Raw genomic sequence first — 286,679 nt, forward strand, 5'->3', positions numbered from 1 at the left:
CTCCGTACACACGCGATCCTGTTCTACCTCCGCAATGGAAAGGAACACAAAGGAACGCCTTGTGGTCAGGCGCCGGCGGGGGGCGGAGAGGGAGGAGACTGATGGGTGGGCTTCGAGAGTGTCTGAAGTGGGCAACCCCTTCGGAAGAAAAAAAAAATAGCAGCCCCGCCGAGGAAGCAAAGGGAGGAGGTCAAGATTCTCCCTCCCCCAAACACCTGAAGGGTGCAATGCAGGAGAGGGTTCCTGGAACCAAACCCAGAAATGCGTGGGTCTGAATCTCTGTTGATTTCAATACAGAAGACGTGTGGATATCTGTAAAATGGGCAGAACGGGGACCCATCTGACTGGCAGATTAGGATACAGCTCTTCTCTGCAGCTCAGGTTCCTGGCACTCCTAAAACAACAAACTGTGAACCTATTTGAGGGGTTTTCCTGGTAGCCATTCCTGCCTCTCAGGATGATAAGCTTGTATCTTTTCCTTTCTAAGCTGGAGATCCAAATGTTCTCCTTGCAAAATAGTTTTTAATATAGGAATATAATATAAACACATCCCCCCCCACACACACACACCCTACTCTCAAACAATATAACTTTACATCACTAAGAAAATAACCTTCTGACCCTGTTGTGGTGGGCAATCCCACAAACACATAAAAATGCTATAGGAAAAGGCAGTGGGAAAGTCTTGGGTGGAACCTCTGGGACGGCTTGTAACATCCCTGGGGAGAAAGACAACTCCTTTCCCACAGGGCTGTTCCATACGTGCTTTTGCTTTTCATTGTGGATTTCCTTTCAGAAGCTTCTCTGCTCTACCTTCAACCATCCTTTGAGAGGGAGAGAGGGAGGGAGAACCTGAACTACAGGTGGACTACAGATGCCTAGACTACAGATGATCCCTCCTGAGAGGCTACTTCCTCCCATTCCTAGGAGTCAGGAAATGTCAGTGTTCAGTCAACATAAGTTAAGATGTACAAATAACAGGCTGACTCCAGATGATGTTTGTTTGTCACCCTTTAGTTCTCTTAAAATCAATGACAATGACAAATGAGCTGCATCCTCAACTACTGCTGCAAGTGAGTGGCAGTGCTGGCAATAAATCCAGTTTGATCCTCATGGTTGGCAGCACCCAGAAGTAGGCCATAGACAGCCAGAATGCAATAAGCAAGATGCTCTCCCACCCACTGCCACATAATAAAAACAGTGACAACTACAGCCACATAAAACCACTTGCCAGCAAAAGCAATGGAAAACTTTTAATGTGCACAACAGTGACAGTACCAACAACACACAGCTGGCAGAACACAGTTCTCTTTCCAAGTTTAAATCAACTATCTGTGAAGCACAGACTTGTTTTTTAAACACAAGTCTAGTGGTCTTCCAAAAGAGTGTCAAGCCTCAGAGATATGGTGCTCTTTCAAATGATGGCTAAACCTCTGTTGATAAGGAACCTGCATAAGACCTGACAAGTGTTTTGGTAAGCATGTGCCAGGCATTATACAGATAGGTGCCTCTACGGAATCCAAGTGCCCAGGGTTTCTGCAGCCTGCACCAAAATGGTCCTAGAGGGCAAATCCTAGCAAAGAGAAGGAGAGGGTGTGCCCACGATTGCCTGAAGTGGCCAATAGGAGCTGACCAGATCCTATCCCCAGCCATGTCAAACAATTAGGCCATCTATGAAGGAGTCTAGCTTGTGTCCATGGCAAAAAAAAAATGTGTCTTATAGTTGCCGAGGTTAAGAAACACTGTGCTAGTGGTACTTGCTGCAAGAAAGGACAGGTGTCAAGGGCAGAGAGTTCTGTTAAGACTGCTGAATGTCACCAATGTAAAGAAATGGCTCAATCTGCAGCTTTCTTTTGTACTCAGAAAGTGTGAAAAGTTGCAAAACATACCAATATAAATGTGAAGGGGGGGGGGAATCAACTCTGTGTTCTGATAAGTCTGCCAAAATATATAAAACATTATACAAATGGATACAGAAGCTGATAAAATCATGATTTCAAACTCTGTCTACAGATTCTGCTTCCTCTCCAATGCATTCCTTGCAGTAAACTTTTACACTGCTTAGGGCATTTTATAACTCGGAACCAATAAAAAGGCCAAGTATATATACCATTTGGTCAGATACATGAACTCCTGGGCTAAGTGTCTGCTACAATGCACCTAGGTCTCACAAAGAAACAGGAACCTTAAAGAAAAATTCTTCCTCAAAAGATAAGGTTTAAAGGAGGAACCATTCCATGTTCAGTGCCTCTATTTCACAAGTAAATGCAGAATTAAAGGAGATGATCCAATGGCTCCCAGTTCACCAGTAAAATATTTGTAATGTTTATAAAGAAGTCTAACTTTACCTTTGTTAAAAACAACCCCACAATCCACAAGCTGATGGGGAAGAGGAATATCCATGCTTAGCTCTACTATGTTACAGAGCAATTTCTATCCTTGCCAGTAAGTAAGTTTATTGGCAGCTGTGAATTCAATTTTAGCCTTGGAAACTTGTACTCTCACTGGCATGATTTCATGGAAATTTGCATAGATTGCAAAAGCAGCCTATAAATCCTACCTCAATAACTATCATGGAATGCTTGTCTTTCTAAAATGGCATTGTTCTGTATTATTTAAATTAGGTGATCAAAAATGATAGTCAGGACCAAGAACTGTGCAGAAGAAGTGTTAAATATCCTGATTTTAAATTGTCAAGACCACAATGGCTCAAGCAAGGAGAACATAACATGCTTGTGGTGAGTTCCAGGGAAACCACAGTGTTCACATTCACAGGAACTTCTAGAAACAGGGCCAAGTGAGATAAGCTTGCCAGTAAACCAAAATTATGGGACTGAGAGGTACAACCAAAGGATAGCAGCATCTAGCCATTACTGTTGGACTTGACGTTCAAAAAGCAGAACGATCTGAAAGCCCCCACCTTATAGTTTGTGTAAGTAGGAAAGGCAATGATTTATTGAAGCAAAATAATCCCCAGGTCACAAAGAATGACTGAACAACACCTCCCCACCCCGCAAGATGCTCTTAGGGGTGGTTAATGGTGTATTCAATACCTCAGAGCTAGGAAATTGACAATTCAATGCTGTTTACTATGTATTGGAGGATTACCTATAGTTTATGACTCAAAGGAAGAGAAAAGCAGTGATATGTAATCCTAAACAATGAAGAAGGGAAGGTGGCACCATGTCTTTTATAGCAAAGAGAAAGAAAACAGGAAGAATAGAAGCAGGTGGTAGCTGAGGAATAAAGCCTTCTACTAGGGAAAGCACAAGGAGACAATATGTAGTTTATATACTTATCATTCTAAATAAATCAATTTTGTGTTGTTTAACTGAAAGGCTGCTTTATAAAAATCTGAGGACTGCACCCAGGATTCCCAGCAGCTACACATAGCCCTGAGGCTTGAAGTTGTGATCAGTTCAACCCTTTGTTCAATGCACAATCTGCCACACCAGATGGAATATACAACCCCTCAACTCTCAGACAAGAAATGGTATTAACTTCTACTTTAATATTTTTACTGTAAGGAAAGAGAGCTAACTGTTTTCCACAGCATTCTGTTCTACAGCACTCAATAGTTTGCCAAAATCTTTTCCCCTAACATTTCCTCCCAATGTTTCTAACAACAATGATTTGAATGCATAAAATTTTGTTTTGGTTGGGGGGGGGGGGGTTGGTTCTTTTGGTTAACATTTTGTAACATTTTTCATATGAACGCAATCTTGTTTGTTTCCTGATGGTGTTACAGCTTTGCTTGTTGCTGAATTAAAGTTGCCCTAGTTATCATGTACTGAAACTGAGCCTAAAGACAGCTCATCCCTACATACTTTCATAACGATATTAAAAGAATTTTGTTTACTTAGTTATCTATATATTACTGTTACCTTCTTGCTTCTTATCTCGAATATCGCTTCCTGATTGTGATTTAGACTTTGTTTCCTTGTACCAAGTTCTAATAATGCTGTTACTAATTGCCAGATTTCAATTACCCTAACAATTCTAGCCTTGGACTTCACCCATAATGGCCTACTGACAGAGAAGTGTGCATACATGCATGAATCTACAAAAAAAATACAGTGCTCTTTTTATTATCATTTGTGCTCTAACATTTCACATATGGCAAGAGTGACATTTTTGAAATAGGATTGTTCATAATAAGGATCTTTTCATAAGCGCTCCCTTTTTTGCTTTTACTGACAGCACCACTTCACCAGCAGTATCAGTCTACTGTGCTAAATAGCCTTGGAAGTAGAAGTCAAGAAGATTCTTTAATCGAAGTTTGATACATGTATGCTAGTGGAGTATACAGTGTCCTACCAGAGCTGATCTACCCTTCAAATATTCGTCAGCAGCAACAGTTGGTGAAATAGCAAACTCTTCTAGGATTTGTAGGGTTGTTATCAGAATGACATGTCTATTACCTCGATTACATTAGAGAAAAGGTAGAATAAAACCAAGAAATCTTTATATTGTTAGTGTTCAGAAGATATGCCACCAAACTGGCAGCTCCTCTGCAGAAAAATAGAGTTACCAAAAAACTAGAGACAGAGCACATTTTACAGAACTACAAAAACCCACTGCCAAAAATCTTAAATGAAAAGACATCCCAAGTGCCATTCAATAAAGGTTAGTCATCTTAGTAGCTGCAAAATGCTGACAAAGTATTGGGAAAACAAGGTGGAATGGAGTTTCCTAGAAAAGGAAATGATTGAGTGGTTGGAATATACACCTGGAATTCTCAGTACTGCCATTTTGGCTGTAGATCTCCTTGGTTAATTTCCAAAAGAGAAAAGAGTATGATTAACCAGGTATGGGTAACTGGATGGAAATACAACCTGCATAGTTCAGCTGGATAAAGACACAGAGAGAGAGATAAAACAGGACCAGAAACCAAGGCCAGGGAGCCCAATACAATTCATGAAGCCCTAGATTAACACTGAAGATAAATTCCTGCAAAATGAGATGTTACAACTATTCACAATGGAATAGCCACAGAACCTGAACTAAAAAGTATAGATCTACCTAGAAGAAACATATGGGATACAAAATATAAATACTTCTTTGTTTTAAAAAATGACAATTCCTTTTCTTTAGAGAGAGAGACACTCTCCTTGGCAGAGAAAGAGAAACTGCTTTTATTTTTGAAATTATACTTCTTTTTGTTCCTGCCCTGCTAATAGGTTTTCAGAGTCCAGTGTTCAATTAATAACACATGTAGGCTGAGAGGGCATGTCATAACTATCATGCCCTTCCGGAGATACGCCTTTCTCAAAAATAAATGGAGGAAGCACTTCATCAGATCCGTTTGCCTTTTTGCTCATGGGCTCTAAGCTTGAGCTTTTAAAAATATATTCAAAGCTTTGTGCTGTTTTCCTTCATGTTGTGTTGTTCCTTCCTCTTTTACCTTTTCTGAGCACCAAATAAATATTTCCTACCCATATTCTTCCGTAGTTCCATAGGAGTTGTAGCAATTGCCTCCATGTCAGTTGTACAAAGAAAAGGAAACGACAAAATATAAATGTTTCACCACAGAGTCCTCCTACTTCTAGAGGACGTGTACTCCCATTAAACACTCAAAAGCTTTGGAGTGGGGGGGGGGCGTTGTCAAAAGCTTTTTGAAAGTCCAAACATACCATGTCAAACTGGATTACCTCTTTATACACCTGCTCCACCCTTCAAAAAACACACCTTTTCCCTGCCTCTCTCCCCCTCTTCAGGCGTGTCAGGCAGTAAATGGGATGGGAGGAGCAGAATGTCTCACCTGCTCCTGCTGGGCTCACTAGCAGCATCGTTCCCCAGCCCCAAGCAACAGCAAGGGGCTGGGGGGGGGGTGCGAGCAGCAGGCCTCTCAATCCATCCTTCCAGTTCCCCCTCAATCCTGACAGGTTGGAAGGGGTGCCTGGCCTGGGCAGTGGGATGGTGGTCACAGGGTGGGCAAGACTAGACTGTGGACACCTAGTCCATCCGTCAAGAAGACAGCATGCCTCCTCCTTGTGCTTTGGCAATGGTTGCCAGAGCAAACTGCTTCTCTTTTGCTGTTTTCAGTCTGCAGCGACCATCACTGCAGCTCACAACATCCTGCCTGGCTCCTCTTCTGGTGCCTCCCTGGCCTCAGGCATTCAGACTGTGTAGGAAAGGAGGTAAAAGCCTGCACAATTGCTGACTTGAGCTTGGAATCAAGCAAGGACAAGAGATCAACAACAGCAGCAGGCAGAGGGAGGGACTAGTTCCTGGAGGTTCAATGCAGCTGGGAATGCTGTGAGCCCCTTAAACTGGCCCTGCCACAAACTCCCACTTTGGTTCAGTGGGGATAACCTATGAGGAAGCAAAGAAGTTCAGTCCTCCTGTTTAATCCTTGACTGCTCTTCTGAAACTGCTAGTTAAGTGGGACCAATTTAGGCATAATTGTCTTAGTAGTTTCTATTATGCAAACACGAATCCCATTAGGCAATCAGCAAAGTCCACTCATTCATTTCACACAGGCCAGTGAACAGCTATTGGATGGCAGGCTCCATGTCACTCACAAGTAGTTCTGCCCTATTATTATTAATAGAGATCCTAAGTCTTTAAGAAGTGTAAAATGTGCACAACAAATCCACAATTTAGATTCTCCTAGCATGGAGATGCAGAAAGGAGTAAAAAATCTGAGTTTTGTTACGTTTATGCATATTATGGATGTATTACAGCCATGGGCCACTCTTCAAAAAGACAACCAGCTGCTTTGTGGGAATATGAGGATTTCTTCACATTATTTAAATAAAGCAGTCCATAGCTGACACAAATGCTGGAACAACACAATCATAAGCTATAGTGGTTGTGTTTGCACCTGGGTAGGATGTGTTCTCTGAGTTGTTTGCACAGAATAGTTGTCAGTACTAGACCTGAGTTGGCCAACTGCAAGAGCTTTCAAGCACTGCTACAGTGGATGTCTATTAAAGAAAAAGGACCAGTGTGCCAATTCATTCATCATCCTTTGGCTTTAGAATTACAACTGAAAAAGACAACAGTGGAGAGAAAGATCTGGAAGAGACATTGATATGTTACTTAGTTCATGCCCAGGACTGGCCTTACCATTATGTACATTGAAAAGATGTCTCCCCTGCCAGCAAAGGATTGAGGTGTCACAAAAATTCAGAAAATGGCCCACTATGCCATTTTTATTGTATTTTTTGTTCTGGGGGAGAAGAAAAGTACTTGTGCAATATTCTGATTCAAGTAGCTGGGTTATTATGCACTCTGACCTGGGCAGGACAGTGGATGGTGTACGATCACTTACAAGATAGATTAAGCTGCCCCATTCATCTATCCATAAAACTCCCCAAGAGCTTTGTCTCCCAAAGGTTGAGACCCTGGGTCTACCTTGGCTCTACTTCCAACCTGCCCAATCTGTTGTGCAAAAGATGCGTAACTCTTTCAAGTTTAATTTGAAAGAGACCTGCACCATCCTTTGAACTTCAGGTCAGAGAACCCACTATAAAAGGGGGCAGAGCTATAGAAGAGGATTTTAAGAATAGATGTGGATTTTTTAAAAAAAGAATTTCTTAGCTACTAATATTATTATTTTAAATTAACCGTATTGCTTATCTGTTATGTTTTAACAGTCTTACAATGTTCCTGATCCCCTCACATCCCAAGTAATTCCCAGGTTTAAAATAAGAATTATCTGAGCTGAAAAAGAAAAACAAAATCTCTCATGTATGTATATGTTTTGCCACATATATACCACTAACAACAGCAGCAATAATAATAACCCCCAATGAGGCACTACCTTGATGTGGTTGTGGGGCTTGTGTATTCTGAGGCTATGCCAGAGGTTCAACCATACTGGACAGGTCTCATCAGAGGAGCCAGACAAAGAGTGTCTCTCCCATAATCAATATGGTGAGATGTAATTTACAAAAACCTATACTGGATCGGTCATTGCCTGGGTCAACAAGGACTGCGCTAGGTGTTCTAATTCCTGGACATCTAGTGACAAGTGGGCTACAGGACTCAGGACTGTTGGCTGAGCAACCAGGGCCAGCAGCTGCAGGAGTACTGGAAGAAAAGTTTACCCATCGCAAATATACAAAGACTGAAAACAAAGAAATACTGATCTGCTATTACAAAACAAGTCCAACAGCAAGAGAATATCTGAAAAGAATGTACCAGTCCTGGAAAGAACAACATCCAGAATCAGAAATAACAGAACAGAGGCTAGCAGATCAACATTGATTTATAATACAAAATAAAGTATTCACAGAAGTAGAATTGGAAGAACTGCAAAAGTCTATCCAGGGCAAAAAAGCTGAAGCCTTGCCAGAAGTAGCTCAGACAGTAGAGACAATCCAGGGAGAGTTGGTAGTAGAGGAAGCCAGCATTGCTATTGAATCATTCTCATTCCCAAACCAGGTACCCTCTCCTCTGCCTTCTCCTCAGAAAGAACTAACAAAAAAAAACAAAAGGAACTGAAACAAAGAATAACTGAGCATCTAGAACAGCACAAAAACAACAGAATAAGCTTGTCTGCATTGAAGCTTGCTACAAAGAAACAGCTAGCACTAGTATTAACAGATGCCAATACTGTAATATCAAATATAAGCATCAACTCACTGCAAGAAACAAACCAACTGATGTACAGCAGGGCTGCAGTTATAACTGCAGTGCAAAATCAACAAACAAGAAAAAAAGCCAAACAGTGCACCACCAAAATGGAAGATCAGGTTGGAAAATAAGATCAGCATGCTAAGATCAGATGCAAGCAAGCTAGAACAGATAAAAGAAAAGAAGCTGAAGAACACGAAGACCAAAGAATACCAGATCAAGAAATATCACCTAGAAACAAGGAAGATCAAAGAAGCACTGGAAATAATATAGCTGCAAATAACAGCCATAGCCAAAAAGATCAGCAGATACAAAGCTCAAATTGTACATTATGGGCAGAATCTCCAATTTCAGTCAAATCAGAAACTTTTCTACCAATCCATCAGTGAAGAGACAGCAATGAACCAGTCAACACCACCACCAGCAGCATTGCAATACCTGGAGACAGCAGAAGAGAAGAGAAAGAACTGGAGAAAATCACAAAATACAAAGACCTGCAAATAGAAACAGAATGACTGTGGCAAAAGAAAGCAAAGATAGTACCAATAGTAATAGGCACCTTGGGTGCAATCCCAAAACATCTGAAGCACCATCAGCATTGACAAAATCACCATCAGTCAATTGCAAAAGGCAGCTTTACTCGGAACAGCTTACATCCTCTGACGATACCTTTAACACCATCAAAACAACAACATCTGCCTATCCCAGGTCCTTCGGAAGGATTCGATAGGCGGATAAAAATGCCAAATCTAAATCTAAACAACTGGCTGACTGTGTGACCAACAATAATAATAATATATTGTTGTTATGATCCACACAACTCTCATATTCAGAGGAGATGCCAGGAGAAGGGACTTCTGAAGGACTTAGCAGCAACGTGGAGGTTTGTTGCTGGCCACACTTGACCACTTCACCCCACCTCTTGGGCTGCAGGTGGTGCATCAGTCCTCTAGTCTAAGGGACTCTAGGACAACTCCTAACTTCAGCTATTCCACTGTTCAAGAGCCCCCAAAGAAAAAGCAACATTGGTAAGAACAACAGGAAACTTCAAATCAATATTTCTGAGTCCATACTGTGTTCACAAATGCTAAATGGCTTACAAAATGTCCATTACCAGCAGCGTAAGCCTCTTTTAGGCCATTTTTAAAAGATTTTTTTACCCCACCTTTATTATTTTTATAAATAACTCAAAGTGGCGACCATACCTAATGCTCATTCCTTCTCCTATTTTTCCCACAACAACAGCCCTGTGAGGTGAGTTGGTCTGAGAGTGAGTGACTGGCCCAAAATCATCCAGCTGGCTTTCATGCCTAAGGTAGGACTAGAATTCACAGTCTCCTGGTTTCTAGCTTGATGCCTTAACCACCAGACCAAATATTCTACTAGTACTGCATAAGTGAGCATAATTGTAAATAAGAGATTATCAGCAAATGCAAATGACTTTCAGCTGCTATGCTTGAAATGGAGTTCCTTTTGATTCTGCACAATGTACTGGCTGCAAAACCTGAATGTCTGCATGTCATTTTAGATACCAGCATTTGTGGTATTCATCAAATGTGATCATTCAGAAAGTTTCAATCTCTAGCTATGGCCCAAGATATTTTGCAGCCTGAACCAGCAAAGGATAGGACTCAGCCACCCAACCTGTTCTCCACTCAGAAGTTAGAAAAACCAAATGTTGGATCTTACTTCAATGGCAGCAATGGGATAGCGTTCACTGTGCCTGAGAGCAGAAGGTTCCTTAGAGGACACAAAGCATCGTACATGGAGCTTTGGCCTCCAGTCCCTCACTATTGTTCCTAACTACACCTAACAGGAGGCCTAGCCCTATCTCCAACTATTTTGACCAGCTGTGCAAACAGCCAAGGAACTAGCCAAAATTAATCTCTCAGTAATCTTTCCATTTCATGCAGGAGTAATCAGTTGGAAACTGTATTGCATGCCTGTTAAGGGCAGAGCCAAAGCCAAAAATGGTAGAGCCACCCATTCTTTTTTTCTCCTTCTGATACCCTTTCTCCTACCCATTTCTCCAACAAACTGCTGGGGAAGGAACTTAGTGATTTTTCCAAGTATCTGGATTAATTTATGAATAGTTTTTGAAATCAGACTGAGGGCTGTGTGATGTCTGCAAAGTCCCAGGTTGCCAACCGCTGGTGTAAACAGATATTGAATGATTGAACAGATTGCTGGATGTGTGTTTTTGTTGTTCTGATATCCAAACAGTCACAGAAGAGAAGGTAAAATCCATTTCTGCTTGGAAATAGAACTTCTCTAAAGACAGTGGTGGAAGCCCATCTCTGACATTAGTCCAAAGTTATGCCACTAAGAGATGCTTTATTTAGCTACTGGATAATGATGGTTTTCTCATCTTGGGGAGGTAGGGAGGCAAGGAATTCCATGACATGGATTAAGGATTAGAGGGAGATATCTGGGTTCACACATCACATTTAACTCAAGCTCTGGATTTACAAAACACAATACCTATATTTATACAATACAGTGAACTCGAGAAAGCCATATTGTTTCTTAGAACATGTTATGATTCACGTAATATCTGACATTGCCTGGACTGAGGCTCCTCTTGTCTCTCAAGGACGTTCTCACAGACCATTACACCCAGTCAGCCCCCAGGCACTTAAATTTAACCCCAAACAGATATATTTTTGTGCAGGATTAAATTAATTCTACCCATGCGTTAATTACAACTGCCATGCAAGGGTTACAAAAATCAAGAGGATCACTAGCTAGCAGTAAATGGTACAGAAACTGGGAGCTGTTTGCTGCCATCTAATGATTGTCCACATTTTTGCAACCCAGATCCATTTTATTATCTATCCTCCAAAAAAAAAAAAAAAGCTAGAGAGAAAGAACATCTGAAAAAGCAAGCCTATCCATTACAAAACGTATTGCCTGGAGTAACAGATGCCTTAGTTATTTCACAGTAGGATTACTGTATTGATAGCCTCTATATGGAACTGTCCTTGAAGAGTATTCAGAGGTTGAAACTTCTCCAGAAGCCAAGGGTATATAGAGTTTGGGGTGCTCCATGATATTCCCATGTGACATTCCAGTGGGCTTCTGGGTGCAGTTCAAGGTATTGGTTATCACCTATAAAGTCTTTCATGGCATAGGGACAGGATACTTACAGAACCTCCTCACTCTCATTGTTTCTGCTTGCTCTGTCAAAAGCAGTAGGGTTGGCATCCTCCAGGTCTCTGATTAGGAAATGTCTTCTTGTGAGACCTGGGAGTCATGCCTTTTTGGTCACAATGCCTGCCCTATGGAATAATATCCCCCTGGAGTTTCAGATGGCCCCAGCCCTCTCGGCCTTTTGTAGGACATTAATGAAGTTCCTTTAAGCATTTGGGCTGGGAGGTTAAGCCAGTCCTGTTGGTGGATTTGTCAGTTCTGTTCTTATCAGTTGAAATGGAATGATTTTTGGACCCCACATGTGTGTCATATAATCATTACTATTTTGGATTAGAGGCTTGGATGCTTACATTGTTTCTTTTTTATTTTACTCCTCTGTGTGCCACCAGAGTCACTGCTATGAGACGGGCATGTATGTCCCCAGAGAAAGATGGCAAACCTATTTATTTGATACAGCACAATTAGACTTGCAAGACTGATGTAAGCCCCGCTAGGTAGACCAGACCAAAAAATCAACTCTGCAGGAAGGCTAAAACTACTTTTATTAAGATTGGCTATAATGACAGAATCTTGCAAGTCTGATTGTGCTGTACTTCCTCCTCCTCCTTAGTTTAGTGAATTAGGCAGATGTCTGTCTGGGCTACTTCTGAATATTATCTGTCAGTTGTAGACTCAAAATATGTTTTTCACCCCCCTGTCGTCCTGGTGATGGATCTTGCATAGCTCCATCAGGGTCCTCTTCTCTACATAAATAGAATGTGATTATTGCCTGTGTTACTGCACGTGTGCATGCATGTTATTTTTGCCAACTTCTTTAAACTGATCTTTGCTGGGCTATGTGAAAATTGGTTAAAACAAAGAGGGGCAATCTAGCAATTTGTATGTCCCCAGAGAAAGATGGCAAACTTATTTATTTGATAAGGCTTGTATCAAAACATAATTCTGATCTGCTCAAGCAATGTTTATAGAAGAGAAAAGTCCCAGTTCCAGTAAGACCTTTAATATTTATGCAGTCATATCAATGAACAGATTTTAAGAGCGTTTTTATTTGGATTTCAATATGTTAAGGCTATGCAGGTTACTCTGATGATAAAACAACAGTGGCCTCGCAGCCATTTATAGAAATGCAATTACTGCAGTTCTGTTTATATATATAAGATTTTATTGTGCCTTTTAGCTACATGGTTTTGGTAAGAAAATTGGAATGAGCAACTGCATGGCTAAGATGTCAGTCAGAATATTTTTATTTAATCATAATTATTAGGCTGCACTCTTGGAAGGAATATGTATTAATATGGTTAATTTCTGTAGTACTCCAATGTGTAACATGCCTTGAGGTAACGAAGAGTTAGTGATAAAGCAGATTAAATTGTAGAAATTAAATATAATTCACAAGTCTCTGATTTCTATTTAGCCTTCTGTACTAAGAAAGAAAATATTTTTGGCATTTGTCACTTTGATCATAACAACACTGATATTCTAAACTAGATGATACCATTGCACCAATTTCATAGGTGTTAACTAAGTATGCACAACACCAAGACATGTGTTGAATAACTTCAGCTGATGGCAGATAGCTGGGCTCTTTGATGAACATACTGCATCTTCTGCCAGGAGAATAGGGTACATTTTTCACTCAACTGTTGCCTTTATTATCCATTCATTGGTGCCCCCGACATTGTGCTCAACCTTAATAAGACACATTCATGGGGGACATGTCCATAGTAGCCACAGTTGCCAAATAGCATTCATCTGTTCAGAAATAGTACACTTCTGTTTGGAGACAAAAGGAAGAGAAAGGGTATTGTTTCAGATTGTGCAGATGGAAAAGCTCTCCGAGATTTACTGTTGCAACCTGCAACAATTGGTCTGATCCCATGGGGGTGAATATAGGCAGAAAACAGAACAAAGACAAGAATTATCCTGTGCAGAACAAATGTGCTTCCATTATTGAGACTGTGCAATACATTGTTTTTAAAAAATACTGAAGAAAGATGCTCATATAAGAATCCTGGGAATCAGGCAATTCTGTCAAATTGAACTTTTATGGAATGTGGTTCCTTTTATGCAATTCACAGTAGAATTTGTTGAACAGATTCCTATAGCAAACGTCAAGCATCATTGAATGGTTTCTCCTTTCACCCCCTGAAATACAGATTTTACTAGCATATATTTGTCCTGCAGTATTTCTCTGCTCCTGTGCTTTTTTCTGCCAAGGTGATCAATATATTACAGCAATGATCAGTTGATTTCTGGGTTTCCCACTGTAAAATCTGAAATGCAGAATTTAAAAAAAAATTGTAAGCTGAGTTTTATTTTTTATAAACAAGAAATCCTAGGCACACTTCCCATCTTGCTTTCCATCACACTCCAGCTTGATAGCGTTCAACATTCCATCACATCTTAGCTTGATCAAGCCTTGTTTAATTGACCCCTTTTTGGTGTACCCATAATATTGTAATCTCCTCATCAATCCTATTAACCATGTTTTAGAAATGGGCCAGAATGTTGTATGAACCCAGCCAGTGTGATGAATCTATGGTTAGCCTGTTGTGTGAAGCCAGGTAATTGGATTAATTCAGTAAACCATGATTCAGAAAGATCAATATGCTGTGCAATCTCCACTTTTATCCCTCTTCAGAGTGCAGGTAATAAATAAATAATAACCTGAAGAAATAAATATTATTAGAAGATTTGGGCAAATAGACAGGATTACAGTATGCCCTAAGAGTAATAAGCACAGAAAGTTTTCAGACTGATGTTTGCATAAATGTGAAATTTTGTCTCTTCCAGATTAACTCTGGAAGAATAACTCTGGTTCAGGGCCAAACATTCTCTTGTTGTGAATAGAAAATTCACATTCAGTGGGCTCAAAACCAATCCTGAAAGGTACACATATTTTCATTCAGGTTTTAATAGCAGAGTTTCTTTTCAGTGGCTGTAATACATACAAGAGCCAGTTTGGTGTAGTGGTTAAGACGTCGTGCTAGAAACCGGGGGACTGTGAGTTCTAGTCCCACCACAGGCATGAAGCCAGCTGGGTGACCTTGGGCCAGTCACTCTCTCTCAGCATTAGGAAGGAGGCAGTGGTAAACCACTTCTGAAATCTCGGCAAGAAAACTGCAGGGACTAGTCCAGGCAGTCACCAGGAGTCAAAAACTGGCTGGAATGTGTGCAAACACAATACACATAGATCTTATTTCAGATTCTTAATATTCTCCTGCTATGAACCTGCTACTTATGTGGATCAGCAGGAAAAGCCTTTTAAAGAGGTCCCCAATGCCAGGAGCCCAGCTTCTTGTATGTGAGAGTGGGCCTTTTCTATGGGGAGCTTTCCCCATGCTAGTGGTTTGAGTTCCACTCTCCCAGTGTTTAGGGAAATAGCAAAAACACATATCTTTCCACAAGTTTTGAAATGTTTATTAATTTTAATTTTCTTGATTTTAATTTTGATTTTGATTTAATTGTATTAAATGTATTGTAATGTTTTATACTTTTTTTATTTTGTTTTGTTTTAAACTGCCTTGCGTGCTTATATAAGCAGAAAGAATGGTGGATTTGAACTATATAGCAACTTTCTAAATGCATATGTTACTTTCTGCTCATAGTGGTGCTCCATCTGACCTGCTTATTCTTTTTCTCTTTCCCTTGGCCCCACTTCCTCTTACTACACCTTGAAGAAACACTTTCTTTCTAATAACTTCAGCTTCTTACCCCTGATATTAGAGATCAGCTGATCAGAGAGGACGCTCCATACTCAGAAATGCTCTGTTTCTGAGTCCTGAGAGGTATTTTCTTCTCCTTGCAGATTAAGGATTGCTTATCTCAGTGCAGTGGAGAGCAGAGATAATCATTCCCCGTCTCCCTCTGCAGGAAGAAAACTCCCCCAATGAGAGGAAAGCAGTCAGAAACATCTGGTTTTGGACTGCAAAATATATTTTCTCTGTTCAACTTACTGGAAATAATGGAAAGGCTCCGAAATGGATCTAGCAGCAGAGACCTCAACTTCTGCTTCTGGAGAATTCACTATAGCATTGTAAGCATTGCATTTGTCCAGCACACCACATGAGATGTCTGGAGGCTGTAGACACAAACCTGCCTGATTCTAGTCTGGAAACTAAGAGCTCATCTCCATCGGAAGGATTTAGTCAGGATTGCTCTGGCCTGAGAAAGAAAAACCCCAACAAGTTTTTTCTCAATTAAAAAATGAAAAGTACAGAACAGGTATCCCATATGGCTTCAGACTTGTAGCAAAAGAAGATTGCAAGCTACATATTAATCTCTACCAACCTGCTGCCCACCAGATCAGCTGGGTCATAATTCTCATCATTTTCAGCCAGCGCCGGCATCTTGGTTAGCAATGATGGCAGTAGTGATTTAAAAAGTTTTCACTTCTTGGGTGAAAGAGAAGCATATTTGAATAATTTAGCCATATGTCCATCAGTCAGTCTGAAAAGAAGTCACTTGCTCTTTTAATTTGTTATAATTTTACATTATCAAGAAGCTTAGGAAGGAAGAAGCAACTTCCTAGAGTCCCAACATTTCCTCTCTTGTAGTCCTGAACATTGAATTGCCTTATTTATTTTAAAATTTATTTTATAAGCATATGTCAGTGTGTGCAAACATGAACATCCAGAGACTGAGAATATTCCTTGCATAGAAACGGGTCTGTGTGGTGATACTTTGTGGATGTATGTGATTCTATTCCCACAGAGTAGCTATTCAGTGCCTCTCCCCATTCTGGGATATCACCATGATAATGTACACTCAAAATTCCCAAAGTATCCACTAGCCGCCGCCCCCCAATATATTTTAGGGTTCTATGATTTCCATGATGTTACAGCAAACATGGTGGTTGACAATTTAGCTGTGCTGACATTTCTTTTTACTTGGTCTTGATCCTACCTCTTTATGTACTTACATTAACATGGCACTACCAGTATTCAAGAAGCTTTGGGCAAGATACCATTTTGGAGTCCCTCATATACCCTCTTGGCATTCTACCTGTTTGTTTGTTTGTTTTCTCCCTCACAAATTCCCTCTTCCTGGCTCTTTCTTTCTGTCCTTTTCTCCATTCAGTGCATTTACTTTTTCCATTTTTTGCTCCCCATGCCAACCCCTTAATGGGCAGCAGTACTGTATCTTTCCTTTTGTACTTTCTCTTTAATTTTTAAAAGACTTGGTATACTACAAAGCAAAGTTACAGTTCCACTCAGCTCCTTTGTTTCTCTGAAGAACATCTAAAAGGAAAGGGAATGAGAAGGGCATAGAATAGGATTTCTGTCGCTGTTGTTTTAAAAAGTGTGCTTCTGAATTTGGTGACAGCCCAGGTGTGCTGTCCTAGATATTTGCTCACGGACTAGCTGTATTGGAACATCACTGTATACTAACCTTAGTATTAGGAGTTTCCCAACTTTGACCTCCACCTCCATGGTCCCAACCTCAAGCTTCAAGAGAGAGAAAGATAGCCAGCTGAGTCTGAAGTTACTCTTCCATACATAATTGAAATAAATGCTCTTCTGCAGACCAAGGAATTGGCTTTTTATATTCAGACTCTTCAGGAAAGGGTGAGCTGGAGAAGGATGGATGGAGGAAGATCATTATAGAGTCTCTGATCATCTCCAGCTCTAGACAGAGCAAGTTGTTCATTTGGAGTTGTCCATGGTGCTGTCTGTTAGGGATGGATCAGAACACTTAGTTCCATTTTAATGTAACTATGAATGGGTTTCTTGTTTGATGTAGAACTGGAGAGGCGGGGGGCAGAAAGAGAGAATGAGAGAGAAAGAAATACTTTCCAGTGCTACATCTGAAAAAAGAATTTGGCTATTTCAGCTTGGCAGAACAAAACAAGCTCCTTGGAAATTGGGACTGCCCACAGCGACTCTTAAATAGTGGCTCTACTGGCATGCTTGGAATTACTGCCCAAACTTCACTGAAAAAGTATGAATGTTATGCTAATAAAACTGTGCATTTAAAGGTTATGTATTTGACATTATAGAAGAAGACATTCATATGATAGAACAATATTGCTGGAAGTCCAAACCTCAACACTTATTCAAACTTATTAACATTTCCTAAAAGCACTTCCATGCTCTTATAGTAGAGATATGGGATGATTCCATGAGTATAAATATTAAAATCAACCTATCTTCTTGTTTTGTCGGTTGTTTTATCCAGCAGAATGACTATTTGCTGAGAATGTATAGTTGTTGTACATCCTCTGGTTGATTATAGTTTTCATAAGTTCCTCTGGGTGCATATGACATTTGACTTTCCAGTACAAAGAATCCAGTAGAATCTTGGGAGAGCTAAGCATTCATATTTTCCAGCACCTCTTTAAAGAATCAAACCAAATAATTTCTCTCTTCTCAGAATGCATTCATTTTGTCCTGATGTACTAGAAAGAATATTTACATAGCTTCAAAGGGACTTTTTTCAATGGAACCATACTGGCTGCAGTGAAGTATTGATTTGCTTGTACACAAATATTTTGTGATTTCTTAAGAATATTGTGTTGGATATTTCATAGCATTGCTGCCTTTGTAATAACATGAATCCCCTTACCTGATTTGTCATTAAAAGATTCTCCCAGATTCTATAAATGATTTCCTTCAATAGTGAAAGTTTGTGAACATTCTATAAAGTTTGCATATTGTAAAATTGTGACATATTCTTCCTGTTTACCTGTCTTGTGTATCACCAACTTGTTCTAAATTTTAATGAGGGATGGCTTTTGACTAGATAAGGCCTCTTTCTTCAGCCTGTTTCCCATGATGAGGGCCAGTGGAACAAAAAGGAATGTCACCTTTATTCACACAAAAGTCTCACAATTCAAGAATACACCATGTGTTACAGTGGGTACCCTGAAGTACTTGCATATCACACAGTACAGTGAACTCATGCAAGCATTGTTTATATTGCTATAAGTCACCATTGCCTGTGTCAGGCCAGAAAATTGCTAAACTATGGTTCCAGTATCTTGTATCATTGACCAAGATGGCTGGGGCTGCTAGGAGTGGTGGTTGAATAACATCTGAAGTGCTACAGCTTGCCGACATCATGTGACTCACCTGCTTTAAACTTTATAAATGAACGTTTACATATGAAACTTTATATATGAACCTACTCATGATCTCTTAGTATTATAAATTAACCAATTTATTATGATGTAAAATTATAGCCTAACATGATTACTATTCCTTCTGCTCGCTCACTACTGCATGTTGTCAGATAGATTCTTCCTTCTCTTGTGCCACTCCTTTTCTTTATGCATTTCTATTGACAATTTATCCAACCCATCATGAATTGCTTGGTGTATTTCTTTTCTCAATTCTTGCCAATCATTCTTTCAGTATCATTTTGATGGATTCAGGCCAAACATACAGAGTTTTATTTGCTCGTTCCTTTGTTTACATGATGGGTGTCTCTAAATTGTCTCCTTATTCCATGCTGGACTTTCCTCTCACCAGAAGCTTTTGACTGCTTGGCAGCTGTTGGCAGGGAACCTGAGAGCATTCCAGAGTCCATTGGAATAAAGAACTGACAATGGCTCTGATTCACACATTCAGGCATCAAATATCTCTGAGATTCTTTGGGTTCTAACTGCAGTGCTACTTAATTTTCCCCCATCAGCTGATATTTCCTCCTTTTTCTCCCTTTTTTGAAACAAATTTTCATTCCTACTGTGGTAAAGGAGCCTCTTTCAGGTGCAGTAACAAGAATCTTAATAAGGCACACTTTGAGAAGCAATACTGCTTTTTTTTCCTTTTAAAAAATTAGTATACATGATGCAGTCTTACATTTCTTACAGCACATCTGGTTGTCTTCTCTTAGACACAAAATGATAGTCTAAATGGACCTTTAATTTGATTCAACAGTGATGTTTCTATGACCTTACTGAAAATGGGTAATGGTTAGTTCCCAGACAGATAACGATTCAGAAGACAATTATGTAAACAGCCACTACACGTTTTTTCCATTATCAGTGCAAAACTTGCCTCCTCACCAGATCCTAGGAAGGCATATTGAAGAAAGAAGTCTCTGTCTGAATGTAGACAGGGATATATTGGTTCTAAGGGGGGATGAGTTCAGATGCTGAAATTTAACCCCATCCCTTTCATCATCATAAATCTTGCTGAAGAAATCTCTATGAGCATCTTTCTTGAAAATTCTTACTTTTGGATTGAGATAGGTGCCAAAGAGCCTGCCAGAATAGTTGCAAGACTACATTTCTGAATGTAAGATGCTACAAAGGAAATACACTTGAATTTTGACATGCACAGGGCACGTGAGTCTTTCAGGGAAATTGGAACTGCTTGTTTTTTATTTATTTATAGTTATAATTAATGCATTAAAACATTTAAAGAAACAGAAAAAAGGGCTACATAAAAGAAAAGAAGAAGAAGATTGAAAGTGACATAGTAGATAAGAATAAAATAGCAGTACGTAAACAAAGTTTTTACAATTATCATAAAATTTAAAATTCATTATTTCATTAATTGATTGATTAATTAAATGTAGAATTAAGCTCATTATGTCATCTTAAGAAATATCTAGAAATCTCTATAAGTAAACATGATACTAATACTGCGATCACCACTATTCGTCATTGTTCCATAGATAAGTGCACATGTAAAAGAGGGGGAAAGGGAAAAAAAGGGAAAAGGAAATAATGTTAAAAAAAAAATTTAAAGAAAGAAAAAGAAAAATAAGTAAAAAAGCTGTTAGGAAATTACATAGTATAAATTTCCTTCCATTGTACCTGACTGAGAATTAAATCAACGTATTTTTAAACAGTAAAATTGTTTTGAATTACTCTCTTTATGTCCATTATTTCCCCCTTTAAAACCATCTTATAAGAGTCTGGGTTCACTTGGTTGTGTGACAAATGATAAATATGGGAGCCATTTTGAATAAGTATTTCTTTCGAATGCTATTGAGGTTTTTTTATGTCCACCATTTATGATAAAATGTTCCTTCTGAATCACATTGTCAGCATTTTTTATTATATGATTTTTCTGTTTTTGCAATTATTGCTAGAGTTACATACCATCTATAAAACAATTTGTACCAATTTTCTCTTAAATTATATCATGAGGTAAATTTTATTTAATTTTTTTCCATAAGTCCTCCCATTGTTGTAGTGTAATTGTTTATTTAAAATTTTGCATCAGCTTTATCATGCAACAGTTTACTTGTTCTGTTTCCATGTCATATTTTAATAGCAATTTATATATATGTCCTAGTAGGTAGCCTTGGTTCTGTATAAGTGTTTCAAATTCTGTCATTTGTTTTAAAAACCCTTGTTCTTAAGGTTACTTTATATTCTTTCAGCAATCTGTAAATACATCAACCTTGGTAGATTTTGGTTCTCACCAGTTAATTCTTGCTGTGTCTTTAATCTGCTTCTGGAGCCTGGATGCATCAAATCTGCAAATCTAATCATGCAATACGCTTTTTATTGTATTCATCAGCTGTCCTTTTGCACTTTATGGTTACATAATAGACAGTATTATATCATCCTCATAGCATTTTAATTTATGTTCCTCTTCCTGAATCTTGATGACTGATATTTGTTTATTTTTTGGAATCTTATTTGCTAATACTTCACAAATAGTAAAGGAGAACGTGGACATCCTTGTCTGTACCTTTACTTACTGAAAAAGATTGTTGAAAGTGTTCCATTAGCTACGATCTTTGCTGTTTGGCATTGAAAGATGGTTTTAACCCAAGCTTTAAATTCTTCTCCAGAATTTATTCAATACTGCAAGTAGAAATTGCCATTCCAAATTGTCAAAGTGTTTTTCTGTGTCTAAAAAAATTATTGTTGCTTTCCCCCTTTTCTTTTTTTATAAGAACTTTATAAGTTATAAAAAACATAAAGATAAAAACAAGCAAGAACTAATAATCAAGAAGAAAAGTAGAGAACAAGAGAGTTAGCAATAAAGAATACAAAAGTGATGGATAGTAAAGAAAAAGGAAAAAAAGAAAAATTACAAAAAGAATGACTTCCGACTTCTTATACAGCAGATAAATCATATAATGACCTTTTATTCTAAAACTACATCTTAACATACATATCTTGTATAACCTATTAATTTAACTAATCATCAAGTCCATATATCATAATTTCATTTTTTTCTGTCTCCTGCAAAAAGTCTAAAAGGGGCTTCTGACCGGCATTAAAATTAGTCAATGCTTTTTCTGTAAGCAGAGTTGTCAATTTTGCCATTTCAGCTAACTCTTCACTATCCATGTGGGTAATGTTGAGTCTTTCCACTATTGAGCATATAAAAGTCTAGCTGCAGTTATCATATAGAAAAACAAAGGTCCACGAGCTTTTTCCAATTGTTTAGCCATCAGTCCCAAAAGGAAAGTCTTTGGTTTTGACTGTATATTAACCTTCAAAATCTTCTGAATTAATATATGAATTTGGGTCCAAATTTTTTTAGCCTTATTACATGCCCACCAAAGATGATAAAAAGTCCCTTCTTGTTGTTCGCATTTCCAACATATGTTTGAACCCTTCCCCCCTTCTTATCAATATGTTCTATTGCATTTATTATAAATCTGCTGCTGTCCTTAATATTCCTCTTGGACATATAATCTCTTTGATCCATATGTATAAGGAATGCTTGTGGTAACATTAGAGGAGTGTTGGTTGGGGATATGAATGTGTGTGTACTTCTGTATGCAGACCTGTTGCATTGTTGGCTGAGAATCACAATGATTTGCAATGGATGTTAGATAAACTCTATGATGCAATGAAGAGTATGGGTCTGAAAATTAATATATCAAAGACCAAGGCAATTTGCTTGACAATGGAGGTTATATATAAATGGTGCAAAACTAGAATTGATGGATGAATGTATCTGCCTTGATATAATAATTACCAAAGATGGGGAAATGGATGGACAAATGTTGATCTGCAAATGCTAATAGAAAAATAGTGGCGAATATGTTGTTCGTTTCAAGGAAAGAATGTCTGTTGAAAGAAGCAGAAATTGTGTGTTTCTAAGTGAGAATTGAGTATGCCAGGAGAAACATGTAAGTATGTTGAATGGGTTACTTAAGACATACGTGTGGTAAAGCATGAAAGGACTGGGTGATGAATGAATGTAGATTAAATACTAAAGTAAGTGACTGCATGAAAAGAAGTATAGTAAGTTGAGATGGCTTGGTCAGATGGAGAGACTGAATGAGGATTAGGAAGGAAGGAAGGAAGGAAGGAAGGAAGGAAGGAAGGAAGGAAGGAAGGAAGGAAGGAAGGAAGGAAGGAAGGAAGGAAGGAAGGAAGGAAGGGAGAATGGGTTGAGAAGAAAGAGGACAAGGAAGTTGTGGGTGAATGAAATTGATAAGATCCTTAAAAAGAGAGAAATGAGAAATTTAAAGAAAAAAAGACACATGGAGAAGATTGAAGTAAGGGTAGTTTGCAAAAAGAGAAAGATATAGGGAATTTAGTAAATAGTGTTGATGTCAAGTAAATGTAGTTAGATTTGCGTTTTCTCTCTTTTCCTAACTAATTTTACTAATTTTCTTTTCTTACTACTTCTTAGTCTTTTTCTATGCTTTATATAATACAGTAATACCTCGGTTCACGAATGCTTCTGTTCACGAACAATTCGGTTCGCGAACAACAGCGTTTGCAAAATTTTGCTTCCATTCGCGAACTCTGCATCGGATGATGAACATGACCCACGGCCATCTTCCCTGCTCTGACACATGGTTGTGGCTTCCTCTAGGCAAGATCATGGTTGCAGACAGACACTTGCTGTGAAGCTTTTTGGTGTTGCCTCAAGCAAGGTTAGTGTTCTCTCTCTTCATACTGTACTGTACTGTACTTTGTTTCATATTTTTGTGGTTAAAAAAAAAATACATATAGTTCAGAATAGATTAACCTTATTTACATTGAACCTTATGGGAAAATTTGATTCGGTTGGCGACCAATTCAGTTGGCAACCATGTTTGTAGGGGTCAGATGGATTAACCTTATTTACATTGAACCTTATGGGGAACTTTGATTCGGTTCGTGACCAATTTGGATCGCGACCAGAATCGTGGAACGAATTAAGTTCCTGAACTGAAGTACCACTGTACTAGACAACCCATGATCCATTGGGTTATCATTTCAGAGATATTTCCTTACTTAAACAGAGAAACAGAATGACCAAGGGCAAAAAAGCAGTAGGAGAGTGAGTGACTTATGACTTGTTGCTGGCTTCCCCATTGACTTTGCCTGTGGGAAGCTGGCAGGGAGTGTTAGAAATCCTTCCTTCCTTCCTTCCTTCCTTCCTTCCTTCCTTCCTTCCTTCCTTCCTTCCTTCCTTCCTTCCTTCCTTCCTTCCAGGCTTGTGCCATTTGCCCTCCCTTCACAACCCTCAGGAAAGCCCTGGTGAAGCCTCCCCCTCCCTCAGCTGACCTGTGGAACTGCCTGCCACTTTGCTGGGGGCGGTGGATCAAAGAGAGCCGTGGATCGTGAGGAAAACTGCACCCCTGCTCCCTATTCTGGCATGTCCCTAAGGGTCCCCTCCCTGAAGGGAGGAAGAAGGTTCACCCATCAACCACTGGTGGCCCCCAGGCAGCCCTACCTCGCATGCAGGCATCCAAGTAACTCCCTCATCCTTCCCTTAACACCGATCACTATTAATAGATTTCAGATTTCTGCCTCATTTCCAAAGCAGCCAATTGCCACTCACCTGTTGGGCCTTGCCACCAGCCAATTGGATGCAGGGGATAGAGGGAGGCAGGGAAAAGGTTGGGGATATGCCCATGATGATCATGTGACTAGGGCTGACTGCGGTGGCGTAGCAGTGTTGAAGCAGCCACAAATTTCCCAAATTTCAATCCCATGAGAGTAATGGGTCCCGGATTTTGGACACATTCTGTAAATTAGCCCATCTGAGGTACATTGATTCAAAAGTTGTTGCCCTATGATGCACCGTTTCGCCCAGTTGAAGGTTACAGACATGACAGTTTTAGTAGTATATAGATTGTTTACCCTGAAAGGCATTATGACCATTATGTGCATGTGTGTATGTGTATGTGTGTATGAATATTGGTCTCAAAGGCAATCACAGAGGGGGATCCAGGTGTGTGGGTTTGGTAGGGAGGGTCAGATGGGAATCAATGGTTTCCAAACCAAAGAGGGCTGTTTTATAAACATACAATGGTTCACTTTCTAGGCCATCAAGTGCTGTGCCAAGTATTCATTAATTGGAGAGAAAGAGGTCTTGTGTTTTAACCTCTAAACATGAAAGTCTTTTACATCTTCACAGGAGTGATAAGCAAAGAACGATTTTGTATGTCTTTTTATTGCAGACAAACCATGCCACATTTCAGACTTTTTAGCCAAGGCAAGCCAAGAAGTTGCATTACGCCATAAAATGTCAGGAGTTCTATGATTTACTGCCAAGTCCAAGTAGGAAGCCTGACTCCAACTATCTACATCTCTACATTTTGAACATTGTTCACTTATTTCTAACTTCCTTTTCTAAGGTAACTTCCTTAACTAAGTTCCAATGCATGAGAGCACCTGTCCTCTTATGTTGTGACTGCTGGACACTTGGTCTGAAAATAAAAAATGAACAGAAAACTGTGCCTCTTCCTGACAAGGATCAAAATATCTTGACCCATCTCTTTTGATCACATAAACACTACAAGGATTTTTATCATGGCTTTGTGCGGATCATAGTTCTTTAGAAGTGATCTTTGAATAGCCAGCAAGTACACTGAGTGAAGCACTCAGAAATCCTTTGCTTGTGTGAAGGAGAATTGTACCTCATTATAATTCAGCTCTGAATCTTAGTTATATAAGCTGGTCTCTATTATTTGTGGACTTCATTGAAGAAATCTGCACATTAGTTGTTTTGCTGTACTTTCAAACTTACATCATCTTTTTTGGTTTCTGTTTTCTGCATCAAGGGAGACAGGTGTTATTTCCATATAACCCTATGGCAAAATTCCTGTGGTTTGCAGTAGGAGCAAAAACAAGTCCTTTTCCTCCTAAAAAACCTTCCATCAAATCAACAAACAGAGCTGCTGGAATTAGCAGCTAAACAGTTCAAAGGCAAATATGAGAGAACTTTGGGCTTCTAGAAAATATGCCGTCCTCTCCACTCTCACAAGAACTACCCATATGCTTGTGAACAGTTAAAACATCAAGGGAATGAAAAGAAAAGAAAAAACAGAGGATGGAGCCTCTGTAAAAAGTTTACGCTAGTTTCATTCCCTTGCCCTGAGGAAATTATAATTCTTCTAGGAGTGGGATGGAGAAATGCAGGGGAATGGCATGTAGTAGCTCTCGCAGCCCCTGCCAAACTAAAAATCTCAGGCTTCTTTGCAGCAAACTGTGGTATTTAAACAGGTATAAATCTGATAGAACTTATAGCATGAATGTGCCAATGCAAATTCTATGTAGGTATGCCCAGTTATAGACACAGACACATTAATATGATCATCTTACTTTTGTATACCAGCCTTTGTAGATCAATCATCCGCATATGGTGGGGGCTACCAGAATTCTCAGTCTGGAAGGCACCAGATAGAGATGGCTGTTTCAGATCATACATGCTTGGGCAGGAGAGACAGAGAGATACACTGTCCTCTGTTTTTCTTTGATATTGGCTTTGTAGAGAGATTTAACAAACAGGACCAGGAATGGCCTTTTCTTTGATGGGCCAAGTGTTCTACCTTTGCTCCTCAAGGGATATTATATCATTTTCAAATTGAAATGCCTCTCCTCTTCCATCAGAGAAATAGTCCTTTTTCTTTTTCTTAAAAAGAAAAAATTTTAAGCATCATGCAGCCTCTTGAGGCAGAAAGAATTTACCCCCTTAGAGCGATGACTTCCATTTCAAGAGTATTCAACAGTGTTTTATAAAGCATGTTTATGATCAGAGAGGGACTAGGTAGGGATCAAGTAGAAATGTGACTACTGTATTATAATATTACAAATACATAAATAATATCTTTTTTCCCCTGGGAAGTGTGTGTGTGTGTGTGTGTGGGGGGGGGGGAGAGAGAGAGAGAGAGAGAGAGAGAGAGAATGGATGTTTCAGTCCATATATCTAGACTTACCATAGGCAATCCTGTTTAAACAACCTTTACCTTGTTATTGATACATTGTTACTCCATCTTGTTGTCCTTCTGCTACAAAGCTGATGGAAGGAGCCTTGCATTAATTGTGTAAAGAATGATTCTAGGTGAAATTATTTCTCTTTCTTTCATCTAGCGACTATCCATTTGTAATTCTAGTTCCAGCTACAACTAAATTATGTTTTATCCAAAAGTAATGAAACATTTTGCAAGATTTTTTTTCCAACTCTGACATTGCAACCAAGAATTTTGAGTAGCTTAAATTGCTGAAGGTCAAAGCAAAAGCAACTTCCAATTTATAATGATATAGGAGAATACTGAATTGCACCTTTTCAGATGACAGCACCAGAACTTTGAATTCACAGAGATATGGTGAGGTATTTCTCCGAACAGAATAAAAAGACACTGCAGGAACTTTTAAAAAGTTCAACCTGTCATCTGTGGAAACCTGAAAAAGGAATGTTATTCATTCTTTTCAACAACATATACAGTTTTTCTTTACTAGCCTCTAACAATAGCACAAACCTGTTCCAGCAACTTTTTTTCCCCTATCTTGTCCCCATGGGGTTGTTCTTAGTTCAACCCCAAGTAAATAAGCTTAAGAGAGAATGTGAAGGCAAAGGTATGTTTAACTTGGAGGATAAAACTGATCTAATGTCAAGAAGCTTCTAACCAAAATCTAATCTTGCATAATACACAAGATTAGATTTTGGTTAGAAGTTTCTTGACATTAAAAACAATTGGAGTCAGTTGCATCAGAGATGGGCCATCTGAAACCGGTGACCCACATAGAGCCCCAGTCCCTACACGGAATTGGTGAGGCTGAATATTTTGGACTTGGGGGGGGGTTGAGGGCTTTAAGAAGCAAAATGCCCCTATTTCAATCCCTAAACTGCCCCTATTTCAATCCCTAAACTGCCAAAGTCCAAAACAATTAGTGGGGGGGGGGGAGGGAAAGGAATAGGTCTCAAAATGTTGGCTCTACCCAATCCAGTGACATCGTAACATCACCCTTCTGTTCCCAGGCAAGCAGAATAAAAGCGCAGCTCCCCCAAGCCAGAACAAGTTTACTACTGCTGTATCACATGAAGGATCCTGGATTCTCAGAGAGGACTTCAGGCAGAAGATGAACATTAACTTATTGAGGATACTGTATTTCAAGAATTAAAGTATCAAGGAAAGAATTAGGGCTGATGGCCCTGTCTTGGAATAACCCCAATTTAGAAATGTGATGACATTTCTACTTGTTAGGTTTACCAGCGCCAAGCACATATCTGGGACAGGGAGAAAGATGGAAACTCTCATTTTAACTCCTGCTTCAAAGCCACTAGTTACCAACTCCATAATCCCTGTAGTGGGTCAAGCAGCATAATCTGAAGAGAAAACTAAGAGTAGCTGAGCCCACAGGCTGAACCCTTGAAAAGAACAATTGCAGGTTCTTTTCATTTCTCTGTTGTAGGAATGGATGGATTCACCATTAGCAGCTTTGAGATATGAAGGCTACATATGGAGCCTCCATGTTTGAGGATACTATACCTCTGCCATTTACTGGGAAATAATACTATACCTCTGCCATTTACTGGGAAACAAAAGGGAGAGTTGAATTAATAAATTGCTGGCCTGATCCAGCAATTTCCTTTTATATTTTTCAGTGCATTAGGCAGAACCATTAGACTTTGCCTGTTCTTGAATATCCATGTAGATGCATGTTCTTCTATTTTTATGTGACAATTAACAATAGCTGTAATAATTGTATTCTACTGGCCTTTATGTTGACAATGATATGACCTCCAGGCCATTACTTGCAATGATTCTGAACATCTTCTCTGAAAGGAACATCTCTTCTACATGTTATGAATAAATGGGTTATAATCACTGCCATTCTGGTCCCTGAGCAGAACCTGGAAGCATAAGAAGCAAGCCATCCAAAGGGAAACATTCAACTTGTTGATTTCAGTGGAAGAGCATCCAGTGTGTTTGTTATTCACTCACCAAAGTAAGTGAAGCTTGAATGTTCTTCACTCTAATTCAGCCTTCTTCAGCCAATGTTCTCCATACATAGTGAGATATTAAATTCCAAGTTAACATGTTTTAAGAGCCATCACTTTGGCCATACTGGCTGGTATTCTGGCTGGCATCCCCACACATACTGGACTCACATGATAATGTTACTTAACTTATATTGGGAGGGTGTCGGGTTGGTGACAGCTTCTCTGGATGGGTTGTGTCCACATCTTTTATGGAACTAATCTTTATGGACTGACAGCCAAAAGTAGGGTTGCTAATAAGTTCACAAACTTTTCAATGGCACTGCAATTTTTGTCACTTAAAACATGTAGCAGTGTTTTTCTTTGTTACCTTCTCAAGCTTGTATTTACCCTGGTTACTCATTCCAGTAATCTGCTTCTTGCAGCAAATACTTTGGCAAGACTTCAAACCACAAAAATGTATTCTTAACAGGGATGAAGTATATTGTCAGAGTAGATCAAATCCATAGTAAATTTCTCACTTGAATGGATGAATACAAAGTTAGACTTGGCAAGGAGTTATTAACAAGTTGTTCAAAATTTTGTGTTATCAAAGTAACTATGAAGCTATTAATATTATTTATTTATAGCCTACCTTTTTAAAAAGACAGATGGCAGCTTATATTTGGAAAGCAATGTAATGCATAAAAATGAGAGAGAAAATACAAACTCAAAACAAATTAAATTAAAATTTGATTTCATCTTGCAGTGATTCTTAAGACAAGAATGCCGTGGAATATTGAAGATACAACACTGGTTGCCTTCCTGTTCTTTGGAACATGGAGGTTCTGAGTAGAACTGAACACTTCCATCTTTGTCAAAAGAGAAACAATGATATCATATGAAGGCTGTAAATAAAGGGAGAGGGTTCACTTTTCCTTGATACAACACCTGCATTTCAGCACATGAAAATCCCAGAAGCATCAGTATTGTCTAGAAATCATGAAATTCAGGATGGGCTGTGCTAGCTTGTTATTACATGATATTTGACTGATCTTTGAAGCTGAGCAAGGCTGGCCGAGAACATCAGAAATGCATCCCAGGAGAAAGCAGTGGCAAATCACTTCTGTAACACTGCCCCAAAACCTGAGTCACCCAGAGGTGGGTGTAACTTTAACTTTTAGATGACTTCCCATTGTCAAGGGATGGGATAGAAAAAATAATAATTTGGGCTGAGTTTAGGGCATCAGGCCATTTCAGGGTTTCTAATTTTATTGACTACAACACTAAAATAGATTATACCCCAATAGCTGGAAAGACATATTGACGTAAGTCAACCTGACACTCTCCTAATATGTTGGGTGAAAACTCCTAGAAGTACTAGCCAGCATGACCATGCTTGGAGTGAGCACAGTTGGTGAAGGCTACTCTAGATGTGGCCTTTGCACATTTCCCATTAAGAATAGCAAATAAACCCTTTGGTTTAAAGATTGAAATGTATCTTTTTCCCTTCCCAGAAGTGAAAATGGGGAAGAATTCTCCACCTCATGAAAATCAACTGAACCAAATGACATAAACAGAAATCAGATTAAATGGTGGACTTCCATAATAAGTGAACTATTGAACTCAAGTCTCTTCAGAAAGAGATAATTCCTTCTGAAAGGCAAGGGATATATTTTTTTCCTCCATTGTTTATTTATGTATTTATTTTGGACACAAGAGTGCTGTGTGTGAGCACTCAGATGAAACATGGCTTCTCCCCTTGTTTGTATTGGAGTCCAGCTTTGCAGAGTAAGCTCTTGCTATTTTATGGTCCTTTGCCTCTCACACATTTTTTCTTTTTTAGTCCATCTGATCTCCTCTGGCTAAGAGCCTTTACTAAATTAACCTACTGGATCTCCAAGGGTATCAGAATCAGGAAGTTTGCACTAAACTATGCATCATTTACAAATCTGGGACAAGCTTTAAAAATTGTGAAATGTTCTGAAGTCAGATGGATGTAACCGGCAAGTGCAACAAGTCTCCAGTTTTTGCTGATCTACCCTTGCAGGGAGAGTAAGATATAAAAGTACCGAGGGAAACTGCACAACTCTCATTTAGCAATGAGTTCACTTTCTTAATTGCCAGCCTCAGCAAATCCATACCTTGAAGCTTATGTTTCAAGCCTTTGCTTGATCTGGCTGCAGGCAGGTGCTCTAGAGATGAACTCAGTACAGCAAGAGACATGCTCTCACAGACGCTATCTGCAGCATCGTTTCCCCCAGGAGCTAAACAGGGCTCCTGGCCTCATTAGTAATCCATCTTCATATCTTTTATTCCCATAATTGTGTTTTTTGCTTTGGGCTCATTACTCTTTTGGCCTCCTGTTCCAAAGTGGGGCCCAGAAACAATGGCTTTTCTTGATTTATACCACCATCCCCTCAAGGTGTTCAGAGATTGCATTTATTGCTGTGCTGCTGTTCCTCTCTCAGCAGCATCTGGTTTCAATTACAGGCATTTAGGTCCTCCATCTCTGATCCTTATGTCCATCTGTAATTTCCTCTCCGAGCCATATTCCAATGAGCAGGGTTGAGAGAGGGTTTCTCCTGCCCCCTCTCTTTTTCTCTCTCACCCTCACCATTTGGAAATTAGTGATGGGTCTGCCTTTGCTTTGTCTGAAGCATTTTGACAGAGGAAACCATTCTGTTGGTTTGTCCTAACTCGCTCACCTTGTGTGCTCCTCACATTCTTGAAAGCAACTTTCCTGTCTGATCAGTTTGAATTGGACTGTGAGGTCCCCCACTTCCAGCCAGCAAGGGGATGGTGGACGTTGTAGTCCAAAACATTTTGAGATTGCCTGATTAGGGAAGGCTATATTTAAGTTCAAGGTGTCCTGATCCTTGAAGCTGTGCCTTGCATCTTTCACTCCCCTTCTATGCAGACTGCCATCTTTTAATGGGATTTAACTCCATCCCAGGGCACGTTGGGCCTATGCACTGGTCTCCACAGGATCATGTTGTTGTTAGGATCCACCCTATTACCTGCACAATGCTTATTGGAATTCTGTTCAGAAATGCGATAACCTCTTTTATTTAGTAAAAAGTATTACAACATGCATCTCTTCTGAAACCCCATTTACTGCAGTCCTCTCATCCCCCTTCTTTGGTACCATTATTTAGATTTCTATATAGCTTTTAAAGAAAGTGCTATTTTTCATCATTCCCATGGTGAAAATGAACAAATCTTTCCCTGTAGCCCTTTTGTGGTTATTGTAGCCATGTTAATCCCTATATTTACCAAGCAGGTAATTATGCCAAAAAAGTAAATGTACCTCTACCTATATTTATCCTGTGTTTTAACAGTTCTTATACCTATCTTTAAAACTGTGACTTGCTATCAACCTTATTTCTTGACTAACCAGGCTAACCAACCAAAATGAAGAAATGTGGAAAAAAAAGACCTTGGTAACACATCTAAAGGACAGCTAGTGTGGGGTTGGACTGTACTCTGTATGAAAAGGGTCTACATTCTCTGTGTGTGAGCATGCCTCAGGTCCTGGTGCCTGCCTGGATGAGTCCCTATGAGTAATAATTAAAAAAAAAATCAAATCTGTGCTCAAAAGAAATTATGCTGAGCTTGTGGTCTGAATAAATGGTTTTGGTTGCAAAATCTGGGGAATCTCAAAGATTTCAGAGTACATTTGGCAAATTTAACATGGGTCAGGTAAAGGAACAGGAATGCTAGCAAATTAAGATTTTTGCCTGAGAAGAGTTTTTCAGAATAGGAAGGAAAGGCTTGCCATTTTATGTATGCCTTCCCACAGAGGCTGCCTGGTCTCTGCACTGTTGTGCTTTCTATCTTTGACAACATGCATCTATTTTTGTACATCCATACTCCCTGCATTAACAGCATGCAATCATAGGTTTTATATTGCAGCCTAGGGGAATTTCATGCTTGCTTTTGTGTATGAAAGAACTATTACCTGGGAATGTATGTAGTCAACAAAACTCATGTTGTCCTGTGATTTATCACTGTGAATTAAGCATGCATACGTGAAAACATCTGGAGCCTATATAATGCCAATTTTAGGAAATTTGACAGTGAAAAAGAACCTGACAGAATTCAGTAAAAGCCACATGGATATCATTTTCCCCATGGTGAGGGCTAGTTCTTGATAGTGGAGCAGACACAATTCAACAAATCAAATTAATTTTGCACAAAAGTCTGTGGCTCATTACCAAGGAAAGGCGAAATTACAATATTATAGCTTTTTCCAAACTGGTGCCTTCCAGAGATGTTGGGACTACCAAAAGGAGAGAGCATAGATACATAGATATAGTTTTGTTCTGTTAAGAACAACTCTTGCACTGATATTAGGCAGATGTCACTTTTTTTGAATCAATCGCTTTGGTTCCCCATGTCTCTTTTTGAATTAATCAGTGATGTTATTATTGCTAAAGACAAGAGTCTGTTTTAAAAAACAAAATAATGTTAAATTGATCTCATTTTTTCCAGCCATGAATGTATGTATTCAGTGGTGGAATGTATTGAAACTTTAAATCGTCACCATTGAGAGAGAACATCTGAAGCCTAGGTCCCCTTCGTTCAGCATGGTACAGCATGTAATTGTTGATGACTGGTTAGCTAGCCACAAGTGGTAACTAGCCAGCGACAGTATACAGTACCTGCAAGACACTGAGATTTCTCTTTCCCTACCACTGCAATTCTCCTCATTTCATTATCCCATATTAACGGCTCAAGGTTTTTATTAGAAAGCCCCTGTACTGAGATGGGCATTTCCATGATTGCATGTATCTAGTGATTGATTCAAAACCCAACTAAATTCAACAATATCTGTCTATGAAGAGTATTCTGGATCTCAGAATTGTTGAGGTTAGCCTAGCACTAGATTTTTAAGTGACATCAGCTAGCTAAAAAGAATTTAGTGGTGGTACCTGCTTGTCAAACCTCCAGCATACGTTCATTCACTGAGTTTTCTTGTCTGCCAGAGTTTTTGAATGACCTGATGGCCACATTTAATCTCTCAAACTGGCAACTGCAGAAGTGGCACCATGGAGATGCATTTGATTAACTCATCAGTTAATCATAATCTTGGAAATATTAGCTTTTTAATTATAGAGAACACCCATCAGGAAGCCCTGGGATTTAATTCAGGTTTCATGTGGTCTTGAATGTGCTTTGGGTGCGCTGGCCAGAGGAAGAACAGAGTTCACTAAGATGGCTCAGCCTGATGACAGATTAATCAACCCCCTTTTTGTTTTTTGCTATTCTTCTGTTTGAAGGTATCCTTGCATCATTGCATTTCTCACTGTCAACTTCCTTACCAGGATCCAAAGAATTGGTGAAGGCAGCCATGTTTGATTCCCCATAGCTGCCCCGACTCATTCAGGAGAAGCCATGAGGGAAGTTTCTTAGCAATAATTGACTCAGCAAAAGCAATTGGAGGCCACAAGCCATAACACTGAAGCCAACCCGAGTTTAAATAACTGTAGCCAACTGCATTTGTGTTTGACATTCACAAGGACCACCATCTGCATGGCAGGGAAAGCACGTTTCTTTTCTATGCCACAATAGAAATGCAGCCGTACTTGCTATGCTAAATCCAGCTCAATTATCTGTGATGCTGACCCCTGAACACGTGCTATATCTCTCTGTATTTCTGATCCCTACACAAGAACACCCACTTACCAGTGTTTCAGGCAGGTGTTGCTAAAGCCACCCCCAACCTACTGCAAATTATATAAAACAAACTCAACACCACGATGCCATCTTCTGGCCCTTTAACTTGTTATTCAAACCTTTCTAGGAGGTTTCAATTAAAAAAAACCCAACTGAGTTACTTTTAATACTTCTTTTTGAGTAAGCACATGTATCTATTTTTGTGCCTCAGTGCCACATGAAGGAAACAAGTTTTATTAAACAAACTCTTAACTCTTTCCTGTTACACTCTTTTCCTGGATTCTTTCTTAGTGATGCCATATGTCTGCTGGTGCTTTACAGAGAATCATAGAATTACTGGGTTGGAAGGGACCTTGGAAGTTCTCCAGTCCAACCCCCTGCCAGTGCAGGAATCCTACCATCCCGGACAAATGGTTGTCCGGTCTTTTCCTGAAAACTTCCACTGATGGAGCATCCACATTTTTGGGAGCTGGCTGTTCCATTACTTAATAGCTCTCTCTCAATAGTCGGAAAATTCCTCCTCATTTCAAGTTTGTATCTCTCGCTGTAAAGCTTCCACCCATTGGGTCTTCTCTTACCCTCTGGTACTATGGAGAATAAGTGCACATCCTCTCCCCACGTGAGATTCCTTCATATATCAGAAGGCGGCTGTCATGTCTCCCCTCAGCCTTCTCTTCTTTAGGCTGAAGATGCCAAGTTCCTTTAACTGCTCTTGGTAGGATTTAGCCTCCAAGCTTCTTATCATCTTTGTTGCTCTTCTCTGTACTCTTTCCAGTTCCAAAAGGTCTTTTTTGTATTGTGGCAAACAGAACTGAATACAGTATTCCAGGTGTGGTCTAATCACTGCAACATCAAGCAGGGTTATCACTTCTTGACCTTGACACTATACCTCTGTTAATGCATCCCAAAACTACAATGGCTCTTTTGGCAACAGCTGCACATTGCTGGCTCATGCTTAATCTGTGGTCTACCAAGACACCCAGATCCTTCCCACAAGATTGAACGTGTGCATCTGGTTTTTCCTGCCTAAGTGCAGAACCGTACATTTCTCACCACTGAATGTACCTATCCATTTTGTTGGATAGGGCCCAATGTTCAAATCTATCAAGATCCTTTTGAATCTTGAGTCTGTCTTCTGAGGTGTTAGCATGCCCTCCCCCTTCCACCTGTGTCATTTGCAAATTTTATGAACATCGCTTCTATTCCCTCATCCAAGTAATTTATGAAGATATTGAAGACTACTGGGCCCAGGGCAGAACCCTGAGGCATTCCATTGTACATCTCCCTCTATATGGACATGGATCCATTAAGGATCATGTGTTGGAAATGGCTGTTCAGTCAACTATGTAATGGTATGCAAGACCTTGGGAGACAGGGCAAAGAAATGCTGCCTAGAGAATGGTCAGAAAAGAGACAGCATAGTCGGCAGCTGGATAGTGGGCAGGACAAGAGGCTTCGAAGAGACCCTCCCTAGTTTTTCAGGCTGTAAAGACGACAGTGGAAGAATTGTACTTTCAGACTTGCAAGATTGATGTCAGCCTTACCAGGTAGACCAGACAGGAAACACAACCAGATAAGCTCATTCTACTTTACTGTAAAGCTACATTAACAGAATCTTGCAAGCCTGAAAGTACAATTCTCCCACTGCTTCCTTTACAGACCAAGAAACTAGGGAGGGTCCCTTCTGAGCCTCTTGCCCTGCCCACTATCCAGCTGCGGGCTATGCTCTCCCTTATCTGACCGTTCCCTAGGCAGCACCTCTTCGCATCATCTCCCAAGGTCTTTCCCACATACCATTACAACTGTGAATTCATTTTCTAATGATTTCAAATGCAGTTTCCAAAATATGGAAGTTCCACGGCTAGGTAAGGCTGAAGTCATTTCTTTCCTGAGCTCTGCAAAGAAAATATCCCTAGTCTTGAGAGACTCTGCCAAGCTAGTAGTAAAAAAATCAGTTGGTGTTAGATAATCATGAAAGCTTATGCCTTTTAATAAAATCTGTTCATCAGCAAAGGTGCTACTAGAATCCTTCCAATTTTTACTCCCATAGATTAGCATGGCTCTCTTCCTACAAATCCATATATCTTGCACTCTGGTGGAAGAGCCGCAAGGGACCTCTTGCTGCGTAGCCTGGCAAGCTGGTTTGGCATCCCTGGCCACCAGATACCAGTAGCCATAAGTGCCTTGCTGGGGAGCAACTGCCACTTATCTTCTATTCAGTCAGAAATAATCCATCACCAACAGTCCACAATTTAGCTGCATCAGAAACTTGAGCAGTAGGACACAAGTGACATGCTTATTCTATGGGCACAGATGGTACAGAAGTGGCATCTTGGGCAGGCAAAGTTCCACCCCCCCCACCCCCAATCTGTTGTTTGAAAAAAATGTCTTGGTTGGCTTTAAAAAAAAAAGATTGGTGAAATAAAGAACTATAATGATAACAACATATTACTAATGATTATACAATATAAAAAGCCTATATAAACAAATATGAAAAAGGGAGAAAGAATAAAATACAAATGAGTAAGCAAGGGTTTACAAAAGTGCGAGGTGTATCCATTCAGAGAAAATTGAATGTCAGAACAAACTCTGGAAATTGCCAAGAAGAGAAGAGAAGCCAAAGCTAAGAAAGATAAAAGTCTCAGAAAGGGTTTCAGAGAGCTGTTAGAAGAGACAAGAAGCAGTATTACAACAATATCTGTAAAGACTTTGGAGATGGAAACAGAATGGAAAAACAAGGAAGTCTTCCAAAAGACCTCTGGGCTCAGAAGAGGTTCCACTCTCGAATTGCTACACTAAAAGACACCAATGGACAGATAATAACTGATTCAAAGATGATCAAAGATGGAAGAAGTATACTGAAATACTGTACAGATAGTCCTCGTTTACTGATTGCTTCGTTCAGCGACCATTCAAAGTTATGATGGTGCTGAAAAAATGTTATGACCAATGCTTGTATTTATGACCTTCACAGTGTTGCGATAACCATTATAGTCAGTATGTGTTGTCCTGTGCCTGACCTGTTTTTCTTTTTTCCCCAATTGCAGATTGGAGAGATTGGAAAGGATTACAAGACAGTAAGCAGGCACACAATGGGGAATACACATCAAAAGGAATGTGGTGGTGCCAGCAGCCCTGAGTGCACTCAGGGCTGAGAGCCATTAGTGCACTATGGAAACAGCCTGGTGTATTCTCCATTATGTGCTTGCTTACTCTCTTGTAATCCCTTTCTCTCCAATCTTTCCACTCTGCGAGGGGGGAGGGGTACCAGGTTTCACTATGGTCCCATATAACTCTGAAGCAAGATGTGCCTTTGGTCATCATAAGGTATTACATATGATTGGCCTCAGTTATTCTTGCTCTGTTAACGCAAGGATTGATTACTATTACTGCCATGTCTATTAAGGTGCCCTTGAAGAGAGTTCATCAAAACTTTTAGGTCTAATAGTAACTATTCCAATAATCCTAAAATGAAATATTGTCATGGCAGTCATTTAATTTAAATTATGCAAAGTAAATTATGTAAAACTAATATCCTTAGCCTTCTATACCTCAATGCAAAGTCTTTTCTGTTTTACTAAAAACTAAAGAATGTAGGTATCCTTTATTCCCTCTTTAATTTCATCACAATATCATTTAGAAAGAACTGTTCCTTATTAGCAATGTTCTTACAGTGTATTTTAGATATTTTCAGAGGAATGCAGAGGAATCTTCCAGATATGCACAGGGAAGGCAGTGATATCTAGATCCACTCTTCCTGATGCTCTGAGACTGCTCCAAACTTAGATGCAAAGAAATCATTTACAGGTAGTCCTCGGCTTATGTCAGCAATTGGGACAGGAATTGCTGTCACTAGGCGATGTGGTTATAAAGCGTGATGTCACATGACCACATTGCTTAGCAATGGTAATTCCAGCAGTCCCAGTTGCTGTCAGTAAGCGAGGACCTCACGTGAGCATTTCTGACTTCCTGCCAGCTTCCCCATTGACTTTGCTTGTGGAAAGCTGGTAGGGAAAGTTGGAAATTGTGAACATGTGATCATGGGGATGCTGCAACAGCCAGAACTATGAGGATCCGTTGCAAATACCATTCATTCAGCGTCATTGTAACTTTGAATGATTGCTGAATGGATGGTCAAACCCGAGGACTACTTGTAATGACAAATGCATCACCCTTGGTACCAAGGTAAAAGGTTAGTCTTTTCTCAACCATCACCTGAACTCTAAATTACTCCTAGGCCAGCTGTTGATGAGTCAGTGGCCAAGTTCATATGTATCTTCACATCATCATGTTGTTTGCTCATAATTAGATTAGCACAATAGGCAAAACCATACTCCCCCAAAGGGATATTTTTTATAACGAATCACAAATTGAAATGGCAGTTGTTTCATTTGTTTGATACTTGCATTATAGGTAGTCCTCGCCTAATGACAACTGGGACCAGAATATCGGTCGTTGAGCAAAGCAGTTGTTAAGCAAGACACCCACAACTGCTTTGCTCAATGACCACAATCCAGGCATTCCTGGTTGCAGTCATTAAGTGATCTCTGGGACCATTGGGCAGCCGGAGTGAAAGAGCTGTCTGCTGAAGGATTTCAGCTCAGAGCGGAGCTGAAATCCTCCCAGCAGGCAGCCCTTTCGCTCTCAAATGTTCCTAAAGCCCAGTGAAGGGTTTGCCCTCTCCATGGTCAGAAAGGAAATCCTTCCTGGGGCTGGAGGAATGGAGCTCAAATCTTCAGGATTTGAGCTCCATTCCTTCCCCCCACCAAAGGGTTTCCTCTCCCCTCTCAGCAGTGGGAAGGAATGGAGCTCAAATCTTCAAGAAGCTCAAACCTTCCTACCCACTACTAAGTGGGGAGAGGAAACCCCTTTGGTTTCCTGAAGATTTGAGCTCCATTCCTTCCCACTGCCAAAGGGTTTCCCCTCCCCTCTGCAAATGCAGGGAAAATCCTTGGTGGGCTGGAGGAACGGAACTCAAATTTTCAGGATTTGAGCTCCATTCCTGCACACTGCCATGTCCCTTCCGCTTGCAATCTTCCCTGCTGGCTTCCAATGGGGAAGCCAGCAGAGACGATTGCAAATGGCGATCACATGATCATGGGACGCTTGGCAACTGGTTGTAAATGCAAGCCAGCTGCCAAGAGCCCAAAATGCAGCTACGTGACTGCGGGGAGGAGGGGTGTGTGACGTTTTATAATGGCCAGAAGTGCTTTACAGGCCATAAAGCACCCTTTCTGAGGCCGTCGTAACTTCAAACCATCGTTAAACAAAGTCATTAAGTAAGAACTACCTGTACACTTGAGCAAAACTAGTGGATTGGTATTTCAGATTATGTGTGTGTCTGTGGTTTATTCTTTTGAAAGGTGTCTCTGCTTTTGAATCCCTAAAATGATTAAAACCAAGATGGTATTCCTCCCTCAGGAGCTCTACAGCAGAAGGAGCTGAGGATATCATGTGCTTTACAGTTGATCATGGTCTAAAATTTGTTTTGCAAAAATGGCAAGAGTAATAACTATAAGTTATCATTTATTTTGCAAATCAGAGGTACCTTTCATGATACAGTATTCCCAGATTTACACCTTCAACAGCATACACATACATACATACACACACACACACACACACACACACTTGTCAGATACTTGTGGACTTATCCATAAGAGAAGCTTGATTGCTGACTATTCTTAACATTAGCTATACAGCAAGGGTTTGTAATGCCCTCTAATGCCCACAAGATTTCACAGTGGAAGAAACCATTAGAAAAGAATTTAGTATGTGTAAATATGCTTGGCATGTTGATGAGAATAATCACATTAGCAATTTGTCCCAAAGTTAGCCTTGTCTCCAAAAGATCATCCTTTGTGGAAGAATGTTGTCAGCCAAGAGATGAATTGCAGCCTACTGCCTGGTGGGAATTCACAGGGGTTGGTCTCCATGCCTTATTACACAGTGAGTGTCCCCTGTTCACTGTGGTCCATATTCCAAAGGCGGTAAAACTCTGCAAAGTCCACATAGGACTCAACGCGCCCATCTTCATCTGGCCTGAGAGAATGAGATGGACGAGAGCGGAAAAGGCCTCCATCGGAGCTTGAGCTGCTACTCTGGGTATGAGTGTTAGTAGACTGAAGGGTCACGGTAGGACTTTGACTGTAGGCAAAGCCATGGAGTGAGAAAAAAAAGAGAAGCAAACATTCACTTCAATCTTCACAAATGGCACAGCAAGAATAATTTACAGTGGTATCCGATATTAGTCAGCTCAAGAGTGAGCCAGGCTTTGCATGGCATGCAAAGAGCTGCAATCCAAAAGTGTGTGAGGCCAATTCCCATTCTGGAAGGGGTTCAGCACTTTCACAGGGTGAAACAAGTGCTTTAAGCATCTGCAAGGCTTCAGGTATCTATTTTGCTTCTTAAAAGTGGGAGAGGCTCCAGGTAGGCTACAAGAGAGATTATCAGGCTGTATTTTGGCACTCCTAATTTATAAACACAATATTAAACTTGTTTGGAGACCCTAGAAGAGCAGGTTTAGAGCCTGAAAGGTTTTTAAGGTTTAACTTTATCACTGTCCTTGGTGATACAGGGTTGCTTTTTTCAGTTTTTGCAGCTGATAAACACTCAGGCTCTTTTCACATGTACTATTTCAAGCCAGGTTCCCCCTAACCCTATGCCTGTGTCTTTCATCCCCCCTCCCCTCCGATGCAGGAGTAATTTCTCCCTGTTAAACTTCATCTTGTTTTGGCCAATTGTTGAAGCTCGTCTAGGTCTTTTGGAATCTTCTCTTTTTAAATGTTAGCCACTTCTAGTTTTGTGTCACTGGTAAATTAGGTAATTATCCCCTCAACCCTTTCTTCAAGGTCATTAATGAAAATGTTGAATAACACAGGGCTTGGAAAATTGCATTAAGCAGCAGCTAGAAAAAAAATGAAACTATGCATCCAGTATTCCACAGGTAAGAGGAATACAGGGTAACAGAGAGCAAAACTGTACATAATCTGGGCAGGGGACACTTACTTGGTAAGGGTGGGTGTGGCTTCATCCAGTGTAGAACTACTGTGGGCACCATTGACCATCTGACCTTGGGAAGGCATGACAAGTGATAAAGTTACACTGGTCTTGCTTGTGCTCTGAGTACTAGAGTATGGCACTGACACAGGATAAACACGGCCACCTGGAGATACAAAAACACATCATGAAAAGAATGGGTAAAGGGATTGGGAAATGCCAATAGCTTTGTTATTCTAAAATTGATAGGCTTTTTTCCCCCTGGATATTAACATTATGGCCCTCTAATTCAATGATGAGTGGCTTACACTGCTTAGTCAAAAATAGCCTTATGGCTACTTCATACTATCCTAAACCAAATCAAAATTTCACAAGAAACTATGTGCTTCTCATTCACTTTCTTTATGTGCTTCTCTTTCACACAACCCACTGGAGGGGGAAAGCAAGTCCAATCTGTTGCTGTCTTTCACAAACAATGAAAATAGAAACATTTAACTCTCCCATACCTTGTGTTGGAGTCAGCGTGGGCTGGCTCATCTCCCCTAAAGGGTACCCAAAATTTCTTACTAGGACTGTCATGTCTTCATGCCGAGAGCAGAATTTGGACCGTTCACCACCACTGGCATAAGTATCACAGTGAATACGCTTAACTCGATCCACAACTGCTTGAGCCACGGAATCCAATGAAGTTTGTTTGGCAAACTCAGTGGCTATCATGGCTGCAATTTCCTGGGAAAGGAGGAAGTTTACAAAAAGATATTTTGGCACCAACGTGATTATTTAAAAGCCCAGAGGCTGTTCTTCCCATCACTTAGGAGTTACTTATTTGTGAGCAGCTGCAATGCAGCTGGGGTAATGTTTAAACAACTGTGGGTGGGTGCTGCTCCGAAACAGGCACCCTACCAGAACAAGTATCACGTGGTCAGAAACCTGAGATTTAGACCTAGCCCCTATGGCTGGGCATCATTATAATTAATGATGCATCATTAAAGCTGCTCATGGCGAAACAGTTCCCAAAGATCTAGACAAACATCTGAAGGACACCTGAGTAATCCATCTGAAGTGGAAAGGCATAATAATATAAAACCTAATAAACTTTTTGTCAGATTACTTGAAAGGGCTACACATTCTTTACGTATGCACATGCATACATACACAGAGCCTTATGTTAGCGGAGACATGATTTACTTGTAGGTTGCTACATAAGTTTTCTCTTCCAATATAGCCCTTTCTTTTTAAAAAAAATATAATTTTATTGAAAGTTTTAAAAACAAGAGTAAAAATTAATACAAACTAAAATAGAATAAGAAAGAAAAAAGAAAAAGAAAAGAGCTAAAGTGCAAAAAGAAAAAAAAAGAAAAAAGGTAGAAGAAAAATAGAAAAGAAAAAAGATAGGGTTAGAAAAAAGTGGCTTCTGATCTTCTTTACAGCACTTATAAGTATAATTGTAAATTTACCTCTTTCTCTAAAGTTACATCATGGCTCTCTTCTTTCTATAATCTATCCTATCAAATCATCAAAACCACAGATCATAAGGGTTTTTTTCCTGTTTTATGCAAAAAAATCCATAAAGGGTTTCCAATCAGCAATAAACTTAGATATTGTCTTTTCTCTAGTCCTAATGCAGTCCTTTCAAGCAATATTATACATACATACACAAACAAACGAAAGAGAGATTATTCTTGGACTGTTCCTTCCCAAGTGCTGGAAATGGAAGGAAGGAAACTCCTATAAGTCTTTGGGACAGACCTGAATGTCAAGGTCTTATCTAAGTGGTTAAAAATTACTCCCTGTGTCTTTCTGTGTGGAACTACTGGGAGAGAAGGAAATAATCTGATGCTTTTCCCAGGGACATAGTTTTGTATTCCTAAAAACACTCTACTAATTATTTAACAGGAGCTCAGTTACATCATTATTTTTAGAAACATTTATTCAAGGTTGTGTTATTTCATGCGCTTCATATAAAAAAGAAGCAACAATTTTTAGAGGAAAAAAATTAAAGAATCATTACTGTCCTATGTGCCCCACCTATCCCCAGACCAATACAGATAATTGATTTCTACTAAATATAAACTCAGTGAGGTTTATGCTTCTAAAATAGAATTATTATTAAACTGCACAAGGTAGTGTAATATTGGAAAAGGAAAATACATCTGATGTTACTGGCTTTTTAAAGAAATTAAGTAAAATAATATATTACAACCTATTTTTAAAAAGTTATTCCAAACTGTACAGTCATCACCCTTCATCAAAATATTTTTTTTTTTTAAAACAGAAGATGAATTATCACATTTATCACAAGATCAGTCCATTTCTCCTTTACATCTTTCACTTCAAGAAATTATGACTACAATTATGTAATTGGGGAAGATTCCTGGTCCTGATGGCTTTCCATTGGAAAGTTAGAACAAATATTTATTGTATCCAACTTAAAGGGGCTCGACAAATGCCCTAACCCAAGACATGGGGGGAAGAGTCAGGGGTTTCAAGGCTCATTTATGAGTAATGCTATGGACAGTTTAACTCTCTAAGGTGGGGGGGGGGGCTGCTCCAGAGGGCAGGTACTATGACAGAGAAGGCACACTTCCTGGGCCCCTACCTTATAGTATAATGAGGCAAATATCATAGTGATTCCTAAGTGGGTGGTAATGGCGGGGTGGTGTCAGAGTGTAGTATTTTATTATAGGCTGGTGTGTTTTAGAGACAGATCTTTAGATCTAGAGGATCTTTACTCCTAATCTTACTTAAGTTTAGAATCCTGACCAGTAATTCAATAAACTGGAATATATCAGACTTAATGTTATGAGGTTACAATAGAAACCTAGAAAAGTATATGGACTGGGATTTCGTGTTATCTTGTGACTACTTTGTTTTATCTTGGTTTAATACTGGAATGTTTCTCAATTGGTAAGTTGTAACATAACTCTTCTTTTGATGTGGTCTAGAATTTTTGAGTTTTTGAGGTGGTCTAGAGTTTCTCTGAGTATTTGCAATACAAATAGTTGGGATTAATTTATATTTTGAAAGGCCTTTCCATATTTATTCAATTATAGTAGCTGAACGTACAGGATACCAAATACTTTTATCTGGCAAGGACATTCAGTGAGATGTTCATTGTGTAATTTACAATTATTTGATGAGACAGGAACCTTTAACTTCACATTTTCAGGTTTATCATTGGGTATTCATCTTAATTTTGGTTACTGTTTGGAATAAGGACCTTCTCTCTGGGCTCAATTTGACTATATGACTCCACTGAAATCCTGACAAGTACTATTTGTGCAAAGTTTTGTTTCAATTCTTGGTTTAATGCTGCAGGACGTATATGGAAAATAATGGGCCACAGATATAATTTTGATCTGTTAATCAGTGAAAAGCCTATATTGTGAAATAACCTCAGTTTAAAAATAGCATCTAAATCTATTTTCTGGGTAAACAGGGCCTCTCACCACATTACTGCTTTGAATCAGTTCTGAAGAAGCATTTTTAAAAGCTTTGCAGGATCGAAAAATGAATTTAATTTTTCTCAGAATGCTTCCAAGCAATTTAATCAAATTAAGCTATTATCTGATCCAGATGCAATCACTACTTCTTAAGTTCCACAGTGGGTAAAAGGTTCTGGAATTAGCAACTTAGGCAACTAAGCCTTCTTTACAGGACATCAAAGGAAGTTGATAGGAGCTGTTATGTGACCTTTGGATTAGGAAGCTTATCTTGTCCTGATAAACCAATGGTGACTGCACTGACAAAATGAATTTTTTTTCCTATGTTCTAAATATAAGATTAATAGAACACCAGATTTTGCTCTGTGCACAGCGCACATCTCAGAGAGAGAGTTCAATTCGCCAGCCAATGAGCTATTGCACATACATTTACAAGAATGCCTCATAGAGTTATCCACAGAAGATTGTAAGTACTCAGAACTGAAACCCTTCAGTGTAGATCTGAAGACAATAATGTGGGGTAACAAAAGTTTTGAATTGCTCTGGAGCCACTACCTGATTGGCTTGTCCAGGTCCATGAGCAGCTTCTAGAGCTTTGTAGAGTCCTTCTGACATAAGCACAAGAAAGCCTGTGACGCCATCTAATGGATGCCCGCCATGAATTTCAGGCTCTGCTATGATTGGCTTAGATTTTGCAGCACTTCAAAAAGAAATCTGAGTTAGTACTGTATAATGAAATGAAAAAAAACCTTGTCAATACAATAAAATTGAATAAGGAAATAAAAGTAAGATTCAAGCAGGCTTTGCCTTACCTAAGAAATTCAATATCACTGTAGCCATATTTGACCTTATAATCTCCAATGCGCCGAGTACTTTCTTGCCCACATATGGTTCCTACTTGCTTTATTTTTGCTGCATCCAAACCTGCCAGATTAACAAAAATCTGATTTAGGTATGCATGCTAAGAGTTTACGTTTGCATTCCAAGTCAGAAAGAGGACAGTGCCCTCAAATGAACAGCAACATCAGCAGGAAAAGGAGCTAACCAATGAGGGAAGACATTATGAACTCAACAAGGAGTACAAGACAGAGAGCGGACTTTCATCTTTACTTATTTATTGGAAAGAAACTGCAGACTCATTTCTAGATGTTGCTTCTTATCTCAGATGTTCTTACAGTATCACTGTAGTATCCCTGCATTTGCAAACTGATTAGTCAACTTTTTTTTCCTGAAAACTTATGGCATAAAATCAGCTTTCATCACTCTTCAAAAATTAAAGCAACTAAAAACCAGAGAACTCAGGAAAAGACTAATACCACTTCAAAACACTGTAATTGCATCTTAGTTCATTTCATATAGCAATTTAAGCTAAATCAAAATATTCATGGATTTTCTTCAGATTTATCATTCACTCTTCTATCCAATTCCAAGAGCTGTGCATTGACTTGATTACTGCAAAGGAAGAATTAAGTTGAGAGTTATATAAGGAATCTTGATTTGAGATGCAAATTAAATCTAGAATAATTTACTTACTCAAGTCAGTTTTGAGGGGAACAGAAAATTGAAACTGCTCACATCTAATACAAGGAAATAATTTACAAGATTTGTTTCCAACACTTGATTCTTCCATACTATCTTCTATTAAAAAATCCCAACGACTTCTTTGTGGAAAAAATTTACTTGAAAAGACTATTTGAATTAATAATTCTGGAATTATCAAGAATCTAGGTGTACCAGCAAGCTGCCAGGTAGGTGGATAGGAGAGCAATGCAGCACAACAACATAGAGACAAGTGTGTTTCATGCCACCAGAAGAAGATGGGATAATGTCCTCTAATCTTGATCTAGTCTTGATTTTGAATTAATTTTTTGGCTTAAAAAGCAAAAGTAGATGAAAAAACAATGTCCTGGGAGAGACTCCAAAGCTCAACTGTACAGCATTTGTTCTGTACATAGTAAGCCCTGGATTCAACATTTATCATCTTCAACTGAAAGGATGAGGAAGGAGATAAGGTAAGACACACCTGTTTCAAAACCTCTATAGGTCGAAATTACAGATAGATTGGGGGGGGGGAGAATAATTTATTGCCATAATATACCCCTCAAAGAATATATTGTGCAAAATGATTTCCAAATACACCTACAGTGACTGGTAAAATTTAGCAGAAGGATCTTCTCCCAATAATTTGGGGGTCAAGTATCATTTTACTTGCTATCCTCTAACAATTTGGGTGTGAGCAGCCACTTGATAGTGTTCTCTGGATGCCAAAAACAAATTATGAGGAAACAGCAAGGTTTCTTTGGCTCATTACCCCATTTTTGAATGTCTATTTTTCCAGAGATCAATAAATACCTGAACTTGGGAATGTCTGAGAACAACACAAAGCCATTTAATTAACTTGATTTGACTTCTGGTAGCTGCATATATAAAGGCTCACCTATTGAAGGCAAGTAGGTTCTTTGGTGAATGTTTTTTTGTACCACATATAATACATATTAAAGGAAATTTAACTGTTTGGCTTATGTATTTGCTTTAGATATCCATTCTGTGTTATTGGGAATACTACAGCTAATATTGAGACTAAATAAAATATTAATTTTGCAACCTATGGTGGCAACAAAACCCTTTCCTCAACTACTCTGATATTCAGATATTCAATTATATATTTCCTGTAGCAGGAAGGAGAGTGTTTACTACCATCACCTGTTCAACTGGGCATGCTTTAGCTTGACATTGCTAACCAGACAACCCATCAATAACAGTGATACTCTGTAGGGAAACAAAACAAAAACTTCAGCACAAAAATCTTATTTTGGAATCTCTTTCCCTATTGCAGGGAGGTAATCTGCGGTCTGCTTGCAAACCTCACAATGCTTTTTGATAGTATGAAAACTGATATTAAACTGTTGCATAAAAACACTGATGTATTTTGTTTTATCCAAGTTTATTTCAAACTGAAATGCTTGTTCTTTGGGGACGGCAGTGGCTTTTAAAGCATTTTTCTAAGATTTTTTTTCCCCTCTATGACTTCAACTTACTGCTTGTGTGATTATCTTTAATTAGTTAGGAATCAAAGACTTGCATTTGACTCCGGGTGACTATGTGGTTAAAGGCTCACCTACTAAGTGCCTCCAGTAATAACTCATAGCTCTTCCAAGGGCATTCCAGTAATCCAATCTGCCATATCCATGGTTTATTTCCTCCACTTTGTGAAGCATAATAATTTTAACTAGTCCATCATACATTCACCTCACATTCCCAAAGTATATGAAGTCAGCCTTTATTTCATCCAGGACTGATTGACTTGTCATTCTTGTGGGCCATGGTATTCTTAGTAACTGCCAGGGAAAACATTACTTACCCAGTTGTGAAAAGCGGAATAATTCATCTTCATTCTCGGTAGTGTGATCCATGTTGAGCTGTGTCACTTGCAATCCATCCATGGTAGATTTGCACAAAAGTGCACGGTTTGTTCCTGTGGAGAGAGAATGTACAATGCAAAGATGGAAACTGCAACTGACCACAATCACCCCATGACAAAAGGCCTTTTTCTCTCTAGCTAGGGAACTATACAATTCCAAGCTGATACACACAGCTATTTTCAGTGGCCATGTGAGGAGTCACAGAAGCATTTCCCTTGCATAAATAGGATGGTCATCCAACTGACCAACTCCCATCTCTCAATGCTGGGCTCAGAAAGTGTCAAGTCAAAACAGCGTAGAAGAGGAACACACCTACATTGGCGATATAAAGTTTGTTGTTAAGAATCACTGCCACAATGGCCATGGCTCCTCCAGAGATTTCCTTTTCTACAGCCTTCAACCTCTCCAAGATTTTCTGGTACTGAGGAGGCAGCTGGTGATGGGGAACCCCCTAGAACACAAAGTCATAACTATCTATGTAAAGATTATCAGCAATATGCTTTGGGAATCTTCTATGCACCAAAAGAATTTCTCCCACTGTTTATACTATTTTTCTTCACCTATATACATACATACCTGCCAAGTAAGGAAAACACATCATGCATTTGACAAAACTGACTCTAGTCTGGTTCTTTGCTTTCCAAGGACTGGACACACCACAGCATAGCAGAACTGTACACAATGCTTTATTACAGCACACACCTTCCCCAACAACAGACTATTGCTCTCCACCCTTCTAGGACTTGCTTGCAAGGTGATGTTGCCATGTAAATATGTCTTTAATATTCAGTCCTTTAATACTTAATTCAAGCAAAAGTCTCAGTCTGCAAAATGGCATACAACTTATGCCTCCTTCCAAAAGTTCTTATACTAATTGGGTTGAGGTGCTGCCTCAATGTGGTTGTTCCTCTTCTAGTTGCTAATGAACTCCCAGCAAAGCTCTAGGCAGGACTCCCACCAGGATATGCTGCTCATCGTAGCTTGTGCTGCTGGCAGTTGACTAATAGTCCTCTTGCCTGCTTGTAATAGCTGCCAATCTCCAGATGTCACCTCCACCTCCCCGTCTGCTTGCCTTTTTCTCCTACACCCCTCCCACTCTGTGTTAATATTTGTTTTTGTAAGCTAAGGCCCTGGGTGGGATGTGGCTGCTTCTAGACGTTGGCATATACTTGAAAATGCCAGGTTATGGCTCAATTATGACAGGCAGCTGGAATGCCGGCTTGCATGCTCGTGAGTGAAGTTGTGAATGAATGTATGAATGCATGCGGGAAGTGGGGTTGACAAGTGTTTCTGTTTGGCTGCAGCTACTTTTCCCAAGCACAGATAGCAATTCCAACTTCACTCCCTCACATATCCACAACGTTTATGTCATAACCAATGTGCTAGTCTTTTAAAATGCTGCATTTTTAATATAAAAAGAGCAAACATATGTACAGCATTTGATATAATCAAAAGAAGCTACCCAAACAGTACAGAAAAGAAACTTAATTGTATTTAATTTAACCATCTGTATATTCGGTCAGGATTGTTAAAACATCTCCCTCTCAAAAACATGCTCTACTGGTGAAACAGAATTTCTAATTAATTTTAACAGTTATAAACATAGGACATTAAAGGACTTTTTTTGTGCCTTTGAATCAGTGTTGACTCCTGGTGACTGCCTGGACAAGTCCCAGCAGTTTTCTTGGCAAGATTTCTGAAGTAGTTTGCCATTGCCTCCTTCCTAGGGCTGGGAGAGAATGACTGGCCCAAGGTCACCCCACTAGCTTGTGCCTAAGGCTGGACTAGAACTCAGTCTTCCGGTTTCTGGTTCGTGTAACCACTACACCAAACTGGCCCTCAAAGGACTGTATTACTTCTTAATTATTTAACAGACTATGAGGGCACAGTTTTGTGCATACAGTACTTATATTCTATTATTTCAGCTTCTACTCACACAGCACTTATTTACATTCTAAAATAATATATAAGCAACTAAAACCAATAAAAACAAGTACAAACCAAAAAGGGCAGACTAAAGAGGACAATATGACCCAAAGAGGTGCCATGCTTAACTGTATCTTTTATTCCAACTTATAGGAGCCACATCAATCTTGAAAAGTAAAGAGCTCAACAGTTCAATCATTAAGGTGTTTCAATTTGTACCATGGGTGCTCACTTCTACATTTTCAAATTAATTCACCAGGCTATAACAGTCTTTCCAGAAATAAAATGCAAAGTTCACATTCCTTATATTGCCTAGGAAGAAGTGGAGTTACCTCTGGTAACTGGGATTGGAGGCTGGCTTTTTCTGCCAATGCATCATCAATGGACTCCAAGAAACTTCTTTCTACCACATCAAAGGCCTGAGGAGGTGCCAGAAACAGATTAGTACAAGAACCTATTAGATCCCCAAATGTTTATAGCCAGCTATACAGAAATGATCAGGATTCTTTCTTCCTGTCAAATATTAAACCATTTTCCAGGAATTCCCCAAACATGCCCATGCCAGTATGCTCATGCCAAAGAGAATACATCTGTGAGATGAACTCTGCAATCCTACATTTTTGCTTGTGCCAAAATATCCCACTACACACATCAAGAAGTTTCACACTATACTTGTTTTCTCTTCCAGTGGGAAAAACAGGCTGTGAAGAACAGATCACATTTTAAGTCATATTTATGCAGAAATATTGAAAATTTGAAAGGGTTCACAAACTTTTAAGCACCACTGTAGCATTTTGGCTAAGAGTGGAAGCTGCAAACAGTCTTTAGTTTAGCCTTTTGAGGGTGTACTTGCTTTCTTAGAAGAGGTAGAGGGTGAACAGGAAGAGGCACTTGCCAGTGCTAAAATCTTAATTATTAAATGCTCTCTCCAGAGCATTTGTACTGCTCTTTTGATATCACACAAAAGCATATCTATTTTCTAAGGCCCTTTAACCCCATATATTCTTTTTATCCAACCCCTTAAAATATTTGCATGTTTTTGTCATGGGCTTTTTCAAATCACAGTTTGGATTTGTTTTTAAATTGATTTTTCATTTCTATTTTATATCAGGAGACAGAAATGGGGCATCCATATATACCAAGGCATTTGTGACTTTACTAAATGGTACTTAGCCCCATTTAAAAAAAAATATAACTTTTAGAAACTTTCTATTGTTATTACTACTACCATTTTAAATTTGTTGGCACAGTATCATGCAAAATTGCATAATGATCCTTACTACATGAAAAGAATGCTGACCTTTTTGTGTAGGTTTAATTTAAAGATGTGACCTAAAAAAAAGAGCATGATTTCTCTAAAGAGAGAGTGAGCCACCAAAGATTTAATTGGCTAAGTTGAGACTGTTTCTTGAAGGTTTTAATTTACCAGATGTTCAACAATTGGGCATTTATTTTATCATTTATGAAATGAGAACCTAACTGAATATAAACCTCTATGGGCTGTATTGGAAAATTATTAAGTATCTCTGTTAAGAACCTGGCAATTACTTGGGCATTCATATAGCAAAACTGGCTTATGTGCAACTAAGACATATTTTGGGCTTTATTGAGGTATATATTGGATTTTGATGCTAAGTCTCATGAATATGTAAATTTGTGGAATAACTCTACTTTAAAAACAATTGGGAAGACATCTATTAGAAAGCATGGGAAGAGTCTGGAATAGTTGCTTTAAATCAAACACTTCGTAATAATCATTTTAAAGATTTTCAGTAACTACAGATAACATTTTCCTTGCTAACATACATCGGTGCCAATATGATTAACTTAAGCATGCTTTGATTTCTCAGACACTGCTTCAAAGAAGTCTGAGATACTATCATTTTTATACTGTCTGTTGTTGAAATTAAACCAGGTCCATATCAGAAAATGAAAAATCTTTAAAGTTGAAATTACTGATATTTATAAGTGATGGAATAAAGAGCTGAATATTCAGTAATGGAATATCAAAGGATCTAAGTCTTGAAATATTGCTTCTTTGGATTTGAATTTGAAATTGATCCTTCAACAGATTTTATTCCAAGTCTACTGAAGTCCTCAAAGAATGTTCAGAAAGCAGAGACTATAGATTGCTGGTGTTGTAAAATAATGAGGGTATATTAATTCATATGATTTGTGTCCAGTTTTGGTTTCATATTGGAAGAATACTGTAATATGTATAAGGAGGTGTCTTGGTAAAGTTTTCAAGTTAAAGATGTTCATGTTATTTTAAATTATGCAGTGCATTCAGAAAGTATTCAGACCCCCTTCACTTTTTTCAATTTTGTTATGTTGCAGCCTGATACTACAATCATTCAAATTCATTTTTTTTCTCATTAATCTACACTCAGTACCCCATAATGACAAAGTGAAAACAGAATTTTAGAAATGTCTGTAAATTTATTAAAAAGGAAAAACTGAAATATCACAGGTACATAAGTATTCAGATCCTTTACTCAGTACTTTGTTGAAGCACCTTTGGCAGCAATTACAGCCTCGAGTCTTTTTCAATATGACACAACGAGCTTTGCACACCTGGATTGGGAGATTTTCTGCCATTCTTTTTTGCAAGTCCTTTCAAGCTCAATCAGGTTGGATTGGGACCGTCGGTGGACAGCCATTTTCAGGTCTCTCCAGAGATGTTCAACAGGGTTCAAGTCAGGGCTCTGGCTGGGCCTAGGACTGTCCTGGCTGAGCCCAGGACAGTTACAGAGTTGTCTCTAAGCCATTCCTGTGTTGTCTTGGCTATGTGCTTAGGATCGTTGTCATGTTGGAAGGTGAACCTTTGGCCCAGTCTGAGGTCTTGAGCGTTGTAGAACAGGTTTTCATTGAGGAGATCTCTGTACTTTGCTCCATTCAGCTTTCCCTCAACCCTGACCAGTCTCTCAGTCCCTGCTGCTGAAAAACACCCCCACAGCATGATGCTGCCGCCACCATCCTTCACTGTTGGGATGGTACTGGGCAGGTGATGAGCGGTGCCTGGTTGCCTCCAGACATAACGTTTAGAATTGAGGCCAAACAGTTCAATCTTGGTTTCATCAGACCAGAGAATCTTCTTCCTCACAGTCTGAGAGTCCTTCAAGTGCTTTTTTGCAAATTCCAAGCAGGCTTTCATGTGTTTTGCACTGAGGAGAGGCTTCCGTCTAGCCACTCTGCCATAAAGCCCAGATTGGTGGAGGGCTGCAGTGATTGTTGTCCTTCTGGAACTTTGTCCCATCTCCACACAGAACCTCTGGAGCTCAGAGTGACCATTGGGTTCTTGGTCACCTCTCTTACTGAGGCTCTTCTCCCCTGATTGCCCAGTTTGGCCGGGCGACCAGCTCTTGGAAGAGTCTTGGTTGTGCCAAACTTCTTCCATTTGAGAATTATGGAGGCCACTGTGCTCTTGGGAACCTTCAGTGCAGCAGAAATTGTTTTGTAGCCTTCCCCAGATCTGTGCCTTGCAATAATCCTGTCTGAGTTCTGCAGGCAGTTCCTTTGACCTCATGGCTTTTGCTCTGATACAGTATACATTGTTAGCTGTGAGGCCTTCCATAGAGAGGTGTGTGCCTTTCCAAATCATGTCCAATCAATTTAATTTACCACAGGTGGACTCCAATCAAGTGTAGAAACAGCTCAGCAATGATCAAGAGAAATGGGAAGCACCTGAGCTAAATTTCAAGTATTGTTGCAAAGGGTCTGAATACTTATGCCAATGTGATATTTCAGTTTTTCCTTTTTCATATATTTGCAAACATTTCTAAAATTCTGTTTTCACTTTGTCATTATGGGTACTGAGTGTAGATTTATGAGAAAAAAGATGAATGTGAATGATTGTAGTATCAGGCTGCAACATAACAAAATTGAAAAAAGTGAAGGGGGTCTGAATACTTTCCGAATGCACTGTATTCCAAAATAGTGGAATCTGACAATTTTTAAAAGTTTGGGTTATATAGGGCATGGGGAATAGCTAAGAGAATTATACTGAGAGATTGAAAAAGTACTATTACTCTGGATATCAAAGAATGGATTCAAGAAATGTATAATTTATCCATTTTTAAAAAGGCTATTTTACTACTAATCAACAACACAATATGTTTCCCTTTTGGCACTAATTTCAGAATATTTTAAAGGAATAGACAAATTTTACAAACAATTGTTATTACGTGATTAAATAAATTTGTGATATATTTAGTATGTTAATTTTTTAGGTTTTTTTCTATTCATTTAATTTTTTTCTCTTTTTGTTTGTTTTGATGTTACAATTTCATAATTAATTTGTTGGATATTGTTTTTCTTTCCTATTCTTTCATTATTTCTTTCTTAAAAATTGCAATACAATTATAAATAGAGAGAGAGAGAGAATGTGTGTTCTATTACCTGCAGGAGGATTCTGCGCACCTCTGCCTCATCCTGATCTGCATTCAGCTGGCCCAACAGGAGTTCTGCAGAAAGCCGCTCTCCCACAAAGTTTGTGATTCGGTTACCATCATAACCATTAAAGACTCCGTAGAGGTAGCAATTGTTCTCACTCCTGCCAAAAGGAGTCAGGATAAGTGAACAGTGCCATTTCTTATATAATCAGAGTCACCGCAGGTCCATTATGAAAACCAAATTAAAGAGTAAGAAAACTATATCCCTGTGCAGTTGAATGAGTCCATCCAAATCTGTGGCTACCTACCTGAATTTCAACCAGCTGTCCTCTAAGGGATGAGTTTCAGTGCCCTTTCCATCAGCAGTGTAGGAACGGTTAGAGGCTGAACCGACACCAGAGAGCTGACAGAGAGGCAAGTCGTCTGTCCAGCTTGAAAGCTGCTCCTAAATATTGACAAGATAAAAGGCCCATTTCTCAACAAAAGCAATCGGAATAATGGTACACTAATCAGAATACCTTCTCAATCAGAGTGCTAGCAATTAAAACACTCAAGATCCTTTTGTACTTACACAGATCTTGCCACCTACCCAACCATATTTTCTCTATTACATTGCTCTTACTTCCTTATTGCCCCTTCCTTGAAAGCTAACTCCACATATTAAATGCCTATGTATGCATAGACTCTACTTTAGCGTCTGAATATGCATAACTTGTCCTGCAAAGCCAGTAAGTTACACACATTTTAATTACAATAATTTAATTGCCAATCCTTTTCCATGCATAGTTCAGGCATTTTTGGTATATGACATTAATACTCCCCTTGCATTTCTGAAATAGTTACCCTTCAGAAAGCCACAACTCTTCTCCCCTAGTATATACACGGATTACAGAAATGACATCAATCCACAGAATTGTAAGATATTCATCTGGAATCAACTTCCTCAGAAACACTGCACAAGTATTCATAAAGTAGCTCCTTTTTTATATGGGTCTAGGGCAGGGGTGCAAACAGTGCAGGCTGAGAGCTGCAAACTAACTGAAATTTGCAGACCCCTCATTTAGATCTTGATAGGCACCACTCATGACTAATGCTGAATTGAGTTTGGCCACACTGTAGATGCCAGAGCCAGAAGTACAATTATCTTGCCATATTACTAATATCATAAGAGCACCAGAAATTATTTTATCATCAGTGTTTTTCCTTTAATCCTTATATTGGAGAAAATTATCCCAACAAAGCTTGTGCAAAGTGGGATTGTAGAATAATACATTAATGCACAAACACAAGGTACACAAATGGCCCAACTGGAGTACCTTAATGGCGTGCTGCATCTTAGGCAGCATATATGAAGAATTGTGAGAATGACCGTGTTTTGATTTCACTTCATTCCTTTCCCTGACACAAAAATAAATGAGGCATTTGTTCTTGGCACTGAAGATAAGTAGGTATATCCTGAGCTATATCAGGAATGGGAAAACATTAGCTTTTTTTTCTTTTTCCATGCAGTCGGTGAAGAATATGAGCATGATTTTCCTCTCTTCATTCAGTTAGTTTCTAAGTTGCAACTTGGATTGCCAACTGTAAACGGAAGAAAAAAGAAGAGGCAGCTCTTCCTCACTCTGCAACTGCAGGAAATAAAAGGGCTTGGTGGTCTTGTTTCCTTCAAAGCCAAAGTTCGGAAGACAAGTTAGAATCCAGCCTCTCTACGCCCGCCTTTTGCAGCCACGGGAATGGGGCGCCCCCGCCTTTCCTAATTTCGCCTCTTCTGGCTATAACGCCTATGCTTCCAAGTCGGCACAGCCTCCTGCGGGAGTTATCCCCAACGCATCTGGATGCGCCCGGCCGAGGAAGACGAGAGAAACTACTGCGATACAGGAGACAGGAGTTCACTCTTCCACAATCCCGCAGCCAAAGGGATTTCAAAGCGGCAGCTTTTCTCCTTGCCGCACAGAGAACTACACATCCCAAAATGCTGCCTCGTGTCTGGCGTCATTAAGGGGGAACCCACACTCCTTTGGCTCTGAGTCCTCCCACAGCTAAAGAGGAGCGCCACGCGCGCCTCTCCCCGCACGCCCACCCCCTCGTTACTGTTGCAGGAAAGCATCCGCCCGTCTGTGTGCAAGACAGGGGTCAACCTAGAAAAACAGGAAGCCGCGGCACACCCGACCCTTCCCTTAAATCCGGGAGCAGTACTTTCCTCCGTCCGTTCTCCCCCCGCCGCGCGCCTCTCGTGCGCCCACAGAAAAAGCGGAGCTGCTCACACTCTGCAGAAGACTCCTCCTCACCGCCGCCATCTTTACGCAGAAGCGACACCCCCCTCCCGCCCATCGGCGAGCAAGAGAGGGCAGGAGGAGAGGCCCAGCGCGGCCAACGGATGCAGTTTGCCCTTGCGGAATTGGGGGCGTGGTCTCTTTGGTCTCCCTCGGCCGACAGCGCCCTGGAGAGGACGGGAGGGAGTATGGCGGCCATTGATTCGCTCGTCTTCTTTCTGCGTTTTGTCTTGCGTGTCCGTTTTTTTTTTTTTAAATAGACATTATCTAGTTGCAGCAGGACATTTGTCGAGATAGTTCTCGGACGGAGTGGGACACAAGCCCCAGCAGCCATAGGTATGCGGTATTTTGCAAAGCGAGTCTTAAAATAAGACAGGAGGAACGCCGCGGTCACCTGCGTCGACTGGCTCTCTACATTCCAGTCGATGATGTACATATTTCTAACCCTTGCGCTGAGCCGGACTATTTGCCCAGCAACGGCTCTACGTTTTCGCAGAGTTGGGAGCTATTGAGTCTGCGAATCAGATCTGACCTTTTCGAGGAGCTTAAATTAGGTGATCTCTGAGAAATTTCAGTAGCTGTAGCCTGCAAAATATTACCTTGTTGTCTAATCATTGCTTATCACCTTTGGTGCCTCCTCTTACCGCGTTTCCGCTTAGGTTTTGTGTTAGAAGCCCTGTTCTGTAAACGCTCATTTTTAAAGTGGCACCATTTTTTAGTGTAATGTTTAAGGTCCGTTGGTCTGGAGGGACCGATTGCAAACCCCTCTCATAGAACTCCCTAGCCGGCTTAAGGCCAATCACTTTCAGCCCAACCTACTTGCCAGGGTTGTCATAGGGATAAAAGGATAAAATGAGGGGAGTTCACCATGAGCTCCTGGAGAAGTAGGAGATGAATGAATGGGCAAGTGACATAAGCTTTCCAAATCCAGAGAGCAGCCAAGCCCAGTTTAGCCAGGTTTTACATGCAGGATGGCCACTCTTCCAGAGTTGTCCCCAAAAGGCCTCAACCTGAAACCTTGCAGAACTGGAAACTAAATGGGACATTTCTAGAATGGCCTGGAAAGGGTCAGCAGATCCACCTCCTGGCTGTGAACCTGAAAGCCCAAATAATTTGTGCTGAAATGCTTTGGAAATTGGTGGGGAGGTGGCTTCTTGTGAGGGGCACGAAATGAAGAAATGCTGTACTTGCAATTCCTGTGGGAAAGCAAGAATCTATGCCTCAACCTATAATGGGTCTTTTAATCTTAGTAACACATCTGTCTTTAGGGCAGGGATGTGGTAACCTCCCAGGGCACAGAGGAATTAGCTTGTAATTTCTCCTCCCTTATAGTAGAGAGAGATAATAGGTGCCTCTTCCTTATGGTAGAGATAGATAAATGCAAACTAACTTAGTGACCCTTCCCTGGATATTATCTCTTTCTGATGCCAGACTTCCTAGCATTGTATACTGTCCCTTGTAGGCATATTGTCTCTTTGTGATAATGAGATGTCACCCGACAGTCATTCATCATAATAACCTAAGTTTGCACCGGTATGACACGCAAGGTCATAAAGAGGCTCCTAACCAATCACTGTCCTTCCTTTTGACTCTGTCTTCTTGAACTCAATGTATAAACACCCAATTTCTTTTGTGTTCGGGGTGCCTCTTTTGACAGAGATAGTCCCTTTCCTGCTGCGCAACATTAAAGAAAACTTCTAAAGGTTTCTCGTGTCCGGCGAAGTTATTGGCAATCGTCTCTGGGCAAGAACCCCATTTTGGGTCCAACACTTGTCATTACAGTACCCTAGCTATTCAGTGCAATACACTACATAGCTACTTCCTAATAGAAATGTATTAATGTCCTGGCCTGAATGTGATTCAGAAATCTTAGTCACTGGAAAAAATCATACGATCAAATGCATCTGCAGGATCCAGTGCACTGTCATGCTTCCCCCTCGATTGCACCATGGACGCCTCTGCACACAATAGGCTGACAAGGTTCGTTAATGCAGGTATAAAGTCTTAGCTCACCGTGCTAAGGATGAGAAGCAATTGCCCTGGGAGGACAAGCAGCCAGACCTTTGAATGGAGAGGCCTCTCTTTTAGGTTGCTTTGAGAAGCCCCTTTCTGTCACTGCTGGCTGGTCTAAGCCCCATGAAAAACCAGACCTGGGTGGGTCTTGGTCCTTCCCCTCCCCATTTCCTCTGAAAACAAAGGACATTTTTCTATTGTGTGAACTGCCCTGAAAGGTTTTCAGGTTGAAAAATGAGATAGAAATCTTCACATAAACTAGGATTGTGCATCCTTTGTCATATCAAGAGCCACACTTTGCTGGGGGCCTGCCTTAAAAATCAGGCAAGGCTGGGGAAAAAAGATGGGTAGAGCCAGTTAGGTGAAGAGGTTAAGGTGTTGAGCCAAGACCTGGGAGACCTGGATTCAAGCCAATGGTGTGCTGGAGCTGGCTTGTACCAGCTTGCAAGAATCAATGGTTAAATTTTCAAGAATGTTGAGGGCACAGCTGAGCTGTGATGCCTAGCACGTTGATCAGCTATTTAGCACACTACTGATTCAAGTCCACCTTCACCCATGGATACTCACTGTGTGACTTTGGCCAGCCACTACTCTCAGCCCAACCTACTCTACAGGTGAAAATAGAAAGGAAGGAGTACTGCATATGCCAGCTTCAGCTCCTGGAGGAAAGTTGGGATATACATCTAACAATTAAAATATGATTAAAACTTGATTTGATTTTTGGTACTAAAATGATTGCCTGTCACGTTAAAGATTACAATTCTGTAACAATTTTTGAAAGGATTCTGGGGTCTTGTTTTCAAGGTTTTCAGGGGCTGAATGTAGCCTTGAGGCCTCAGATTGTGCACTGTTGCTTGAAATAATGTAGTAGTAGTAGTAGTAGTAGTAGCAGCAGCAGTAATAATAATAATAATAATAATAATAATAATTTAAAATTGGGAGAATGAAAAATTCAGAACACTCCTGTTAAATTTTCAATGTAATAATTTTATTGGTAAGATACCAGTAATTATCACCTTCACTTTTTTTTTTTTAAATAACCACAAACATACAGGACGTCATAAACAGAGGCACCAAGAGGGCAGGGTTTCTATTAGTTGTCGAGTGAGATACACTGAAGAGGATAAAATGAGTGGAGCTGAGAATTCACTGGACATTTGGGGGATCCTGTATGGAACAAGCCACTCTTTCATTGCCACATATGTGTTTATGCGTGTATATAGAGTTCTATATTATACATCTTTATATATAATATATATACTATACACGGGCAGTAATGCAGTAGATTAGGATAGACTCCTGAGTCAATGATTTTGGGAAAAAGAGATTGTCAGAACTGTATGTATTGCATGATGCAAAATGAACTGACCTGTGATTTCTTACTCTCTTCCTGCTTAATTTCGTGAGACCATCAAATAGTCTTTCCTTGCATCTGAAATCATGCTTGGTAATATACAGAGATCTAGCAGCATCAAATACTAAGGGCCACTGTCCATTATTACTGAAACAACTAGGGAGAAATAGAGAGGGTAGGGAAACGTTAATTTGAGTTCAATAGTTAAGAAGAAGAATTGGAATAGATATCCATTCTTCCTTAGTTGTGCATCAAAATGGCATTGGTCTTCAGATAAGATATGTATGCAAGTACTTCCCTCATTCGTTGGGCACAAAGAAAATTACAAGCCAACCTTTATGACCCATTAGCTTACATACAGCTCTATAGCAATATAAGGCAACTCACCAAAGGCTCAGTAAACATCCTACATTGTTTCCTAGTAGATCTCCTTCACCTGAATGATGGATTATATTTACCTTGGTAGCTTTCAGCCCCACCAGGTAGACCAGACCAGGAAATCAACTCCACAAGGATAGAACTACTTTTATTGAGGTTGGCTATAATAACAGAATCTTGCAAGTCTGATTGTGCAAGATTGGGTAGTCCCCAATTTAAGAATGAGTTCTGTTCTGTTCCCAAGGACTGTCCTTAAGTCAAATTTGTATGTAGGCTGGAACAGTATTTTTGTATAATACTGTATAAGTAGTATTGTGTAATTAACTCGAATCATTGTGTATTTAACTCAAATTTTGCTACAATAGGCTCCATTCTTAACTATGGGTTGTCCGTAAACTGGCCGTTCTTAACCTAGGGACTACCTGTACCCCTTCTTATACTCCTGTGAATTGGGGAGGTTTCTGTCTGAACCTCTTCCAAATACTATTTGCTATGACTTATGGTATGATTCACCCCTTATTGCTTTGGTAATGGAGCTTGCAAATCTGCATCAAGGTCATCTTCCTTACTCTCTGCAGTGGCTCAGAAATTGTACAGATATAAACAAATATATCATTAAACAAGGAGATGCATACATGCTAATCAATCTAATTATCAATATTTATGTGGTTTATGTTCCCTCTGTCTGAACAATTAACAAATTGTGGGGGTCACAACTGACACTTCAGAAATATTATGTGATATTTTAAGCCGATATTATATTTCCAAGCTGTTTCACATTAGGCCAAGCAGCCAAATTACATCAGAATTGCCCCACAAGGAACACATTAGTGTAAAGGGCATATGTATGGTTCTAAAGAGGCATAGCCATCTGCCAGGAAGCTGTTTAGTGACAATTCATTGAGCATGTCCTCTATGCGTAAGTGTTATTCATCCATTCCTCATACTTTATGTGGAAACTGAGCTAAACACTGAGGTAATTCAGTTGCTTTATAATTCAGTATGAAATGGCTATAATCTTGTCAGAAATGAATGCAAAGATTTCAGTGATGTATCACAGAGCAACCATCATAATGTTGAGTTCATCATAAAGGTGAGCTCGTCCTGGGAGAGGGAAGTATATGTTGTTATGCCCTCATTGTGTGAATTGTTCTTGTTATTGGGGTTTTGCCAAGGGGGGGGGATTATTTATTTTATGGTTGTACACTGCCTGGAGTCATATTTTTGTGAGTTTGGACAGACATATAAATCTTTAAATAAATAAATAATGTGGCTTCTGAATAGCCAAAATGTCCCCCTTAATGCTGGACTTGCTACAGAAAGCCCCTGTATAATTCAAAGGCTTGTATTATGTAGTAGCCAGTGTTACTATTTGGGCATGTTCAATTAAAAAAAAACCCACTAACGGAGATCAGCCAGATTGACACTTGATGCTCTTTGGATGAAACAGAAAATGTTTCAAAAGAGAACAGAGAAAGAATAATCACAGAACATTTTGTAAGAAGCAAGATTTAAGACAGACATTGGCCATGCCCAGAACTAAGAGCAGAGTATTTATTTTGAAGTGAAAGATCCAATACCCTTAACTGCAATCCTGCTTTTATTTGATCTAACTTTTTATACCACTCCATGAGCTTACATTTCCACTACAATCAGGCGTGTCCCTTCTCTAGACTTTGTGATAGGTAACTGGGGTAAGTATCTTGTTTGGACTTAAAATTCTATCCATGTGGAAAGGAAAATCAACATGAAACAATGGCCATTACTACAACAATTCAGAGTTCAGTTTGTAAATAGAGAGTTTAACACAGTTTGGCCTACCCCACAAGCCAAAACCCAGTTGTCATTTCTGCTAAGTGAACTTGACATGAATGCATGGAAGTGACATTCACAAAACTTTGCAATATTGTACCACAGGATTTTCTACCCTCCCATCCAATTCTATAATCCTGTTTCCTGCCAGGAAAGAAGTGAAAAGGAAGGAACGTCCCTGGCCTGATTTAAAAAGAAACTCCCCTCTCACTCCCATATGCCTAAATATTAGGTTACTCCAATAACAGAAGCTCTGGGGGAGAATGTTTTCCCCTCTCTCAAGCCTTACTCAATATTGCTTTCACCTGGAACCATAAACAGACCAAGTTCCTCTTTGTGCTTTATATGCTACAGATGATCACATCCTCTTCATGCTACCTACCAGCCACACACACTTCACAGTGGATTTCCAGAGAAAAATAGACAATAGAAAACATACTAAAGCTATTCCACATACAAAAACCATCATACAAACCACACACCAGGGAAGACCAAACAGCACAAGCGCGTGTTTCTTTCCATTTCATTGCTGTCTGCTTTCAAAGCCTGAACTACTGATAGGGAGATAAAAGGTTTTCCTCTTTGTGTAAAAATGATGTCTTTTTATACTGCCTTGGTTCTAGTAAAAGGAGAGAAGGTCAAAAGCAGCAACATCTACTGGGGGAAGAGGTCAAAATCTGTTTGAACAATTAAAATCTGGGGGGTCACAGGCAGGTACAACGTTGGGATCCAAGTCCTACACTTTTGTATGTCCACCAACTTTGCACATGCATAAAAATTGCAATGCTGTGTCTGCCATCTTGCAGATTTTGACATGCCCCCTCATGGATGCCCATGGTCAAAAGACATTTCAGATGCTGCATTGCCTTAATACCATTTTAAATCTGTCCAGAGCAGCAGGTGGCAAGTGGCCCTGCTGATGTACTGCTGTGATATCAGGAAGGTTATCTGTAGATGTATCAAAATAAGGGCAATGTGGGAGCATAATCTGAACTGCAGATCCTATCATTCAGTCGTCATGACAAAGATCCATTTTCGGCTCCCTGACGTACGATTAAGAAAATATGACTTTGGAAATTAGCTAAGTATTGAGATTGAATACTGCATCTTCACTTTTGAGTTAGTGTTTTATATTGCTTAACAACAGGCTTATTCCACTAAATGTTCTGATCTCTGTAAACTTTAGGTAGCCTCTTAAATGAAAATAATTATATGGTTTCCTTTAAGAAAAATGGCCAGTAAAGGCTTGCTGAATGAAGAGATGGTTAAGGAGGGATGGGCACATAGCTATACTAACAACTTGCAAGTCAAGAAGTTTTAGACTTACTTTGGGCAATTGTGTGATGATACAACTAGAAGTAGATGACCCTTCTTACAAATGTGATTGGTATACAACTTAATTGTGTTTTCCTAGCTCAGTTCCACTGTAGACAAGCTTGACAGAAGAGTTCTGTTTTGTTACACTCCATACAAAATGTTAATATTTTCTTATAGGACATTACCATTTAATACAATGAATGTGGTTTACAGACAAGGTTTGCTCTTAGCACTTCTCTTTAGAAATTCATGAGTAAATATTTGTTGAACTTACAATCTTCTAGACACACATTCTCAGGAGCAAGTCCCATTGAACTGGATGAAGTTTACCTCTGAATAATCCTTTGTCTGATCAGACTATTTGAGTATCACTTGTTCCTAGAGCACTGTTTTGTTTATTCCTTCTCTCTGGGTATCTTAATTTCTTGAATCATGAATATATGAATAGTATACATATATTATGTATCCATCACGCTATTCCCTTTTGGTTAATCAACATAATGAACAGTGCAGTAAAGGAGCAAGAAATAGTAAGCTGAAGAATGTTAAGGCATGAGATAAGGGGGAAAAAAATTATCTCCTATTGAGAATTTGAGTTTCATCCAACATGACTTTCTTGGTCTTCCCCTTCCTCTCAACCCACTCGTGTATTTAGTCTGCAAATCAATCTTCTTTCATTCTCTTTATGTGACCAAACCATTTTGATATATTTCTTTTGTACTGGTCACTCACTTTTGTATTAAATCCACATTCATTCTCTACCTATTCTTTCCTGACCCTACTTTACCTCACACATTTCTTAAATAATTCATTCCTATTGCATTGAACTTACTTTTATGTTTCTCCTGACATCCTCAACTCTCTGTTCCATATAACATGGTGGACAGAAGTATCCTTTTATTCATAGCTATTTTTGCTTATTTTTATTTCCATTCTTTGTAAGAGTTCCCCTAGTCACTATCATTTTATCAGCACTGGCATTTCTCCATCAATTGGAAAACAACTTTATTAAAAAAAAAAAAAAAAGCTGGAAAAGAGGATTGTCACAGATACAGATAATTTGAGGGAGAAGAGATTTCATGGCCGTTATCCTGGATTTAGAATGCTACATCATTCCTTGACAATTCATAATCTGTACACTTGTCTTCATAAAGCATTTTTGGAGAAAAAAATAATTGAATGAAATGACCAGCCATTGTATAATTTGTTTAAATTTTGTGGATTGTAACTGGGCCTTTTCTCACATGTTGTTTTGCAGACTAAACAAAGTCAGTTCATCAGATTTGGTTTAGCCTACTGTAGAATGAACAGATGTGATTCTATTGTAAAGAACTGCCTCATATTTGGAAACAAATATAATCAATCTGTGTCTCATTCTTCAGCCTCTATTTAACTTTTGCTTGCATTTTGAACTTGAACAGAGAATCATGTAATAATTCTCAATTCTCCAAAAAGCCAACCACAAGTGATTAAAAATTGGAACAGTTTGTGAAGGAAAACACATATTATGAATCTGCAGCAGATAAAATGAAAACAAAAGATAATAGAGTGGACAAAACAAAACATTTCAATATTTCATGAAAATCAAGGAGGCCAGGATATTCTTTTAAAGCTCAGTATTATCAAACCCAGTCTGGCTTATTGTAGATTCTACACCCAACAATTTATTATTCCATTCTCACCTACCTGAGATCCCTTTCTGCTTGCCATTTCTATATACTTCCTTGCTGCCATGTACATTGTTCACCTTTGCTTGCCCACTTTCACTACTCATTCATAGGATGGTCTACTCATTTGCCCAGTTCTTATTCTCATTTCTCAGCACTTACATTTATGCACTGGCATCTTAACTAGCATTCACCCACATATCCAGGGCTTGTGCCTTCCACCAACACCATCCTGAGGTTCTTCCCTCCTCCCCTCTGAAATAAAGCTTGAGCTTCCCAGACAAAGAATCTATCACTGCAATGCAAACAATAAAATGTTTTGCAATGAACAATTTAGTTTTGATGGAGAATTCAGGAGGAGGAGGCATTAGGTTTTCCGTAAAGAAGAAATTAAAAAAAGAGAACCTAGAAGGCCAGAAACTGGCCAAGAGTCACCTGTTGCTCTGGTCTGCTTTGCACGCTGACTTCTTGGTGGCAGAAGAGAGTGGGCAGAGGGAAGGGGAAATGGGAGGTTTCCAACAGCTCTCAGTAGTCTTGTGTTTGGTACCCCTGTGTCTCAGCATCAAAAACATCTGCAGAAGGGGGCTGCTGGTATGTCCCCATGCTATCTGTGGTATCCTCATTTGTGTAGGGTGCATAAGGCATGCCGGCCTCCTGGCTTGGATCTGTGTAGTCCTGGGAGAAGAGTGCTGAATCGGCTCCAAGTTGGTATCGCTGGAATGCCAGAAAAGACTGGCCCACCTTTAAGGGAAGATGTGGCAGCATGGGAGAGATTTTGGAAAATGGGATGGAAATAGACATGGGAAGGAAAAAGAGAGAGAGAGATAGAAAACATACCAGGAAGAAACAAATAGAAGCTGTGTTAGTAATGGTTAGTGCACAAGACATAAATTAGGGCATGAGACGTATTGGAATTAACAGGTTGAATGCAAATACATTCCAAAGACAAGAAGATCTGGCACAGCTCACCAAGACAGCAAGCTCAAGAAAGAAGCTGTGGAGTAAGCAAGGGAAGAATAAACTTTCAGGAGAAATCCTATGGCTTATTTATTTTGATAAACGTCTGGCAGAAATAAAGCTACAGTAGAAGGCATGGTTCTGGAATGCTTTTTTTTTTGGCATATCCCAACCCAACAAGCCCAGGCCAAGTATGTTGAAGGCATTAGTCAGAGTCTCTTTCATAATTCAGTCTCATGGCTGGGAGAGGTAACTGAAGAATCACACCAGGTTGTGCAGCCGAGCTTTTCAATGCTGGCTGGGGTGGAGGTGGAATCTGAGACAACATTGACTTTCCAGAGACCTCTCATACTCATGCAACTCCACCTCCAGTAGTTCTGGGGAGCTATGGAAGCTGACAGGTAGGAATAAAGGCAGACTACATTTTCAAGACTAATCAAAGTAGTGGTTATAAGAGGCCCAGCCCCATCATAAATCTCTTATTTGTGAAATGTTCTTTAGTGTAACAATGCTGAAGAAAGAGTGTGGAAAGCTGTGGCAGTTTCTAAACTGCCTTCTGATACCATCAACATGTAGGCTGGGCAAGGGAAGAGCAAGCTGTGGCAAAATGAGGGCGAGCAGGAGTAGAAAATACATTTTGACTATGACATAAAGTTGTAACAAAGTCAACAAAAAGGCACAATGGTGTTATCTAACACTGAGGGTGGAGAAAGAAGCAGAAGAAAAGAAACTGAATAGGACATATTCTACTTTCAGCTATTTGAAGCTTAAAAAGAAGACAACCTCAAAGTTGTCCTTAAAAACCCAATGTTTCTTGAATTTTCCTTCTCCCCAAAAACATCCTATGTTTTATTTGCTGGATCTGCCTTCTTATATCCTCTTTTCTTCCTTCCTTGCCCCTTAAGCATCAGAAATATTTGTTCTAAACATTTTCTCCCTGATATGCCCAGTTTTTATGCACCCAAGGTTAAGGGACAACAGGTGGAGAATTAGGAAACAGTGTGTTGTATTCTTCCTGAAAAGTAATTTCTCCAAGTCTGCGAAAGGCCAGAAAAGTCAGGAAGCTCTGTAGGGAAAGAACAGGATGGAACAAAGGGCATTAGAGAAGAGACATGGTGTGAATTCAAGGCCTTATTGAAATTAAGGATAACATGGGAAAAACGGGGAAGAATGTCTAACTTCCATTTGGCAGAAGAGAAGTTTAGGGTATTAATATTTGTAATAAAGGACTTCACCTGACAGCAAATTCCCCCATCAGATAGGAGATGTTTTTTCTACTTGGACCAAAAAAGGACCCAATCCTTCCCAAGATTAAAAGCTGTCAATAAAAAAAAGTAATAAGCAGCATTTAAGACTGGGAGGGGCAACCTGCAGCCCTCCAGGACAGCATCCCCAGATAACGCCATTGAGATTTGCCGACAAAATGGCCAGATTTAAGTGGCACCATTTCACGATGGCTGGGGAGGTTAGTGAGCAGGAAAGGAGCAGTATGCTTCTCCAAGCTTTCCATTCCCAGCCTAATCCCCATAAAAAATTGAAGGAAATTAACCTGTACCTTCTATTATATCACAGTGTTACTGTGCAGCCTCCAGCAGCCCTCCAAAAGGGTGAGAAGAAAAGCTGCAGCCCCTATTTTGAGAGGGGCAATTTAACATTTAAACAGAGCAGCTGGAAGGAGATAAATTATATCAAGAGCCAAGGGGAAAAGGAAAGGATTTCCTAAAAAGTTGAATAACTCCTGAAGTTTTATTTCTGACTAAAATATAAATCAACTGTAGCAACAAATACAGGAACTATTGTTTAGATAAAACCATACCCTGTACTAATCTGGGTTTGTCTCTCAGCCTTTCATTTCTTGTTTTTCTTTTGGAGTCCTCTTCCAAACGGGCATTTAAAATTTGCTTATATTTAAATATAGACACACCTAAGCAGTAGAGGATTCCCTTCTTCTCTATGAAAAGCAATAACCTTGCATGGTAATAGCTCTATTGAAGCTCTTCCCAATTCTGACCATGTGACGGCATGTAAGGCAAAGGAAAATAGCCATGTGATATTATATATCTAAAACATAATTTTGGTCTGTGGGTAATAGGTCTCAGTTTTAAACCATCCTGCACTTTCTTTTGTTCTTTCCTATTGTCAGAGGTAGGATACTCATTTTTGTAATCCATCAGTCACACAGTGGGTAATTTTAAATTTTAAGATATTAAATGAATATTTATAGATGTACAAAATATGATATATTCTCATTCACACAGTAGAAATGGCAACTCTAGTTTGTTTTAGTTGTTATATCTAACTATTCCAGCAACAATTTTATTTATCAAAAATTTTTACATTGCTTCTCATATTTATAGAGATAAAATGTAGTGCTAACTAGACTAGTCAGCTACTGTATCATCAAATCTGGTAATTTTCTTTTTTAAAAGATGCCAGTGTCAAATGAAATAAGCAGTCATTTTAGTAGTTTTGTTAAGAAGCCAATGAAAACCTTTAAAATGTTTTGAAAATGGCAATTAAAAGAAAACCATGAAGGGAAGTGAAATCCAGCTTATCTGGGGAGCACAAGGTTGGAGAAGACTGTTGTAGAACCATTTTGCATTACAAAACTTACTTTGAAAAACAAGTTAGTCTAGATGCCTCAAAGATCTCTTCTAGTTCTGTGAGATACAGAGCTGTAAAAGTCAACTGAGTTGGAGAAAGATGTTGCAATATTATCTCCATTAGGGATGTTATGGTTGGAAGAAGACACAGAAAACAGATATGCAAGTTACAAAATTTTTGGCCAAGTAACTTCTTTTTTCTCTAGTCAAGCCACTGATTATTCAGATCATATAAGGAGATCTTCTAAGGCTACAGATTGCAACAGAGGAGCTGCCCCTTATACAAATGGAAACTGGGGCAATAAGATGCTTATAAATCTCTCATTACTAGCCAGGGCCAAGACTACATAACTTACCCAGGTGAAGATGGAGAAAAAAGAGAAGGCGATGGCTGCTCGGGCTGCATCTGTTCCTTCATTCAGTGGACTGTCCTCTTTCTTCGAAGCACGCCATTGGTCAGCCAGGAAACAAAAACCGACAAACCAGAGAAATGCCCAAAAGCCTACAAGAGATCACCATCAAAACAAGAGGGAAAGGGAAGGATGGAAGAATACATTCCCATGAATTTTCTCACATTTGTTCAGAAAGCTCTCCCTATAACATCTCAAAGTGATTTGCAGATTGGGATAAATTCCAGTTCTGCAGAGACTATAGGATGGTATTGCAAGTTAAAATCCAAATATATTATTCCCAAGCCTCACATCTCCCAAATTTGGGGGATTGAAGGAATTTGAAGAAGATAATTAGTGGTTGAAAGGTCCTTTTCCCTCTCTGCTATCTATCCCTGATGAATATGGCATCAGTCATTTTTAGCCCTTTTCCTTTAGCCAGAATCTGCAATCAGATGCTGTGAAAATATACAACAAGGGATGGGATGTATCTTTTTCCATGGGTTATATTTAGATTCTGATTGTCTCTTTACTGAGTACTGGTGCTGCTAGAATCATGGAGGTCCTGGGAGGAAGTCTTCTTGTTGCTCTATACATATTCCTGAGTTCTACACACACACACAAACACACACCAATTTCCATATCCTGGTGTTCTTTCTCCTCTTTCATGCTTTGCAAGGCAGCAGCAATAGCATCTTATCTTTTTCTTTTTAACTTGTAATGAACTTGGATGTATTACAGAGGACTGTTCAGAAAAGAAGGAAGAAGGGAGAGGATACATACTCATTTACCCAGCAAACTAAGTTTGGAAGGAGAATTTGTTGGGTTTACATGCAGTTCTGCCTTAAGTAAGGAACATGTTGTGGAATGGTAAGGCTTAGTCATCAGGACTAAGCTCATTTCCATTATACAAATGGTATCTCCTAGCCTCACAAGGGTGGTGTCACTTGCTCATTTATTCTTGAATTGCAGCAACTCTGCAGAACTAAACTGTACAATGAAAGACAGGGTTTGGTTGAGAGTGAGGAGAGGTGGGGAGAGGGAGGGAGGGAGGGAATGCTGGATTGTTGAAGGTCTAAATAGCCTAAATAATCAAAAGGAATCCCTACAAATAGTTCTATATGGTAGGCAGTTCTCATTCTAAGATTTAAGAACTAAGATTTAAACTGGAATCTGACTGGCTTGTAACACAGCTTTTTAATTACTAGGTTTTGCTTTTAAGTAATCACGGCTAGGAGAATTGGAGTAATAACTCCAAAATGTACTTCCTTCCTTCCATTATTCTTTAAAGCACCTTAATGTTTATGTAGCATTTCCATGCCAGAAGGCCAGCTAGCTTCGCCATAGAATTTGCTAACATAGAAGAACCAAAGCAAAGCAAAACAAAACTAAAATGAGCAGGCATTGAGCAAATATCTCCCTGGCTGTTCTTGTCTATCCGGACATCATTAACAGCAAGAAAGCTGCATCTAGATGTTATACTTTAGTACATTTATCGTCAGATAATACCATCTTAAGGACGAATGGGTGGCTTCCTCTCAGGATGGCAACAGAAACAATCTGCACTATTGATGGAAGGGAACGGATGTCCCCTGGTCTAGTGATGCACTTTGTTTTCTCTGAAAACACAAGGCCATTTTTCTCAGATGTGCAAGGGTGCCAGCTTCCAGGGTTCTCAGCAAGACCAGTCTCCACATATCTGAAGAGATCTGGGCGGGGAAGGCTGCACAGGGTTATGTGATGCTGCATGAGATCATGCTTGAAAAATTTCAGAGAAGGCTTCCTTGAAAGAGGAATCAGTAAGGAATCACTTCTTAACTATAAAAATGGCATTTGAATCCCACAATTGTGAAAAACAATTATTGAATAACCCTGCCCACTGGACAACTGTTGTCTTGCCAGATTTGTTTATTTATTGGATTTTGAGGCTGCCTGACTGCAAAAAATATTCCAGGTAGCTTTCAATATTTAAAAATACATAACTTAATGAAACATGATTGCCCTGACAAAACCTCATAAATAACACTCCAAAAATTGGATAGGGGCTCCACAAACACCCTAACCCCAGGCCTAGGAACAGAGCCAGGTCTTAAGAGACTTCCAGGGTGCTTGAACAGTTGGGGCTGTAGGTATCTCTGGAGGGATGCTGTTCCACCCCTCCTTGGTCCCGCAAGGTAACAATATTTAAGTGAGGGGGCCCACAGCGTACCCACTCTCCCCAAGCATACCGGACAGGCAGAAACAATTGGAGACAGTTACTAGTGATACTAGGGTTAAAAAGACAGCAGTAACAAATGATGGTGCTCGTAACAATGGCAAGGACAAATCAGTATCCCGGGGAAAAAGAAGTTTTTAAGAAATATGGGCTTAATTCAAGTGTAAAGGAGATCCATTGCAATCAGTGAGACTTCAATCAGTTGTGACTACATTAAGGTTTCTATATCAATTTGCACTGGAACCAGACCTGAGACAGCTGAATAGAACAAGTAATAATGAGACCAGTTAAAGGAAAGCTTAAGAAGAGGATGTTTTAAATATTTTTAATAGTTCAGAGCAGCAGTACTTCTGGGGTAGGCCTTGGATCGTGATTCTGTGTCCACCATCTTGCCTGTTTTGAAACCCACCCACCCATGGATGCTGCTGGTTCAAAGCTCCTGGCTGGTGCTCTGTAGAACATTCCCTCTATGGACAGAGAATGCTCCTAGGCTGATTACAGCCTGCATAAGCCAGCCCCAATTCCTTTTAATTTGGTCTTCAGTTTCATAAGAAGTAGAAACGATTTTGAGTCTTACTGGGTCCTTTAGAGCCAAAGTAAATGGCAGTGACATTTTGAAGATTTAGATTTGGCTTGTTTTAGGATTAATATTTATTTGGTAGAAAGTTAAGCAATAATTAGAAGGACTGACTAGCTGTAACATTATCATATCACAATATTATACATAAAGTTTCTGAAAGTTGGTGTTCCTTTCTCCATTATATCCAATAGCTCTCCCACTCAACAGGGTATTTTTAGGAATAATTTTCCTTTTTTTAAAAAATGGTGGTGGTGCCAGAAAATCTTTCTGGCTACTTTTATTTGTGCTTAAAGAAAGCCTCTGTAACCATGTGATTCCACCAAGTGAAGCTCTTCATTTTTCAGAGTCCTCATTTGCATGGAGATTCTCCACAGACAGAAGAAACTCTGCATGACAGTCATCCTCCATTACAGCAAAGGCAACATCTCCCATTTACAGTTCATTAATTTGGCAAGAAACTGCATTAATTTAAAAGCATTAAGAAGAAGGAAAATGGTAAAATTAAGAAATCAGATAAGTAAGAGAAAAGGTAATCAAGATGATGCAAGAGAACAAAAAAGATGTTTTTAATTTCAATAGGCAATCAGTTCATTTAATAAAGCAGAATCCAATGCAATACAATTCCATTGATGATTATTAAAAGGTTATTCCTACCATGCATACAGATATAAGACTGGATCCATATTCACCAACAGGCATACACACTTGTCCCTATAGAAACCCATGTACATTCACTAGAAACTTACCAGATATGCCAATGTCAGAAAGCACAGCTTTCTTGCGATCCTTGACACTGCTAATCTGTGGGAAGTAGACATCTAGGGCTAAGTAAAGAAGGCAGATGAGGAATGCAAGGACTCCTACGGTGATACCATAGCTGCAGGCATTCTGGTTACGATTGTAGATGCAGTACTGTTCTGGTGTCTCTGGATTGTTGACATAGCCTTCATTCACAATGCAGCCAAATACAACAATGGAAAAAAGCTGGATACAGAAAGGTGAGAAAAGAGTTAAGAGGGTTTATTATACAAATACAAAATTCACATGAGGAGAGATGATTATGGGCCATCAAGGTGGTGTTGACTCCTAGCAACCACATCAACAGACTTTCTCCATTCCAGGATAATGTGCCCCCAACCTGGCCCTTTGGGTCTTCCAACAGTATATCCATTCTTGCTGTAACTGTTGCTTCAGACAATATAACCATTTCTAATCCCATTCATATCAGTGAAAGAGAATTCAGTATGTAGCTAAAAGCTAAGTGTGCCTTCAGCATAGCTAGTTCCTCAGGTATCTTCATGCAATGTTTTAGAAACCTCCAAGATCTTTCTCTTTTTTGTTTTCAGTTTCAGCTAAATATTTGGCTGAAAGATATATCGGAAAGCAGCAGTGAGATCTCTAGATCTAGTCATTTATATCATCGCAACACATCCATCCAGTTAGGCTTTCATATATCTTTTTTTTATTCCTTATTTTTCTCAAATCAAGAAAAATATGTCAATAATATTCAGTAATAATATTCAATCATTAGCATGCTCCACTTTTCATTTACTCATTCAACTATACTTTTGTTTCATTCTCCATTCATCAAAATTTCTTCAGGCTTCTTTATCTTTTCCACTGTTCTTGCTAAATGTATTTATAATGACGACATGACATTTACGTAACACCTAGGTGTTCATAAAATAAGAACAAGCCCAAGGTAGAAATCTTCAAATCCATTCTTCAGAATGATTCAGGGAATTTCATCACCTACCATCTGCTGATTTCCCTATCCCCTTCTCTACTGCAGTAGTTTTTCATGCTTTAAACACAACTGTGTATATTAAAATGAATGTAAAATAATATGTAAACATATTGAAATAGCAAAATAAAGCCAGAGATCACCAGGAAGGGGGGAACATGTTTCTAAAATATAAGGAAACTCCATTCAAATCTCAGAACTTCCCTACTCAGCTGCAGAACTTAACCTCACACACAGACCTACTGAAGAGCACATCTGAAGGGCAGCACATTTTGAAAGCCTGCTCATTCTCCAAACATCCTACAGTTATTCATGTGGGCTGGAATTATATTCATCAATATTTCCCTTTTGAAAGTGAGCATATATTTCATAGCTTGGCTAAATTCTACATTGACAGTTTCCTTAATTTTTCTTCCCAAGTGGGAAGATGTTCAAAAGTGAATCAACATCCCCAAACCTATCTCTACTTCAATCAGATGTTTATTTATGTGTGTATTTATTGGTTTTTTAAAAAAATACATACTGCCCATTCTGATAGGTCAAGGGGGCTTCTAGGAATACATCAATAACATACAACATAGTTGTAGTTGCACTGGCAGTGCATTATGATGCTTCAGTTGATATATTATGCTTATATTTTACGAGGTTTTTAAAATGTATTTTGTGATTTGCTGTGAGCCACCCAGAGTTATGCATTCAAGTTGGGTGACCATATAATTTTTTCTAAGGAAATCAATTCTAAAAGCATTTAAAAATGTAAAACGGGTTTAAAAACAAAATGCAAAAAAAAAAATCTCTAAAACTGTAAAAAAGTATGTTTTAAACCCTCTCCTAAATTGTATACTGAGAGAACCAGCTTTAGCTCCTACTTCAATTACTTCCACTGTGTGTAACCTGTGATAGAAAAAGCAGAAATTCCTGTAGATATTAAACATATTTGTGCTGAGATCTGCAAAACGTGACCAATTAAGGACCTAAGATCGCAAGGCAAACTGTACAAGAACAGGTGGTCCTGCAGATAATCTGGCCTATGTCATGTAATGTTTTATACACTGTAGTGAGCCCCTTGAACAAGGATTCCCCCACAACTGGTGCATGGCAGTTTATAGAACTGTTTAGCATAACCAACAGTATTCCATCCATTTATAATTCCTTTATTGTTTTTATTTAAAATATTTTTAAAAGTAACCATTATTGTATAAAAAACGAAGACCTACTTTTTAAAGTGACAACAATATTTTTAAAAGATATTTAAAAGGCAAAAACACAACAGCAATAGGAATTAAGCTTAAAATAGTTCTTGAATGCACAGCAACTAAAGTTGCAAGCCTTCATCCACTTACTTGGGAATGAATTCTTTGAATTAATGGCACTTACTTGCCAATAAACAGGAATGCATACTGTATACTATGCTATACAGTAAAAGGTCTGAAAGAATAATAATGTGAAGAAGTATTTGCCTGGTGTTGGGAAAAAAGACTCCACTCCAGGCAAATCTCTCAGGGAGCAGAGTTCTAAAGTGGAGCATCTGTAGTTAAAAGACTGTCTCCTAACTTTTGAAAGGTCCAAAGACAGCCTCTGAAAAAAAGTAGTCAAGCAGACTAGTGTAAGAAAAAAGCTTAAAACCCTTAAGCATTAGAATCAGCAACCTGTATTGTCCTTGGAAATAGACCAGAAAACCAATGTAGTCATTTTAAAACTTAATCCCAGTGTATGTGGCGCTTTAAAAGCTCCACATTTCAAAATGCATCCATTATATATGTCTCCTTAACTATCCTTAGATGGATTAAACAAAAAGAGAGTATTGTGTTTCTTTACAGGCCATTAAAGCAGTGTTTTTCCACCTTGGCAACTTTAAGATGTGTAGACTCCAACTCCCAGAATTCCCCAGCCAGCCCTATTAGCTGCTGAAGAAAACAATCCCAGTTAAGGCTTGATTAGGAAGCTTCTGAAAAATTTCAAACCTAAGTACTTCTCAGCATGTGCCATGATTTAGGACCGTTTCTTAAGCTCCAGGACCTGACTACATTTCCATCTGCATAAATTCTATAGCACAAAGATGGAGATTGATAACAGAAAAATCGGAATTGTCAACTTTTGCAATGTTTCAGGTTATTTCTGTTTATATACACAGAGGGAGAGACAGCCAGACATATGGCCATAGCAAAGCATTTCCAAGAAGATGAAGAAAAAATTGGAGGCACAGAGACCTGATCTACATTGGATTAAACACTAAGAAACCTTTCCCAGAACTCCCTTGATGTACAAACCTTGACTAGATATTTTCTTCACAAGTCAGTCAGTAATCAAAGACTACCCTCATCTCCCTTGTCCCCAGTGTTGCAAAGTAAATTGAGCAGAGAGCTTACACAATAGATCTCTTGACTGCCATGTGATGCCTGCAGCATGATACCCATTTCCAGTGGTCTATTAAGCTCTTCTAAGTCTCATGTGATACACTGGCATCTCAGCTCCCAGATGCCTCTTGAACACCATTCTCCTTGACCGGCGTACTACTTATTTTTCTAAAACACTCACTGTGCTTTGACCTCCTTTTATTTCCAATCCTTTACTCATTATGAATCCTTCCCCTCACAGAAATGCTGCTAAAACACCTTTTGTTTATTTAGTCACATCATATTCCTCACCAGATTTATAACTGAATTTATCTCAGACAGAATAAAGCAGATTTTTTCCCCTTATATTTGAGGAACCACTCCCATAATTCCAAGTAAAAACAGCTGGAGGGCCCCAGACAGGATAGGGTACCTTCAAAAGTTCTTATTGAATAATCAAATTTTATTGCACTCTTATTCATATGAAATGGGATTCAAGCAGAATTTGCTAAACAGATCTCCATCATTATCAGATTCTTGCACTGAGCAGCAAGGGGCTCAATGACATAGCCTAAATAGCACCTTCCAAACCTATGGCTCTCTGAATCCAGATTCAGCCATATTTAAAACAGACCAACTGAAAATCGGCAGATTTTACTTAGATATGACTACAGTATCCTTAAGCTCCAGTTGTTTCAGTGGATCTACTTTTAGAAGAATGAAAACTGAACCTAACCCAATGCTTCCACATTTTGAGGTTTTATCATAATCACCCAAAGAAAGATGACCATGACACACCATGACACACACACACACACACACACACCCCTCCTAAGAAAGGAAACTTCTAGGATTGTGGGAAACAGAGAAGTCTCAGCATATTTGAAAAGTTCAAAAGATGTTATGGAAAATTTCAGCTGTTTTACTGATGCTCCAGATACTGTACTTGACACTTCCTGAGACCCACTACTGTGTTGCCATTTGTTATACTTGCAGTAATCTCTTTCCATTTGGACTTGCAACCCCACCCTTTTCAGTGTGATGTGATTATTCAAATGGAACACAGTTTATTTTGAGTCACTTTTTGTATGAGACCTATTCATAAAACCCATTCTTAATAATTGCCTACACCACTTCTGAATTTGATAAAACCAACCTTCTACATGCCTATTCAGAGCTAAATCCTATTCACAGTGGACTAACCCCTAGATAACTATACACAGAACCGCTGCCTAGGAAGGTCAAGATGAATCACGTTTGCAGTGCAGAGAGAATGTGGACACTTGCCACTCTAATATCATTATGCGTGAGACTTGAAATAATAAATAGTGCCTTTGCTGGCATATATTTATATTTCACAAGACTGCTGCCAGCTCCAGTCTTCCTTGGCATTCCAGCTTCATATCACTTGCAATTCTTATTTACTTTCCTACAGAAATGCTTTCTCTGCAGTACCTGAAAATGAATTCAGTGCATGCCTATTTGCCTGAAAATTGATCCCTTTGTTTTATTTGTCTGTAATACACTGCAATATTCAGCTTTGCACAATTTAACATATAGCTTGGACATCTCACACACATTATATTTAAATGCTTTTAGGTGAGAGGTAGGCTTTATCCATGCCTTGCTTATATCATGGCTTGACTGCTGCAATTCACTTAACCTGGGATTGCCCAGAAAAGTGTCCAGAAATTACAGTTGACGCAAAACATGACAGCTAAACTGCTAACTAGTACAAACTACAGGGATCATATGATACTTGCACTAAAAGGTCTTTACTGGTTGCCATTTGCCTACTTGGCATAATTTAAGGTGTTGCTGCTGACAGCTTAAGGCCTAACCAAAGTATCAGCCTTATCTGACCCACCTTTTTGAAGATTCTCCATGCTACTGGAAGCTCGCCTATCTTTTATACAGGAGAGGATCTTCTTCTGTGTGATCCCCTACCTCTATTTTTCAACATTTTCATTTAATGATTTGGATGTCAATCAATCAATCAGATCTTTATTACGGTCATAGACCAGCATAAATGATTTGAATAAGAGGTGGATCAAATGCTTATCAAATCTGCAGTTTATTCAAAATCGGGTAGGATAATTTATATTCCAGAAGATAAAATTCAAAGCAATCAATATATAGGTATAGGAGATACATGTCTAGGTAGCAGTACTTAAGAAAAATATTTTAGAATAGCAGCTTGCAAACTAAGTATGAACCAGCAGTGTGAAGTGACTGCAAAACAGACAAATGCAATTTTGGCTAGCATCAATAGAAGGATAATTTCCAAATCAGAAGAAGTATTTGTTCTACTCTACTCTGCATTGATCAGATTCCATCTCATGTACTCTGTCTGGTTCTGAGAACTACACTTTTAAAAGGATATAGAGAAACTGGAAAAGAGCAACGTACATGATCAGAGGACTAGAAGCTAAGCCCTCTGAAGGGAAATTGAAGGAACTGGGATATTTAACCTTGAGAAAAGACAAATTAGGGGACATACGAAAGCACTCTTCAAATATCTGAAAGGATATAACTCAGGAGGTTGGAACTTGTTCTTTCTCATTTCAGAGTGCAGGACACCAAGTAAAAGTAGCAGGAAGGTAGGTTCAGACTGAATGTTGGAAAAACCTTCCTAACAGAAAGAGAGCCAATTATCTGGAGAAGTGGTGAATTCCCCTTAACTGGATGTGTTCATCTGTTCAAGCTTTAATTTGGATTCCTGCAACTGAGCAGGGGGTTGAACTCAGCAGCTTAAACAGCCCGTTCCTACTCCCTGATTCTCCCATTCTGCAAATCTTTGAAAAACAGAACTTTCTTTTACACTTTTAATCATCCTGTAATCACCATGCTTTTTCCTGCTACTCATTTTCCTACTCACATGCCCCAGTTCCTATCCAAGAACCTTTAAATGGATGGTAGGGATAAGAGCTCTCAAGGAAAGTGCTTTCATAAAATGTACAGGATACGCATGACAGACCGGGCTATGGTTTGCACAGCGCTTAGAAACAAAATACAAAGTAAGGATGGTGGGTAATGGCAGAGGCTGCCAAACTCCCCCACCCCCCAAAATACATTCCTTTGTCTTAACAGCTGCGTGACAGGCATTTATTTAACATGTAAACCTTTTTTGGCAATAAGGAGAGAAATGTTTCTTTGATTCCTTTAGTGTGCCAATAATCTGTAGAATTTCTTCACTCCACATGATGCTGAAGAGAAATTTCTACTGGGAGAAATGCTATCAAGGCTACCTTTTGGAACATATCCCCTTTCTTCCCACCAAATGGGCATTTTGTTTGCTAAGGACATACTGTTTTCAATATATATACTAATCTTGGATTTAGATGAATGCTCTGAATTTTAATCTTGTTTTAATTATTTCTGCTAGCAGTTTTGAAGGTTTAGAACAGTGCTACTTTCTAATAGAAAACATAGAGAAATAAATGTGCTCAGATGCGTCCTTTTGGAACTTTTAGTCCACGAGAAGAAGGTCAATTACAGCAAAGGCAACTCTTCCCAGTTTATCTTGCATTTAAGTAATAGTTATCCAGGCAATCTAGGGAGAATTATTTTGTACGGCTGTGCGACACTTTGGAATTGATTCCAAAAACGTACTTCAGAGTGTGCAGTAGCATGAGTGCAACATCAGCCTGGAACTCTTTAAAACAGTAACGTCTTTTCCTGGGATCACATAGCATTTGCAGAGGGCAGACATAAGAACTTGATGACAAAGGTGCTTTAAAAAGTTGCAGACAAGTGCTACATTCATGTTCCTTCATCCCCGAAAATATCATTTCTGAAGTACTTCCAAAGCACCTCACAGCCCTACTGTCTTTCGCACTTGCTTTCTTGAACATTTTACTCTAAAGTATGGATACACACTTCAGAAGTTTGTATTTTAGATGGAAGGTGTTAGCTGAGTGAGCAGCTCTCCACGGAATCTAGGAAACCTTAACATGCCACAGACACTTCTTATTACAGCAAACATTCGTAATGCGTCTCTCAAAGCATCCAGGCCATATACTGCATTCAAGACTTACCTAAATAGATTGAAGGCCTGGCAAATGGGACTGTCATTTCCCAGAACTATAGCCACTGTTATCCTGTTTCAAGGATTAAAAGTGAAAAAAGTAGTGATTGTGTACCAATATTGTTCAAATGATTCAGATTTTTAGCTGGGGTGACAGCCTAAATATAATTCTAGTGCTCAAATTTATCTGAAATAATAGAAAACAGGCTTTGCTTTCCCCTCAAAGTATGAACAATACTAGAGTTTTATCTTTTATGGCTTTTCTTGACAGGTGCACCACTAATTTAAAAATAAAAGCTGAAGCATACTGTAGTAGCACAGGACTGTGTCCGTAGGGTTAAAGGTTGGAGATCTCCACTTCCGCTCCCTGAACTCCTCTGGAATTGCCCTCTCCCTCTCACTGGACCTGCCTTCCTGCTAAGGTACACCTTGTGGGTAGTTCCTGTTGCCATCACCTATCTGTCAGGGAGGGTCCTTTTACCTGACACTCTTTTCCCCAGTCCCAGCATATGGGACAGATAGGGATCTCACCACCCAGGTGCTTTACAGTATTTACAGAGAAATCATCATCATCATCTGAATAGAAAGGAGCCGCCCAAACAGCAGTAGAAGAACAAAAGATCAGCTCCTAATTGACAAGATGATTTTGGAAAACTGCAAGAGAAGGAAGACCAACTTGAGTGTAGCTTGGATTGATTACAAGAAGGCATTCGACTCCCTGCCACATGACTGGATAACCAAGTGCCTAGAAATAATAACAGGAGTCAGTAGAAACATCAGAAGCTTTGTGCAAAGATTAATGGCACAATGGAAGACACAGTTGCTGGTCAATGGTGATAGACTGGGAGACGTTAATATCAAGAGAGGAATCTTTTGAGGAGACCCACTATTGCTACTACTGTTTGTCATTGCATTGATTCCTCTATCAACAATACTGAACAAGTCAGGCCATGGCTATCAAATGTCAAAAACATCTGCCAAGCTATCCTCCCTCCTTTAGATGGACGATCTGAAGCTGTATGGAAAAACACCATCTGAAATAGAATCGCTGCTCAACACTGCCCAAATTTTATTTATTTATTTATTTATTTATTTATTTATTTAGTATGCTACCCATTTCTCCCAATGTGTGACTCTGGGCGGCTCAGAGAATATACAGCCAAGATATTGCAATGGAGTTTGGACTGGACAAATGTGCCATCCTTACCTTCAACAGGGGGAAAAGAGTGAAAACTGAAGGAATCAAGATGCCCAATGGAAATAACATCAAGAGTCTGGATGAAGAAGATCACTACAGACACCTGGGCATCCTTCAAGCTGACAACATCACGCACATTGAAGTCAAGGTTAGTATCAAGACATCATGAGAGTGAAGAAGATTTTAAAGTCCAAACTCAGTGGAAGAAATACTATCAAGGCAATTAACACCTGGGCAATTCCAGTCAATAGATATTCAGCTGGAATAGTGGACTGGACTCAAGCAGAACTAGAAGCCCTGGATAGGAAGAACAGAAAAATAATGACAATGAATCATGCCCTTCATCCATGCAGCAATGTTGACAGACTCTACTTACCAAGGAGCATAGGTGGGCGTGGAATGTTGCAAATACACCAGAGAGTTGAAGAAGAAAAAAGGGCATTAGAAGAATATCTGAATGCTAGTGAAGAAGATGCAGTGAAACTAGTACACCGTGAAGACTTACTGAATACTGAAGAGACTGAACTAACCTACAAGAAATACTAAATGAAGAATAGAAAAGAGACATGGCAAGGCAAAGTATTACATGGTGAGTACACAAAAAAACTAGCAGGCAAAGCAAATAACAACAAGATCTGGCAATGGCTATGAGCAGGAAAGTTGAAGAAAGAGAAAGAGGGGCTAATTCTGGCTGCACAAGACCAAGCCTTAAGAACAAATGCATACAAAGCCAGAATCAAGAAGACAGTACAGATAGCAAATGCTGCCTCTGCAAAGAAGATGAAGAAACAGTGGACCACTTAGTTAGCTGCTCCAAGAAGACTGCACAGACTGACTACAAACCACAGCATGACAAAGTAGCAACAATGGTCTATTGGAATATCTGCAAGAAATACCATTTGCCTGCAAGCAAGAACTGGTGAGACCACAAAACAAAGTAATAGAAAATGAAGAAGCCAAAGTACTCTGGGACTTTAGAATTCAAACAGACCAGCACCTGCCACACAACACCCCAGACTTAACAACTGTTGATAAGAAAGACAACAAAGTCTGGAAAGTGGACATTACAATACCTGGAGACAGCAGAATAGAAGAGAAAGAACTGGAGAAAATCACAAGATACAAAGACCTGCAAATAGAAATAGAACAACTGTGGCAAAAGAAAGCAAAGATAGTACCAATAGTTATAGGCGCCTTGGGTGCAATCCCAAATCATCTGGAGTACCACTTGAAGACCATCAGCATTGACAAAATCACCATCAGTCAACTGGAAAAGGCAGCTTTACTTGGAACAGCTTACATCCTGCGATGATACCTTAAACACCATCAAACAACAACATCTGCCTATCCCAGGTCCTTGGAAAGGACTCGATAGGTGGATAAAAATGCCAAATCCAGTCTAAACATCTGGCTGATTGTGTGACCAACAATAAACAAATTTTGTAGCTCCAGCTCCTGGCCTTATAGCTTTTAGAGCATATGACTAGGGAGGTCAGGCTGTTCCTGCTCTATTAGGATATTAAAAATCACCCAAAGATAATTCAAAAGAATACCAACAATCTTTTGGAGCTTTAAGGAGTGAAGCTGCAAAACATTCAGGGATAAAACTCATAGAACTATAGAGCTGCTAAAGTATAGGCAGCATCTCCAGAGAAGCCCCCTTCCCTTGGGGAAAAAGTGCACAGAAGAAGTTTAAAATTTGAAGATCCTGAGCAAAATCTAAGACGGCACTGAATTGCTAGTAATCAAGAAAGCTTCGTTGCCCATAGAATCCAACTGACAGAAACTTCACACAAACACTGGGCTTTCAGAGAAAAAAAAAATATTAGATCATAATCAAAATATCAGAGTCAGTGAAGTAGACTAAGCATACACAGACAAATTAAAACTTAAACCTTAATGGAGATTTCTAGCTAAAAATATTTACCAATTCCTTAGAGACATTCAGAAACACAGGATCCACTTTGCCTCCGGAACTTCCCAGTATTTCATATACTGTATTTGCAACCTTTTTCCAGAGACTTCTGTTCACTGTCTTGGTTCCACAGCTCTCCAAGGCACAAATTTAAAACAAGTGAGGAGGGGCTGAGGAGATCTCCATGGTCTATATGCAGGTAAGTGTTAATGTTTCTGCTCTATGTCTAGGATGTAGCTAGAAATCTCATGAATAGTGAATGGCATCTCAACATATACATGCTTGGAAGAGCCACTAAATTGAATAGGGCTTCTAAACATGGCTTTCAATTGCACTGCAAGTCACAAAGTAACTGTTATCAATCATACCTCTTCACTGAAAGCTAGATCTATTTTTGCTTCCTGTTTACAGCCTAACAGCATCTGATATTGCATCTGCAGAGACAGAAACTGCTAACCAACTATAACATTAGTCTGGCCAGTTCCTATGTAGCTTGCAGAGCAAAATTTAGCATTTAAACTTTTTCACACAATGAATAAAGCTGGCGATTTTGCAGATTATATTATTATAATATAATATAATATAATATAATATAATATAATATAATATAATATAATATAAATGAGAAGAGAAGAGAAGAGAAGAGAAGAGAAGAGAAGAGAAGAGAAGAGAAGAGAAGAGAAGAGAAGAGAAGAGAAGAGAAGAGAAGAGAAGAGAAGAGAAGAGAAGAGAAGATATTTTGCTGTCTGGTCCTAGTTATGTTTACTAAACATACCTAAAGTGATCTTACCCAAATCAATGATGTTTTTAGCTACTTAATTTAGCACAACAATGTTATTCCTATGGGACTCCTGTGTGTTTCACAACTGAATAATTGGCAAAACTCCAACATCACAGAAAAGGCTTTCTCTAATTTAAATTTGGTATACGGGTTTTCCAAAGAAGCCCTGCTATAAACATGTTGTCAATTTAGTTCAAGTTAATACATTTTAGTTGAAAGTCCATCATCTAATAGGCCACATATTATAAGCTGGTTTTTAATCATCATCAGACTTAACACCTTCATTCTCTATCTGCTTGTTACTACAATAATTGGATTCAAGGTAATGAGCTGTTCTGGAAAATTGAATACTTTGAACCAACCAAGATTGTCTTCTCCTGCTTCCTACATTTAGCCCAAGTCTATCTATTACTAAGAGAGTGTTAGTATGTATTCTTCTGAAAGATTGAAGAGGTAATCCCTCCCCAGCTCTCCCCAAAGCTGCCACAAAGGCAAAAGGGAACCCAAATATTTGGCTCCCATCACTCTGTTGGGTTTTCGGGGCACTAAAGGGATGCTGGTTGATTGCATATGATTTCAGGCTATACTTTTTGTACCCTGTTATAAATAAACTCATTCTCAGCTCTCATTAGTTTTAATACTTTAGTTCACTACACTAGCAATGCAGGGAAACAAATAAAAGAATTTGCAAACTCTAGAGACAGTACATAGGATACAAATTCTACGTAGGCCACCACTGTACTATAGTTCTAAAAATATAATAAAATTACTATTTTGCACTTCATTTGTTCAACAATTCTGAATGGATAGCTGTGGCCTTTTTTTTTTTTTTTTAGACATGCAATGTTAAATAAATCAGTAATTTTTCATAATATTGATATAATTTTAAAATGAGCAGTACAATCCTATACATATCTGCTTGGAAGCAAGTTGCATTCAATTTACTGAGACTTATGAGTAGATATGCTTAAATTTGCACTGATTGTAAATTTGTGACCAACAGCATGGTAGCTAAAGCGAGTAGGAGAAAAGTTGAATTACCATAAAGGAGAAAAGAAAATCGAAAAAGAAGGAAAATGGTTGTATTTCACTAGCCATTTCTCTGATTTGTTCCTCTAAGCTTGTGCTCCAATTTATGAAATGTCTGTCCTATAACCATGTGATTTGGATAAGCCCACTGAACTCAAGAGTACTTCATCCCAGATAAACATGCAGAGGATGGCCTGAAAATGTTATTGCTATTCTGCAACTCACTTGTTTATCAAGCCAACACTACTATAGCAAGAAAAGAGACCTATCAAAGTCACTTCCAAGGTCAAGGTACAATATGCAGTTAATGACTCTGGGGAAACAGGGACACATCCAAGGGGAAAATTAAAAAAGGATGCTAAGCATCTTTCTGCAACTGGGAGTTTATTTCATGAGGAAAGTCAGCAAGTGGCATTCTGAGAGAGAAAGCAATATGCTGCAGAAACTCTTCTTGACTTAGTGAAGCCCTGCAGTAATGAAATGAAGTTACAGCTTTAAAGCAGAGAACGTTCTGTCCTAGATTCTCAAGAACTGAAACATCCATCTTAGGGCACAACATGTCAATCATAATTGACCACTGCTGTGTTGTCACGTGGGCTGTCTGTCACTTTGCCTCATGCAGGTTTCAAACATTCATGCAACAAAAGGTTCTTCCTATCACTTCATGTTGAATTTCAGGGGCAGTTGTGAGCCAACTGCCTTCCAGCTTCTAATAAGAACAGTAAACATGTTGTACTGTAAAATATCCTTGGATAGACCCATTCCTACTGGCCACATTAATTATCTATAGAAATCTGCTAGGATTTCTACAGTTTTTCATTCATAACCCCTCCCTCCCCTTTCTTCCAATACTTCCCACATTCATGTGCAAACAGGAAGCACAGGAAAGGCTTGTGGGAAAATGAGTGGCAAATACTAGCTTATTGGAGTAAGTAGTCTTCCAAAAAATAAACATCGCTGAATGCATGTGTTGGAAAGGACCTTATAGGCCATCTAGCCAACTCCATAGTCAGAGAAGGAATCCTCTAAACCATCAGTGTCAGATGGCCATCCAACCCTTGCTTGAAAACTTTCCACGAGGAAGACTTTACTACTTTTCGGAGCAAACTGCTCCATTGCTTAACAGTTCTTATCTTCATAAATTCCTCCTAATGTTCAGCATGAATTGTTTTTCTGTTAATGTCCAATTATTGCTCCTTGATCCTCTGTTCCACAAAGTACTGTCTACCCACTCTTGCACATGACAAGCTTTTAGATATTGTAGAACAGTCATATCTCCCCTAGTCTTCTAGTTTGGAATTTAAACACTCCTCGGTCCTCTGAATCTGCTCCAGCTTCTCCGTGGCCCTTTTAAAAGGCAGCACCCAGAACTGGACACAATACTCCAAGTGCAGTATAATCAATGCAAAGTACAGGAACCACCATCTCTTGTCATGTGGATGCAATGCTAATGTTAATGCAGCCCAAGACTGCACTGGTCGTTTTGGCTGCTGCATCCTTAAGTTATGGCTCATAATTAATAGCAGAGGAGAGGCTTTGCAAACAAGAGGCCCCAGGTTCAGTCCTTGTTATCTCTAGGAAAAGATGGGAAAACTCCCATAAGGAATGGACTAGACAGGAAAACAGACTTACGTTCCTACTGAAGATATGAATGGGTGACAAGTAAAAGGCTATGCTTACCGTATATTTACTTATTTTTACATTTAAATTTATTGGCTGCCCAACTCCAGTGGACTCTGGGCAGCGTACAAAACTGAAAAACAGCGAGAATCACTAAATCAACAGAATATTCTGCTAACAAAACCCACAAAACAAAAGAGGGGCCATTAAACGATGACAAACATTAACCCCAGGCTGGGACCAAAACCAGGTTTTCAAGGCTTTCTGGAACCCTAGGAGAGAGAGGGCCAACCTTATCTCTGGGGGATGCTGTTCCAGAGGGCGGGGACTGTGACAGAGAAGGCACGCTTCCTCCATCCCATAGGATGGCAATATTTAATGGAGGGGACCTGGAGCAATATTTAATGGACTCTGCTGGAGCATACTGAGCGGGCAGAAACAATTGGAGATAAGCAGTCTCTCAGGTAGCCAGGCCCTGTGCCATATCTGTGCAACCTCAGCCCAGTCTGCCTTCCTTGATCAGTTGGGGGAGGGGGAGGAAGCCATCCCATTTCTGTGATTTCTTCCCGGTGTCCTCATTTTCTCCTTGTGACATCCACAGGAGACAATGCTTTCTCTAGATTTCTGTTTGCAGTTTGCTCTCCTAATCTAAATGACCTTCTTGCAAACACTATAGGCGCATAGGCAGCCTTGGCAAAGTGTCACAAGATGGAATGACCTCCCTGTTTCAGCCATTCCAAAAGGGGGAAAAAAACATGTACAGGAAGGAATTCTTCCCCTTGAGCTGGCTGGTTGTATCTCCATCACTTTCTCCATCACATTTACAGCTCTTACATAAAAATTGCTATAGGATGAAGGAGTATTTAAATTGAAGCTATGGGGATAGAAGGAGGATTTGGAGAAATACACACATTTTCAACCCTCGTATCTTTCCCCTCTTCACTTCTTTATCCCCAATTCTCCTTGCACATGTTGAAAAAGAAATAAAACAGGAAACTAAGAAATTGAGGGTGGGGTTCACAAAGGACAGAAAATTCACCATCACTCTCTTAATTCCCCACAGATCCTTCATATGTAAAACTTGTCTGTGTTCCTTGTTTTGATCAAAATTAATTGCAGTGTCAGCTTGAAGGGTGGGGAAACCAGTTGAATCATCTGTTTAAAAAAGTTTTTGAGAGAGGGAAAGGACAGATCCCAATGTTCAAAAGAAATAAAAGTTTTGCCATTTTCTTTCCCAAATACAAAATCATTGAGGCTGATTTCTAGGTGATGGAAAGAAGAGGGGGACCGTGCTATTTTGCATCCTTCATACCACTTGCTGGCTGGGTCCGCATACACAAGCATCCGTTTAAAAACATTGCACCTCACCGCAACAACTCTTGCTAGGGGCTGACCGCAGAAACGACAGAAAACAGAAAGGGAGGCAGCGGCCGGAGCTGGGGGGATGATCCGCGTCCCTCCCATCTTAGAGGTCACCAAGTGCCGTCTCATTCTGCCGCTCGCCCAAGCCCCAGAGCTCTTTTTCGCCTTACAGGATCCTCAAGAGGAAGGCGATCAAGCTAGTCCGTGGCCTTTGCAATCCAACCAGCGACACCGGGCATCCCTAATCGCCTCCATAAGGTGCTTCGCGCCCGCCCACATGAGGAAGGACATGGCTTAAAGCCCACCTAATGTCAATGGCTCCTGCTCGCGCGGCTCCCCCTTAAATCTTCAGGCCAGGCTTGCTTACATTCGCACCCGAACCGCTCCCAGCCCGGCTCTCGGCAAACGAGCCATCTACGCCACATTTGGAGAAGGATTTCCAAGCGTTCAGGTGGCTCTGAACGCGCTGGACTTGCCCTCGAGCTGAAAAACTCAGCCTGCCTTCATAACCTGATGGCCTCCAGGGGCGCCTCCTTACCCAAGAAACTATCCGGAGGATCGTGTGAGGTTGCCGGATGAAGGTCTGAGGGTCAAAGGCGCCTCCAGCTTTGCCAGCTCCGTACGCGCCCGCTTCCATCCTCAGAGCAGCCCGCTGGCAAGACCTGCCGAGCTGCCTTCTCTCTCAGCTATTCCCTCGGTGATAAAAGTTTATTGCGCCGGGGATGCTCAGCGAGAGGAAAGAAAGCAGCCGGCGCCTTCCAGCAGCGAGGAGCGCACCCCGCAGAGAGAAGGCAGGGTCAGCGGGGGGACGGTGCCGAGCTGGAGCGCGGCGCGTGCGATGTCGGGAGGTTCAGGTTGGGAGTTAGTTCTGCCTGACAGCCCCGGCCTCGCTTCTTGCTCACTGCCTTACTTGTCCAGCTGAACGAAGAGAGACTCGCTGGCGACAACTAAGGCTGGGTTGGGAAAAGCAACCCACCTATTGCTCAAGCGAGCGAGGCGCGCTCCCGCTTCGCAGCAGTCGAGAGACGGCCGCAAGTCTTAGCGGCGGCGCGCGCTTACGTGCGCCCTCCATCCTAGCAACTTGGAGGGCGGGGGAAGGTGGGGAGGGCGCTGCAGAGCTTCGCTTCCGTCGGCGGTGGAGGCCTTTCCAGGGAATGCCGGCTTCTTAACGAGGCGCTTTCGGGCCCAGAGCCTACTTTAGGGAGGAACTGCAGCCCTCCTGTTCAGTACACCGTGTACTACTGAACGGGCTTTCTCCTCGATACACATGGACAGGTTTGCGCTGTTCTTCGCGGGGATGATAATTAAACACGTATGTGCGCTTGGGTACCGGTCTTCTGGCACTATTACACGGTATTGGGTATAACTTTTGCTATCATGTGTGATGCCGTTTGATTTTACATTGGAGACCACTTTTCATGGTCAGTCTCTCTTGTATTCTAAAACGCCAGTCAACCCATTCTCCAAGTTAGTCTGATATGATGGTGTGAATAATGAACTCGATCGTTGCTTAAAAAGAGAGGACTGGTAGTCTAGGATGATTCTGTACAGTCCTTTTACACACAGAAAGCAATCAGCCATGATAGCCCGTGGGCTAAAAGAAAAAAACAATTCACGGCTAGGTGAGACCTTCATGACAAAATAACATAAAATAGTGTCACTGTACAAGCTTTTGAGTTCTCTAGAACTTTTAACCAGGCAGACCTCGTTGTGTACCATTTTTTGTAGCAATTAGCCTGTTAGAGCTTTGGAGAACTTGAAAGAATGTGGGGCCTTTTGTGTCACTTTAGTTAATCCTAAAAAGGGTATCATGCAGTTGTAGATTCCATTTCCTGTGAGAACTTTGGGAGGAATTGCCTCTTCATTCTGTCATCTCTCTGTGTGATACTGTGATCCAAAACAACAACTGCGGAATTCAGTGGAACTTATTTCCCAGTAAGAACACAGGATTGCAGTGTTAGAGATTTTTAACTCTGCTACTTGCAGAATTTTTAGATGGCAGGGCAGTCACTGAGCAACCTTAAGGAAAATAGCAGACTTAAAATAACAATGGCAACCAAAAATAACTGGCAACCAAAATCATTTCTAGAAACATACTGGCCATTGTATATATTTGTTCATTTGCAACATCAGTGGTGGCAAAGACTGGCCAATCTGTGACCCTATGTAACAGCAGAAAGGCTGAACTTGGCTCAGCAGTGTTTTGCATAATTTTGGTTTCATCATTCAGTTCAGCAGATAATTGCTGAGGTATTAGAATGACCCTGAAAAACCAGTTAGCTAATTGGTCATGCAACATTAAACTGAAATGGGTTTATCTTTTACAATTAGTGGAAAAAAATAGTGTAGTATTTCCAACCTACCGGAAGCCTTTAAAAGGTAGTTTAAATAAAATAATGAGAAGTTATATTAGCTAAAACTCTTTGACACCTGGAATTTCACTAGCTCTGGAACAATCAAGCAAAACAGTTTTGTGCATGCTCTTGTTTTATAAAATCATAATATAGAACCCATTTCTGGAAGATCTTAAATATTAGGAGAAAGGAAAAGATAATTAAGTTGTTGCAGATGACAATATGTGTCCTGCTTACAAACCTTGAAGATACCCATCTGGATTGCTGAGAACAGCTATGAAAATGCAAATAAATGTTACACCTCTAGGAGAACTCTCTGATGGCCCTGGGAGTACCAGATTAACCAGATAACATTTTGTAGATAAAAGTGCTGAAAAAGTTGCAAAACTGGGGATAAACAAAGCAGTTTGATTTGTCATCCAGTCACTATTTGTTCTATAAAGCAATAGCAGCATTAGAATGTTGCAAGAAATGGTCTACCATTCTTACCTGTCCCATTCTGAAAACTAATAAACTTATATATAAGAATCTAAACTGTGATTAGTTTTATTAAGCATAGTTTGTATGTGATTATCAGCTGTGTTAAATGTACAGTTCTATAGCTACAAGAAAAAAGTTGCTGCCTTCTGAATGGGACTGCTAATTTGTACATACTTTGCCCCTGTATTTTTCATTGTAATTGCTTTTAACCACTTACCTGTATACTTGGAAAAGCTTTATCTGGGTGAATAGAAGTTGGCAGTCTTATCCTTGATATCTGCTTTAATATCAGCCTATGTTTTAAGGCTGAGCCATGCTCTGAAATATTTCCCTATTGCACAACTGGAGGCATTTACCCAAGTCTTACTAATAACAAGGAGGTAAATAATGAGTTAATTCAGATTTTTTTCAAAGTAGTGCTGTGAATTTAACATTTAATTACAGGATCAGGACATTCCTTCAGAGGACTATGGTATAAGTTAGGTTTATATAATAGAAATTAGCAATTTAAAAAATAAAATGGGGGATCTTGCAGTCCAGTCTTTTTTGAAATAAAATCCATCTATCTAGGAAAACTTGTTCATAGCAGTCATTTTGTAAGAGCATCCACAAAATAGGCTGAGTTCACTCATATGGAAAAGCCATAATTTAGTTACCCACTGTTTGTTCAGAAAGTCACAGTTGGCTGGGTTCATAACATGCTAAGCCCTCCAAAAACTACATTATGGTTTAATGCAATATGTGTATTTTGTTAAATCCATGATGTATGTACTGGTTTAAAAAGGTTGCTGACCTGCATTGGCAAGTAACAGTATATTATACCAAGTATATGAGGTATTAATTAAAATAGCGTCCCTTACTATCTGCAGCAATAGATATCAAAATTGTGTTCAGTATAAAGCAGTGTTCCTCAGTCTGGTGTCCTCCAGATGAATTGTGCATCTCCCTGAATTTCCAGCCAGCATGTGGTACTGTACTGTAAAATGTATAGAAGTGCATTATAAGAATGTAGAGTAGTAGGATTGTGGACTTAGGCTACAAAAAAATGGTTATGAAACAGCAAATCCTGACAGTCAGAATAATATGTAATGACTTATCAAAAAAAAATCTGTTAAAATCAGTGGATGACATTTATATCGAACAACAATCAGGGATACTGCTGATAAATGCCACATTGGTTTTGTACACTAAATTTTATTATAAGGAAGATAATGTGATGATGTTGTAAGTATTTTATTTTATAATGTAAGATGATATCCTGTTGCTGTGACTGCTTCACTCATGTTTCATTCTAAACTTGTTTTTTTTTCCCCTTTCACCATAAACCATACTTTAGGTTACTGCAGTCTTTAAATCCTGTCAATGTCTGTGCTTGCAAGGCCAGTAAACTATGGTTTGCCTAACAATCCACAAAACACTGGGCTCACACTTCACGCTAGGCAATACATCACACTTTAAAAACTACCATGAGTCCATTCAAACAACACAGCAAACCAAAACCAAAAAACCCTACATATTCCTTTGTGTTTTGTGAACACAGTCAATACGTGTAAGCTAAACAATTTTTATTTTAATTCCTTCATATTAATATGCCATTAAGAATGGAGTTATCTAGAAGTTTAATTCTTAAAGTACTTTTTTCCCTCAGAATCCTTCTTGAAAATATTACATAGAAAAGACTAAAGCTAATTAGTTCCTAAGACTAAAGCTAATTAGTGTTAACAGAATACATGAGGAAGTGAAGTTCTTTGCAGCTGTGTGCTAAAAGCATGCATATATCCCCATAGAACCAGGAAAAACCACAGTGCTGGTGCCAAGGCAAAGGCATTAAAAAATATGTCAGCATATAAGAGTCTGAACACCTTGTTTTTATTTAATGGTCTTTATAACACTGGAGAACATGGAAAGGTAGAGTGCAATGAAGACCATACATGCCATCTTCATTCGCTTCACAGTTGTATCTGTTTTTTGCACAGAAGAAAACCCATTCTTCATTCTGTTGTTCTGGAATCTTTCATGCAGAGGAATATTGGTGGTGTCTAAACCATACTTGCCTGGTCCACTGACTATGTGCTCTGCGGCCACAACAAATTTTAGCACGGCAAAATTGTGGGGTATGTCTTTAAGAATAGAAGTGGCAGGGCCCTTAAAACGGGCACACAAGGGAACACGGATACGTGGAAGGACACAGGTAATATCACCTAAAATGTCCTCTTTGTGGGCTGAATGCTGTGTGGGCTTGCTGTAGTTAAAAAGTTGGGTCAGCGCATATTTCAATATTCCTATCAACAGGCAGGCAGCTTCTTGAACTCCATCCAAGAACCCCAGGAAGAGAGAGATCACAATTTGCTTCATGACTGGCCGTAACGTTATCTGATAAAATTCACTGTTTTCCTTGGGATGATTGTACATAGAGTGGTAGAGTTGTTGCCCTGTAGATGAAATAGCTGGCAACATTCTTTGTTTCAGGAGTACAAACAGCAGTCCTAGAGCCCATTTGGCAGCATAATATTGTAAAGCATCAGCCCAAAAAAAGCATAAGTTCCTTATTACTGCCTGGAAGCACCACAGGATTCGGACTGTTGGGGCTAGCACATCTTTCCAGAGCTTTCTAAGGAGAATGAAATGCACTGTACTTGACATCTTTTGGCTGAAGTGATACAGAATGACAATCCCAGTCACATGGACAGTGACCCAATAGAAGATTAGCCTCCATATGGTGGCCAGAGGATGCAGCAGTGGCTTGTACAGTTTTACAAAAAGAGAATATATCAAGAAGCAAAGTACCATGAGCTGGGCTCGGGGAAGCCATAAAGCCTGTTCTGTTCTCTGCGTCATAATTCGTTTTCCAGTTGGCTGGTAAACTGCACATCCTTTATTGCCCAACATGTTGTTAAATTGGACACCTGATATGTAAGGCCACACTCACTCCAGGACAAATTTCTTCCCTGTGTATCTGTTTTGGGATTCCTTCTATGTAACTAGATATCTCACCAACAAGCCATTACATCAGAAAGAGAGCCAAATATGGTCATGCTGAAGTAGGCTTGCCAGGTTGAACTCCAGGCTTTTTATGACATCAGTCTTAAAAATAACTACTGAACATGATTCAGATGGTTTTTCTCCATCTCTATAAAAGGGGAAGATATGGGTGGCTAGGAAGCTGAGAGTGAAGAAAGTATAGCTAGAAGGTACAATGGGGATTGGAAATTTTATTATATGGATCAGTAGTAGAAAGTTAAAATGAACTCTAGCTTATGGGATAGTGGGATAGAATATTGACAGAAAATATTTAATTTTGTATGCAGATTTTTAATACATTTATTATTTCAATTTATGTGGCTGCCCATCTCAAATTCATGACTCTGGGAAGCTAATAGTGTTACTGTAAAAGAAAATATAAAAGCATAAGAAACTGAAAAAAACCCACAACTAGAAACAGCAGCCGAGGTAAAAACAAACCCATCAGTCACAAGTCAACATAACCAATGTACAGGCTCAACCCCATCTCCTGACCCCCAGGCCTGCTGACAACACCAAGTCTTTAAGGGCTTACAAAGGCCGACAGTATTGGGACCAATCTAATCTCTGGAGGAATGATTTTCCAAAGGGCAGGCACCACAACAGAATAGGCTCTCTTCCTGGGTCACGCCAGATGGCATTCCTTAGCAGGTAGAACCCAGAGGATATCTCTTCTGCCGGACCTGATGGGAGAGGTAGACATAATCAGGAAGAGGCAGCCCCTCAGTTTTCCCCATTCAGCCTTCTTCCATGTCAACAATACTTTCACTCCACTTTCTTGTTCTCCATGAGCATTTGTGCCCAAGTCTTGGATTGTTTCCAGTTTTTAATTTCACTGTCTTAAAAATGAGCATGATAAATTACATTCCATTATGTCTCATTGTGTGCATGCGTGTGTGCACGCATGCATATGAAACTGCTTTAAATAACCTTGACCTCTAGTTATTTAGTTGTGCAAGTTACCATGAGAATTTAAAGCTAATTTGCACTGATACTCTTTTTTGCGAAGCAATGAGTATGAAACTGAGCAAACTCAAGGAGGCAATGAAGGACAGGAAGGCCTGGCGCGATATGGTTCGTGGGGTCATGAAGAGTCGGACATGACTTAACAACTGAACAACAATTCTATTTTGCATATTACAGAGAACACACAATCCATAGAGTTTTCCTATACATTACATATTCCATATCTCTATGGAACATCCTGCTATAAAAAGCATGCTTCACAGACTTTCAGCAAGTACACTTTAGCATAAAAGTAAAACTGAGAATAATCAGGAGTTTATACAAGCTTCAATGTTTAGATTTGAAAAACTATGTAAGTTTAGAGGTCTATGTATTCAGCTCCTAGCTAGCTATGTGGAACGAAGTTCAGAGATTGTATATCTCTGAATACCAAAATGCTAGTAACATAGAAGGCCACCAAAGAGGACCTTCCAAATAAGTCTGAGCTTAGAAGTTTAGGCCGGATCTTGGATCTTGTTGAAGATCTAGATCTATGACTCACTGTTTCAGCTCTGACAAAGGGCTCTTTCAAAGTCCAGATACTGAGTGGAAAAGCCACATAATTTTGTCTCAATTTATCCCAATTATCCATGAAAATGTACACCTATCTGCAAGGTTAAGGAGGCCAGAGGCTCTCACACCAAATATAGTTCTAATCTAGGCCAGAAGGACTGCCTATAAAGATGCAATTCTCCACCTCATTTAATCTGTAATCTCCAAAGCAGAGGATTGAAGAGATTTGTGCAAGGCCAAAGCACCCAAGTTCACACTGATAGAAGTCCATCGACAAAATATGACTGCTTTTCTATCTTGCATATATCAGGTAGCCAAATCATTGATAAACTGTCTGCTCACGGACACGTTCTAGGCTTTCGTTTTTATGACAGACAAGGAATTCAACCACGTGGTTTATATGGGCTACAGTATTATATTTCTATCATCTTCCATCAAATCCCGCTTGAATCAATGCGACTTTCAGGAACGCACGATTAAGACCAGGACATAATTTTCCAAAAGCTTGGTTCTGAAGGTACACTTATTCACAAGAAATTCTATGTGAGATTTCATTCGAATTACATTCCTAACTCAGCCTTCGCTTTGCAAGAGCGACTTCTGACGTTATTGAAGCCCTTCCGGCACCGGTAATCCCGCCGCGCGAGCATTGTATCACTTCCTTCTACCCATCTCCTCGCGACATTTCATATGCTCACGTACGAAAGATTTGAAAGCCGCATGCGCAAAAGGTCCAGCAAGGCGCTTCGACGTACGTCCCTGCGAAAAGGAGATAAATAGCGCATGCGCGGCCTTTGTCTTTCCTTCTGCATTGGCTCGGAGAGAAAATGGTAGGTGGTTGAGTGGGGCCTGGAATATGTAATCTGTTGTCATCGCTTCAAGGGTGTCTCTCGCATGTAAGAAGCCAGGTTTTTCTTAAGATGTTTGATCAAAGGTACACCGATAAGTATTTCGGGAGTTCTTATGTCTTCATTTGATGAGAGACCCGGGCCTGTTGTTTCTAAAGGCGGAGTTGGCCTACTGAGAAATAGCTAGTTCTTTCTCACTTTAAACTCACCGAAATGAAGATTTAAATTAAGATATTCCTGTATGGAGGCTGGCTTGATTATCTGTGAAACCTGGCCTAATTCTGTAGGATGCAATGCAACGGCAGCTGTTCAAATTAGGGCCTATCTTACTGCTCAGAGCCACGTGGAAAGTGTGCCGCATGAATTAATTAATAAAGCCTTTGATTGCGGTGGTTTCTGGTTCACTGTATCTATCCCATCAATGGGTGGGGTGAGTATTGGTTATAGAGTAGTTGTATTAATGTTGTTTGCAATGGTGTGCCATGATGGGATATCGTTTGCATGGCCAAAGTTCCAATAAGGTACTTGCCTAAGTGTTAATTGAGTCAGTGTCCTTTAAAACGATGATGTACAATCCCTGTAGGGTGACCCTATGTTTCCTGCAATAGAGTTCAGCTTGTAGCACATGAGGAATATGTCTCAGCTTTGAATGTGATTATGGTTCTTCCTAAAGCTAAATGCATCATCATAGTATAAGAAGCTTCTTGTCTTCCTGAGGATGAGGGAAACAGACTTTATCAGAGAAGCGTGTGTATGCCTGTGCAATTCTTGTCTACTAGAAGCAAAGCATTCCAGACTCAAATGATGCTATTTAAAAGGACATAATTGATATGGGGAAAGCATAGTAAAGGCACCTTGGCCTTGTTTCTAGAGACATATTCCAAATAGGAATAATTTATAGGGGAGGTGATTCTTCTGAAATCATCTTTATAAAACTCTTATGTGATAACAGTCCTGGGAGCCTGCTGCTTCTATTGCTGTATTCCTCAAATCTTTAATTATTCTAGGGGAGGAGGATTTTAATGAGTGGAATAAGACCTTTTTTCTTATTCAGTGGAGGCTTATTTTTCCCTTGCAAGGGCTCCTTGATTTGGAATAATTTGTTCAAGGCTTTCTTAGTAAAAAAAATTTTTTTTTTTTAGTCCCACCGCAAATTTTCAGCTCCCAGGCATGGATCTTTGGGCTTTCTGCCTCGCAAGCGCAGTTCTCGCCATCGAGGAAAAGTGAAGAGTTTTCCTAAAGATGATCCTAGCCAGCCTATCCATCTCACTGCATTTCTTGGATACAAAGCAGGCATGACCCACATTGTCCGTGAAGTTGACAGGGTTGGGTCCAGTAAGTATTCCTTTATTCTGTGGATGGCAAGTAGTGGGAGGAAAGTGAAAGTAGTGTTTGCCACTAGTGCTTAAGGTGTATATGATTAAGATGTAACATCAAAATAGCTCACATTTTTCAGATGGGGACTGCAATTGGAGTATAGTTGCTTAGCCAGGCTAGTCACTGGGAAGTCTGACATGTTCTGTGTTCTCTTCCTGGTTGTGTAGAGGTTTGGCTTCTGTATAGGCATAAGAAAACTCCTTTTAATCCCCTTTGGGTTTCCCACAATAATCTTCGCTAAGGAGTTTAATTTAACTTGCAGAATTGAAGGACTAGATTACTTCTGGGTGTAGTCTTATGCATTTTCCATTAATTATAAGAAAACAGAACTTTGTGCTTTAAGGATAATTTCTGTAACATCTGATTCACAGAGGTGAACAAGAAAGAAGTTGTAGAAGCAGTTACTGTGGTGGAAACCCCTCCTATGGTCATTGTTGGGATTGTAGGCTATGTGCAAACTCCCCGTGGCCTTCGCACCTTCAAGACTGTGTTTGCTGAGCACATCAGTGATGAGTGCAAGCGTCGTTTCTACAAGAACTGGTATGATAACTGAACTTTCCTAGTTGGGAAAGTGCAAAGTTAATTAGACTCAGCTGTATGGTACTTCTGGGAGGGATTGAGCAATCTAGGTCTGGAACTGGAGCATTGAAAGCTATATTGAAGAGCTTGTTCCTGTTGAGATTTAGAGGTGAAACATACAGGATCTGTACACTACACATGATGATTTCCTCGACGGGCGGACATAAGGAATCGCTTTGGCGTTTGTTGCTGATTGTCGAGTACTGAGTGTAGTTTCCATCATCAGGGTGGTGTAGTTTAAGAATTTCTGACAGATTTTTTTTTACTTATAGTCTGGCAAATGTTAATGATAATTCAGGAAATTCTTTTCACTTGCCCATTTGGAGTCTCATATGAAGTGCAACTCCCACCTACACGTGTAAGGAACTTTATGTTAAAAAAGTAAACCTGACATGTAATATAAGGCAAGGTTATTTCAGTATATATTAATGTTCTTTGGTGTTTGCGGCAGCTCCGCTCAGCATTGGCAGCTTGGCCACTGTCTGATGAGCTCCAGGCTCCGCTTGCCAGTGGAAAAGGCTCCTTAGGAGCTGGCAATGAGCCAATTCAACCCCGGCGGTTTCTTCCACTCAGCCACCTCCCTGGGTGGGCTGATGAAGGGCTGTGCCAATCCCCCTCTGTGCTCTGCTCCTTGAAGGCATAAGTCCAAGAAGAAGGCCTTTACCAAGTACTGCAAGAAGTGGCAGGATGAGGAAGGCAAGAAGCAACTGGAGAAAGACTTCAGCAGCATGAAGAAGTATTGCCAGGTCATCAGGGTCATAGCCCACACTCAGGTTAGTGCTTACCTGTTTCCTGCTGCAAGTGGATTTGCAGGTACTGAAGTCTTGTCCAAGGAATTCCTCTTGTTACTGCTGTTGTTAAATTGTATGCTGCTTAACTCATAATATTACTAAATACTTTGTAAAGCATAAACAACACCATGTGTTCTAAGGAAGTAAATCTATTGTCATTGTGGCATTTTGTTATAAAATCTTATTTGACTTCCTTGAAGAGCTTCATTTTTGTTGAGTATTTCGCATGATCTGTTTAGTACTTGTTCTTTTGTTTGTTCTTCAGCTGGGTCTTGCTTCTAACCAATAAGCTGTTTATAGGTTTGAGAAAGGAAAAGTAGTTGGGGATGCTGGTGCATCTCTTTATTTTTGCTTTTTAGACCATACTCAAGGCCGTGTGTGCTATCAGCTATGAGAACAAACAATTTTCACCTTTGGACAATTTCATTGAAAATGTTAATCTGATGCAGGAAAAATTCACAGGTGGATAAAATTAAGCATCTTGTACAAGCCGTGTAATAATATTGCTTCTCTTGGTCCCTCAGATGCGTATGCTTCCACTCCGCCAAAAGAAATCTCACCTGATGGAGATCCAGGTGAATGGTGGCACTGTAGCTGAGAAGGTGGAATGGGCCCGTGGAAAGCTGGAGCAGCAGGTGCCTGTGTCCACTGTCTTTGGACAGGATGAAATGATAGATGTCATTGGAGTCACTAAGGGCAAGGGATATAAAGGTAACTTAGCTCATAGACAAAACTACGGTAGGGATGAAATCATTAAGGCTGGCTTTTCAAACCTATGTAGGTTTTTTGGGTTCCTTTTGATATTATGTTGCTTCGGGACAAGGAGAGTGTACTGTGCTTGCATTAAACAAGTGCTGCTCAGTGATGAGGTCATGGAATATGCACTGGGCACAGTGCCTGAGACCCATGAGGAGTTATTCCATGCTGCCTTCCTTCTGAGAGCAGCAGCATAATGAAGGATGGAAGCAGTGTGGTCAAAGATAACTACAAAGGCTTCCTGGGGAGTTTAGAACTTTCTTTTAGTACTTTCTCCTCAACGGACCAGTAATTAACAGAGTAACCTGACAAGTTCTCTGTTCTTATTCTTAGGAGTCACTAGCCGATGGCATACAAAAAAATTGCCCCGCAAAACACATAGGGGTCTCCGTAAAGTAGCCTGCATTGGTGCATGGCATCCTGCTCGTGTGGCCTTCTCTGTGGCTCGTGCTGGTCAGAAGGGTTACCATCACCGTACCGAAATCAATAAAAAGGTAAGGAGTGTGCTTTACAGTTTGCAGCCTTGGGCTGGTGCCTACCCAGGTTGAAGCATTATTTCCACAGTCCCTTGGCATTGGCTGTACTTGCTGAGGTTAGTATGAATTGATCCCAAACATCATGAGGGCATCAGATTACTTCTACTTTAAAAGCTTCAATTTGGTTTAGGAGAATACAGGTATATTGACTGGGTTTGGATTCATAACTTGGAAAGACATAAGACAGCTGACTTAGGTTAAACTGCTAAATGAAGAGTTGCAATCCAGGGTCACTATTGGCATCAGAAAGAAGGACCAAAGTGCTCATAGTTAAACTGCTATAGAAGAAATGTAATTCTACATAATGAAATTATGTACACATGTTTTAGTAAAGTTTGGCTAATGTCAAATCTTTGGTGGCAACTGGCAGAAAAATATTTTACCTAGTAAAGTCCTATAGATGTTAATCAGAAGTCCACAAATGTTAATAAAACTTTTAGCTGTGTTTTTGTTGCAGTTGTCACTCAGCATTTGCTGACGGGTATAGAGTACTTGGAACAAATGTATAGTTTTTTATCTATGTGTGTTAAATAATGAGCATGTATTGTTCTTCAGAAACTATTTCCGTATTGGTGAACCTCTTTGCCATTTATTGATCACTTAGATCTACAAGATTGGCCAAGGTTACCAGATCAAAGATGGCAAGTTAATCAAAAATAATGCTTCGACAGAATATGATCAATCTGACAAGAGCATTAACCCTCTGGTGAGTTGTGTTTAAAAGCTGGAAATTAAGCAGACTTGAGTGTTAGAAGTGGGGTAATGACTTTCTAGGAGCGCCAAATGCTGTTCAATTCCTTTAGTTCTAATTGCACTATAGTTTTTACGATCCTTTTCTTTTTCATATAACATTTTGGCAGTTTTTGTTTGATCATTATCTGACCTGAATTCTGGATTCTGTTTGGGTTGGATAAACCTTCTAATCATTGAGTCTCTGGTAGAACTCCTACTGGGAATAAGGGGAACTGGCTTAACTAAGTACAGTGGAACCTCGGTTAATTTGTTCCGTGACTCTGGTCGCGACCCGAAGCAAATTTTCCCATAAGGTTCAATGTAATTACCATTAATCCGTTCTGGCGTGGAGGACAGGGAGGCGGCTATTGCTTGGAGGGAGAGTCCCCCTCCCTATGACCATGAGTCAGGGGCGGAAAAATGGCCGCGGATCACGTGTCAGGGGTGGAAAAATGGCCGTGGACCACGTGTTGGGCGGAAAATGGCCGCGGACCACGTGTCACAGGTGGGAAAATGGCCGCGGATCGGGTCACGGGAGGGAAAATGGCCGTGGATCCTGTTTGTAACCCGAGGCGGAGTTCGCAAACTGAAGCAAAATTTTGCGGCCGGAGCTGGTCGTCACCCGAAAAGTTCGTGAACAGAAGCGTTCGTAACCTGAGGTTCCACTGTATTAGAAACAGCTTTAAATATTGCTTCCTTGCCATACAGGGTGGGTTTGTCCATTATGGTGAAGTGACCAATGATTTCATCATGTTGAAAGGATGTGTTGTTGGGACCAAGAAGAGAGTTCTCACTCTGCGCAAGGTGAGTGTTTCAAGGGCATTCTTGATGACACTGAAGTTCCTCTGCTTCCTTGTCCAGAAAGCAGTCAGTTTTTTCAGCAAGTGTTGTATAATCTGCAGAAATATCCCCTAGACAGCCAGTAACTGACCTGCAGTTATGTAATTTAACCATAATTTGTCTGCCATAAATCACACAAAAACCCAGCAGATTTAAATATAGAAGCATTTGCATGCTCCTAATTTCTTGTAGGTTTATGATGTGAGTTCATTCCTCTTGCACTAGGGTTGAAGGAGTGTTCAGATTGCATTGAGCAGTTGCTATATAGCTTGCATGTGGTACCATATAATCTAGTTCTCTCTAACCTGGACCCCTGCATTCCCCATAACATACAGCCAGGAGCTATGCTAGTTGGAATTCTGGAAGCTGTAGCCAACAGTTGGAGGGCTTTAAGATCTGGAGGGCTGATGTGTTCAGTGAAAGCTGTGAGGTTTGCTGTAACAATAGCTATGAATTTTGAATGGGGGCTAATGAGATTTCCAAATTGACCGCTAGTCAGTTTCTTTCTAATCCATTCCACTTTCCTGCGTAGTCCTTGCTTGTGCAGACCAAACGTCGGGCCCTGGAGAAGATTGTCCTGAAGTTTATTGATACCACTTCCAAATTTGGCCATGGCCGATTCCAGACAGCAGAGGAGAAGAAAGCTTTCATGGTGAGAGTTACTTCCTTTAATGTGTTACCTTAGATAATGCTTTTTGTGCCTTGTGTTACTGTATCTGCAGCATAAGAATTAGTTCCACAATGTGCAGAAATAATGGAGTAACTGTCCAGGCATAATCAAGGCTTGCATAATATTGATTACTTAGATAAGTTGAGATGCCAAAATTCTGCTTTCAGCAATGGTAAGGACTTAATATAGATTGGAAGCCATAACATTATTCTGGCCAAAAGTACCTGGCATAGATGTCTCATATGGCTTTCCTACCATGAGTTGTGACAAGAGGAAGGAAGTGATTCTACACTTGAAAACTCAACTCTATACAGTTATACCTGCTTCAGGTTTTCCGTTACTTTTGTATTTTGTAAGTCATAGGAGACACGTTACCTTTCTATTTGTTGACACCTACTTTTTCTCTGAATGCTTTCCATAGTTTTCATAGCAGTATCAGAATTGGGTGCTGTACATATACTTACCATGCTCACTCTCACGTTAAGTTTCTGTATACTAGGTGTAAAATTATGAGTTTCTTCTTTTAAAGTTCTGACACTCAGATTCCATTTGGAGGAGCCTGCATGAGGTTTGAGATCTTAAATGGGGGTTGACTTGGTCCAATTCCCAAAGCAAATTTCTTCTCTTTGCTTTACATGGCATAGTTAGAATATTGGAGGTGTAAATGTATTAATCTTGCTATGTAAATGTAGCTGCTCAGGAAGTTTTTACAGCACTTCAGTGTGCTTAAAAATCTCCACAGCCAACATACCTTACACCTAATTCGCTAGCCATGTGACTAAGACTTCAAACAGTGCTATATTGAGTGTCCAGTAGGTGGCAGCAGACTCTTACTAATTGCTATCCAGTGGAGTATTCTGTTTTCTGCCTCTCTTGAAAAAGAAAGGAAAAACCCCACCTATAATATCCTTGCTAATATCTGCTATGTAAATTGTAAATGTTTTTTCTTTTCAGGGACCACTCAAGAAAGATCGTATTGCCAAAGAGGAGACTGCTTAATGTCTGGCATATTATGTATTTGATCTGTAGTTTATAATAAAACTACAAATATAAGTTTTGGTTCTGCCTTGTGCTTATAGAATTGTTGCTATTATCGGTGTTTAATTAGGTTTTAATAGAATGCTTAACACCAGTAAGTATTGATCTATGTGGTCAATAGGCGTACTATCAAAGAAAAATAAATGAAGCCACTTTAGTGGCTAAAGGAGTAGTAAATATCTGATTCTGGAAGCTGTTGCTCTAAATTAATTTAAATTTCCAGAGTTTTGGAAAGCCTTTGTACACACTGGAGATATTTGCAGTTGGTCTTGACACCTTTTGTACATGAAGCACAATCTATTACATTTCATTAAGGAAGACTTTTGAAGCAGACATTTCATGTGTGATATCAGTTTATAGTTGTAAAGAAAGTTCTTCAGGAAGTATTGGTGGAGGCAAAGTGAATCCCCTCCCTGGCATGTTTCGTTTTTAATGTTGCAGAAGCTGTGACTCACCAAACCAAGACATTTCCATGGCAGTGTGTTACACTTCAGCATTGCCTAAATTAGTGATCTAAGAGATAACACTGATCTCTATCCTGTTTCACAAAGTATTGGTGATTCCTTTCCTTGAAAAGATGTCAAAACCTCAAATGACTTATTTTTGCATCTGGCAACTTCCATATTATGTTTTGTGGAATTCTGAGTAGGAATATCTCAAAAACAATCTAGCAGCTGAAAAGATGGATATGAATGTGTAGCCAGAGTTGAAAATTTAAGAATGTCTCTTCCAGCTGTGGCAATCTTGGTTGATCTCTAGAAGCTCTTGATATTTTAAAGGGAGATCACCAGGAAATCAAAGGTTATGGAGTGGACAGTAATGGCATTTCAGGAGAAGGTAATGGCAAATAATTGCTGTATTGTTGCCAAATAAAACATGGATGTAAACACCAGGAACTTAGTTTTGAGTTGAAGAAGGCTTTTCCCTTCCAGCCTTAAAATGCTGCAACTCGCGATGTGCAGAATTTTCAGTATACAAACTAGTTAATGAAACAATGAGGTAGCTTCAGCTGGACTATGGATTGGAATATGTATTTGGAATGAATGAGACTAAAATATGCATGTTATGGATAAGTGGTGTGGGTGGGAGATGCAGCTCAAAGGAAGAAAAATACAAGTTCTGGATAAAAGGGGCAGTGGCCAATGGAATAGGGTGTATTCATCTCTTGACTGCTTTATTTATTATGTGCCATCAAGTCATTGAGTCTTAGTGACCACATATAGGTTTTCTCCATGACGGTCTGTCCCTAACCTGGTCTTTCAGGTCTTCCAACAGTGCATTCATCACTGGTGTAATTGAGACCCTCTGCCTTGCTGCTGATCATCCTCTTTCCTTCTATCTTTCCCAGCATTAGAGCCTTCTCCAGAGAGCTGGGTCTTTACATAATGTGCCCAAAGTAGGATAATTTAAGCCTCATCATTTGTGCCTTGTGTGAGAATTTTGGGTTGAACCATTAGCTCTTACAACACAATAAAACATACTGTGTCCTGTCTTTGTTGAGCTCAATGGACTGACATTCTCTGCTTTTGTTGGAAAAAAATACTGAAGCCATGGGATGAGCAGCTGTCTTTCAAGGTGAGGTGGGGATGATAGGTATTCCAAATCAATGAGATGACATGGTGTGAATTTTTTAACTTGCCGTGCCTGCTCTTGATGGGTATGTGGATTTGGCATTAATACAAGTTCTCTTGAGGGTTTCAGGAAAAGGGTTGTTAATGTGAGGCTGGAAAGGGATACAAAACCATTGCATTGACTCATCAATCCACACATTATTCCCAGGAGTGGTTGTCCAACAAAAATCACTCCAAGGATAAAATGTAAAATACACTGGGATATCACAGAGAATTCCAGGGTAATGGCAAAGGCCCATTTGCATTTTCTGAAGTCAACGTTAAGAAAACATTGAACAAGAGTAGAATGGGGTGGGGGGAGAATATGAAGGAGGAAACTTGTGCTTTTCAGGAATCACATTGCTGCCTGTCATATATTTGCTAAAGACCATCTTGATGGTTCAGTGTGCTTTCAGAATAACATTCTGTGGACCTTTTGGCATTGATAAGTTGGAGAAAATGAAACCCATCCCAATCATGAAGCATGGTGATGAGAATGGTTTGGAGCAGGTTTGTGGCCTCAGCTCATAATCATTGAGAATGGATTCTAGGTTTTACCAGCAAATTCTACTGAAGGATGTCAAGGTGTCTTGTGGATTGAAGCTAAAAAGTTAGGCAACACAACAGTGATCCATAAATCTGCAATAGAATGATTGAAGCAGAAGACATTTTGTGTATGGGAATGGTGGAGTCAAAGCCCTGACTTCCAACTAATTGAAACTTTGTGGGGTGTCCTGAAGTTCAAGTTCATGCAAGATAGCCCAACAACATCAAGGTGAAATGGTTTTATAAAGAGGAATAGGTCAAACTACCTCCAAGGCAATATGCAGGAGTTTGAGGTCGTTTACTGTTAAAGGAGATACCATCAATTACTAAGTCAAAAGCTTCAGATAATTTTTCCAGCAAAGACAATGTTGATTCATGTTCAGTATAGCCATGACACTGCACTGTTTAACTAGAATTTCCATATTCTATTACAACTTGTGCTCAGATGACACTGTAGGTCACAGTACTGTAGCATTATTGGTAGTCCTAAAGAATTCACAAACTTTCACCACTGTATGACGATTAGTGTATTATGATTGGAAAGACTGATGCTGAAGGGGAGGAATAGAAAGACACAGTGGATGGGAAATGTGAGTAAACCAAAGGAATTTCCACCAACATGATGCAGTGATTCTGGGAATATATTGTTATGTGATGTACACAAACTTCATTCAAGATTTTTATAGAATGGATGCAGAAGACCAAGCTGGTTGAATATGCAAGTGTATGTTTAAATACCCAAAGTTCAGCTATCCTTTGCTCTCATTTCAACAGTTACATTGCAAGTTATTGACCAGCTCTAATAGTCCTATCCTCAGCTTAAAAGGAGAGGGGTACAGGAGGGATTGGGGTGAATAGAAAATATTCATTGTACTATGAGCTTGCAGTTAGAATAATCACTGAAAAACCATTCATCATGGAAAGTATTGTTTTTATATGGCAGAAGCTAATGCAAACCTCACAGTTCCATCAGTAATCGTAAGTCATATACTACCATAGTCCTTCCAGTAAAGCATGAACTTCAGTCTTGATGCCTTCATAATTTCCATGGCAAGTTTAAAGCACTGGAACAAGATCTCTTAAACTACAGATTGAGGTCATGTTGAAAAATATGTACATAAAGTCCCTGAACTAGCACAACTATGAATTCACAGCATATCTGAAGGTGCTATGTAGTACATTGAGCCATCACTTCCAATTTGTACAATATACAGTGCATGCTAAAAAGCATTTCTCATCTATTATCCTAGTTTCATACTAATAATTTAAGGTTGGCTGATATTCCTAATTTCTGCAGGAGGGACGTTTTACATTTTGCTCAGCTACTGTAAGGAGATGGCATGGTCAAAATGTTATGGATACATGGGGGTGATATAGTCCTAAACAATAATTTAATAGAGCTTTTGAATTATAATTGCTTGATGTGTTGGAAAAATGGAACAAAGTTTCATGTGGAAGTCTAGCAGTCATAAATAGAATTTGAGTATTTAAATCTTTACAACCTTAAAAATATTCTACATTGCATACTTGTACTTGACAACCAACTTTGTAACAAGTGTTTGATAGGATCAGTGCAACCTACCATCTTAACTTTGAGCAGCTAGCTATCTTAGGGGTCAAAAAGTAGATTGTGCTATCTTTCTCTTTCCTCTTTGACACTTTACAACATATCCCCATCCCCAACAATTGGCACCTGAAGTTCCTGACTCACTTTACCAAACAATAGGGAGCCTTGCAAGCCATATAATTTATTAGATACATATTGTTTTTCCTTCAGAAGTTCAAGATGGCACACAGAATGCTCTTTCCTCTCATTTTGCCCCACAATAACATTCTGAGAGCGTGCGACTGGCTGAGAATCACCCAATGAATTTCCATGGCTATGGTGGACTTGAACTTGGGTTTCCGCTGTGCCAGCCCAATGCCTCAACCACTATAGTCGCTGCTTCTGTTCATGTGGCACACTAAGCCATAAACTAGCCAACTACATTTTAATCTAATGTGTTATGCAGTTAATTTTCAGTTCAGTCTACTGCACAGATCCAGAAAATGAGATTGAGTAAACAACCCAACAAGCTTTCTTCTCATCCCGAGAGGGAAACTGTCTTATTTATTTGCTTGTTGAAAAAACATATATCTATGCCAATGTCCCAATCTGGACACAGAATGGGTTTGGAGGGCACATCATCTCTGGCAAAGAGTTGACCTGCAGGCCAATAAAACAAGTAAACTGCAAGATCAGTGCACAAAGTAGAGCGCACTCTCTTGAAATCTTTGACAAAAGCATATAAATGTCTGAAATGTATACATCACCAACAGGCTTCAGATCTGAACTGCCATGGAATACATTAAATTTTGTCCTTGCCCATTCTCTGGGTTTCTGGGCTCAGCTTTTCTGCAGAATGTGCAAAACAGAGACTGCAACTGAACCCAAAGGCAAGACTGGCTAGTTTAAGAGAAACTGTTATCCAGCACATTTGGCAGGATCAATTGGTTGAGGAAGTTGGCCTAGCAATGTTCCTACAGAAGATGTCCTTGAAGACACCAGTGCTGTTGCTGAGTGAGTGGGCCAGTAGGTGGTGGTCTCTCTTTGCTCTCTCAGATCCGTGGAATGATTTCCCTGCTTTCTATTCCTGCAGTGAAGGCTGCATCCTGTGTTTAGGAGACCATCTCCAGAGCAACGGGTAACAATTGAGTGATGTCACAGGGCAGGCCTTTGCCATGGGCTCTGTCTGGAAAAGGCTTGGCTGTCAGCAAAATGACCTCTTTCAAAGTCTCTCAGATCAGAATCTTAGACAAAGGAAACAGAAGGCACATTTTAAAATACAATTTTAGACATTACTTTTATATAGAATTCTTCCCTTTGTATGCTTTTATAGTATGAATGCTTTTGAATAAGAAAAAAACATATAGCCTCTGAAGGTCAAATTGCATGATTGGTGGTTTTGCCCACATTACGTATTTATTCAGAAACAAGAACTGCTTCATCTGCTCTTTCCTTACATTGTGTCTGGAACCTATTTTCCTCAAAGGAATTTTAAGGTGCTCTTACTTCAGGAAGGCAGTACCTTGAGGAGAGCAGTGTCTCTTCATTTTTCTTACCACAGCCTTCTAAAGTAGGTTGAAGGATGCAGCCTCCACTCTGGTATGCTTCATATGTGATTTAGACACAGATTTCCTGGTAAGTGAAGTCAGAGCATCAATCTGTTCCACCTGGCCTTTGAAATTATGGAAGGCGCAGGCCCAGTTCATCTGGAGCCGTGTTTTTCAAACTTGACAACTTGAAGATGTGTGGACTTCAACTTCCAGAATTCCCCAGCCAGCATGCTGAAGTCCACACATCTTCAAGTTGCCAAGTTTGAGAAACACTGATCTGGAGGTTGCCAGATTGGGGATAGCTGCACTTACACCCCAGTCTTAAGCTGTAGCAGGAGGCAGCATCTAACCAACCTTGGCTGATCTCAAAAAGCTGGTTAGTATTTAGACGAGAGAACACAAGGAAATCTCAGGCTATAGGCTAGACTAGAGAGTAAAAGAAAAAAGCCTGGAAGATGCAGGCTAAACCACTTCTGTAACGCTGCCAAAGTTGTATTGATGCATCCAAAAAATCAGTGGAAGTTGATCTTGACTTGGGTCTTTTGTTTTTAACAACCTCATATAAGAACACTACTGGTTATTTAGTAAGATACTTCTCTAACCTTTGAGAAAAAGGTACGTAGTCCCCGGGTTAAGAACATCCAGTTTACAGATGACAGTTAAGAATGGAGCCTATTGTAGCAAAATTCAAGTTACACAATGGTTCGAGTTAATTACACAATACTATTTATACAGTATTATACAATAATACTGTTCTGGCTTACATACAAATTCGACTTAAGGATGGACCTTGGGAATGGAACTCCTTCTTAAACTGGGGATTACCTATAATGAAAACAATATTTTAAAAAATGCTTGCAGGACCATAGTAATGATCATTAGTTCACAAGTTATGTTAAGCCATAAAGCTGACTTAATGGTGAACACACTGTTGATTCTACTTGTGAGTGAATAAAATAAACCATCAAGTTTAGTGTGACATGCAAATCACATTAAATATATACAGTACATGTTGGAAACAACATGCTCAGAAGAAGCCATAAAGCAAAGCCTTTAAACTTAAATTTCCAGGTAGATGAGGCCAAAATCCCTTATCCTTATGTCATGTTAATTTGACTAATGTGAAGATACTATGTCAATTAAATCCACTTGTGAACAGCGCCAATGGGTATGAGCAGGAGTCTTTGCTGCATCCTTGCAACACATCCTGAACAGAGATGTCTGTTCCTCCTTTTACAATTCTTGGTAGACATAGCTTTAGTTAAGAATAGAGCTACTTTCCAGAAAATTGTCTAATCTAGGAGTGGGCAATACACGCCCTTTATAGACAGTTTATGGAGTCTTTGGCAGGCCTCCTCCCCTGTTTTCAGTACTTGATTTTGATTCTCTTAGGATTTTCAAAAATATTCCTCTCTACTTATACAATCTGCTACTTAGCTAATTGGCTGGGAAGCTGAATAGTATGGAAAGAGGGCTAGTAATTTGCCAATACAGTTTAATTTTTCTATTTATGTTTAGAGACAGAGATGAGTGACAGGGAGGGATTCTGAGGAGATAGGAATCATGGAAATTTCCTCCCTTGATTATGTGCCATCCAAATTGCTGTTGACTCTTAGCGACCACATGGAGGATCTGTCCCCAACCTGGTTCTTCAGATCTTCCAACAGTGCACACATCATAATTGAGTCCATTCACCTTGCTGCTAGTCATCCTCTTCTTCTTTTTCTTCTGTTTTTTCCAGCATTATAGTTTTCTCCAGAGAGTAAAGTCTTCACATAATATGTCAAGCATGATAACTGGAGTCTTGAGGAGAACTGGGTTGATTTGTTCAAAGATCCATTTATTTATCCATGTGATTTTTTTGGTAAGAAATATAGGAGTGGTTTACCACTGCCTTCTCCCATGCAGTACAAAATGATGCCTTTGCTGTTGTCACTAAAGTGATCTTCTGCCTCCAGCATTTTCTTATATCACTGCTGCCCAGTATAAGTGCTGGCTTGCTTTAACAGGGTAGCTGGGGTGACTTTCATGCCATAGGTGATTCTGCTGTTATTATATATTCTTGGCATATACTCCTAGTGTTCTTCACTCATCCCTCCCAGGACCCCACTCCTCCCCCTGCCATGATGAGACAGCACAGCAGGACTTGGGGGTGGGTGGGTGGAATTTCCTCTCTGCATATCTATTAGTATTAGAGAAAGGATTAACAAAAAATATGGTGAGCAGGAAACCAACTGATTTTGGGGTGGGGGGAGGAGGGTTGAGTTCATTCAGATTGGAGGGTGAGTTAAACCTTACTCTCTTATATTCTCAATGAGTATGATAGAAAAGGGTACCTTAATATGGTAGATGTGACTATATGGTAGTCATGAAAATAATATACTAGAATGCATATTAGGGACAAAAAGTGCAACAAAATGTTATGCTTAAAAGTACAACAATATAAATTCAAATTTCAGTGTAAACTTAAGCTTTCTTGGGTTTTGAAAAGCAATTCTCATTTGTCAAAATGAGAAGCTGAGAAAGTATGAAGGGAACATGTTCACAATAATGAAACATGGAGAAGAACCAAAGTGGACAGATTTACTCCTCTGTAGCTCTAGAGAGTCATATTTCAAAGGATTCAGAGAACAGGCAAAAGCTTCCTAGCCTAATTCACCCACAAAGCTACTAGGTGAGTTTAGGCTCTGGAATTAATTAATATACATGGAAATTGTTTTCAGCTGATGTACATAACTTCACTTACTTCGAAATGCAGTATTTGTCATCCTGCTGTGTTGGATGCCTTCCTGGTCATTCTGCTGAGTGGGATCCTGGCCCCGGCCCCAAAATCCTGTCAAAATGGCATCTTCCCAGAGATAGCATTACAACAATAGATCTTCCTAGGAAACCTCATGTTCCCAATTTGCTTACAGTATTCTTAACTTTCAAAGTTGAGCTGGAAAGCAGCTGTGGCTGTTCAATACAAACAGCCAGTGATGTTCAAAGCTGCCTCAGGCATTGAAGGAGGTTGGGTTATGACGTTCTCTATTCCCACAATTAGCTTCACAAGTGACCCCTCTGACACTCGTACACCGAAGTGGGCCTCTCCCTTTGATCAGGCTGACAGGTGGAGCGCTTCAAGTATGCTTAACATGGGAAAGTAGCTTATTAATATCCCCATTGGGGATGAAGATATAGTCTTTATTCTGCAGGTCTGCACGCCAATGCCTCAGCTTCACAATCTCCTAGAATGCGTTTTATTATTCTTGCCTCCATCCTGTGCTTCTCGCTATTTTGATGCTGGAGATCGAACCTGAAAGTATACATTTCAAACTGTTTCTTTTTCTTCTTTTTTAAATGGTAGCTTGGTTTGATTTGTGATTCAGGCAAGTTTAAAACTGCTGCATCCCTGTCAGTTTAACTCTTATTTATTGGTTTATGACAGCAGCAGTTAGAGGCCTCAGATGAGTCATTGTAAATTGTAATAATGTGATATATGTTATCCCTGAATAGTAAGCTTACAAAGAGGTATTATGACCCTGTTTTATATCATAAAATGCTTGAATGATTTGTTCAAGGCTTGCATGTTCTCTCTCTCAGGACCGGTTTGCAGCAAAGCTAAAAAATGGTCTTATTCCTTTTCTCCTATCCCTGTGCACAGGACAGAGGCCTCTCCCTCTGTCTTCCTTGCTCATTACCTTCTTTTTAAAGTTCTTTATCAGTTTATCTATTTTCCCATTTAAATAAAAATTGAGAGAGATTCATCAAGTTTGTTTCTAAACAGAACTGAAAAAGTGCTGAGAAGGGAAAAAAATCTTGAGAAGTGAAAATGGTGCACTCCTCTATTTCTGTTTCTATTTTTATTTTAAATGAAGTATACATATATGTCAGATATAAGAAAATGGAGCTGTTGACTCCCTACAATGTAGATCCTAAACAACGGTGATTCAGGAATATTTAATCTGGGGTGGCAAAGGAATGGCAAAGAAAATAATTTAGAGAGTAATAAAATACATATGTGTGTAAGTATGTATATATTTATAGGCATATATGTACACTCTATCTCTATCATCTCTTTCTCTCTCTCTCTCAAGCCTATATAAATTGGTGAAAAAAGCAAATTTCTTGGGACCAGACTCAACTATGTCCAGCTTCTTTCAGACCACACTCTTGTCTGAAGCTACTTTTTGCAGCGGGACTCACAAAACTCACTTCAAGGCTCAGGTGATGCTGGCTGGGGAACACAGTTGCCCAGGACTTCCTACACATTTGGAAGATGGCACATTTGGGAGGATGGTTCTATAATATTTTAGAGTCAAACATTTTCATTCAAGGAAACTCTGCATCCATAAAGGGGTTTGAACTGGAATAAGGATTGCAAAATATGTTATGGCAAAGAATAATTTCCCCATAACAAGTACTGGTTTAACATGGTTTAGGTTAAGCTCTTGTTGGCAGTATCCTTTTGACTGAAATGATGTATTCTCTCTACAAACAAGATCGTTTACTCAACTTTTCTGGTAAAAGGCCCACTTTTCTGGGAAAAGGTGACTAGAAGGAAAACAGGATTATTGTCTCTTCAGTCATGTTTATGAGTTCTGATTTTCGCTGCTAAATTTCATCCTGGCTACAAGATTGTTTCTTTAAGAATTCTGGAAAATTGGAGAATTTCCATAGAATTTCCACAGGAACAAATTCTCATATTACTCTTCTGCAGAAATAGGAGAAGCTATGTCTGTCCCAAATAACAACAAAACCTGCAATCTATTTAAAAGCAGGGGGTGGAGATGGGGTAGGACTTGTATCCAAGATGCTTTGAGGTGACTGTTAGAAGCTCATTGCTTGGAATAAGGTTAAATGATTTCTGTGGATTTCTATCCCTACTCAAATCAACTGCAAAATGTTACATCTGTAGCAATAGACCAGTGTTTCTCAATCTTGGCAACTTTAAGATATGTGGACTTCAGTTCCCAGAACTCCCCAGCCAGCCATGCTGGCTGGGGAATTCTGGGAGTTGAAGTCTATGTGTCTTAAAGTTGCTAAGTTGGGAAACACTGCAATAGACAGTTGTAGTTACATGTAGGTATTGCAAGTGCCACTAACTGGAGCAGAGTTGGTAAGCCACCTAAACCAACCCACTCTAGGAAAGCAGAGCTGTTCTTGCTGTTCTTTCTTAATAGTAATCTTTTACAGAATTTATGGCTAAATCTTTATACCACTGTTTCTGTATTCTTTTCTTCTCTCCTCATTGCCTCTCATTAACTGGGTTCACGAATAACACTAAGCCATAACTTAATCTTTGGTTAATTGAATAAGCTACAGTTGCTGAGTTTGTACAATATGCTAAGCTTTAAACCATGGTTTGTAATTTGCAGTGGCTGGGTTTGCACAACCTGATAATAAAAACAAAGCAAAACATTTTATGGTTTGGCACAATGTAAGAACTCAATCACAAGGTCAAATTTTAGGCTCCAGTGGTGCTAGGACACCCTCTCCAAAATCTTTAAAATGCTACACACATTTATTTGTGCAGCCCTTTGCACCAAGATAGTAACTAAATAATTTTTAAAATCCCAGCAAATTAAAAAAAAAGTCTGCAAGTTGGGATTTTTTAATACTGCCGTTTTAAGGTGCTTGACTCCCATGTGTAGATTGGTTGGCAATGAAGCCATCTTAAGAAACTCCTTTCTTCTTTTCAACCCCTTTCTCTGAATTAGCCATGGTGTGTCATGGTGGTCTATGCATGGCCCCAGCTGGTGCATTCCTCTGCTTTTTACTCCTCCCACACAGGCTGAGAAAGCAAGCACCAATTGCTTCCCTTCCTGCAGGCAGATCTTTGAGGACGTGTCGTTTCCATTGATAGAATTTTTGTATGAGCCCCTTGTGGCGTCTCCCCCCTGTACCTGACATCTGATAAGTCTATCAGTGGACCAGTTAAAAAAAAAAAAAAAAGGTTTACCATTATTCCAGTCATTTGGACTACAAGGGAAAACTCAGAATATTTGTTAATTTCACTTGATTAAAAAAAAAAAGTCCAGCATTCATCCTTCCACTAGTGAACTGGTAAGTAACCTGAAAACTCCACTGTTTTATTGGCCCACCAGTAAAATGAAGGACAAATATTCGGAAGTTCACCAGTCAGCTGAGGTCCCTTCAGAAGAGGGCAGGCAGCCCCACACAAAAGGATTGTGGAGAGCAGCAACCAGTGACCAGAGGAGACCAAATTCCTGCTGTAGCACACAGGAGCCAATTGTAGCAGAGATGTTTGCCTGCAATGAAATGAAGCACAATGGGCAAAGCAGAGAATAGTTTCCCTTGTGCTGGCAAGAGTCCCCAAATGCTATTTTGGATGTATAGCAGGAACAGATAGGTGGAGGCTATGTTCCGGATGACCATTATATTTTGGGTTTATGTGTTTATTTTGCCCTAAAAAAATGTAACAGAGGAGTAACAGAGAACTAAAAGATGTAAGAAAGGGGTTAGGAATCAAAGCAAGGCACATCCTACATAATTACAAGTTGCTATATCTTTCAGCAAAGGAGACCACAGAAGCATGCATTGGGCTCTATCAGCAGAACAGTTAAATAGTGAGTTCATCTGGGCTTCCTAGAAAAAGCCACTGCTTCATGTGATATTTTATAGGGAAGTGGTTGTTCTCTTCCCAGTGTAGAAAAGTCATGAGTTTCATTGCCGTCATTAGCAGATTTTAGGGTATACTAAATATAGTCACCCTCTCTTGCAAGGCTCAACTTCCCTCAAAATGCTGTCAGGATACAGCCTGGTTAAGTTTTGGCGATAGAAGGGGATTTTCTGGAGTGCTCTGAAATAACACATTTCTGTGACTTCAAAGCTGCTCAGAGGAAAGCTTCCAGCAGAAGACCAGTCTACCACCATTCATTAGTTAAGGGAGGAAGAGTTGCAGAAAGTTTCTTCCCAGAAAGGACATTTCACTCCAGTTTCTTCTTATCTTGAGACTGCAGATGCCAAGAGCATACATTGAAGGAAGGCCCACCTGCTCAGATAGAATGATATCCCTGAGATAATAGAGCAGAAGTGTACAGTCTAAGGCCCCAGGGCACAGATGGGTCCTTATAGCCTTGAGAGTAGCCCACATCCTACTAAAAATTGCACCAAACCATAAATGATAAGAGGGGCAATTATTGAACACATGAGAATTAAACAAATGAACGGCATTTAAATTAACATTTTAAATTTCAGTAAAATAAATTTTCTTTCCTTTGGTCCTGACTATTCCTTTTCTTGGCTCAACCTATTTTTTCAAGTACGGCCCCAGGCACCTCACAGAAAGGCAAAATATAACCCTCGGCCTGAAAGAATTTATACAGCCCAGTTATATAGCATCAGACATTGGCACTTAATTTCCTTGCTTGTCTTCTCCCTGCATTCCTTTTTCCAATGGCTATGCTGGCTGGAGCTGAGAAGAATTGTGGTCCAACACATCTATAATGGGCAGATTGTGAAAGGCCATTTAGGGCTTGGTAGGTACAATGTAGGTATACTTTACATCAGGGTTCCTCAACCTCAGCAACTTTAAGATGGGTGGACTTCATGGCTGGCTGGGGAATTCTGGGAGTTGAAGTCCACCCATCTTAAAGTTGCTGAGGTTGAGGAACCCTGCTTTACATTGCAGAATTTAACACTTGGGTGGGATGTTTTTTCTTAACAATCATTATCTGGCCTCTTGCTTAACTTACATGAACAGAGGCTTCTATCCTGTTTCCATTTCACCCTTCCTCCCCAAAAAGAGTTCTGGGTGGCATAGTTGGAGTTCTCCCATATTCCTCTTATAACAACTTTAGTGTAAAATTGTTGCAATAGACTGTGGCTTGCCCAAGGCTGCAGTGGCGCATTATGTTTGAACAATGATTTCAGCCTCACTCTCATGAATTGTTTAATCATAGGTTGCATATACTTTGGATGTGCAGAAAGGTTCGTGTAACCTCACCCCCTAATCTGTTTATCTAGTCCAACATTACCTATTCTAATTGACAACATCTCTAGAAGTCCTGGGAAAAGAATGATCTTTTCTATAACCTGTTACCCAATATTTTTAACTGGAGATAATCAGAGACTGAATCAGGGACTTTCACAGGACAAAGAATGTATTCTATTGTCATTCGATGACCTTTCCAACTGGTTCCATAACTTAACAATTGAAACTGCTTTCTAAGATTCTTGGAAAGGGAAGATGTTCTTACTGATTCCTAGCCATAATGGGTATTTCCCAAACTTAAAAATGCCACCCTCTTTCCAGATTTTTTTGGAGGGGAGGGGGAGAGATATTTATACAGTATTCAGTTCCATTGGGGGAAGTTGCATATAGGTAGATGGAGAAGACACTTAATATGATCCCTTATTCCTTCAATGAGATAAAAGATAAAGAATTAATTCTGCATGGCAGCTGTCATCTGGTCTGAGGAAACATCAACGAAACACAACAGTCAAGGCCCAATATACTACAAGAAGTTGCTTCCTTTCCTTATAGTTGAAATATGTGGTTCCAGATTCTCTCTCTGGCTCTTCTCCCTTGAATTGTGTCTGATTTTTCCATAACATAGGGACATGTCAAATTTTATAAGCATCTAAAAAAACCAGTTAGAAAATACTTGAATGTCTATGGGATTTTTCCCCAGGGGTGATGTTTGAATGGTTTGTTACCAGCTGGAATTGGAGCTCAAGAAAAATGAAGCAGTACAGTAGTGCTATTTGCTACCTTTCTGACCCACTCATTTCCACCTCCATCAGCTTTCCCCAATTTGATGTTCTCCAGATGTATTGGACTATTACTGTCAGTATCCCCAGACAGCATGGATATTAGGTTCAGGAAGGTTAAGCTACAATAATGGGTTGTAGACAGTGCTATGTTCTCCACTCTTTTAATGCTTGTATTACAGTATAGTTTTAGAGTGTGATCTCAAAACATTCTTCCATGTACTTTTGGCCCTTCCATATTAAATGTTTATATTGGAATTGTCAGCATTTTAGTGATGGAGACTAGCCAACTGCACCAGCTTTGATGGCCAAGCCCAAGTCCTACTATCACAATTCACTGCATTCCACTGATCTGCAACTCATATTCATGCCAGTAGCTATAAGAAGAGCAGCAGCATAATGACTCTCCCTAAAAGTCCTGCTGAAATGAAAAAGTATGGAGTAACCACAAATTGATTTTCATATGGAAAGCTTTGCTTACTTTTGATAATCAAACTAATTCTTTAGTTCAGAATTCCCTGATGGCAAGAATTAGAGTTCAGAATTCTCGTATGCCTTTTATACCAGCCTCTGCACCATAGAGCAGTTCAATCAGGTCTGAATTCTGTCCAGCTCTGTCACGGAGTCCCTGAGTCTATCGCTGACATCGCCAATTAAGTTATCTTATTACCAGGAATAAGAAAAACCTTCAGTGTGGCAGCTTAACTGGCTGCTGCTTCTAGTTCAGATAGACAAGTGGGACTGAGCATGCATGGATCACAGCATCAGCCTGAAAGGCATAAATATTACTGAGACTGAGTTCTATAATTTTTATCATCTACCAATTGAGACATATCCAGGGACAGAGCATAAGGAATTCATTTATCTTATGCAAACCGTGCTGCCTGTGATGTCTTCATTTCACACCTGTCTTTGCCATCTGGATGCACTGCAGACCACCTCCTAGGCATGGATCTATTTCTCTCCCTTTCACTCCTCCCTTTTTTATACCTCAGCTCCTGCCTGCTCACCGCAATAGATTGTTAGACATTTCCTTCCCACCCTTTCCCATGGCTTCTCCTTGAACCTCATTTGCTGAAAGGCAGGGGCTCTGCATGGACATATACATTGAAACAATTAGGGGAGGTGGTGGGGTCCTTCCCTCTTCAGCTGACGGGTCCCTCTCCTCCAGTCCCATCTGGCTCTATTCCCATTTCTGCCTCTTGGAAGTGGAATTCAGAGCAGCCCCAACGTGTACTCATGACTGCTGTTGCCTGAACAGGCTTCTCCTCTGAAGCTGGGCCAGGAATTTTTCACACCCATTCTCCCTGGGCCCAAGCAGGGAGTATGAAGGTGGAAGGTGGGGAAGAGGCAGCAGCAAGAGATTTGACCTGGGACAAGAGCCCAAAGATTTGCGAGAAGCCAGGAAAGTGATGCATAGCAGAAACTCATCACGGAAGGACTTCCTGCAGTTTTAGATGCAGAAGTGAAGCGAGAAATCTGAAAACCACAGAGCAAGAAAAGGATTGAAAGAACTTGCTATTTTAAGCTCTCCTATGTTCAGAACAAATGGCTGTCTACTCTGACAGACTGACAGACCTGACAGCAGACTAGAAATATAGACTGAGGATACCATATGCAGAGAGTCGATGCATGGTGAAAAACTCCACAGTGAGATAAAGACCTGCTTAGCACCCACCTATGTGAGTCTATGAGCCCAACTCATTGAGCCTATATATGTGTTCCTGAGCCTCAGTTCACTGGGTTTGCAAGCCATCCCCACAAACAGCAAACCCATCCTGTTGTGGCTGTGCATTGCTCACACTGTTGCAGTCTGGAATCCACCGGCTGCTGAATCCTTCTCTCCAAAGGGAAAAGAAAGGTTGAAAGACAGATATGGGAATTTGCTCTCCACTAGGGCAGAGGTGGGGTTTTCTCTATGTTTGGTACAACTCTATAATATTAGAGATGGTATTTCAGAAAAGATGTGGGAGATTATTAATTGCATTTATATCTACTTTGCTGAAAGTTAGAATTCAGCAGGAGTCCTTGTTAAAGGACGAGCTCCTGGGCATATCCAGAGTGTTACAAAGAATACTGAATCATTTATGCTGATATATGACTGTAATAAAGATGTGATTGATTGATAATTAAAATTTAGAACACCCCATTAAAAAAGTAAAATGCCCATAATATAATTACCTTGGATGCAGAGTGTGGGCTAAGCCCAGCTACCAATGAATGTTATCCATTATATTTGAAGCACTTAGATTTATTAAGCAATACACAGGATAAGAAAGCCTTGTTACATCTTGAAGAGAGAGAGAGAGGAAGTTCTCTTTTGTCTCTTAAACACAGAGACTGATTTAACTAACAATAAGCCAGATGAGAAACAGATACAGAGACTTGTGTGAAAATCCTTCTCCTTATCTACTTTTGTTGTTTCCCTAGTGGTTAAAAGAACTCATGGGGGCAAAAAGATGATGCAATCTCCACTATACCTCTGGGAACTCAAGGTGCAGGATATCTATTTTCATTATGAGCGATGAATTATAGCTACTGCATATGAGTGGGAATTTGCACTGGGGTCTCCCCTATCCTAAGGCAGCACGCGATTACGCCTTTTTACCACCTACCACTCTTTCCAGGCATATAGCTGAACAAGAAAAATTGGATCTTGTATTATGCATTAATTATAGAAATTATTCCTCTTTGCCTATACTCATTTTTGTTTAGGTGTCCCCTTTTCCCAGGGAATCTTAGGAACTATAGTGCTAAAGGAGGAGACCAGACATCTCTAACAGAGACTATAATAATACGGGCCCTTCAACAAACTAAGATTGCTAGGATTCTTAGTGTATAATCCCCCAATTTTTCTGCACAATTTACACACATTTCAGAATCCATCTTTTCTTGGGATCGAATTTGCTGACACCAAAACAGAATTTTGAATACACTATCACATGCATGTCATTTAGAACAGAGTTCCCCAAACTTGGCGACTTGAAGATGTGTGGACTTCAACTCCCAGAATTTGCCAAGGTTGAGGAACCCTGATTTAGAATATATATTAAAAATATGCCTAAAAGGCAGCTATAGAGAGATAGCAATTAGGAGAGATTAGAAGATCAAAAAGGAAATGTTGGACACTCTCACTGGTATTAGGACCCTCTGTAAGAAAGATTGCATTAGAAATGGAATGGGAATCGGACCCTCCTGTCCTTAACAAGGTGTGACAAACTGCATTGGCTCTGCTCCTGCTTTGCAATTTTGTCTCTTAATACAAAGAAGTGTGTGTCAGGTGCTGAAAGATGATTTTCCCAAGTGACCTTGTTGCTATAGAATCCTCCTATTTTGGATGAAGTTTGGGGAGAACTTGGCCTATGCAAGAGGTAGATGTTTCTGTTCATACTTCTCTCATTTCTGCATTCATGTTCAACCATATTTTCCTCTGGCCATGGACTAGAGTCTAGAGCAATGAAAAATGATAGGTTCCAGCAAGTTGAAAGAGGCCTCTTGATCATTAAGAGAAAAGGTCCTAACTAGGATGGGAACATAAAAAGGCAAGACTTGATCAAATATGATTCTGACCATGGTGAACCTTATCTTTTGATTAGAGACCATGATGACTGGGGAGTTGTATGTGCAATACATTCTTAGTGCTTTCTTCTCCTGGTTTTTCAAACTTCAATTTCCAGTAGTCCTAGGAAACATAACTTATAATGAGAAGGAGTCTGGTAGTACCTTCCCAATTAACAAATTTTATTAAAAGGCATAAGCTTTCATCAGCTGCAGCTTTCTCAATGCATAGCATTGCTAGATTGATATAGGATTTAAACTGGGATCAGACTGATTGTGGGGGATGGAAAGAAAAACAGGTTGATTATTCATCTATGCATCTGATGGAAGCTGATGCCTTTTAATAAATTTTGTTAGTCGGAAAAGATGCTATCAGATGACTCCTCATTTTTTGCTACCATAGTCTAACCCATCTCCTCTCCCCCCACCCCCACCAATATCCATAACTAAGAAGCGTGGTGAGAGTTACAGCTTTAGACTTTAAAAATAAATATCTGGATATTGTTTCACCATTTTGCCCTAAGCTATAGTGTAATTCTGCCAGTAAGTCAAAAGGCGGTTTTATTTTGGTTTGATGCGCTGTATGAACTTAGCTATTGTGATTTGTAAATCAGGGTTTGTGGCTTAGTGTGATGTGCTAACTGGGTTATTATGGTTAATTCAACAAACCAGGTTCAAATAAAACATGGCTGAGCACAATATGAAACCCACTTAGTCAACTGTCCCCTTGTTCATCAGCCTTTGCCAGACAGTGCCTTCAGAGGTATTGAAACCTTGCTGTAGGAAAGGCTGCCCTGTACTTCAAAGAGCTTACATAATACAATTGTTAAAACAAAATGCCACTGTTTCAAACACAAAACTCAATAAAAACAGCAGCCAATTAAAAGCTGACCACTTTTCCATCTCCTCCTAAATATCCAGTATACTTAGAGCAGATTGCCACTTCTTTGGCTCAAACAATCATTGCTGAAGGAAAAACTGCAGCATAATCAAGGACAGCCTTTGGCAGCAGTACCAATGTCAGATGAAATTGCTTTCCTATTTTTTGTGCCCTCCTGGGGCCAAAGTTGTGTTATATTTGGTTGAAATATATCTTTGGATATAAAGAACCTTGCATCAAGGAATACAAACTTCAACCAAAGTTCTTTTTCTCTTGTGGGCTGGAGAACTGCAGAGGCACCTTGGCATTTCTGAACAGCTGGAAACAACCTTACCTAATCTTAGAAATGCCCACGGCATGAGGATAAAGCAACTGGCCAAGAGGAAGGAAGGAAAGAAGAGATATATCAGAAGGAGTGAACTCACATTCCCAGACAGCTGTGTACATTTTTCCAGATCTGTGACATAAGGTATAATGTGCAATAGAAAGGAAATACCCTTCTACCAAAGGTTGACTAGCTGTCTAGCTAGCTAGCTAGCCAGCCAGCCAGCAGATTTACCCTCTTTCAAGCAATTCCCTTAATAGTGTGAAATAGAATCTGTAATACATCTTTCCACCATGCAGGTGGATTGATTTACAATTTCAGAATATCAGAATTCCCCTTGCCTCTGAGCACAGATAGCGAGGCTGTCATGACTCAGCCTTTAGTAATGTCTGCTTCCGTCATTGCTCTGCCTCCTGAGCACCTCCTGCAGGTAGAGAATGGCTGAGCCTATTTTATTACTCATTAAGTAAATGCATGGTCAATCCTAAAGGAAATCAACCCTGACTGCTCATTGGAAGGATTGATACTGAAGCTCAAGCTCAGATACTTTGGCCACCTAATGCGATGAGAGGACTCTTTGGAAAAGACCCTGATGCTAGGAAAGATTGAAGGCAAAAGGAGAAGGGGATTTCAGAGGATGAGATGGTTAGATAGCACCACTGAAGCAATGAACGTGAAATTGAGCAAACTCCAGAAGGCAATGAAGGACAGGAAGGCCTGGCGTGATATGGTTCATGGGGTCACAAAGAGTCAGACACAACTTAACGACTGAACAACAACACTGTATGATTCTCCTTTGCTGCAATTTTGAGCTTTTTTTTTTTTTTTTTTAAGCCAAGGGAATGAGGCGCTATGTTTCTTCCTATTCATGACATTTTTCTGCTTTTAATACTGGGATGCATCTCTTTAGTAGACCTATGAGTTTATTCATCTCCAAAACAAAGATTAGAAGGCTACGCTTAAAATAGAAGACACCTTTTATTTCAAATTCCTTATCTCTTTAAGACAACCATATACACATCTGGCCCTACAACCATTTGAACTTAAACCCCTGGATGACTTTACATTTTCTTGGACTTGCTCATATTTACCTACTAACTGTTCACTAGAGATTTAAAGGCCACTGGTCTTATCTCGGTCTTTTTGCTTACAATCTGGAATTCAACAGAGGAAAGGAAAGCATCAACATATGCAGAAGCTGTTTTGGATGTCTCAGTTGTATATGCTTAGCTGGATTACAGTAGGACATTGGTACATAACCCTTCAGATATTGCTGTGCTACAGCCATACAGTACCATTTGCAGTCAGCAGGTTTAATCGGGCAGGATGCTGGGAAACATAATTCTGCCACGTATTTGGAAGGACACGTTGTGCATCCGTGAGAGTAGGATACATGAACTTAGGAGTTCTGCCTAAAGCTTTACTGGAAAGCCTAACAACTCCACATTATACTAGCCACCCGAGAATAATTCTGGCATAAGTAGAGTTCCAAACAAAGCTATGAATCCACTGAATGTGATGACTTCTGGAGATGATTTGTTATTGCTCCAGATTCCCTCTCTATCAGTATTCTTGTCTTTGCTCTCCCACTCTCTCCCATGACAACATGAGATGGGACTCGCCTAGGTGACATCATTGCTATAGTCCATCCTCTTTTAATGCCTGCAGCTATTCCACATCAGCAGGCAAGCCTGGGCCCAATACTACTTCACTAAAAATATACTTCCATCCCTCTCCATTATTCCCTCCAGGGACAGAACAGCCTGGCTTTGGGCCTGCACTGCTAAATTATACATGTATAGAGTCAGCAACCTCAGTCCCATGTGCATCAAAAGCAAAAATGTCAAATTATCCTGAAATCTGGCCAGGACTTAGGGGGTGATGACACCCCATCAACTGTTTGGTAGAAAGGACTCTAGATTATCAAATCTCAAGTTTCAACTTTTCAAGTTTGTCACAGCAGGCTGAAGCCACACCTGTTTCAGATGGAAGAATGCTTCAATCCCCACTGTTTCATTTGACTGAGGAGTGTCCAAACCAAGCATCAGGTAAACCAGCCTTCTCCAACTTCGTGCCAAGACTGTCTGGAAATGATGGGAGCTGTAATTCATTCTGGAGAGTATCCATTTTGGAATGGGTTGAAGTAAGCTTTAAATTCCTAAGGGCAGGTTCAGAGGGGCCCATACAAGTGGTGGGATTGCTATTCATATGCTGTGAATGCTTTCACGCTGGATTTTTGACAGTTGTTTCTCTTTCACTATAATTTATTTGTAGAGTTACAATGGACTGTGTGGCTGCATAATATGTGGCACGAGAGAAAACATTTGAAAATGACCACACAACTAATCTGTCCTTGAGTGGCAAGCAATAGGGCTCAGCTACTCACAATATCACTGTATTTGTCCAAACTGTACCTCCTTTAAAAAGAAAAACTTGAAAGAGTAGCAGCAAGACAACGTAAACCTATTGCAATTGTATTGCTGTCTTGTTTCTTGCAAAGCTGAATTTTATAGGATGCTCAGCAGTAGACTATGCATGAGCAACGAACAACAAGTCCAGTATAGAAACCTAATGTAAAGTCAACATGTAGTGGAGATCCTCTCTCTGCAATTCTGAGTAGGAAGGGAAGAAAGAGTAAGAGTAGATGAGTTACCAATGCTTTCAAACCAGAAAGTGCAGGTGAAGTGGAGAAAGGATATCAGTGGCATTCCTATATCAGTATGGTATAGTGGTTAAGGTGTTGGATTAGGACTGGGGAGATAAGGTTCAAGTTCATCCCTAGTTTTAGAAGCTTACTGAGTGACTTTGTGCCAGCACTCTCTCTTCACCCAACTTACCTCACAGAGTTGTTGTGAGGAAAAATTGGAGAGAGGAGTTCTGTGTATGCTACTTTTAGCTACTGGAGGAAATCTTATAAGCAAATAAACATTCAGTTCATATCAAATAAATTCTTAACATGCAGCAGTAGCTGAAATCTTCACACACTCACTTAGCAACAAAGAGTTGTGGTGTGTTTGAGAATATTAAGTTTGGAAGAAGGACCATAGCTTTGTGGTAGAGCAGGCAGAAAGTCTTTGGTATTTCCAGGTAGGACCAGAATAAAACTCAGCCATAACTGGAGATTTAAATAGCAGGTATTGTCAACAATAGGAGGTAGATGGATGTATAGTCTGATTCACCATAAGGCAAATGTCTAGGTTTTATTTTCCTAACAGCTCAAGTTTTAAGAGTTAGAGAAATGATGAATAATCCTTTTGCCCTTTTAATTAATATCAAGCAAGCTATCTTCTTCTTTTGGGGCTTTCTTCTAATATGGCCCCTCTAGAAGTGTCTGGAGGGCTAAACAAGTTTAGCCAAGCCAGAAAGGGAAACCAGAGAGACAATTTCATGGCCTAGGGAGCAATGGCGTCTGAAAGAGCTTGCCTCACTCTCCTGTCCAGGTGTTAGTCAGGGTGGTAAGGCAGGCCTGACTCATGCAATGAAGAAGGTGTGCTTTTTCCATCAGACAGCATCGCCTAGAGGCTCACATGCCGATAGGGACTTTGCCACAATGCAGCTTTTGAGTGTACAGCCACCTCAGTTTTGCCTTCGAAATGTCATCTGCATGGCCTGCCAAGACTAGATTATCTCTCTGCAGTCTCCTGCCTGCCACATTTATAAATTTGGATTTCAGACAAAGAGTTGTCAGGGGATATGCAGAAGAAATGCATGCAAAGGTGGGGACAAAATTGTTTTTTGGCACAGCAGTTCCAACTGAGTCTCTTTGTTTATTGCAGCCATTTGTCCCAATGTGGGCCATAAAACCTATTCATTGTAGTCACTGGTGTGGGTTCACGCTTTCTACTAAGCAATGATTTTAATCAAGATTTATGGAATAAAGCACAAGTAATGCTAACTACTAAATCATGATATATAAACCCTAATGGCTGGGTTCACATGCTGCCAAAACCAAACAAACCCCTTTATGTGTTATCACTTCTATTGTATGTATGTGGAGAGAAAGTAGCCAGTACTGTGTGAATTCTCCTATACTAATGTGAAGAGAGATACATATGAATACATACATTAAAGATACATACATTAAAAACTGATTCACAAGTCACATCAGTCTGTGACATAACATTTGATAACCTGCAATTGAACCTGCAGATATTAGGTAGAAGTGATGTCAGAAGATATGTAAGCTCTCTTTAGCTACCATTACATGACAGCTGATTCACTTTTGCAGTCTTCACTTGATAGCACAGTACATTCTATCTACTAAAACAAGGATATATTTAGTTATCCTAGAATTTTAAAGACCATCATTTCTGCCAAGGTGAGCAACAAAGTTTAGTAAGTAATAAGTAACTCTAACTTACTTCAAACGGAAATTAGGTGGTCTACCACACCAGTGGGAAGTGCTAATGGGTAATTCCTTAAAGCAGTGTTTCTCAACCTTAGCAACTTGTAAGATATGTGGACTTCAACTCTTAAAATCTTAAAAGTTGCTAAGGTTGAGAAACACTGCCTTAAAATGGATTTAAAAAGCACCATTGTAGCCCTACAATTATATGGAGCAGGGAAGGAAGTAGTAACAGTAGTTGTTTTGCAAATGTATGTTTTGGCTAAAGGTGCCTTCCAGGTCAGAAAAACTGATTGATCTATCCAACTGTAAAAACCCATTGTTGCTGATTCTATGTCCGCTCCCCAAGCTTTTACAATCCAAGTAGACTTTTCAAAGAATTTCATATACAAACTATTAATGAGGAAAAGTAGCAAAGGGACGCTGCTAATAGGAACCTAAAAAAATTAGGGGAAGGGCTAATTACTGCCTTATCTTTCTTGTTAACTCTGTATGCTCTTCCAAACTAGATTTTCTCTGCAGAAGCACAGGTCTTTTTGCTCCTACTATCACTATACTACAATCATAGCCTCTGAGATGGCTTTTTATTTTAAAAGAAACACCAAAGCACTGGGAGACAGTTCAGACTTTTCTTGAGTAACATCACGTTTGGTCTTAACGGCGACTCATTTATGAAGCTATTGAACCAAATGAAAAAGTAATCATGTGATATGCTATGCTAAATGGTGATTTTGTCTTAGTGTGTTAGATAAACCCAGCTGCTGTAAACCTCAGTTTATAGCTGTGTATTGTGGACATCCAGCCAATGGTGGCCTAGACCACCAAATCAGGGTTAAACAGATCATGGTGTATGAACTAAGCTTAATAAATAAAATACCCGAGAAGACATTGAACTGTCTATTGATATGTTGTTTGACTGCACAAGAAGAACAGTGGCAATGCAGCCCTGAGTGTCCTTACCACACCTTTCAGGGTGATCTATAAAACAGCCAAGTTAGCATCTATCATTATCTTAATATGACTTTAAGGATTCATTTCCATTTCTCTTTCCTTTTATTCTACGCAGGGTTAAGTGCCTTATTACATTCAACACCGTTGGCACATTCCTGGGGTTAAAGTATAACCAATTCATAACAGGACACTCATTCACCCCCATTGCTAATTGCCTGTACTGGTGACTATAGTGAGATCATGTTATCATCCTCACAGACCTGATTTATGTGTCACCATTATTTTCCTCCTCCTTTGAGCTGTTAATGGCTCAGTTTGGGAGAGGTTTGGCTGCCAAGGATGAAACCTGTAGGAAAAGCGTTGGTGGATACGCAACAAAGGGCTTTTTAGGGTTGGGGCCTGGAAGTGCTGTAACACTAGGTTTTCCCAGGAGGAGGCACTCTTGGGAAGCAGGCTTGTCCTGGCATGTTATCCTTCTAGGATGGAATTATTTCAAGAGTTCTACATGCAGGAGGAACTCTCATAAGCTTGCAAGCATGTTACCATTTTTTACATGTACACTTAGCGTGATATACACATCTGCATTTAGCAATATATCTCTGATATACATACTTGTTCTTGAATGAGCTAAGCAATAGCTTCCACCCCTCCCACTATCTTTTTCATACCTTTACTTGTTATGGGAGATTGTGATTTCACATTCTGGTTTCTACCAGAATTGCTAATCATACTTTCCCAGTTGATATGAACCTGGGACATTTGGTTAATTAAAGATGTGGTTTGCTTTCTGGACACTTATGATCTGTCACTTTGCTGTTCCTTTTTTTTTTTAAAGTATGAGTTGCCCAGAGTCATTTGGAGTTGAGTGGCCTCTAAACTGTATTAATTTTTTTTTAAAGGGGTTTTTTATCTGGAATGTTAAGGATGAACAGATATAATTAAGATAAAGAGCATACATAGTGAAACTGCAGGAGAAGTAGCAGATGCTAAAAAGATCACATGATTTTGATGATAACAGCCCTGCAGCACAGGCTTTAATCACTGCTATATTTGTTTGTTTACATCCCATTTCTGAATGAACCCATATTTGAACTGTACTTCTTTTGCTCCTACACACTGGATACAGATCTTTAAAGACAGCAGTCTGTTTCCTTGGAAGAAGCAACTCATGCTCTCACATTGTTTCGTGATGCTTTGCCCATTCTCTAGTTGGCTTTCATCCTCCATCAGAAAACCAGAAGTAGTTAGTTTCATAATCACTTAATCAGTTCTGCAATTCTGATACAAAAGCTCCACTCTGCTCATATAAAAATAGTATACATCTATTCCCAGTAGCCTTCCACAAATAACATTGGTAATATCCTTAATGTAAAACACATTCTACAGTACTCAACAGCAAATGGAATCTCTGATTGTCTGAAAGACCTACTATAAAACCACTCAGGAAAAAAAAATTAAAAAGAGGAAATAGGACCAAGAAGATAGTTTGGAGCAGGCCCTGCGTATTCCATGAGTGAGTCGCTTGTCACATATGATGGGATGTAGTCCCTGTGTAAACCTGCACTAGTTTAATTGCAACTCACATGAGAGAAGGAGCAAAGTGGTTGCATGTTTTGGTTTAAAGTCCATTTACATTTTGGTTTGTTGGTCATATCCACAAATTATCCAAGATAGTTCAATGAAGGATTATCCAATACAGCAAAAAATTAAAGATCTGTAATAGCTGCATGGAAGAGGGAATGGAAAGGAGTAAAAAAAAGAAAAAAATGTTGCACATCCTAGCACTGAAGATCTTACCTAGCCAGGTAATGAAACGTTTGCAAGAAAACAACCAAGCTCAGAGAACCCCAAGGACTCCGCATGTTGCACTTCATTTATCTTGACAATACTGGAAGTGCCCAACCCTTGTCCTGAACCTGGTGAACTTTGCATTCAAGTGCAGTGGAAAAGCATGAGAGAGGGGCAGCCTCAGTCTGAGGTACTGTATATATTTACTTTCAGTAAAGATAAATTTAGCCTTCTCAGCACAAGCAAGTTGTTATCAACAGTTCTGCCAATGTTGAACGAGCAGATACAGAAAATTCAGCTCTCATGCAATCTCCATGTTTAAAAACCCATGCAACATTGCTTCAGTGCTGGTTAAATTAGGTATAGGTTGCCCTTTCAAGAGCAAGACATTGGGATTACCTCTCAATAATATAATTATGTACTTTCCCATCAGGGTTTGCTAAACTCAAAAGATTTCTTCAATGCCTTCCATTGTTTGGCATGGATGAAAATTCAGATTGTAGTATGGTATGGCAGAAGAAGCAGCACTTGCTAAAATTCTCTCTCACCCAGGTTTTAAATAAAATACTTACTAGAGAAACACTGCTCTACACCCCCAGGGCATCAGATACCTTTTGATTTGCACAAATTTGGCTGCTACTCAGAAAATCAAATCTCATTGCTGATTTACTGAGCAGTTATACATTTCATCTGTTTATCTCTAAGTAAGGTTTTTGAACAGCCACATTCAAGTTTTTCAGTGTTAGATCTACAGGTGCTATATTTTTCCTAAACATTCTTGAGTTTCTCATACAATTTGGACATCCCACTGACACTGTCCTGCTGGTTTTGATGACAAATATTCACAGTGATTTTTGGTGAAATGATTTTATTATGATTATTATATATAGAATGTATAGCCAATGTTTTCATTTTTTAAATCATTCTAAAGGAGGGTCACAAACCAATTAAACACTTTAAAAACATTTACAGGGTTAAAAAATGAGTAATTTAATCACCTCTACAGCACAGCGGAGAACTGAAGTCCAGAGCAAACAAACTAAAGACACTATTTTTAAACTGTAAAACCAAAGCAACAGATAAAAAGTAAGGTTTGTTTTGTAAATATGTTACATTAATGTTACATGTTTAGGTTCATTTTACACTTTTTAAAAAGGAATACCATGCCACAGGCTTTAGGAGTATGGAAGAGTTGTAAACTTTCTAAATGAATACATCTCAGTAAGGTTCGTCATATGTTTACTGCAAAGTAGATCCCGTTTAACTCAGTGGACATTATTCCTACTACAAGTAACCTAATGTAAATATTTATACTGGTTGGTGAAAGCTTCCAGTGAGGTAACATGTGGTTGGGTTTCAGCAGTGATGAATTCTTTTTTGAGAGGGGGTGGTGGTGCCAGTGCTCCTTAAAGAGGCATTGGTCTGCCTTCTCCTTAAGAAGCCATCGCTGGACCCAACCATTCTGGACAATTTTTGTCCAGTATCCAATCTTCCCTTTTTAGGGAAGATTGTTGAGAAGGTGGTCGAGCAACAGCTTCAGAGGGTCTTGGATGAAGCGGATTAACTGGACCCATTTCAGTCGGGTTTCAGGCCTGGGTATGGGATGGAAACAGCATTGGTCAGTTTTTGATGACTTTTGGAGAGAATGGGATACAGATAGTTGTCCATCTTTGCTCTTCTTGACCTCTCAGCAGCCTTCAATACCATCGACTACGGTATCCTTCTGGACTGGCTGAGGGAGTTGGGAATGGGCAGCACTAAACTGAGCTGGTTCTCTTCCTTCCTCAGTGGCTGGTTTCAGTTGGTGTTGATTGAGGGTGAGAGGTCCTGTCCTTGCCCCCTGAATTGTGGGGTGCTGCAGGGTTCGGTACTCTCTCTGCTCCTCTTTAACATCTACATGAAGCTGCTAGGAGAGGTCATCTGTAGCTGTGGGGTGAGGTATCATCAGTTATATATCTCCGCCTTTGGTGAAGTAAGCGATGCCACCAATGTCCTGTCTTGGTGTCCGGAGGCTGTAGGGGTTTGGATGTGGAACAACAGGCTTTGGCTCAATCCTGGCAAGACTGAGTGGTTTTGGGTTTGGGGGCCACCTGGATCTAGGAATTTACCATATTTGGTTCTGGATGGGATTGCAGTTCCCCAGACAGAACCAGTACACAATCTGGTGTCCTTCTTGACTCATGACTCCTGCTTGAAGAGCAGGTGGCAGTTGTGGCTAGGTGGGCCTTTGAACAGCTTCGAGTTGTGCACCATTTGCACCCATACCTGGATCAGGAGACACTATGCTCAGTCACTCATGCCCTGGTCACCACCTGTATGGATTACTGTAATGCACTCTACATAGGGCTGCCCTTGAAGATTATTTGGAAGATTCAGTTGGTGCAAAATGTAGCAGTGTGGACAGTTATGTGCACACCTACATCTGCACATGTTATACCCTTGCTCTGCAAGCTGCATTGGTTACCAATTTGCTTCCAGGTCCAATTCATGGTGCTGGTGATAACCTATAAAGTCCTACATGGCATGGGGCTGGGTTATTTGAGGGACTGCCTCTCCCCAGTGACATCTACCCATCCCATCAGGTCCAGCAGAAGAGGCTTGTTGTGGGTTCTGTCCACTAGAGAGTGTCATCTGACAGGACCCAGGAGGAGGGCCTTTGCTGCTGCTGCACCCACCCTATGGAACATCATTCCCCTCAAGGTCAGGCTGGGTCTGACCTTGATGGCCTTCCAGAAAGGCCCGAAGACCTGGCTTTGCCATCTGTCCTGGGGATCAGAGAGTGGTGTGGAGCCCATAAACTGGTGTACTGTTTTTGATTGGCTGTGCTATCCCAGTGATTGTACTGTATGGCTTTTAATTGTTTGTTTTTAACATTAGTATTTTTTGTATGGCTATTTTATTTTTTAATTTTTTGGTACTGTTTATGTTTTAATTGTAAACTGCCCAGAGTTATGAATGTGAAATGGGAGGTTATATAAATTGAATGAACCAATAAATAAATAAATACATCAAAGTCATCTTAGAGTGGCCAATTCTGCAATATAAAAAAAGTGTAACCCCCCCCCCCAAAAAAAGATACCGATTTTCACAAATTTACCTATGTTCATTTATATGTATTGGGATACATTTAAAGGAATTTCTGAAATGTGAATAAAATATAGTATGTTTTATTATAAAGGGAAAGACTGCAATCAGGTAACATGTTTGCCAGCTCAGGCTGTTTTTCCCTATACTTAGAATTGATGGGTAAATTCAAAAGCTGTTCTCTCCCTCCTTTATGGAGCTTTATTCAAATACAGATGATAGAACTTTGCAAAGTAGGGCAAATGACTAGCCTATTTTTCATCTTAAAGGATTGAAAAATGGTTTTTCACCTTTATTAGCTGACTCACAAGTCACGCATCCAATCTAGTGAGAGACAATCTGTGCATGAAAATAAGATGTCTACGTTTCTTCCATAGCATGCATGAGAGGTTTTCCTATTTTGTTTGAAGGGCAAGGAGTGGGATGTGTTCATATCCACTTCTTGGATTCCATCATACATGATCTATCTGCCTATTTATCTATCAAAAAAGAAGTAACTATCACTGCAGTGGACCAATTCAAGCAGCTGCTTTTTAATGCAATTTGGTGCATCAAATATCAGGTAACAGACTATTTTTAAAATGTTCATTTGAATAATATTTTCATTAGCTTATTCAAGGCATTAAATCAGCAAGTTAATGTATTATACAGAACACTGAATTCACAGAAAACTGATATATACCTGCTGCTGTATTCTTGGACATGCTCTTCTTCCCCAAACAGTGGATAGTGCTGTCAAGGAGTGACAGCAGAGATCATACATTCAAGAGAGGGAGCAGGGCCTCTTTGCTGCTGTGACTGTGGAACAAGATAATACATTCTCATTTTTTTAAGGCAATGGTAGCTCATTAAGCAAATGGATAAGGAAAGTGAAGAACAGTTTACCAGCCATAAGGGGTGAAAAAGTAATATCTTAGAATAGCTACTTGTTGCAAGGGCTACATCTTGAGAACTGCCCACTATGGGTGACTACGTGACTGCTTCCTGCTGAATAAGCAGAGACTGTAGAAGGAATATAATGCAGCCAGATCCCAAAGAGTGAACTTCTTGTGTGAACTAACAAGGAAAGCTAACAGGACTTTGCTTGGAGAGTCCTTAACACCTTTTCTCTCTAGATCAGAAGTTTGTGTTCAGTTTACATTATCAAATCAAATAAAGGCAATGCTGTAACTGAAGCTGAGAGGGGAAACCATTGGTTCATGAAGTGTGTTGTCCTCCAAAAGCAAGGAGCGACAATGTAACATAACAACTTCCAGGACTTAAGTCAAGTGACAATTATCCCTTCTTGACAGTTCATATGTGGATAAAAAATACTTACAATCATATCCTCATGGATTTGAAGACCTAGAAAGGAAGCTCAAACCCTGATGCTCAGGCGTTGTTTTCATCCTTCCTTCCAGCCCAGGGAAGAGGATCAGAAAGAGAAAGAATACTGCAAATGAATGATTGGGTATACAAATGGTCAATAGGAAAAATATGGGACTACAGTCTTAGTTATTTTGATAATGGACTGCTGATGTGAGATGGGTTACATCTTAGAAAGATTGGCAAAGTGATTGGATGGTGACCTGGATCATGATGGCTTTAAACTGATTCCTGTGAGGGTTGGGGCAGAAAACCCTGGACTGTCTTGTATAAAATGGAAGCACTGCTGTAATTGGGCCTATTAGCCCACTAACTGAATTTTCTCCTTCTCCTTCTTCTTCTGTCAATTGCAAAAGGCAGCTTTACTTGGAACAGCTTATATCCTGCAATGATACCTTTAACACTATCAAACATCTGCCTATCCCAGGTCCTTGGGAAGGACTCGATAGATGGATAAAAATGCCAAATCCAGTCTAAACATCTGGCTGACTGTGCAACCAACAATAATAATAATTTCATAAATTACTTGGACATTGTTGTCTGTATATTAATACTTAAAGTATTGTAAATACATAAAATTAGCTTGAACTATTGGGATAGGGAGACACACATTTAATAGGTGTTTAACTGAGATCTGCTGGGATACCTCTCGCTACAGGAATATTCCAATTCTATATAGAGTTTGTTCATCTAGAACAGAAGCAACAGAAAGGGAGGAGGAATTGTATTGCATGCTAAAAGCATCCAAGCTTGCTCAGAAAATCCAAGCGAATGAACCTGGTAATAATGTAGAAAGCAACTTGGTTAAAATAAATGAACAAACAAAGTGGTAATGTGTTGTATTAATTGTTACCCATCCAGTCAAGTGTTACAAGGTAATGTGAATAATGCTTCCCAAAAGTAAAATGGAGGTTTTTCAAAGAAGCATGAAGTAGAAATGCTAGGGATCTTTAATAACCCCAACATTTGTTTGGGAGACAAACGCCGTCAAGCATGGCAGTTTCAAGAAATGTCTGACTTGTCTTACTGACAACTTTCTTCTTCAGAGATGGAGAAAAACATAAAAGGCTCAGCCATCCTTGACTTCACATGAATTAATGGGGAAGGTTTAATTGAGGAAGTAGAGGTAGCAGAAACATTGAAGAAAAGTGATGATCACTTGAATTCTTGATTTTTAAAGGAAAATGAAGCCATGTTATCATGTCTGTATCTTGAACTTAAAAGGAAAAAAAGAAAGGAAGAAAAAGTCAGGTTTTGATAAGCTCAAAGCAGTCATTGGAACTGAATGGAGGAGAAATTAATGGGAGCAGGAGCTCAACACAAGGAAAGGGGTAATTTAAAAAAGATACTAAAAGGACAATAGCAAACATTTTTAATGAGGGGGAAAAGGAGGAGAGCAGAAGCCAATGTGGCTACACTAAAATCTTAACAAAGATCCCCAAACAAAAGATGACACAAATAGGAGTTGGAAAGAGGGATTGGTCGCTAAAGAAGAGATATATAGAGATACCTGGGACCTATCAAGATTATGTCAGCAAAGCTAAAGCTCAGTACAGTGGAACCTCGGTTTACGAACTTAATTCGTTCCGTGACTCTGGTCGCACCCTGAATTGGTCGCAACCTGAAGGAAATTTCCCCATAAGGTTCAATGTAATTACCGTTAATCCGTTCTGGCGTGGAGGACAGGGAGGCGGCTATTGCTTGGAGGGAGAGTCCCCTTCCCTACGTCCACGTGTCGGGTGGAAAATGGCCGTGGACCACGTGTCAGGGGCGGAAAAATGGCCGCGGACCATGTGTCGGGAGGAAAAATGGCCGCAGACCACGTGTCAGGGGCAGAAAATGGCCGCAGACCACATGTCAGGGGCGGAACAATGGCCGCGGATGTGTCAGGGGCGGAAAAATGGCCGCGGACCGTGTCACGGGAGGGAAAATGGCCACGTATCTTGTTCGAACCCTGAGGCAGAGTTCGCAAACTGAAGTAAATTTTTGCGGCCAGAGCTGGTTGTAACCCGAAAAGTTCGTTAACAGAGACGTTTGTAACCCAAGGTACCACTGTATAAGGTAAGGTGAGTGAAGGATGCTAAGAACAATTTAGGTATCTTAAAAATAAGTTCTTGTTTAATACTTTAAGGAAAAATGAACACTAGGCATTATTGTTAGTATTCATTTTACCAGGGGCACAAAACTTCCACATTTGTTCCCTTCAGGCTCCATGGCAGAACTCCTATACTTTACATCTCTTGCTACAGATGCTTAAGGAAAAAAAACATGTTAGGAAGCTCCAATCCTAGAACACAAATGTTAACATATTATTTGTCTCTAAGATTAATTTGCTCTGTATTTTTATGGGAAAAGAATTGTACCTCACATCCACTTTTATTATCTATAGAAGAGAGTTGCCTATTGTCATCCATGTTTCTGAGGACAATGGATTTTCCTGCATTTTTAGTATTCCCCTATGGTTGAGCTGTGAAGAATAGTCAAGCACCGTGCACTTTATAGTTGCAGCTTTTCTGCTTTCTGGTTCTTGGAGAGGAAAATTCTCTCCAGGGACAGCTCTGTCCATGAATAAGCAAGTTGCTAAGTGGAATAGTATTTGGACATCTACCCTTTAGATTTCAGCCATCTTTTCTCCTCTGCAAAATTATTGAGTGTGTCCATGTGCATCTGCACACATCTGGCAGCCGCAGAGATGGCTGTGATATCATTGATATTCATGACCTTCAGGCAGCAGATTAGCAGCAGGAGACTTCTCAAAAAGCTCAGATCCTGTTTTTATGCTACTGCTGCTTTGCTTGTGTACTAAAGGAGATGGGGAGAAGAGGAAATACAGGAAGTTACAGGACAGAAGTGGAATTGTTGCTCAAAGATGCCAACAAGAAACAATATGATTCAGAAAAATCTAAGCTAGGCGGGTTTGAATCATGTTCATAATTTTGACAAAATGCTCGCTTTCCATTTTAGGGCATACTTGCATGGTATTCCCCCACCTCTCCAAATTCTTTCTAGTTGGATGCTGACAGCAGAAATATTCTCTGCTTAAATGAAGGTATCAAAATTATAACTTTTTCTGCTTTAAAAAAATACCCAGAGAAAGAAATTGAAGGCAAGAAGAACAGCACCCATTCTGATATCCTTTACCTGATTTCCATGTTACAGTACTTCACGGTTAGCCAACCCAGTTTAGGGTGCTAAGAGCATGCAGTATAACTGCTGTTGTTTGCCAGAACCCTGAAATCAAATATCTGTATCTTTTGGTTGTATCCAAATATGCCTCTGTAAATATTTGAATGCATTATTTTTGGGCATACCATGAAACTTTTGTAGCAGGTCCATTTTTAGGCCAAACTAGTATTTAAGATATGGGTTGATCACAGGCTACTCCCACCTAGGACTCCATGCTTGACTGATCTGATAGGAGGGTGGGTGAGACAGAAGGAAAAATAGAAGTCTACAAGCAACTGGCCATGACATTGGACATCACAGGAACTATTTAGCCAGCCTCCTCCAACCTACTGTCAGACTTCATACCAGGCATCTCAACTCTTCAGAAGCTGAACCTGCTTTCTGTGAACAGTTAACAGCAGAAGTTTCACAAATCAATACAACTTTATTGCAGACCAGAAAGAAGTCCTATATGTGCAGAAGATGTGCAGATAACAGGACATGGGAATCAAGCCCTATATATCACCCCCAGGAATTAAATCCCAGGCCTTTTCCACCTACCTTTTTAAGTCAATGGTCTTTGGGCCATTTTCCCCCCAGCCTTGACAGTAAGAGGCATCTGTTCCATGTTTACATAATGAATTTGAACAGCCTGAGAATTATTGGGTTCCTTCTCACCAACTTCAGTCATTACTCCTGATGCCCTCAGACACAGAGTCATAGAAGAGACCTGGGAAGCATGTTGTCCAATCCTTTGCTTGATACAGGAGCAGGACATACTGAGACTTCAAGTTTCAGAATTTATAGCCAATAATTGGATCTCACAAGGAAGCAAAAGATTAATGATGTCCCTATTTCCATTCTAGATTAGAGACCCTGACTGAGCACTTGTGAAAAACAAATCATTCCCCTGGATGATTCTTTGAGCAACTTCATTTATAGTTTATCTCTGAGAAGTATCATGCATTTGAAAAAACAAGGGAAATAAGTAATTTCTCAGGATTATTAACATTATAACATTACTTACACAAATACAGATCTTTAGGTGGCACTTTTTACTCATGCCTTGTGCATGAGATTCAAATGTAGAGGGAAGCAATTAACTGAATTTTGATGTGTTGATTCTGATGGGAATAATTCCTGTTTTGAACAATCCAGTGGATACCATTACCAGACCAGCATTAATTTTCCAGGGTTGGTCTTCTCACTCCCTAATTCTACTGGAGGTCTAGTTGCAAAGGAGGACTGGGAACAGGAGATCCCAAGAGCTTCTCTCCAGTTTGCATGCAGCTGCTGTAGCAAAACCACAGACTGGCTGGTCACAGCTGGAGTGGAGATGGGAATAATAACTCGTAGCCCCTCTTCAGGGTGTGGGCGTAGGTCTCTCTGCCATTTCAAAGGGCTCTGCTTTCCACTTCACAGTGCCAAAACAGCTATCTTGTTCATAAGCCTGAGGCATACAAGAAGTTCTCTGTCCAGTGCGCACAAAGGGAAACTTTGAGCAGAAAGGCTACAGAGAAAGTCTAACTAATTTTTCTCACAAAACATTTAGGAAAACAGTCTCACTTGTCTCTGTCTCTCTGATATGTGCATGTATATAGAGCTGTCCTTTTTTCAAGATTGGTCTGAAGAGGTACAAACAGTTCATTTTAGTAACTTTCTGCTGATGTACCCAAATCCCCATCATTCTGTTCAATTCTCCCAAGTTGTTGGTGAGTGTCCATTTCTGTCAGCCACCGGGATGGTATAAAATGGCATCAAATCATTTCCTGATCCTTGTCCTAATTTTTCTCTCAGGCTTACTTTTTCAGATGGGAAACAACAATTTTAAAAACAATAACTGGTCACTGCTCAGGGTAGCTTTGCCACTCCTCAGAGCAGCCAGAGAAAATGCAGGGGAGATGGCAGCACGTTTTCAGGGGGGCTTGAGCTGTGGGTGGAGGAATCCCAGGTGACAGGACAAGATCTTGCTTGTACAGTGAGATGGGCGGCATATATAAATTTGAAAAATAAATAAAATATAGACATTCCCACTAATGAAATTGCTCAGCCCATAGTTGCAGAGGAAATGCTGCAAAACTCTACTTGCAGAGTTTATTCTGGTGCAGAAACTGAGCCAGGAGTAAAATCAGCATCAATTTCCAAACAGAAGAGGACACTAAGTTCAGTTCGCTGCAGCCCTTGCATGGCTCTGCTAACTGCATGCTTCTTTTCTTTCTTCTAACATTCAGTTAGTAGCATCTTACATCTCCAAGAAACAATTCTACGTATAGAAAATTGATAGAGAACACTTCTCTTGCTGGAGTATGTTCCTCACCTATTCAGTTTACGCTGACTGACAGCAATGAAGCAAGGCCTGAGAAAGTGAAAGCATGTGCTACATCACTAATCTCTAAAGCAGTGTTGTCCAAACTTGGCCACTTTAAGCTTAAAGTGGCCAGGTTTGGACAACACTGCTCTAAAGCTTCTCCCAAAATTGAACTAGGGGATTAGCTGGAGTATCATGTAGTCTAGACTTAACCTTGAGCTCCACAAAGTTCTTATCTTTAGCAGCTTCTGCAACAACTCCAGTTACATTGACTGCCAATGAAACAATTGAGTAATTCATCCTATACCTGGTCCTATCTGTTTCTTGCTTGTTCTTTGGTGGTGGCCTGCAACTGAAATCTCCTTAATGTTTCAGAAAATATGGATAACATAGGAAAGACTTTTGCCCTTTTAACTTTTCTTGTGCAGTTTCAAGGAAGCCAGCAATTGCCATATGGGGAATTCGGCAGCTTCAAGAATTGTTCCGGTTGTCTCCCTTGACCTCATCTTGGCTGTAACTCAATTAGATGGACTTCCGTTAGTTGTATGGTTGCATCACTTCCTTCAAGAAAGCTCCTTCTGCCTCCTGCTTGGGATAAATAACAGCTGCAGCTGGTTTCCTGGGGCCTAAAGAACTGTTTCTGGCTCTTCCCACCTTCACACCACTCTGAGAATTTAGGCTTGCCAAGAATTTGTTCTGAGTGCAGCTTACATGTTTCACCAAAGTGTTATCTTGTCTGGGTTTTTTTTCACACACATGCAAACATTCTCTAAACAAACTGTTTTTGCCAGTCCATAAAGGGGTCACAAGTAGGAGTAAATTAGAGAAGAAAATCTGGGTGCAAAAGTTAAGTCTCATTCTAATGTCCTTCATTGCCCAGCTGTTTGTGAAAAAATCTTCATGCTTACAGCTGAACAATTGGCAAAGGAGCTGTGGGTGAGTTTGGCTGAATGTAATTAGACCCAAGATGGCTACTGTAACACTGCTACAAACATCAGGACGACCACTAGATGACAACAAATTTAACACAAATTTAAAGTAACCTCTTATATAGGTAGACCTCACTTAACAATCACAGTTGGGGTTGGCAACTCCATTGCTAAGCGACACGGTCGTTAAGCGAGTCATCATGTGACTACAACTTGTGACTTTACTGCCAGATTCTCCATTGACTCCGCTTGTCAGAAGCTGGCTGTGAAGCACGAAGATGGCGACCACGTGACCAGGGGGATGTTACAATAGTCATAAACGTGAGGACCAGTTGCAAAGTTACTTCTCAGCACCACTGTAACTTTGAATGGTCACTAAATAGGGCAGTCATTAAACGAGGATTACCTGTATATATCTTTTTCTATATAGAAACTGCTGAATATCTCTCTCCTGAAATTGGTGGTTCATAAAGATCCCCATTAAAAAATAAAATTTACTATTCGGATGCTTCCACATATAATGAAAAGTTGATAGGAAGGTGAGGAAAACAGAAATACACTTTTCTAGTGCAACATGAAGAACTGTGGCATTTGCATATTGCATATTGCAATAGCTCATTGCATATATGCTTCTCTTTATGAGAAAGAAGTGTGTGTTTGTGTGTTGAGATTTATAGCCTGGCCCACCCAGAAGGCTTTAATTAGGTAACCATTTACAAGCACAAAAATCTCACAAAATTAGGCAAATTAAACATTCCCCACTCTCTGCTGACTGACAGCATAACCCGAGGCATGTCCGCCGAGCCATAAATGAAGTAGCTCTGTGAGCACAAGACCATACTGTACATCACTCTCCTCTCCAACGGAGGGAAAGGGCTGTTGAGGAGAAGGGAAAGGAACAGCCATAAGTGCTTCCACTGCTTTACATACAGACACCCAGCATCTGCAGCCTGAGGCAGCTACCTCACCCTGCCTAATAATAGGGTTGGCCCTGCCAGGTTAGAGATGCTTTCTTCATTTCAGCAAACATAATTGAGGAGAAGAGGATGCCATTTCATTGTGGGTGTCTTTTTATTAAAGTAAAAACAAAGAAGCATGAGTGACTGGTTTCAGCATACAATACTTGAAATGCTAACAAAGGATGAGATCTAAACTGTCAGGATAATAACTACTGTACAAATATGATGTATAAATTAAACGCAAAAAAGAAGCTAAATATATAATCACATAAGGAACAGGAAATGTAATATGGAAATATGTAACACAAGAAAGAGTAACCAAATTTCTTGAAAATCCTTTTCCTTGACCCTCTTTGACCCTCATTCAAACTGCTGCAAGCCAGGTATATCTCCTCTTCCCCTGTGTACAAAGTATTCATAGCTCTTACTGCGTTATATATCATATTCACACTGGGGTCCAGAAGAACATATGCATGTTTGACCAGCAGCAACCATCAGACTGGCAGTCCCATGGATTTCAGACCATGATCTGGTCATAGAAGGACAAAGCTAAACAAAATGAGCTCCTAGTGAGGTTGAGAATCAGAAATTGAGGTCTACCAACAGCTCCAAATCAACCTCCTTCTTCACTAACCATGATACAGAGCACTATATAATTCCATACTAAGTCTACAAAACTGTTTTTTGCTTCTATTAGCAGTTTGGAGAAGCAATTAGTGAGAATAACAATCTTTATGTGCTACTCATTCCTTCAGTGCTTGAGTTATAAGCATGACAAATGAAAATGGAATGTGATAAAAGGTAAAGGGGACTGAAGTTAGTGACAGCAAAGAGCCGAATGGTAGAAACTAGCATTTCAAGACATTTGTAGGATACATCTATGTGCTTTATTTATCTGAGACTGTCTTTGAAGACTATCCAGTTGGTGCAAAATTTAGCAACCTACTTACTGCTAGGTGTGAGGTGCTACATAACAAAGAATATGGAATTGGAAAGCAATGAACCTGAAATACACTAACATGAAATCTGAATGATAGGAGTAATTCTGTTCAGAAATCCAGCAGAAGCACTATCAATCCGTGTCAGTAATACTGGGCCTAATGGCCAGCAGTTCAAGTTAGAAGTAGGCAACTTTCTGCCTTCCTATTTTTGCAGAAAGGAACCTCAGCTCAGTGGTGGAGCATCTTCTTTGCATTCAGAAGATATGAGATTCAGTACCCAAAATCTCCAGGTAGAGCTAAAAAATTCTTTTGGTGGAGGTATGTAGACAGGGAAACAGAGTCAGAAAAGAAAGAAATTTGGTACAACAAATGTGATATGCATCACAATGTCATGTGGTCAGGTATTCTTGCTCAGGTAGTATGAAAACTGCAGAGGAAAGGAACTGCAAGGTGAAATACACTAGCAACTGGAAATATAAGAAAGGAAAGTACTTGAGGATCTTGAGTCTACAGTTATCCATAGGCCAAAAGGCCATAAACCACAAGTTGTGCAACTGGGAGCAGCTGAACTGCACTCTCAGGGCATGCTGGATTGATTACAGTTATCATAGTGAACATCCAGTGGGATTATGGCCAGACTGCTGTTTCAAGTAAGAAAGCCAAATTCAGTGCACAAATAGAGCTCAGTTATAATTTAATCACAGGAAGCTACTGGTCTCGAAGAAACCAAGCCAGAGAAAAATAAAGCTCCTCTGATGCAGCAGGTTTATTTCCAGATCAGGATGGCACTGATTTGCAGAGGACAGCAGTGGAAGCTCCGGTATCAGTGTGGTATTGTGAAAGATTAGATCATCACCCACATTCCAGAGGACAGGAACTCAGCAAGGGCAGTAAGAGGCCGGATACTAGACAAGATGCTAAGGATATCCCATCTCCTTCTTGAGCCAAGAAATGAAAAATTGCTGCTTCTATAATGCATAGGGCACCAGGAGAAGTCTTGCTGCCTTCTTCAATCAAGTGGCAAGCTCTTTTCACTAGCTTCTGGCATTTCTTCCCTTTGTATCCCTTGCTGAACTGTAGTTATTTTGAAAGCATTTATTAAAAAATATAGAAGCTACAGCAAACAAATCAGGATACTTGAAAGGAGTGGGTCAGAGAAAGTTCTTTGCATCTAAATTGGTCTCCCTCAGTTTGGATAAGGGTGATAGCTGTTATCCTATACAACTGGGAAATGCCAGGTTGGAGAATCAGATGCCAAAGGACAGTTCTGAGATACACAGGTATTGCTGATCTGCAAACCTTTAACAGCATAGATAGATAAATGTACCGGAACTTCCAGTACCAGGATGAATAAGCTGTTTGCTGAACCATAAAATCCCCACCTACCTGCTAAAATGTGCCCAGCATTCCTTCAAGGCTTTTCATTGTAGGAAAGATTGATAAAGTGGGACAATTTTGTTTTTCAGGGAAGCTTTTGCACCAAAGCTTTTCTCATGGCAAAACCTTTGATAACTTTCCAAAGAACTTAGGATGCCTGAAGACAATCTGAAAATCATTGCTCCACCCCAGGGTTTTGACATTATATGACAGGGAGCTGCTTGGGGCATGGGAAGATGAATTATCAAAGCTCTATGGGAAACTGGATTGGGTGTGCTGAGATAAAGCATAGGTTTATCAAGGGTGAACCACAGATGTATGGTAGAATGCTGAACCAGGACACCATCTTGTAACTCTTATGATTCTGTAGCTCAATAAGGACAAGGCAACTAGGTATGTTTCCTACTTTTCTCCTCTTTGTTTAGTCTAATTCATAGAAATTTAGCTGATGATGAATATATTGTTAAGCTAGGGAGATGATCTCATAAGAGCACCTTCAGAAAGAAAAAAGTGTTGTAACCCCAAAGAAGGGCTTTTGCTTAGCTTGTGCAGATCAGTAAACATTGAGAATGCTGACATGCAACCTATCCCAGGGTTTCCATCAGGGTATTCTCATCTTTGGTAAGATACAAGGCCTCCGTTGCCTGCTTTTCTATGAGCTCAGCCCTATGCATTGGTTTGATGAGATTTCCAGATGCAAAGGCAAACAATAAAGCAGGGAAATCCTTATTATTTTGGAGTTCCAAAATCTATCCCTTAGGAGTATTCACCCTTCCGACTGCTTTCCTGTCACTCTGGAGTTCTTCAGGTGTCCTTCAGCTAGAACCACCATCTGGCCACTGGAGCTGACTCATCTGCCTTCCTGTGTTCCCTTAACTTCTAGACTGTCTACGTCAACTAGAACAGTGGCAAACAAGCCAAAAATAAAATTGAGAAGCCTGTCATTTTCTCTAGTTTAAGCGGAAGTCGGAAAATGCAGTAGTCTATCAATTTCCTAATGGGGTATGTGATCAAAGAAAACCATTAACATACTGTAGTAAATAAATTGAATGAAAAAGGCTCCTGTGGGCTTCAATTACTCTTCTAAGAGGGACCAAATATTGCATCTTTGTATGAGTCCCCTGCCAAGCTTAAATCCTTTCACTCTGCCTATGGGGTGAGGAAATGATAATGTGAAGCATGCCTTCATTTGCTATTTGGAAAAATTATATATTCTCCATAAATCATTTCAAGAGGGCTAGCTCATGTTAGTTTGCTGCACGAAACACACCCATTTGATGCTGATGATAAAGCTTCATGGAAGGACTATATTGTCACAACCCATATATGAGTCTTTGGCATCAGATGACTCTGCTGTTACTGAATCAGAAGCTTGGAAAAGATTTTGTCAATGGCATCAATGAAAGAAGTCCTGAACTGGTGTGATAGAAGCTATTCTACAAAGAATAAAAGAATGAACCTTTCCAGAATTAGAATGATAGGACTGCAAAAGGTTGCAGTAGGAACAGAAGAAAAAAATTATAGAATAGTAGAGTTTGAGGACCCAAGGAGGAAAAATGGAGGATTCGGATACTATCCAACTTGAAATGGAAGGAATTGTCTACCTATCCCTTGAGTTCATTCACTGTTTCAAAATCTATCATTTTAACCTGGAAGTAATTATTTCCAGCTCAAGATGGCAAGAAATAATGCTGCAAAATTCAAGGCAGTGATCAAAGTGGAAACAGAAGCAATAGGTTGCCCATTATTGGTCTAAACTACCTCAGTGAACAGCCCATTTCAAAAACAAAGGAGGGGCACCTGGCCAATAATCCAATTCCCCTTTCCCTCTCCATTCACGTTCACAGTATCCTTTCCTGTATGCCCCTTGCAGCAGCAAATGAAGGTGACAAATAAAACCCCACCCAAATATTCTCCCTTCTTGATCAGACTTTTGGCTTTCCAATTCTCCCTATTTCATTGTCTGCTATCTTGCTTTGCTTCTGTTTTTTTCCGAGTCACTCCTCCAGTTACTGCTGCCCAAGATAAATTAGTTGGGCATGATGCAGGGGTCAAGAGGACACCAAGGGAGGAAATGCAAGTGCAGAGCACACAGCAGTTTTCTTCCCCCAACCTGGTGACCTCCAACCATGATGGACTCTAACTCCCATCACCCTCAGCCACCATTTCCCAAGCCTAGGCATACCTATTCTTTTGGTTAAAACAACAACGCTCAGCTGAAGGAAATTATAACAGAAAATACATTAGAGTTGGCAGCTTTGAATACAGGTAAATTGTACAAGGACTTGTTTTTATCTGTAGTGAAAGACAAATAGAAAGGAGAAAGTGAGAAGGAATTCTTGATCCAAAACAGTTCCTTATCTCTTTTCCGTTTCCTTTGCCCCACAGAGATACCGTAGTCTCAATGTGCTGTTGTTCCCTGAAGAGTTCTTCCTCCTCCCTCTCTTCTCACCTGCAGCAACTCACTTGTTGTTCAACACTCAGTTCTTGTCCCACAGCAGTTTCCTTTGTACCCCCCATCCCTACTAGACTGTTATTATTCTATTATTACTAGACTGACTGCTGTGCTGTTGGGGCTAAACATTTTCAGTAAATTTAGAGGCACATAGCCATTTAATATCTGGAAATAATTCGGCTCCTTAAGAGTTCAGTTTTAAGAATGCAGACATGCTCTTTGCTGAAGCGTCACAAAATAAGGTATGGGGTCAGCTCTGGAACAGATTTCTTTGGGTGACATTGACTTTCAAGTGAAACTTTCCTTCCTTCCTTCCCCCTATGGTGCTTTCCCCAGTCTGGGCTCTAGGTGTGTTGGGCTTCAAACTCATTTTTCTTTTTAATGTGGCCAGAGGGGGAAAGGACTATCGATGTAGGCAGCAATAATTTTAACTTCATTTAATTACTGTACTACTAAATAATTATAACTTGATTAAATCAAATTTCATTTAGCTGTTTCTTTTCGGAATGTACCCTTCTCTCAGCCAAAGACTGAGTATGGTCCCAAGCCTAAAGAATTTGTGCACTCAGAGCCAACTAGGCCATATGACAGGTTCACTTTCCAGATATTATTGTACCACTAATATCCTGAACATATACAGACTGCTTCATATAACTGAGTATTTTGCACTTCTCTGAAGCAGCTATGAAGTATCTGTATCCAAATCTGACAATACAGCTGAATCTGCTCAGACTCGTTGAACCCAGATTTACATCTTAATGATTTAAATTTCAAACTGCATTAGTCACCCAAATAGTTGAACACATTACACCCCAACAGGGCCAGATGGAAAAACAAACCAATTGAACGCCACCTGTCATTTACAATCCCCAACTAAAATTCCTCAAAGATACCTACAAGGAGCTAGAACGTCAGGAAAATGGATGTTTCCCTCTCACAGGGTTTGGCTGGCAGGTATATACTCTGGCTGGGCATTTGGGGAGATGTGTCAAGAGTTCCTGACTGAGGAAAGCAGGCAGCGGCATGGCTGCAAAAGCAACTGCGATGAGCTACTACATTTCAGTTTCATCCAAAACATAATACTTTGTACTCTAGGGACTGAAAGGTATAATATACATTGCATAAATAAATTATCATGCTTGATCATGCTCTCTCCTTATCGCCGCTTTCCTAAATTAACAAGGCCCCAGCATCAGGACACTTCTTCACAGAGATATGCATCAGCTATTCTGTTCCTGAATTTCTCTATATTCTATATTCTCTGTATTCTATATTCTCTTTACTCTGTATTCAGCCACAGGCAGCACTGCTGTTGTTCCTGTTCTTTTTATATGAAAAGCAGGAAAACCTGGCTAGCTAAACTCATAGGAGCCAATATCAGGCTATCCTGGACTCCAGAAGTGAAAATTTAGACTTAAGGTACTTTGGCAAGATACCAGGAACCAGATGTTAAGTGTGCATTTTCTGAATATACTGTATAGGACAGTGTTGCTCAAGCTTGGCAACTTGAAGATGCGTGGACTTGCTGGCTGGAGAATTCTGGGAGTTCTGGGAGTTGAAGTCCACGCATCTTCAAGTTATCAAGCTTGAGAAACACTGGTATAGAGTTTTAAAAAACAAGAAGTAAAAGCATAAGTCTGAAACTGAACAATATGAATTGCTCTTCAAAACTGAAAAATGAGCCTCAGTAAGCAAAGTTTACAATTTTTGTTCGTGAGCAAGCTTTCTGCTAATTAGCTCTGCAGTGTGACCCTTATCAGGGTGGCGTGATGTATCCATTTTTCTATCCCTTTCCAACCCTGGATTTAGAGAACAGATGCCAGAATGGGTGCTGAGGGCTGTATTTTCTCTGGGGTATCTGACCTTTGAAAACAGGGGGGCTGAAATTAAGCTGGAGGCTGTAGGTTACCCATCCTTGGTGTATGCAGTTGAGATGCAGGGACTTACAACCAGGCTGATAGACTTGGCAGAATCTTCAGGAATTTCACCTCAACTGTATAATTTCTGAAGGATTGCCATTCTTATTGTTTTACTTTAGCTCATAGTTAATAAATTAAATAATGGCTTAAATATATAAAATAAATGAGCAACACTCATTTGCACAAGTGCTGAACTTGCATGCATGTTTCATTCATCACTCTGTCACTGGGCTTGAACGAAGAAGGAACAGGACATTATATAGAAGACACGGACTTTAGAAAATGACTACTTACCTATTTAGTTATTTATTCAAATATTTCTACCATACTCCTCCCTTTATAAAAATGTTTTCACAGCAACTTACTTATAGCACAATCATGAAGCACATCGTACACATTTGTAAAAAATAGAATCAAAACCAAGAATCTCAGCAGATAGGCTCAAAAACCCATAAATCCATCTTGAACAATTTTATCTCTCTCCTACTGATAGAATGATAATAGTGAGAGAGACCTTCAGTATAAAAGCGGCTTAAGGGGTAGATATACTTCTATTAGGAAAGGGTAAACAATTCATTTACCCCTTAAAGGAAAATGCTTTCAAGAATGCGCTTAATCAATGTAAGTGGGAAAAGCATTGTAACTTCTGAAGTGCTTCCAGTTTCTGAAACAAATTTGACAGGGATTCAGATAAAGAATGAATAAGAAAGAAAAATACCAGCAGAGAGTACAGAACAAAAATGCATGGATTTAAGGCATCTGACACCTCCCAATTTGTTTTCAGCACTGCTCTTGTTATTTCATTTTCTCTCCTCTCCCAACCAACACAATTAAGTGGGCAAAAATACATTTCACAGAAAGCCGACATTTTCAGCAATGAGTATGCAGATCAGGTCTACCAGACCTGGGTTGCAAAAATTTGGACAACCACTGTTTGTTGCCAATAGAGCTCATTAGGATTTTTGTAGCCCAGGTCTCATATCCATACCTAAGAGATATGGGAGTAATTAGATGTATACATTAGATGTATACATCTAATTCCTGTGAATTACTAATCTCTGGAAAAGTCTTATTGTTCCTTGACACTGGGAAGCAGAAAGTAACCCTTTTTAATAATACCTTTTAAGAGTTTTAGAGTCTTTTTGCACAGCTCGAGTCTGAGACCCCCGCTGTCTTCTGAGTAAGTATCATATGCATTTGTCTGTGGCACAGGATACAGCAATGGCATTCATTCTATGCATCCTTCCTCCTCCAAAAGAAAAGGTGCTGTTCACACTTCATGTTTAAATTGCCTGAAGGACTGCATTGATAATTATGGGTTCTCTAAACAAATGTCTACTTTATAAGAGAATATGTGTAGCTCAGGGTTGAACTGTGGAGTCCTTGGTGTTCTCTGAGCTTGGTTGTTTTTTTGGAAATGTTTCATTACCTGGCTAGGTAACATCTTCAGTACTAGAAGGGAGCGGGGTTTGCTCTCTGTTCATATACAGTGGCTTGCCCTGCCAGTGTTGGTGAGGGTGTGGGTTTGGGGTTTTTTTTCTTGGTAGTTCCTTGATTAGGGTATTGTTCTTGTTCAAAGTCTTTTGAACAATATATTTCCTAATAAAATTGTAGATCTTGATTTTGCATATATATGTATGTTTACATGTCAGTGTTAGCATGCACAGGCATGTATGTGTGTGTGTGTATGTGCATGTATATGTACATTTCCTGATTTCTCTCTGTCTCCATGTCTTTTTTTTTTCTTTCAAGAATGCCATATGGAGCAGAGAAAATATGATTCTTGGCAATTTTTCTAAATGTTAATATTTTCTGCATGGCTTAAATGTCTTTGTGGGGAAGAAGGGTCCCTTTGGTTCTGCCAATATAGTGACCTTCTGATCTTAGGCTATAGAGGTTTCATCCTCCCTTCCACCAGTCCTAGTAGACATCAGCTGCCACTGTGTACCACTGAGCTGCTAAGCACTACTTAAATTGTCTTAGTGCTCCAAATTAATGTTACATCAGAACTGTTGGAGGAAATCAATATGGCAACCATGCAGTGTGGCTCAGAGAACTGGGTCAAGGGATTTTTGTTTTTGTTTTTCAGAGAGGGAATATTGTAACTGATATAGAAAAAAAAATGTAGATGCAGTAAATCTTGAAAATTGCAGATTGGAATTTAAATGGCCATCGTATGGAGTAACTGGATTGATGACATATTTAATTCCAGTTCCGTTTTCCCAGTCAAATTTGTTTCCCCAGGCAAACTTCTTCTGCAGCTCTGGGCCCAGCAAAAATGTCTGGCAAAAACTGATGACCTTTTCCAAGGACAATGGCTGCCATTGAAATTGGTTGGGAATGCCAAATGTGACTGTCAAGACAAAGGCATTGATCTTGGCCATAGACATGACAAGACCATGAGGTTCTGCTTTGCTTCAGTACAGCTGGGAAATGGGTGGGGGGGAGATACTGTGGAGAAAAAAGGAAAGGAAGTTTTTCCTTTCATTTGAACCCAGTTTCTCATGCTTCTCCCTTCCTTATGCCAATGGTTTTGGGGTCAAACTGATGTCACTCATCTTCGTTATGCTATTTTCCATTCTCCTCCAGCAAATTTGGTTCCAATGGAAGAAACAGAATTCAGTCTAGCTACTTGTTTATCTACATCATGAGCTATAATTGGTGTGTAGGGGGGGACTTGACTTCCTTCCTACTCTCCTGAGACTAGAATTGCTCTGCTATGGTGGGACCATCTTTCATGGTTGGAGAAGAACTCAGCCTCTGTTTTCCACTTGCTCTTCCATTCTCTTGCTAAGAAGTCTGCCAGCAAGATCTCCATTGCATTTTATACTATTTTTTTACAATGAGAACTTAAGAGGCAGCAAAAATAAGTGGGTATGACCAGATAAGAGAAATCTGAAGGCTAGAATTTGTTCTCTGGCAGTATGTTAGCACTGACATCGGTTGTATCACATAATCCTGACCAAAGCTTTCATTACAAAGTGATGCTATAACAAAGCAACACTGCCAAAGTACATCTATTTATTTAATAAAATTATAGCCTTCATTTTTAAGCACTCTCAAAGGGGCAATACTATTAAAAATGTAAAAACACTCAATACATGTGGGTGCAATGGAAAATGAATCAATTATGTTAACACAGGACAAAACCATCCAGCAGTACTGGGGTTAATTAAGCAAAGGCCCGAGTGAACAGATACATTTAAAAGCTGAAATTTCAGTGAAAGCAGCATTTCTCACTTTGCTGAGAACTTCTCTGACATGGCAAGACAATATATATTTGTCAAAATTCTGGGGTTGCCTTCTTAAATTACTTCACATTGACTGGAAATGATATGCTCTTATATGATAGATATCATCTTAGAAGAGACATTCCATCTTTCTCATAGGAGGAGTATGCTTCTTTTAAGGTGGTGCCTATTATGATACATCATGTTTTCTCCTTTAAATACACTTAGTTTAGCCATATGCAAATATATACATATTTAATTAACTCATTGAACATTTCTTTATCTCCCAGAATTATCGTGTGTTTGGGCTGCTTTCAGCAACAATCCATGGTTGAAAGTCCTATATACATACTGTATTTTAGTTGGAGCAGATGAGTAGAATGGAAAGATCTTTTCTGCCTTTTGTTATGTATTTTATCTTTTGGAAATGGCAAGAAGAAGAGGAATGACAGGGAGGACTTGGAAGTTAAAAGAAAAGCAAATGAGGAAACTTCATTGACAGTAGAAGACACATTACATGAGACTACCCTCAACACTTCCCCTTATTTTCTGACATGCTCCTGTGTAAAATGGGCAGAAATTTAGTAGGTGTTGCTTTCCCAACCTGACAGAAGTAGTATCAAAAGATGTGCAGAGGTGTACAGATGTGTGAGAATAAGATAATATATCTAACATGGCACTTACATTATCAAAGCAGAAAAGTAATACTAAGGAATGAGAGCTCTTTTGGTGTCATGGTTAATGGCTCCAGGCTAGAAACTGGGAGACCCAGGAGTTCTAATCCTGCCTTAGGCACAAAGCCAGCTGGGTGACTTTGGGCCAGTCAGTCTCTTTCAGCCCTAGGAAGAAGGCACTGGCAAACCACTTCCGAAAATGTTGCCAAGAGTACTACATGGACCTCTACAGGTGCCAAGACTCACTCAAAGGCACCAAAAACAAAACTAAGGCATGTTTGATGCTGCTGCTGTTGTTCCTTTGTTCCCGAAAGTAGAGGATTATTTTGCAACCTGGAAAAAAACAAAAACAAGTCCAGGAAAATTCAGGAGGCCAAAGATCAGATGATGACATAGATGGCTTGCATGAAAGGGAATGAACAAAGCATGTCTATCATGACATAGGTTTCTAAGGTAGAAACACCACAATGGCATCCAGGTTCACCTACTAGATTAGTCATGGTTTATTTTAGCCACATGGTTGTGGCCACACATTGCCCTTAGCCATAAGCCCTATTTTATAAACACACTAAGCCAAGACCAAATAAACTATATTTATGGTATAACTTAATGTATGAACCCAACTGCTGAGTTAAGTGGAGATGGTTTCTGAGTAAGAGAGGATAGGAATACTACATCACTACTATCATTAGTACCACTATTAGCATAAGCATTACTATACTGGCTCTTCTCTAAGAGATCAAAGCAGCTTATATGTATTGTCACAACAACCAGTCTGTCAGTAGTTGAGACCAAGAGGGTATGTCTGGCCAGGGAGCTCTATGATTGAGGAGGGCTTAAACATGGCCTCTCCTCCTAGCAACTAAACTACCAGCCACTCTGAGCTACCATGCAGCTTAGGGCCAGGAACACTGTCCCTTCCAAGCCAGACTGGCAAGGTGCCTGAATGTTCCCTTCCAGTGCTGCTGAACTCTTTTGAGACCTGACTCATATTAATCTAAAAGCCTGATAACCACATCAAAAGGCTTGACTATCAGAGGTGGCCCTGCCAGCTCCAGCGTAAGGAGGAATTATAGGCAAAAGATTCTTATTGCAGGGAGAGAGGTTTTTCTTCAGAGGCAGACAGACCACCATGCAGCATACCAGTGAACTATAAAGCTTAACTATGAGCTGCAAACCCTGGAATGCAGAGAATGCCTTTTGCATAGAATATGTGAATCTGATTGCATATTAACAAAGGCAAGGGAATGACCTGTCTTTATCTGCCCTCACCCACATACTGTACACAGAAACACACACTGCCCCCAAGGGGATGCATAGTTTCCTCTTCTCTTTATATCAGGGAGTGACTGCAAGAAGATTGCATAGCCCTGGGAGAGCTCAAACCATTCTTGCCATTGCCATCCTGCCATTGTAGTTTATGTAGTTCCTGAGTAATGGAATTCAAGAAGTCTAATTGTCCTTTGCTTTCTCATTAAGTGCCCAGGTCCCTGTTATTGGTTGAACAGTTTTTATTAAACAGAATGATATGATTCAAAGACAGCGATGGCAAGACACTTCCGTACTGTTTTGTTAAAACAACAACAACCACATGGACACATTTGTGTGAACACCAAAGGCAAGTTCAACTTAAAGAAGACAATTGTATTATTTGGTTCCCTGATAGACCTCTGGCCCATAGCAAGGATTCTCCTGGGAAAATATACTGTCCTTTATGCATCACAAGCAAGTTTGTTTCGATGATTTGTTGAATTAGTTATAACTTTACTAAGCTTTAAAATGTTTACAATGACTGGGTTCACTCAACATGTGATGCCAAAACCCAAGAGCCTACATTATAGCTTACCGTGATGTGTGAACCAGCCATTGTAACTTATTCAACAAAGCAGCCAATGTCATTTAAGGGGTATGTTTACACATCATGCTAAGTGAAAAGCAAACAAAGGACTTTGCGTTATGTGCGACCAGTACAGTGTGTCTGAATGAAACGCATCCTCCCACATTTTAGACCTGCCCTTGATTTTAATAAAGTCTGTACATACCACTTCTCTACGACTTTCCTGAGATGATGCAATTCTGGCAGTGGTTTCATATGAAATTGTCTGGTAGCCTGTTATATAGCTATGGAATTGGGTCTGAAACAGCACTCATGCAGAGCAGTCCTTGAAGTAAAAAAAAATCTAACTTCATATAGCTAATTATCTCCTTTGAATGATTAGCAGTTCCACTAGATGGCAAAATGTATGAGAAGAATCCAATTTGGAGCTATAAACAATAAGTAAAACTGCTTCTGGAAGTTATCTGGCCTACTGCGTTGTTTAATACCATGTGGTAAAATTATCATGTATTTTTCCTGTGAATTTGATTCAATTTGATGGATAATTTACTGTATAAATATTTTACAGGGGAAAAAAAAGAATTTTACTGAAATCCTCATCTGGGCAGTGCCATGTTTTTGCGCTAATTCACTTATAAGTAGGCCAAGAGATGTACAAATGTGAATGTCCTACATTATTCTAGAATTACTCTCCAGGAATCTGCAGCCTCTCAGGCTTCAATTAAATCCCAAAAGAAGATCATAAAATATTCTTCCCTTGGAACAGGAATAGGACACGTGTTTGCTTTGAGGGTGCAAAGATTCATTCATTTGCATGACTTCCTCCTCCAGCCTTGTTCCAAGTGGCATTCTTGTAGGGGGAAGGGTTGGCTGAGGAATTTTTGCTCAGAGGCTTTTTGGCATCAGCATATCTAAGCCGCAGGTGCCAGACTCTGAAAGGGGTATTGGGATTGTTCCCACCCAAGGACCTCTTCTTCTCTACTTGTTTCACTGGCATTGCTCACAGGCTTGGTGGTATGGCAAAGGAGATCCTTATGATGAAGTACATGCAACAGAAGAGGGAAAAGGGCACAGGCATGGTTGCAAGGAAAGCTGGAGAAGGTGACAAGCACAGGGACTTAGTTGTTGTGCTTGGCTACCACTATGTTTTCTTGAGATAAGAGTGACCTATTCAGGCTCCTTCCATAGTTGTGGCAGGAGCCAATACTTTGCGTCTAACCTGACCTTCAATTGTGACTTGGAGACATCAGCTGATAGAAAATGAATTATATTTTTTAATGTAGCAGAAGTAGAAAATTGTGAAACACATTGGGACTAATCATCTTAACTGTTACTTATTTTTCCTGAATTGTAAATTAAATGTTAAATTTAGTTTTTGATCTTACCTCGCCCACAGTTTTTTTCTGGCCTCATCTACTTTGTGTAGCACATCGCCCACCATGGCACTCAAGGTCAAGTGTGGCCTCCAGCTGAGAAAAGTAGCACATCTGTGACTCACAGTCTAGCTGGGGGGGGGGGGACTGCCAGGTGAATAGAGGATGCTATTTCAGCTCCTCTCCCTTGTTCTACTTGCATACCCAGGGAGGACAGGGAAGAAGCAATGAACAGATATAAGAAGAACAGCAGGGCCCTGCAAAGGTGTGGATCTTGTCAAATGCCTGACAATGTCACTTCTCCTGACCGGGTTCCAGGCCAAATTTAGGAAAGAACAAAATCACCTGCAAATAGAGGCAGTTATATACTTAACCAGTGTCCTGGATTTCAGTAACACTGCCATGATCTAACACAATCAAGTAGCTTTCACGTGGAGGTACTACATTTGAAAGGGGTCATTTGCGATGGACTATGAAATGCTCCTCTATGCTGACTCAAAAACATAATAGAGGCAGCGGGGGAATACAGAATTTCGTTTAGATTTATTTTGCTGGGGAGTGGGTGGGTACTTCCACAAGAATCTAGCACATGGTTTTAATAATACATATTGATACATACACCTGATATTTCATATACCTCCATTTGTTGTATCTTGCTTTGATATCTTTTGTGGATCTTTTCAGTCTCTTTGGTTAGGGGGGGAAAAACAATCAAAGGGTGCACTCTTATACTCATTTTATACCATATTGATGGCTGTGATTTTCTCAAAAACATTCCTGGGAATTAAAGGATGAAGAAAGGGCACACCATTCCCTGATATAAATAGCTTCCTTCCCGTAACCGAGTCCCCATGATTCCAAGAGTAGACTTTGTAGGAGAGCTGTGTTAGTCTATAGTAGCAAAAAATCAGGAGTCTGGTAGCGCCTTTTCCAACTTACACATTTTATTAAAGAACAGAATAAGTTAAAGTTTGTTAGCTGGAAAAGGCGCTACCAGGCTCTGATTTTTGATTCCAAGAAGAGAATATTCATTAAGGGATATTGATATTGAATGCTGATTCAGAAAATCAATTTAGCAAATCATGCTAAAGAAGCTACAGACACAACTGTCAAGAGTTTGCTTGCCATTCCTGCTTGGGAGAGAAGTTAGTGGATGGCATAGCATTAATACAGTTTGGTGTGATGCATGTATTCATAATATAAAGATGCTGGAAGATCAGCACAAGGATAAGAAGGTGGCACCATCCAATTATAGCAGTGTTAGAGCACTGCACATTCTATCTGCAAATTTAATTAAATTTGCCCTTTGGAACGAGCCCCCCCCCCCCCCCGAGATCTGGATGGCTCCCACCCTGTGTTCTTGAAAGTCTTAAAGACCTGGCTGTTTTCCCAGCCCTTGAGGTAGGGTGGATGGAAGCTCTTCTCGGACATGTTTGGCATATACTGTATTTTGATGTTGGTTGTCCGGATTTCCATCTTGTTTATTTTACTGCATTTTTCTTTACCTTTGGGTAAAGAATATGGGTTTTATCTCTTTATACTGTGAGCTGCCCAGAGTCAGTTTGGAGTCAGCCGGTGATGAAATCGATCGATCGATCGATCAAATAAATAAATGTGTAATATGTGATCTAGGCCAGAAGGATGAGATCTTCTGTTGGACCTGTTTGTGATAATAGATTTAAGCACCCATCATACCATAAATAAATGCCAGGTGTGCCAGGATATAAAGAAGTTATTCCACTGATAGATAAGGTGTTAGAGGGTCATTTTGGCACCTGTCCCTGCTAATGAATGATGGGAAGGGAAATTGACTCAAAGGAGCTAATTAAAATGTATATATAATTTTCCTCCAGAAGATCCTTAACAGCTGCTCATTCATTGTTTATAATTTTAAAAATAAAGGCTTCTTAGCATGGAGTCTGGGGGTGGGGGCAGCACAACATCCTGCAAAAGATAGTAAAATATGGCTCAAAAATAATTAATTCAAATGCATCTCACTAGCTATGTCCTTCCTTTCTTCTGACTGCTGAACATCTGACAAGCAACCACCAAGCAGGAGGAGGCAGAGAAAGGTGCCTCCAATTTTGCAGACACACAGAGCCAAGTTCTACACAAATACTGCAATCAATGCAAATGGTGAAAATGTCCTCATTTTATTTCACTTTGAACTGGGATACTTTAGTGTGCAGCTGAAATGAGTTTGCAGATTTTCTTCTTTGGCATATTTGCAGAATAATTCATATTCTTTGAATAAAAAACGCTCGAGGTTGCAGCTCTGTGGCTGTGGCAGCACTTGGATTTCTTTCACAGGTATGTGACTGGAAGGTGAAGCAACACTTATTTTTATTTATCCCTAGGAAAACATGTATCACGTGAACTCTCTTCTTTCCAAATTACATTGGAATAAAGGTTCAGTCACTGTCCACAAATCCAACGTGGATTTGAGAGAATCTGAAATCAGCAGGTGCCTATTTGACATGGGTCTTAGCTAGAGAGGGAAACGGTCTGTTTACTGGACCTTAGAGGGCATCCTCCAGGTGCATCAAATCTCCTCCAGGACTCCATCCAAGTTTAAAAGAATTTCTCTCTAAGCCAGTGTTGTCCAAACTTGGCCACTAAGATGAATGGACTTCAACTCCCAGAATTCTGGGAGTTGAAGTCCACTCATCTTAAAGTGGCCAAGTTTGGACAACACTGCTCTAAGCAGTGGCTTTCATTCTCTACCACTGCTCGCCTGATCCTCCTTTTCTGTCTGGGAAAGAATTAGAAACTCTGAATTCATGGATCTTTGGTCGCATATCCCACAGAGCCATTGTCTTTCATGTCTTACCTGTTGGGAAAGCTTCCCTATAACCTAGAGGAAATCATATTTCTCCCCCTTTCTCCTCCTTGGTCTTGTTATTTATTTTCCATCTGTGATTCAGATTGTAGCTGCTGTTGCTTCTTCCCCCGCTTCTTGTATAGTACAGATCTGGTGTTTCCCCCCTCCGCCTCCATGCTTCTGCTGAATTGGGAATCAACTACCATGGGAAATAGAAGCCACATTCCAAAGGAACTGCCCCTCCCTTTTCCATTCTTGGCAAAAAAGGAGGAAAATGTTAAACTTTTACAGTTCAAAAAAAAAAAAAAAAAGAGTGTGAGAACGCATAGCATATTTCACCTGTTCCCTGCATGAAAACAGAATGGGGGGTGGGGAGAGAAAGGAAGAGCAGGCTGGTCCTGGCTACAGTTGCCAAAGCAAGGGGTTTTTTTGGAGTGATAATCAGTCTTTTGTGTTTATATAACAGAACTCATGCATTCCTCTCTACAAAAGACCTTGATGAAAAGTTCTGAAAAATTCCAAATGTTAGAATCTGTAAAAGAAAGCACATTACCATTTAGGGCTGAGTGGATGATGCATATATAAAAGGTGGCAACTTCTTTAATTTCTTTAACCTCTGGTTTTGTTTTCTTTTTCATAATTAATGAGTCAGTGTAAACCTAAGAAATCATGCCTAATTAGAAACCTGTTTTCACCAGTGAGAGGAAGATGCATTAAAAAAGTGTGGGCAACAGCTGGGGAGTCAATGGCCACATTTAACATTATTGAAGGGGGGGCATCACACATATGGGTAAGAGTGAATCTGGGAAAACAATTATGCAGGGGGGAGTGAGTTTTGTTTCTTATTTGTGTTATGTCTATACAAGTCTTACATCAGAGTTTTAATATGTTCCTACCTTAGAATGACAAAAAATGGCTGCAGTTTTCATCAGTCATGACAAGTTGGAGTTGCAATCCAGGTGACTCAAAAGCTTAATGCAGTCCTGGGCTATAGATTACTCAGTTCTTTTAGTAAAGGATAGCCTTATAATTTCTCCCACTGTGGAGAGAGAGAAATGTGACACCTTCCCCTTCCCTTTATTCCACCAACAGAAACTTTACTTCAACACTCTTAAGTCTACTTGGCTAGAGCAAAGTGGGTTGAGTTTAGAGAGGTGAAGTTCAGGCCACCATGAAACTCAACTGGCTCTTCCAACAGATGGAAGGGTGAGCAACTGCTGATACTGCCCCTTCCAGATTTATTATCTGAGACAACATTTTCTCTTTACCTAATGCTAGGACTAACCCTGATCGAGGCAATGTTGTGTTTGAATCTATGCAAGTAAGCTGAATATAGAGTCTTGGGATTAGCTACAAAGCCCGGCTTTTCCAGTTCAGACTATCAATAAGCCATAGGAATGAAAGGTCACTTTGCAAAGCAGGTTGCTAGTATGAGTAAAGCATCCCCCCTCAAAATATTAAAGCAGCCTTATCTTCTGGAAAACCTGGGGCTACTGTTTCAAAGGTTTTCCCCATTTGTTTGGACATACAGGCATGCATAGCCACTTTGCTTCGTTAGTGGTTCCAAGAATATTGTATATATGTGTGCACACAAATAGAGACAACTGCAGAAACCTGAAGTAGCAGTGCCAATCTTCTGGATGATGTGGCAGTTTTACTGCTTCAAGGAGGGGTGCTTCACTCACATGATTTGCTTTGCAAAGCACTTCTTTTAAATGTTTTCAGTCCTAATGGGCAATATAAAGACTGCATACAATGACTGATTGAAACTAGCCTTTTCTACTCCATATGGTCCAGAAGTATTAAAACTCCCATCATACTCAGAATGGATTGCAATCCCTTACCCATTTATCTGAGAATAATATGCATTGAACTTAATGGTAATCCTCACCAAGCATGCAAATTCTCTATCCATTTTTGCTCAACCGAAAAAATGTTCATGGTAAAGAAGAAGGGGGAGGCCTATAGACTAAATAAACTCCCCATAGTCTTGGGTTCCCCCTCCCCCAGTCAAAGTCTCTTCCTCTGTTATTGCAAAATATTGGTGGTATATTTGACAACCAAGTATTATCTTAACACTTCTAAGAACATTAATGCTTTGAAATACTTACATTTACTCCATAGAGATGGCTTGGGAGATTATTTTAAATTTGTAAAAAATCATCTTTCACTGATTTGAAATGAATACCATAAGTATGGATAGAATTGTAAACAGCTCTACTAGTATGTTCTAGCAGTTGGTTCACATACTGTGACAAATTCTCAATTCCAGCATTCTCATGCATTATTAATCTTGACTCATAGAAAGTGATTTGAGCCACAGATGCACACACATTCACTGGTACATACAATGCTCTGAATAGTTTACTGAATTAGAAATATAATTATCAGTGGGCATCACGTACAGCCCTCAACCACACAGAATTTTCTATGTGTATGCATTCCATTGCATACGCAGAACTTATGAATTCAATAATACACGCACCCGCACACACATATACATACACACCTATACACATTTCAAACCTCTGCTATCCCTCTCTTCCATTAAAGCAGCATTCTCTCAACCTTCCCCAGCAAATTTACACAGACACAGCAGCATCTGCGGCAAGAGAAGAGTCAAGGAGCCCAGCCTGATATCAGGAGCATTGCAGCATCATTACATGCAAGCCCTGCCTTTTCCTGGATGCACTGCAATGTTGCATGCACACCCCAAAGGGGCAGAGCTTTCATTCTTATGTCATAAAGCTGCTTTCCTTGTTCTGAAGAGAGCAGCAACTTCCCATGGGTGTCACTGCATGTACAACCACCACCTTTAATCTTAATCAGAACTTCTCCCTTCAGTCCTGAAATACAGAATCTAATCATCTTGGACCAATCCTATGCCAATCCTGTAACCATGCAGCCTTACATATGGGAAATATTTTAATGAGAATTTTCTACCAGAACCAGTGAAACCAGAGAGAAACAGGAATTTATTGGGAAAAGGGGACTATAGGGAACAGACACACTCTCATTGTGGAGAGGATAATTGGAAAGAGATCATCTGGGCCACCTGCTTGGATATTTGTAGGCAGGCCCACTTCTCTTTTAAGTAGTTATCCTCAATTTTACTGAATGTGGGGGTTAAGTGAAAGCCAGCCTCTTTGGGGAAACTGATTGTCGCTTTGCCCAATGAAGAATGCTCATCTCTGAAGTCCTGGGTCTAGCCAGCAAATAATAAATTATGTAGAGGTAAATCCACCTTTGCAACAACCCTTGATGGAATTATAAAGTGAAATCTATTTTTTACTTGTGCTTTTGTATAAATAAAATTACCTAAGAAAAACTTTTGTGTGTGGGGGAACAAAAAATGAATTCCTTCTAGTCAGGCTTCTCGGTGTAAGATCAATTTATCAGGCTCTTTAGGGAGCATTTTCTGCTATACCAGACTAGAGGTCTACCACTGATTAGTAGGGTAACTTCTCAAAAAAGGGGGTGATCTATGCAAGTGAAAATGCTCTCTACTGAGATGACTTGGGGCACTCTCAGCCTATTGCCAAATAAACAAGAAAATATACATACACTCATAAGCTGAGTTTTCACTTTGCACAAGGTCATTTTTTTTTAAATAACAATTTCTAGAACAAATGACAGTTGGGTAAGTTGGTACACGTCAAGCATCAAGACAATGGTTGGATTCATGTACGCTACCCCAAAAGTAAACAAAACACTTTCTGGCTTAGTGTGATGTGTAATCCAGATATATGGGGTTTAATTTTGCCTGTATCTAGTGGCCTTATGGATTAGAACTATGGGCTGAAATGATTATTTCTTGATATCATCACCTGCACACCTGCTGTGGTACAGAAGAAAGTTCAAATTTGTATGACAGATTTGTTGATGTTAACTTGAGTAAAATAACAGGAAGAAAAAAGGGCAAACATGGCTTGATAGAACGGAGCAGAGATCCAGCACAGATCTTAAAGGCCACGTGCACTGGCAGTACTATGTGGGTGGTCCAGAATTAAATGTGGGTGCAGAGGAAGAGGAGTGAAAGGCTCCCTGTTTGAGAGTGAACTGCCTTGCAAGCAGTTTTTGTGCCTCCTGACATTTATTCCCACTCCAAGTCTGGCTTAACAGCAAGGACAAAACTTTGGAAATCCCCTTTGCCTCTAAGGTGGGGAGGAGGTGGTCTTGGTGATCTCACTCCCTTTGTGTTAGTGGTGAGCGTGTGAGATTAGTGACAGTGTAGCCAATAGCAGGGGGGAGATGGACGCCCGACAGGCAGGAAACCAAGAATACATCAGAGGTTCTATATTTAGGGCTTTTTACTCAGCCGTGGACAATATTCTGTAACTTTGCATTGTTTAGGAGAGGGCAGAGGGCAGGAGAGCTATTGAAAGTCTTTGTTTGCAGAGATGCCACTTTGTCTGGGCCGAGGGAGCCAGGGAGGGAGAGGTAAGACATGCTAGTCCACTCAGATGTACATTTGGGGCATTTTGGTTGGAGCAGATGCTCTGGTTGGAAGTGTTCAAAGCATTGTTCTATTGTTCTTCTTCTCCAAATGGCTAAAAAAGGGTGGGGGGTGGAGGGTAGGTAGAAAAGTTGTCTACCAGTTTACCATTTTAGTTGTAGTGTCAGAAGTGCAAATTGGATCCCGCTTCTCAGCTATAAAAAATAGTGTTAGGTTGTACAAGGACTCACCAAAAAAGAAATATAGAACTGGCATTAGATTACTTGGAAGATACAAAGAATCAACAGAATGTACACAGACTATATAGAGATACACAGAATCCTCAGTGGATTCATAGACAAAGTTCACTATTGTTACCCTCAGCAGAGGTATTTCATTTGTGTAATTGAGAATGGTGTGAAAATGGCCCTGAAATGATGAACTTACTGAAAGATGTCTGTATCTCAGAAAGGCTTCCTTGCTTCTCACAAGGAAAGTTAAGGACAAAATATATGGTAGACAGGATTTCTGACTCCCACCTTGTAGAAAAAACAGAATTATCTCTATTAGTCATGGAAGGAAGGAAGGAAGGAAGGAAGGAAGGAAGGAAGGAAGGAAGGAAGGAAGGAAGGAAGGAAGGAAGGAAGGAAGGAAGGAAGGAAGGAATCTTAATTCCTAATTAAGGCAATACCATTATTAAGTAAAGTTGAGATAGATTTATGAAACAGTTTGTAAATATTCAAGTTTCTAAAAGTGCTTCAACAAACAAGACAACCAAGAAAGAAAAGAAAACGCAAAAAGTAGAAACATTCTGACAACTGGGTAATCCCTATTTGCATGGGTTACAAATTTATATGGGCTGGGAAGTTGTAGCACAAGACCTCCTCCATGGGGAGGGAAAGCATCAGAAAAAGACAGAAATGTAACCATCATATAATAGTGGTTACGCTCACAGAACCATCTGAGACATAGTTTTTTGGTATAAGTTGTATTCACCCAGATGCTGCTGCAGTTTGTAAACCAGGGATTGTGTGTTGTACAGATTCTACATTTTTATTCAATACGTCATCATTAGACAAGTTATGGCTTAATATGAAGTATGAACTGAGCCAACATGGGGGCAGCAAGGTAGAAAATGTAAGTACAGTGAAGCATAAGAGAAACCAGATTTGTTACCTAACTCAAGAACTGGAAACTGAAGTCCACTTAGACGCCTTTCAAAACACAGAGGAAAAAGCAAGATACTGGGAGATATGGGACACTAGATCACTGGCATGTCTTGCTATTGCCAGAGAGAAGTCCCCTACACAGCTGGCCCATGGCTCTTAACAGACTGAGATCAGTATGAGAGCCTGAATGCCTGACCCTCTCCCTTGATGCCACCAAGGTTTCAGGCACACAGCAGGAGGCAACGTTGTGGGAGAATGCGATGTCTGAGTGACACCTGCATGGAGCTTTATACAGTGGTGCAAAGTGATAAGAAGGTCTCACGCTAAGCTCAGAATTTGCAGAGTAAATCATAACGGCTGTAGACATCTGTGGACGCCAGGAGATGATGCTAACTAAACTGCATGTACAAAGGTATGCCAAATTGGTGGCGCAGCAGTATGGAATGCTTGATATATTTATATCATGAATTTTTAAAAATAGCATTGAAAATGGCCAGAAATCACCTCAAATGATCTAATGCATAATGCATTTCCATTGAAGTGGAAATGTATATTCCCCTTTATTCTATAAACTGCTCTGAAAAGACAAATCAAAAGGTTCAGACCTTTAATCAGTGAAGACACCACACCGAAAGAAAAGAGCGCAGGGAGGGAAAAAGGAAATCCACGCATCAGGCTGTCTGTTATAGGAGCTGCATTCAATTCACGCAGAGGGCACCAGATTAGGAAGGCTACAGTAATAATAACAATATGAAACTGTCCAGGTACATATGACTTTGAGATGGTAAAATATGCCCTGCAAGTTTGCAAACTAATTTTCATGTAATTAACGTATTTGAAAGTATTTGCAAATACAGTGGAACTTCGGGGTACGAATGCTTCTGTTAACAAACTTTTCGGGTTACGACCAGCTCCGACCACAAAATTTTGCTTCGGTTTGCAAACTCCACCTCGGGGTATGAACAGGATATGCGGCCATTTTCCCTCCCGTGACATGGTCCGCGGCCATTTTTCCGCCCGACACGTGGTCCGCGGCCATTTTCCGCCCGACACGTGGTCCGTGGCCATTTTCCGCCCGACACGTGGTCCGCGGCCATTTTTCCGCCCGACACGTGGTCCGCGGCCATTTTCCGCCCCTGACACATGGTCGTAGGGAAGGGGACTCTCCCTCCAAGCAATAGCCGCCTCCCTGTCCTCCATGCCAGAACAGATTAACGGTAATTACATTGAACCTTATGGGGAAATTTGCTTCGGGTTGCGACCAATTCGGGCTGCGACCAGAGTCACAGAACGAATTAAGTTCGTAACCCGAGGTACCACTGTAGTTACTTATTTTTAAGAGGTACTTTAATTGTGGTCAAGAGTGCAGTGTGTGTGTGTGTGTGTGTGTGTGAATACAATGGGACGTTCCTACTTGAAGTACTGCTTCAGTCCTCTGAAACATACAATGAAACAGCGTAAAACAGTGTTTTTCAAACTTGGCATGCTGGCTGGGGAATTCTGGGAGTTTAAGTCCACACATCTTAAAGTTGTCAATTTTGAAAATCACAGGCATAAAACCTCCACGTATTGGAGATGAGGCATGCCATCTCCTACATTTCCAAGCTTCCTGCAAGTTAAGGACAAAGAACGCAGAGGCCCAGAAAGTCCTCACCTTCAACAGCCACTGGCTGAGCCACAAAGGACCCCATGAGAAAAGTAAATGAACTGCCACATACACACCAAGGTTGCATCAAAGACAATATCGAATCCACAGGAAGGTGGAGTAAAGACATACAGATGGACTTTAGAGGCTTCCAACCCAGTTTGCCTTTATCTGGGAGCTCAACAATTTACTTCCCTTTGTTTTTCTTTAGACCTGAGATGCCACAAACTTCTCCAGGTAGGAGGAAGGGGGGGGGGAGGTGTAGGGTATGTGTATGGTGCTTGGGGGGAATGCAACAGCGTTTGATTTTCGCATCTCTTTATTTTACCTTGTGAGTCATACCATCATGTTCTCAGGAGCTGAGTAACTGCCGGATCTATTTTTACTCTTGTACAACAGGCTTCCTTTCTTCAGCTGCTGCTTCCACTGAAGAATACAAATACGATGAACAGGGGGGCAGAAGGAACAGGATTGGAGTGTGATGGAGACTGGAAAAAGGGGAAGTTAAATGCTCCCCCCAGTCAGGAAGACCAATAAGCTAATATCCCAAAGGAACAGCATGTGATGTACATCAGAAATTAACATACGCACACAAATTATTGTTATATTGGGATTAGTATGGGGGGGGCAGGAGGGAGATATTCTTTTCCAATGTTATTTAGCTCTTTGGAAAAATAAAGAAGGAAAATGGGGCATTTTTTTCATTCCATCAAAACAGGAAAGAGCTAGCAGTGAGAGAAATTTGTATGAGCAAATGCTCTTCATGGTTGGGGAGAAAGAGTTCCATTCTCTCCCGAAGCTCAGAAAAGAAACATGAAAACAGAATTATGTGTAACCCTCTAAGAGGAAGGCTTTTAATTCTTTGTTCATGAAAAAACACAGACATCAGAGGACACATTTGTTTTCCTCTCCCCTCCTCTCCCCTCCTCTCCTCTCCTCTCCTCCACTCTCAGCTTCATGCTTTTGCTAGGCATTCTGTTTTCCTCCTATATCCACAAAACTAGTACAGTGGAATCTCATCCTCCAGTAACTCTGGAAAGTTGGGGTGGTGGTGGAGAGATGCTGCCACTATGTTGATGGAACAGCCACTGTATCCTCTACATTCTCAAGAGGAGAAAACTAAGCACTCTGAAAATATAAATGATGTAAAATGACAAATATGTCCCACTGCCCCCTAGAACACCTCTGAAGTGTACCAAGCAAAAGATATGCCACCCACATAGAGTAGTTACATACGGGACACTCCCTTCCCCTGCGGACAAAACACCCCCAAATCCTGGTAATGTTCACACCAGGTAGCACCACTTAGCCTACCTTGGCTAATTTCATCCTGGAAACTTGCAATTTTCCATGGGAGCGGTGGGAAATGCTGGATTGGTATTCCTCTCTTTACCTCTCAATTCCTAACTGATGAGCCTGTTTCTCATTTTCCATCATTCTCTCCAGTTCCAAACTTTGACATTGTTTCTCCAATTCTCTCCTCCTCTCTCTCCACTTCCATTAAAAAAAAAATTTTTTTCCCCTTCTGGAATTCCAGGTCTGTTCTGAATAATTGGAATTGGGTTTCCAATTTCTTTAATTCACATGGGTAAGTGGTTTTCAAGTGGGCTGCTCTGGCCTCTGGTATGACAGTATTGGTGCCTGATCCTTCTGATGTCTTCTGTTGCTGGACAGGCAAAAATGTCTTCTCCATATTGTATGAAAGAGTTCTATTCCCTAACACCAACCTAGATATCCTGTTGAACCTGTAAGCTGGAAATAAAAATACAAGTTTGTATGTGTGTAAGTCACTTTATTTCTCTGCTGAAGATATTTCTCCAAGTCAGATGACTGATCTAGAAAGAGAAACTCTGGATGAAAGATTCTGCCACGCTGCAGTACTATGACACATTGCTCCAAATGCCACAAGACTGTTTCTCTCTCCTTTAATATCTGAAAAGATTTTGGAGCCCAAAGCCTTCCTTCATTCTTCCAGGTTCTAGATTTTAGCATAAGAACAGATTATTCAAATGCTAAGACACTTTAAATGTCTTAATCCAACAATGTCAATATTCCACACTTCTTTAACATTAAAATGCAGTTTTCTAGGCAGGAGCTCAGCCATCTTTTCTCAGCCTATCATCCTCCACAGCTCTTGGTCTATATAATCCTACAGCTATAGGTTGTGCTAAATGAAGATTATGAAAGATACAGTCCAAGGCAACTGGAAGGTACCAGGTTGAAGTAGGTTGTTCTGAGTAATGAATATCATTTGATGTAAACTTAATCAAGATCACACACCTTACCTAGAAGCACTGGGGGGTTATTGGTTGTAGCAGCCAGAACAACCAGAGCATTGGATTGAAAAAACACAAAGTTTTCATTTATATAGCACTTAAAATATAAACTTTGTGTAAATTCTGCTTGATTTAAATGTATTAATGTGGCAGGATAAGCAAATATAATTTTCCCTCTTCTACCCCCACGTTAGAAATGGAAGGGTGAAAACCATCATGTAATAACATCATGGGAGTGGTGAGATTCCACGCAGAAGCTGCCAGCTATATAACTCAGCCTCTTAGCTACTTTGCAATATTTCACATGATGTACAGATGTGCACCCAGATCCTATATAATAATTTATCAGCTCCCCATATGACTATTATATCATCCTAAAAATAGGAAACCATGTTTACAACACACAATTAGCTTTCAAAGTCACACAAGAAAGGAAAAGCCTTGCAGAATCACATCTGATGCCCATCTACTCCAACAACCTGTCTCACCCAGATGCCTCTGGGACATTCACAAGCAGAATGTGAGGTCAGCTAAGCTCTCCTGATTTTGCTCTCCATAAACAGATAACTCAGAGGCAATAGCCAGAAAAAAAGAGAGAACTCTGGGCCACACTAGCTCTCTGTTTACAAGCCACTTTTGCCTCTTATATTTACCATGAGATAACTCATGGACTTCAATTGCAGGAAACTCTATCATCTGCTTTCATTATGCTATGACTATGATACTCTGGAAGAGGGTTCCCAACCTGATGTCCCAGCATGGACATCTGCAGAAGGGGAACAAGCGTGGGCCAACTGACAACATGTATGTTGCGTCAGAAATTGTGCCCTCTATATACTTGCATACAGACTCACAATGCAAGTATGAGAGGGCAGAACTTGTATTGTGATGTCATGACACACATTTCATCATTTTGGCATCACTATGGCTGGCTACAAATGCCTCTGTGTCTCAGAGCCACATGTGGTGTCAGATTCTCTGGCTTAAACTTGGCAGAAGCTATACAAATATTTGGCATGGCTAGATAAGAATTTTTATTGTAAATAGGATGAAGCTACTTTAAGTTAGAACACTCTCTGTCCACATGAAGTGCAGACCCTTCTTATACCTGGAGTAGTTTAATTTTGGCACTTCATTACCCTGCCTTTTCCACAGCTTCATAGACATTCTGTCTTGAGTTTCTCAGTCTTGGAGGTTAGTGACCGATGGCTGTTGACATAACCAACATATATGTCCTGAGAAACTCTATCTCCCAATATAACTTCTACTGTGATGGAATGGAATTATGAAGGCCAGACTCAGGGAGAAAAACATTTTCTTTCATCTCCTGAGGCGCGAGGGAGAGATAAGAGGATGAGACTGGCACCTCCCTGAGGAATTCACAGTATTGTGGCTGGCATTACTTGGGAACTGGGGTAAGATTCTTGCTAGAGGCTGTAGCTAATAAACATTGCTGGACTGAATTTACATGGTCTCTTGGAGTTCCTTGGGCTAGGCCTGACATCTACATATAGCTGGTGTAGTTTTATGTGCAGCTCCTAGAGCCCCCCAGATTGGCATGAAATTACGTTTTCATATGAGGAAACAAAAAATGAACTACATGGGAGTAGTCAAAATTATAAACTTGCTTTATAATTAAGTTATATCAAAATTATTTTTTCCCCTGACTGTCCATATCTTTGTCTTTGGCCAAAAGGGGTTGGCACATTTGCTCTAAAATTTCTCTCTCAAAACATCTGGAGCCTGCCAGACTGGGAAGGTTGCTTTGGAGAAGCTACCACATACTCTTCAAGAACAACTGATCTGTAGCATCTGTCTTCCTACAGGGAAAGACGGTCTATTTTCTTTTCATGTTAAATAAATATCCACTTTTATATTCTGTATATATTCACTAAATAATATATAAATAAATAAATAGCCACAGAAAGCTGAAGAGTCTTTGAATCATATTTACCTCAAGACCCATCCAGAACTATAGTTCTTTTTCCAAACATCCTCTTCCTCACTGTCTGAATTGCTAAGATTTAGCTTGTCTCTAAAGCTATGATTCTAAAAATTCTGCGACGCATCATCCATGTGTAAATAAATAACCTTTTCCCCTATATTAGATCCCACGTAATTTAGCCGGATATGGAAAAGACGGTGCGCCAAAGACTTAAAAACAAAACTTGGGATTTTCATGCCACAAATATCACACTCTTCCTACTATATTGACCCTAGACTCTGCACATTCCCACTTTGATGTACTTAAAAGGGATTATGAAATTCACACCATGAAAAAATACAGTTTTTCATCTGAATAAGGAGTTTGACCTTGGTGGCATACACTTACAAAGATTAGAGAAATATGCCTAGATGCTTAACAGTGCAGTCCTACGAAGTTGTATTCAGAAGTAATTTAGTCCCATTACCTTCAGCGGGTCCATAAGAATGAAATCTAAGGGAACACTAAAAAAATTGGGATTCTTTTGGTCTAAAATTAGGTTTTGGGGAATTCTAGAAGTTGTAGCGCTAGCATTACTTGTCAGAAGATGCCCACAGTTTAGGAAATAAATATGTAAGTATATCAGTCACTCAAACTAAACATATGTTCAAGCAAGGTCAAGGAAACTGTTTTTCTGTAGAGGGCTATCTTTTCTCCTGAGTACTGTGAAATATCCAGTACTTGTGGGCAATAAACCAGCTGCTCTTTCTTTCTGGAGGGGGTGGGTGGGAGGGAATTCCCTTCCATTGTAACCTCTAGGGGATATCCCAACGCTTGAAAAGCTCTTCATCTCTTCTCCTAAATGCCTATTAAAAGTACATAAAATTTAACCACTGCAGCTGGGGCGGGGTGGAGAGATGCTAAATGACCCAAGGTTCTCTTCTATATACTCACAGCCAAACTGCATGGAACTAAACGTGCCAATTGTATCGTTTACATACTTTAAATAGCAATCATTGTGATGGCCAGCTGGAGCTTTCTTGCTGTACTAAAATGCAAATTGAAGGCAACAGAATTTTCTCAAGGTCATAATACTAGAAATGTTTTCCCAAACATAGTAAGATTACAGTTTTTAGCATTCCCAACAAGCACTGCTACTAGGAAATTCTGGGACTGTAGCTTCTATACAGCTGAAGAGAACCAGTATGGGGGAGACTGTTCTATAAAAAATGTTTTAATCCCAGCATACACTCACACAGTACTCCTGATCAGAGACTGCAGTGGCTGAGTTAAAAAAAGAAATGTGAAACTTTGGGTGACATATTTAATATCAAGCATAGTTTCGCTCTCAGGAATACTGGGACTAAGACCACCTAAACAAATCATTACACTCAACCACACAAACAAGGTCAAAACAGGAGTTCAGGCTTTAAAATTTAAGCATGCAATAATATACATATAATGACTGCAGTACCGTAATACATTTAACCTGATTACTAAGTTATTTTCTGAGTTCACCCAATACAGTGAATTCAAAACTAACCAAGGGCCTGGGTTCATAGGACATGCTACGTTCTATGACATGCACCCCCCCAACCAATGTTAAAATTAACTAGGTTTAGCCTGCTAAGCAAATACAACTGCCAACATGTGTGAACACAGCCAGACTCTTGCCTTCTTATATAGGCAATGGAAATCAAAGCATAGGTAAAGTAATTTGAACAGAAATATACTCCATCTCATTAAAATGGCAGCTAGGCTGTCTCTAGACAATCCGCTCAATGTTCATAAATCTGGTGCATGCTTCTGCTTTCCTTTCTTATGGTCTGTTATTTTTAAACAGAACTTGGGTAGCACAACCCCTTCAAATTGAGCCCATAAAGTAGGAAAAAAAGGCTGACCTAGCAGGCATGTTTCAGCTTCCCACAGTAATTCTCTCCTCCCAAATTGGGTTAACTTGTCAATAGAGACCATCTCATTATCTCTTAAAGGATAATGGCTTTAACTCATAGGAGGGGATGAAGAGGGATGATTTGTCCCCTTTAAGAATAAGCAACCATAGCACAGTGGCAGAATGCATAATTTATATGCAAAATGTTGATGGTTCACTCTTTTGTACTTCCAGTGAAACAGGACTTGAAAGATTAAATGAGGCTCTAGACAGCTGATGCTAGTCTGAACAGACAATGAATGTGTTCACAAAATCTCACCCTAACATAGTTAACTGAATTAACCCAATTACCTGGATTTGTACATATTAAACCCTAAACTAATCATATGGCTGGGTTTACACAACACATGAGCCACAACTAACCACTTACATTTTACTTTGTGTGTTATGTGAATCTAGCCAGTACTGAGATGGGCCAATAGTGTGACTCAGTGACTAGGTCTGTGTATTGCACTAAATCATACTATGGTTTGTCTTAGTGGCGCTTGTGAATCCAACCACTATATCTGTAAGCAAAAGTTTACAGTCTAGAGTACTGTACAACTCAATCACTCATGGTTTATTCAATATACCACAGTTAAGTAAACTAAGGTTAGCATAATCTGAACATCCAGCTAGTATAAGGCAGTTTGTTCATAAAGAAAAGCCACCCAAAGTTCCTTCTCATTCCTTACCTTCCTGAAGTTTCTTTTGCTTGATTCACACACTGCGTTAACTTATAATGAGATGTATCTAGTTTTAATATGTTGCATGAGCCCAGCAAGTTTGGGTTTACTCATCAAACTATGGTTAAACAAGCCACGAATGAGTTCATTTACAGTGCGAATCCAGCCTCTGTGTTACTGCTAATTTTCCTTCTGAGCTCCCTTCCACAACCAGAGGTTCCATGAAGCAGAAGGCAGAGGAGGAGGATACATGCACCCAGTCCTGGTATGTACAATCATGTAAATCTCTGAATCCTGAGCAGCTCTAGATTACGGTATGTGAAGTCACAATGGAATCTATTAAAGAATGAATGACTTGGATAGACAGCACTTAGCAAAACTGTAATGCCCAAAGGAAATGTCCTGGGGCTTCACATAGTTAACAGGACAACCCCAAAGCCCTAACCAAAATGGACATCTGATGTTGACAGTTGAACGCCTGTCACAGCTGAACAGAGGCAGGTCCTCCATTTGGTTGGAAGGCATTGTGCTGTGCCACATTAGTTTTTGCCTTGTAAAAAATGTCTAAATCCTAAGATATAAACTGACATTAGAGCATATTCTATGATCAAACAAGAGTCAGACTATATCTGTGTTGATAGAGAAGGAGAAGGGGGGGGCTTGTGCCATTTATTAATATGTCTGAGCTGTCCAGATTGGGTAAATGTGAATTGGCTTATTTGGCTGTTATGAATCTACATAATCCTTCTAGCGCTATTTAAGGCACAACTGAAGAACGCTTAGACTAAATACTGCCCCCCCTCCAAGTAAGCACCATATAATCCATTTCCTTCCAGCTGCACTATGCTGTTTCACCCTTGGCCCTTTTGTGCAAATCTTTAGAAACATCCACAGTGCAGGATCATAGTCCTGATAGCCATGGATTACTAGGCAGATTCTTCAGGCCACCTTCAAAATCATTCCATTTTATCTTTGTTGCTCTTATACAGTTTGTCTTTATCAGAGAGTAGATTCATCCATCTCCTTGAGCCTGCTGACTGCCATAGTACTGCATCTCCAAGCTTCTGATAATCCCCCAAGCTGGCTCACTGCTAGTGAGTGATCTGGCCATTTTACTATCCCACAAAAGGGTGTGTGTGTAGCTACATCATTTCACAGGAGAGAGAAGGCAGAACTACTGGAAGTTGCTTGCTTGCACTCAGATCCAGACATATTGACGAGAAAACATTTAGGATGACATCTGCTGAAAAAGGAATGACAGGGTAAAAATGGTTCCATTTAAAGAGCAGCAAAGTGGTTGGCAGCAATGCTGCATGGATTCTGCAGCTAATCAATCCTTTACAGCACAGACTTCATACCCGGTTCCATTGCTGAGAAGCTTTATAATATAAAATTTATGGGCATATGTCTGGTCTTAAAAATACCACACGGGGGGCTGCTCTGAAAACATTTGCCTTGAAACATCATGAAACTGCCAGAAAAATAATGAGCAGTGCCCTGGATCTCACCCGCAGAATGTTCATAGCTCAACAGTATAGCATATATTTTGTATGGGGAATACCCCACCCCAAGTTCCACCCAGGCACACCAAGTTTAAAGAGTCTGAACAGATGCACTTAGAAAGAGTTCTGCACAAGCAGCAGCTGTTGCAGCAGACAATACTAAGTTAGATCAAGCAACGCCCTGAGCTTGCAATAAGGCAATTCATTTATTTATTCATTCAGTGTATTAGTTGCAGGGTAACAAATTATTCTCAGGGCAACTTACATAATCTTTTTTATAAATTTTAATTATGTATTTATCTGTTTTAATTTGTTGTAAACCGCCCAGAGTCCCCCATTGGGGGGAAGATGGGCGGGGATAAGTCTGCTAGCTAAATAAATAAATAAATAATCAGGCACAGCAGAAAAGGATCTTAGCAATTTACCAGATGGAATTTAGATGCAGAGATATGATCAGCACTACAGTATAAGAGCAGAGTCTACAATTGCTTTTTATGACCAGGTTCACATATAATTTTAATCCATGGTTTAAGTAAAGCACCATTGGCTCATTTTCCATAACACAACAAATCACTGTGGTCTGCAAATGGATAGCTACTGGCTGGATTTTCATAATAATGTAACCCAAAATAAAACCATATTAGGGCTTAACATGTATAAACTGAATTAATCCTCTTGAACCGGGATTTGGAGTGTGAGTACAGAAAATATAACATCAAATGTAGTTTCCATACCATGATGGGCTATGCTTTTATTTTAATAGAAAATGTTGGTTCTTGTTTTGTTTTCATCTAACAACTAATTACCCCAACTTCCCCCAGCAAATGTCTCCTGTTCAACTTTCCGAAGCTTGGATGTTTATTACATTCTGGAAATTATTACTATAACAACAAATTGCCTTCCAGCACTGAAGGCAATGACATGTGCCAACTTCGGTGGATCCTTTTGTTAATATCATGTATATCTTTTTGGCTTTCTTCTGTCTTTGCAGGTAGATCAAAGATATTCAAGCTCTCTTTCCTTTTAGATTTACTGAAGTGGCAGAGCTAAAAGAACACATATTAATCTTGTCTCCAAGTACCTATGCTTCAACAGAGAATATTAGGAGCCAAAAATACAACACAGCAATGCTAGGTTGAGAACTATCCTCCCCCTTTTTACTTTGCCCCAAGGGAACAGAATCTCCCAGATTCTCCCTTTTGAAAGCAGAGGTGTTTCTCCGTTCACACTGTATTTGTTAACTAAAGATTTTGAAAAATTCTACTGAGACTAAATTCTCTTTTTCCCCTCTTTGATTCATAGCCAAGAGAGGAGTTCCTGCCAGCCCTGTCTCCTCCCCCTCTCCTCTCCCTCCCCCTCTTCTCCTTTAAAAGAAGGAACTGTAATACTAGCACCTTATTTTCTTGCAGACTAAAATTGAGACCCAAACTTGCTCTCTCCTTGGTGCTGTCTGCTTCCACCAGTGCGGACCTTTTGCTTCCTTGCTGCAACAGAGTGCAAGGATCAGCGAGAGCAGCTACAGCTATTCTAGCAGATTTTGCAAGACTTTACAACACACACACACATATTTGCTGCAGCAAGAACCATTTGCTCACCTGTCTGCAAACATAACAACTGAAGCCTCAAAACTCTTCCTCAACCAAGGCTACCACTGCTCTTTGGAAAGACGGCTGACTGGGAAGCTCAGCCAAATGATTCCAAGAAAAGGGATAGTGTAAGAAGTCAAATAAGGGAGAATGAGGGACACGAAGATCTTCATTCTCCCTGTATGGTTTTTAACGGTTGAAGTTTAATATTTTGAAGGAACAGTCTAAGTAATTTTGCTTTTGCCAGCAGACTTTTTTTTATCCTTAAGGAAAGAGGACCTGATTTCGTGTGAACTGCCAAATCTAGGGAAACAGACCTTACAGTGAACTACTAGGGGTATCTAGATGGAAGAGACCCATTTTGGATGGCTAAGTTTTTGATGGGGACATGACTATATTTTTATTTTTACAAATATCTTTTTCTTCTCTACAGAGAAGGCAGACTAGTAATCAACTCCCTCCACTCTGGAGCTGTTAATTTTTTCCCCCTAAGAGTGCATACTATTTTTTGGAGAAAGTTCACTGGGACAGTGAAACAAGACAGTGAAGAGCACTATACTTAATATACAGCCAATTACAGTAAGTGCAGATCCTCACTCAGTCTGCCTGAACTGGGGAAATCTTAATTATTATTATTTTTTTTAAAAATAAAGACTGTCCTTCAATGTGTCTGGAACTTCTGGGGATTGGAGTCGGTATGAATTTTGGACTGCTTTTCGTGTCTCTCTGTTACCTGCCACTCATCAGCAGTGAGGTAAGTACTTGCCTTTAAAAAAAAAATATAAGAAAAACCTCCTGGTGAACATCAAACTAATGATAAAACTATATACAAGAGAGTAGGAAACACTTCAGGCAGGTGATTACTGGCAATGGGTGAGTGCAAAAGGGTTTCCACAGGATATGCCCCCTTTTCCCTTTATAAAATACAAGAATTTTGATCCATGAAATTAAATTGACATCTTGGCCATTTTTTTTTTTTTGAAAGAGTCTTCCTGAAAGAATTATTCTCTGGGAGGGGGGGAGTTACTGATTCCAATATTTAGAAAGACAGTACAGCCTTATGCATGTTTACCTGGAATTCCCAGGAAATTAAATATGATTTACTCCCCAGAAAGTGTGAATACAATTGGACCTTAATCATAATAATTGTTAAACAGCTGCTCCTGGAGGTGCCTTGTTTATGGTTCGCGGTTCTGTCCAATCTGGGTAAATACAGTCCAAGTGGCCTTTTCATTTTCTCCTAACAAGGGGGGAAAAAAGCTCCTACAGCCTTTCACCTGTTTGTAGGAACTAGAAAACCTTTTATTATGCAAACCAAGCTTTCTGATTAAGTTAACAATGCTAGCTATCAATATTATCATATTACATGAGAGCATGATGTTGATGCTGTGACACCTGTTTGGCCATCTGTGATTAATACACTTGTAACCAGTGCTTTATGTTTCCCACATATTGAAGAAAATAAAGTTGTATTGGCATTCTCATTTTCAGTATATTCCAGCTACACTGTTGACTAATGCTTATGGTTTGTTATGTTCTTGAAAGGTAAGGAGCATCTTCTACAAAGCAGCATATATTGGATAGGGCATTGATGAAATCGGACAATCCTACTTGGGCATTCAGCCCAGGTAGCTGCCATATAGAGGGTGGGAGAGGAAAGTCTCTGGTAGGTAGTGGGGGGGGGGGGAGCCTGCCATGTTTCTTATGATGCCCAAGGGAGCTGGTCTGAATGGAAAAAGCAGGTTTCTCCCTCACACGCTCTTATGATGGGAGGGTCCAACTAAAAGGAGTTGGAGAAGCCAGAGTATTGGCTGGTAGCTGAATTCCAACCGGGGGTTACTTAGCTGGGGATGTAGTCTTCCAGCTGTTCCAAGCTGGAGCTGCCACGGGAGAGATCCTGTATCAGTTCCAAACAAATGCCCAAGAGGAAAGACAGGGAATGTGGAGATTGGGTAGGGAGGAGCTCTTAAAGGGCCAGAGCTGCTGGTTTTCCCTTTGATTTCAACCCAGTCCCTGCATTTTCTACATGCGTTACCTTCAGTCCTGCTCAGCTCCGCTTCAATGATGCTTGGGGGTAAATCAAATTCTTTGGGTTTTATTATTACTATTTTTTTGGTACTCTTCTGACCACCTCTTGAAGAAAGGGTATAGCCAGCTGCCTTGAACCAAACACGCCAATTTAAGAAGCATGCCCAAGTTCATTAAAGCTGGGTGGGGGTGCTGCCCTCACAAATCTAAAGATGACAAATAGATTTCCATGGTCCTGCCAAGGGTAATAGAACCTAGGCACACAGGTATGTGCAGAGGAACAACAAGGACAGGGTCGTGAGCATACCAGCAAGAGAGGCGCAGCAGATCTGCAAATGTGTAGGTTTAAAGGAGGGACTGAAAAATGCTTGTTTAAAGAAAAGAATGGAGCCTGCCTCCGTTTTCGGAGAAGGAGGTGGCTGAGGCAACATTCCATTCTTGCAATAGTAACAGAGGCTCAAATAAACCGTTTGTCAGGTCACACCCCTTTTTGCCAAATAAAACAGGTGGAGGGGAGACAACAAAGAACTTCGCGTTTGCCCATAATTTGTACCCACTACTAAGACTGGCCCAGAAATTGGTGAAATATAAGCGAGCCTGTGCAGTGCATTCTCCTCCGTGGGTCGCTGCAGCTTGTCTCCCCCGTTCCTAGATCAACAGAGGCTTCCCTACCAGATGATTTGTCTTATAGACTTAAAAAAAAAAAAAAATCCGTGTGCAGTTTCCCCGAGCAGGGGAATATCTGGGAGGCTGCCAAACCTCAGGTTATTTGTGTGCCCACAAACCTGTGCAAAGAATTCTTCTTTTGTTCTCCGGGAGAGGAGAGGAGGGGGAGGGGGAGGTGCGTCACGCGCTCCTCGCCGGCCTCCTCCGAATCCTGCTGGAGGTGGTCGTAGCAAGGAAAACCACCCGGCCCGCCCGGGGCTCATTCAGCCGGAGGGGCGAGAGCGAGGACGCCGCACCTTGGGCTCTCCTTTCGTTGCTCGCGGGCGGTGCCGGGCTCCTGTTCGCTTTTCCTCCCGGGCTAAACTGAAACAGCGCTCGGGGCGGGGGAGTGGGGAGGAGGACGGGAAGGGTTTTCCCAGACTAGCAGTAACCGGGGTCATTAGCGCCTCTCCAACGCCGTCATCCTCACTGCAGTCCTCTCGGTCTGTTAGTGCTTCCCTATTAGTACTGGAATTAATGCGCCTGCGGTCGTTCCTGAGGTTTAAGTATCGTCCCAGCAATATAGTGGCGTCGCGGCTGCGCCTCTCTCAGCAGGGAGAGGCAAGTTGAATGGTGACCTATTAAAAAAAATGTAAACTACAGTAGTGCGCTACTAAAAATAGGTAAGGGCCAGTAGTGAAGGGGGCTGGAGGCCCCAGTAAAAATTCCTGTAGCTTTGGTGTGCGGTGAATGACCTTCCCACGCTATCTGAACAGTGATGGATTCTGTGTCATCAAGTTGGTGTGGCCTCTCAGGAATCATATAGATAGACCTTCATGATGATGTATCCCTAACCTGGCCTTTCAGGTCTTCCAAGGTTACATCCATTGCTGCTGTACAGTAACATCCATCCATCTTATTGCTGGTCATCTTCTCCCCTTTCATCTGTTTCAGCAAATAGCGGTGATAAAATTGGTTTAACTGCTGCATAGAAAAAGGGTAGTATATTGATAAGTACATCTTCATGGACTTACATCATGCTTCAGAACTATCCATATGTAAGTCCGGTTACATCTCTCCTAAATGAATGCCTTCTAGGTTCCAATGTAACGCTATAGCAGCTGCCTGTACATCCATCATAAACTTTTATTAGGTGTTGTGGCCTTTTTTTTTTTTTAAGTAGTCTGTGATCTTTTTAAAGCTCCATTTGGAATCCTTGTTATGGAGAGAGTAAACACTTTTTATGCATAGATCGATTTATGAGTAGATGTGTTGTACATTACCTTGTTTTCTCTTTTGGAAAGCTAGTGTCTTTTCTCAAATGAAGTTGGCGTAGTTAACAGTAGTTACCATTTTGTTTGTGGGCGTAAATAGTGTGCAAATATGCATAAATTTATAAAAGGTACTTTTCTATAAATTGTGGCTTTCCTCTTAAAAGTATGAGTTATGATTTAATTGTATATGCTCTGAAGAAAAAAACCCTACATATCTAGAGATCGGTATTTGAACAGTATAAAAGGTCCTCATTTGTTTGCTGACCTAGATAAATTAGTTTAGCTCATGGGATAAGTATTCTACTGCTGCTACTGTTGCAATAGGAAGAATAAACTTTCCAGATAAAGCTGTTTTTAATAATGCTAAAACACAACCAACAGAGCCAATGTGAGGTAATAGTTAAGGTATTGGAATGGGGCTGGGGAAACTGAGGTTCAAGATCACCCTCAGCCATGGAAACAATATGGAAATTTTGGGTTAGTCATAACCCACCTTACCTCTCACAGTAGTTGTGGAGATAAAATCAAATCCCCTTATAAGCACCTTGATCTCTTGAAGACAGAGCAGGATATCACTCTAACATACTGTATACATATGAGTTGCTTAAGGCTAAATTAACCATCCATTTTGTCTGTAGTCAAGCAAATTATATTCCAGCAAACACCTGCATTCAGGCACCATGTGTATCCTGCTTTTAAGTACCCCAGAATATGCAAGAGACAAGTAAAGGCAGAGTCCCTGCCCTTAGGAACATACAGTTGTCAATGAAACAAGATTCAGAAAAGAAAGCTTTGCCTATGTCAAGGGATAAAAGAGTGGGACGGTTGAGTATTGGAGGAAGGAAGGAATATAACTTTTGTGTAGTAAGGCAGCTGTTCACCTAACCTGAAGGGAGGCACGGCTTTCCAGGCAGTTCAGGCAGCAGTGTGTCTCCTTTAGGGAGAACATAATGCATTTACGCATATGAATCAGGGATGCAAAGCCTATTTGCAAGGCTTTTCAGAACAAGGGTAGAGTTCACACTATTTACATGTGTCCCTGAGGCCGATATAGACTTATGGGATTGATTTGATCACCCCATCTTTGGTCCTGATTGAAACACTGGCTCCTTTTGAGCTGGCTTTTCTTGACTTGTGGCTTTACACCTTTGCAAAGCTCTAGAGTAGATCTACCAGCTCCTTGAATTTGTGGCTCCCTAAGGAGGAAATGAGGCTTTAGAATGGGTCTTGCTTGAAGTTTCCTGGACTAGATGGGCAGCCTGGCAGGCCCCTGGTATATAGGGCTAAGTCTGTACCAGTGCATGTTGTCTTGTAGCAGACAAGATGCTACATTTTTGTGGCTGGAGGCTGTCTCCCCCCCCCCTTCTTTTTAGCTAACATTTTTGGTAGGAATGGGCCATAGGGAACAAGAGGATAGGTGATTGTACAAGGGGGCAGGCTGAATTTTTCCCCCCTCATCTTGATTTTTGAGGGTTTCTGGCTTCCTCTTCTGATGCAAAATGTGCTAAGCCTATCCAAAGACTTGACCTGTCAATTGACACATCATTTCTTTGGCTTCCAGACAGAAATTGCCAGCAAATTATGGCCTTGTCCAATAGTTTGCAACTCTATTTTAACAGTATAATCTCAGGGGCTGCAAAAAAAAATAAATAAATAAGGAGGTTTGTGGGATATATGGCCCCCAGGCTGCAGGTTGCATATCCCTCTTTTAAAAGTCTTCCTGAGTTCTCTTGCGCCGGGCCTTGAAAATCTTAAGTGCACTTCAACTGTTTACATTTGTAGTGCAATTAACAGTCAATAACAAAAGAGATATGAAAGTATAGTAAAACTGAGCGTGGGAGCAAGTGGGTGCCGGATGTAGGATTTTTCCTTCCTTAAAAATTCTCTAGACTTACATCAGCTCTTGCTTTTAGACAAGTCCTATATAGCCACAAGAAAGTGGGTGGGTATGAAGCTTCCCAGAGTCATTTCACTGTTGTGCAAGGGCATGCAGTTAAAGATCTGGGCTTGCTGGTGTTGTACATAACAAAGTATATTTCCTCCTGAAGCAGTTACCATTTTGTTCTTTGCTTGATGGATTTTGTAGTCTGAATCTAGAAAGCAGGGTTCTCCATAACATTTGGCTAATCATACTTACGTAGTCAGCCCTATGCTTGTACCTTCAGATGCTTGCTCACATGCTGCTTTGTCATTTGTATGTCGGATAGGGTTGCAGGAATTCCAGTCCCTGGCAGGATGTTATCCCTTTGCTGAAAATGTCACCTGCCTGCTAGGAAATCCCTACTTTCATTCAGCATGCCAGGGAAAGCTGTCTGGGGTTCTTTGTTGGTTGAAGTGAAGTCTTTCTGTTGCCATTTGTAATTTTAATAGCACATAGTTCTCAGAGGAATATGTCTGCGGTGGAACTGTTCTATGTCACAATGCATAGAAGAGGAAAATAAGAAATGTTTGTGTCTGAATTTTTTTATTTTGTTAATTTATTGAACAAGACTTATTTGCTACTCCAATCATGCCTTAGTGGCTGACAGTTTTTGCATTTTTTGAGTGAAATTTCACTCCTTGCCAATTTGATGGCATTCTTTTGTGAGTACCAGGTAATTTTATATATGTGTGGAAAACATGGAACGTATTTGAGGGTATATACTGTGTGTCTCTTACCTAGATTTCTGTAATCAAGACTATAAGTGCCACTCTGCTCTATTCTTATGAACCATGTTCATTCATTATTTTCAGTAGCTCTGCTGCAGGCAAGTTTTACATACTTGGGACATCTAAAGGAGGGATTCTGAGTACCTTTAATTAGGATGAAGGGCAATGAAAGCTGGCTGGGTGACTTTGGGCCAGTCACTCTCTCTCAGCCCAGCCTACCTCACAGGGTTGTTGTTGTGGGGAAAATAGGAGGAGGAAAGAGTATTAGATATGTTCACCGCTTTGAGTTATTTATAAAAATAATAAAGGTGGGATAAAAAAAATCTTTAAAAAATAATGTTTGGAGAGTAGTGGCAATTTGCTTTCGTGTATACTTATTAAACAATCCTTTTGGACTCCAATCTTATAAATGAATAAGAGCAGAGAGACTCTCAATCAAAGTGTGGGAGAAATGCTAAAAGTAGGCTAGCTGCAGAAATGCAGACAATTCTTATGTCTGTCTGGGTGCCTGTGTCGAATGTTCCTCATGGCCATATTAATGTGCACCCTCCCATCCTTGAGTCAGCAGAAAACTATTTTGTCATAATTTGCACGACTCCGACAGTCGGATTACTGCCTCAATAATAAGGCTGGCTTTTGGAGCTGCCCTTACAGTTTTAATGTGGAACAAGGTAAGGGCAGCAACTGATAGATTCCTCTGACCGTGTTTCCTCTCCCATGCAACATCAGTTTCCAGCAAGAAAAAAAGAAACCCAGCTTCCAGTCACTGCCCTGAAAATGTGTTTGGACAGACTTGGGATTAGGTGCCTGAGAAGAAGCTTTAGCCATCTTTCAAGCTGCCCAAACTAACAGGTCATTGGTGGTGTGCTGGTGATTAGTCACTTGGATGATTTTTGAACATAGGAAGATTGGAAGACTGCTATACCCATGTCCATGGTGAAGTAGGGAAAGAGGGATGGGTGAAGTTCCCCTGTTTTATCCTGTGCCCACCTCTGCTCTATTAACCTGTCAGTGGCTATTCGGACACCTTGGAGGGGTTGCATTGATCTCTTTCCTGCTTCACCCCAGCCATTCTGCTGTACCTCTGACCTGTAACTTGGCTCAGAAATCGGTAGAACTTTCCTCAATTCCACCCCAGCCCCTATGCACCCCAAACTGGTAAGTGCTTAAGAGAACGGCAGTGCTGGCAGTGAAGGGCCACAGCTGGCTGCACCTGGAAGTAGCCCCTGGGGTATGCAGAATGGAGTCCCCCACCAAAGTAACAGTAAAAAGTATGGCTGTACAAACCATTTGTTGGCAGAAGCAGCAGAAAACCTGTAATGCATTTAATTGCTGACAGAACCACCACTACATCTGGCAGAACCTGGTCTTTCCTGCTTTAAATGGGTTGGATTGCCAAATCTTTTTAAAGACAGAGCTAATGTTATTTCAAAAGTTGAATAACTGTGTTCAAAAATAAGTCTAGCACTTTTCTAGAGAAGTGATAACTTGGTACATATATGGAGCCCTTGTAATGCCATTCAGGAGCTAGGTAGGCAGATGCCCAAGTAAAATGGCCATGGAGGGCAGTGCCAGTGATTGGGCAAGAAGGAGTGGGCCTGCAGCATCCTAAAGCAGACAGCAGGTTGAATATGATGAGCCCTTGAGAATGACTTTCTTTCCAGGCACCATCTGTATATATCCAGCTGTTAGGGAAGTCCCTCCGTTGTGCTTTTATTTGGAATGTGCCATTGCTTGAAGGATATAGGGTAGAACTGTCTTTGATCATTTCAGAAGGGGAGTAAGGGTTAGAAAGGCTGAATTTCCATAACTTAGCTTACCCATGGTTTTCTCGGTTCACATGATACAGTGAATGATAATCTAATCACACAAGCTAGATTCATACAGAATACTAAGGTAAAAGGTCATTGGCTAGTTTGTGGTTCAGTATATTGGGTGAACACAATCAAAATAAAGCCCATAGAAGAATTCAGTTTAAGTATTCTTATGTAAAAACACAGCATTTCAAATGGTGTTTGTTTTCACGTACATGAAAGACAAACTTCACCAACATGTGAGAGTGGAAATACTGTAGGTTTCAGAGATGACCATTCCTTGGTTATGGCAACAGAAGAGTTAAAGGCATATTTCGAGCCATGGAAGCCAGGGCCCTTGGGGTTAAGACAGTTTAAGTTTCTCTTGTTAGGTTCTGCTGGGACTCGTTGATGTTACTCCATGCTGAGGAATGTCATGGTATTTTCCCACTACCACCCCAAGCACAATTTTCTGTGTTTCAGAACACAGAAAATCTTCAGTGTGTCTCTGTATATACATGCTTATGTGTATATGTATATTACTGATTTGTTTTTCCCTTTCTCCAGGTGTGTAATACCCACAGCACCCTGGTCTAGCACAAATCCATAACTGTTAATTATTGTAAGGAACACTAATCCACACATGTTTGGTGGGAACCTGGTAGGTGAACTAGCAGACTACATGTATGAAACCTGGGTAATATTTCTTGCTTGATTCTGTCCTCTCCTTGCAGCCCCCGCCTCTCTTCAGTCTGTCTTTTTTATTTTCCTTTGAAGAATGGAAATGTGTTGGCTTAATTAGAATCCACCCCTTTTCAAAATATTGCAAAGTGTTGGAATAGCACAAGAGAATGAGTGGATGTCAAAGTGGATTTCAAGGTTGGGCTTGGACTTAAGACATTATGGATGAGCTGCTTTGTGGGAAAAAAGAAATCATTATTATAAGGCAGTCTTTAACACCCTGGTACCATCAAGGTGTGTGGAAGTTCAACTCCTTTAATTTGCAGCCTCCTTTAATTTGCAACCAGAAACAAAAACATCTTTTTTTCCCTTCACTTCGATAATGAGATAATAAAATAATTTTATTTCATGGGGCAGAAAAGGGGATGGATGGAAGAACTTACAAATTGAAAGTTCTTCCCTTGTATGTTATCTTCCATGCCCTGATTTTGCATCCTGGATATTCAGAATCAGCATCCAAATAAAACAGTTTAAAAATACACTTGTGTCCCATGGGTTTTTAGAACCTTCCCCAACAGAGTAGTTTTTGGGTGTGTTAGGACTGTAAGTTCAAGAATTCACAACCAGTCCTAAACACATCCAAAGGACATCCTCTGGGGAAGCAGCTTTAAAAATCTCTCCAGCCTGTTTGAGTTTCACAGCGTTTCCTTGGGGTCATGTAAGAGTGAAATATATTTCCATCTCAGAATAAATAGGATGAACAGCTGAACATTTAGTGATCTAGAGGAATCTTGTAGCACTATTGCTTATGCTTTTGATTAGCTTTTCATGGGAATACCGGGTGCATTGTAATGTTCCCACCTTCACATAAATCCAATGAAAAGGCAATTCGTAGCCTTTCCCATATTATTGCCTTTACTTCATATCTGCAGAATGCTTTTTCTCTCCTATTTGCACAGCAGATACTCTGGATTGTCCAGGATGTCTAACTTACAAAGGGTGGTGGAAAATGTAAATATGGGGTTGGTCCTACCATGAGAAAAAAGGAAGTAGTTACTTTAGGCAGCTGATTTGGAGTTGTCATGAAACAATAGCAGATTATTGTTGTTATATTTTTTACCAGTGGGAGGAGAAGAAAGATGTGGTTGTAGGTGGTTTTTTTTAGTTTTTTTTAATCCTGCCTTTATTATTTTTTTTATTGCTTCAGTTCCAAAAATTTAGACTGGCTTAGTGTTCAGCTTGACGTTTAGATAGAGATTGCACTTGCAGCCTGTCTCTAGGCTGAAACTCTTGATGAAGTTATAGTGTCTTAGAGTTGATGCTTTTTAAATAAACCAAGAAGCAAGCTTTCATATAGCTATGCAAATGTCTGGCTATGGAAAAAATACCCTACAGCAGGGTTCCTCAACCTCAGCAACTTTAAGATGGGTGGACTTCAACTCCCAGAATTCCCCAGCCAGACTCCCTTTAAGAAGTCAACCCATCTTGAAGTTGCTGAGGTCGAGGAACCCTGCCCTACAGTATAACTAAAATCGCAATAGCTGTGGTAGGAGAGAACTTGGTTAAATTTCACAGAATTATGTTGTATTCCTAGAATTGTGACATCAAAAAGAATGTTGATATTATCGTTATAATCAAATTGTACAGACTATTTGCAACTCAGGAGAGAAGGCAAGCCTAGTTTAGTTTTCAACAGATCTACCTTGTTCTCCATTTTTGCCATTTATATCTTGTGGGACTTAATTGTTGTGCAGCCTTTGTATCATTATGATTTTGCATACAATACATGGATATTCAGATGAAGAGAGAAGTGTTTTCTCTGCAGGAAAAATGTAGATCCACTACTGCTTTACACAGAAGCTGCTCATGAATATGAGTCTGTCTCTGCTGTCATTAGAGGATATCAAGTTTGGATTTGTAATTTGAAGTTGGACTTAGCTAGCCAGGCCAGGTAGAGTTAGCAGGAGATCAGCCTATTACATTGGCTGGTTCTACCATACCAGAGCATTTTGCTTCAGGTGGCACCCTTATCAAGGGAGGCAGTGCAGCACTCTTACTCTGCTAGCTCCTCCACCAGCTGTAGCAGCCAAAAGGTAGAGAAAATAAAGTGGCATGTATGTGGAAAAGAGGGGTTGAGACATACAGCATAATTCTGTGCAAATTATTCAAAAGTAAATAATCCAGTTCATTTGGAATTTGGGGGTGGGGGAGGTATCTGTATAGCACCTACCTGACTTTAGTTAACAAATCACATTATAATGTGATGTATAAACCAGGCCTTTATGTGATCCATATACCTTTGGTAGGCTTCACCCATGCTGGAAGAGAGGAAGACTCTTGTCAATGAATTTAACCCTTTCATTCCCTTGCAATTCCAGTGAAATACCTCCATATCATCCTGCTATTTAGCATAGCAAAAGTGTAATAGCTATGAAGAAGTGGATGATATTTATCCTGATCTTTATGGGGGGGGGAGGGATGACGTTGATGAGCCAAGTGTGTGTGAATGGGTGGGGGAAGTCAGTTTGTGGCATACACACATTACGCTAAAATATGTATGCTTTAAAGATGAGCTGATGAATAAACTACAATGGTTGGGTTTACATATTGTGCTAAGTGATAAGGTGGGATTTCCAGACTAGGTTTCATTGACTGGGTTTGTACAACACACTAAGCAAAAGGAAATGAGTCATATTTTGGCTTACTTCATTTGTGAATCCAGAATATATGTAAGTGGAAAAAGCAAAGAAGGACCTGGCTCAATCCTGCTCTTAAGAATGAAAAAAGTTGCTGACCTGTTTAAAGAGTTGGCACCAAAATTGATTTGCACCTGTACTGCATGCCTTTGTTTGAAGAATCTCTGCCTGCTGAAGTGGAAGGAATCCTTGATCCAAGCTCTAAACTCAAGCAATTTACTGCAGAGTCTCTGGTTGGAGATGCATACTCCGTATCTGGTTTCAGGTATTGACTTCCATAATAATCAAGCCCATCGGCCGTTGCTGGTATGCACATATGCTCTTGGATGTGTGTGGTTGCTAGCTTATGGGCATGCCAGTACATCCTCTGCACAGGAAAACCATAAGCTTCAGAAAGAAAGGCAAAGTAATAGATAAAAGAAGTTACAGAAACCACTGGGTTAGGCATTCTTAGCCCTGCAGTGATGCAAGGCCAGCCCCAAGGCACTCGATAACTGGCCAGGCAAGAGCCTTCTTTGAACTCCTTAGCAGTTAAAAGGAGATTATTAACCTACTCTAGATATATAACCTTACCTTCACAGCAGCTGAGCAGAAAATATCTCTTGTTACTCTGATTGGCTCACAGAACTCCTTCTCCTTCCCATTCCACCTTTCTTCCAATGGTAGTTTGCAGACCAAATATTTCCTTATTAGGTTTGAGTATCTCCCTATCTGGAGCTTATGTGTATCATTTCCTGCACACAGCCCTTTTTCTGAAGTGGACTATGTCCACTCCCAGAAGCAGTTTAAAGTGGCCCAATTTCCTGTTCAATAAGCACAGAGAACCTTAAAAATGTATGCAAGTTAATCTCCATAGTTGAACACGGTCTAATTTGAAGCATGTTTACTAAAAGGAAGAATATCTTTGTTCAGTGGTACTTGGACTTAAGCATGAGTGCAGAGGACTTCAACCCTCAGACCTGCTCCAAAAAGAAAATAAAGACGCATTGCACCCCAGGGCTGCACACCCTTCTCTGAGACAGAGGATAAAGAACTTTACAAGCTGGGTGTGTTGTCATGCTTTGGTCCAACTGATAACATCTCTGACAAGAAAAAGTTGGCACCTAAGCCTGCCTCTCTGAAAAGGGAGTGGAGCTCATTCCTATAATCTATTCTTCAGAAGGTTGCCTTTTAATGATCTGCTTGTTTGCAGTGGAGCATGGTCTATACATGCTTGTCAAGTCCCCTTTATCTGATTATTGAAGTGCGTATTGTCCCCTGACCTCTAACATTGTGCACTCAACATTTGCCCAGCTCTTGTGTCTTGAGTTTAAATTAATGTTCTGTCTTCTCTATTAAGTATCAGGATCATCCAGAGTCTTCTATGTGGTCACACTATTTACTTGCAGCATTTTTTTCACTGACAGGAGCATCAGTTTCAGAACTATTCCATTTATCTCAAGTGGCAAAAGCCAATTTTTACAGTGACATTCACCAGTAGCATAATCCCAAGCCTTAAATGACAACATCTCTTTTATTTTCGAACCAGTATGTTTCAGATCTCTGCAAACAGCCTTTTTTCCAATTCGTTTCTATTGGTTCTTAAGTGAGATGCCCTAGAGGTCCCCACTCATATTCATTCACTGGCCTAATTATCATTCCCTCATCCCAGGGAACTTTATAATAGGGATAAATAATATCACTGAAGGGGGGGGGGGTAATTTATGGACATCAATATATTTACGGCCACCTCCGTTGACTCCTGCCAAGCACCCTAGTCCACTTCTATCACTCACCATATCTCCTTTACCCAACATAACCAAAATGTTCTTGTCTGTCCTATCCTCCCTGCCTTCCTATGGACCAACTTCTTCCACTCCCAGCCATTCCTCCCCCAGGGACAAGTCCTTCCAAGAGCTCAATATCATGCTTCACCATCCGGCTGGTCTGTCTGGTGGCATTCTCCAAGCTGCTTCTGCCTGGTGTTTAGCAGCTCCTTGGTCCCTAACAGCCCAGCCTCCCCGTCACATAGCAGCCCACTGGCAGTTGCCATCGTATGCCTTGAAAAAAAGTGTGCCTACCTGCCTGAAAACTTTTTAAAATACAAAATAAAGCAAAATTAAGCTGAATTAGAGGACAGGATTTAATGAAGAGAAGACACTCAATAGCTTGTTTCCTAGTAAATTGGTGTTTTATGATTGCACAGTCAGTTTGTAAATAAGCAAGTCATCCATGGCAGCCATTTTGTGAATGCTTGCATTAGGACAGTGCAGGGCTTTGGATCTGGAAGTAAGATGGTATTTTAGATGCGGGGGGGCTTATATAGTCCTGTTGGCCACTCATTAAAACAGCTGGGTCTTTTCCTGGGAGCATATGACTACTCTCTCTATTTGTAGCATAATCCTGGAAAAAGACACATTTAGTTTAAGGAGTTGTCAACAGGTGCAATGTGTGCACCCGTGTGTACTCTGAAACAGTTTTTCTCCTTCAGATCCAAAGCATTGCATAGCCTTAATACATACCACATGCTCTTAAAATTCCAGATGTGTCCATTAGTCTACTAAGCTCCCAGTCAAACATGGGATTTACTGGGGGGGCTTTGGGCCAGTCACACTGTTTCCAGCTTACTTTATTTACTTTAGGGGGTTGTTGTGGGTATAAAATAGAGATACCTGTCTATGCTGTGGTGAGCACCCAGAGGAAAATGTGGGATAAAAATTCAATAAATATAAAAATTCAATAAATAAATATGGATCTAGGAATGTCCAAAAAAGCATTCACGGGAAAAATCACAATACTTTGAGGAACCATAACATTTTACTTAGCTGATTTTGATAGAAGATTGCTTCCTCTTTCCTAGGTAGCAGAAAACATCTTTAAATACCCTGCAAGCACTCTTGTTTATTAATCTAATCCAGGATAAAATGTGGGGCTGAAAAGTATGATGGCTGATTTTACATTCGGAGGGAGGGAGGGAGGGAGGGAGGGAGGAAGGAAGGAAGGAAGGAAGGAAGGAAGGAAGGAAGGAAGGAAGGAAGGAAGGAAGGAAGGAAGGAAGGAAGGAAGGAAGGAAGGAAGGAGATATATACTCATCCACTCACACCCCTCCGGAAAGAATTTACACAGAAATGTAATTGATTTTAACCATAGTAAATAAGATTAGAATGCAGCTGCTCAGTCCACAGTCCAGATGCTAACTACAAATGGACCACTTCAGTGCACTTATTTCCCCCTATTAATATAGTTCTTCAGCTTTAAATCATATGGCCTGAACAAAATAGAAAATAGGACTTTGGCCGGGATACATTCAAGCATAGTGAACCAGTGAAGTATGTTGGTTAAAGTGTTGGGTTAGGACTGGGGAGACCCAGGTTCAAGTCTACCCACAGCCACTGTATATTTTTCAACCAATCTCTCTAAGTTCAACCTCCCTCATGAGGTTGTTTAATGAATAAAATGAAGAGATCCCATGTAAGCTGCCTTAAGCTACTGCAGAAAAAGGGAAGATATACACCTGTAATAAATTACCCTTAGTTTGATTGATCAATTAGTTATATTTTGTCTTTCATCCAGTGAGCTCAAGATAGTATTCATCAGTGGTAGATAAACCTCTGGTTCTCCAGATATTACAGAACTATAACTCTGAAGGCCCTTTCACCCAAGGATTCTCCACCAGTTTGAAAGTAACTCTGGATTACTCAGATCCCACAATAATGACACATTTGAAAATTGAGCCAATTTATTTCTGGCTCAGCTATGTTGCATTTGAAACCACAGTAAATCTAATCCTTTGAAATCCTGCGGCTTTGTGAAGCTCCTAGTATTTATTTGTAATGCTGACTGTAGTTCAGTAACATCTGGAGGATCACTCCACCCATGTCATATATGCTTCTATCCCCCCATTTCATCCTATTTTATCCTCCTCCTCCTAATAATAATAATAAGTTGGTGTGTTAGTAACTGGCTCAAGATTACTCAGGAAACTTCATATCCAAATAAAGATTTGAACTAGAAATGTCTAGTCCTATTCTATATTTAAAATAAGTCCCTGTTTCTGAATAATCTTCTGACAGTCTTGCTATAAAGACCAAAAGGCACCTAATATTGTTGAAGAGAGGGGAATGCCTCCTGAATAATTCGGCACCCTTCAACACACTTTTGTTTCATCTCCAAATCAAGGTCAAAATAATGCAATCCGTATATCTCAGGCACACAGAAGTACATCCAGAAATGAATATTCTACACGTATATGCTCAAAAGTCAGTATTGTTGGAAGACTGTGAATAACTTACACATGTAAAACAAGAACTGCTGATCCCAGTTTTTTATTTTGGACCGATAGCTTAAGTTGGGTAGGATATCTGGAGTTGGGGTAGATTTATGGAGGATCGAGCCTTATGGAAACACTTTACACTTTACACTTTACACTTCCACACCTAATGTTGTACTTCTGCTGGTAATCTAGCCAAATGATGAGAAAACAGGGTGCATACAGTTGATAGTCAAATAAATATAATGCAATGTCCTTTTTGCATGGAGCCCATTTTGTCCTACAAAGTACTTCAGTTTAATCCACATGCTACATCCTGAGTTGTAGCAGCAAAATCCCTAGTATTCACATCCCAGTACAGCACTTAGAACATTGTTTTTTCAGTAAAGGAAAACAATAGGGAGTACAGTGATCATAAATAAACATTGATGGAGAATTTTTTTTTCTTATTGTTTTCCGCAGTTAGTCTTTAACTAAGGCTAATACACTATTATACAGTCAGGGTTGGGCCTCTAATTGTGAGGATTGTATCATGAAAATAGATCTCCCTCCTCAATATATTATTAAAGCAAAGGTTAAAATTAATGCAATGTATCCTTAAAAGAAAAAAAAATGGTGACTTATTCATTAGGAAAGATGGCATAGTTTAGTAGTGGAGCACGTGCTTTGCATGCAGAAGTCCCAGGCTCAGTTCCTGGAAATATTCTTGTCTAAAAATTTAGATAGTTACTGTTGGTTATTAATGATCTGATATAGCAGAAGAGATGTTCCTATGGAGACTGAGTTTCATGCTATTGACTATGATTGCAAAATAACAGAAGGCTCTCCAGTGCAAACTCTAATGCAGAGATGGTCAACTCTTCCAGAGGACATATTTTTATTTCCAAAATTATGTTTAGCTTCTGAGGACTACAAGGAGCATTGTTAGTGATGTGAAGGTAGCACTAAAGTGCACAGAACTAACATTTTAACAGAAAAGCAGGTACATTAAGTCTCTTGGAGATGTAACAGACCTATGTTACAGCTTACAAGCTGTTTTTTTAAAGACCAAAAAATGGCACCAATGAAAATCACCATTTGTCATTGTATTTTGCCAGTGTGACTATGGGGCTCTGGAGTCTGAAAAAATGGAAGTGTGGTTAGCATATAGATCACAAGTTGATTTCCCCTGCCCACTCACATCCTGCCAGAGCTGACTAGTACTTGACCAGAAGCACTATCTTCTTACAAGTAGCTTCCATAGATTTCAGTTTTGAGTTGAGCAGAACTTCTTTGTGAATCAGCCCAAGATGTTTGAACATATAAGTCTTTGAAGTAGGCATCTGAACTGCTTCCATTTGATCCTAGCCTATCTTCTCTCACAGCTATATTTCTTTTTCAAATCACCACCAGAAAAAGATGATGACGATGATGATTTTTGAAAGAAGACTAGGTTCCTTTTAAAAAAATACAGACTTTGATAGCACATATTAGGGATTTCTGCTCCCCTCATTATCAAGGTGAGGATTAATTTGGTGCATCTACAACTCCATCTGGAATGTTTTGGGCTGTATAACACATTAGGATGTTAACAACTGAAGGAAAAAATAAGCAACTGTCAATTTTCAGAACATTTCATTAACTATAAAAGTATTCAATTGTCCTATGATGTGAAATTGTGATGCTATTCAGTGCTGTTCTTTGCATTACAGTTTAATCTCATTTTTCCTAAGGGCAACTCAATTAGGATTATCGTGTTCTCTTGTGCCACTCTGACAAGGCTGGGCTTGTTTCAAAAATAATTCAGAAGCAGCATTTTGGCCCCACATGAGCATAGCACCTCTCTGCTGCTTATTAAAGGAGCCTGGTCTTGTTTCAGAATCAACTCATTAAAGCAACTATCTTTAATCTGATTCTTAAAGCAGCTGCATCTTTTCTCAGGCTCACAAAGAAACCTAAAAGAAGACATGTACTATAAATTCTGAATCATAGGTGCTGTGCTTGTGCTTGCTCAAGAGTTGTGAAGCATGCAGAGCCATACTATCTGCAGTGCTGAGAATGAAACAAAGCTTGCATGGTGAAAACTTTGAAATGGCACAAAGATGCATTAGTAGAATGTTGTTAAAGCTAATATCCTAGAAGCGGTTGGGGGTTTATGCATTTGACAAGTCGGACAAATGCAGAATAGGTTTCGTAACTGGTAAAAGTAATAAATAAAGAAGAACATGGGATCCTTAACCCTTTCTCCGTTTGCCATATTCTCACTTCAAATAATCCATTCAGCAATTACCACAGAAATGTGCATTGATGTAGAAGAATCACTTGGGAAGAGCAGAAGTATGAACTATTTTTTAGAGTGAAGAAATTTTCAGGGAGAAAAATTAATGCTCCAGCGGTTTATGCTGTTTTCTCAGTTGCCTTGTCTTAACATTGCTTTCCTTCTAAACAAATTACACTGGGCTTCTTGTATGTAATTTGCTCCGTTTGTAATTTTAGAGTATCCAGCTTTGTTGACACTACAGTCCAGTGTTTGATAAAATGTACATGATAGCATTTTAGATAGATAGAAATCAGCAACATAGTTGAATATAATGGGCACTGCTTTGTTTGGGCTTTTGCTGCCAAATGAAAAAAAAAACTGTTTTAATAGTACATGGTCTCAGTATAATGGCTCAACAGTTTAACACCAGGACCAAGTCACACTGGGGATTGAGAACCATCTGTTGGCTTTAATATCAGAGAGAGAGAGAGATTAATGCTGCAGTACTAAGTATATTTACAGGGGAGTAAACTGCAATAAATGCAGGTGGACCTATAGAAACGTGCAGAAGATTACCCTATAATAACCATTTCCAGGTAGAAGGTATTTGGAACAATCTCAAGGTCAGCTTATTAATTGATGGAATATTCAGAATCCTTGGATGTGTGCCTGTTAAAGGTCATAAAAAGTTATACTTTTTTTTTTCCCCTAAAGAGAAAATGTGAGACATTCTCTCATGGACGGTGAATACTCTGATGTTTCTGATGTCTGCACTTTAAAATACACTTGTGCACATTTCTCCTCACTATTTTCTTTTTCTGCTAGACCAACCTTCCCTAATCAGACATTTTCCAGGTGTGATGGGACTGAAGTTCTCTGCTTTTGGAATCCCATAGCTGTAATCCTAACATATCTGGAGGGTGTCAGGTTGGGAAAGAGTGTATAAGAACTTACCCCATGATAAATGTATAAAATTGATACAAAACTGGCACAGGAGAGCTATTTAACAAATCTTTTTCTTTTTGATTTGGCAGGGAGACCCCATCCCTGAAGAAATATATGAACTGCTGCATGACAGCTCGGTGCGCTCCATCAGAGACCTCCAGCAGGTCCTGCGGATAGAATCCGTAGGTAAATTTCCACACCGAATGTTCCTCTTCCATAAATCCCAACAGATGTAACAATAAAGCTAGTACAAATGCATTTGTACCCCACCTAAGAGATGCCGCTGTGAATTATGTGTTTTCTAGATTCAGTTTACACAAAATAAAGCCACAGGATATATCTGGGTTGACAAACTCTCCTCCCAAGATGGTATGTGGCAATTCACCCAGAGAATAATCCTATAGCTTATTTTGACCCTTCATGTCCTAAGGGTTTGAGCTATATAGTGTCAGAAATACCCAGGGGATCTTTCAAACATGGCAGGACATGGATCACTGGAAAACAAATGGTGGAAAACCTGATAATGTGAGTTAATAAATGAGAGAGAGATTCTGTATGAGTTCAGGCTGTAGAGTGTTTTCTTATCTTGTCAACCCACCATTTCATGGGATGAGGAACAAAATACCCACTGCAAAAAATGAATAAACACATCCATAACCCTTAGGAAGCCAACTTTTCTTCACAATTACAAATAACGGTCAGAGTCCTGGTGCTAAAATTGCTGGCTCAGGAACTGGGAATTCTCACTAGAACAAGATTGAAAATGGGACAGATATTTGTTAGTTTCCTTTATTTCCAAGACCAAACAGGAGAATCCAGGCACGGTAATACAGTGTCAAAGTAACAGCAGTGTTTCCACATCTATGCTATGGTTAGAATACTCCTATGTGATACATATTGTTTCAGCACATACTGTATATACCTTATGTCAGTGTTGTCCAAACTTGGCCACTTTAAGATGAGTGGACTTCAACTCCCAGAATTCCCCAGCCAGCCATGCTGGCTGGGGAATTCTGGGAGTTGAAGTCCACTCATCTTAAAGTGGCCAAGTTTGGACAACACTGCCTTATGTGTATGGTTGAGGAGCTGCTGCTGGCCCAGTTGCTGCCATGCATATCAGTGGAGCACAATCACTGTAAAAAGTGCGTGCAGTCCTCCCACAGTCAACGGTACACAGCTGCTAATTCCATAATGTTTGAAGGTGTCTTGATTAAACAGAACAGGAATATTAACACTGTTCCTCTAGTACAGCAAACTTTCTTGAAATGTTCTGCAAATCATGGAAGTTGTGGTTCCTAATCACTGAAATCTTAATCTGCCTCCTTTTTTCTGAGAAACTTCAGCACAACAGTATTCATGAGGACTATTTAAAAAGTTTTACTCTTGAAGATAAGCATTCTGGAATGTAGGTAGACATGAATGAATAAGTAGTTCATCTGTTGTGAGGTGTTGTTCCTTTTCCAGTTTGAGACCCTCCAGATCTGGTGCCATTAGCAATGCTGGGAAGTGTTGTTCCATACATTCGGAAAACCTCTGGTTGGAAAAGGCTGTGTAAATGAATGTCCTGGTTTTCTTCACATAATTCTAGTACCACTCTGCTTGCTTATCACTTCCTTTTTTTCTGATGGCCCTTCTTTACAGTCATCTTCCCCTCCATATTTTCAGTGATTTGCTGGAATATAGCAGCTAAGAGCATGAGCTATGAACCAAACATCCCTGAGTATCATAGTTGCCTTTGCTGTGAACTCTTACAGAGGGCATTAGACAACCAAATGTTCTTTCAACCACTGTTCCCACAGTAAAATAATAACATTGGCCAATCATACAAGGTAGATTAAAAGAAAAATTGAAATGCTTTCAAAGACTTAAAAAAGAGCTATGGATGCAATTCTAAATATACTTGCTAAAGTAAGTCCCATTGAATTCAGAGGGACTTCTCTATAAAATTATTGTGATCAGGGGTATATAAAATAGGCACCTCTTTTAACCCAAGAAAATTCTGTGTGTGTTTGCCTTAAACCAGGTCTAACTTGGTAATTCATAATGCAACAGGGGCAGAAATATTACTTGCAAATGGTTTTCAATATTTTCATTATTTTTTTAACCAGTCTGAAATGATTCCTGGTGCTTGAAAAAAAATTAGGCCATGAAGTCTGGGGATTTCATCATCATCCATCCTTGAAATTAGATATCAGTAATTCGTTATTCAGTTTCTTGGCTGTTAATTTTTAGTCTATATAAAAGGAAAAAATGAGCAATGAGAGCTGATATCTTGTTTTAGTGTGGTGACTGGATCTCTCTGGCTACAGAGAGAGTTGGGGATACCTGCCTACAGGATTGAGGTCACAGACCAGATTGAAGAGGCTTTGGCACGTGCAGGAATGTGAGCACGCGTCATGGCCACTGGGTTGGCCCTGGAATGTATTTATAAACATTTTCTTCACAAATTCCATTCTGATCCAACCTCTGCTCCCGCCTGTCCCCTCCCCACCCCCTGCCTTCTCTCTTGTGTTTGTCTATTGGTAGCTTTGTAATCTTTGCCGAGACACTATCTACGGGGGAACAGAATTTCCTGTCTTTGTTTCCGATGCCAGTTGGACCACTGGCACGTTCTCAAAAGCATTCCCGCTCCCTTTCAAAATGCCTGTAAGGGGAGGAGGGAAAAAAAGAGGGAGGGCACCAGCTGCGTTCTGCTATTGTTTCCCTTAAAGTTGCTTGGCCTCTCCACCCGCCTGTCCCGGACTACACAAGCCATACAATGGTGTGCCTTCCAAAATTAGCAGCGCTGCCCTGGTCAGCAGTAGCTTTACTGCTCTATCTGGAAAGACACCCTTGGGGGAAGGGTGAGGTTAACTGGAGAACTCTGTTTTTCAATAGAAGATTTGTTTTAAGTCAACAGCATTGCTATTTTTTCCCCTGTCTGTTTAACCTTTGCACAAATACACTGCCCCCCCACCCTGCCCTGATAAAATTCCAGAGAATAGGGGATGGAAGAAGATGGGGAAGATCCAGTTGAGTCCTAGGGTAGGGATAAGTGATAACGCTTTGATCCCATGACTCATCTTCCCCTTTCTCTTGGGAGTTGGGAGATTTTAGAGGCAATGAATTTGGGAATAATAGCCTTTCAGAATATTGTAGCATCAAAACTTATATTGGAGATTCAGTGCCCAACTATATATCTTTGAGCCTGATTTCTGCAGAATCTGATGCAGAAAACCTGTAGCTTTATTTCTTGTAGCCTTAAACATAAGAATCGGTCAGGTGCTTGTAGAAACCTTGCCTTCATTCTCTCTCTTTTTGTTCTATAAGCTTTCTGTTCCTTGTCTCTCACGTTCAGAAGTATTCCCCAGAATTAAAATCTGCCCTGCTTTACTTCCCAATATAAGTAGTTCATAAAGGAAAAACCTGCAACTGTGCAGGAACTATCTTCAAATATTGCCACTGACTTCAGAATCTGGAGGGGTTTGTTGACTCCAAGGAAGGTCTGGCTGATGTGATGGGAATTGCTTTGTTCAGCATTTCCTATGGGAAATTGTTAGAGTACGCCTATAAAGAAAGCTGGCAGGCCTTCTTACCCCGCCCCCCAAAAAGACCCAATTGCCTAAAATTGAATACATCCTCAATAGGAGGGAAAGAACGATTATACTCACCTACATCTTCACTTTGGAAGGATAAAATTGCAAGGGCTTGAGATCTTGAAGGGTATCTGTTAGTCAGAGAAGGTACAGAACTGAACAGATGAATAAATAGCTAGATTTGTTAAAAGGCAACTTCAATCACTCAAATCATTTACCATTCATGCATTATTCGTATTTATAATTCTGGTTTTTTTTAAAAAAAGCCCTAAGATATGCCCAGTGCAACTAACACAATAATATTACAGCAACTATTAGACAGCAACCTAAAGAATAAATAATGTTATTATTAAAATGATTTATTGGGTATGAAATATGCTGTAATCTGAGGACATCTAAATATAAACATATGTTTTCTAGAATATAGAGAAATATATTTTAAAATTTACCTCAAATTAAATTGCTATGCTATTTATTACTAAATTCCATGGAACTGGTCTTGTGGTGCTTAGTACCACATTATCTGAACTTGGAATAAATTGTCAAGTATTTTCCTTTGCAACTATTAAAGGGTATGATATGAACTGCATATTTTAAGTTTCACTGCCACAATCTCAGATTGCCAGAATTTGATTTCTACTACAGAATGATAGTCTCATTTTCTAGCTGAAAAACAAAAACCCAAAACATATATTCTTATCTTTCTCCTTGCTTAGAAATACATTTTAGGGCACTAAAAGAATTCCATTTTTTAAGTATCCTTGTCTTTGCATGACTGCATTTTCCCTGCAGCCTCCAGTTATATCATTATCACTTATGACTGCTTCTTACAGGGAAAAAAATCTGCACAACTTCACCTCCCCATTTCAAAATACTTATGCAGAATAATCTTTCCATATTTTACTTTATATAATTTATCTTGAGCAGAATTAAGAAGGTAGGTAGAGCTGCAGGTTGTAAAATGTTTACTGAGTTTATTATTCTAGCATCATATTGACTAATTGTTCTTCTTGGCCTTCTTAATAAGGATAATTATAGTAGTGTTTTGCTGTACAAGAACAGTCATTTCCTTCTTTATGATTTTGTGAACCTCCTGGTAATTGCTGAAATTTGCTAACTTATATATTAATTTATGACATTATTATTTTCTCTTTTTGCAGATGAAGATACATCTAGTTCATACATGAATTTCACCAAAATATATGCTGGTGAAAATCGTGTTCCTTTGTCCCGTGGAAGACGAAGTTTAGGTAAGCTATAGAAATACTGGCTATTATATTTCAACTACTGAAGTATGGGGTTATGTTTAGTCCAGAAATACTTGAGTTTCAGTTCCTTTGTGCATAAACTATTGCTATCTTCTACCAAACCAAATAAGCCCTTCTTTAAAGTTTTAACTGGAAATAGTAACTGTTTCCCTAATTTTTGGAATTTGTTTTGTTCCTAATTCAGAGATGGGAATATTGATTAGAGATCTGTTACATGCATTTTAAAAAATCTTAGATTCTGCAACTGGAAAATCATATTCCTTCAACTGAAGCAACTAATTAAAAATAGTTTGTTTTTAAGAGAGCAGTAATAATAAATTTGGTTATAGTGGAGGGATGTGTAAGATGCTTGATAAATAACTAAGATCTATATTTGGTGAAATATTTTCATCCTTTGCCCAATGGAAAATTTACAAAGATCCCTAACAACTTCTAAATACATAGCAGAAGTTTCCCAGACATTTTTGGATAAAATGAGATATGCAGTAAAATGTGAAATAAGGAAACATAGTCATGAGTTTCAAAGTTGATTTCACCAGGAATTTTTCTCTTGGATTTTTTTAGGTGGAGCAGAACCTATTGAACCAGCAGTAATTGCTGACTGCAAGACACGATCTGAAGTCTTTGAAATCTCCCGGAGCATGGTGGATTCAACCAATGCCAATTTTATTGTGTGGCCACCCTGTGTGGAAGTGCAACGGTGCACAGGCTGTTGCAATACCCGAGCAATGCAATGTCGTCCCACGCAGGTTCGAGTGCGACATATCCAGGTATACAAATATCTCTGCCCCTCTTCCCTGGTTTTTCAGTCTGCTTTGAAAAATTAAAGTTGATAAAGTGCAATAAACATTTCTGACAGTTTTTGAAAATCAAAACAAGATTAAGATCTGGGCTCCTGTACCCTCTACATTGTCTCCTGATGTGGGGCACAGATTTGGCAAAAAGAATCATAATGTTACTTTAATGGTTATGAATGTTTCTCAAATAATATGCATGCATGAGTGAGAGAAAAAATTGTATTCAAATGAATAAGAACAGGCAGCCAGAGACATACTGAGTTGCAAATGGGAGTGCTGTCTTGTGTGATGACCTTTCTGGTGATCTAAAGCCTGCTGAAGGGAAGTCTATTTACAAGTAAAGCAAATGCTATGAAGGCCAAATGTCTCCAGTTCTGAAGAAAACTAAACTCTGTAGCATTGCTCCTCAGGGTTGATGCTAATTAAGTAAGCAGTTTCCCAGGCCAGGCAGATCCTTTACACTTTCTACCTAACCAAGTACTGGATTGGGTGAGACCATGTTGCAGGCTGCAGCAGCAGCTTCTGAATTTCTTCATCACATTTGCAGAGCTCCATAAGACTTTGGGAGCCTTAAGCTGCTTGTCTCCAATGCATAAACTAGCTAAAAAGGAAGCCAACTTGAGAAATCCCTTTCTGGATTGTAGCCCCTTCCTTCTTCTCTTTGACCACAATGAGAACCTGATATTCTATCTGGATCATGCCTACCAGAACCCCTGATTGATGTATTCCCCTGAGAGGGAGGGAGAGAGAGAGGGAGGGAGGGAGGACGGACCACAGTTTTAGCATTTTTCCTGTCATTAGGGCTAGAAGGGGAAAACGGCAGATAGGTGGAGGTTGTCTTCCTGATGGCCTGGGTACAAGTAGAGAATGATACTGTACGTTGCTGCCTTCAAGAAATGGTCAGTGAGCTGTACATGTGTTGGGGCAAGCTGGTCATGCAAATCAGTCCCTTCTCTCTTCAGAACAGCTGTGTGTCAGAAAGTGCTCTAGTAGAAGTGCTCTAGTAGAATATAGAAGAAAAAGTTTTAGATTTGAATTTTGTCACAACACATATATCCATCATTATTAATGTCCACTGGAGTTGGGTGGCCAATAAATGTAAATAAATGACATAATATAACATAACATGGTAAACTATAGCAAAATATTTACTCCTGTAATAATGTTCTTTGCCGGCCTTTGCTTCCTCTAATTGGATCTAAAATCACCAGGGTTGTCCTGGAATAATTATTGTTTAGAGAAAAAGTGTGTAATATTATTTATTTCATAATATTCTTAATGTACAAAAATGTAGCAAAATTTAATGCTGTCATAGAGCTATTGTCTCAAAGATAATTTTTTTAGATTATTGGTGAAACTGTTTTACCTTGACACAATAGAACTTACTTCTGAGTATACATGCATAAGATTTTTTGCAGTTGGGTTCACACTCTGGTAAGGCATGGTTTGTTTAACCATGGTTTACCAAGTAATATTGTTGGCTGTGTTTGTACAACATGCTAAGCCGAAAAGAAACAAACTACTAGGCCTACATATCTTTGTTGCACAGCTGTCTTTATAAATAGTGGTTTGCATTGTTTAATCTGCATCTATGCTATTTCAAGGCTTGATATGTTTGTTTTATCAAACTGGGAATCTACACATTGCTCTACTTTGATTGTATGTCTGATTTTCAAGCAGATTACTTTGTTTTCTTTGTAGTAGAGGCATTATTTTTTTCAGGAGCTCTACTTTAACCCCTCCCAGGGGATTATTGCTTTGACATGATGAGATGGCTAAGTAGCTCTAATGACCCCGAAAACAGTGCTGGCAGGAGCATGAACTCTGGTAGAGTTACTCTTGCTTGTAAGGTCAAAAGGGGAAGGAAAAGCTAAGTGTAATCCACAACAGAGGTGAGGGCCAGTGAAGCTCTGCAGGTATGAGGGAAGGCGACCCATCCAGAGAAAAGAACTTTAAAAACAAGCCTAGGACACAAATCACATAGCGGTAAAAAATAGATGAATTTTGTATACATTAGTAGAATGTTTACCGAACATGAGGAAATGGAGAATTTGTAAGATTTGCAGCTGCTGATAGACAAGTAGTAGGTTGTGCATGGTCTGTTGTGAGTTGAATTTTTGTCAAGAGAAGCAAAAAGCCTATGTATAATAATATGCTTCTTCCAACTTTGTTACATGGAGATGAGAATATTGATTATGTCAGGAGGAAAAAAAATAAGTTGAGTGGGAAAAGGTTTCTTAAGAAGTATGTGTGGTAAAATGAGAAGAGATAGGGTCAAGAACGAATGCAGGTTTAATGAATGCATAGTGAATACGAAAGTGAGTCGCTAGTACAAGCAAAATATATTGAAGTGCTTTGGTAAAGAGAATGAAAGAGGACTAGCTCACATATCAAAGATACAAAAGAAGACTAAAAGGACTGAGAGTAAGGGGAAGACCAAGAAAGTAATGTTTGGATGGAATTGATGAGACCCTCAAAAAGAATAAGGTAAAGTTTAAAGAACAAAAACAGTATGATGCAATGTATGGTCAAAATAATGCAGAAGATAGGCTAATATTGTTTTACAAAGATAATTCTTTGTTCATTTGCCAACACCTGTTTCAAACAACAAAACTAAAACAGTACACCTGGGCATCACCTGAAGAACATTCTGCAATCAAATTGGCTACGTATAGGAAACAGAAGAAGGGAAAGTACAATCCAGTCAGGCAGAACTTCCAGGTGCATGTTGAGGAACCAGTAATGAATTATTGTGTCAAATATATGAGTTAAACCTGGAAAATTAAAGAAAGTATGCATGCCAGCAGAATATGACCTGGTACAATTAGAATTTAAGATCAGTGTAATGATTAACTTATGGCAAAGAGAACTGAGAAGCTATGGGAAGAAATAAGAGTCATGAAAAATCACATGGAAAAAAGTTTCTCAAAATGTCAAGGATTCAAATGGCTTCCAGGACTATCTTGACAGCCAGACAAACATTATGAAAGCCTTGGGCAATACAAAGGAAGTACAGCAACTAAACACAAACTTCCAGCATCAAGCGAGGAAGGACAAGAAGAGATATGTCAATCAAGGATTTCAACAAATAGAGGAAAATAATAAGAAAAGAGAGATGAGAGATATTTTTAAGAAAATCAGAGAAATCATAGGAAAATTTCCAGCTTATAGAAATATACAACAATAATTATGGAAGGGATCTAATTGAGACAAATGAGGCTAAAGATTGGTTGGAAAAATTAATGAAGCTCTTTACAAATGGAATTATGAGATGATAAAGATATTTGAAGAAAGATAATATATTCAGGAACCAACTTCATGAGAAAGTAAGATACAAAGCAATAGAACACTGTCAAATAGAAAAGCATCAGGTACAGATGAAATACCCATTGAACTGTTTAAAGGTGCAGGGAAGAGAGAATTAGTTACAGCTCTCCGTCAACTAATAATGGACATGTTTGTGAGACCTAGAGATTGGAAAAGTAAGTGTACATATCTTTATTGAAGAAAGCTGATGTCAGAGAATGTGCAAAACTTAAGAAAGATGTTTACCTTTATTTCTTGACTACAGCAAGGTTTTTGGTTCTGCAGATCATACCAACGGAACATATTAAGGCTAGCAGGCATGCCAGAATACCATTCTTTTGACTAAACTTTACAATGAAGCTATTATAAAAACTGAATTTGGAAAAACAGAGTAGTTCAGAAAAGTGGAGGAAATGAATGTATATTGACTCCTTATCTGTTTAACTTGTACAGCAATACATTATAAGAATAGTGGGATTGGAAGAAATGATAGTGGAAACAGAAATTGGAGATTGAAACTAAGAATTTGAGGTATGCAGACAACAGTAGTTAAAAGAGCTCATTAGGAGTGAGTTCATAGGAGGTGAAAAATTTGAGTTAAAGTGAAATGTAAAAAAGCAAAGATGCTGTCAATAAGCATGCTTAGTGGATTTACAGATGTGGTAGATAGTTCTGGATTTTTTGACTGAAGAATAGGTAAAGAAAAATGGATTAATCCTAAGGACGATGGCAAAGACAAACTCAGGCAAGATCATAAAGGATTAGGATATTTTTTATGTCAACAGCGATCAGAACAATTTTTTTCCTGTTGCTATGAAAGTCAAACATTGTACCGCTGTGGAAGTTGAACACTGAGAAAGTGCCACACAAAGAAGATAGCTGTATTTGAATTATGACCCTGGAGGCAGTTACTAAGAGCGCCATAGGTTGCAGAAAGGTCCTGGAAGAAATAAAAACTGTTCCTTACAGATGATGATTAGCAAGCAGAAACTCACATATTGTGGGCAAATGATGCAGGCAGACTATAAACATTGAATATGCTGGGCAAGTTTGAGGGAAGAAGAAGAACAGTGAGGCAATGGATAAGATAGATGGATGGGATCAGGGATATCATTGGAATGTCCCTGGAAAACTTGAGGCACTTGAGGCAAGTTGAAATGGAAGTCATGTATACACCAGGAATTGACTCAATGGCATATAACTAAGTTTAATTTTATAAGGTCTTAGTTATTTATCTTAATATTCAGAAGTTTGCTTCTTGCATAGTGCCTGGATCAAATGTTGCCAAGTATATTTCATTTATAGTGCAATCCTACAAATGCCTGCTTTGAAGAAAGCCATGTTAAGTTCAGTACTGGCTCCTATTATGTTCATAAAGTTTGCAGAGACAGAAATCAATGGCTTTATTTTAAGTTTTCTGCAGAAGGAAGAGTGCTCTGTAACATACTATACTTTAATATGTAATGCAAGGATAAAATCCAGTAGTCAGGTGGCAGAATTGGCAGAACTGAATATGCTGACAAACAGTATGATTCTTTACCATGCTAGTGTTCCTAACAAGTATTATATTCCCAGCTGCTCCTCTAAGTTATCCTCTCTAGATGTGTGGTAAATGGATACCTTGCAAATGACCTCTTCTTCTGATGTTGTTGAACTTCCAACTAACATGGATCTCTATGCTTCCTCCCAGAAAAATAATTTAAAACAAAAATGCAACTTCCTTGTGTGACCTCTGTATGAGAAAGAATTCCTTGGGTTTTTCATGCAACAATGCACAAAGGAAGAAAAATGTTATACCATTTCTATGCAGGAAATTCCTTTCTCCATAAAATTTTATGGAGCAGAAGAGAATGAAGTTGGGTGGAGTGATGGGGATGTGACAGTTTTGTGGAAAACATAAAGAAGAGTTCATTGGATAGTCACTGAATGTGATCTGGAAATGCTTTCTTTGAAAATAGAAAAGCCCATATTGTTTATTTGGAAACATTGTCTACTAAGCAATCTGTGAGCTATAGCAGAATGTGGCTTTTTAAGAAAGATAACCAAGCGGGAGTTCGGTCACTGCTAAGTTCCTGGGAAGATCACGCTCACACACTTTATGTCTGCATTTGCATAACATGTTTAACCAGATAGCCACAAACCTCACTGTAGTTCTTTATTCTTAGATGGGTACCAATTAATCATGCAAACCAGTTCAAGGATTGCCATCCAGAGGAACAAGGTCCCCATCTACTTTTTCCACCCCATTGTGCCAGGAAAATATTGGCAAAACTTCATTACATTAATGGCTGCTTCCCTATTAACCACACAGTTTGGACGCTGTAGACATTCACTGTTTTAAAAGTATGTTTTGTGGCTGCCAGAACTTGCCAGTGAGTGTTGTAATCCAGGAAGTTACTTTTTCAGAGTTGTGAGCTTTGATCTCATTTCATTGGAGGACTATGACTGACTGGTGCAGGGTGTTAAAAACTGAGTTTCTGAATTCGTGTGGCACTATCTTATGTGAAAACATGCTTTGAGTAACAATTGACTCAAAGTTTGGGGATTAAAATCGTCCTTCTTCTGTCCTTGAACTGATTACATTTCTGGGTTTCCATGGCATGTAGGACTAAAAGTGCCTCTGCTAAGAGTGCTGTGCAAGCCATAGCCTCATATCACATTTAAAACAGCTTTCAGTAGAGTTTCATTTTTTTCTTCTGGTGAAAGTATTTCTTTAGTCCACAGTCACACTACAAACTTAACCCTCTTACCTTTAGCTGGGGCAGTTCAGAGATTCAACATGGTGTAGTTAAGGTGCTGGATTAGGAATGGGGAGATCCAGGTCCTAGGTATAGAAGCCAGCTGGATGACCTTGGGCCAGTCACTCCCTCTCAGCCCCAATCACCATCAATGTGACAGTCCTGCTGATAAACAAAAACTTGTAATATCATGCACTGAGTGCTTTGCTGTTAGAATTAGGCAAGTGCAGTGCAAATACAGTACAAGCAGACCTTGCCTGCAACCATGTGGAACAAATGCTAAGAAAAACAGCAGCCTTTAGCTAGGGCAGTTTGCTCCACAGTATTTCCTTTGTCTTCCTGTAACAAATCTGCTGTTATGCTTGCAGTTTGATCCAGGGTGGCAGGAGGTGGACAGACAAGGGTTGGTGAATAAATGACGATTTCTTGTAAGGAGAATGGATTCAGTGACTTCTTGGTCTTTTTCAGCTCTGTGTAGCCTATTACAGGATCAGCAAAGAGGAAGTATCATGAGCAGTGAATAGGAGCCAGCACTGTCCTTCATGGTGCATTTTCACAATTTGTTTAGTGAAGTAATCCAGATATTCTAAGCAAAGGAATTTGGTACTTTGGGTAAAATGTTCCAATTTTCCATTTTCCATTACTACCATGCTAATGGAGTAACTTTAGATGCTGTTTTGATTGAGGATTAATTACACTATATCCGGGCTTTATCCCAAGGCAACAAAAAGCTTAAAAATGTGCAAGAATCTTTAATAGTAGCAATGCTGGCTGAATTGAGGTGAATTCACAGTGCTGAGTATCATAGAGGTTGTGCTTACTTTCTTCTGATAGGTAAAGAAAATTGAAGTTGTTGACAAGAGGCCAGTCTTTAATAAAGCAATTGTAGCCTTAGAAGACCACCTGGAATGTCGATGTGAGGCAGTATCACCCCGACTTCCCAATCGAGCAAATTCACGTGAGCACAGAGGTGAGTAATATAACATTTATGCTTATGAGAATTGGGTACATATGAAGAGAAGTCAGAAATAATAAGCAGAAAGGATTCTTTAAAAATGTGTTTGTCAGTGTCAATAAGCTCTTGTGTACAAATGTTTATTGTGCACCCTCTTTTTCTGGCAGGTGGGCCCCCAGCGAGTGCTGTAACTTCTCTTCCAGCAAGGGCAAGAGCAAGAGCGCACAGGTTGCTGCCACAAAAGAGGAAACATCGAAAGTTCAAACATGTACATGATAAGAAAGCACTGAAAGAAATTTTCCCAGCATAAAAATGCTGGCAGGCAAAAGTACAAATGTCAGGTAACTGTACCAAATATAACCACTCTATTTGGGAACCTCTATTAGAGGATCTCTAGCTAAGGTTGTTTTCACGCTAAATCCATTTCAACTATTGAGGCATTGCTTTTCCACAGTTGACTGGAAAGAAAATTCAGATGACTGCTCCATACTTAATTTTATTACGGGAATGTAAAGAATGAAACGTGTTTTATGGTGCGTTTGGGACAAAATAGCCCAACTTGAAACATTCTGTTGAAACAGTTGGCTGTGTTCCAGCTGAACTAAAATTAAAACAATTCAAAAATTCTGATTATAGGAAACACTGGGAATTTGGAGGAAGCCTTATTAATAGGTTTTTTTCATCCCAGATCCACAAGAATATGAGGGATGACACTATATGGTGAGTCCTTCTGTCTAGCCAACTTGCAGGAAAATTAACCAAAGAGATGATTTTTAAAACATTTTGAAATTATTAAAGCAAAGAATGAGAACTTAAATCCGTAGTCACCCACTGCAAATTCAATTTAGATTATAATCTGTTACACCAGCTACCCAAGATCAATCAGTAGATTTGGCACGCCTTTTTTCTTTTGCAGCCTCCTTGCCAAATTTAACTCCTTGATTTTTTTTGTTTGCAAATGAGGATGGAAGCTGGCTGCAAAAAGGTTTGCTGCAAGAATTATATGGACAATACAGCAACAATACACAAACATGCTAAAGCTCCACAAATCAGCACAAAAGAATACACAGTATTTGCATTTTTAGATGCACTCTGGAGCACATGAACAGAACACTAGAACATGTATAAAGTATGCGTGCGCATGAAAGCTTTATAACCCAACCATGCCAAGTTTATATTAGTACTCTGTGCAGGTACAAGACCTTAAATATATTACCAACACTTGTATATGAAGCACAGTAGCATGTGCTTGCAAAGACATCATTGCATATTCTGTCTGCAAAATAAAGGCCAACACAACTTAATCCACCCACCCACAGATATTGTATGAAAAAAGATGTTCTGTTTTTTTAAAAATCCCCATAACATTTTTTAAAGCAGTAACATATCAGTCAAGCTGGCAGCATGCAGCTGCAAGCAATCTTCTGCCTGTCCACATTTTTAATTGTTGCTTTCTTATCACCCTGTCCAGTATTAACCTGTTGCAGTGGGGACGTGAGTGCATCCTATGCTTGTAGTAGAAAAAGAAATGGATAAAGCAAGCTAATCACAACCTGTGAAACAACAGCAAAGCATAGCGCACAGGACACTCAAAACGATGTCCCATTAACATGCCAACCTTTGTTGCATGTATGTTTTGAGCTCAGGAGACTTGAAACAGGCATTCAGTTGCCTAGCAGTGCCCTTGACGTGATCAAACTGTTCTACAATATTTAATAATTGCCATTTAGCAAATGTGCTGTGCAATGTTATTTGTCTTATTTCTTTTTAGCACAGTTAAAGGTATAGTGATGAATTTTTCATTACTATCCCAAGTTTTATTTCTGCAGGAAGAGATATGAAATGAAACCAGCCATTAAAGCCCACCCAGCCCGAATCAAGAAATTCAAGTGCAATTCACGAGAAAGTTGCAAAGATCAAACAAAAATTAGCCTTTAGTTAAAAAAGACTCAATGATTTTTTTTAAAGATTCAAAATTATGCTGACTTTTTAAAATGCCCTAAATCATGTTTGAAAAAAAAATATGAGAAGACAGTTTAGGAAAATTAGAATGCTACAAATTGATATCAAAATTCTTAGGATGTACTTGAAGGATTTCATTATTAGAGTTTATGAAACCCAGTATGAGTTTCTGCAGAGCACTCCCACAATCATGTCCTGGTAGACATCTGGCTGGGTATTATGACCAAATGTTGGACAGATAGTGTTCTGATCTGATTCAGCACAGTTCTACTGATTTTTTTATAGGTACTTCTTAAAAAGTTGTAACAAAAAATGAGAGTTCTCGAAAAGCAATGAATATGGAAGCAATCCTTGAATTAAGCAGTCAGGTGGCAGGACAGAAATCTTCTGAATATGAAAATGTGAAGTGCCAACATCATGCCTGGCTCATTTAGACACCATGAGTGGATGATTTGTTCTCCAGAATGGAATGCTAATCCGCCTTTTTTCTTTGCTTATGTTTCAGGTTTATTTAATATATTTGCTGTATAGCCCCCATGGGGTTATCAAGAGTTTCTCTCCGTCCATCTGCCTCAGTGCCCTTTTGGACGGCTAACGGTGCTTCCTGATTCCTCATTCGCTGAATGTTTTCTCACCAAAGTTTGCCATTCAAGTTCATAATGGCATTATATCCACCTCTTGAAGAAAAGAGAGAGAGGAAATGAAGAGCAAAAACACAGCAATGGGGATGGACAACATGCTTTTTGCTGCAACAACACTATTGAAATGTTGCAGAGACTTGTGGTTCTAACGCATTTTGGAAGTGGTGGGTTTGGAGAAAACAGGAGTATCACAAGGTTATTTTTCCTCCTTTTTTTCTTGCCCCATCTTGGAGTTAACTGGGCTCAGGTTGTTTACTGTGGCAGTGGGCATGTTGAGATAGTATGGCAGACAGTGACAGCAGATGCACTAAGGACTTTCACTGTCATGTTTCTACTGATATGTTTAATGTCTTCATGTATATTCCATTTTTCATGCCATGCCTTGGGTAACTGAAGCAATGAATACTAAATACCCATACTGAACACTTTCTGCAAACAGGCAGGGAGCAGTTATGTCGGGGGTCCATCCCACCCAACCCCATTCAAGGCTTCCTCATGGGTCAAAGAAGTAATTTCTGAAAGTGATGTTAAGAAAGACTTGGCTCCCCCTGTCAATTGAATTTAGAGATGTTTCTGTTAATGGATTTACACTGAGGAAAGTAACAATTGCCACTCATGGACAAACCGGGGCTTCTAGCACCCCTGTTGTGCTATTTTTGCAACCACTGCCTCCATAGTTGCTAGAATAAAGCATTGCTTTTTAGTAAGCAGGGCCATAGCAATGTTTCAGCATGTTTTTTTAACATTAGTCCGTATGCAGGCAATCAGCATCATCTCTATAAATAATCTCAAATGCCAGTGGAGGTAGAGAGGTCTCTGCTTGGGACAACAGAGAGCTCTTGCTACTCCAGGTAAATAGCAGCAATTCAACAAATCATTGGTATGATACAGTTATATAGCATCAGCCTTCATTTGTATGTCACTTTTTTTCCCAGACACTGTTATTACCATTTCCTTTACAGCATAGTCATTTATGCCCAGTTGCAGTCTTATTCAGGGGCATCTGCAGAGTTGGGTGGGGGGTCAGGAGTGAAAAAAGTAAAGATGGCAGTTGCACTTGCCATATTGACCAACCCCACCCTCTGGATACCCCAGGTCTTATATTAATAATCTCAGGTTAATATCCTCCAATCTGATGAAAACCAAGCTGTGTAAAGTCTTAGAAAAGCCATACAAAATGCTGCCATTGTGCACAATGCATTGGGTATCTGTAAAAGTCAAGTGGTGCTGAATATCATTACACAAAGTGCTGTTGCCCCATCCAAGTCCCAATTAGTAGCATCTGATGGATATGGCAGATTTCTCTCTCCTTGTTGTGTCTCCAGCCTTGGGATTTGCTCTCTTTAAAAGGACAATAAGCTGTTCCCTGTCACTGAAGAGCAAAATTCACTGAAAGCCCTCTGTGAGACAGTAGCCTCCCTTCCAGGACTCAGTGGACAGAAAAAAAGTGCATTAATTGCCTATGGACCTCTACTGAGAGAATACTGAACAAAAAAAGAAGGGGGGAGGTGTGTGACTTTCCCTTTCCATCTACTTTTTAGCCCTGCTCATTTACTGTGTTGTTATAAAAGAGGAAAGGCAAAAAGAAAATTGCTGAGGTCATAGATGGGTAGAGTTTGACCAAGGTTTGGGCATTTAAGCTCTAATTCTATAATTTCTATACTATTGCCTGCCTCATGATGGTAAAATGTCCTTAAATCTTAACTGAAAAATGTTCTAGTTTCATCCTAAGTGACTAAACACGTGATGGAGCCCAGCAGTAACACAAATATCTTTGTTAGGAGAATCTTGCTTAAACAGATGAAACTGTAAAAAGCTTTTGGCAAGGAGGCATCAAGACAAGAAATAAGGCCTTTTGTAATCTTTGAAATATATTAAATGAGCTATGCAAACTATGGTTTGTTACGGTTACCAGTTCCGGACTGCAAAACTCCAGCTGATCACTAGATGGCAGAACAGAGTTATGACTTTCTATAATCTCTTTGCTAATCCAGATTTTTGCAGCCCAGGTGGTAGCTCTAGGTTTGTTGTGTAAGCCACACTTGAGTTGGTTCCTAGCCCTAACCCATTAGCTATGTTTTTAGATTACAATGGCTGAGATTATGCAACACGTTAAGCCAAATGCAAACAACCCACACTCTCGTGGTGTATGATGTGCAAATCGAACAACAATCTGTTTTACTCCACTTGAGACAAAGGGAAAGATGCTACAATCAGGCAAAATAAGTAGAAACTACTGCAGAGACATGGGGCACCTAGGGCTGTAATAGGAGAAGACTGTTTCTCTCCTGTTCCTATGCCTGATGAAGGATTGTCTAAATACACCTTTTCCTCCCTTGCTCCATTTTCAGTCCATCTACCTATGGAGAGAGAATGGAAAGAGAAAATTAGTTGGAACCCTTAGTTCACCTCTTACTTCAGATTTTGTTCTCCAAAGAGAATGGGGGCCAATTATCTCCTCCTTGACCTTCATTCAGTAGTGCTACTGATGTTCGGTGCCCTAGATCAATTCTTATAACACCTCTTGCATTGATTCAGCCCAGTTTTTCTCTTAGAAAGACATCCATGGTCCTCCAACACCTGGTAAGACTGAGATCTGTGATCATTAGTAAATAAACTACTTGCACTTAGCCAGATTGTACTGGTTAAAAAAATAAGCATTAGAGCTATAGCTGTGGTCTCTCAATATAATTCCATGGCAGCAAGATGTATGAAAAATCTGCTCAAAACAGTTTGGAAATACTTGTTTCCTGTCTACTCACGTTATACTCAATGGTTTATTTCTCACATTAAAACATTTGCTATTCAGTCCTATTTTGCTTTGTTTTCAAAGGCCGTTTGTTTTCTGCATACTTTCATTTGTAAGGCGGGAGAGGTCTTTCGTCATCCCCCATTTTATGTACAATTAATTTATACTCTGTACTGTATTTAAAATTGTTTTTAAAAAATCTTAAAAACCAAAGTCTCAATGGTTTTATGTTTCATTTGGGTTCAATTCCTATATGCAGGGTGAAGAGAAAGTTTAAAAAGTCTCAGAAGCCGAACGATATTTTACATTTAGAAGTTGTTGTTCCTTATTGTTTGTTGATAGTCATTCTTTTCCCTCAGTATTCTGTGTTCAAAATGCAGGGCTGTCCATTGGCAATGGTTAAAAAAAAAAAAATCAATATGGTAGTTGTGATGGTACAATTGAAACTCTCTCTGTTTTTGCAAGTCACAGCCATCATCTTGAAACAGGAGGAGCTTGGGTCGCACCACTGTGGTCACCATCTTGACTTTTTTGATCATGCCCTGCAGATACTTCTGCAGCGTACTGCTAATGGCAACCTGATAGCTGAAATAAAGAGAATTCCACTATCCATCTTCTGTGGTGAAAACACCTTCTCTGTAATCTGATATCACTAGGACCATCCCATCACCTCCCCACCCTAGAGGTGGTTTTTCATCACTAGCAGCAGAAGGTAGCTGGTGGAATTCTCTCAGCATCACTGATGAATGCCAAAGGAGTGGGGAAATGCCGGTCTTGGTATCTTTGGTTTCTGATTTTCACATGGTTCGGGCACCATGGAAAGTGCAGTATTTCATATTTCCCTACCATAGTCCTTATTCCCAACTTGAATTTGCTGAATAGAGAAGAAAAAATCTATAAAAAGGACTCCTCTGCCTTCTCCGGAGGGTCTGAGCACATGACTGTTATCTCACCATCACACCAGTGGCATTTGGAAATTGGGGTTGGTAAGGCCAGCATAGGAAAGATGTGGTATACTAGGTGGGTTAGGGATTATCTGACCACATCATGAATTGTAATGTTGCAGAGCTCACAGCGAATTCATTTAACCTATGGTAATGGTAAGTAATCTCGTATAAAAATGCTTCAATATGCACAAGCCATTGGTATACAACAGAATGAATTAACCATTGTATGACTGATACATCCATCCATGCAGAAGGTTGGCTCAGACAAAAGTGAAGCCTAAAGGGTTCCAAGAACAAGGATGACATCCTATTGGTGTGATGAAGCAGATGAAGTGGCAACTTGCTTATTAAAACTACTGCAGCTAGGGGGGTGTCTCAGACTTAATTCTTAGTAGACTGGAAAATAAACCTTGGCTTATGGGTTTACAATGAGAAACAGTCTTAATGTCTTCCTACTTCAAAAGGCCTTTATCCTGTTTGTAATGACTATATAGTACATATATGATGAGTTCATGCATAATGCCAAGACAAAACCCTTACTTTAGAAACCATAGGGCCTATGTTTGCACAAACGCAAACCAAAACAAGCCCTATCATGGCTTAGTGCAATGTCTGAATCCAGCCAATGTCTTACTGTGGATAATAAACTGCTTAGTTAGCAGAGGCATCCGCAGGATCTAATAATTTTGTCAAAATGACTTGCCATTGTGATGCAAGCTTGCGCAGGATGCATATACAAAAGGGACAGAGCTTGTATTGCAACAACATATCATTTGCCACCACTTGAGCCCCCTCCATCCCCCCCAAGACACCTCTGTTGATTGCCCAAGGTATAGTTCAATTGGGAACATGCCTTGATTGTTTCTCCAAAGTAAACAATCCCTCTTTGCATAAGTCTTTGTCCAGATGTTACAATGGCATCCAGGACAACAGATGGCAAATTACATTGTGTAGATCAGCAAGTGCTTTTTTGCTTACTTTCAAACTTCAAAGTTAACAACATCCGGCGAGGTGGAAATCTTTGAATATTGGTCACAGTCCCACTGGAAGAGTTTGAAAGCTACAGATGTAGACTTGAATAATAATTTGCTTAAATAACAAGATACTTTACATATTTACCTAGCCTTCCTCAAATTAGTGCTGTATCTTCCAGGTGTGCTGAATTACCATTTCCCAAATTGCTAAGCAACATGGCAAAAGGTACTTGGGAGACATCTTGCACATTGTGCAGCCGGAGTCTATGGGATACACCCAAACGCACAGCACATTCACAGGTCCACCTTGCTGGACTTTATTGACATCTCTCATAAACCAAGTCTGCTATAAAATATACCCACTCTTGCAGGCTTGCTTGAAATAGGAAGGCCAATAGTAGAGTGAGTAAACTGTCTTCAGGGAAACCTATCTTCTGTTACTAAACTTATCATTGAGCATGAGTTGCAAGGAACTCTAGAGAAGACCCCAAAGTTACTATCAAACTATATTTTTTCACACAACAGAAACAAAATTCTTAAATACATAGCTAGAGAATAATTACATAAACTGTGTTTTTAATTAAGTTTAAATGTGACCAAATCAAATTTAGTACACTAGTTTTAAGTGCAGACCCTGCCTCACATTCAAAAACCATGGAACAAGTTGTAACTGCATGCTCCAGCTCTAGAAGACCCTAACTCTAACCCTAGAAGACAGTTTGAAAAACACACATCTAAACTGAATTCCTCAGCCTGCTTTCTCTTCACTATTGCAAAATCTTTTTCATCTCAGCTCTCAGGACAGCGGTCACTTTTTCATTCTAGTCCTTGCCATAATGTATTTGAAGATCCTGAGCATCTGTCTCCTTTGCTGTTTAAACTATTTAGAGCCCTGCAAACAGCAAGTACATTTGCCTTAGTCATTGTCTAGACAAGCGCAGCTCATCTGAGTTCAGAAGTCCATGTTGTGTCTCTTTCCTCTATGTAAAGGAAGTAGTTGCATATACTGGCATCTGTATGCCAGCCAATGCCAGAATGCAGTTAGCATATGGATAGGTATCAATAGTATCGCCCTGTGTAACTGCTCCATTAGCTCAACTGGAATCTTCTTTTCTTTCTAAAAAGCTTCACTACCAGATTCTATTGCTCTTCCCTTGCCCAACATTGGGTTTGCAGTATTGGTCTGAGATTGAAAAATCAATCTGAAATTTTAAGGGGATCTTTTAAAATGGATATTTGGTTTTGCACATGAAGGTGGAGAGAAGTTAGAATTTGCTTTGCTAACTCCTACTCTGTTTGTTTGTAGGTTTTTTGTCGATTGTACTTCAAGCAATCTGACATCCCAATACACATATTGCCTAAAATGACTCATACTAAATGAAATGGGGAAAGTTTGCAGTGATTTTCTAGGGTATCAGCTGTGTCCTTTCTTCTTTTGTTGCAAAAAAGAACTCAAGTTGTATGTCATGATATGAAGCTGCTTTATACTTAAGCCAATCATTAGTTTATCTGGCACTTCAGGTATGTTTGAGACAACATACTTCCCATACTCCTTTACCACTCTTCTCCTGATTGGGCCTATCAGCAGTGTGGTCTCAGACATCTGAAAACACTTTATAGTCTCCAGACAGAGGTGTTTCTAATCTAGGCAACAACCAGTTACAACAACTGGTTCCAGGTTCTCTTCTTCTCTCACCACCCTCTTGTTTGCAAATGAACTGCAATACTTTGCTGAAGCATGCACACACGTCTCGTTAAACAAAGCCAATCCAGTCCCATTCTCTCTTCTCCCCACTTGCAAACATAGAAGACTGGGTACAGTAGTTATTTTCCCTAATTCATGCTTAACTATAAGGGAACTGGATACATTTTTGCAATTTGATAAAAGTGTCATTACTCTGAGCTGCACCTTGCACTGGCCTCCCATCATGAGGCAGCCGCTGCAAGAAGAAATACAGGAGGCCTGGGCCACAGGCTGCCCAGAGCGGATGCACAGTCCCAGTGCCCAGGACTCCCTGTGACAAGCCTCAGAAAGAAGCCCAGGAAGAAAGATGGAAATCCAGTTTCAATAAACCAAAACAAAATGGTTGGACAGCACTCCAAAACCAAGGATGGAAGCTCAGATCTGCAAAATATATGCTGTGACACTGAGTAACAGTCCTTTCCTTTAATGTGACTCCAATATCAGGTGATTCATGATTTACAAGGAATGCCCATCACATATTAAATGTTTCCATAAACCTAAAACATGATTGGTTGGGTCCCAATTAAGTTATTATTGAACTATATTCTTATGAACTCAGTGGGATTTACCCATGGCTAATTTGTTTTACAGATTTCATTGAAAATAAGGATCAACTAACTTGGTCTGGATCCAGCTTAATATTTTTAAATGGAAACAGTTGATACTGACTCATCCAGTACTAAATGATGAATATATATGTGAGCAGCCCTAACACGGCTACCTCTCTGGAATTTGTCCTGTAAGTCATTCTGGAAATTAACTTTATGAGATACAATTGTTCAAAATGATCTGATCACATGGCATTTGTACAACATTCTATTTTTTCCTAACTTTCCTAACACTGTTTGTGATCAAAAGGCCTTAACATTTGTGTGGTTGCAATGTCACCTTCAGGCCACAGTTCCAAAATCTAGAAGTAGCTGCAGAACCTATAAGCAGATCCTTGTCGAATGACGGGGATCTTTATTTTGAGATTGTCACTTTATTTATTAAAATATTTTTTAAAAATCAACAAACCTATAAATAGACTTTCCCAAATTGTTCAAACTGGAATAAAACATTTTTTTAATCCGGAAAAGTTGTGAAAGAATTTTTGCAAAAAAAATGGTTTTCCATAAATCTATCTTAAATATGGAATCTGGATACTCTTACTATAGCATTATGAATTTTAGAACGCAACTATAAGTCCCATGATAAAATTGTTGCCCTGCAATTACTTTCTACGTGCACATTTGTGGGGAGTTGGGAGGGTGTTAGTGTTTAATTCTGTACCACTGAAATAGTATCCTGTATGAAGGGATTAAATGATAGTTCTAAATACATGTATTTGGCTGCTTGTATCTAGATCTTAGACCACATTGTAGAGGTGTTACATATTCTGCTGAAGCACATAAGCTATGAAATGGTTGGGTTCTTACTTCAGCCACAAACTGCACCCAATCAACTTAGGCAAACTTTTCTCTCCTAGTAAATATTAGTTGCATTTGCACATATAAAAAAGGTTCCATAAAAAACTATATAATATTCCTATTACACTCAAATTGCAGCTAACTAGCAAGGGAACGCTTAAGACTGGGTTTTCCATTTTGCCAAGTCTGCTAATATTTTGTTTTCACAACCAGTTTTGTCAACAATCTCTGTAGTGGAGAGATCACTAATAAAATCCGGTAGTAAGCTTTTGAACTAATGAGACCGTCAGGACATACAGCCAATGTTATTTTAGCTTCAGTTCCTCATTTCAAAGGAATAATATCTCCACAGTTCGTACATTTCTGAGGTATTTGAGTGTACATGATCCCAGATGCAAAACACATGCAGGATATGAAACAGAACTATCAATGGAGTTTATTCCCCTCAATGAAGAATTTCATGAGAGACCTTGCTGCGCTGCACTTTTTAAACTATACTGCCTCTAAAAACTTTATCTCATGATGAAATATGTGAATACAATGGATATTACCTATTCTAATTGCCCTTCTATCCAAGACTGTAATGGTCTGTGACAATGTCTTTGAGAGACAGGAGCAGCAGCAACAGCAGACTAGATAATGGTCGGACAAGCGGCAGCTGAGCCCGCAGAAGCAATGGGGGCATGGCAGTCTCAGAAGTGACCCTCCCTAGTTTCTTGGACTGCAAAGGCAAGGGGGGAGAGCTGTACTTTCAGACTTGCAAGATTCTATTACTGTAACCTTACAATAATGGTAATGTTAGTATTCATGGTTGGTGCTTCTTGTCTGGACTACTTCTAAGGACTGACAAAGATGTAGACTTATCCAAGATGTAGACTGTAGACATATAGATCATTTGGGTGAATACTTCTTATAACAGAAGACCAGACAATGCCACATACCATGTAGATGAGTGAATTCTGGAGATGCAACATACAGAGCTTTCGTTCCTTTCATTCATTGATGCTGCTACCTCTGGGGATGGATAGCGCAAGGTGGGGCAGGCAGCAGTGAAGTATTGGACGAGACAGTTGTGTATGCTGTGTGACCTGCCCTGTGCCCTTCAAGCTTCTCCTGCTGCCCTTAAATTTGATGAGAGGCACATCTCAGACTCAGTGTTAAATAAAGATTGAAATACAGGAGGATTGAAATACCCCCCTGCAAGAAGCCACTCTGTGCATGGCTCCTCCTGGAAAAGCTATGAATTGTTCCCCACCTCCATTAATGGAGGAGAGTCAAGGATAGGAGGTGTTATTTTTCCATTGCACCCCAGGCACTGTGAAATGGTCTCCCCTGCACAATTAGATTTGCTCCTTTATGGAAAGCCTTCTGGAAAGCGTTAAAAATAGAGCTTTTCCAATGCATAATTGTTACCACAGTTTTATTCGGATTGTTCTGTATGGATGTTATAATAATTGCTTTGGGAATTGGTGGGCCAGTTACAGTTGGATTTGTTGATCTTAAATATACTGTGAATGTTTGAGCATTTTGTGTTTTTCTTATGTACAGTAATTTTTAGTATTGTAAATCATGGGTATCTGCGGTTGGTTTGGTGAGTTATAGATGTGATTAAGAAAGAGACAAATAAAATGTCCATTCAGTTAGCTAAGCTGCTGTGGAATGGTGGAGGCAACATCTTATCATTCATCTTAGGGAGCAACATTTCTTAATGTGCCTTGACAGAGAATTCCTGACATTCCCTTTTCCACATCCTAAATATACAGAAATCCAATTTCATCTTATCGCTTTTCACAGGAGACAAGGTACTGCAGTTTGTGAGGGAAGCCACTGAGAAAGTACGTTGACAGGTTCCTTCTCCCATTTCACACAGGGTGAGAGCCTTCTTCCCTTGGAGAACCCAGCACATGCTGAATCTTGCCAGGAAAGTGGTTTAGTAAGCACGTGGGAGTTGAGCCATGTAGAGCTTTAAAGATAATCACCAGCATTTTGAATTGGATCTAGAACAAGCTGATAACCAAGGGAGGTAATCTAGCCTCAGTGTCGTATTGCTGAATCTGCTATCTCTGGTTAGCAGATCCATTTCGGATCAGTCAAAGTTTTCAAGCCTCAAATGCCTGAGAAAGTACATTGTCATTGTCTAGTATGGGCTGTAGTTAACAATTGTTATTAATAATGTGTTATTAATAGCAATTAATGCTAACATGAGAACCACCCTGCACCAAACCCAGATATCTACTTTAATAATAATAATAATTTATTAAATTTATATGCTGCCCAACTCCAGCGACTCTGGGCAGTTTACAATTGTTAGAAACATTTAAGAGCAAAAAACAGTACAAAAAAACACAAAAACAGCACAAGACAGAAGAACAATAATGGCAAAGAAAACAAACCCAGAGGGGAACAAAAGGAAGAAAGAGACATCAGTCGCCCCCCCCCCCTTCCATCAACAGCATCATTACAGGCCCCAACAAGTACACACACAAATTAGGGGCACTGTCACATGTTCTTCCTCTAACGCGATACATGCTATCATTGGCCAGCAATGTCCCTCTGGATTCTACATAGGACAAACGGGACAAATTTTGCACAAAAGGATTAATGGACACAAGTTTGATAGCAAGTCTCAAAACAAGGACAAAGTAATATCAAAGCATTTCAGCCTTCCAGGACACTCTATAGCAGACCTTCACGTGATAATTTTTGGAAAAACAGGACTTTAACAGCACCATTAATCGAGAAATTAGTGAACTCACAAATATCAAAAGGTTTCAGGCAATCTCAGAAAATCTCAACAAACACAAAGGGCTTTCAACATATTACAATTTTAATTGATAACAATCAACATACATGTAATCTGTCTTAACTGCATCTGCATAATTAGTCTTCCCCTCCCTTTCCCCCCAGCCTCATCCCAATTTAAATCCTACATCAGTCTAGTGACTTTACGCATCTGATGAAGGGAGCTGCAGCCCAAATGCACATGCCCTTTAATAAAATTTGTTAGCTGGAAATGGTGCTACCAGGTTCCTTCTGATCTTTTGCTACCATAGATTAATATGGCTCTCCTACAATGAATCAGGAAAGATACACACCTTTCTCTGCCCCCACCTCATCTGATGGATAGACAGGAAAGTCCCAGTGGATTACTAGAATCATCATACTCAAGACACTTTTAAATGACCAATCCAGAACTCTGGTAAGAAAAACAACAGAATTGAGAAATTGCCATAAAGTTCACAGCAGAGTCACAATGACCCTTTTTGTCTACAGCAGACTGCCTTTTGGCAAACAGTTACATCATAAGCAGTCAGATAATTCTGAGTCACGATACTTCTATTGTTTTGTTTGTCCAGATTCATCCTGAACATAGTCCAGTGTTAAGGCTTTTGAAGTCTTTGTTCAAAGACTTATCAATAGCTTGACGCATGAAGATGAATTGTAATTTTTTTCTGGCCAGCCTTTGTGTCAGGTTTCCTTGTTGTTTCATTGCTACCCATTCTTTGCTGCCATGATTCACACATAATATTAAGCCATAATGCAGCTTGATTGTTTTTGGCATAGTATGGTATATAAAACCATTCCAAGAAAGAAGTTATAGCAATAGAAGAGAATATATGAAGTGCAAGGTTGAACAATGGAGTTCTTGGTGCTGTCTGAGCTTAGTTGTTTGATTGCAGACGTTTCATTACCTGACTAGGTAACACCATCAGCGCTTGTGGGTGTGGGGTTTGCTCCTTGTTTATATACAATAACTTGCCCTGCCAGTGTTGGTAGGATGTGGTTTCTCCTTGGTAGTTCCTTGATTAAGGTATTGTTTTCTGCTTGATTGTTTGTTTGCTTGATTGTTTGTCTCCTTGGTAGTTCCTTGATTAGAGTATTGTTTTCTGGTTGATTGTTTGGTGTTAATCCCTGCTTATCAGGGTATAGGCTGCTGGAGAGGATGTGTTCTGGTCTTTTTGTTTCCTTCTTAGCTTTCTTATTGTCTCTTCTGAATGGTGTGTAAATGTGGTTTATCTCTATGTGTCTATTGATGGCTGATGTGTCTGAGTGCCAAGTTTCCAGGAATTCTCTGGGGTTTTTGGATTTAGCTTGGTCTAGGATGCTCACAGTTTTCCAGTTGAAACTATGGTTGAGTCTGTCCATGCGTTGCCAGATTAAGGAGTTTTCATCATGTCTTCTGACTGCTACTTTGTGTTCATGGATGTGCTCTGCTAGTCTTCTGCCTGTCTGTCCTACATAGTGGCTGTTACAGTCCTTACACTATATGTTGTAGATGACTCCTGTTTTTTCTCCTTGGGCTACTGGGTCTTTTGGTTTACCTAGGATGTTTTAGAGGGCTTCAGTTGTTTTGTGTGCTATGGTGATGCTGTGTGGTGGTAATAGTGTGTGTGTTGGTTGTTCTGAGATGTTTCTGATGTATGGCAGTGTTATCCTTTTCATAACTTGGGTTGATTGTGATGTAGTGGGTTGACTGGTCAGGCACTTTTTGATAAAGTTGTGCCTCCAGAAAACCGAAGACCTAAAAATAGATGGAGATGAAATTATGGTTTCCTTTGATGTCACAGCACATCCATAGACCCAGAACTAGCAAAAGAATCCATGGCAGCAGTACTACACAACACACCCAACCTAACCAAATACACTAAGATTGAAATATCCAGAATCATGGACCTCATCAACCTCTGCCTCACTACCTACTTTCAGTTTGATGGAGAAATATATCAACAAATAAAAGAAACACCCATGGGATCACCACTCTCAGGACTCATAGCAGAGACTGTAATGCAGCGTCTAGAAACTATAGCATTCCCATGCATACAACCAAAAGTATGGATCTGGTATGTAAACACCTTTGTCATAATAAAAAAAGGAACAACTAGAGAAGACACATGAAACAATCAACATTGTCAAAGAAATAAAATTCAAAAGGGAAGAAGAAAACAACAACATACTACCCTTCCTGGATATCCTCATCTGCAGAGGAAATGACAGCAAATTAGAAACACAAGTCTATCAAAAAACAACCCACACTAATCAAGTGCTCCATTACCAAAGTAAGAACCCAACCTCCCAAAGAGGAGCTGTGTAAGAACATTATTCAGATGAGCACAAACGCAATGCAGCAACCCAGAACACCAGAAAAAGGAAACAGATCACCTATATAACATCTTCCAACAAAATGGATACCCATGCAACTTTATCAAAAAGTGCCTGACCACTCAACCCACTACAGCACAACCAACACAAGCTATGATAACACTGCCATATATCAGAAACATCTCAGAAACAACCACACAGCATCACCATAGCACACAAAACAACTGAAGCCCCCAAAACATCCTAAGTAAACCAAAAGACCCAGTAGACCAAGAAGAAAAAACAGGAGTCATCTATAACATACAGTGTAAGGACTGTAATAGCCACTATGTAGGAGAGACAGGCAGAAGACTGGCAGAGCACATCCATGAATACCAACTAGCAGTCAGAAGGCACGATGAAAACGCCTTAACACATGGACAGACTCAACCATAGTTTCAACTGGAAAACTGTGAGCATCCTAGACCAAACTAAATCAACATTGTTCACTTTCTCAACATTGTTCACTTTCTCAAAAGCTTTTTGAAAATCCAAGTATACAGTTATCTATAGGGTCACCTTTACCCTAAAAAAATTATAGAAAGTTAGTGAGATAAGGTTTACCTTTGCAAAGTCCCTTTTTAAAATTTCAGGTCAATTTCCTGGCTATTTTCAGTCCTTGGGAACATAGGCCATGGTTAGAAATTACATATTTTTATGAAAACATCAGTGATTTCATGTTACAGTTCTTTAAGAAGTCACGTCCAGAATGTGCATTTTCTTAGGTTATCTGAGGGCAATTCAAGTTGCCCATTACTGTTATTATTTTGTTAGGTCTCTTTCTAATTTTATTTTCTACTTGTAGGTCAACTTTAGCTACTTGGTGATAGCATACTAACTTACTTTAAGGGACTGATTGACATCACTGGATGTCTGCAGTGATTCAGTGGAAGAGTTTGCTCCATTTTTAAGTTCTGCTTTATGAGACTCTGTGCCCCCAGCATGCCCTTTCTTGTCTCTTCTGGAGAGCTTATATCCAGAGCAAACTATATCCCACTTTTTATATCCATTTCATCAGGTTCCTGTCATGCCTGTTATATCTATATTTCCTTCTAACATCTAGCACTTCTATTTTCCCACTTTGGCTTGGAGCATTTTGCATATAAGTACCTATGCAATCTTACCCTTGGGTTTTTTGTGGCTTTATTCATGTGCCTGGATGGCTTTCTTGACTATGTATATCATTTCCTGGATTGACAGTGTCCTTTTCACTCTCATCCTCCAGGCATCTTCCAGAAGTGATTTTTCCAGCTAGAAACTCTTTGCCGTCTGTTGGGTTTTTTCACTGGAATCAGTTAAAAGCTGGTTGCTCTAATGCACCTTCCTGGTTCAAGCGCAGCCTATCCATTTTGTTGTTTGGCTGGAAAGGTATCCAGTGCTTCACAGATTTAAGTAGTCCTCCTGGCACCATCAACTCATCCATGCACTGAGACTGCTCACTCTACCTAATTAGCCCTGCACAAGTAGCATTTCTGAGAATGCCCCCTTGGCAGTCCTGGATCTTAATATCCTATCCATCAACCTAAATTTGACTTCTAGGACTGGCTGATTAATTTCTTTCATGCCATTGGTACCAGTGTGCAGCACAACCATTGGCTTCTCTCCAGCACTACCTACCAGACTATTTCAATAACATGTAATGTCTGCAATCTTTGCAAAAGGCAGCCATGTCACTCTGGGTTGGCACACCCACCACATACACAAAAGAGCATGACGGAGCCCTAGCTGATAAAACATCATAACCACAACAATAAATGGTCAGTACTTGATCAAGTGCAATGAAGCAGACTCATGAGTTAAATATAGAGATATGAATTTCTGCCCATTTTAGTAGGTATAGCCAGCCTTCTCCAGCCTCGTGTTCTCCAGATGTTTTGGATCACAATTCTAGTACTCTATTGCACATGCTAAATGGGGCTGATGGAGCTTTTATTTCAAAACATCCATAAGACACCAGATTAGGGAAGGCTGCTGTAGTCTCTTAGTCACAAATGTTGGAGAATAAAATGAGGGTAAGAAAGACTAACAATTCAGAATATGCTTACCAAGAAAAGGCACAGAAAATGCATCAAGGATTAAAACATATTGTGTTTTACTGGCTGCTTTGAAATAACACCTTTGAAATTGCTAGAGGACTTCTCTCTACATATCATGTTGACTTATCTCAGAAGTAGAAGTCAAGAATGGTTAGAGTCAGACAATGATCAACTGACCCTGAGAAAAGGATGCTCTATGAACTGCATCATTACAACAGACTGTCAGATAATTTCTGAGAGGAGATGGAAACAATTGTGCAAAGGTGTGAGCTATCCATTTAAAGCTGAATGATTTACACGGAAAGAGTGTGCTTCCTTGTTATAATGGAAAGTGTTTGTTTTACTAATTATTGAGAAGAGAGAGAAAGAATACCTTCCTTCCCCATTACATGTGCAGATTTTTCCATTAATCAAGAAAATAAATAATAAAACAACAAAAACGTTGTGAGGGGGAGGAGCGGAAGAGCAATGGATCCCTGATGTCCCATAAACCTGATAGCCACAGGCAAAACATTATAACCTAAATAAACTCTGTACTGGAAAGCCTAAAGCAATGTTTGTAACAATGGTGAATTGCAACTTATGAGCATGCCTTCCAGATTAATGAATGTTTTGGCATAATTCTCATTGCTACCCCCAGGTTAAGATTTATTGATTTCAAATGTACAGGATGTAACATAGACAAAATGGATGTACCAAAAAATAGATATGGATGCTAACATTCAAATTAACATTTAGATATCCTAATTTGTAATTTGGGAATCCCAGAACTTCTCATTGTCTTGATGAGAAACTTATATTCAGGTCAGGAAGCCACAGTATGGACAGAACATGGTGAAACAGACTGGCTCCAGGTTAGCAAAGGAGTGTGACAAGGCTGTGTACTCTCCTCTTATTCAACCTATATGCTCAGTATATAGTAAGGGAAGCTAGATTGGAAGAAGATGAATGTGGTTTTAAAATTGAAGGAAGAAACATCAATAATCTCCCCTATGCTGATTATACTACTCTGATAGCTGAAAATGCAAAGTATTTGCAAGCTCTAGTAATTAAAGTTAAGGAGCAAAGTGAAAAAATGGGACTAAAATTCAATATAAAGAAGACCAAACTAATGACAACAGGTAGAACAACCAATGAAGGTACTGAAATGGTAGAGAGCATCTGCCTTTTAGGATCAACCATCAACAGTAAGGGAACAAGCAGTCAAGAATACACCACAGACTAACACTTGGTAGAGCAGCCATGAAGGCCTTGGAGAAGATGTCTCTATACCTACAAAGATCAGAATAGTGCAAGCAATGGTATTCCCTGTGACACTCTATGGAAGCAAAAGTTGGACTTTGAAGAAGCAGGACAAGAAGAGTATTGACACTGGCTGGAGAACTCTGGGAGTTGGCCATCTTAAAGTTGCCAAAGTTGAAAAACACTGATTTAAATACATGCGCAGATTAATAATGCATACACTTGAATGAATAATTCATTCTGTATGTTGCAGAGCCATGATAGTCAAGAACTGCACCTTGAAATATCTTGTTACGGAAATTTCACCAAAACATCCTGACCAAGATGTCACAGATAAATAATGAAGCCAGTCTTTCTCAGGTGTTGAAATTGGCCATCTTCAATTCTGGCACAGAAAACCTTTCCTTGGCTCAGCTATGAAGGGTAAGAACAGTACAGTTGTCTAATTATGTACTTTCCATTGTACTCCAAGAAACAGAAAGGAGCAACTGAAGGGATTTAGCCATTTTCCCCTTGACAAAGCTTCTCTTTTATTTTTCTCCCTTCCCGCTGCTAATTCCATGGGGGATTGCAGTACATTTTGTGTATAACTTCATTTAAAAAAAAAAAGAAGTGATGAATGCATCACTAAAAGAACAAATGGGCACCATGGAGTCTTCTCCTTTCAAACCTGAAAGGCAAGAACTTTTATTTCCACATATTAATTGTGCAAAGTCAGCCCTAGATTCAAGGCTGGGAAAAGTGGCTCCATTGTCAGATAATGTAACATTAACATTAATCATATATTGTGTAGCTCCCCCTCTCATCCACCATTGCTTTTCTTTTCCACATGGCTCAAAAACTGGTGGAATCATCAGTTTGGAAGTTGAAAACACGTTCAGTGATGACTGAGGCCTGGATGAGGTTTTAGATCTAAAACATATTGCACATGCTGGAGAGAAAAATGATCTGCCATTTCATCTCTCAGCTGGTTGTAGCTCTTAATCTACTCTTAATTTTATCAGATTGGTTTTGCATTGTTTGGTTTGCATTTGCATCTATATTTTTATTGTATTGGATTTATAGTATATTGTGCTTTTAGGTATTTGTTTGCATTTTATCACTTGAAAGCAACTTTATAATGCCTAGAAGCCATTGCTTTATTGGCATCCTAGAAATCATCACCTGCAGTTTGAGCTGGCACTGCGTTCTTTTGTCTAACAGGAGGTAGCAGCCATGAAGGAGGTAGGGGAGAAATAGGAAGTGGGTGTTGGCTGTGAAGCAAGGCATCAGAACTGGAGCACCCCACAGCAGGAACAAGTCTCTTGGCACTAGGTTGTGTAACTGGAGGTTGAGCTGGGGAGAAAGCCAGCCACTTGGTATCACATCTTTTGTATTGAATGTAAGGGCCGAGTAGGAACCCCTTGCTATGTTGTGCTACTACAGTTTCTCCACGCTGACTTATACCTATGGAAAAGTATAAATGATTACTGGTTAAGCACTTCTTTTTCTCCCAAAAAACCTCCTCCAATCATTGAAAGCCACCACATTTTTACTAGCCACAGTAATTCACATACGTATCTGTTCTGGGATATCCTCAACTTTTTCCAGTTCAGCTGCATAAGTTAAATTGATAAGAATGGTGATGACCCATAATTTTATTACTGCTTTTGTTAAAAAAGTGGAGAGTCAGAATCCTGGCCAACTAGTTGAAGTAATCCAAAACTCTACCAATTTCTCCACCCCCTGTAACCGTGTAACACCCTGTAACCCTGTAATGTAAAAAGCAAGATCCACGGGTTTTCAGGGAGCACTGGAATAGGGCAAGGGGAGTGTCATGTGAATAGCACTGAAGCTCCTGCTCAGGTTATAGAGTAACATTTAGCTAAATTTGGCTGCTCTCAAAAAAGCCATGTTGGGTTAGACTTGTTTACTACTTACATAGCAAACCAGAAAATCCTAAAATTGTAGACTATGGGCATCTACAGCAGGGGCAAGGAAGGGAGAAATGATATGTGCCTGGTGCCATCATCATGCAAATGCTGTGAGTTATGCCCTTGCATCAGACATTAGGACAAAATGCATAACTGCAGCGTTTGCACAATGACATCATCACACCTGTGATGTCATTTTGATACCATTGTGGCTTGTTACACAACTGCTGTAAACTAGACTAGGACATTGAAATAACATTCTAGAAGAAATCAACAGCAAATGACTTCTGTAAAGAAAAGTGCCAAAAAAACAACATAAAACTTCCATGTAGTTATCAGAAGTCAATTCTGATTTGTGGAAGACTGCTTTTGTCCTTATACTTGTTCACATTACAGTGAACCTTTATCATGGATAGTTACCCCTCTAACAAGCCCCCAGACTTAACTGCCTTACATCTTAAGTTCAGGAGGAAAAAAAAATGGAACAATAAATATGAATGTCAAAAGGGCAAGAGGTCCACAGAGAAAATTCCCTGACTGGAAACCTGACAGAGTTCCTTTGCTGTCTCTCTTATACAATCAGAACACCCTTTTTTCTACCAGACTCTTCCATGACCACCCACCGCCCCCGATTGTTCCTATTTGCTCAGGCCTGAATCAGTATGAGAAGAGATTGCAGAACTGAAAGAGGAAATTTCAACCCAAGCAATTTCTATCCGCTATTGTCTTTATATTGCAGAAAAGCAAATAACTAAATCAGTGAAGATTGCAACACTGTCATGGCATAAGTGTACTAGCTAATATTTAATTTTAGTAACATGAAAAACCATTAGTGATACAGAAAAAGGGGGAAAAAAACAGTTCAGAAGAAAGAGGAAACCCACAGAAATCAGGCTATTATTTATACCATAAAAGGAAACACCCGGTCCAGGGAGTCTATGGGAATTACGACTGAGGCTTATTGAGTGACTCTAGATTAGTCACTATCTCACAGCCTAATTTACCTCACAGGATTGTTACAGGATAAAATGTGAGGATTCCTTGTTTTCTAGTCAGGGGATACATGTAAAAAAAGGTAGGTCTTTCTGCAGTTGCAGCTGCCATCTTGGTTTTTTTTTTTGACTCCCGTGGATGTCCTTGTTCGTAGAATAAAACTGAAATAAATAAATAGCAATCAATATCTATTATTTTTGTTCCTAACATCAGTACCCTATGGACTATGGCAGGGTTCCCCAAAGTGGTCAATATCAACCCCCAAGTGTCGATGGGACTATCCAATGAGTCGATAAATGGCTGGGGGGGTGTCAAAAGGGGGTCAGTAAATGTCTGGGAGTCAATAGTTGGTCAATAAATGATGGAAGGCCAATTGGGGTCAATTGATCTTTTGGGGTCTCTAAGAGCTTCATGCCAGTCCCTAGTCCTGAAAATGAGGTGGCTAGCAGTGAGACAGTGTTACCCAGAGTTGGATGGTCAGCCACCAGTGAGAGTGGCCTTGAGTTGCCATTATTATTATTATTAGGAGGATGGGTTAAAGTAATATTTATTTAATTATTTTCATACAATAAATGTTTCGGGGTTGATGAACAATCTGAAATTTCATGAAGGAGTCAATGAGTTAAAAAGTTTGGGGACCCTAGTCTATGGTTTCATACTATATCATTGCATCATGGCATCAGTAGTCCAAAAGGTTTCCCCCATTTATGTCCTCACTAACATATATCTTTCAAGGATTACATAACTTACAGAAATTGTGTCTTTTCCTGTGTCACCTAAATATGGAAACATTAATCTTGCCCTTTGGAGAAAAAAAAAGTAGTTAAAAACTTGCAAAACTCCAGTCATTTAATTGCAAAAGTGTTTTTAGTAGGGAGATCCTCTACTTTTTCCTCTTCTGTGTTGTTATGTAAACACTTCCTGAAAAAGGAAAAAAGCAGCCCACCAACCCGAGACCCTTATAGAATGTTTGGCAAGGCTGGTTCTACCATTAGGCAGAGTGATGCAATTACCTTAGATGGCAGCTGCTGGAGCACCTTATTACAAACCAGAAGGGGGGATAATTTGAAATATCCCTGGCAGGCCTCTCCTTTACAGGGTTCACTGGAAAACAAGGGAAGGCAATAAACATACACAGAATTCAAAGTAAAATCAGTACAAGCAACCTAGCTAAGTTAGTTAATTATAATTTCCTTGAATACGTTTCAGCACATATTCATAGCTGGGTTGTAAATGTCTGGTGGACCACTAATTGGCAGAGTTGGAGTTTTCAGTATCTTATCTAGTGGCCCAGTCCAGCTATCAAATCCCTGTTCAATGCAGAGAGAAGTTGGTTGAGAAAGATCATCTGGGCCTCTTGTTAGATTTTCACAAGCAGACCTTTGGCGGTGTTTCTTCTTTTCTCTTGCTTCTTCTCTCAGCATTTCTCCCCAGTTTTATAAAATGTGGGGGTGATGGGGGACATAATGAAAATCAGCCTGTTTGGGGAGACTGTTACTTTACCCATAGAAAGACAATGTCCTGGATCTAGCCAACAGATCAGAATTTATATAGCCCCTAAACCCACCAAATGAACCTTGGTAGAATTATAAAGGCATATTCTTGTTTTCTCAATTCTGACTTGCCTTTGATATAAATGGGATTGCATAGAATAGGTTTTTGGGGAAACAAAAACGAATTCCTATTTATTCTGACTTCTCTTGGGTTCAATTTTTTAGATGCTTTTGAAGGTGGTGTAGAGGGAAAAATAAAGGGCTGTTCAGCTGCTTTTCTTGAATTCTATCATGTCCCTCTCTGTTTAAGAATCAAACTTTGTAGGTAATTCAACCACTGCTAGATTCTTAAGTACTCTGTTCACTCATATGTGTTAAAAGATGCTAAAGTAAAATTCAGCCATTGGTCTCATCAGCTTCTTTATGTACCAATAGAAGAGAATATATGTAGCTCAGGGTTGAACTGTGGAGTCCTTGGAGTTCCCTGAGCTTAGTTGTTTTCTTGCAAACGTTTCATTACCCGGCTAGGTAACATCTTCAGTGCTAGAATAGGATGGGGTTTGCTCTCTGTTTATATGCTGTGGCATGCCCTGCCAGTGGCAGTCGGGGTGGGGGTTTTATTTTGTTTTTTCCTTCTGGTAGTTCTTTGATTAGAGTATTGTTTACTGTTTGATTGTATGTCTGGTGATAATCCTGGTGTTAATCTCTGCTTATCTGGGTGATGATTGCTGGTGAGGAGAAGTTCTGGTCTCTTGTTTTCCTTTCTATTGTCTCTTTTGAATAGTGTGTAGATGTTGTTTATCTCTATGTGCCTGTGGATGGCTGCCTTGTCTGAATACCAAGCTTCCATGAATTCCCTCACGTTTTTGGATTTAGCTTGGTCTAAGATGCTGACAGTTTCCCAGTTGAAACTATGGTTGAGTCTGTCCATGTGTTGTGAGGCTGCTAGCAGTCAGAAGACACAATGAAAACTCCTTAATCTTTCTGAGTGAAGGTTTACAAAATCTTGTATTCAGTTCCTTGTGAATCAGGTTCTGCACATGACTATATAAAATCCTGCTCTTTTTCTGCTACATTTCATCCTCTCTGCAAATGCACAAACCTGCAACTGGTGAATACATAATTTAGTTCTTTTTCTGCATGTAGTTTTCTACATATTTAAAAAATAGTAAGATTTCAGGCATCTGCATTTCATTCAAAAAGTTACTAAAACCACAGATGGAGAGAAAGGAAGCAAGATCGGTCTAAAAGAGGAAGATCCAAAATGAGCCACAGAAAACATCATTTCCCTTTTTAAATTATTTATTCTGCCATTCCAAATGGATTGTTCAAGAGGAGTTATTGTTGTTTGCTTTTGGTTTATGCTGCACAGCTGCTTCATTTTGTCTAGCCACATAACACTATTACATCTGCACTTTTAACAGGGCTGAAATTGCTCTTACTGATGTGGCTCAGCAGAATTGTGAAGAGCCAAATCTCAGTCTCAATCTTCCTGCCCGCTTCAACCTGAAGTTCAGAACGGGACAACTAACCCTGAAGAAGAACAAAGGCACTCTTGGTTACATGTATGGGGGGGAAACCCCTCCTGTAGACATGTTGCCTGTTCCAGGGTTTTTCAACCTTGGCAAGCTGGCTGGGGAATTCTGGGAGTTGAGTCGACACATCTTCAAGTTGCCAAGGTTGAGAAACACTGGCCTATTCAAGAGAAATGCTCTTTAAAGCAAAGTACTAATACCTGGAATTATAGTTTATAAACAAGGTTCCAGCTGCTAATAAATGATCACCTATTCCATCAAGCACATTCTTAGTTCTGCAACACTACCATCAAGGAAATTGATCAATCCATCAGCCTGGGAACAGAATGCTGTTGCCTAGCAACTACCAGCAGCCTTAAACCATCCAAGTCCCTTGAGACCAGTTTATTTTATGTCGCAATGCAGTATTACAAAAACGTTACCCTTCAAAATTGCAGGCTTCTTTAATGATTATCTAAGCGTATTAGGTACATTATAACCTAGGCATAAAACACCAGTTTGGATCGAAACTGGAAAAGAGATAGTAAGGTTTTTGCTGTGGTTTTGGCGTGCTAAATAGGAACACACTAATAGATAAATACAGTCATCCATCAGCATTGCTATAAATACATTTCTTCACTATAACTACTTTGGAGTGGAAAATATCAGCATTATGTATTTTATTGGTAATAATACTGTTAAAAAAAACTCCTCATAAGCAATGATACAGGCATCAGTGCAATCTTAAATAGATCAAAAAACCAAATCCATGCAAACATTAATATTTAATTAATGTTTGATAGAAATAACTCTTTCTGAATTCTTAAAACTGGAAGGAATCAATATGCACTTTACTTGTATCCTCAATGTCAAATTATTGAGTTGATTACTTTTCTTTCCATATCTAAAGAGAGTTGTTCTAAGAAAGAATACAATGGAATTCATGCACATTAGAATCCCATGGATAATTACTTTTAGAATTTGCATACCGACTTTGCTGTGCTAGCTAGTTAATATTGTTAGACAACCCCTGATGGATGTTCCTATATAGAATATTCCTAAAATCCACCCCTAAGGATCTGGTTTGTTTTGCAGGCTGTGAGTTCCTCTCTTTCCCCAGAAAGATGGAGCTTTATAACTAGCTATTTCTTCTTTTGCGGGAGTCTCAACATGCTATGACCCTCCCCTTAGAAATGAGCACAAGTTATTAAGATTGATTGGGTGGGGTGGGGTTGCATTATGAATCGTATGGGCATAGACCTTTGATTCTTCACATTTCATTGACCCATTATCTCTGAAAAGTGAACATGCCACCTGGCATCTAATATCTGAAGGTTCAGATGCTCTCCATTCCTGTTTTAAGGAAATTATTGCTAACTTCCCAAATACTGTTCTGTTTTTATATTCTCCATTGTTAGTAGTATGGCTAAAAGTGTTTTACTGCATCATGCTACCAATAAAAGAAATTATGATTAAGCATTCTACTTGGCTTCATGTTAAGCATCTAAACTGTGCCTGTACTCATGGTCATCATGCTCAGCCTCTGGCTAAGAAGACCTTACATGTTTTAATATTTGCCCATTTTGTGTCACTATCCAAGCTGCATTCGGCCTCTGTTTCTTCACCTTGTTTACACTGCTGAAGACAGCATAATAGCTACAAGGTTGGGTCTGCAAAAATCCAGATGACTATCAAATGGCAGCAAAGAGATACAAAAAAAAAAGCTCTTTCCTGCCACCTAGTGGTCATCCAGAATTTTACAGCCCAGATCTCATAGCCCTATGGGACATCATGATCCAGTATCATATGCAATTAGGCTCTTAATTTTTAAATTAGCTGACCTTTGCTGATCTCAAAATATGAAGCAGTACCCAACTTAGGTCTCAAGGGTAGACCATCAGGAATACTAGGCTTGAAGGCTAAGTTGGGAAGTCACAAAATCCCAGAAGATCCTAAGGTGTTCTACATTGTTGCCCAGGAAACCCCATGGACATGAAATCACCAGGAGTTGAGTTTTTCTCTTAGGAATCTTTATCTCTTACTTTACCTTCAGCTGAATATAAGCATATTTTCCAGTATCTAAAGCCAGACATGCAATCTACATTAGCCAGAATGCTTATTCACATTACAAATATTTCCCACCTATGTTCCTTACAAATCCATATTCTTGTAAAAAGTGAGTCTGGGGCTCATGAGCAATATAAACATTCACATATGAAAATTCTTTAAAGCACACCACGTCTAACAATGTGCAAGATAAGAAACTGTCGGATACCAATCATGGCAACCTTCTCCAATTTTGGCATATTTCAGATGTATAAACTCCCAGATCTCTTAGCTACCATTCCCAAGAGTTCTGAGAGTCTCGATGTCTACACATCTAGAGTAGTACCAAGATTGGGGAAGGCTGGCCAGATTACTGGCATTCATTTTACAGAATATTGTCTTCTCTGACTGGCAACAGCATTTCAAGTTTTCATTTTTTTCTCATCAATTGCTGATATCCTTTTAGCAGGCAAGGGCAATTAGACTTAAAGACTACTGGAATCTTCTGGATGTAGAACATGTACTATTTCAGTGACCAATGCAAACATAATCAGTTCATTTTAATTCTGGTTTCCATAGTGTGCTAAGCCATGGTTTGTTTAAGCATCGTTTATGGAATAAATCACAGTTGTCTGGGTTTGAAGAGCCTCCTAAGCTAAAACCAAACCAAATACCTTAGAGTTTACTGTAAATTCAGCCTTTAATTTTCAGTTCATGCTCTTTGGTGTTTCTCCCATGGCTTAAATGGAGAATTGACTATCCTCAGGGTAGCAGGCAATTTTTTTCTACTTTTTACACTGTAAAGTACCATGTAAATTGATGTCATTGATGCCAGTGATCATGTTATAGACTTGTAGGCATCCAAAAATCAATTTAACCCTGTCCTTCTGAGAGCTCAGCCTTACAGAAACCTCTTGAGATGGATCAGTTATTGGACCAGATCATTTCATTTTCATACTGCTAGCTGGAAATCAAATGATTGAATCTCTCCCACTTAAATACAGGTAGACCCAGCTTATTAGTATAAGGCCTACTTGAGAAACTTGTTCTCAGTGAACAATTGATAAAAATGGTCTATAGTTGTTGAATGTATATAAATGAATAGATGTACTGTAGATCTGAGGACATCTGAAGTTACAGTAACTCTTTTAGCATTATTCAGAATCAGGCAGTGCAAAAATAGTCACTCTTGCTGGGTTTGAAGATGACCATCAAAATCTCACTAAGAGTGGGCATATTTAACTTTTTAAGCTCTAATTTCATACTTGTGAAATGGAAATGACATATTTCCTCAATCGAAAAGCAAGAAAAAATCAGTTACACACTGTGGACCTCATGAATATGAAAAGTATTCTTTTGAACAGTTTATACAGCTTGCTTGCAGCATGGACAACTCTATACAGCCCTTCCAGCTGGAATCACATTTTAAGGGGGGCAATAATGGCTCATACAGTCATGACTGGTCACTCAAGGGCAAGTTGTTTTTCCAGGTACATCTAGTTAATGTTGTGGTGTGCCACATTGTCCCCCACAATGCCACTTAGCTATAGTTAGGTCTCTGACAGTCTGCCAAAAATTCCAGGAATGTGAAGTCACTCTACAGTTTCCCGCTCCAGCTAGAGCTGAAGGACAAGGACAGGATATAAACCGACAAGGGGGGACAGAGCTGTAGGAGAGGCAAGTCTTGTTATCAGGAAAAAACACCCAGTCAGCGTCTGGATTAGACGCTGATGAATCATGTGGCAATCCGTTTGATCATTGAAACTCTGGGCATATTATCTTGGTAAAAGAATTTGGCAAGGGTTGAGCAACTGTTAGCTGCCATAAAAGTGGAATATAAGGAGGGCTACCATATATGGACTGCAAAAATCTAGATAGCCATGAGGTGGTAGTGAAGAGTTGTCTCTTTCTCTTTGCTGCCATCTAATATTTATCCAGATTTTCATAGCTCACCTATAATCCCTTTGTGTATAAATGCAAAGGGAACATGGCATGTTACTGCCCAAGCAAAAGCATCAGTCAAATTGTAATCAGGGGACATTGTGGCCTGGTTGATGAATAACACTAATGTATAAACTGTTTTGTTCAGTTTTGGCTTAGCCTAATATATAAATCCATTCCATAAAAAGGAGGTATGACTTATTTTTGATAGTAAATTACGATTTGAACCTTTGGTTTGCTGATCTTTTATGAACTACTATTATTATTATTATTATTATTATTATTAATAATGAGTTGATGTTATGTCTGAACTCAGTGTTCTGGCTATTTCTTGACTTATTCCTCATTGGGTTTTGTGCTCCAAAAATGTCTTCTGAATACAAGCAATGGCATGGAGAAAATAAACCAGGAATTGATCAAACTAGCCCTGATTACTCATGTCAAAGATTGCCACTGGGACACTCCAGATAAAGAGGCAGTCCCAAACAGTGGAATGAGATGAGCTACCTGTTTATGAAGTAACATCATCACTGGGGGCTTCTGTTTCAATGTATTTCTGTGCTTGAGGCATTACGTCAATGGACAGAAAGTGCAGCTTAAGAAAAGGTAATGTACAGTGTTCTATGCTTGAAGGCACAGTCTGTGCTGTCATTGGAGGGGATCCTTGCCTCTCCCAGCTCCTAGCAGCTTTCTGGCATGTACTCAAATGCAAATTGCCAGAACACCAACATTAGATGTTTGGAAGGCACTGCGGGTTTGCTACAATGGCAAGCATAGAAACGTGGATAAAAGCTAATTGTTTATCCTATTTTATTTGTATAGGTATGATGCGTTTAAAGGAGTAGGGCAATTCATTCAATTATTGGTCAGCAACTAAACACAGATTGGGTGGCATTTCTCTTGCTCAGCTATGGGCCAAAAAGAGTAAGTGCTGACTGGATAACAGATCTCTGAGATCACTGTAGGCTCATGAATATATACATGTGCACACACACTGTTGTGTTTACAGCAGTGTTGCCCAAACTTGGCCACTTTAAGATGAGTGGACTTCAACTCCCAGAATTCCCCAGCCTGGCTGGGGAATTCTGGGAGTTGAAGTCCACTCATCTTAAAGTGGCCAAGTTTGGGCAACACTGGTTTACAGCATCCTGATATCTGAATATATATGTAAAGAATCAAAACACCCCAAAGGATTTGCAGACATATTTTAAACTGAATTCAGAAGGATAGAGAGACAGAAAGACCATCATTTGGAAGAGCCTGATGGCTTGTTCAACCATCGTTTAATAAATCCTCAGTCTTATGTAAGAATATATCCAACCTATTTGAATGCAGGTCTTGTACAGAGGAATGTTTCAGTAAAGCAATTTTCTCCAACCTTGTGTCCTACCAATATAATTAACTACAGTTTCCAGAATTTCTTATCGGTATATAAAGGAGGACAACAGCTTGAGAAACCTGCTTTACTGAAGTATTTCACATTATAAGATATCCATGACATCATTTAATTTATGGGTGTTTAAAAGGAAAATCCTCAGTTATTTTGTGTGGCAGGTAAATTCTGATGTAATTCTCAATAAATCCTGTCTTATTAGTATGTTGAGGTGCCCATATTTCATTTGCAAAACTTGTTAGCAGTGTAAGGTGGGATATGAGAGTAGAGAACCATCATGTCATATTTTACTCCCTGTTGTACATTAATAACTTCAGGCAGATGTGAGAGGGCAGTAGTAATATGGCTGTCCTCTTCACACATAAAAGTGTGTGAGTGTTTTCTTTTTTCAATTTGTATTCTAAAAAACAGGAAGAACATTATCCCAGCTATCTTGTTACGTCTAGTTAAGCCCCAAGAATAGCTTAAAAAATGTTCCTGCAAAACCCAGATCATGTTCACACGTAAGGCTTAAATTGCTACTCATAAACCACTTATTCCTTGTCCTTGTTCATGCAGAAAAGAATGAGATGAGAGGTGTATGTTAATGCAAAAAAAAAAAAAAATCTTGTGGCCCTTCTTGCATTTACGTTTACTTTCTGAATTTGGCTGAAACAAGTGTCATTGGCTCTTTATGAAAAAGTAAATATATCTGACAGAGAACTAAACTTTCAGTTCCACAGGTAAAATACAACACCTCTATTATACTGACTCATATCAGGTTTTATGAGTATCCTTATCACTTTGAAAAACATGTCCATTTTCAGGTAAACAGGATCTTGCTGAACGTGATGACCTTGTTTACCTCTCTGGGAAAATATGTGACTGGAATTTTTTCCTGAGAGCTGGTGAGTCAGCTCCCAAAAATGTGCTGCTTTTTGGTATTGAGTCACTCCTATTCTACTCCCCCTGCCACCAGCTTTCTCTTTCTTCCCAGTCCTCTCCTGAAGACAGTCAAGGCCAAACAAGAGCCTCCTGCCATTCTGATGATGTAACCTGTTCTCCCCTCCCAACACAGACAGCCCTCTTCTTTTTCTTCTTCTTCTTCTTCTGTTCCAGAAAGCGTCTCTGCAACGGGAAGTGAGGCCTAGGGACCAGGCTTTCTGCATGCCAAAACACAGGAAGTGTGTTGAGAAATTGCCACGGGCATTGTCAGGTCTTTCAAGCACAAACACACAGAGGCTTACAAGAACAATTAGAGAAAACAAAAGGGGAAAAAAAAGGCCAAATAACGGGAGAAAGGCCAAGGACCTTCTGTTTTGTTTCTCAGAACAATGCATATTAAAGATTTCCTTCTAACAAGAAAGCTGTGGGCTATTGCGTAAACCCCCCTGCCCTCTGTTGCCAGAAGGAACCCCTCTGTCTGTACCAACCTCTTCTTGATTTCTCAAGGTTATTATCAGAACGTGTTTACTGGCTTTTGGCTTATGTTAAAGGCACTGAAGGGTTGGATTATTGCTCGTGTTATCACTGTTTTATTAGCAGTGAACTCTTCCCTTTAGCACAGTCCGCACCCTCCCTGCTTTCTTCCCCCGCCTAGACGCCTTGCTGCAGGCCTATGCTTGGAGCCTTAACAGACAGCTATTTAGCACTGTGTTGAGAAGAGCTATATCAAATTGCCAGCCCCTGTACTGAACCTGAATTGAAGAGCTCAACAGACAGCGGCATCACAGGAGAGGGGGTCAAAACAGTCAAGATGGCAGCCTCAACTACACAACTGCAGCCACTATCTTGACTCTTTTGACCCCACCCTGCAGACATCCTTGTCAACAGAAAACTGAGTTCCTGAAGAATGACTATCAGTATTATTAAGAAGCTCCATAATATGGTAAGAGAGCCAGTTTGGTGTATTGTAATGATTAAGGCACCAGGCCAGAAACCAGGAGACTGTGAGTCCCGCCTTAGGCACAAAGCCAGCTGGGTGACCTTGGGCCAGTCACTCTCTCCCAGCCTTAGGAAACAGGCAAGGGCAAACCACTTCCGAAAAGCTTTGCCAAGAAAACTGTAGGGGTTAGTCAAGGCAGTTGCCAGGAGTCAACGGTGCCTCAAAGGCACACACACACACACACAAGGATAAGCTAGATACTTATTGCTTATGCACAGAACATATGTGGCACCATTTTTAAAAGCACAATACAAATACAAAAAAGAGTTGATGAGCATAATACATTGTTTCCTCTTGCGGTCCTAAGTGCAGTGCTTCATAGAATCATAGGATCGGAAAGTACCTTAGAGGTCCTGGAAGCCAATTCCCTGCTTAGAGCAAGTTCTATTGAGGAATGGATTTTTAAAAATTTATTCACAGTCTTTAAAATTTATTCACAGTCGTTTGTATTCTTTTCAGGTTTCTAACCCCAAAGGAAAAAGAAACTCAGAGCAAGGGCAAAGCATGGGAAGATTTAAGTAAACTATGGAGACACTGGCAGAATCAAAACCTGAATTTTATTCTCATTACTTTATTTAAAATATTTATATCCTGCTATTCAGCTAGAAAAGCTCTAAAATTAGCTTATAGATCAATAAAAAGTTTCCTGCTTACAAGTCCACAGCCTATGCAGTCTTCTGCAGGAAATCACTAGGGAAGGTCATCTGTCAGCTTGGTGTCATCTCTATGTGGACAACTCTTTTCCACCTCAGACCAAGCTAGAGGTGTAGAAGTTCTGAACTAGTTCTTGAGGGCTGTTAGGAACTGTATGGGAGAAACAAGATCAGATTAAATCCTACCAAGACAAAGCTGCAGTATATCGATAAACCTTTTGGCGATCTATTAACAATGGCTCTGGTAGTTACCTGTAACCAGTTTAAATTTTTAGTGCAGCCTTCTGAGCCATTTATACAGGAACATCCAGTTATTTGAATAACTTGCTTACTATTAATGTTCCTTGGAGGTTGTCTCACTCATAAAATCCGGTTTGGTTAGTTTTTCCTTCTATCAGATTGGCCACTTTACATTTTAGATTTCTCTCTCATCTAGCTCCTATTCTTCAAAATCAACTCCTCCTTGAACTGTCTTTGGATTCTGATCCCCTGAGGTTAAAAAGGTTTTTAAAACATTCTTTCTTCAGGATTTTTATGAAGCGGGAATAACCGTTCTTCGCAGTGGCAATATTTGTTAATGATTTTAAATTAAAGTTGTACAGGGATTTGGAAATCTTATAAACTGTTATATTGTTGATATTGGTCTATTGTATTGTTATTTTGCTTGTATTGAACTTAGATGTAAATGCATTGTAAATAAAAATGCTAGACTAAAAATACTATAGTATGCACAGGGTTGTATTTCCCTGAAAGAGGCAGCTGGTGACTTGGGGGCCCTCCTGGACTCATAATTCCTGCTTGAGTAGGAGACAGAAGCTGTGGCCAGAGGTATACCCCCTACCTAGACTACAATTCCCTCGCAGTGGTAACTCATGCCTGATCACCACTCGGCCAAACCACTTGTACAGATTGTTATGTAGGGTTACTTTTGAAGATGAGTTAGAAGCTGCAGCTGGTACAGAATGGGCAGTCAGACTGCTTTAGAGTTCTCTTCCTAAAAGGCACATTTGGCCACGACCCTTCTAGCATTTTTTGTAAAGACTTGAAAACTGAACTGTTCAAACATGCCTTTGGTTTTAGGTGGTTGGGGTGACTGTCTCTGTTATTATTTCATTACCCTGTATTTTGTAGCAGACAGTTGTTCCTTTGTAGTATACTGCCAAGAGTCAGTATGATTGGGGAAGTTTACAAATACTGTCTGTAAGTAAGTAAGTAAGTAAGTTCATGAGAAATGCCAGGCTGGAAGAATCACAAGCCGGAATTAAGATTGCAGGGAGAATCATCAACAACCTCAGATATGCAGACGATACCACCCTAATGGCAGAAAGTGAAGAAGAACTAAAGAGCCTCTTGATGAGGGTGAAAGAGGAGAGTGCGAAAGCTGGCTTGAAACTCAACATTAAAAAAACTAAGATCATGGCATCTGGACCCATCAATTCCTGGCAAATAGAAGGGGTAGAAATGGAAGCAGTAACAGACTTCATTTATTTGGGCTCCAAGATTACCGCAGACGGAGACTGCAGCCATGAAATTAAAAGACGCTTGCTCCTTGGGAGGAAAGCTATGACAAGCCTGGATAGCATATTAAAAAGCAGAGATGTCACCTTGCCAACAAAGATCCGCATAGTCAAAGCTATGGTTTTTCCGGTAGTAATGTATGGCTGCGAGAGCTGGACCATAAAGAAGGCTGAGAGCCGAAGAATTGATGCCTTTGAACTGTGGTGCTGGAGAAGACTCTTGAGAGTCCCCTGGACTGCTAGGAGGTCAAACCAGTCAATCTTAAAGGAAATCAACCCTGATTGCTCATTGGAAGGATCGATAATGAAGCTCAAGCTCAGATACTTTGGTCACCTAATGCGAAGAGAGATCTCTTTGGAGAAGACCCTGATGCTGGGAAAGATTCAAGGCAAAAGAAGAAGAGGACGGCAGAGGATGAGATGGTTAGATAGCATCACTGAAGCAATGAGCATGAAACTGAGCAAACTCAGGGAGGCAGTGAAGGACAGGAAGGCCTGGCGCAATATGGTTCATGGGGTCACGAAGAGTCGGACACGACTTAACGACTAAACAACAAACAACAACAAAGTAAGTAAGTAAGTAAGTAAGTAGCTAGGTAGGGAGACAGACAAACAGACACTGCACAAGTGGGGTATGGTTGAGTTTGGCTTTACATGTTATGTGAACCCAACCAGTTAATTTGTTCATATTGAACAAATCTTATTGAATAAATGGGGTCTCAGGTACAGAATGGAGCAACAAGTACATTTCAGATCTCAGAACAAATACCACACAGCAAAACATAGGTAAAACTCATGAAATATTATCAAAATTGCCAGGAGAGAGAGGGAGAGGGAAAGGGAGAGAGAGAGGGAGAAAGATAGATGGCGTTACTGGCTAGAAGGCACCAGAAAGTGTAATACGTTCAAGGCTCTGGGAGGTGGTTATGTTTAGGTATAGGTTTAGGCATCTCACTCTTTGATTCGATTTGGATTTTTGTTTGGATTTAGGGGAGGTCTGCCTCTATTATACCAAAAATGGATTCAGCCTGATTACTAGTGTCTTATTCTTTTGGATCTACTCCTCTAAGACTCTAGAATCACAATGCATGTATAAGTAGTTTTGTGTAATTAACTCAGCCATTTTGTATTTAACTCAAATCATTGTGTACTTAACTTGAATTTTGCTACAATAGGCTCCATTCTTAACTATGGATCATCCTTAAACTGGGCATTCTTAGCCTGGGTTTGTCATTTTTGGGTAATTTCTAAATGATCATTGCAATAGAAAGTGTACATTTTGAAAGACCTGGAAGCCCTCAAGCAATCTTTTCCAGTCAGATATGCTCCAGATATGCTGAACTATAAATCTTTTAATTCTCAATTCTGGTGACTATGATAGTCATAATCCAATATATCAGGAGGGCAACCAGTTGAGAAAGGTTCCCCTAACACATGTGACAACAGGAGTGTCCACAGGGTGTAGTAAAAAAAGTCCAAACGGTGGCTGGGATGGGTATTAATGAAGCTCCATTTAATTTTTATGTGTGTCTCACACACTCATAAAAACTAGGTGGAACTTCAATCATACCCATCCAGTCACCATTTTGACTATTTTTACCACACCCTATAGACACCCCTGTGTGACAGGGAACTTCTTCATGAAGTTATGCAGTTATGAGGCATTACAAATCGGGGTGGGGGTGGGGATAATTTAAAATCTCTCTGGCATGTCCCTTCTCTTCAGAGTTCCCCACTGAAAGATCATTATGACAGGCTGCCACTACTCTGCAAAACCTCCTGACAGCTGGGGAGTTGTATTTAGTCCATTTATCCAGGATTTTCTCATTCAGCCCCATTCTCAGAATACGTAAGAGAAAGCTTTATGGATCTTCCTGCCCAAAGCCAAGAAACAAGGGGATAGCTATGTAACTGTTCTGTTATAGACCCAATGAAGCCAAATTTGCTAGATATACAAAGGAGTGTATTTGGGAAAGGGGGATAAAGGGAAAACAGTAGAAGGCATCGAACCCAAAGAATTCTAAATAAACTCAATACATCAGCCTAGCGAAACTAGTTACTTTGGTATTTATTGATTTATAAATTTACAGGTTATTTATTTATTTATTTATTTATTCTTTTAATTTAAAGGAAAAGAAAGTACCTATTTGTGAGTAGATTAAAAGAAGGGATAAAATAGGAAATATAAAGCTTAACATTTAAAAGAAAAGTGTTTTTGTATGTGTACATAAATAGCAATAGGAGACAATAAATAGTTATCTTTATAATCCCCCAAATAGCCAGGTGCTCTAAGCCTAAAGAAGTTGAAACCTATTGCCTTCTGAGGCAATTGTAATAGCGGAAAATTGAGCAATTTTCTTAGAAATTTCAGTAGCAGCGTCTGCTAATAAAAATGTGTATCTCAGATTCAGACCAGCCCATATGCCTGATTATATCACAATGAATTGCCAATTGGGGAGTGAGCTATTGATTCAGTGGCTATTCTGAGCATATGCAGGGAAGATCTAAATACAGAATATTATTAAACCACCTTCCATAAGCTTTGACGTAAGGTAAGTAGGACAGTAAATCCTGCTAGTGTGATTGCTTTCCTTGTGAAGAGGAAATGTCTTTAAAAATACGTGGGAATAACAAAAGAGTTAAGGTGAAATTTCCTATAATATACTTTGGATCTGTTCATTTGTATGTCACAGTCTAAGATGTTGCTTTACCTGGTAAACAGCTTGCTCTAGTCCCATCACTAGGAGTGCTTTGGCTGACAGGTTGTTAACATGAGAGATCATTTGCTATGGCTTTCTTCCAGAAAGAGCTGAATTTGTCTATAAGATCAAGTTGAATTGGTCCCAAAATTTACGTTCAAACAGTATTTCATGCAGCAAATTTGCATGTGAGCAGCTATAGAAAAAGGTCCTAATTAAACCCCATATATTCAGGTCTCTCCGTATGATGTCAATTTAACAGATGTTTCAGGGAACATTGTGGTGCCATACCAAAACTAAGGAGTTATCATATACATTATAATAGTCAGTACCAGTCTAGCTGGAAAACCCCTGCTCTATTATGCTGCATCCATGCCAAATTTCTCCATTCTTTACACATGTCTCCAGTTATCTGCTACCTATGATCAACCATATTTCTCTAAATCAGGATGAGCAACATATAGCCCTTCAAATGTTGGACTCACTTTCTATATCCCTTACCATGGTGGCTAGGACTGGTCAGTTTTGAAGTTGAACAACTTCTGGAGACCCACACATTGGTCAACGTCTTGCCCAAATGAGGGATGGCAGTAGGTCTGAAATTAGACTTCGCCAGCAAGATATAGTAAGGATAGTTTGCCACCTGTGGAGATGTTCTAATATGGAGCCTTAGTAGATTACTACACAATGCAGCTGTGCATGGAGCCATAACTTTCTAACTTGAGTCCTGAAAGTGACTATTTGGCTGGATACAACAAAGAAGACTTTTAAGATAAGAAAACTAGATTAAAAAATCTGTGGCCCTCTAGATGTTGTTCAGTTCACAATAGCAGCCCTAGTGAGGGATATTTCACTGCTTTACTCCAACGAATGGGATTCCTGCCCTTGAGAAATTGTTGGAGAAATTCAAAGAAATCATCCACCCATTATTTTTGTCTGAAAGTTTGGTGGAGAATTTTGAAAGGCCATTTGTACCTAGTTCTATTTGCAAGGCTCTGAGTCAACTTCTCAGTCTGAGCAGCAAGTTATCCGAACAGCCTTGCTGTAGTTCTTTGGAATATGAATTATAATCTGTTTTAAATCAGATTCTGTTTGGATTTGGGGTGTCTGTGCTTGATTTGTAACCTTTGTGGCCTTTCTCTAGCTAGGTGAAGGCCCTGGCATGCTAACAGAAACAAGGAGACAGAAAAGCAACCATCTGTTGCAGTACCTAGACTGGGTATCTTTAATAAAAGTTTGGAGGTCAGTTAGACTTTCAGGATCCAGACAGCTAGCCAAAAGCTGTTTAACAAGAGCAGTGTCTGTTCCAGAAAATCTACTGTGTCAGCTATTTTAATACACTACACAGATGGAAAAAATATGCATTAAATTTATTATTTAAAAATTGTGGCAGAGAAACAAGAGGAAAAGTCAGGTCTCAAAATAAAAATCTGTGTAACACTCTGAGAGAAATTTTATACTAAGGCCACCTACATGCAGGAGAAATTAGGAATGTGCATCTCATCCAAAGCAGAATTCACTTGCAAATGTCAGGATTTTACTTGAGGAGTTCAGGAGTATAACATTTTCACCCATTTCCTATGGGTCATACTGTGTTAAATTCAGGTTCTGTTCTACTGAAATCTAGAAAGGCTTATGGAAAATTTACAATAGCTCTATAGCCAACCACCACAGTTTCACCTGTACTGCATGCATGTATGAATGCATGCTTCATTCATTCATTCATTCATTCATTCATTCATTCATTCATTCATTCATTCATTCATTCTACATTTTATCTTTCCTCTAGGAGCTCAAGGTGGCTTACAGGGGATCTGCTTCTTTCATTTTCTCCCCACAAAAGAAACTCTGGGAGGCAAATTTCCATAGCTGTGGGTAGATTTCAGCCTGAAACTCCCCAGTCCTAGACAAATACTTTAACCACTACACTAAACTGGGAAAGTGTTTAAAGATGCAAAGTAGAGGGGCATTCTGGTACAACAATGGGCTTCATCAGTTATGTTAATAACTAGGGCCTGTTAAAATCTTTGAAAGTCTTATTTCGATTAATGCAGTTTTACTATACTTTATTACACTTGATCCTCCTTTCTGGATCCTTAAAACTGCTTTCTCAGGATTGTGATTGAAAACTTACCAGGCTGAAATCTATTTGTTACAGCATTAGGTGTTCTTAGAGCACTATTTTAATTTCATTTGTTTGCTGTTTCTTCCCAGCATTTTTTAAAGATCACAATCTAATACCACTTGGTTAAGACCCAGAATGCATATCTGAAGGCTGTCTATGCAAACATAGCTTTAAAATCATAGATTTTTTTTTCCTTTCCCCCTCTTTTTTTTAAAACAACTTGTTCGGGAAAAAAATCTTGAACCTCAAAGCTTGCACTATTTTTTTTTATTTTGTTGGACCAAATAAAATATTAATTAACTGCACATTTTGTTTTGGTTTCTTTTTCTGCAAGGACCCATCCCCATAAGAACCATGTAGATAGACATGTTTTTCCATGCAGAAGATGTAATGATTTCTATTCTTCTGCCTGACAATGTTTATGAATAAATCCATTTGGCACCCAGCTCCACTTTTTTCATTATGAAAATCTGATTTCCTTTTATTTGTACCTCAACTAACTCTGTCTTTCACAAACATTGCAATTTTGCTTAAAAGTTACAGGATACAATCAAGCATCCTCCCTGAGACATGTCAGCACGTGGAAGAAAAAGACATGACCTGTTGATTGTGATAAAATATCATAAAAAATCTAGTTTTATACTTATACTTTATGTTTATACATACACACAGAGAGAAAGATACACATGGCCCAGAATATGGCAACGTCTTTAGACCCAACTGCTTCCTAAACAGAACAAAAAGCTGTCCCGTGCATGCAGATGGAATATTTTCATGTCCCAACCCATTACAAATATACCATTCAATCCTTCTTCTTCCTACCCCTGCCATCCACCCATACATTTGTTAGTCCAGAGGTCAAGAGACTCAAGATGGGGCTAATTGAAGAAAAATGGATCAGAATCAAAACAATAAGCAGAAAGGGCTGCCAAAAAGCAGGAAATTGATGTAGTATCTGAAGAGTCATATGCATATTTATCAGACATGTCTGAGCTCCAGCTCTAAGATAGATCAGGGACAGATGAAAGGACCATGAGAGAAGGCTTCCACTCAGGCTTTCTGTCCACCCACTTAGTCCAGAGGCATCAGTGGGCGGAAAGAAGTATCAAAAAATTAAAGATGGCAAATCTGACTGCACGATTGAAGCCCTGCCGCTTTTTCAGGTGCCTTACTCTTCTACAAGAATTACAGAGAAGTATCTGGTACTGGTGGGTCTAGTCCATTGGGGCATCTACACTCTGGACTAAACTCCCTCCTGAAAATAGTGAGTGGTTTCTTATTACTCAGGCACCTGCTGAAGATCTGTCTCTTCATCAGGACTTCCCCACATGAATGGGTGCAAACACAAATATGTCTTTTGCTTTTCTTTCCTCCTGCCCATCTTTTCGTTGAATACATTTTATGGAATATATTCAATATTTATAGTTTATTTTCAAACAATAGAATGCAACAATAAAAACAATTGATCGGATCGGATCCAATCAATTGTTTTTATTGTTGCATTCTGTAGTTTGAAAACCATTTTGAGATGTATTTGCATAGGAAGCAATATAAACATGTATTAAATAAAGAATATGCTGAATGTGGCTGAAAATCTATATCCATCATAAGAGATAAAATGGAATTGGAGGAAGGGGCAGTTATCCTGGCTGATAAAATAAAAAAAGAAAGTATTTTCTAATTTCAAAGAAAAGGTGGATGTTAGACCACAAGCGCCTGGTAGAAGCTGCAACAATGCCACTAGAGTCCTGTTGTTGCTGCTGAGAGTCCCTGGATTGTGGGAAGATACAAATGGAATAAACAAATAAATATTTATGCAGTATTTAATAACTGTGCAAATGACAACATACCTGACATCCCATGCCCCCCACCCACCCAACACATCCATGTGTTGAAAGTTCAAAGAAAACAATGGTTCTATTGAAGTTAGGGCCTTGTCCTCTGAGCAGGTGGAACAGAGATCACATGGAGGCTGTTCTGAGCCTTATTATTTTGTTTGAGGAAGAGTGGCTAAATTGTATGGTAAATAAATAGCAACAAATAAACCACCAAAAGGGAACTTGGCAAATAAGATTTGCAAAACTGTGTTGTAAGCAGAGAGGCCGATTGCAAAGATCTGTCTCATGGCAAGAGATGGGAATTTCCTTTGCAGAATAATCAACTAATTTTTTTTCACCACATCATTGTTAAAACCAACAAATTTTATTATTTTTTTTGTGCCTCAGGCAGCCCAGGCATCTTCATATATACAGAAATGGAATTCTGAGTTCAGCAGTGTCGCATTTTCTCATAACTGTATAGCTGGACTCACATATCACACTAATCTATTATTTGTTTTAAACATTTTTTGCAAGCCACAGAGACTGGATTCATACATAACTTTAATTGACCAGGTTCACACAACAAACTAAACCAAAGCAAAGCAAACTACACCGAATTGGTGTGTGTGTGAATGTGTGTGTTTAGTTATCCATTGTTATTCTGATTGTTTGGTTATATTCAGTTTGTCATTCATGTTGATGGATGATGTTCTGCCTGCAATTGGATTTTTAATCCCAGTTGATGCATCCATGAATAGCTGTGCTTGAAACGTCCTCTGGAGGAGTTGTACTCCTTCTAGAGCTTATTTAGGCTTGAATAGGTCCAGGACAGGGAGAGTGAAGGAAGCCCTGCTATGATCCCAGGTTGCAGTATTCAACCTTGGATATAGCTCACTGTGAGAAATGTGTTTGTGCAACTGTCATAAGCCTCAGCTTGATAGCACCTTCATTTATATTTTCCTAAAGTCAGAAAGAGGAGAGTGCAAAAGCTGGCTTGAAACTCAACATTAAAAAAACTAAGATCATGGCATCTGGCCCCATCAATTCCTGGCAAATAGAAGGGGTAGAAATGGAAGCAGTAACAGACTTTATTTATTTGGGCTCCAAGATCACCGCAGACGGAGACCGCAGCCATGAAATTAAAAGATGCTTGCTCCTTGGGAGGAAAGCTATGGCAAACCTAGATAGCATATTAAAAAGTAGAGACATCACCTTGCTTCCCAGTAGTAATGTATGGCTGTGAGAGCTGGACCATAAAGAAGGCTGAGCGCTGAAGAATTGATGCCTTTGAACTGTGGTGCTGGAGAAGACTCTTGAGAGTCCCCTGGACTGCTAGGAGGTCAAACCAGTCAATCTTAAAGGAAATCAACCCTGACTGCTCATTGGAAGGATTGATAGTGAAGCTCAAGCTCAGATACTTTGGTCACCTAATGCGAAGAGAGGACTCTTTGGAAAAGACCCTCATGCTGGGAAAGATTGAAGGCAAGAGGAGAAGGGGATGGCAGAGGATGAGATGGTTAGATAGCATCACTGAAGCAGTGAGCATGAAACTGAGCAAACTCAGGGAGGCAGTGAAGGACAGGAAGGCCTGGCGCGATATGGTTCACGGGGTCACGAAGAGTCGGACACGACTAAATGACTGAAGAACAACAACAACAACAACAACAACAACGTCATCCTGATATGAGCAGGCCCTGGTCATCCTGCTCCTAGCTTTTAAACCCAGCTGGAGTCTGATCATATTAATAGTCATAGCAATCACAAACCATCTTATGAATACATCTGCACTCCTTTTTTTAATTCATACTTTGAAAGCTGCACTGCATCTCCTCTTTGGTTGTTTTTGTTGCTTTCTAATAGGTTCTAGCACCCATGTGACCACATCTGGGCTTGGAAGCTAAGCAGGATTGGGCCTGATTAGTATTTGGCTGGGAGATCTCCAAGAAATACCAATCTGCAAGGCAGACTTGAAAAACATCTCCAAACAGGGCACAGGCAAACATCTCCCTGTTGTTGCTAAAATCGCTCTATGCATTCATGAAGTCATCAGGAATCAATCTTGACTTGAAGGAATCATTATTTATTTTAAAAATTCAAAACAATAGTTCATCTAGATACAGGCTGCAAAGGTATTCCCGTTGGTATTCTATAGCCCTTGTTTGGGAACCGCAGGAACCGTCATGCAAAGAGTAGCCTGGAACTGCAGCATAAATTCACTTGATGTCTTTGTATAAGCCTGAAGTGCTTTCTGCTAGGAACACATAGTTCTTCTTTTCAGAGCTCTGGATGTGTTCTATTTACAGAGTTTTCTGCACCCAATATGAAAAGTCAAAATGACCACCACTTTCCCTTCTTCTTCTCCTCCCCCTCTAGACGATGTGCACTAATGTGCACGGATGGCGTTTGGATGTGAGCAAGTGGTGCCACCACTGGAAGCTTCTGCACACTTCAAAGCAGCCACTACCAAACAAACGCAAAGAGAGAGAGCTGCTGCTTCCCTGCCAGACAAAGAGACAAAGTACCATCTAGTGGGCAAGAGAATAAAGGACTCAATCATGATTTTTCAGGAACTGTATTTTGCAAATCCCCAGGAGTCCTTAGGGATTCAGCAGTCTATAAATACAGTTAATGAGTGGATAAATAATCTTATGACTTGATTAATACATCACACTAAGCCATAGGTGTGGCTTACTGAATAAACCAAAATTGGGTGGGCTTGCATAGCACGTCAAGTCATTATTATGACTTGGAAACCTTATTAGTTAAGTTACAAATCTTATCACTATCTACTTAAGAACAGCGTAATAAATATTAAAGTTCTGCATGGTTTCAAAATTATTTGGAAGAAATGTTTCAGACCTCACACACGTACGAGAACAACCCTTCTCTACTGTTCATTAAAGCAGCCCAATTTTTTTCAGGCTTCTGCAGGAACCTAAAGAAGAAGCCACTGCTTTAATTAGTCAAATCATTAAGGCAGAACATCTATCATGCGACACTGAAAGTAGTGGCATCTTCTTTCAGGCTTGTGCAAAAAAAGAGGTGACTGTTTTAAGGAATAAGTGAGAGGTATTGTGTTTGTGGGTCAAGATCTTCCAAGCCAGTTTTGAAGTTTGCCCAGCCCTAATAAATAAGGTTTAAACTTTCAGCTGGTTGTACGTTGAACCAAACAGTAATCTATTATTCAATCTATCCATCTTCCAGGATATAGAAATCATTGCACAGAAGTAATCAAATAATCAAAACAGATGTGGGACAAGAAGCTAGAGAGCTCCTTGTGTATATTCTGGGGACCTCATTCATAAAGCTTGTCTTATCAAAGGACTTGGAAAAGTTGCATCTTCTACAATGCCAATGTCCACAGAACTGTACAAAGTAAATAAAGTAGCCAGCCTAACACTGCGAGGCCACTGATCATTTATGAGTAAAGATGATATAGATATAGATAGATGATAGACAGATCTAGAGAATTTCAGCAAGGCAGACTGAGGCTGTATTCAAATATTGCACTAGGCCAAACTTTATTTGATGATGATTTATTGAATATGCCACAATGGTTTATTTATTTATAACCCACCTTTCTATTCTGGTGAGTACTCAAGGAGGCTTACAACATTTAAAAAACAAAAGCATTAATACTCTGATCTAAAAATAGTTTAAAAGTCTAGCAAAAGAGATATGTTTTCATAGATTTCCTGAATGCTGAGCAAATGGAAGGTAAAAGCTAGTATGTTCCACTGCATGGGGGCAACTGAGGAGAAAGCCTTTCTGGTCTGGCAGAAAGATGGGCCACTAACAATGGGGGCATCTCAAAAACCATCTCTTCTGCTTCCTCAATCAGGTTCTAAACTATTTAGGGCTTGAAATGTCAGTAAGCTGACCTCAAGGTCAGAATCAACACCTTCAATTGTGTCTCATAAGCAATCGGCAACAAGGGCAAATCTTTGCATCATATGATTCTTGTATTTTGCACCAGTTATAAGACTAGCTGACCTATTTTGCACCAACTGCAGCTTTCAGACACTTTTCTTGAGTATCCCCATGTTCAGCATGTTGCAGCAGTTGAGATAAACCAACACATCACCAAATCTGATGAGCTCAGGCGGGGTTCCAGATGGCATACCAGGAATAATTCTTCCAAAGTTTTCCTTGCCACAGCCACCATCTGCACTCCAGTAATACTATAACTAAGGATCAAAAAGCAAGCCTGCTCTTTCTAAAGGAGCACATCCCTATCTAAAAATACTGAACTTTATTTATGATTTAGCACCTCTCTCTTGATGGGATTTAATTTCAGCTTCTTCATCCAGCCCATTATCAAACTTAAGCAACTTTCAAGGTTTTTGTCTGCTTCATTAGAATTGGGTAGTAAAGAGCACTAGCAGTAACATACTACACAAGTCTGGGTGACCTCCCCAAGTGGTTCAATCTAGATGTTGAACAGAATGAGAAACATGATGAAACCCTGAGGGTCAGCAGCTGTATTCTCTCAGCACTACCTTCTGAACATGGCACAACAGGAAGAACTAAGATCACTGCAAAGCAGTGTCTGCAACATCCAGCCTTACCATGCCATCCAAAGGCATATCATAGTTGATGATTCTGAAAGTCACTGAGACTCCACTGAAGGGTCCAGAACTAGCAAGTTTGCAAACCAAAACACTTCATATATAAATGGGTGAGCTCCAAGTAGTGCTAGCCACATGTACCAAGCTACTCTTTTAATGTTGTAAAATCCCTTCCCTAAGATGTGCTTGCACAACATAGGGAGACCCAAACTTGCCAGACACATGGCTCCATTATTGTAACACAGTCATAGCAGCCATGAAGGCCTTGGAAAAAGATACTCAGATGCTGTGAAGTGTCTATATCTACAAAGATCAGAATTGTACAAGGCATGGCATTCCCTGTGACACTCTATGGAAGCAAAAATTGGAGAAGCAAGATAGGAAGAATATTGATGCCTTTGAACTTTGGTGTTGGAGAAGATTCCTGAGAATACTATAGACAGCCAAGAAAACAAACCAATGGATCATCAAACAAATCAACCCAGAGTTCTCACTCAAGGCACAAGTGACCAGGCTCAAATGATCCTACTTTGGACACATTATGCAAAGACTTAGCACTCTGGAAAAGGCTCTAATGCTGGGAAGGATGGAAGGAAAGAGAAGAGGACAACCAGCAGCTAGGTGGATGGACTCAGTTACGGTGGCGATGAGTGCACAGTTGGAAGACCTGAAAAACCAGGTTAGGGATAGATTGTCATTGAAAAAAAATCTATGTGGCCACTAGGAGTCAAAAATGACTTGATGACACATAATCAATCAATCAATCAATCAATCAACACAGTCATGCAAATGCAGTCTACATGTTTTACATAACACAAGGTTTAGGGGCATTTGGGGGAAAATAAAATCCAGCTGTTTGGCTCTGTTGAAAGTGCTGGGTTGAATGGATTATTTTCCAGAACAAACATCAGTGGCAGGCCTCGATATGATGCTTGAGCTCTAGCAGCTCCCCCAGAATGCTTGGTGATGATTCCATCATGGGAATTCCATATGGATGCATCTCTTCAAATAAACTGACAATCCTCCCAGCTTGCCCATATCCTCTCATATGTAGCACATTACGCATTTGTGTCCCACTTGTGACTTTCTATATATGGCTGATTGATCATGGTTTTTTTTTTGTTTTAGATTCTTATAAGAATTCAAACAAGCAACAAAAAATTATCTGAATTCTCCCTTCCCCTCCCCTCCCCACCTGAACATCTTCCAACCAAGGACAATTAAAAAACATTTAAATTTCCAAAGGAAGTTGCCATGTTAGTTTATTGCAAGAAACAAGCACAAGAGTCGTCGGACATATGCCAGATTAGTGCATTTCTTTTCACATAAAATCAATCCCAACACACTTCATCAGATGTGTGGAATCAAAGTCAAGCAAAAGGGACTTTTGGAATAATTACGGTTGAGGATGGAAAGAGGAGGCAGGAGAAATTGGCTGGAGGAAGCAGAATGACTTCAAGGTTGGGGGCAGAAAGAAGATTCAGAGTGTTGAGAGTAACAACCAGAATCTCACTTGTAGAGGCAAGTCTTTTGTCTGTCTGTGTTCAGAAGAAAAACTTAAGAACATTTCCTTCAGCCTTAAACAATACACGTTCTGATCCAAGTGGCACCCAGTACTGTGGTTGGATTCACACATCACATTAAGCCACAATCAGTTTATTTGGTAGCATGTTAATATCTGGCATGTAAACTCAGCCATTGTAATTTATAAACCACAGATTTCAGAGTACAGTAGCAAAATATTTCATCCTGGACTGTAATTGTATATAGTCCCCAGTCAAGGATAAAGATCTTATTACTGCCTATTTTAGGCAGGGGAGAACACGCTCCTTCCACCCAGGAGATATCCATCATCTTTCTTGACCGCGGCGCCAGACCTGAGTTTCATCCTGAGTTCATCTGTCGAGGATTTTTCAATTAAACCAAAATAATTAGTCCGTGACCAATTACAGTGTAAAGGAAGGAAACAAACGTAGCTCCAGTCCAATGAAGGCTTAGGAAGGCAGGTCTCCTGGCACCAACGGGCCAATAAGAGCACGTAAAAGGTTACGTTGAAAACGAAAGTTCCGACTTTGTAAACATCACAGGACCGTGCCTTTAAGCGTTTATTGCAAGCTTTTTTTTTTTAAACGGTTTGTCTTCCCAAAACCGCATTGGGTAGGCAATCGCATGAAAATAATCGCCCACTGCAGAACTATCAGAAACTGCATTTTATTTTTCACCCACATTTTTCACCTAAGGTTATGACGAATGTGAAAAATACTGATAGGGGACAGGCAAATTTCCTGACACTTACACATGTAGGAGCAATCCCTTTCATGTCTGGAGTAAATTCTTTGAATTTTTAACCGAATTTATTTCCAAGTAAGCCTACAAAAGACTGCACTGTTCAGATTTCCCCAACCATGTGAGAATACGGATATAGTGAAATTCTGCCTGAAATTCTTTAGCTGCCGAAAAGTCGGGCAAGGACGCGTTATGGAAGGAGGAAAATGAAGGGCAGAAATGTGGGATTTCAGATTGGAGTTAATGGACTTGATGCACTGCAGGATGCCTTTTTTTTTTGCAGCTCGAGCTTGACAATGTTCCCTTTGAGTTCAATTTTGAATCTCGCTGTTCTAGAAAATCCCCCCCCCCTTGCTGAAGGCAGTGATATAGATACGGGAATGAGGTTCGGCTTAAAGAATGGGTGATTCGCTGTCCGTCTTCCCTACAGAGCAAAGAGCAAAATGCATTTTGAGACAGGGGGCGAGCTTATGAAAATGCCAATTCACTTAGAAGAACCATAGGGCTCCATGAACAGGCGCTTGTCTCTGGTGCAACTGTTTTTGCAGGCGATCCTATGCATGCTTCCTCAAAAGTAAGGATAACTCAGTGCAATAAGGCACACTCCCAGGTAAATATGTGCACCAAAATTGCAGCCGCGCCGCCCTTTTCGTGAGAACTGTGATGCTATCGCTCCAGGGCTGATCTCCCTACTGCGCCAACTCCGAACAGCAGTGGGGAAAACGAGGCCTTTTTCGCCAATTTCCCCTCTTCTGACTGCCTAATTCAATCCTCTTCCCCTTCCCTGGAGGAAGGAAAAGGAGCCTGGCCCTCCCTCCCAAGTCCAAGGCTGGCCTTTGTGCTAGGCCTGCGGTGCGAATCGGGACTTATCTCACGCTCGCGCAGGTTCCTTGTGGGTGGAGCCCGCTGCTCGAGCAGGTCTGAAGCAGGAGCGGCTTTCGTGCGCCCGGTTCCTCTGACAAACTAGCGCTCGCCAGAAGGGGAGGGCGGGGGCTCGCTCGCTCGCTCGCTCGCTGTTCTCTCGCGCGCGCTTGGGAAAATGTTGCGCAGGTTCTAAAATGGAACGTTAGCGGCGGCGTGATTGAGCTCTGAAGGGGGGGCCGGAGTAAGTAAGAGCGAGAACTGCAAGAACAAACAGCGGTAGCCGGCGCGCACTTGGATACTTCACTCAGTCTGCGAGCAGCCGCTGCCTTCGCCGCCTCCTTCTTCGTCCCTGTATGGAGCTTTCCGCTATTGGGGAGCAGGTGTTTGCTGTGGAGAGCATCAGGAAGAAGCGCGTAAGGAAGGTGGGTTCTGTTCCCTGCGCCGAGTTCGCGTTTGTTCTGCAGGGCTACGAACGGCATTGAGGGAGGAAGAATCTGGAAGGCGGGATTTCTTCCACGGCTAAGCCTTCTCTTGGGACCTTTAACCACAAACCGTTATCGAAGCGATAGCTCCTCTGCTCTCTCCAAACGGCAAAAAAATACCGAAGCAAGCGAAGCGAGAGTACATCATCCTCTGCCCCCCAGTTTGTACACACGCCGTAGTGCGAGTAGGGGGGCGTGGCGGAACTTCTCGTTTTCCTGCCAGCAGGGGGCGGCAGTGAAGCCCAAGAGAAGGCTGACTCGCCGGAGTGCAGAGAAATGATGGTTGTTGCGCGTTTATCACGTGGTGATGTCCCTGTTGGAATGTGGACAAGGGTTGCGGCAGTCCCCCAGCGCAGTGCCAGCTCTGGCTACTCATGTGTAAATGCCTTGAGTTCAGTGGAACTCACCTCCAGACAAGTAACTAAAGTGTCTTGGATTGCAAGTTTAGGATTGCTCTAGAGTGGGAGTGTTAAGAGTAGGGCACACGTTTCTGCTATAGGAAGAACAAATATGTCAAAATGGGTGGATGTCATCTTTTTAAAAACTCTGCCCCTCAGGTTGGATCATTTTCTTGCTTCCCATGTTTTTGCTCTGTAGTCCTAGAGAAGTCCTGTCCTGATGAACAGAGACACTGGGATTGTATCTCTTGGAAGAAGGTTAGCTATTTCCAACAGCTTTATTGAAATTTGAGATGGTTCTGAGATGACCTAAATATGATTACTTGGGGGAAACAAAGATTAATGTTTAATCTTTATCAGGTTATTTAGGCCATAAATATTCACAGTTGTCTGCATGATTTATTTGCCTTTCAGGGGTAATCTGTGCTAATCAGTCAGTTTCTTTGATGTGAAAAATGTCAGGTTTTTGTATGAGTTGAAGATTGCAAGACCATACACATCCTTTTTAAAAATGTATGAATTTTTTTTTGTAATATGAAGCACAATATCAGTAATTTTAGGAGAGGAGAATTCACTCAACAGTTTACTAAGTGCTTCTGAGCCTCCCCATTATATGAGGAAGCCTCATATTGGCAAGTTAGGCTACTGAGAAAATGGAGGTAGTGCTTTTGGCTTGTGATTTTACTGTAAGGATGCAGCTATTGCGGATCTGGTATCTTTATAGCCTGGGTACAGAACCTGCATTCTAGGTTTGGGAGACAGTCTTGCAGAACTAGAAAGTAGTGTCAGATCTTACATTAACTAAAAGCTTTTATTGTCTCATAATACTGGTTTGCTAACAAATCTATGCTGTTGGCCTTCTGTTGTGGTGGGAGATGAAACCATCACTTCATGGTGGGCCCACTGATCATGGAGAAAAAGATATACATGATCTCTTGTGTTCAATTGATGGGAAGTGAGGAGTAGGCTGGCATTCTGTACTGTGAACCAATGAATGACTGTGTATAGATGGGGAGGAGGCTGAGAATCTTGTACTTATCAGGCAATTATCTGCACTATCTTAGATAAATCTGGCTGAGAAACATTCCTGTAGCCCAGTGTTTAGTCCATTGCATACGATTATCAAGACACCTAATTAATTATATTGTAGGATGCTGTAAGCAGAGAGCCTGTGTGATGTTCCAGAAACACTTGCAGGCCAGGAATGAAAGTAGCAAGATGCTCAAACCAGCCATCCTATCTAGCAGGCAGAGTTTTTTATCCCAATTTCTAAGCATTCCTTCTTAATCATGTATAGATGGGTTGGAATGTTGCCCGTGTGATCCTTTGCAGTTTCTTTATGCGTCCTGGAAGCCTTTGGATACATCTCCAGGGCAAGCCCAGGAATTGCAGCTCAGTGCGTGGAGAGCTTTAGATTATAAATGCAGAGAAATGGGCAGGTTGAGGGGTGCTGTTTGTTTGTTAGAGAGAATATTTTGTAGATCTAATTTTTTCTGCAGGGCTTGATGAAACTGTTGGTTTTACTTCCCCTCCCTTCTCTTTTTCTATAGGGTAAAGTGGAATATCTGGTGAAATGGAAAGGATGGCCCCCCAAGTAAGTTTGGATTATATTTGAAATTGTGCATTTGTATCCATGACCTGTCTTATGTTTGTTTGTTTGTTTTTTCCTGTTGTCCCCAGCTTCAAGAGAAGTATCACTCTACTTACATTTTCCCAAGTTGGTCCTTTGAACTAAGTTCAACTAATATGTTTTTATATGTCCTTTTTTAAAAAAAATACTTTTTCTTATGGTGTTGTGGGAAATAGTTCAAGAGTAGAAGTCTTTCTTCCCAAATGAAACACATATTTTAAAAATAAAGGTTATAATTGGAGTAATCCCAGAAAAAGGGTTATTAAGTTCTTTGAGATAGTATGGGGTCCAAGTGGAATGAGTAAGGAGCACATTATGATTTTGTTGGTTGAACAATAAATATTTGCTTGCAAGCCATCCATGATTTGAGGTGGCTGTCAATGGGCATTGGCAGAAAGCAGAGAAGAGAAGCAGGTCTGCTTATTATTTGTGTGTGATATGGAGAACAGCAGGGGTCTCTTTGTGCTGTTTAGAAAATCCTCTATTTAACTGATCAAAAACTACTGTAGAAATGAGATGGGGATCTCTGTGCTGCTCACCAGAATCCTGTGTGTATATGTATCCCTGGCAAGATGGCAAGTTGGTCAATGCCCAGTTTCAGTTTGGTCTTAGATATTTGGCAACACAATGCCTTTTTCTTCCTAACTCAAATGGCCTACAGTCAGCTGCATTATTTCTTCCCAGAATGAGACGTATATAACCTCCATTCAGGTAACTTTGTATTGCTTAAGCAGCTGCAAGTTGCTTTGTGTTTCTAGCGACTCAGTGGCTCCCAAGAGATAATTGCATTTCAGCAGGACAGAGTAGTAGTCTTTATTGCAAGATACAATAATGTGAAGCAATAAAATCATTTGTGTATAAAGGAGGTATTCCTGTTAATCCAAGACATAGGGACATCTTCGTTATTCTACTGCCATGGATTATATTGTAACTATAACAACAACTTGAATATTTCAGTGGAAGTTAAAATGGGCTAAATGCCAGTGATTGGTACAATTCAGTGTTTTTAGATTTTAGATGGCACTGTTTTATTGGTGAAACATGTTAGTTATCACATTTTGAAGTAAACAACCCTTCTGTGTTTAGAAACTTTTCTGCTGCTCAGGGACCTGGATTTTGGTCCCCAAATCTTGCTCTGACATCACCGCTGAACATAGCTGTAGGCAAATCATCTGCCAGGATATTACTGGCTTCCTGCTAATCCTGGAGTTTGAATTCTGAGTGGGCGTACCCATCAGTTCTTGGGCCAGAAAGGAAGATATCCAAACTATACTCTCTGTTATCAGTATTAATAGTGTTTGCTGAGCTTAATCATGGAGGTGTCAATTATTGGTTAGCAAGGCTTCTCCAACATGGCACCCATCACATGTTTTGGGACTACAGCTCTTGGGATTCTCAGCCCCCCTTTAAATATCAGACTGAAATTTGGTTTAATTTGTTCATTATAGAAACATTACTTTGAAGAGGAGAAGATCATGCTATTATTTCTTAGCCCATAATATTCCTCCACTATTTCAGAAATATTTCTGAATTTTAGAGTTTCAGAAAGCAGCAAAAAACTGACCACAGTATCTTTTGCTGTACTCCCTTTTCCTTCCTCTTCACTTTAATGAAATAAACTCCCAATAAGGATAGGTTAGGGTTTCTTAGCTTTTCTGGTGCTGGAAAAAAAGATCCATAACTGAAATGGCTATTTAGATCTATCAAAATCAATTAGAAATTAGCTTAAAAGCCAACAATTGATTTTTGTTAGAAATTGTCTTGCAGATCACGGTTTGTTTTCCCTTTGACTGCCCTTTTTTTTGACACAGGTCTTTGAACATTAAAAATGCATAGCATTTTATTCTAGGCTTTATTCTAGATTAATTCTAGGATGGAATTAATTTCTGATGGTACCTGCAAATGTCTACAATATTTCATTCACTAGTCCTTCCCAATTAGTCCTCTTTCCTTGTGAGATAGGAGGCAAATGGCTGCAGATCAAGAATTGTTGGCTGTTTCTTGTGACTCTTTCCTCTCCCTCCCCCGGCCCAATGTCATTTGTGTGCCTCTCTGAAAACTTGCCTTCATGCCCCACCCATCAGAGCCAAGAGCCAAGAATTTGGTTATAGCTCTGAGTCAGCTGCAAGCTTGTTTACAACTTGAGTTAGAAGAAAGGAGGGGGAAGGAGAGAAGCGATCATATGACTTGTATTTTCCAGAATGCGTGGTCTGCAGTTCTGCTGCAGTCTGGCCCGTTCTGTTTGTGTGGTGGCGGTGTGTGTATTTGTCTTGTGTGGCGAAGTGCACTGTTTTCCTATATGCAGTGTTTTCTTACCGCAGTCAAGCAAGAAGCTGAACTGCAGAGGAATGGGCAACACCCATAGGACATTTATTAAAAATTCTGATCTAAGATCCCCCCTCCCAGTGCTGCCTCCCCTTTCCTCCCAGGAATTCTTAGCCTGCTCTTCATTCACTGATTAAAAATGGTGCCAAAATCTTCTACAGCAGAAAGAAAGAAGACAAAATCACCATTTGTTCAAATGGCATTTTTGGGTTTAATCACTTTTCACTGTGGACATTGGCACAAAAGTAGAGATGAGGAAAAGGGGCTTTTAAAAGGCTGGACTAATACTGTACAGTAATGGAAACAAAATATAAATGAATGAAAATGAAGCTGGAGATGTAACTATTTTTAACCTTGTCCTTCTCTTATGAGCAGGATCTGAAAGGCATATTTTAAAGTAAATGTATTGACTTTACATCATAGCTCCTTCCCTCAGCCTCAAGGCAGGTAAAACTATTTTCTTGCTGCATTTGTCTTCTAGTCAGGCATGTGAAAAACTTGTTATTTTTCTATTTCATATCACAGGCAATGAGCTGGACTGAGTATTTTATTTCATAACATAATTTTCCACTATCCAGTTTAGCAAAACATTCAGAAAGAAAAAAAAAGAACCTGCTTAAGATTGCCCAAGATTGGAATTTGAGCCTACATCAGAGGGTAGAGAACCTAGACCCCTGAAATTTATTTTGTAAATCCAGTAGTTCCTTGCCATTGGCCAGGCTGGCTAGGATTAATGGGAATTGAAGATCAAAATATCTGGAGGGTAAAGGATTATTTTCCCCAGGGATTATCTTCTCAATGTTATGGGAAGACTCAGTAGCTTCGGTGGTCTTGAAAGTGACACCAGTGGGAGCTGGAGCTCATGATAGAATTACCTTTGCTGGTAAGGTCAAAACTGGAGAGGGAAAGCTAAAAAAAATCCTCAGTAGGGGGAGGGCAGATGAGATTCTGGAGGTGCTAGAGAAGCCAGCCATTTAGGAGAAGAAAGTCCAAAATCAAATATGAAAGAAGGTAACAGCAAACCAGTTCTGTATTGTTGCCAAGAAAACTATATGACCTTGGTTGAAACATTTAAATATCTATGGGTCCCATCACCCTGCCTACCCCACTCAGAAAGTACTCTTTAGCTTTTAGGGAAAAAATGTCAAACTTTCACAAGCACATCTGGAAGAGAAAATGCGGCCAATGCTGAAAGAATCATTCTTTATTTTCAAAGACACACAGGCGTAAATATGGAATGTGAGATGCATGAACCAGGGAAATGGGTAAACAGGATGTTTCAGGTCTAAATGAATTCAAGTGGTCCAGATAACATATAGTGGTACCTCGGTTCACGAACTTAATTCGTTCCGCGACTCTGGTCGCGAACCAAATTGGTCGTGAACCAAATCAAATTTTCCCATAAGGTTCAATGTAAATACGGTTAATCCGTTCTGACCCCTCTGAATTTGGTCGCCAACCAATTTTTGATCACGTCCCAAATCAAATTTCCCCATAAGGTTCAATGTAATTACGGTTAATCCGTTCTGAACCATATGTTGTTGTTTTTTTAAACCGCAAAAATATGACACAAAGTACAGTACAGAGAGTGAGAAAGCTAACCTTGCTCGACGCAACTTCTGGCGTGGAGGACAGGAAGGCGGGTGGGGAGGCGGATATTGCTTGGAGGGAGAGTCCCCCTCCCTACAGGAAGCTGCGACCATGTGTCACGGGAGGGGAAATGGCCGCGGATCCTGTTTGTAACCCGATCTGGCGTTCGCAAACGGAGGCAAAATTTTGCGAACAGAGCTGTTTGTGAACCGAATTGTTCGTGAACAGAAGCGTTCGTGAACTGAGGTACCACTGTATATACTTTCAGGATATGAGTCCATACAAAGGAATGCTGTGGCAAAGATACTCAAAAAGAACATTGGTCCGTACATGCTGGAACAAAGCCCAATGAAAGACAAGAACACATCTATTACAATTAGTGGCTATACAAAGAATATCAGTGTTATGAATAGTCAATAAACATATGTGACTATTATAGATGCAATGGTGCAAAAGATACTAACATCAGGAAAGGACTTACAACTAGTGGGTGATTTAAATGCAAACATTGGGAAAAAATTAGAAATCTGGAATCACAGGAGGAGTTGGACTGGGTAAATATAGTACTGCAGGAATTAGATCAATAGGTTTCAGAAGGGATTTCTTTGCTTTGCTAATACCCATATCAAGCAACATAAATGTAGACTGTATACCTGGACATCACTGGATATACAACATCAGAATCAAATGAACTATGTAATAAGAAACAGAAGATGGAGAAGTACAGTTCAGGCAGCCAGGACACTTCCAGACACAAATTGTGGAGGAGACCAGGAATAACTGATATCAAATATACAGAATAAACCTAAAAAATTAAAGAGCATAAGTGTGCCAACAAAATTGGACCTAGATAACATAAAGTCAGACTGTAAGATGAGTATAAGGAACAGATGCAGTATATTTATCTGAAAGAGAACCTGAGAAAGAGATACTGTAAAAAAAACAAAACAAAAACCAAAATTTCAAAGTGGAAGAGATCCAGGTAGCTTTCAAGGCAAACTATTCTGATAGCCAATGAAGACAGTATGAAAGCCATGGGCAACAAGAAGGAAATGCAATGACTAAACAAAGACTTCCATCATCAAGCAAGGAAGGATAGGGAGAAAGTTCTCAGTCAAGAAAGTCAATGAAGAAAAATAGCAAGATAAGCAAAATAAAAGAGATTATAAGAAGATCAGAGAAATCACAGGACAATATATATCTTGGGTAGGGCTATTCAAGTAATCACAGAAGACTAAACTGAAATCCTTAACAAATGGAATTACAGAATGGCAGAAATATCTGAACAGAGAGAGAGAATATATTCAAGCACTGGCTGCACTAGAAAGTGAGGTACAATTGACAGTAAACTAGCTGCCAAATTAGAAAGCAATTTGTACAGATGAAATAACCATTGATCTGTTATTGCAGGAGAGAAACAATGCTAACAACTCTGTCAACAACCATAAAATAAGATTGTGTGATCTAGAAATTGGAAAAGATCAATGTATACTTCTGTACTGAAGAAGGGAGATGCAAATTACCAAACCGTTGTGCTGTTTCCTCATGCAAGCAAAGTTTTGCTGAAGTTGTTACAAAGATGGAGCCACATACAGTATATAGAGAGAAATCCCAAATGACAAGCAGATTTCAGAAAGAACAGATGGACATGAGATCAGATAACTGAAATAAGTTAGATAATAAAGCAAGAAAGGCCTTTGATTCTATAGCTCATGCCGCACTGTGGAGAATACCAAGGCTAACTGATATGCCAGAACACATGATTATTTTTCTGCAGAACTTTTACAATGAACAAGAAGCTATTGTAAAAACTGGATTTGAAAAAAAAAGAGTGCTTCAGGATAGGAAAGGGAGCAAAACGCATATTGTCTCCATAGGCATTGGAAGAGAGAATGGCTAGAATCAAAATATTAGGCCAAAACAATTTTGAGTTATGCAGGTAACACCACGTTGTTAGCTGAAAATAAAGAGAGACTTAGAAGAGCTTATTATGACAGTAAAAATGAAAAATAAGAAATGTAGGTTAAATATTAAGAACACAAAAGTACAGTAAATCCTGGGTTTAATGAGCCATTTGGGTGGAAAGGGCATTATATTAAGCCTGAATGTCATTAAATCTGTATTACATCATTTGCATTAATTTATCTTTGCATTAAATCACGTAAATAATGTCATTTGAGTAATTAGGTTATTATGCAAATGATGTACATTGACGCATATGACATAATTTACATTAATCATCCAGATTATTCAGATACAGTAGATTTTGTCCATTATTTCAGGGAAGTATCTGGAGGAAAAATTAGTCTGATGTATCCAAAATCCAGCTAGACCAAGATCCTTTAAAACAAGGATTTACTATAAAGTCAGTCAGCATGGTTACTGAACTTACAGTTGATATAAAGAAATGGTGGTGATAGATAGGTTTTTTTTCTTAGGTTCAATAATGAATAAAAATGAAGAACTGAAGATGAATCCTATGGAGTAAAGCAGTGATAAACTTTGATAAGGACATTAACAGTAGGATATTTTTATGACAACAAAGATCAGAATAATAAAGCTATGTTCTTTAGGTTGGTAATGTATGGCTTTGAAGGCTAGACACTGAAAAGTGAGAGGAAGAATATAGATATCTTTGAATTATGGATCAGGCTAGTGTTATAATAACAAGAAGAACCAATCAATTGTGGATCAATTAAAGACTGAGATAATGTTCAGTAGACAGAAATTCCCATACTTTGCATGTTTGATGTCTACAAATGATAATCCAGAAAAATGTTCTTGGCAAAGCTGAAGAAAATAGAAGAGAAAGACAAAAGATAAGATGAGTAGACAGAAAGAAATTATAGGATTGTTCTTGTTTGTAATAGAAATCCCAACAGGTATGAAATTAAGCTTGATGCAAAAGAGGCCAGGAAGTTATTTGAAAACCAAAATTGAACAGAGTTCACATTTTTTTTCTCAAGCACACTTTTGCTTATCTCCTTAGCTTCCTCATTTTAGCAGTCTTATGTGGGTGGTTGAAGGAGTTATTTTGTGATTGTTATTCATGAGTTTATGGGAATCCTTGTTTATGATCCTCAAATAGATTCTTATCCATTCACTGTTTATCTTACCCTTCTCTGTAAGGGAATGGATGATACTTGGTTGTAAAATTAGGCATATTGTTGACAAAGTAGAAAGTGTTCTTCATTTGTAATGTTAATATTTGAAGCCATCCATGGGCTGAATAATATAGGCATAGTACAAATAAGTTCAATTTCTTTCTCATGAATCAATTTTCAAATTATTTTTCTATTTATAGAATATATCAATTTTCTCAATCATCCTAGACTGTGATTTTTATCTTGATACTGTTATCTTTTTGATCATATCTAATAATTAATTGGGTTGGAAATTGAAATTTTCCTATTTCATGGTCCATTTCATCTATTGCTATTAAGATCCTAATACACAGGCCCAGAGTATATAGGGCAATATAATTTTGCATTTTATCCCTCACCTTATTAGAAGTGCAATCTTATGTTTAACTGACCTAGAAATAAATTCTTAGATGGTCATGGAATTTATTTCTTAGTATGTTTATGATTGTAGATGAAATGTCAAATGTATTTCAGTAAGTTCATTATAGACTGTATCAGTCAGCATCTTCATCCTAGAATTAAGACCATGCTTTCTAGAATTATCAAGAGAAAAGAGTTAGAGATGGATAATTTCTGAGCCAAAGTGACATTATAGTTCTAACTACACATAGATATGCCCACACCCCTCTGGAGATTGCTACAGAATACTGTACTGTATAATTATCAGCAGGGTATATGTTGTATTTTTGTGGTTGAGGATTAGTGTCAGATGTGTACACATACACCATTCCCATGGCTGTAGATGTGAACATCTGTAAACATTGGTTTTCCTCTAATATGCAGTGGAATTGCCTCTTCTCTTTTCTCCTCTGTACACTGTTTTCTTCCCATATGTGCTCTGTAGTGTTTTCCAGAGCAAATTTGGCAGGCTAGGGAGAAGTGTGTATTCCTCTAGCACAGTTTAATATGATCTTCTGGGATCAGTTGCCAATGAAATGCAATAAGTGTAGTCTGACCATCTATTTAAGTAATGGTTTGGAATAATAGTAATATGGAAACACTATTTTCTTAGCATTGCTAACTTTCCATCTGTAAGCAGAGCAGAAACTGGTGTCTTATTCATGTCCAAATGAATAGAACCAAGTATCTTAGTTCTAAGGTGCTGATTTTTAGAATAAATTAGAAGAAGATTCTACCATCTCTCTTACCCCAATGGAATAACTGTCCTTAGATGGTGCATGCCATGGCAAACTCAGTAATTAATGTTAATTTTTATTCCTAGAACTGTTTCTATGTTATTCTTGACAATATGGACATTCTGTATTAGGAGAAGCTGAATAAATTAAACAATGTCATTTTTACATTATCTTTGTCTGGTCCAGGCATGGAATGATTTAAGATCCCTAAATACAGGCAATGCTGCTGATTTCAGTTCATTTTTATTTATTGACATACACTTGTGTCTATGCATTTTTAAAAGCCTAAGATGCTCAATTTTGTGTCTCAAATTAAATGCTTTGTGGGTGTTCTACAGCTGGACCACAGCCTTCCTCTAAGGAATGAACTGGTGAGCCAAGAACCAGCAGAGCAGATAGGACAGTTACATCACACTGAGCAAGTACCTCCCAGTTTTAAGGCTGTGAAGAGAATGGTCAATTTTTTATTGATTCAAAAAGGCCTAGAATTTAAACTCTAGATATATACACTTTGATTTCTCTGTGTATATCACTTAATTCTCATCTGCAGTAAAGCAGCTAATCTAGCTAGATCATGTCTATGAGCTTCTGCAGTAAGCGAGTTCTTGAATATGGGGTTAAGTATCTGAAGATTTGAAATTTATATCTGTATTTGCCATGAATGTTATTTATTCACAACATTACATACTGTCAGCTCTACAAGGACTGCTGGTAGTTTACAAAAAGCTGAAACATAAAATCCATTAAGAAAACAAAAAAGAACATAAAACACCATTTCTGCGTATCTGGCATCTAGTAAACAGCTTTTGGATGTTCCTTATTGATAAAAGTTCTGTGGAAGAGCTCTGCTTTAACTCTCTCCAAAAGCCTTGTTAGGGAGGGTACTACTCAGGTCTCTGGAATTAAGCTGTTCATAGCACTGAGGCGTGCCCTGAAAGACATCATGCTCTAGCCCCCTCTCCCTTGATCTCACATGGGAGACACTCAGTATCCATTAAGGTTAAGCAAACTGGACAGATAATTTCTCCCTGAAGTAGGTGTTCCTACAGATACCTAGGTGTCAAGCCATCAAAGGTTTGATAGGTTAAAACTAGCACTTTGAATCAACTTCAGAAGCGGAAAGCCTATGCAATGCCTATAAAACCAGTGTTATATGCCACTGGTGGCTCTCACTCCGGTAGGTGGTCCATTGCATTTTCTATCTACTGTAGTTTCTGAGTGGACTCCATGTAGGGGGTCCTTGTGGTAGTTGATTTGAGGGGTGGTGATGTCAGTAGCCATTGCTTAGTACATACCAGTATCAATACTGAAACTGGAAATTAATATGCAGAATATACAGATAACTTTCTTTCAAACAGCAAATTCTGGGAAGCCAGTAGAAGTCTTTCAGTACAATAAGGGTTTGAGAACCTACAGTGGGGCAAAAAAGTATTTAGTCAGCCACCAATTGTGCAAGTTCTCCCACTTAAAAAGATGAGAGAGGCCTGTAATTTTCATCATAGGTATACCTCAACTATGAGAGACAAAATGAGAAAAAAAATCCAGAAAATCACATTGTCTGATTTTTAAAGAATTTATTTGCAAATCATGGTGGAAAATAAGTATTTGGTCACCTACAAACAAGCAAGATGTCTGGCTCTCACAGACCTGTAACTACTTCTTTAAGAGGCTCCTCTGTCCTCCACTTGTTACCTGTAGTAATGGCACCTGTTTGACCTTGTTATCAGTATAAAAGACACCTGTCCACAACCTCAAACAGTCACACTCCAAACTCCACTATGGCCAAGACCAAAGAGCTGTTGAAGGACACCAGAAACAAAATTGTAGACCTGCACCAGGCTGGGAAGACTGAATCTGCAATAGGCAAGCAGCTTGGTGTGAAGAAATCAACTGTGGGAGCAATAATTAGAAAATGGAAGACATACAAGACCACTGATAATCTCCCTTGATCTGGGGCTCCATGCAAGATCTCACCCCGTGGGGTCAAAATGATCACAAGAACGGTGAGCAAAAATCCCAGAACCACACGGGGGGACCTAGTGAATGACCTGCAGAGAGCTGGGACCAAAGTAACAAAGGCTACCATCAGTAACACACTACGCCACCAGGGACTCAAATCCTGCAGTGCCAGACGTGTCCCCCTGCTTAAGCCAGTACATGTCGGGCCCGTCTGGAGTTTGCTAGAGAGCATTTGGATGATCCAGAAGAGGATTGGGAGAATGTCATATGGTCAGATGAAACCAAAGTAGAATGTTTTGGTCTAAACTCAACTCGTGTTTGGAGGAGAGAGAATGCTGAGTTGCATCCAAAGAACACCATACTTACTGTGAAGCATGGGGGTGGAAACATCATGCTTTGGGGCTGTTTTTCTGCAAAGGGACCAGGACGACTGATCCGTGTAAAGGAAAGAATGAACGAATGGGACCATGTATCCTGAGATTTTGAGTGAACACCTCCTTCCATCAGCAAGGGCATTGAAGATGAAACGTGGCTGGGTCTTTCAGCATGACAATGATCCCAAACACACCGCCCGGGCAATGAAGGAGTGGCTTCATAAGAAGCATTTCAAGGTCCTGGAGTGGCCTAGCCAGTCTCCAGATCTCAACCCCATGGAAAACCTTTGGAGGGAGTTGAAAGTCCGTGTTGCCCAGCAACAGCCCCAAAACATCACTGCTCTAGAGGAGATCTGCATGGAGGAATGGGACAAAATACCAGCAACAGTGTGCTAAAACCTTGTGAAGACTTACAGAAAACGTTTGACCTCTGTCATTGCCAACAAAGGATATATAACAAAGTATTGAGATGAACTTTTGATATTGACCAAATACTTATTTTCCACCATGATTTGCAAATAAATTCTTTAAAAATCAGACAATGTGATTTTCTGGATTTTTTCCCCCATTTTGTCTCTCATAGTTGAGGTATACCTATGATGAAAATTACAGGCCTCTCTCATCTTTTTAAGTGGGAGAACTTGCAGAATTGGTGGCTGACTAAATACTTTTTTGCCCCACTGTATCACACTTCAAAAGTTGGATTACAGTTCCACTGTGGTTGATTGTTTACCAAATTTGCTAGGATTACATTGGAATCCATTCAGATTTGAAATGTCTCAGGTTCCCCACTCTGGCTCTAAACCAGTGTTTGAGATAAAAAAATAACCTGGATGATTGCAAACAGAAGCTTAATGAAGACAGGATGAAATTGCAGTTCACTGGCAATATGGCTCTCAGAATATATAGTTTTTATTGCATTCAATTATATTTGTCCGTAATACTTGGTGTCATGGATTGGGGCCGGTCTGGGTATATATAGTGCAAAAATTGAAGTGCTGTGCATACTGCCTTGAGGAAAGGTGAAATTTAAATTAAACAAATATGATTCTGTTTGTCCTGGTAACAACAGCGGCTAGAGAAGACTTTTACCAGTTTTAACTAATTTTTCTGGATTTTGACTATAGCTACTTGATTTCTAGTAGCTGTGGAGTCCTTGGGGTTCTCTGAGCTTGGTTGTTTTCTTGTAAATGTTTCATTACCCGGCTAGGTAACATCTTCAGTGCTAGAATGGAATGGGGTTTGCTCTCTGTTTATATATTGTGACATGCCCTGCCAGTGCTGGTCGGGGTGTGGGTTTTGTTTTGTTCTATATTTTCCTCTGGAAGTTCCTTGATTAAGGTATTGTTTACTGCTTGTATGTCTGGTGATAATCTTGATGTTAATCTCTGTTTATCTGGGTGATGATTGCCAGTGAGGAGATGTTCTGGTCTTTTGTTTTCCTTTCTATTGTGTCTTTTGAATAGTGTGTAGATGTTGTTTATCTGTTGATGGCTGCCTTGTCTGAATACCAGCAATTCCAAGAATTCCCTCACATTTTTGGATTTAGCTTGGTCTAAGATGCTGACAGTTTCCCAGTTGAAACTATGGTTAAGTCTGTCCATGTGTTGTGAGGCTGCTAGCAGTCAGAAGACACAATGAAAACTCCTTAATCTCACTTAATATTTTGAGGGAAGGTGTACAGTAGAGAAGTGATCCAAAATGGATGCAGCCATGTCCATGCATGGGTGGGATTGATTTTCTTTTATTATTTATTTTCCCCCCATTTGGGGTGTGTGTGTTCATTTATTCCTTTGCTCTTCAAACTGTATGAAGCCCATTTTAAGGATTACATTATCAGTCTTAGGTTTTCTACACCATAGATTTTCAGCAATTATATCATTGAATTTTGAAGAGAAGTTAGGGACTGCCAAAAAAAAAAAAATTACCCTTGGGCTAAATGACATATCTGCCTGCCCTTAATTTAGAGCATAACTTAGTTTTTGTACCATCAGTACATTTATAGATGGTTTTCATACCTAATTCACAGTGAATTTGGCAGTTTTAAAGTTCCTAAATCATATGGGTGAAGAAGGCAACATTCTTTAGCAATTTGAATTATCTTCAAGGTCCTCTGGTTATATTCTCCTGTGGCCACATATAATAGTTCTTTCTTCTGCAGGGGCATCATGCTTATGGACCTTTCTGCCAAGGACTTTCATTTTACTAAATCTCCCCCACCCCCATTGCTTTACATTTAAGAAGGTGAGGATTTGGAGGCTCTGAAATATTCATGGTGCTGTTTTGTTTTGTTCTAATTTTGTAGAGGAAAATACTTTTTTGGATAGGATGATTTGGTGGAAATATGCACTTGATTAGAGATGGTTGATGTACTACAGGTAATTGTCGGGTTATGATGCCAATTAGGACCTGGAACTCTGTTGCTAAACAATGTGGTCGTAAAGCATGATATCACATAACCATGTTGCTTAGCGATGGCAATTCCAGCAGTTCCAGTTGCCCTCGTTAAATGAGGACCACATGGGTCGTTAAACAAGGACCTCACATGATCATGACTTCTGACTTCCTGCCAGCTTCCCCACTGACTTTACTTGTGGGAAGCTGGCAGGGAATGTTGGAAATCGTGATCACATGACTATGCCTCGCTGCAGCACTGTAATCATGAGCTGGACACCAAGTGCCCAGATCACAAGCATGTGACCACGAGGACGCTACAACAGCTGGAACTCTGAGGACCTGTTGTAAGTCCCCCTTGCTCAGCACCATTGTAACTGAATGGTCACTGAACAATTGTTTGTAACCTGAGAGCTATCTGTAATCTTACTATATGTACTGTTTTTAAAGTGGCTTCATTATGTTCAGTGTGGTACACCCTGTCTCTGTGACTCTATAAGGAATCAAAAGGCATGCTACTCTTCTCAGAGTGCTGTGTTCAGAGTTTACAATTTGTGTAATTAAAAATAGTAATGAGTCATATTTCACACTGGTTGATGCGGGCGAGAAAAACTGCTTATAAAAGATAAGCTTCTCCTTGGTTAGCACCACTGCAAAGAAAGGTTGTTTGGGTGGAAACACTGTTTTTTCCTGGCCCCTACAGGGGGCAGAAGCTAATTGACTTTGGCTAATCTTGAAAAAGCTAAGTAGAGTCAGGCCTGCTTAATACTTGTTTGAAAAATCCAAAGGCTTTGGCCTAGAAAAAATGGGGGTTGAAAAAAATATCCTGGAAGAAGACAGTAGCAAGTCACTTCTGTATTGTTGCCAAGAAGGCAATCCATGTAGTCAATCCATATCCATGTAGGCACCAGAGATAAGTTCAGCCAAAGGAAATCCTTATCTACAAGTGGATATAAGTCACCTAATGTAGCCCAAGAATGGGGAGTTTATTCTTTTTTTTCCCAAGAGGTCAATCTTACTTGATCCATTCCACGGATAAGAACAGGAATATTTGTTGTAAAGGAAAAAGTTTTAGAAGTGTAAAGCTTTTAGTACTTGTTTATTTCAGGATTCCATGGATTCCTTGTAATGAACAAGGGGATGCTAGAATGTAGGTCATATGAACAAAAACCCAAAATTTGCCTGAAATGTTTTGATTACTTTCTGTAACTTTTCTCTTAGGTACAGCACATGGGAGCCCGAGGAGCACATTCTTGACCCTCGTCTGGTGATGGCTTATGAAGAGAAGTAAGAACATTTCCTTTTTCCTTTTGGAAAGGCTAAACCAAAGCCTCTGGCTTCTTTGGGAAAAAGGTGTAGCATGACTGCATACCAGCGTTTCTCAACTTTCACATCTTTAAGATGCCTGAACTTCAACTCTCAGAATTCCCCAGCCAGCATGCTGGCTGGGGAATTCTGGGAGTTGAAGTCCAGATATCCTAAAGTTGCCAAGGTTGGGAAACACTGCTGCATAGACTAAAATGGTTTCTCCCAGTTCACGTAGGCAAGGAGAGGTCATACTTATGTCACACTTAGCTAAAATAAGAACTTCCTGGTGTAGCTTAGTTAACCAAGTGCTTCCCAGTATGAAAGGCTTCCAAAAGTTTAGCTGACACTTAAGGAATATAATAAAAGCAAATCATATTACTGATGAGTACTTCAGCTTACGAGTTTTTATATATGAGATGCAGGATAGATACAGAGATAAAAACAAGTCAGTGGCACCTATACAACACTTTGTCCTAGATCGTTAATATGCCTCCTGTGATGAAAATGTCAGTTTGCTATGTTTTGGCCATGTTGGCTGGGAATTCTGGGATCTGTAATACAATGCATCTGAAAGGCACTAGACTGAAAGTACTGGTCAACCTTTTTCTTGAAAAAACATTGAGATTTATTTAAAACGCTGACAAGGGAGGATCCATAAAGTGTTGTATTTTGTGTGCATGGTTAAGTATCACTTTGTTACTTATAATGCAAGTAATGCAATACAACAGTCAGTTGTATTAAGCATTAAATCTGGGGGAAATGAATAGCTATAATTTACCAACCCAAATCACATGAAATCCTTCTTAATATGATCTATACTTGAATCAGCATTTACTTGGAAGTATGTGTAAGTAATGTGAAGGAACACCTGTGCAAAAGGCTTTGTGGATTTATGCTGTTTCAACAAACAAAACTGCTAGGTATTTTCTGTCTCTTTAGGGAAGAAAGAGAGCGTGCCTCAGGTTACAGAAAGAGAGGTCCCAAACCTAAGCGCCTGTTGCTGCAGGTAATATTTCAGATTTACTAAATTTTGATGCCTATTCCTAAATCCCAGTATTGCTGCTGTAGTTCAGCCTCTCCCAGTTTTGAATTCATAGACACTGTGGGCTGGAGAGAGAGCTCTGCTAGTCTTTTGCAGCAAACACAACAAGGAATCTTCTGGTATCTGATGTAATGGACTGTGATTCCTGAAAGCTTATGCATTAAGACATCACAAGATTCTTCTGGGCATATATTATTAGACTCTTATCTCCTTTCATTTTCAACCAGCATACTCAGGTTAGATAGGAGTTGTAGTCCAGCAATATCTAAGGGATATCTAACCTTCCTTTTCTCTCTTGCCATACACATTGTAAGAGGAAAATTAGTTTTCAGAATTACATCTTAGCTAAAAAAAGACACTTTGCCCACAGTTCAGAGCAATTTTAAATGTTCTGCTCATAACAGGTTTTTTTTCCCCCACTGGAAGCTTTTGCTCTTGTGCAAATAAACCCAAACACTCTTTTACTCATGAAATAAGCTCACGTAGAGCTCATGAAATGTCCATCCACTTAGGCCATATTGGCTGACTGGTGTTTTGAGAGTTGGAAGCCCAGTGCACCAGAAGAACCTAGACTCCAGGAAGACTGCCTTACAAGTTGTGGCTTATGTGAACCTAGCTGCATCACATACTTCTTGAGCTGAGAGTGCTTTTCTTCATTTACAGAGACTATATAGCATGGACCTGAGGAGTGCCCACAAAGGGAAAGAGAAACTCTGCTTTTCTCTGTCCCGGAGGTTTGGGGGAGGAGGAAACAACTTGGCAGGGGCCAAGGGAGGGCAGACAGAACTGTCTGAGAAGAGTGGGGGAGCGGTCCTGCCCTTTCCTCTTCGGAAACAGAGCAAGAACCAGAAGTATCTGCGCCTTTCACGGAAGAGGTTCACCCGCATGTCGAGCCTGGAGAATCGGAATCGTCGTCGAGAGTTCTTTTTGAAGGAACCTGTGGCCCTTGAGGACAGGCAGCCGCCCAATGACTGGGATGATTCAACGCAACCTGCTAGTAAGGAAGGTAAGCCTGGAAATATCCCTAGCTTTGCCATATCAACTTCATCTTGCTGGGCAGCTTGTGTTTTTCTCTAGACTGCTGCATTCTGGATATATAAATGGGGACTGAGTCTTTAATTTACCATTTGTACCTCCCAAGCATACACAGGTCTTCAGCAGCTTGAACTAAAAGAGTAATTCCAAACTACAGGTAGTCCTCGACCTATGACCATTAGGTCAGTGACTGTTTGAAGTTATGATGGTGCTGAACAAATGGTGGTTACAACCGGTCCTCGGAGTTCTGTCCATCCCAGCACTCCCGTGGTCACGTGATCGCAATCTGGGCGCTTGACAACCAGTTTGCATTTATGACCAGTTGCAGCACCCTATGATCATCATTTGCAACCTTCTCTGCCAGCTTTCCCAGAAAGTCAATGGGGAAGCTGGCAGGGAAGGTCGCAAGTCATTGGGGTAAGCCTCCCCCACCTGCACACTCTCCCCCAGTTCTCTGCATTCACCCCGGCCACTCGCACACCCCCATGCACCCTTTCCAACCTGTGCCTCTCGTGCACAATGCACTCTGCCCAACCCTCACATCTCTTGCACACCCCCTTGCACTCTCCACAACCTGCACCACACCCTTGCACCATCCCTGACCCATGCCACACCTCTCACGCACCCTTGCTGCACCCCCGCGTACCTCCTCACTCCCTCTTGGCAGCAACCACTTACCTGCCTGCTGGGCTGGGACTTGCAACTTCCTGCCAGCTTCCTCACTGACTTTGGTTATGGGAAGCCAGCAGAAAGTTGCCTCACCTAACGATCATGGGATTTGGTTAACAACAGCAACCAGGACTTCAGGGATTGCTGTCGGTAAGCGATGCAGTCATACTTTACAAATTTAGTGATGGAAATTTAAACTTCAAGAAGTTTGGACTGTAATTCCCATATCCCAGCCAGCATGTCCAGCACATCTGAAGGGCATCAGGCTAAAAGAGTTGGGTCTACACTTCTGCTAAACTACAGGTTTCATGCTTGTGAGGAATCAGGAATGCTATAAGTGGTTCATGTAAACTTTCTAGTGTAGATGAACAGATAGTTCACTTAATAACCATTTGTTTAGTGACCGTTTGAAGTTACAACAGTGCTGGACAAAGGGATTTACAACTAGTCCTTGCACTTACGACAGTCACAGCACCCCCACAATCACATGATCGCAATCCAGCTCACACTTACAATGGTTGCAGCATCTGGGCATCACATGATCACCATTTGTGACCTTCCTAGCTGGCTTCCAGCAAGAAAATCAATGGGGAACCACAAGATTTACTTAATGACCACATGATTCGCTTCATGGCCACAGTGATTCACTTAATGACCGCTGCAAAAAAGGTCGTAAAATTGGGTGCAACTTGCTTAACACCTGCCCCACTTAACAATGAATTTTCCTGTCACTATTGTGGTTGTTAAGCAAGGACTACGTGTATATGAAGTTTACTGTTCAATAGTAGAACATTTTATGTTCAAAGCAGTTTTATGTTTATGTTTACATTAACTTCCATGCATAGTATAACACAACTGAAAACCTGATGTATATTAACTCCCAATGAAGTCACTGTATGTCTATAAATCTGATTTCAAAAGGAATATTTGCATCAGGACCTGGATTGTTTGCCAGGATAATGTGCTATATATTTGTGAACAGTAAACAATACCCTAATCAAAGAACTACCAGAGGGGGAAAAAATAAAACAAAACCCACACCAACACCAACACCAACACTGGCAGGGCACACCACTATATATAAACAGAGAGCAAACCCCATTCCATTCTAGCACTGAAGATGTTACCTAGCCAGGTAACGAAACGTTTGCAAGAAAACAACCAAGCTCAGAGAACCCCAAGGAATGTGTGAATGAAACAGAGTTGCTTCCTTTACATAATTCATTCTACTTCTCCTAGCCACGTAATGAAACAAGGAACTTTCTGGGTATTGTCATTTGACTGGTTACGCTTAAAAGCTCTACACAAATGCACACATGTCCCAGCTTAAATTACTTCACCAAGGCATCATCCACAAATTACAAAGTGACATACTATCATATCCATAGATAGTATGTTTGTAGAATTGTATTAAATGTAGAATTTACTTAAAGGTAAAGTCTCCCTTGAGCATGCTTTTTCTTGGCATTATTTTCTTTTGGGACATTTATTCAACTTCCAGCCTAATCTACAGTCCTGGGATTTCCTCAAGGTCTCCCATCCAAATACCATTAAGATCCGATCCTGCTTATCATTTTTGAGATCAGTCAAGAGCTGCTACATACTGCCACCTACTGTGACTCGAGCTTAATGTTTTATACTAAAACATCTGACTAAAGAATTGTCTCAAGCCTGCAGTAGCCTCATAATCCTCTGCAGTGGTGGTAGATATTTTGGGTTTTTGCAGTTTTTAGAAAGTAGAGAGCTGCAGTAGGTAGAGCGGTGGTGCTTGAAATCATGTAGGTGGGCAGAGCTGGGTTTTGGTGTGGGGGTGGTGGGCTTACAAATGCATGAAGCCTATCTGTGTTGCTTTTGCTTTTTTTTAAATCACAAAAAATTGATAGGAAATGCATCTCCTGTATAGGATTGTCATCTATCAGATATATGCAAATCTTTTAATTGTCCTCTCTATTTGGATGGGATGACATAAGGAATTCTGGGTAGTTATAGAAATGGAATCTTAGATGAGAGTAGACCCCTGTCAAATATTCATGCAAAAGCCAAAAATAAGGTTCATGTTCTTTCCCCAGGTGAAACTGAAAGGTGCAATATGGGTAAAGAATAGAAAATGACTTCCCTCTTCTCTCATGTATGTTTTCATTTGTATAAAGACCAGCAGGAGAAGTCTAGAGACTGGAGCTCATTCTAAATTCAGTTTGCTGGGGCTATGAGGAAGAATTTGTTTAATTCATATACCTTTCCACTTAACCCTCAAAAGAAAAGCATTTTGAAAGTTTTGTAAAGAGTAATAAACAGTCCTTCCTCTAGATCTTCATGTGTAATTACTGTTTTCTTGTACTAAATATTTATGGAAGACTGTGGAAAATATCCCTGTGATATTTAGTTGCACAGTATAAATACAATTTAAGTGAAAGTACTTTGCTAGTACATCAGCAGATTGGGGAGAAGGTACATGGGATCTCAGTTCAGTCACATAATATTCCATTTTAAAGTCTTGGAGGTGTGCTGAGGATAGATAAATGCTGATGTAAGTACATCCTTGTACTAACTGGAATTGCTGGAATTATAGCACTATTTGCACAATTATGTATTTGTTGTATCTATCTGTGCAGGCATGTGACTGTGTTCCTGCTACCCCTTCCCCCTTCCCTTCCCTGGAGTGGTGTGTATCAATCCTGCAAGAGTTGACCTGTTTCATGAGCAGGCATGACCTTTGATTCCTATTGTTTTTTTCTTCAGTTTGTTCCTCCCCATCACAGCTTTTGTTTTTCTGCCCTCTACCTTTCCCACAGTGGGCCCAGAGACAGAAGGCCATTTTTCCTGGAGCCCAGCATTGCCCCCAAATGAAGTGACAGTTACAGACATCACAGCAAACTCCATTACCGTGACTTTCAGAGAAGCTCAGATGGCAGAGGGCTTCTTCCGAGACCGGAGCATCCAGTTCTGAATCTGCTGTTCGTTAACTTTTCTTCCTCTCTCCTTTTCTTTCCACATTAAGGGAATTTTTGAGTTGTGTTATTCCTGCATTCCCAATCTAGTTTCATTACACTTTCAATTATATTATTTTTAAAAAATGCGAAAAAAAATCCCTTTACAAATGTTTACAGAACATTTTTATTTTTATTTTTTTGACAGATGGTCACGCTGACATTCTTTTCTGTCCTGTATATCTTTCAAATACGCAAAACCAAGATATGTGAGGATTACCTGTGCTTTCCCCCCCTCATTTGTTACTATAGATAGAAAAAGTGTGTAGATATATTACTTGTCTGTTGTTGCTTTGTCTGTCTGGGAAACTGAAGCTTTTTTCACTGGCAAAGATATTTATTCACAGTGCATTGTGGAAAAAATGTCAATTTCTTATATCGGTGATGGCGTATACCTTCCGCACTTGAAGTTAAGGGCTCAGTGTCTGAAATAGGAAAGAGGCCAAATATAGATCTCCCCGATCTCTTCCAAGTTCAATGGACTTCTCTAGGTCAAACTGCTTCCCCAACCTGCTTCCCTCCAGCTGTATATACAAAAAGATTAGTCCCCTCTTTCTTTTGGGTGTCTGTCCTTAATGCTTCCTCATTTACTAGTACTGTTCACAATGGGGCTTGCTGCTGTTCACAGCGCTTCCACAGATGTTATAACTTAGAGAAGCAACTACAAGTGGTACAGTGGCTTTCTGGTTTGGGCATCCGAAGAATTGTGCTGGTCTTTTCCTTGCTTGTGTTTGTTAGTAGCTGGAGCATAAGAGATGGTATTGCTGTAATCAGGCATACTGGTACAAGAGAAGCCTAAGCCTAGCTTGTTATTACTCACCTGATGAGGTAAGCCCAGAAGTTTTATCCTAAGAAGCTTGTGGCTTTTCAGCAGAATAGGAATTCCTCAGTAATTACCACTGGCAATCCTAGAGTATGTAGTCATAAACATGGTTGCATGTGTCCTTGAGTAGGAAGGTGGCTTAGATGGAACTGTAACAGATCCCAAGAGTTCTGTCTGTCTGTCTTCAGATGCCTTTCTAACATCCAGGGATATGCAATAAGAGGTCTAATGTCTAATGGGATATATAGTGGGTTCTTTATATATATGAAATTCGAATTGCTTATTGGAAACTAAGCTTATATCCATTTATGTTTAGACATGTGGAAGACTACAGGATTGTAGATGGATGTAGATTTAACTATGGGAGTGGACATGTTTTAGCACATATGCAGTGTTGATCCCTGAAAAGTTCCTGGAACACATAAACGTACTCCAAGACGAAAAGATACAACTAGCTTGGAAGGTGAAAAATTGAGGCCAAGAATAAAGCTATTTCAATTAGTAGCTTCATATATATTTTTTATTCCCTGTGCAGTTACATACTCGACACAAACAAGAAGGAAATTGCTCAGTAAATTTAACTTTTTATATAGGTGAATAATTGGAAGACCTTTTTTAAAACCAGATTGTTTTAGGCGAGCTTCATTGGATATCTGGTTGTCAATTTGATAGTATGAAGATGTGCACACTTATAAGGGTATTTGGAGTGTGTGTATCTGTGTATGAAACAATAGTTTGCTAGGCTTCAAATGATTTGAGGAACACTGCATCAACATTCTGTTCTTATTCAAGCTCATGGGAGCTGTGGTTTCAACTCCCATTACATAACCATTGTCATTAAATTAACTTCAGGCATCTACAGTATGGGAGTGTTGGGTGAATTAAAAGTGAAAGTAGTTGATGGAGTGAAATACTTTTTAATAGAGTCAAAACAGTTACCAGTTTTGTTTAGGAATTTAGACCAAAAGTGGGATATTGGCACTGATTATGTTGTCCTATCTGATCCAATACAAGATCAGAAATACTAGAGCAGAGGAATGGGTTGGAAGATGAATATGAGCAAAGTTGTTATTTTATTAATTTGTGCTTCACAGGACGCTATTCTTTTTTATCTCTTCCTCCTCATTTTGGTACTTTGTATATTTTTTTTCTGTACAAATATTTTATGAAGATCTCTGCCAGGAGAAGCTGCTTGCAGTTACAGAGGACTTTGTCTTGCACTTCAGTACCTTGACATTTGTGCTGGACTTCTTTGTGAATGCTTTGTTTTGTTTTAGAGGAACTGTTTTACCTATCAACTGTATAGCTTTAGCATATGTTCTTGTGCATATGTGCTTCTTTTAAGTTTGCTTGAACAGATGAGCTCCAGAAAATAATTTTCCTATGGAAAGTGACAATGGAAAGGTAGAAGGTAGGGCTGCAATCTGAACCCTAGTTTTTGAAGAATTAAATTCAGCTGAAATGAAGAGGTCTTGCTTTATTTTTTTAAAAAAAAGACTACGCATTGAAAGGAAAAGCAATGTGTATAGCATGTTGCAATGCGTTTTCTATCTCTTCTGCTTTGTTTACTCACCTCAGCTTTTTAGCCCACAAAAATGTCTCTGATGGGTGAAATTCTTTATTAATTCAGAGTTTTATAAAAATGGAAATGTTAAAATCATGTGAGGCTTCAACACCTAGTTTTCCATCAAGACTTTTACTACCAACCTATGTCAAATTCTGGAAGGGTAGTTTAGTGTTGAACAAAAGTGTTGTTTGCCAATTTAGAGAAGCTATCTGTTGATGCTCAGTGCAACAGCTGTGGTTTTTTTCTTACCCAGAACTCTTAAAGGAAGAGATATGATTATTGGGTCAGAAGGTATAAATTAGGATAGTTTATGTTATTTCATACTGACAAAGGAAGATTGACTTCTTGAAAGTGGGGAAGAAATATATTTGATTCCCATCTTTCTGAACTATTCTGGCCTCCTTTATTCTACATTAGATTACAGGCAGCATTACGTAATAGAGCCCAATTCTTCTGAGCTCTTAATGTGAGTCCCAGAGAAAATGTGAAAGCTGTGCTTTCCCCAAAGAGTTTAGTCAACAATTCATGGCTTAGCACGGTAAACAAGTTCAATTTGTATGTTATGTGAGTGAGATTTGAAACTGAATTTCTAAGACTTGATCTTCTTCAACTCAAACTGTCATGTGATGGCATAAATTTATTATAGATCTAATGACTTCAGGGGATAAATATGGTAATATTGGTAAGTATGCAGTTGCTAAAGGAATGGTGTCTGTTCAATTCAAGAGAGCAGAGGATCCAGTTTAATTCATTTTACATTGCTTAAAATGCACCATTTCTTCCATAAAGAAAAGTTGAGTATAAGTAAAGTGATCTTCCAGAATAGCATATGTATGTGTATGATTAATGAATATACATTTCATATTATATCATTATATAGTACATTACATTGGCAATAGTTTTCCTTGGTTTCCAAGACATATGTAGAAAATGTGTAGCTTCTCCTCAGTTTCCAGTAACATTTTGCTATACTGTTCAGGGTTAAATGCATTGCTTCAGCAAAATGTAGCATTATTATGGCTGTAGATTTTTTTGATCCTTTAGCTTCTCCCATTTAAAAAATATGCCAAAGTGATTAGTATAGTACAAGCATTTTTAAAGTTGTTCAGTGGTCACCCAGTTAGTCCATGTCCAGTTTGAGATCTAATCCTATTACCATACATTTTTTCCTGTTTAAAAATTCCTATATACATAGATAGTTGAGCTGTTCATCTTTTTGATGTGCATGTAATTTATGTGAGAAGGAATATGTAGAGAAAGGGCCTTGTTTTAATTTACTGCAGCTAACATGTATATATGCTATTTGTGCATATGCTGTAATGCCTTGTGCCAAAGAAAAGGTAAGATTATTTGATGTTTCATGTTTGTATTTTCAGCATGATTTGGAAAAGTAATCTCTTAAGCTAGATAACAACGGAGATATGAGTAGATGTAAAGGGAGAGATGAAGTCCTGTATTAAGGAAATCTAACATAAGTGTACAATTTGATATCCTCCAGTAACATAATACCTTAATAGATGCTGTTCCTTGTGAGAAAGATTTTTTTTTCCTTAAAGATACTGAAGGATTAAAGATAAAAACCATAACAGTTATGAAGACTATTACAAGTTATTGTATAGTTATGTTGATGTTCCTCGATGTGCATATTGATGATGAAACAGAAGCAGCTGTAATATGACTATATGCAGTCATTTTTGCTTGATAGTTGTAGGCTGCCAGTTGCACAAGACAGTATAGCATTCTTTAAGAAATGTTGGGAATTATGAACTTGTTAAAAATGTTGAAATGTACTAGGTTTTCCTTTCTAATAATAGGAAACTTTCTTGGAAGAGACAGCTCCCTAGTAGGAAAAACTAGTAGAAAAAGGCAAATTCTCATCACCTCCTTGAACTAAACATTAAACATATATAAGTTTAAAGCAGATTTGAAGAATCCTGATAAATTGGTACTTTCAGACCCAAATAGATATTGGGCCACTGCCCTAGTCTAAAGCTTAACAGTCAATAGAATTTATTGGAGGAAGGGCAATAAATTGTTTTAATATATTAAAATACAGATTTTAATTGGCCCAATTCAAAGTACTTTGAATTGTGCACCAGCGTAAAGAGATTAACACCACATTTGCACCAATGGTTCTACTTGCCTATAATGTAGTGTGTCTGTACATCTGATAACCAATTTGCAGATTTCTATTATGGGAAATCCAGTCTAAAATGCACAAAAGTTAATACCAGGGATGCAGTCCTATGCATTTTACTGGGAGTAAATACTAGTGAGCACAGTGATGCTTCCTTTTGAATATAAGATTGCACTGTAAATGCTTATTTCCATAGTATTTAGGAATGGCATTAGTAAGATACAGATTTAGCTATTGTAGACCCCAGGCTGCTGTTCTTTTATAAATTGTAGTTAGCCTTTCAGACTTAACTGCACAGTAGGTTCCCCATTTTAAAAGGAAGAGAATGACTGTTCTCTAGAACAATTCCAAACTTCCCTTGAACTCAAAAAACTTTCCAGATATCAGCAATAATTTGTTTCTGATAGATTCCTCCAGCTTTGTGCACACTAGTCAAATGCAGCATTGTGACACTCTTCCATTTATGTGTGTATATATGATGTATATTTTGATGCATATTTTCAGAGTTCTCCTTTCCCTAACAAATTGCACTTTAATAACTTATTAGGGATGTGGGGCTACATCCAGATATTTTGTGGGATATAAACAGTTCAGCAGTTTTTTTCTTAATGGCTGTTACAGTCTTTAATTGGTGACCTTTTTTTTTTTTTGGAAAAATGTGGGAGGAAATATCATGAAATCAAAATATTTTAAAAATCAAATCAGGGCATTATTATTGTCAACTGAACTTAGAAAACATTTTAGTGCCAAGAACATCCCATTTAAGGGGGTTTGAGCTGTGTTCTTCCTTGTTGTTTGCACTGCTTGATCTCTCAGAGTGACTGCCTGAATTAATTGCTTATTCCTATAATCTTGTTTTCTTTGGGATAGATATGGCAATGTATTTGATGGATGGGAGAAAAACCACGTGTGTTGCTTTGTTTTTCTGTGTATTATTTTGGGAGGGGGGCTAACTCCTCATTATTGGCATGGTACTTGAGTTGATATTTTCCTGACCCCAGTGCCCAAGTTACCTTTGCACACGAAAGCTTCCTTTGCACAGAACGAGCTTCTTGGGTTTTTTTGTACAGACTAACTGAATGTATTGGAAAGGGAGGGGTTCAGGGAACAAATTCCAAACAAAAATTTAAAAATAAAGAAATTGCAGTTTTAATGCCTTTTTGTGAGTGTTTGCTGCAAAACAGAGATTGTAATACAAACAAGGAGGACAGAGCAAGTTTTAATTGATGCAATGTGTGGCTTTATTTTTGTACTGATGATGGTTAAGAGACTGTACAACATCTATTTATTTAGATGATTTATGTGGTAAATGTTGCAAACAAGGCTATCAAAGAGCATTAAATGAGAACTGACATTTAGCTAACATCCTGTTTCTGTGTCTTCCTTTGGTCTCCATTGTCTACAGTTCTATGCTAAGCCAGTTTTCTGGAAGCATCTGTGACCTGGGGTGTGGATATGTATAATATTTATTTCCTCTCACTGCCATTCAGTCTTTTCTTCATACTGTGGAATAGCACACAGACAATATGATGTAGTGTTAAGAGGGTATTAGATTTTGATATGAGGCAACATACATATTAATCCCTGCACAGCTATGGCATTTACAGTCTTCTCAGTCCAACCTGTTCTGCAGTGTATTTGTATGAAGATAAATACTGTTCCAAGCCCCTGGAGAAATTGAAAAAAAAGTGGTAGGTTGGCATGGTAGTTGCAAAAGGTAACCACCGTGGGCTTGCAAATGGTTTGAGAGGTTTTGGGAATTTGTGTGAAGGTGTTAAAGATGCTGGGATAAATACATCATGTCAGTCTTTGGGGAAAACAAAGGTAGAGTGGGTTACATTAACATGGATTTCCAGACTATTTCCTGGAGGCTGTGAATATTTGCAGTACTGAGCTCTTGGTTTAACTAATGATACAGTGGCAAGAATCTGTTGAGCACCATATCTATATATCAATCTCCCAACCAAGGGATTCCTATTTAAGTTGGCACTAATTTCCAGGATTTCTTCTCGCAAGCTATCCTGGAATCCTGGGACTTGTATTCCTTGTTAGAAGTCCATATTGGGGAGGGGGATACTGACTCTTCAGCATCTCATGACCAACTAACCACAAAGGGGCAGTAGGGCATAGATAGAGAGTTAAGGTTTTACTCTGCCTCTGCCTACTCTTTGTGTAAGAGATTGTTAATTTAAGGTCATTTCCTTCTACCTTTATTCCCAGGCACACACATGCAGAGCACATGCAGTTCAGCTCTCCTCCTGGTAGGATATAACTAGGTAGATGCTAGGTTTTGCCTATACCTGTAATATATTTCCTGCAAATAAATCTCCTTTATATTACAGTTATAATACCTGTTTCACTCACCATTCCTGCTCTTGAGAACACTAAGACATGCACAGAACACTTCTTCCAACATTTCTATCACATAGGGAGGTCACTGCTTTGGTATTTAGACACATGCCAAGTGGAAGCCACATCTCCAGGAAATACCATCTTGACAGAAAGGTATCAGAATCTTTGCCAACAATTACTGTATCAAAGAGCATTGATTTCAGGTGTATGCTTTATGCAGTTCCCAGATTGTAACAGCCCAAGCTTTAGAATAAGTGAAATGATGTGCAGTGACAGAGGGCAACCAAGACAAAACAGAGAACAAGTGTCTTGTGCATGATACTGTCCATGCTGGGGAAATAGACAAAATTAAAGGAGGGGACTGTACACAGAATTGAGACTTCTAAGATTTATATTTTGCCTTTATTTTGTACAACTCAAGGTGGCATATATAATGCTTTCTCCTATTTTTCTACAACAACAATCCTGTGAGATGGGTGGGCTGAGAGAGTGATTGGCCCAAAGTCACCCAGCTGGCTTCAATGACTAATGGAAGATAAAAACTCATGCTCTGGGTTTGTAGCCCAGCACCTTAACCACTACACTAAACTGGTTCTTCAGTCTAGTATGCTCAGCAGATCTGGTTCTATACAATTAACACAGCAAAACCATAGTCAGCAACAACTTGACAATCATTCTGTACATGGATTGGAATTTCAGCCAGTTGTGCCTGGCCAACTGACATTTTCTGCTGTTTTTTACCTTTTATTTAAAATAAAACCACCCTGTTGGTGATCATTTCTTACCTCACCATGGTGGTGGACGATAGCCAAGGGGAAGAGAGACGCTGGACTGTCCCTATTTTGTGGTCTCCCTTATCTTCTATCTCTATGTTTAAGGATTTGAATGGGAAATTATTCTTAGATTAATACTTTCTTCCCATTCCATGTGAGATGATAGACAGACACATGGTGGAGGTACCGTATTTTTCCGACAATAAGACGCCCCAGTTTTCCAACCCAAAATTAAGAAATCAATACTTTAAAGATAGTGCAGAACACATTTTTATTTAGTAATTAGTTAACATTTACCTGATACCCTCGGGGGGAGGAGGTCCAAACCGTCTCTCTGCAGCTCTATTTCCAGGCTCTTTTGCATAACTGATTACATTCAAGCACGAGTGAAACTGCCGATAGCTTGTCTCCGCAAACAGCCTTCCTCTAATTGGTTTGTTCAGCATCAGCTGACGTCAGTTACATCAGGCTCGTGATTGGAGGAAGTCCTTTTGGGAGACAAGCTATTTCACTCGTGATTGGAGGCTAGCAACAGGAGGAAGCCTCTCTGCAGAAACAAAGTATGGGCAGTTTTGCAACCGCGCGATTCTCGGCTGACTTCCTTGAATAAGACGCCCTTCAATTTTTAGGGTAAGGATTTTAGAAAAAAGTATCGTCTTACAGTCGGAAAAATACAGTAAGTAAATTTTCTGCCAATCATGAATAAAACTTTGATTAGCATGTTCCACTATAATTTAATCCCTATTCTGCTTAAGTTGTTATACTAGGCCTAACTATACCATAGTTTAGCAGGTAGTTCAGACCAGGTCATCTAATTACGAATGAATGAATGACATTAAAGATCATCTAGTTCAACTTCCTGCCCAGCATCTGTCAGATGGCCATTCAAACTCTATGTAAATACCCCTAGCCAAGAAAACTTATATGCCTGGTTGGTTGGTGCAGTAACATTAAATAA

General features: G+C 39.8%; 5 protein-coding genes, 3 long non-coding RNA genes and 2 other non-coding genes across 29 annotated transcripts; 6 read left to right on the forward strand and 4 right to left on the reverse strand.

The window, feature by feature from the left end:
• Window positions 1-12,705: 12,705 nt before the first annotated feature.
• On the reverse strand, window positions 12,706-57,021 carry TAB1 (TGF-beta activated kinase 1 (MAP3K7) binding protein 1). Of its 8 annotated transcripts, none has more exons than XR_015796178.1 (12): window positions 56,918-57,021; window positions 54,962-55,098; window positions 54,661-54,814; window positions 50,595-50,681; window positions 48,649-48,787; window positions 48,276-48,389; window positions 45,727-45,838; window positions 45,470-45,614; window positions 41,978-42,200; window positions 41,481-41,637; window positions 17,125-17,305; window positions 12,706-16,182 (listed from the first exon to the last, which is right to left on the reverse strand). XR_015796178.1 is itself a non-coding variant. In XM_088141028.1 (11 exons), the coding sequence occupies exons 1-11, from the start codon at window positions 56,948-56,950 to the stop codon at window positions 13,482-13,484; spliced, it is 1,326 nt and encodes a 441-aa protein (XP_087997154.1). In that variant the 5' UTR covers window positions 56,951-57,021; the 3' UTR covers window positions 12,723-13,481. The 8 variants fall into 8 exon arrangements, 5 of the variants coding, with proteins under 5 accessions (XP_087997154.1, XP_087997153.1, XP_007420058.1 ...); XR_015796175.1 differs by having other exon boundaries at window positions 17,125-17,404; XR_015796176.1 differs by having other exon boundaries at window positions 12,720-13,506; window positions 17,125-17,404.
• A 2,884-nt stretch (window positions 57,022-59,905) lies between these two features.
• Window positions 59,906-96,137, reverse strand: SYNGR1 (synaptogyrin 1). 2 transcript variants are annotated; one of them, XM_007419998.3, is made up of 4 exons: window positions 88,762-96,137; window positions 72,958-73,195; window positions 69,384-69,529; window positions 59,906-66,208 (listed from the first exon to the last, which is right to left on the reverse strand). In XM_007419998.3, the coding sequence occupies exons 1-4, from the start codon at window positions 88,858-88,860 to the stop codon at window positions 65,993-65,995; spliced, it is 699 nt and encodes a 232-aa protein (XP_007420060.1). In that variant the 5' UTR covers window positions 88,861-96,137; the 3' UTR covers window positions 59,906-65,992. The 2 variants fall into 2 exon arrangements, with proteins under 2 accessions (XP_007420060.1, XP_007420061.1); XM_007419999.4 differs by having other exon boundaries at window positions 66,072-67,490.
• A 150-nt stretch (window positions 96,138-96,287) lies between these two features.
• Window positions 96,288-103,778, forward strand: RPL3 (ribosomal protein L3). The gene is made up of 10 exons (XM_007419995.4): window positions 96,288-96,426; window positions 97,587-97,779; window positions 98,193-98,361; window positions 99,038-99,173; window positions 99,716-99,902; window positions 100,281-100,441; window positions 101,088-101,189; window positions 101,924-102,019; window positions 102,588-102,707; window positions 103,680-103,778. The coding sequence occupies exons 1-10, from the start codon at window positions 96,424-96,426 to the stop codon at window positions 103,722-103,724; spliced, it is 1,212 nt and encodes a 403-aa protein (XP_007420057.1). The 5' UTR covers window positions 96,288-96,423; the 3' UTR covers window positions 103,725-103,778.
• On the forward strand, window positions 98,988-99,037 carry LOC112542517 (small nucleolar RNA U82P). The gene has a single exon (XR_003086250.1). It is a non-coding gene; the product is annotated as a small nucleolar RNA U82P (small nucleolar RNA).
• On the forward strand, window positions 100,045-100,137 carry LOC112542510 (small nucleolar RNA U83B). Its single transcript, XR_003086247.1, has one exon. It is a non-coding gene; the product is annotated as a small nucleolar RNA U83B (small nucleolar RNA).
• A 3,041-nt stretch (window positions 103,779-106,819) lies between the features above and the next one.
• On the reverse strand, window positions 106,820-178,353 carry LOC112543232 (uncharacterized). 9 transcript variants are annotated; one of them, XR_015796186.1, is made up of 5 exons: window positions 177,981-178,353; window positions 133,980-134,093; window positions 133,344-133,459; window positions 130,576-131,589; window positions 106,821-109,840 (listed from the first exon to the last, which is right to left on the reverse strand). It is a non-coding gene; the product is annotated as an uncharacterized LOC112543232 (long non-coding RNA). The 9 variants fall into 9 exon arrangements; XR_015796183.1 differs by having other exon boundaries at window positions 133,344-134,093; XR_015796185.1 differs by lacking the exon at window positions 177,981-178,353 and having other exon boundaries at window positions 133,980-139,617.
• On the forward strand, window positions 162,223-165,789 carry LOC148215947 (uncharacterized). Its single transcript, XR_015796191.1, has 3 exons — window positions 162,223-162,454; window positions 165,170-165,500; window positions 165,663-165,789. It is a non-coding gene; the product is annotated as an uncharacterized LOC148215947 (long non-coding RNA).
• On the forward strand, window positions 174,985-212,564 carry PDGFB (platelet derived growth factor subunit B). Its single transcript, XM_007429634.3, has 7 exons — window positions 174,985-175,921; window positions 194,456-194,552; window positions 199,102-199,191; window positions 199,774-199,979; window positions 206,885-207,020; window positions 207,173-207,346; window positions 209,473-212,564. Exons 1-6 carry the CDS (start codon window positions 175,832-175,834, stop codon window positions 207,313-207,315), a joined length of 762 nt encoding a protein of 253 aa, XP_007429696.2. The 5' UTR covers window positions 174,985-175,831; the 3' UTR covers window positions 207,316-207,346; window positions 209,473-212,564.
• On the reverse strand, window positions 195,815-206,141 carry LOC112540804 (uncharacterized). 3 transcript variants are annotated; one of them, XR_015796190.1, is made up of 3 exons: window positions 206,063-206,140; window positions 198,017-198,072; window positions 195,815-195,899 (listed from the first exon to the last, which is right to left on the reverse strand). It is a non-coding gene; the product is annotated as an uncharacterized LOC112540804 (long non-coding RNA). The 3 variants fall into 3 exon arrangements; XR_015796189.1 differs by having other exon boundaries at window positions 195,815-196,038; XR_003084863.2 differs by lacking the exon at window positions 195,815-195,899 and adding an exon at window positions 196,088-196,599 and having other exon boundaries at window positions 206,063-206,141.
• A 42,939-nt stretch (window positions 212,565-255,503) lies between the features above and the next one.
• Window positions 255,504-280,375, forward strand: CBX7 (chromobox 7). 2 transcript variants are annotated; one of them, XM_007429635.4, is made up of 6 exons: window positions 255,504-256,019; window positions 258,028-258,071; window positions 272,250-272,315; window positions 273,276-273,342; window positions 274,042-274,384; window positions 277,875-280,375. In XM_007429635.4, the coding sequence occupies exons 1-6, from the start codon at window positions 255,951-255,953 to the stop codon at window positions 278,027-278,029; spliced, it is 744 nt and encodes a 247-aa protein (XP_007429697.1). In that variant the 5' UTR covers window positions 255,504-255,950; the 3' UTR covers window positions 278,030-280,375. The 2 variants fall into 2 exon arrangements, with proteins under 2 accessions (XP_007429697.1, XP_087997156.1); XM_088141030.1 differs by lacking the exon at window positions 255,504-256,019 and adding an exon at window positions 256,427-256,735.
• Window positions 280,376-286,679: the final 6,304 nt, after the last annotated feature.

Source organism: Python bivittatus, unplaced genomic scaffold (genome assembly GCF_059951505.1).
Source record: "Python bivittatus isolate LINGU-HERP-01145 unplaced genomic scaffold, Pbiv_v1 ctg000330_np1212, whole genome shotgun sequence".
Classification (NCBI taxonomy): domain Eukaryota; kingdom Metazoa; phylum Chordata; class Lepidosauria; order Squamata; family Pythonidae; genus Python; species Python bivittatus.

Excerpts from the sequence above, each read along its gene's own strand:
- TAB1 (XM_007419996.3), bottom strand. The coding sequence starts at position 56,950 with ATGGCGGCGGTGAGGAGGAGTCTTCTGCAGAGT. Across the intron at positions 50,682-54,660 it reads TGCGCAGAATCCTCCTGCAG|GCCTTTGATGTGGTAGAAAG; the intron begins GTAATAGAACAC and ends GCACCTCCTCAG. Across the intron at positions 48,788-50,594 it reads TCCAATCCCAGTTACCAGAG|GGGGTTCCCCATCACCAGCT; the intron begins GTAACTCCACTT and ends TTTGTGTTCTAG.
- SYNGR1 (XM_007419998.3), bottom strand. The coding sequence starts at position 88,860 with ATGGAAGCGGGCGCGTACGGAGCTGGCAAAGCTGGAGGCGCCTTTGAC. Across the intron at positions 73,196-88,761 it reads TCCTCCGGATAGTTTCTTGG|CTTTTTTCCATTGTTGTATT; the intron begins GTAAGGAGGCGC and ends TTCTGTATCCAG. Across the intron at positions 66,209-69,383 it reads TTTTCTCCATCTTCACCTGG|GTGGGCCAGTCTTTTCTGGC; the intron begins GTAAGTTATGTA and ends CTTCCCTTAAAG.
- RPL3 (XM_007419995.4), top strand. Across the intron at positions 98,362-99,037 it reads CGTCGTTTCTACAAGAACTG|GCATAAGTCCAAGAAGAAGG; the intron begins GTATGATAACTG and ends TGCTCCTTGAAG. Across the intron at positions 102,708-103,679 it reads AGGAGAAGAAAGCTTTCATG|GGACCACTCAAGAAAGATCG; the intron begins GTGAGAGTTACT and ends TTTTCTTTTCAG.
- PDGFB (XM_007429634.3), top strand. The coding sequence starts at position 175,832 with ATGTGTCTGGAACTTCTGGGGATTGGAGTCGGTATGAATTTTGGACTG. Across the intron at positions 175,922-194,455 it reads TGCCACTCATCAGCAGTGAG|GGAGACCCCATCCCTGAAGA; the intron begins GTAAGTACTTGC and ends TTGATTTGGCAG. Across the intron at positions 194,553-199,101 it reads CCTGCGGATAGAATCCGTAG|ATGAAGATACATCTAGTTCA; the intron begins GTAAATTTCCAC and ends CTCTTTTTGCAG.
- CBX7 (XM_088141030.1), top strand. The coding sequence starts at position 256,598 with ATGGGTGGATGTCATCTTTTTAAAAACTCTGCCCCTCAGGTTGGATCA. Across the intron at positions 258,072-272,249 it reads TGGAAAGGATGGCCCCCCAA|GTACAGCACATGGGAGCCCG; the intron begins GTAAGTTTGGAT and ends CTTTTCTCTTAG. Across the intron at positions 272,316-273,275 it reads GTGATGGCTTATGAAGAGAA|GGAAGAAAGAGAGCGTGCCT; the intron begins GTAAGAACATTT and ends CTGTCTCTTTAG.